General features: G+C 48.3%; 7 protein-coding genes, 2 long non-coding RNA genes and 1 pseudogene across 26 annotated transcripts; 6 read left to right on the forward strand and 4 right to left on the reverse strand.

The window, feature by feature from the left end:
* Positions 1-24153: 24153 nt before the first annotated feature.
* Positions 24154-39451, reverse strand: LOC136331906 (cytochrome P450 4F3-like). Of its 4 annotated transcripts, none has more exons than XM_066271078.1 (13): positions 39321-39451; positions 38699-38897; positions 33874-34018; positions 31857-31910; positions 31636-31763; positions 30162-30283; positions 28831-29101; positions 28425-28491; positions 28106-28235; positions 25345-25478; positions 25200-25264; positions 24959-25041; positions 24154-24839 (listed from the first exon to the last, which is right to left on the reverse strand). In XM_066271078.1, the coding sequence occupies exons 2-13, from the start codon at positions 38894-38896 to the stop codon at positions 24665-24667; spliced, it is 1572 nt and encodes a 523-aa protein (XP_066127175.1). In that variant the 5' UTR covers position 38897; positions 39321-39451; the 3' UTR covers positions 24154-24664. The 4 variants fall into 4 exon arrangements, with proteins under 4 accessions (XP_066127175.1, XP_066127179.1, XP_066127187.1 ...); XM_066271082.1 differs by having other exon boundaries at positions 39301-39355; XM_066271090.1 differs by having other exon boundaries at positions 39288-39333.
* A 6965-nt stretch (positions 39452-46416) lies between these two features.
* Positions 46417-89428, reverse strand: CYP4F22 (cytochrome P450 family 4 subfamily F member 22). 2 transcript variants are annotated; one of them, XM_066271071.1, is made up of 14 exons: positions 89337-89405; positions 75053-75220; positions 72685-72907; positions 69208-69352; positions 62856-62909; positions 62616-62743; positions 61803-61924; positions 56172-56439; positions 53199-53265; positions 52961-53090; positions 50827-50960; positions 49965-50029; positions 49249-49331; positions 46417-48892 (listed from the first exon to the last, which is right to left on the reverse strand). In XM_066271071.1, the coding sequence occupies exons 3-14, from the start codon at positions 72904-72906 to the stop codon at positions 48715-48717; spliced, it is 1596 nt and encodes a 531-aa protein (XP_066127168.1). In that variant the 5' UTR covers position 72907; positions 75053-75220; positions 89337-89405; the 3' UTR covers positions 46417-48714. The 2 variants fall into 2 exon arrangements, with proteins under 2 accessions (XP_066127168.1, XP_066127159.1); XM_066271062.1 differs by lacking the exon at positions 75053-75220 and having other exon boundaries at positions 46418-48892; positions 89337-89428.
* Positions 58925-59162, forward strand: LOC136320137 (histone H2A.Z pseudogene; annotated as a pseudogene).
* Positions 89429-112168: 22740 nt separating the features above from the next.
* On the forward strand, positions 112169-118032 carry PGLYRP2 (peptidoglycan recognition protein 2). 2 transcript variants are annotated; one of them, XM_066253304.1, is made up of 6 exons: positions 112169-112243; positions 112887-113004; positions 114104-115210; positions 115975-116185; positions 116714-117011; positions 117928-118032. In XM_066253304.1, exons 2-6 carry the CDS (start codon positions 112920-112922, stop codon positions 118015-118017), a joined length of 1791 nt encoding a protein of 596 aa, XP_066109401.1. In that variant the 5' UTR covers positions 112169-112243; positions 112887-112919; the 3' UTR covers positions 118018-118032. The 2 variants fall into 2 exon arrangements, with proteins under 2 accessions (XP_066109401.1, XP_066109400.1); XM_066253303.1 differs by lacking the exon at positions 112169-112243 and having other exon boundaries at positions 112860-113004.
* A 2654-nt stretch (positions 118033-120686) lies between these two features.
* Positions 120687-132421, forward strand: RASAL3 (RAS protein activator like 3). Of its 3 annotated transcripts, none has more exons than XM_066271247.1 (18): positions 120687-120752; positions 120881-121215; positions 123026-123156; positions 123300-123378; positions 123541-123602; positions 123979-124049; positions 125467-125593; positions 125680-125778; positions 126180-126722; positions 127065-127209; positions 127472-127616; positions 128442-128678; positions 128767-128968; positions 129073-129191; positions 130112-130505; positions 130778-130935; positions 131418-131481; positions 131587-132421. In XM_066271247.1, the coding sequence occupies exons 2-18, from the start codon at positions 120894-120896 to the stop codon at positions 131728-131730; spliced, it is 3042 nt and encodes a 1013-aa protein (XP_066127344.1). In that variant the 5' UTR covers positions 120687-120752; positions 120881-120893; the 3' UTR covers positions 131731-132421. The 3 variants fall into 3 exon arrangements, with proteins under 3 accessions (XP_066127344.1, XP_066127362.1, XP_066127353.1); XM_066271265.1 differs by having other exon boundaries at positions 123979-124016; XM_066271256.1 differs by having other exon boundaries at positions 120703-120738.
* On the reverse strand, positions 123819-126157 carry LOC136332036 (uncharacterized). Its single transcript, XR_010730580.1, has 3 exons — positions 125869-126157; positions 125621-125766; positions 123819-123993 (listed from the first exon to the last, which is right to left on the reverse strand). It is a non-coding gene; the product is annotated as an uncharacterized lncRNA (long non-coding RNA).
* Positions 132422-132707: 286 nt separating the features above from the next.
* On the forward strand, positions 132708-159205 carry WIZ (WIZ zinc finger). Of its 10 annotated transcripts, none has more exons than XM_066271170.1 (13): positions 132708-132730; positions 135107-135370; positions 140188-140260; positions 142068-144184; positions 145199-145522; positions 149398-149568; positions 150473-150976; positions 152031-152429; positions 153021-153569; positions 155033-155560; positions 155757-156176; positions 156473-156668; positions 158066-159205. In XM_066271170.1, exons 1-13 carry the CDS (start codon positions 132727-132729, stop codon positions 158223-158225), a joined length of 5709 nt encoding a protein of 1902 aa, XP_066127267.1. In that variant the 5' UTR covers positions 132708-132726; the 3' UTR covers positions 158226-159205. The 10 variants fall into 10 exon arrangements, with proteins under 10 accessions (XP_066127267.1, XP_066127299.1, XP_066127290.1 ...); XM_066271178.1 differs by lacking the exon at positions 132708-132730 and adding an exon at positions 133646-133789; XM_066271185.1 differs by lacking the exon at positions 132708-132730 and adding an exon at positions 133955-134416.
* On the reverse strand, positions 145059-148915 carry LOC136332038 (uncharacterized). The gene is made up of 3 exons (XR_010730581.1): positions 148823-148915; positions 146556-146712; positions 145059-145120 (listed from the first exon to the last, which is right to left on the reverse strand). It is a non-coding gene; the product is annotated as an uncharacterized lncRNA (long non-coding RNA).
* A 3356-nt stretch (positions 159206-162561) lies between the features above and the next one.
* Positions 162562-202496, forward strand: AKAP8L (A-kinase anchoring protein 8 like). 2 transcript variants are annotated; one of them, XM_066271302.1, is made up of 15 exons: positions 162562-162714; positions 171349-171423; positions 177332-177364; positions 177629-177686; positions 177789-177869; positions 180388-180838; positions 180934-181030; positions 181135-181205; positions 181513-181573; positions 182413-182521; positions 183978-184119; positions 184218-184323; positions 184540-184670; positions 201911-202006; positions 202115-202496. In XM_066271302.1, the coding sequence occupies exons 1-15, from the start codon at positions 162702-162704 to the stop codon at positions 202427-202429; spliced, it is 1839 nt and encodes a 612-aa protein (XP_066127399.1). In that variant the 5' UTR covers positions 162562-162701; the 3' UTR covers positions 202430-202496. The 2 variants fall into 2 exon arrangements, with proteins under 2 accessions (XP_066127399.1, XP_066127393.1); XM_066271296.1 differs by having other exon boundaries at positions 177629-177869.
* Positions 202497-202680: 184 nt separating this feature from the next.
* On the forward strand, positions 202681-224449 carry AKAP8 (A-kinase anchoring protein 8). Its single transcript, XM_066271310.1, has 14 exons — positions 202681-202823; positions 205186-205224; positions 206640-206672; positions 207168-207444; positions 208021-208501; positions 208994-209123; positions 209362-209408; positions 212254-212287; positions 214144-214231; positions 216491-216632; positions 216984-217077; positions 217508-217638; positions 221448-221543; positions 223712-224449. The coding sequence occupies exons 1-14, from the start codon at positions 202805-202807 to the stop codon at positions 224177-224179; spliced, it is 2079 nt and encodes a 692-aa protein (XP_066127407.1). The 5' UTR covers positions 202681-202804; the 3' UTR covers positions 224180-224449.
* Positions 224450-243793: the final 19344 nt, after the last annotated feature.

A 243793-nucleotide genomic window follows, 5' to 3' on the forward strand; every position in this document is an offset into this window, starting at 1 on the left:
CTTATTTGTGCTGTAACTTTATGTACTCTAACAGATAATGTCTAAAAGCTGAAGAGAAACAGACTTCTGTTCACATCCTTTAGCCCTTTTAATCTGGGCACAAAACTTAAATGTTTTCTATTTCCACAATTAGCCATCTATTTTCTCCTTTCCACCTATTATGTTGAGAATTTGACTGTTAAGCCAATCAATAGTAATATTTGTCACTCTGGATTTGGTGATCTAACATTGAACAATACTGTTTCTACAGTCCACAGTTTATGAGCAGACTGGACCTTACCCCTTTAGCTACTTCAAAAGTGATAATTAGCTGAACATTTATACACCATAAAAAAGATATAATTAATAATCATTACATTAATAATTGTTGGAATCCATGGGAGTCCGAAAGACCAGAGTAACAGGCTGTTGGGCAGATAAAATATATTATGCTCACTTTGTTAAAGATGACGCTGCCCACGTGGAGGCTGTTGCCCAGGTGATATTAATGTGTGTTGGGGGTGGGCTAAAGGCAGGCAGAATGCTTGTAGCCTGGGGCTTGGTTTTGGGATTAAGCCTTTCCCACCCTTTTTGATGTGGGGCGGTAGAATCCAATCATGCCTCAGAGAAGTGACTTTATATTAGAGACTTCCCTATTTTGTATATTGGATTAAAGGTTTGGATTTCTACACTATAAAATAGGGGCAGAACGGGAGCTTGCTCTCTTGGTTCCTGGGATGATTAGCATGAGAGAGCAGAGGGAGCAGAGCAGAGAGCAGAAAGAGGCCATGTGGCCAGGAGAAGCAGCCAAGATGGCGGAGTGCTGAGTGAGATGCCAGTTTGTGCTGAGTTTGTATCTGGGATAAGGAAGGAGATGGGGAACTGAGGAGAATAAGGCTGGTGAGCTAGAAACCTTTGATTCTAGGAAACTCGGATAAGTCAGTGGCTTTGTGAGCACTGAATGTGAGTGGGTTTTGGAGCCCAGTGTGTATTTTTTATTTGCCCGCCGGGTGCAAGCTAGAATTAAAGAAAATGGCCTATCAGTTTTTGGCTCCATTGTTTCTTTACTGACTGTCCGAATCTAATGCGAACCTGCAAGGGCTGGGCTGCTTTGATAGTGGCAGCCCTGTCTACTGGCTTTACACAGGCTTTATTGAAAGGAAGAAAGGAACCCTGCTGGGCACTTCTCCCGGGGAGAAGAGCACTGGTTACTGTAAGAATGAGACGGCACTCGATCACCAGATGTGCAAGCTTTATTAGGGGAGAAAGACCTGCTGGGGCACTCCTCCAGGAGAAGTGCACCGGGTTACAGACTAGCGCGAGTTATGTAGTGTTTGGGAGAGCCTGAGGGGATACTGAGGCAAAAGTCCTGGTATGTCCGGTATGCTTCTCCTTGGGGGGCTTCGAGCATGTGGGTGTTGAATCAATAGTCCTGGTATGTCTGGAGCCCCTCCTTGGGCGGCTTCTCAGCTTTTTTGGAATTCCTCTGTCTCAGGGTCATTAGTCCAGTAAGGTGAGGTCTGACAGATAAGCAGAACATCAAGAGGGCAGTTTGGAATTCACGTATCTATCATTTCTCAACTCTGTGGTTACATATAAAAAAGCAGTTATTAATTTTATAATATATGGTAAGGGGTAATGAGGAGAAAGAGGAGGAAAAATTGGAAAATTATTGCTTCTTCTGGAGAGAACTCGAGAAGGGAACCTTGCCAAGCCAAGTCCCTCATCCAGCTAAGGAGATCGTCAATTTCCATGCTGTAAGGTCTGAACCAGGAATGTCTCTGAAAACCTGAGTGAGGAAGTAAAAAAATTTTGCAAGGTAATAATTGTTAGTTGCTTGCTGCTAGTGCCAAGTGAACAGAGTGACATGGTGATACATGGTCTCCTGGATGAGCCTCATGAGACGTGCTGGACTGGTTCCCTTCAAGTGGGAGGACATGTGGAGATTTTAAAATACAGGAAACCTGTTGGTGTAAGATTTTTAGAAGGATTGAATATGTGTGGTAAAGAGGAAGAGGGTTTGGAGAACATTCAGGAAGGAACTTCTCAGGCTGAGGGGCGGCTTCTTCCTGCTGTCATCCCTACCTATTTGATATTTCCCTCGTGAAGTTCTCCTTGGGGTACTGGGGAATAGGAGTGTAGGAGCATTTGATTATAGGTAATCCTGGAGACTTCTTTCATCTGGGCCTGTAGGAATTTGATTTAAAAAAGAAGCAAGTACTTGGAGATTAGGAATGCAGAGATAAGGAGGGTTGTATAGCAGGGGGTGAAAGTTCTTCCATGGTAAAGTCAGAGATATTTTTTCCTGGCAGCCCTGGAGAGAGCAGTTAGTTTGAGCTAAAAGAAATGTTTCATGCCTGTTTGTAGGCTCTTCTTCAGCCAAGAAGACCCAGTGATCTTGTCCCCTTACTATGTGAAGGGTAAAAAACACTGAGAAGCATTAAGAGGTGAATGCTATTCATTCTCCTAGTTCTTCAGGGATATGGGAGAGCTTTAGGGTTAGGGGACCTGTAGAGGTTGAAAGATAGAATTTAGGAGGTTTGCTGATATAGGGTTTCAGATTTTTCTGTTTCACGAGGGCAGGTTTCAGGGTTGATGTGTAGGGTTAGGTAGATTTTTCCAGTTGTCTGATTGGCGAAGGTCTGCATGCGGTTCTGTAAGAAACTAGTGAACAAACGTAAGAGGCAGGGTCTAAAAGTTAGAAAAATAAATAGGAGAGTGAGTGGACCAATGAAAGGCAATTGTCAAGATACCCAGGTTGTGTGAAACCACTGATTTACGAATTCGCTGGGCTTCAGAGAGAGAGTAAATAGGAATAAGACAGGGCAGTGTGGCTAGTCCCCTTGTCCCTAGATCTACTTTTGTAGAGATTTCTAAAGCAATAAGAAGAGAAATTACCTGTATAGCTTGTTTGGTCCTTACATTGATGGATAGTGTATTAGGAACTGGAAGAGGCTCATAGGGTGGGATTAGGTTGATATTTAGGGTGAGACAGATTAGGGTACAGGTTTCTGTACAATTAGTAAGGAGATACATATACTTGTGATCTCACATGAGTAGAAAACACCTGATTTGGTGAGGCAGGCTGAGAGGTGAATAGAGAATGGAAGGACAAGGAGTCGGTTTTGTTTCTCTGTTTCTGAGCTCCAGATGGTCAGGGTGGAGGAAAGAGTCGTCCTAATAAGTGGGGAGGGTATGTTAGCTAGGCTGACTGATTAAACATTCTTTGAAAACCAGTTTTCTGACTGTACAAATTCTTTTTTCTTGGTACAAATCTCCTACAACCTGCACAAACCTTCTACAACTTACATAAACCTTCAACTTTCATGCACTTTCTTATCCAGAAATAACTGGCCTTCATAACAACTTGCATTTCCTTTTTCTTTCAAAAGTATTTCCAGGCCCTGGCCGGTTGGCTCAGCGGTAGAGCGTCGGCCTGGCGTGCGGGGGACCCGGGTTTGATTCCCGGCCAGGGCACACAGGAGAAGCGCCCATTTGCTTCTGCACCCCCCCCCTTCCTCTCTGTCTCTCTCTTCCCCTCCTGCAGCCAAGGCTCCATTGGAGCAAAGATGGCCCAGGCGCTGGGGATGGCTCCTTGGCCTCTGCCCCAGGCACTAGAGTGGCTCTGGTCTCGGCAGAGCGACGCCCCAGAGGAGCAGAGCATCGCCCCCTGGTGGGCAGAGCGTCGCCCCTGGTGGGCGTGCCGGGTGGATCCCGGTCAGGCGCAAGCGGGAATCTGTCTGACTTCTCTCCCCATTTCCAGCTTCATAAAAATACAAAAAAAAAAAAAAAAAAAAAGTATTTCCATACCTTATACCTTCTATTATCAAAACCATACAATTTCTTTCCAGTCAGAACTCTTTTGATTTAAAAAATTTTAACCTCTAGTGACAATCAAGTTGATTTTCTTTTTATCCTAGTTTCCCTTTTCCCAAATCCTGACTAAAAAAGTCCTTAGTTTTTTCATATATTTGCCATACATAGACCAACCAGCTTCAGGTTTGTGATTGGAGTAAGGCATTTCGTTTTTCTATTTTAGCAGCAGTGAGAGTTGTCAGGATCATGGTGTGTGGACCTGTCCATGTGAAAGTCAGTCCTTGGGTGATGTAATGCTGGAAGTGCCTCTTGGACAGTGTTTGAACAGTTTGCTGAGTGACCTATAAAACCTGCAAGTACTTAGGGAAAGGGTGTTACATTTCTACACTTTGCAGTTAGAGTTTAAGTCCTAGTGACCACTGCTTCTAGCTGGGATTAGCAGCAGGTCTCAGCCTATAATAGGCATGGGGCACTGAGATAAGAGGAACAAAGGAGATACTAAACATTAAATAAAGCAATAAAATCAGACTGTCAATACCCACAGTAGAGATCTTTGAGGGATAAATAAAACTTAAATATTCAAGTAAGGCATAGTAGATGGTCCTTGTGTTTACAAGAAATAAGATCAGTTTACCTGCTACTTGGAAGAAATACCTTAGGCTCGTGAATGATGTCCTTGGGACTTCGGTGGCAATTCCCAGCACGCTGGGCAAGGTCAGGTCACAGGTAGCTGGAGCAGGGCTAGAAGAGACTGAATCCTCCCTCCATGGAGAAAGGGGGCAGCTTACCTTCTCGTGTCCCTCTTTTCACAGCACAGGTGTGTCACCGGTGGGGCTGGGAAGCCTGGCAGGCTTCAGTTCAATGACCTTTCTTTCCACTCTGGAGCAGGGCCTTGATGAAATGCTATGAAGCCCCTTAGGGCGCTGGAGCCAAAAGCTGGTATTTCCTGACTTCTTTTGGGCCTTATTTGCCTTTTATGTTACTTCCTTGGTCATTATAGACCTTAAAAGCCATGCTCAGAAGATTTCACTGAGGGGCTTGACTAAGAGAGCAAAATTGGGAATTCAGTGTTTAAAGAAGCCTATTAGACTGAGGAAAGAAAATATTTGATCTGTTGTGGTAGGTGGCTGGAGACTGTGGAGGGTCTGAGTTTGAGCTAGGGTGAGACTTCAGGTGGTGAGGGTTAAAGTAATGCCTAGATAGACTAGGGACTGAGAATAAAGTTGAGCCTTAGCAGAGAAGACAGGATAACACTTCATAGCGAGGAAGTTAAGAAGGGTGGAGGTGTGTCTCCTTGAGGCAGGCAGGGAGGGGCTGCAGAGGAGTAGATTATCTACATATTGTAAGAGAGTAGTAGTTTTGAGATTGCATGCTGCTAAATCCTGAGCTAGTGCCTGCCGAAACAGGTGTGGGCTGTTTCTGATCCCCTGGGGTAAGACAATCCAGGTAAACTGCTGGGCTGCACTAGTGTCCAGGTAAAGGCAAACAGAAAGTAAGAGTCAGGGTGTAGAGGAATGGTAAAGAAGGCATTCTTGAGGTCTAGAACCCTGAAGTGAGTGGTGTTTGAGAAAATGTGTGACAGTAACTTGTAGAGATTAGGGACCACTGGATGGAGGGGAATTACTGCCTCATTGATTAGGTATAAGGCTTGTACGAGGTGATAAGCTCCTGAAGGTTTTCAAACAGGAAAGATGGGGGTATTGCAGGGAGATTCCATGGGGATGAGTAAATCTGGTTTATGAGGTGGGTAATTACTGGTTTAAGGCCTTAGAAACAGACACAGTTACACATTAAACAAAGACTTCACATATTATGAATAAAGAAATTTAAATGAGCGCGCTTTACTTGTTTCAATTCAAATTATACTAGAGATATTTTCTGACAAACAATGAGACAAGACGGATTATTCACTGACACAGTTCAATAGACGATTTTGGTTTTTTTAAGTTTTTCGAGATGGCAGGGAGTTGCCAGCAAAGAGGGGAGGAAGAGAGAAAGCAGACGGATGGACAGTCTGAGCAGCTGGATGGAAAGAAGGAGGGTCAGAATCTGCAGGAGGAGGAGGGGGAGGGTAAAGGTACTGGTGTGGCACCACATGGTCAGAGGAGTCAAAAGGATTTAGAGTTCTGAGGAGAGAGGAGAGGGCGAGGAGGAAAGAGGCACAGTCACAGTTTGTAAGGAAGGAGGAGGGGTCGGAGAGGAGACAGAACTGCAGTTTGTAAGGAGGGAAGAGAGGTCAGAGATGAGACAGGCACAGCTTCTAAGGAGGGGGGAGGGGACAAAGAACACAGTGGAGAAGGGAGAGGCCCCTGGCCAGCAGGGGAAGAGAAAGAGAGACTGGTGAAATGAGAAAACAGGATTAAGTGAAGGCAAGAGGCTTTCTGGAGGGAAGAGACTCCAGCAAAAAAATTTGCTGAGAGACTAGAGAGGGGTCCCGAGAGAGGGGTGCCCCAGGGGTCAGGCAGGAGAAGGAGAGAGTTTGGGAGTCCGCGGGGAAGGAAAGATTAGGAGCAGAGGTTTTAGGTGAGGTTTCTTTGGCCAAAAATAGCCTGCGTGTAGAACAGAAAGTACAGAAATTAAGGACAGGAGAGAAGGGAGAAGAAGAAAGCCTGCACATAAGGAATTTCTGATGCCCTCCCCGTCCGGTAGCAGAAATTGTCAAGATGTCTTAGGATATTTGTAAAGCCAGGAGCCAAGGCCAGGGCCACTATCAGAGGAGCCCAGCCCTTGCAGGTTCGCATTGGATTCGGACAGTCGGCAAAGAAACAGCGGAGCCAAAAACTGGTGGGCCATAGTCTTTAATTCTAGCTTTGCACCCGGTGGGCAAGTAAAAATACACACTGGGCTCCAAAACCCAGTCACATTCAGTGCTCACAAAGCTACTGACTTATCCGAGTTTCCTAGAATCAAAGGTTTCTAGCTCACCAGACTTATTCACCTCTGTTCCCCATCTCCTTTCCTTATCCCAGATACAAACTGCCCAAATTGGCTTCTCACTCAGCATTCCACCATCTTGGCGGCTTCTCCTGGCCTCCTCCACGTGGCCTTTCTCTGCTCTCCTCTGCTCTCTCTTCTAATGATTATCTCAGGAACCAAGAACCCAAGCTCCCACTTCGTCCCCATTTTATAGTGTAGCAATCCAAACTCTTAATCCAATATACAAAGTAGGGAAGTCTCTAATACAAATCACCTCTGAGGCATGATTGGATTGTACCACCCTACATCAAAAAAGGGTGGGAAAGGCTTAATCCCAAAACCAAGCCCCAGGCTACAATTCTGAACACACATAAATATCACCTGGGCAACGGCCTCTTTAACAAAGTGAGCATAATACATTTTATCTGCCCAACAATATTGTAATTGAATGTCCTGTTTTCAGGCTAATGGGAGTCATTGTCTAGTCTGTACTGAGGCCATGCCGTGTTAGAGAAGAAGATTAATTTCTTTGGTTTGAGGTCTGAGAGACCGAGTTTGGTGAGGATTTTTATGAGACATCCTAGAGGTGTCTGGTCGGAAGGCTTAGACCCTGAAGAGCCCATAGTGGAGACAGGTGAGCAAGAGGGGGCGTCCCCACCTTTTGTCACTGTCCCAAGAGGAGAGAATCTCCGTGTGGGGGAGTCGTCCCTGATAGAGGTCGTCACCACCTGTCAGGGAGCTCCGAGGACGAGAAGTCCGAGAGAGTGGAGAGGTTTGGCTAGGCGCCTAGTCTTCCGTGCAGTCCACTGAGACTGAAAGTCAAACCCCTCAAAACATGAGGTGTGTCAGAGAAAACCATCCGACCAGAAAGGGGTATTTTTAGAGAGAAATTTAGAGGCCAACCGGGGAAGGGGAAGGGAGAAACTCCTTACCTTTCTGGTCCAGCAGGGGTTCAGGACAGGGTTAGACTGCTGGCCAATTACATGTCCAAACAGAATCAGGGAGTAAGCCCAGGCGAGCTGCCGCTGCCCATTGCTTCCCTGGTTGTAAGTTTGGACAGCAAAGAGGGATCGTCCAGGCAGTTAGTACCCTGTCCCGGCTTTCAGCACCAAATGTAAGAATGAGACGGCACTCGACCACCAGATGTGCAGGCTTTATTAGGGGAGAAAGACCTGCTGGGGCACTCCTCCAGGAGAAGTGCACCGGGTTACAGACTAGCGGCGAGTTATGTAGTGTTTGGGAGAGCCTGAGGGGATACTGAGGCAAAAGTCCTGGTATGTCCGGTATGCTTCTCCTTGGGGGGCTTCGAGCATGTGGGTGTTGAATCAATAGTCCTGGTATGTCCGGAGCCCCTCCTTGGGCAGCTTCTCAGCTTTTTTGAAATTCCTCTGTCTCAGGGTCATTAGTCCAGTAAGGGTGAGGTCTGACAGATAAGCAGAACATCAAGAGGGCAGTTTGGAATTCACGTATCCATCAGTAACAGACTAGGGGCGAGTTATATAGTGTTTGGGAGAGCCTGAGGGGATACTGCGGCAAAAGTTCTGGTATGTTCTCTTTTATGGTTTGAGGATTTCAGCTTTCTGGAATGCTCCTTCTTGGGGCAGTTCAACCAGCTGCTTGGAATTCCTTTCTCTGAGGCAATAGTCCAGTAAGGCTGAGGTCTGACAAGTGGAACATCAAGAGGGCAGTTTGGAATTCACATATCTATCAATAATCATTACATATCTCCTAATATTTATACCAAGATTTCAGCATCACAGGGCTATGAAATAACAAATAAAAAGGAGAATTAACAAGACTCTTGAAATATCATATACATTTCTAACATAGAAAATATTTTTTCCACAACAACAGATCCTTGGTACAAAAAGGAAGTCTTTGTATTTGGCAGACTATACAATTTTATATGTCTCATCATTAGTACATTTTAGTACAATTTACAATAAGAGGATTGTAAACTACTACCCCAATGAACCACTGATTTACTGAGATAAGTAAGAAATGGTCAAAATGCAATCACTATTTCGTAGCTATCCAGCTGGCAAAGAGATGCTAACCCTCTTTTTGACCTACAGTGCTTTACACCATCAAGTCAATATAAGGGTCAGGGTGCCCGGGATTCCTGGTGTCTAAGGAGGAGCAGGCGCCGGGAGCTGGTCGAGGAGTCATCACTTGGCTCTGCTCCTTGGTACATAAGTGACTGCAGCAGGGGTCCTGGAACACTATGGAGGCGCACTATCCCTGCTGCAGCTTCTCCCCCCACCCTTTTTTTTTCCTTTTGCAAACATGGCTTCTTTCTCTGCCTTTTCTCCAGCAGACATTAGCAAAACAATAGCCCCTCCCAAGGAGGAATGTAATCCCATCCGCCACTTGCAATCAACTGCCCTGCTCTGAGTGGCGGCCCAGCACTATTTTTTAACAATAAAAGTAGCAAACTAGCCTGACCTGTGGTGGCGCAATGGATAAAGCGTCGACCTGGAAATGCTGAGGTCACCGGTTCAAACCCTGGGCTTGCCTGGTCAAGGCACATATGGGAGTTGATGCTTTCCAGCCCCTCCCCCCTGTCTCTCTCTCCTCTCTCTATCTCTCTCTTTCCCTCTCTCTCTCCTCTCTAAAATGAATAAATAAAAATTTTCTAAAAAGTAGCAAACTAAAAAAACACAAATTTTACAAACTCATTTTTCCAACAGTGGGCTATTCTAGTTCACAGGAGGTCCTCGATTTCCCCGGGGAAATGGTAATCCTGTAATCCCCTGAGAACCCTTTCTTACGATTCTTGACCATCATGGTTAAAGCAGTGGGTTTCCCCTGTGAACCTCATTCCTTCCATATCAGACAACAATTATGCCACACAAAAGAATTGGGGAAGGGTAGGGGAAATTTGGAGGGGACCCACAACTTGCTTTGGCCCTGTGGGAGAGAGTCAGAATCCTCTCCTAGTGTCAGTATCATTCATTCCGCACTCATCCTCTTTCCCACAACTTCTCACACACCAGTGGAGGGCAAGAAGTCACTACTCCTAACTTATGGAGGGTGTTGGGCAGATAAAATATATTATGCTCACTTTGTTGAAGATGGTGCTGCCCACGTGGAAGCCGTGGCCCAGGTGATATTAATGTGTGTCTCTGTAGGCTGTGGGCAGGCAGGATCCTTGTAGCCTGGGGCTTGGTTTTAGGATTAAGCCTTTTCCACCCCCCTTTTTTTTTTTTTTTTTTTTTTTGTATTTTTTCTGAAGCTGGAAACGTGGAGAGAAAGTCAGGCCAAGGAGCCATCCCCAGCGCCTGGGCCATCTTTGCTCCAATGGAGCCTCGGCTGCAGGAGGGGAAGAGAGAGACAGAGAGGAAGGGGGGGTGGAGAAGCAAATGGGCGCTTCTCCTTTGTGCCCTGGCCGGGAATCGAACCCGGGTCCCCCGCACGCCAGGCCGACGCTCTACCGCTGAGCCAACCGGCCAGGGCCCTTTCCCACCCTTTTTGATGTGGGGTGGTGCAATCCCATCATGCCTCAGAGAAGTGACTTTGTATTAGAGACTTCCCTATTTTGTATATTGGATTAAAGGTTATGAATCTACACTATAAAGTGGGGGCAGAACGGGAGCTTGCTCTCTTGGTTCCTGGGATTATTAGCATTAGAGAAGAGAGAGCCGAGAGGAGAGGAGAGAGGCCACATGGAGGAGGCCAGGAGAAGCTGCCAAGATGGCAGAGTGCTGAGTGAGAAGCCAGTTTGTGCAGAGGTTGTGCAGGGAGAAGGAAGGAGATGGGGAACAGGAGAGGCAGCCAGAGGGTCTGTCCCCAGTAATCCCATCACCCATAATCCCATCACCCATTCTCCTTCCTGGAGCTGCAATTCATTTCAAGGAGCTGATAACCAACAAGGTCCACACCTTTGTTATTTTCCAAACATTTCCATCTGGCCCTATTCCCTTTTCTTTCTCTAAGATTCTTCTAAAGAAAAGTTCTAATCTTTTCTATTTTCCTTCTTAATACTATTCCTACCCCGTATCTTCCAAATGGGTAAAACTTCTTTGGGTCAATATGTGGATATCTGAAACTAGTTTCTGCTCTATACTTCCTCCAGTACTCTCTTAGATCTTTAGTTAAATTGCATCAGAGGCCTGGCCTGTGGTGGCACAGTGGACAAAGTGATAACCTGGAATGCTGAGGTCACGGGTTTGAAACCCTGGGCTTGCCCGGTCAAGACACATATGGGAGTTGATGGTTCCTGCTCCTCCCCCTTCTCTCTCTCTCTCTCTCTCTCTCTCTCTCTCTCTCTCCTGCCATCTCTCTAAAATGAATAAATTAAAAAAAAAATTTTTTTAATTAAAAAAAAAGAAAAAAAATTGCATCAGAGATTTTCCTGACAAAGAGAATCTACAAAATAGAGAATTTACCATTTACATTTTGTTGGTCAAATAAGTTTGTAAATAATGATATATATGTTTGCTCGCTTATAGTTTGCATTGGATGTGGGGGGACAGGCTGTAAGCAGGCAGGATTCTTATAGCCTAAGGCTTAGTTTTAAGATTAAGCCTTTCCCACCTTTTTTGATATAGGGTGGTACACTCTCATGAGGAATCCCATTATTGCCTCAGATAAGTGACTTTGTATCAAACACTCCCTTGTTTGTATATTGGATTAAAGGTTTTTATTTCTATACTATAAAGTGGGGCAGACCGGGAGCTTGCTTGCTCGGTTCCTGAGATTAGCATTAGAGAGGAGAGCAGAGAAGGCTGCGTGGAGGAGGCCAGGAGAAGCAGCCAAGATGGTGAAGTGCTGAGGGAGAAGCCAGTTTGTTCAGAGTTTGTGCCGAGAGAAGGAGATGGGGAACAGAGGTGAACAAGGCTGGTGAGGTAGAAACCTTTGATCCTAGGAAAACTCATTAGCTTTGTGAGTGCTGAATGAGTGGGTTTTGGAGCCCAATGTGTGTTTTTACTTGCCGGCCAGGTGCAAGTTAGGATTAAAGCTAATGGCCCACCAGTTCTTGGCTCCGTTGTTTTACTACCGACTGTCTGAATTAAATGCAAACCTGCATGAACCAGGCGGCTGTGATGGTGGCCGTGGCTACTGGCTTTACACATTTACTCTTGACTTTTAGGCACAGTTCAACATACAAGGCAAAGGGTTGCTATAAGGTATTTTTCCCCACTGAGAAGGAAGGAAGGGGCTGGAGCTACGAAGTGTGGAATAATAAAAGGCTTTATTGAATACAGAGTGCTTCCTGCCCGACGCCCGAGGAGTTTCCCTAGTCCCGGGGACAGAGGCTAGGCAAGTCACAAGGTGTGACCCATGTGAGAGATATTTAAAGGGTCCCTAGAGTGGTCGAGCTAATACCACATGGTGAAATCTCACTGGCTGATGGAGGTGTCGTTCTTCTCCAAAGGGCTCCTGGGAAGTTTCTTTTGGTGCGGTTGGTGGTGGGCGGTCCTAGCCAAAGTTTCTGGGTCTGAGTTCCTCACATGACCATGCCCCATTATCCACCAACCTTACAGGTGCCCCGTCAGGAGCCTTTCAAGTGCTCACCTGGCCGCGTCCCTCACAGGAGCTTAGGTGCCTCTTAGCATTGGTGGGTGGGTATAAAGCCCCAACTGGGGTTAGAGAGTATCTGATATCACCCTAAGCCATATGAGGATCACCACAGAACCACAGGTTGGAGCCCACTTGGACTCCATAGTTATTTACCATGGGGCCACAAACTGGAAACTCAGGTTCAGACACCAGAGATCCCCACTCACACACCAATCATTTAGGGATTTTTAGACAGAAACAATAAAAGCAAAGAATGAGATCTCAACATGGACAGACAGCACAAAGGTGTCTGTAAGGCCAGTAGCCACGTCCACTATCATAGCCGCCTGGCCCATGCAGGTTTGCATTTGATTTGGACAGATGGTAATGAAACAATGGGGCCAAGAACTGGTGGGCCATTAGCTTTAATCCTAGTTCACACCCGGCAGGCAAGAAATACACACAGTGGGACCTGACCAGGCAATGGCGCAGTAGATAGAGCATCAGACTGGGATGCGGACGACCCAGGTTTGAGACCCCAAGGTTGCCAGCTTGAGCATGGGCTCATCTGGCTTGAGCAAAAAGCTCACCAGCGTGGACCCAAGGTCATTGGCTTGAGCAAGGGGTTACTCCATCTGCTGAGGGCCCATGGTCAAGGCACATATGAGAAAGCAATCAATGAACAACTAAGGTGTCACAACGAAAAACTGATGGTTGATGCTTCTCATCTCTCTTTGTTCCTGTCTGTCTGTCCCTATCTATTCCTCTCTCTGACTCTCTCTGTCCCTAGAAAAAGAAAAAAAAAGGAGAGAGCAATCAATGAACAACTAAGGTGTCACAACAAAAAATTAATGATTGATTCTTCTCATCTCTCTCCGTTCCTGTCTGTACCTATCTATCCCTCTCTCTGACTCTCTCTCTCTCTGTCTCTGTAAAAGAAAAGAAAAAAGAAATACACACAATGGGAAAACATTTCCCTTTTCATTCAGGGCTCCCAAAGCCACTGACTTATCCTAGTTTTCCTAGAATCAAAGGTTTCTACCTCACCAGCCTTATTCACCTCTGTTCCCCATCTCCTTCTCTCTGCACAAACTGGCTTCTCCTTCAGCACTCTGCCATCTTGGCTGCTTCTCCTCTGTAATGCTAATTTCAGGAACTGAGAGAGAGAGAGCCCCTAGTCTCCCTTATTTTATAGTGTAGAAATTAAAGCCTTTAAGCCAGTATACAAATAAGGAAGTCTCTGATAGAAAACCACTTATCTTAGGCATAAATGGGATTCCTCATGAGAGTGCACCACCTCACATCATGCAACAGTCAAAGGTGTGGGGAAAAGCTTAGTGTTGAGAAGATCTTAGTATTAAAAGGGTGGGATCTTAGTACTAAACGATCTTAGTATTATAAAGACCCAGCCTGCTTACAGACTGTCCCCCACACCCAATGCAAACTATAAGCGAGCAAACATATACATCATATTTGCAAACTTATTTGACCCACACTGGATGAGCCCCCAAGTGTTATAAAGTAGTGTACTTTAATCCATAGGTTACACAGAGACACCAGACCCAAATGAATTTTTGAGTTTGTTAATTAGCCAGCTAGCTACACGGGGCACAATTCTAAATCGTGGAGAAAGTCCCTACAGTGCCGTGGCTGATTATATACCCCAAATCACATACCGGTTGGGGTGGGTAAGAAGGGGCTCATGATCCCTTTGTCTAGAGCAGTGGTCCTCAAAGTGTGTGCCAGGCCTGACCAGGAGGTGATGCAGTGGATAGAGCGTTGGACTGGGATGTAGAAGACCCAGGTTCGAGACTCCAAGGTCGCCAGTTTGAGCGCAGGCTCATCTTGTTTGAGCAAAAGCTCACCAGCTTGAGCCCAAGGTCACTGGCTCAAGCAAGGGGTTACTCGGTCTGCTGAAGGCCTGAGGTCAAGGCACATATGAGAAAGCAATCAATGAGTAACTAAGATGTTGCAACGTGCAACAAAAAACTAATGATTGATGCTTCTCATCTCTCCGTTCCTGTCTGTCTGTCCCTGTCTATCCCTCTCTCTGATTCTCTCTCTCTGTCTGACTCTCTCTCTCTGTCTCTGTAAAGAAAAAAAGAAGTATGTGCCAGGGAGCACTGGTGCGCCCTAGAAGATTTCCAGGTGCACCCTTTGGTATTGCAGAGAAATATGTGCCTGTTGGGGACCAAAAAACCAACAGGTTTTTGGAGCTTAGATTTTTGGGGGACAAAGGTGTGGGGAATTGGCTCTAAGCTGACAATCTGCCCAACCCCCTGCCTCACTTGCCTGGTTAGGTTGCAAAAGGCTGTTAAGCTGTGGTGCTGGATTGTTTACACTACCCCCCATGTTCCCCCAAAAGACTGGAGGCAAGTTTCTTCTATCCTTTGTTTGGTGTAAAGTTAAGATGATATGTATGGTGGGGGTTTTCTGCACTCAACATAATTAAGAGTAAAAAGAGAAATTCTTCAATGTATTGACGAGAAAATGAGAGTTTGCCTTTCAAATATGTGCCCAATGTTGGTCAAATAAGTTTGCAAATATGATGTATATGTTTGCTCGCTATAATTTGCATTATGTGGGGGGGGCAGGCTGTAAGCAGGCAGGGTTGTTATAGCCTAAGGCTTAGTTTGTTTGTTTGTTTGTTTGTTTTTTTGCATTTTTCTGAAGCTGGAAACAGGGAGAGACAGTCAGACAGACTCCCTCATGGGCGATGCTCTGCCCATCCTGGGCGTCGCCATGTTGCGACCAGAGCCACTCTAGCGCCTGAGGCAGAGGCCACAGAGCCATCCCCAGGGCCCGGGCCATCTTTGCTCCAATGGAGCCTTGGCTGCGGGAGGGGAAGAGAGAGACAGAGAGGAAGGAGGGGGGGGTGGAGAAGCAAATGGGTGCTTCTCCTGTGTGCCCTGGCCGGGAATCAAACCCGGGTCCTCCGCATGCTAGGCCGACGCTCTACTGCTGAGCCAACCGGCCAGGGCCCCTAAGGCTTAGTTTTAAGACTAAGCCTTTCTCACCCTTAGTGACTTTGTATCAGAGACTTCCTTGTTTGTATATTGGATTAAAGGTCTTGATTTCTACACTATTGTTGGAATCCATGGGAGTCCAAAAGACCAGAGTAACAGGCTTTATTGAAAGGAAGAAAGGAACCCTGCTGGGCACTTCTCCCGGGGAAGAAGAGCACCAAAAACAGACTGAGGTAAAACTTTATAGGGTTGGGGATAGCCTCGAGCAAGGGTGTGCTGGTATGTTCTGCTTTCTGGAATATCTTCATTGGGGTGATTGACCAGCTTCCTGAAGTTCATTTTTCCCATGGGCGATTGTCTGGTAATTAAGGGTGGGGTCAGGCAGACAAGCGGAACAGCAAAAGGGCAGTTTGGAATTCACATATCTATCAACTATAAAATGGGGCAGAGGAGCCCATGCTGGAGGAGAGCAGAGAAAGGCCACATGGAGGAGAGGAGAAGCAGCCAAGATGGTGGAGTGCTGAGAGAGAAGCCAGTTTATGCAGATTTTGTGCAAAGAGAAGGAGATGAATAAGGCTTATGAGCTAGAAACCTTTGATTCTGGGAAACTCAGATAAGTCAGTGACTTTGAGAGCCCTAAATGGAAAGGGAAGTGTTTTCCCACTGTCTGTATTTCTTGCTTGCAGGGTGCAAGCTGGGATTAAAGCTAATGGCCCACCAGTTCTTGGCTCCATTGTTTCATCAACATCTGTCCGAATCAAATTCGAACCTGCATGGGCCAGGCAGCTGTGATGGTGGCCGTGGCTACTGGCTTTACACCCAAACATTGAAGAAATCACTGGGACACATCAGGCTTATGATTCTCATAAACACAAGAATGAAAAAACTTAACACATTTGTGCCAGGACATGCTGAATTTACTAAATATTACTAAGAATGTATATGTGTGTGTGTGTATGTATAACGTTTTGTTGTTTTTTATTTTTTAACCCCACTTTTTTATAAATTCTAAAAAGCATAACTCAAAAAATGTAACATAAAAATGTTTTTTAATGTCAGAATAAATTTAATTTTGTCATATTTATTTCATTTAATTACCATAAAATCATGCTTGGACTTTATATTTTTTCTTTAATATTTGACTTAATTATTATAACATATTCCTCAGAAATTTGCATATAGTGCACCTACAATTATTTGTAGAATTTTTTTTTTTTTGTAGAATTTTAAATGTGCCCTGACTTCAAAAAGTTTGAGAACCATTGGTTTAGAAGTATACTCTCATGACTTTAGGTTGAGAGGGTGAGTCAGAATGTAGGAATTCTTTTTTTTTTTTTTTTTTTTTTTTTACAGAGACAGAGAGAGTCAGAGAGAGGGATAGACAGACAGGAATGGAGAGATGAGAAGCATCAATCATTAGTTTTTCGTTGCGCATTGCGACTTCTTAGTTGTTCATTGATTGCTTTCTCATATGTGCCTTGACCGCAGGCCTTCAGCAGACCGAGTAACCCCTTGCTGGAGCCAGTGACCTTGGGCTCAAGCTGGTAAGCTTTTGCTCAAACCAGATGAGCCCGCACTCAAGCTGGCGACCTTGGGGTCTCAAACCTGGGTCTTCTGCATCCCAGTCCAACACTCTATCCACTGCGCCACCACCTGGTCAGGCTAGGAATTCTTAATTAAGGTACATAAACATATTTTTTAAGATTTTTAAGAAAGAGAAGTGAAGGGATTCTCAGATAAGTTCCATCTTCCTTGCTCTGTAGTTAAATTTTGACTTATCTGACCCAGTTACCCTTGCAAGCCCTTCCTCATTCTTCTCTTTCCTTTCTCCACAGAAAGGAGGGGGTAAGAGGCCTGATTTTTCTTCTTTAAAATGGTATTGCTAGCCCTGGCCAGTTGGCTCAGAGGTAGAGTGTCGGCCTGGCATGCAGGAGTCCCGGGTTCGATTCCTGGCCAGGGCACACAGGAGAAGCACCCATCTGCTTCTCCACCCCTCCCCCTCTCCTTCCTCTCTGTCTCTCTCTTCCCCTTCTGCAGCCAAGGCTCCACTGGAGCAAAGTTGGCCCGGGCGCTGAGGATGGCTCCATGGCCTCTGCCTCAGGTGCTAGAATGGCTCTAGTTGCAACAGAGCAATGCCCCAGATGGGCAGAGCATCGCCCCCTGGTGGGCATGCCAGGTGAATCCCTGTTGGGCGCATGCGGGAGTCTATCTGACTGCCTCCCCGTTTCCAACTTCAGAAAAATAAAAAATAATTTAAAAAAAAAAGAAAGCTGGTTTGGGGAAAAATAAGGTGCAAAAACAACTTCAACAAAGTCCTGAGAACCCACAATAGTTGGCATAAACTTCTCTGGATGGGATTGGTTGCATGGTGCCAGTTTCTTTGTTTTTGTTTTTGTTTTTTGGTGTGTTTTTTTCATTTTTCCGAAGCTGGAAATGGGGAGGCAGTCAGACAGACAGACTCCCGCATGTGCCTGACCAGGATCCACCCGGCTTGCCCACCAGAGGGCGATGCTTTGCCCCTCTGGGGCGTCGCTCTGTTGCATCCAGAGCCATTCTCGTGCCTGAGGCAGAGGCCACAGAGCCATCCCCAGCGCCCGAGCCATCTTTGCTCCAATGGAGCCTCGCTGCGGGAGGGGAAGAGAGAGGCAGAGAGGAAGGAGAGGGGGAGGGGTGGAGAAGCAAATGGGCGCCTCTCCTGTGTGCCCTGGCCGGGAATTGAACCTGGGACTCCTGCACGCCAGGCCGATGCCCTACCGCTGAGCCAACCGGCCAGGACCATGGTGCCAGTTTTGAAAAGTAGTCTGACTTCCCCACACTCAGAAGGGGGAACACCCTAGGAGGGTCTACCGAAACCATTCTCATGGAGGGAAAAAGGGTATTTTTCATCCAAAAACCAACAGGGATTCCAAGGATGTCGTTCAAAAGGAGCAGAGAAGACTACAGAAGGAGAGAGAATTTTGCTCCCCATTTGGGTATCTGCTTAACCAGCTTGCAAGGGGATGTCCTGGGTTCAGAGGGGCAGAATGACAATTCATCTGGGGTGCATGTGCAACTGACATTGACCCAGCTTGAGCCAATGGGCTACATTATGTGTCTTTGGCCAACTACCTACCTTCAGTCTCACTAAGTCAATAAGATAGTGTTTGGTCAATGGGAGGCCACTGCAGGCAATCAGAAGGGACTAGGGGAATGACATCTGTCCTCCGCCAAAGTTTACCTTCATGTTCAGTTATAGATACTCCCTCTGGATTCCAGGAACAGCTTGTTCCCTGATCCCATCAACCGGTAGTGGTGGCAGCTCTCAGATAATGCTGGCCTCCAGATGTTGCCCTAGCCTTGATGGTGTCCCTTGGCCCTGCTCACACCTTTGTAAATGGTCCCTTCTTCCATGCTCTTCATTTATCTCATCTGAGGTAGCTGCCAGGCCCTGACAGTTACATTCCCCAAAGTGGTGGAAATCCGAAGCAAGCCAGTCACGTGGGTGTTCATGGGTGGTGGCTCAGGCACAGCGAAATCTGAAAGAACAATCCCTGGAATGGGAAGGGGAGAGAGAGGAACATTTTCTACTTTAAATGTCTACACTTACCAATTGTTTCTTTTTCTTATAGAAAGACTGCCTGGTGGTTTAAATTATAATTATTAACATATGTAATTGTACTTTATATATATATATTTTAAGATTTTTTTTAAACATTGTGATGTCTTTATTTATTTATTTATTTTTTAGGGAGACAGAGAGAGGGATAGACAGGGACAGATAGGAACGGAGAGAGATGAGAAGCATCAATCATTAGTTTTTCGTAGCTACACCGTAGTTGTTCATTGATTGCTTTCTCATATGTACCTTGACTGTGGAGTTACAGCAGACCAAGTAACCCCTTGCTCAAGCCAGCGACCTTGGGTCCAGCTGGTGAACTTTTTTTGTTATTATTCATTTTAGAGGAGAGAGAGAGAGAGAGAGAGAGAGAGAGAGAGAGAGAAAGGGGGGAGGAGCAGAAAGCTTCAACTCCCATATGTGCCTTGACCAGGCAAGCTCAGGGTTTTGAACTGGCAACCTCAGCATTTCAGGTCGACACTTTATCCACTGCACCACCACAGGTCAGGCTAGCTGGTGAACTTTTGCTCAAACCAGATGAGCCCATGCTCAAGCTGGTGACCTCGGGGTCTCGAACCTGGGTCTTCCGCATCCCAGTCTGATGCTTTATCCACTGCGCCACCGCCTGGTCAGGCTTTAAGATTTGATTTATTGATTTTACAGAGAGAAGGGGGGGTGATGAGAAATAGTTGCGCCCTGGCCGGTTGGCTCAGCAGTAGAGCGTCAGCCTAGCGTGCGGAGGACTCGGGTTCGATTCCCGGCCAGGGCACACAGGAGAAGCGCTCATTTGCTTCTCCACCCCTCCGCCCCGCTTTCCTCTCTGTCTCTCTCTTCCCCTCCCGCAGCTAAGGCTCCATTGGAGCAAAGATGGCCCGGGTGCTGGGGATGGCTCTGTGGCCTCTGCCTCAGGTGCTAGAGTGGCTCTGGTCGCAACATGGCGACCCCCCGGAGGGGCAGAGTGTCGCCCCATGGTGGGCGTGCCGGGTGGATCCCTGTTGGGTGCATGTGGGAGACTGTCTGACTGTCTCTCCCTGTTTCACTTCAGGTCAGTGCTCCAATCCACTGCACCACCACAGGCCAGGCGTACATTATATTTTTCAAAGGAAAATTGCTCAGCACTGTGACTGGCATGTAGTAGGACTGAATATATAAGGCCCGTGAGAAGCCAGAGGACAGTGTGGTTCAGAACAAGGACTCCAAGTACAAGGGTTCAAACCAGGACTAGCCATGCAAATTGAGACAGGTCCCTTCACCTCTTTGTCTCAGTGTTCTTACCTAAAAACTGGGGAAGTAGTAATGTGGGTGTGAAAATCAGATGAGTTGAAATGCACACACAGTCACACGTATACTGACATTCAGTCACACACACTCATATACACTGAATAAAGATCAGCCCACTTACAGCAGGGAAACCTCACACATGCTCAGAAGATGTGTCATTAGAGGAATAAGAAAAATATTTTTATTTTTTTTAATTATTTTTATTTATTCATTTTAGAGGAGAGAGAGAGAGAGAGAAAGAAAGAGAGAGAAGGGGGGAGGAGCAGGAAGCATTAACTCCCATATGTGCCTTGACCAGGCAAGCCCAGGGTTTTGAACTGGCAATCTCAGCATTTCATGTCGACGCTTTATCCACTGCGCCACCTCAGGTCAGGCAAGAAGAAAAATATTTTTAAATAAGAATTCTAAAAGCAAAGAAAGAATATGATTTTCAGCTTCAATTATATTAAATATTTGCTCATTTCATGTTGCAGTGGTTTTTGGTTTTGGTTTTTTGGGGGTTTTTTTGTATTTTTCTGAAGCTGGAAACGGGGAGAGACAGACTCCCGCATGCGCCCGACCGGGATCCATCCGGCACGCCCACCAGGGGCGACACTCTGCCCACCAGGGGGCGATGCTCTGCCTCTCCGGGGCGTCGCTCTGCCGAGACCAGAGCCACTCTAGCGCTTGGGGCAGAGGCCAAGGAGCCACCCCAGCGCCCGGGCCATCCCTGCTCCAATGGAGCCTTGGCTGCGGGAGGGGAAGAGAGAGACAGAGAGGAAGGAGGAGGGGGTGGAGAAGCAAATGGGCGCTTCTCCTGTGTGCCCTGGCCGGGAATCGAACCCGGGTCCCCCACACGCCAGGCCGATGCTCTACCGCTGAGCCAACCGGCCAGGGCCATGTTGCAGTGGTTTTGTGTTGTTTTATTTTGCAGCCAGTAAGCCTGCTGGCTCCCAAACTGTGAGCTCCTGAAATGTTCTGACACTTGTGGGGGGGGGCACCCCACCACCAAGCCAGAGGGAGCAAGTCCTGGGGCTGCCGCTATCCAAGTGCTGAAGGAAATGCGAGCCCTGCCCGCCTTCCATCTTCCTCCTACTATTGCAGACCCGTGAGACCTCCATTTCCTGCAACATCTAGGTTAAAATAAAGTCCAGGCAGGTCATACCTCTCTGGGGGGAAGAAGTATTGGGTTTTCCCCCTCTCCTCAGTGTTTCGCTTCACACTCCAGGCCAGCTATGCATCAAAGACCCTTGTAATTTCTCATATGTAACCACAGATACTTAAATTTTACTGAATCTTCTAATGATAGTTTTGTGGGCTTTTTTTAACATCGGTTGCCACATTTCCCAAAACCTAACTTTTATGACTTTAAAAAAATTCAAATTTTGGAATGTGATGCAAAAAGAAGGGAAAGGGAGGAAATTCTCACTAGGGACTGAAGCTTACCAGATGTCTCCATTGTGTTGCACATGCTTACTTATTCAATCTCCACAACAGGGACATGAAGCATTTACAATTTAAAGTAAATGGAGGCTTAGAGAGAGAAATGATGTTCCCCAAGCCAAACAACTAGTAAATAGCAGACTGGGATTGTGGCCTAGAGAGCACAACCCCAGGCTGTGGTGGATCCAGGCTCATCTGACTCTTACTCCTTCTAGTTACCTGCTCCACCTTCCTTAAAGAGTAGTTTTGTTCTCATGATTCAACATGGGGCCCCAGCTATGCCATCATTTTTTCAAGCAGCAGGAAGAATAATGAGGAGAAACTGGGCAGAGAAAGTGTTCCAGGTTTCTCTTAAGGAAGGTCTCCAGAATGACCACATAATCTTTGACTTCTTCATATGAGATAGGACATAGCCATTTAATCAATCTAGCTTCAAGAAAAGCTCTAAAAAATTATTTGTATTTCAGCCTGCCATACACCTAACTAAAAACTAGGAATTCTAAGAGGGTATAAATGATATCAGGATACAAAATTAGCAGTCTCTGACACAGTCTACCTTGTTGACTATCAAAACAACAATGTGTGTCATTGGATGTGGGTTTTTGTGGTCTGAAACTCTAAACACTTAAAGAAAATTATCACTCTTAACACATCCAAGAATGTAGTAGCAATTGTATCATGGCCATTTAATACCCAATTGAGACTTTGTTTCCATCAATGGCAAACTAGGTTATTTGGATTAAACTTTTAGCTTTTATTTTTTATTTATTTATTTTTTTACAGAGACAGAGAGAGAGTCAGAGAGAGGGATAGACAGACAGGAACAGAGAGAGATGAGAAGCATCAATCATTAGTTTTTCATTGCTCATTGCGACACCTTAGTTGTTCATTGATTGCTTTCTCATATGTGCCTTGACCACGGGCCCTCAGCAGACCAAGTAACCCCTTGCTTGAGCCAGTGACCCTGGGTCCAAGCTGGTGAATTTTTGCTCAAACCAGATGAGCTCGTGCTCAAGCTGGCGACCTCAGGGTCTCGAACCTGAGTCTTCCGCATCCCAGTCCGATGCTCTATCCATTGTGTCACAGCCTGGTCAGGCAAACTTTTAGCTTTTAAAAATCACCTCTTAATGCTGGCTACTTTTATAGTTTCTTAAATGAATAAATGACCTGAAAAGATGATAGAGACTTACAAAGACACTATTAAATGAAAATAGAAACCCAGAGATAAAATGAACATGACTTATACTTTTGCCTTCCAAGCATTCCCCAAGTCAGGAAAATGTGAAACTCTATTTTTTTAAAGACTTTATTTATTCACTTTTAGAGAGGAGAGAAGGAGTAGAGAGAGAGAGAGACAGAGAACGGGAGAGGAGAAGGAAACATCAACTCCCATATGTGCTTTGACCCAACAATCCTAGGGTTTTGAACCAGCAACCTCAGCGTTCCAGGTTAACATTTTATCCACTGCGCCACCACAGGTCAGGCTGAAACTCTATTTTGATTACCTCCTAATTGGGGAGGAAAATCAAAGTCCAAGGTTACATAAAAAGGGAAAATTATCAGCCCTGGCCGATTGGTTCAGCCATACAGCGTTGCCCAGCATGTGGAAATAACAGGTTTGATTTCCTGTCAGGACACAGGAGAATGACCATCTGCTTCTCCATCCCTCCCTTTCTCTCCCTCTTCTCCTGCCACACCCATGGCTTGAATAAGCAAGTTGGCCCTGGGCGCTGAGGGTGGCTCCATGGCCTGCCTCAGGCGCTAAAATAGCTCAGCTGCTGAGCAACAGAGCAGCGCTTCCAGATGGTCAGGACATCAGCCCCTTATGGGGGTTGCCAGGGGGGGCCCGGTTGGGGTACATACAGGAGTCTGCCTCTCCACCTTTCTGCCTCTCACTTGATTAAAAACAAAATTCTAAAGAGTGATCAAGTCCTTTGCAAGGAACATCTAAATGTAAAACAGTGTTACAGTGGGGGAAAAAAAGGGGTGATCATAAAACTCTCCTCACATAGTGGAGCTCTCAAAAAGTTACAATAGAAATCACCAGCCTGACCAGGTGGTGCCGCGGTGGGTGGAGCATCGAACTGGGATGCGGGGGACCCAGGTTCGAGACCCCGAGGTCACCAGCTTGAGCGCGGGCTCATCTGGTTTGAGCAAGAGCTCACCAGCTTGAGCCCAGGGTCGCTGGCTCAAGCAAGGGGTTGCTACGTCTGCTGTAGCCCCCTGGTCAGGGCACATATGAGAGAGCGATCAATGAACAACTAGGGTGTCACAACGAAGAACTAATGATTGATGCTTCTCATCTCTCTCTGTTCCTGTCTGTCCCTATCTATCCCTCTCTCTGACTCTCTCTGTCTCTGAAAAAGAAAAAAAAAAGAGAGAGAGAAAAAAGAAATCACCAGCAAGTGATTTCAGATTGATTCAAACTGCCTTAGTAACCTTGGGCATAGGAAACCTTGAACTTCATTTAGCATAATCCTCAACCAGTAGGCTTCCCAGGCCTCCTCTTAAAGAATGCTGTCTTCTCCAAATTCTACAATTATTTTTCTCAAATATGATAGTCATTATCCAGTAAAAGATAACTAGACACACAAGAACACTGACCCTATGTGTGAAAATCAGCAGAAACAACAGATAAGAACAGATCAAGTAATTACAGAGACCAGGCACAAACTGTATAATGCAACCAGGCTTGTTATGTTTAAGTAAACATTGTAACATAGTAATCATAGAAGCATTGTGAAAGATTCTGAGGGGAGAAAAGGTTAGATATATTAGGAGATCATAACTGAAGTCAGGTGACCAGAGTGTAGTGTCACTGTGGGTTCTCCTGTGTGACTCAGAGTCTCAAATGTCCCCTTAAGTCTACCCTTAAACCTGGTCCCTCTCCTGCTCAAACATCTGCCATTATTCCCCATTACTTGCACTATCAAGCCATGATTGGGCTTTGGGAGAACCCTTGATCAGGGACCCAGGTCAGGTCGGTAGGAGAGGCAGTCAGAGTCTAAGGCTCATAGACACCGGAACTCCTCCCACAGCCACACCGGCTCCCTGGGTCCTCACTGGTCCCAAGCACCCACTGCTGGCTCTCTGGGAGGCTGGGGCAGCGGTGACAACACAGTTTTTTGTCTTTTCTTCTGGAAACCTACAAAGGGAGGTGTGTAAGGACAAGCCAGGCAGAGAAGGGTCACTGATGGCCTGTGCTTAGCGGCTCCACCCGCAGCCAAAGTCCTTCCTCCGTGCGCAGGATCAGCTCAGGTTTCCTGCGCGGCTCCACATCAGGCAGGACGCGGTAGCGCAGCAGCGTGAGCGCAACCACCACCTTCATCTCGGCCATGGCGAACGTCTGCCCGATGCAGTTCCTGTGGGCGGGAAGGAGTGGGCACCCGGACAATGCCTGGGAACCCCATGCAGGCTGGCAATATCCCTTGAGTCCCACTACCCACATCCTTTCCCAGCTTCAGACACCAGTTGAACTCACCTGGGCCCCACTGAGAAGGGAATAAATGCCAGAGGTGACCTCTTTTGGGGTGTTTCTGGGTCGAAGCGGAAGGGGTTGTATACCTGGGAGTGAAGAGAGACAGGCTTGCTGGAGGTTCTCAGAACATACAGACACCCTCAGAAAAGACATGTGGATGCAATGGAGGAGGAGTGTCTGATTTCCCGGGTCAAGATCCCACCCCATCACCAGGTCTCAGGATGGAAATGGAAAGGGGCAATACCTTAGGTTCCGGCCATACTGATGGGTTGTGATGAGCCCCAAAGATGCTGATGACACAGATGTTTCCTATGGGGGAGATGGGAGTAGTCAGGACAAGGTCCCCACTGATGAGACCACCACCCTCCTCCCCTTGTCATTGCCAGCACCTTTAGGGATGACACGGCCGTCAGGGAGCATAATGTCCTGGGTACAGCAGCGGGAGATGACCGTGACTGGGGGGTGCAGGCGCAGGCTCTCCTTGATGCACATGGTCAGGAAGGGCAACTGGGCCAGGTCGTCCCTAAGGAGCCCCCAACAGTTACCCAGAGAGCAAAAGCAGAGTATCCCCACCCCCACCCCAGTCCTCTTTCTGCCTCAGGAGACCCTCTCCCTGCCTCACTCTGACCATCATTATAACAAAATAAGTTCCAGACAAACCAAAAATTTAAACATTAGAAAGTCGGCTCTGGCCAGTATCGTAGTGAGTAGAGCATTGGCCTTGGAGTGCCGAGGTTGCTGGTTCAAGCCCCCATCAGGGCACATATGAGAAAAAAAATCAACAAATTAATGCTTCTCCCTCTTTTCCCCCCTTCCTCTCCCTCTCTTGCTCATAAAAATCAACCAACTAAGCAATCAATCAATCAGTCAGTCACAAAAGTGGCTAGAAGGAAATGCAGGCTGGTATTTTAGAACCATTTCTGAGCAAAACACAGCACAGTATTCTTTAAAGCACTAGTACATTTGCCTAAAAAGCTTTTTAAATTATAAAATTACCTTACAGCAAAAAATATATCTCTGATGAACTTGGAAGGTTATTTAAATAAGTAAGAGCCACTCCACACTCTAAGTTCGGATGACCTAATACAACAGTGCCGATTCTATCTAAATTAATCAATATTTACAATGCAATCCAATAAAAATCTAGTTGAGGTTTTCTTGGAACTTGGTTACGTTATTCAATTTGAAAGAATTAAGAGCTAGGTCAATTTAAAAATAAAAGATCAAAGAAAAAGAACTCAATCTACCATATATTAAGACTCATCACAAAAGTAAGGTAAGAAAAAAACCAATGAGGTATTGTTGCAAGAACAGAAAAACAGACCCATGGAACAGAATAGAGAGCTCAGAGATCACACGAACAGGTGAAATTTTAGTATTTGGTCAAGAAGGCCCCACAAAGCCTCGGACAATGGATGCTGTGGTAGGAGGTATTTAGAGAATTGGTGGTGTGGAAATGAAAAGAATTAGATCCTCATCTACTCCCTGTACAAAGTGATGAGTGTGTTAACCAACTTTATAGTAGCCATTGTGCAATATACATGTCTATGAAATCATCACATGGTACACCTTAAACTTACAGTGTTATATGTCCATTATATCTCAATAAAGCTGGGAGAAAAAAAAGAGGAAGGTTTAAAGTTATTGTAAATCATTTGGTACTATATGAATTTTTACCAAGTGCGTAAGTTTTTGAAGGTGAAAGAAAAACATCTCTCCACCTCACAGGACTGCTGGGCCGAGCAAAGCCTTGAAGTTGAGGACACTACCTCCAAAGTGCTTGTTCTTTCTAAGATCTTCTTTCCATTCTTTAGCCCTTGGCCCAGAATTTGGCTCCTGGAACCCCAGGCCCCAGCTTATACCCTCCAGTTTGTCCCTATAGTTACAGAGAGATATTTCTAATGCTCATGTTTGACCTGTCTCTCCCCTGCTCAAACATCTCCCATGGCTCCCCACTGCTCTGTGTTAGTCATGGCTTCCCCTTCCATAAAGTCTGCTGTGTAGCTGAGAGGAGAACAATTAGCCAACAGCCTAAAGCTGTAGGTTCTCTGGACCCTGCTGCAGCATTCAAACCAAGGTCACACCCAAGCAGCCCCCAGCCAATGACTAAGCCCATGGCCACTACTGCCTGACCATTTCTGCACAGTGTGAGACCCTAATGGCAGCATCTCTGCCTGCTTTTACCTTTTAGTTCATACTGACTTCCCAAAAGAATTGCAGTGACACCCTTTGAAACTCTTATCTGGTTTCCAAACACTCCAGGGGAGCTTCCATGACCAATTCAGCCTCACTGGGAGCCCCTCTGGTTTTTCACACTATAAATGTCACCAGAATCCAGGCACCTTTACTTCCTTCCAAACATGCCAGGCTCACTCCTGCATGCTTCATCCTGGCCTTTGCACTCTCAAGCTATCCCCCTGGCTGGGAGCACTCTTCACTAGATAAAGTGAACTCAGATTTGCTGTTTCACTATCCAGCCTCACCTCCTTTCCTCCAGCCCCAGCCTTGCCCAGGTAGGGCTCATATGAGACTGGACACTGAGTTGGGAAAGGGTAGGCAGTGTGGACCTGTTTACTGAATGAAAAGATGGATGAGTTTTTACCCCCAAAGAGTTCTTGGGAATCTCTGGAATAGACTATTAGGTGGGAATTAGAAAAAAGAGCAAAAATTAAGGGAAGTAGGATCTTTCGGGAAAAAATTGCAACTTCAGGCAGAAGTGCAAGGGAGGGAAGAAGTTCATCTATTGAATGCATGCTGGATGGCATAGGTTCTACATGCAGTGTTGCAATTCTCCATGCAGTCCTGTGGGGAGAGATTCTCTCTCTCTCTCACACACACACACACACACACACACACACACACACACGCTTGACAGAGGAGAAAAGTGGTGCTGAGAAAAGGAAACTGATTTTATTAAAATCACATAGCAAATTAGTAGGGCAATAAATGTGGACACTCTGATCTTTCTGTCCCAAAAGCTGGCAAACGTTCCCCTGCTATCCAGGCTGGATATCAGTCCCTGCCTCTGGGCTCTGTTTCCATTCCCACTAATAGGGTGGCAGAATCAACAGAAAGATCTTTCTCCTCCCCGTTTCAGGAGCAGAGTCAATGAGAGCAGCTCAGGAAGAAGCCATGAGAACCAGCACTCACCATTCAATCTCCTTAGGCTCACGGTCCCCCAGAAGCTGTATCACTTCTTGCCGGCAGCGCTCTTGGTATTCTGGGTGCTTTGCGAGGTTGTACAGGATCCAGGAGAGGCCGCTGGCTGTGGTGTCGTGGCCTGAAAGGAAGTCAGACAGGCTCGGGTCTCTGGGCTGCTTCAGCACCAGAAGGTGGGAAGCACCCTTATGTCGAGGACCTCAGGGAGGGTGGGGAGGATAAGGTGGGATGGGGTGATGCAGGGCCCACCTCCAAGTCCCTGGGATAGACAGACCCCTACTCCTCTGTAGTCCCACACTGAGACCCTCACCTTCAAACATGAAGGTATCAGCCTCAGCTCGGATATCCTCATCTGACAGCTTCCTCCCATCTTCACCCTTGAGAAAGTGCAAGATGCCTTAAATCACGCAGGCTGTGAGGATGCCAATGCCTAACCTGAAACAGTCCCTGAAGCTCCATCATCCAAGCAGGATCCTTCCCTCCTCATCTCAAGAGCTCACCCCACACGTTTCCTCCCCAGTCTGCTGCCTCCTGTTTACTTCTTCCAGACAGCCTTCTACACAGTCATGTCTATGACTTATTTCTGACCATTCTTCCCTTTCTCAAGCACCCTCATGGCTCTCCAGTGCCCTCTGCTTCAAGACTAAGTTCTTCGATTTGACATTTGAAATCAAAGTCCATTCTACCTCTTGAATTCAGATCCCAGAGAAGCCCACCTTGGAGAGCAGGAGCACATCAATGAAGTCCAAAGTCTTAGCCTTAGCCTTGGCTTTGAGAAAGTCATGGGAACCCTGACTAATGAGGGTGCGGCGGCGCTCCTGGATGACGGCGTCTGTGAAGTTGTGCACCAGGTTGCAAGCCCTGCGAAAGCGCCTCCCATCAGGGGTGAGGTAGTACAGGAAGTCCGTGTGCAAGAATAGCTGCTGGGACCGTTTTGTCACGAGGGCACTGAGCTCCAAGATAGCAGCAATATATTCGCTGGGCTTCCTGCAGCACCAAGCCAGAAACAGCTCCTTAACACACATGAAATCCTGGGAAGCCCTCCCAGCCAGAACCCAGGAACACATTCAATCCAGAAAAGGATGCCCTGCAAACCTGCTTCTATCTCTACAAGCTGCCTCATGTCCTAGACCCCAGGACAAAGCTCAGGAATCATGCTCATCTCCTCTCTCTCTCCTATGCAATATCTGCTCCTGCCCATTCTTCCTCAGTTTTTCTCAAATATGCCCATTTTCTCCTGACCAAACTCAGTCCTGGTCTCCTTGCATCCTGAGTCAATCATCTCTCTACTCAGATGTCTAAGCTCAGCTCTGACGACACCCCTCATATATTTTAATGTCTTCCACAGCTCCCTGGAAACCTCAGGATATAGTTCATACCTCTTTGCCTACCTCTTGAATATCATTAAGATCCAGCTCCTGCCTGACCAGGTGATGTCGCAGTGGATAGAGCATTGGACTGGGATGCAGAAGGACCCAGGTTTGAGACCCCGGGGTTGCTAGCTTGAGCGTGGGCTCATCTGGCTTGAGCAAAAAGCTCACCAGCTTAGACCCAAGGTCACTGGCTCGAGCGGAGGGTTACTCAGTATGCTGAAGGCCCACGGTCATGGCATATATGAGAAAGCAATCAATGAACAACTATGGTGTCGCAACGAAAAACTGATGATTGATGCTTCTCATCTCTCTCCGTTCCTGTCTGTCTGTCCGTCCCTATCTATCCCTCTATCTGACTCTCTCTCTGTCCCTATAAAAAATAAATAAATAAATAAATATAAATAAGATCCAGCTCCTGCTAAACCCTCCAATCTCATTTCTAAGATGTCTCCTCATTGTTGCACATACCTGCTCATTCTATTCTCCTGGTCTTTATCAAACATTTCTACTTACCTGAAGGGATTGCTTTTTGTTATTCCCCAGCTTCATCCTTAAATGCCTAGCTCTGACCCACCTTCTCCAGGAAAGCTCTTATGATTGCCCTGCTCAGTCCACCCTCCATCTACTCCCTTGGGCCTGTGACTCATGTTCCCAGGCTACAGGCAGAGACTCACTCTTGGCAATTGCTGTCAAAACTGAAGACACATTTCTGCAAACTGTCCAGGGTCATAAGGCTGATGTGTTCAAACATGTCCAGACGGGTGATGCCTTCTGAGGCCAGGCGCTGCCACTTGGCCTGGAAAAAGAAGGAAACAGTGCTGGGGCTTCCCTGAGCCCTTCCCCATTCCTAACCACCTGGATGGACTCCCCCAGACCCTGCTTCTTGGTCCTCTGTCCCAAGCACTCATGCCCAGAGAAGATTAGGCTTGAGTGGGGATTGAATCTGTTACTTTTAAGACATGAAGAACCCATGGCTGGGAGTCAGGAGGCTTGGGGTCAAGGTCATTGACCTCTTCTAGGACCCATTTGTCAAAGCTTAAGTAAAATTAAGGCAACCACTTTTCCAGTCAGACAAACTAGGTTAAAATTCCTGATCCACCACTCATAGCTCACCTACTAGCTGTGTCAACTTGGGCAAGCTCCCTAACCTCTCTGACCTTCTTTTACATCTGTAAAGTGGCAATAATAATCATCTCCACCTTGTAGGGTTGTTAAAATTAAATTATACAACATATGCCATGGAACTGGCACACCGTTTTAGGCATACAGTAAGTAAGTGCTAAGTAACTGTTAGCTATCATCATCATCATCATCTTCATCATTATCACAGTGCTAGGTGATGGCAAAAAATGTTTCCATTTCTTTGTCCCTCCTTATATCCTCATCCTTTGCAATGAGACACTGCAGTTCTTCCATTAGGAGGTGGGACCTCTTTATCCACCTCTTGACTCAGAGCTGGATGTAGGACTTGCATCAGCCAATAGAAGATGGGAATGATGGTGTGCTAATTCTGAAACTAGGCTTCAAGGGCACTACATGTTTCTGATCATTCTCTTGGAATGTAGTCTCCACCATGCAAGTGAGCCCAGGCTAGAAAATGAAAGACAAATACAGAAGTCCAGTTGTACGACCAAGGCCATCCTAGACCAGTCACCAGCTAGTCAAGCCCCAAACATGTGACAGAATTGAGCCTGGATCAGCAGAGCTGTCTCCTAAACCCAGTCATGACCACAGATTGTGTGATTTCAGCCAAGACAAGAAGGACTCCTCGACTGATCCGTCACCTCCAAAGCAATAACAAATACTAATTTTTCCAAGCCCAGGAGTATTAAGGTGGTTTGTTATGCAGAAAGAACTACTATTCAATCTTTATCATTACCATCTTGAATTTAGAGGGCTTCAGTGAGCAGACTAGAAATTAAAGCCTTCTGAGCACTGCTGCCAGAAACATGATCTAATTACATCATCTTGACTACCATTTAAAAGGGATTATTACCTCAATTTTACAGATGAAGAAACAGAGTCTTAGAGAGGAAATGCAGTGGACCCAAAGCCATCCAACAGAGCCAGGACTCCAGATGTTATGTGTGTTAGGCCATGCCCCCTTTCCCAAGGCTTCACCTGGGACCCAGGATTTAAAAAACTCACATGCATAATGTCTGCACTCTTGTTAAAAATCTTCATATAGGGCTTCAGGATGTCAAAGTGGAAGGCAGGTGTCAGCAGGCGGCGGTGGTGGCTCCACTTCTCACCAGCACTCAGCAGAAGCCCATCCCCTAGTAGAGGCAGCCATGGGGAGTGGGCAAGGGCAGTGCCTTCCCCTGGGCCCCGAAGGCTTTCCCCAAACCCGTTCACCCTCAGTTACTCACCCAGCCAGGGCTTCATGAAGTTGTAAAAAAACATGTCCTTGGGTGCAACGGCGGCTGACATAAATGAGGACCATCAAGGGCCATGGAGAAGAAAGGAGAACTTTTGGTGGGGGGAGGAGGCTCCCAGCCAGGAGTCTGTATTCCCCCTCCAAGCCCAGCATAACAGAAATGAAATAAGGGCAGAGGAAACAACAAGGAGCGGGGAGGTGAGGGGGGTCAGACCAGGCTACAACGCAGAGCAGAGCGACGGCAGAGCCCAAAGACATGCCCCTGCATGCTTAGACACACCCCAACATGGCACAGCGTGCCCAGAATGTCTTCACATGGCTCCTATATGATCCAACATGTTCTATACACCCAAGCACAGTCCAGCGCTTGATGAAATGCCTTTATAGGGACTAGGACATTACCTCAACGTGTGTTAACATGTCCTAACATGGCTCCAACATGCATGACATACCCTGACAGCATGCTCTGAAATGGATACAAAGGCAATCTGACATGGCCTCAGCATGTCCCACTAATAAGCCCCAGACAGGACTTAAATACGGTCCCATTAATGTCCCAGACATGGCTCAGGTGTGACCCAGACTTTCTCAGTGTTCTCCTCCACCTTATACACAGCATTATGTGCTTAGGTCAGAGGCTCCTTTGTCCTTAAAGAAACCAGAGGAAGCCCTGGCCGGTTGGCTCAGCGGTAGAGCGTCGGCCTAGTGTGCGGAGGACCCGGGTTCGATTCCCGGCCAGGGCACACAGGAGAAGCGCCCATTTGCTTCTCCACCCCTCCACCGCGCTTTCCTCTCTGTATCTCTCTTCCCCTCCCGCAGCCAAGGCTCCATTGGAGCAAAGATGGCCCGGGCGCCGGGGATGGCTCTGTGGCCTCTGCCTCAGGCGCTAGAGTGGCTCTGGTCGCAATATGGCGACGCCCAGGATGGGCAGAGCATCACCCCCTGGTGGGCAGAGCGTCGCCCCATGGTGGGCGTGCCGGGCGGATCCCGGTCAGGCGCATGCGGGAGTCTGTCTGACTGTCTCTCCCTGTTTCCAGCTTCAGAAAAAAAGAAAAAAAGAAAAAAAAAAAGAAACCAGAGGATGCTGCCCCTCCTGGTTACTAAGCTCCACTCACCATGAAGATCTGCCAACCAGACACAGTTAACCAAGCTGAGGTCTGGTGGATCTTCTCTCACAGTTCTCTGGCCATCTGTCTTCCCATCCCAAATTGCCTTCCAGCTTAAGGTTCCTCCCATCAGAGGCAGGTAGGGCAGCTGAGAACATACAGAACTAAGAGGAAAGCTTCAGCATGCTCCGCAGTCTGGAGGAGCTGCTATGCCCCTCTGAGCCTCAGTTTCCTCACCTAAGAAATGCCCACCTAGCAAGGATGCTGATGGATGGACATCTGGCACCTGCCTGTCCAGCATCCATCCCTTTCTCCTGGAACCAGCACCCTACTCCTCCTCCACTCAAGCAGTTAGGAATGACCATGCCAAACCATCTTCTACTCCAGAGCTAAGAATATGACCCTGAGCTTTGGCAATCAAGTCACAATGATTAGACGAGGAACTGGTCCCTGTAACTCAGCCAGATCAGTTTAAGGAATCCTGCAATTTTTCCTGGGTCCATGGGAAATGAGCCCACTTTTCAGTGGCCATTGAGCTCTGGGACTCTTTTTCACCAGCATGAGAGGAAGGCTGGCACAGAAGAACACATGAGATGAAGACAAATTTCCAATTGATGGCTTGGATCCAGCCATGCCTGAAGACAACCCTTGCTGAGCTTTTCAATCAATAGATCCCTTTTCTTTACTTAGATCAATAGTGTTGAGTTTCCACCACTCAAAACTGAAAGAGATTTAGGGAAGTAGAGATCCAGGGACCTTCCCAGTCACTGAGCAGGTTAGTGTCCTAGCCATAGTCTCTGTCAACATTGCCCATTTGCCTGCTCAACCTGGTCTGTCCAGGGGTGGGAAAGGCTGGGAGCAAAGGCAAAGAAGAAACAGGTTAGGAGCTCCTGGGAGAAATACCTGGGGCTTGGAGCAGGGGAGCAATGAACTTAGGGTGGACCAGCCTCAGGACGGGGTAGAAGGGCCCAACCCACCAAAGGTGGACGTCACGGAATTGGTAGCTCAGTTCCTCAATAAGCCGCAAGCCCTCCTCATTGATCTTCACCTGGGAATGGATGGGAATGAGGCAAGGCCTGGCAGGGGCCTCAGATACTACAAATGCCCACTGTACCCCCCTACCCACCACACCCACTCCAAACTCTTTCTGACTGGATTACTTAGTGCTCTGTCTCCACCTCACTAAGTTAGCCTCTCTCTGTTGGTCTCTGTATTTTTGTGTGTCAATCTACTTATATGCCTCTCCCTGCCCCCTCACTCTATTTACCTCTCTGTATCTTTAGGAGATAGATTAGATAGAATAGATAGATAGATAGATAGATAGATAGATAGATAGATAGATAATAGATAATGAATAGATGGAAAGCAATAGCCCACTCAAAGGCCTACCACCTGTAGGACCAGCACCTGGCTATGAGCAGCAGGAAGGTGTGCAGTGCAACTAGAGTGACATGAGTGAGAGGCAGACAACAGGCAGAGAGGAGAGCAGACCAAACAGGGCATCAAGAGTGGGTAGAGGCAAGGGACTGATTCCGAGGGTATGGGGAACCATGGAGGATATGGAGATAAGAAGACACAGTTGTGGAATTGGAGAGATAGACAGAGAAATAAGGACAGAGAAAGAGAGAAACAGAGAAAGAGTGAAGGAGACACAGAACACAGAGAGACAGGTAAATAGAGGAAGTAAAAAAGTACATACACAGATGTTCACACATCTATTGTGTGTACTATATATATGTATATCCTCCCATCTATCCATCATCTATCTATCATCTATCAACTATCTATGTCTATTTATCAGTCTATCAATTATCTATATATCATCTGTATATCAATCAATCAATTCATCTATCACCTCTCATCTATCCATAATTTATCTGTTTATTCATCTACCTATCATTTATCCATCTATCATAGTCATCTGTATATCTATCTATCCATTCATTCATCATCTAATCATCTTTCCATCCATCATCTTATTTTCTATTATCTATCTATGTATCATCTATCATCTCTTATAGTGTGTCCTGTCTATCTACCTATCTCTCCTGAAGCTATGGATATGCCCATTAATCATACCATTTACAAATGAGAAACTGAATCTGCGTCCCCCAAAAGGGGAAGAAGGGTGGATTACCTCCAGGAGAGGCATCCGCTCCAGGCCCTCAGAATGCCCCACCAGAGACTGACAAATAGCCCAGGTGCTCCAGGCAGATGATATAAGTTTTTTTCTCTTTATGACCCATTCTTTGCTCTTCAAGAATCCTGAGGCACTTAATAAAATTGCTTCAAAGAGGAAGAGTGACTCAACTGTCATACAGCAAGACGAACTGGAGGAGGAAAGAGTGCTTATGACCACTGGCCATCTTCCTTGCCCAAGCCCTTAACAGGAGTCAGAACTGGCCTGACCTGTGGTGGTGCAGTGGATAAAGCGTCGACCTGGAAATGCTGAGGTCGCCAGTTCGAAACCCTGGGCTTGCCTAGTCAAGGCACATATGGGAGTTGATGCTTCCAGCTCCTCCCCCATTCTCTCTCTCTGTCTCTCTCTCCTCTCTCTCCCTCTCTGTCTTCTCTCTCTCCCTCTCTCTCTCTCCTCTCTAAAAATTTAAAAAAAAAAAAGGAGTCAGAACTGCAGTAACTTTATAACATTCTCTCCACCTCCAGGGCTTGCTGAGATCATTCCAAGACCCAGGATCTAGCCAACCTCATGATGAGCTTCGGACCTTCTGTTCTGTGATGACCTTAGGACATCTTGTTCTGTGATAAGCTAGTCAGGGGGAAGGGAGGAGAGGAGCTGTTCACTCATCCCTTTGGCTTTGGATGACCAGGGAGGTGACTGTAAATTCACCCAGGCCTAGAACATGGCCTCCACCGTGACATCATCAAACATTTATTAAGTGCCTACTGTATATCAGCTCCTGGCATGGGCACTTTAGATAGTGTGTCTACCCCCTAGTGACATTACCTAATGGCAGAGATGAATAATAAACAAATAATTGGACAATTAATTGTTTAAATGTGAGCAAGGCCAAGTTAGAGGTCAAAGTCTGAGAGTCAAGGACAGTTTCTAAAAGGAAGCTGAAAATGGGAGGATAAGGAGGAATCCATGAGGTAACCATAGGAAAAGAAGTGCTTCCAGTCAAAAGAGCAGTATCAGCAAAGGCCCTGGGGTAGGATGGGTTTGGCTCATTGCGGCAATAAAGCAGAAGTTCTAAGTGTCCCAGGTGTGGGTGGGGTTGGCAAGGGCAGGCAACATTTAGTCTTGATCTACAGAGCAATAGGCAGTCATCAAACAGTTTTTAGCCAAGAAGATGCATGATCTAAACTAAATTTCAGAAAAATCTTTCCAAGGCTAAAGAGAGAGAGGATGAGCCTTGGCTCAGTGGCTAAGTGGATAAAGCATTGTCCTGGTGTGCTGTAGTCATGGAGCCAATCCCTGGTCAGGGCACATACAAGAAACAATCAATGAGTACACACCAAATGGAACAACTAAGTGGAACAAGTGATGCTTCTCTTTCTCTCTCCTACTCTCTCTCAAATCAATAGAAAATGTAAGAGTGAGAGAGAGAGACAAGTAGAGAGAGAGAGAGAGAGAGAAACAATGATAGGGAACAAGAGCTGAAATGAGGAGACCAGACAGGGAGCTTGGGAGAGGCTTCCAGAGAAAGATGATGGGGCCAAAGATGGCAGCACCAGGGGACCCTAAAGTATGGGATGTGGGCAACTGGAAAGATGACCTAGACCGAGGACAGGGCAGGGTTGGGGATGGAGCCGTGGTTTCTGATTCCAACTTGGGAATAAGGCATTTATAAAATCCCCTTGTGAGCCTGACCAGGCGGTGGCGCAGTGGATAGAGCGTTGGACTGGGATGGGGAGGACCCAGGTTCGAGACCCTGAAGTCGCCAGCTTGAGCGCGGGCTCATCTAGTTTGAGCAAGACTCACCAGCTTGAGCCCAAGATTGCTGGCAAGGGTCACTCACTCGGTCTGCTGTAGCCCCCCAGTCAAGGTACATATGAGAAAGCAATCAATGAACAACTAAGGAGCCACAACAAAGAATTGATGTTTCTCATCTCTCTCCCTTCTGTCTGTCTGTTCCTATCTGTCCCTCTCTCTGACTCTCTCTGTCTCTGCCACAGAAAAAAAAAAAAAAATCCCTTGTGAGGAGGGGTGGAAGGGGCTGGACACACGGCCTCGGACTTCACTTACACTGATGGTCTACTCAGGAGCTGGAGCCCTGGGTAAAGAGGTGGCCTTAGGATAGACAGGAGAGAGAGGAGGGTTAGGACTCTGGGGGATCCCCATATAAAAAGGTGGGGTGAAGGAGGAGATCCCCATATGGAAAGCTGAGGCTGGAGACAGAGGAGTCACAGGGAGGTAGAAAAAGACTAGGGCAGGGTCTTGTCCTGGAACCAAGAGAAAAAGGAGTTTCCAAGATGACAGAGCACTGAGCAAGGTCAGAGAGCTGCTTGGAGGTGGACAAGATGGGATTTAGGGACCTGGAGTTCAAATGCATCTCACAGGAGCATGGTTGGGTGAGTCAGACTAGAGCAGGTGAGGGTCAAGCAGGGGGAATGGACAATGAGTGAAGGCAAGTCTTTGTCCACAAGGGGAGAGCAGAGCAAGTAAATGGGAGGGTTCATGCAGATTGGGGTGAACTGGAGGAGGGCAGGTGAGGATTTAGCTGTCACCCTTTTGCTGTTTCATGACCTTCTCTAACATCATTGTGAAGAACAGCTCAGAAGATGTGGTGGTTGAGCTCAAACAGGTAAATGTGTTCCAAAGGGCCACGAAGGAAAGCTCAGTTGGCAAGAGAGTTCAGCCCACATGCAAAGGCTGGAATCAAAGCTAAATACATCCAAGGAAGTGGGATCAGTAGGAAGCTGTTGGACTGGGACGTAGAAGGGAATAGACATCCTGGCGGGTCTAAGATGGAAGAAGAAGAAAAAGGAGCTGGAAGGAAGAGGGGGCTCAGGTCAGAGGACGCAACACTCAGGTCAGTGGCTTTGGAGGTAGTGACTTTATGGGTGACAACAAAGTCCAAAGTGTGATTGTGGCAATAGGGGGTGGATGCAGCATGGACAAAAAGCCTCTGGGGATATGGTTAGAAATAGGGGAGGGGGCAGGAAGTTTGGCCTTGAGGGCAGAGGCCAGAGTGATTCCTTCGTTAAGGTGAACTGGTCAACTTTGACTTAAGTTGGGCAATAGGGCCCACTCTCTATCTAGAGAGTGGAAGGCAAGATAAGAACAGTGCCTAGCAACAGGAAGAGAAGAGACTACCCACACCTCTCCGCTGGCCTTGCCGTGCCTGCGTAGGGGGAAGGGATGGCAGAGGGCATAGTTCATTCCTTTGGGGAAGCAGAGGCCCAGAGAGGAGCAGACACTGGCCTGAGGCCTGCAGAGATAGTCCAGGCAGGGAGTGGAGCTTGAGGGGGCCTTAAGCCCAGCAGTGAGATTGTGGGGACTCCGGGACCTGGCTCTGTGCAGCCCACCCTCAGAGGTGCACTGATGGGTAAAGACAGGCAGGAACATGATCCACAGCAGACTTGGGGCAAGGAAAGGTGAGAACAAGAAAGGTCTGGGGAATGACTGCACAGAGAGGGAGAGACCTGGTGGGGGAGTGAGGAGAGGGCTCCCTCACTTTCCTGCTGCTCTAGACCCCACTCCAACCTCTAAACCCCATTCCCAACCACCCTGATACCCCAGACTTGTCCTGATGTCCACACTCACCAGGCCCAGGTGACCCCAAAACCAGTTCCGCTTTGGGGGCTGTGCGAAACATCGGAGGCGGTAACAATTGTTATAGAAAGCATAGGTCCAGGACAGGAAGCGGGCCAGGAGCCAGGAGGCCCCCAGCAGCAGCAGGAGTTGCCAAGGGGAGGCTGCCACTGGCCCCAGTCCCAGCCAGGACAGGCTCAGCTGCTGCATCCTGCAGGGAAGACAGAGGGTGAGCTCCTAAGGTCCAGGATAGGGGTGGAAATGGTGAGCTCAGGGCAGAGACCAGCTTACAAACAGGGAGAGGGCCAAGGATATGAAGCACAGGGACAGAGAGGGGCAGGTGAGTGTTGTTGACAGGGAAGGGAGGGCTCAGAGATGAGCCAATGGGGGCTCAGGAGGGAGAGGAGACCTAGGGCATACGGAGGAAGAGGGAGACAGAGACAGAGAGAGGGAGAGAGACAGGTAGAGAAAGGCGGAGAGGAAGAAGTAAGAAAGAAAAAGACTAATGAAGAAACTTCCAAAATGAATGCCAGGGACGGCTCCAGTTACAAGGGCCAGCGCCCTTTCCCACCCCTGGGCAAGGAGCCGCAACTCCCACAACCTCAGCCTGTCACCTTCCGCCCGCCCGGATCACCTGTTCCCGCACGACCTCGTTGCTCTCCTTCGGGAGGTCTTTGATCCTGGCCAACCTCTGAACTGGAAGAGGCGAGGCTTGGCCGAGTCAGCCAATCCCTGCACGCCCCGCTGCTCCCACCCCTATGGCAGTCACCCAAAATGTGAACCTGGTGCCCGCTGGGTCCAGAGAGGAACTAGCTCTGCTTCACATTGGGCCCAGGGTCCTCAGGACTTAGCACCTCCCACGGGAGGAGGAGAGGCAGATTGGGGGGGGGGGTAAACAAAGGTGACCCTGGGCCCCAAGTTTACTTCTTCCCCTATCCTTCCAAGGCTAGGATTCAGCAGGTAAAAACTTGAACTTGATTTATTTGCCTGGTGAGCCTTGTCTCAAACATCTCCCCAGAGACTCTCCAGCTCCTCAGGGGCACCTAGTCCTGCCTCCAGGCAGAGCTGGGAGCCCCAGAGTGAGTCCTGCCTCATCCTCACTCTGCTGCAGGCTGTGCCAGTCCTGTGGGCTTAGTCTTCCCTCTGGAGTGAGGGCCCAAGAGGAGTCACATCTCGTCCAGCGCCTTCCCAAATTTCTATGTGAGGGAGTCTCAGGCTCTAGGGGGTCTCCCCGTGGCCAGGCTTCTAAATGAGGGTGAATTTGAAGGATGGATCTTAGTGGAAGGATTGGGACCGACTTTCCTTCTGCAACTGATAGAATGTTGGGAAAATGTCCAAACTTGCCCATTGTTTCCTGTCCTACATGATTAGGTGGCTGTTCCTGGAGCCCTCAGCAGGTTGGAGCACACTGCCCTAGATTTCTTCCCCTGCTGGGGTGGACCCCTTGCTGACAGGTCCATCAAGAGAAGAGCTGGGGGCAGGGCCAGGGTAGATGATAGGCAGCAGGCTGGCCACATAGGTCTGGGGAACTGCAGGAGGAAAGAAGAGGAAAGAGCCACAAGTCATTCTATATAACAGCACAGGAGAAAGTGAATCCTGGCACGTAGTAGGTGCTTATTATCTATTTAGGGAAGAATGGGACTTAGTAACCATGAACTCTTAAGAACTGGCCACTCAAAACCTTGTCCTCAGACTGGCAGCATGGATATCACACGCAGCACTTTGGAAATGCAAAATCTCAGGCTCTAACCCAGACCCACCAAGGTGATGGCTGCAAAATTTTGCCATTGTTGCTAATAAGAGGAGTTTATTTCCCTTCTTCTTGAATCTGGAATGGCCTGGGATGCTTAACCAACAGTACATGGTGCAGGTGTTGGCATGCCAATGATGGCCTTGAAGACAGCTGGCAGCTTAAACACTTGTATTTGCTAATCGGTCTCATCCTATGCTGTTAGGAAGACCAGGCCACATGGAAAGTCCTCATTCATGTAAATCTGATCAACAGCCCCAGTTGATTTCCCTGCCAACAGTCAGTATCAATTCCAGCCATGTGAGAGAGCCATTTGGACAGTCCAGCCCAGTTTAGCCTCCAAATGACCAGTCGACATAAAGAATCATAACAGAAAATAAAATGGTCATTGTTTTAAGCCACTAAGCTTGGGAGTCTATAGTTATATGGTGATTACTCATTGATATACCTACTACATCTCTTTCTCTCTGTTTGGTGGGAGGTGATTGTTCACAAAAACTAGCCTGACCACCACCAAAATTCATAGAAGGGAGACTTGGGAAGTGTGGTGTCATAAAAAGAATTAATTTGTCTTCTTTCCTCCCCATGTAATAGATTATATATAGACATATATACCATTGAGAAAAATATATACCTTAAGTATATAAAACTTAATATATAAATTTATATATAAATATATATTATATGTAACTTTTAAAATAAATATGTATGGTGACTGCTAGATGATAAATATATATATAGATAATAGGTAGATATCAATAAATAGGTGACAGAGATGCATAATAGGTAGGTGATAGATATGTAATGGATGAATGGATAGATAAACAGATGATTGATGGACAGATAGATGCCACAAACCAGTGCAGCTAGTAATTCCAGGTTCTGAGTGGGAACAGTGCTGAATTAAGAAAATAGGCTTAGGGTCCTGGCCAGTTGGCTCAGTGGTAGAGTGTCGGCCTGGCGTGCAGAAGTCCTGGGTTCGATTCCCGGCCAGGGCACACAGGAGAAGCGCCCATCTGCTTCTCCACCCCTCCCCCTCTCCTTCCTCTCTGTCTCTCTCTTCTCCTCCCGCAACGAGGCTCCATTGGAGCAAAGATGGCCCGGGTGCTGGGGATGGCTCCTTGGCCTCTGCCCCAGGCGCTAGAGTGGCTCTGGTTGCGACAGAGCGACGCCCCGGAGGGGCAGAGCATCGCCCCCTGGTGGGCAGAGCGTCGCCCCCTGGTGGGCGTGCCGGGTGGATCCCAGTCAGGCGCATGCGGGAGTCTGTCTGACTGTCTCTCCCTGTTTCCAGCTTCAGAAAAATACAAAAAAAAAAAAAAAGAAAAAATAGGCTTAGCCTGACCAGGTGGTGGTGCAGTGGATAGAGTGTTGAACTTGATGTGGAGGGCCCAGGTTCGAAACCCTGAGGTCGCCAGCTTGAGCAAGGGGTCACTTGGTCTGCTATAGTCCCCTGGTCAAGGCACATATGAGAAAGCAATCGATGAACAACTAAGGTGCCACAACAAAGAACTGATGCTTTTCATCTCTCTCCCTTCCTGTCTGTCTGTCCCTCTCTGTCTCTCTCTGTCCTTGTCACAAAAAAAGAAAATAGGCTTAAAGAGAAAAAAGGTGGGCTTGGGAGGTCTCTTTGCAATGCAAGAGATAGCTTGCAAAAAGCAAGTCTCCACCCCCCCTACCTGCTTTATTTATAGGGCAAAATGAGGTCATTAACAAATTAGAGATCATTAAAACAAATTAGAGATCCAAGGCAACCCAAGAATTCTCCCAAGTGTAGAAAACTCCCACCATACATAACATCTTAACTACACAAAAGAAAGATAAAAAGAAAACAACCTCCAGTCTCTCCGAGGGACATGGGGGATAGGACAAGTAAGAGACACTCCAGCATCACAGCTAACATGGAGGTGTGGAGAAAAACTTAGCCTTTAGCAACTTAACCAAGCAAGTGAGATGGGGGATTGGGCAGACTGTCAGCTTATTGCCAGTCCCCCACACCTCTGTTCCCCAAAAATCTAAATCACAAGGACCCTGTCAGCTTGCAGTCCCCAACAGATAGATGCTATTAGCTCTGTTTCTCTGGAGAACCCTGACTGAGACAGAGGTGAATCTAATTCCTCTCTCCTTGAACCTGAGAATTTGGAGTCTAGATCATGTGAAGACTTGCAGCTTCCTTCCAGGCCCCTAGGAATACACCTTCTTGGACATGGCTGCCATATGAAGAGGAAGCCCAAGCAACCCCATAGAAAGGCCCCATGTTAGCAGGAAATGAGGAACCCAGCGAACAGCCAGCTCCAAATTGCCAGCCATGAGAATGAACTATTCTAGAAGTGGACCTTTCAGCTTCAGACAAGGCAAGATCCAGCTGAGCCCTGCCAAATTGTCAATTGGTGAGCAAACTAAAGTTTGTCAGTTGAAGCTACTAAACTGCTGTGACCAGCTCAGCATTGGGTGTGCATGAAAGGAAGGCGCTGCTAGACTTAAGAAAAAACATACACAAGATACAACATAGAGAAAAGATGGGTACAAGGGACTCCCAGCCTCTAGGAGGGAGAGCCCAGATCTCTGCAGCCTCATCATATTTATTCATCTCTTTGCTCATCAATCAAATTAGCAGAGCCTGGGTCAAATTAGCCTAGAATGGATTCAGTTGCAGAGAAAGATGACCAACTGATACCCCCCAGGCATGTAGGAAAATGGCTATAGGGATCAGCTGCTTCCTATAAACAATCATAGTAGTGCTTGCCAGAGCAGCATTCTGCCCCCGCAGGACTTGGCTTCCGAAGTCCACACCACAGACTTGTTTCAAGGCTGCAGTTTAATCTCTCTGCCATTTTCCTACACTAAACTTCCTGGCAGTTAGTTACAATATCTAACTGGAATAGATTATATTTCTCAACATGTTTGGAGTCCTCAAAAAATGGTTATGTGTGGGAGCATTTGACATCTTACTCCTTGGCATATGTTGTCAGTTTGGCTCAAATAAACTCTTATTTTTAAAAATTCTCTTTAAAAAGTGGTTTTGTATGCATAAATGTTTGTATATGTGTTGGGAAGTGTTCATATATGCAATTTTTAAAAACTGGAAAAAAATAAACCACACTGCTGGGCTGGGAGTGGGGAGCAAAAGTGGAAGAATTTCCCTTTAAAAGTTTTACACTTGCGACCTTTTTTACATCAAGCCCATGCAATATTTGGAGAGAGGAGATAGATGAATTAAGAGCTTACTACACTACCTTGACACACAGTCAGCAGCAAGCATGTGTTTGCAATTATTTCTTATTTTATGACAGAATGAAGACATAGAAACCAGCCTTAGGTCTTAGGCCCCTCTGGTACACACATGAACATTACTAGCTGTCAACAACCCCCATCCCTTGGCCCTTAGCAAGGGCTTCCAGGAGGAAAGCAACCACTGGGCTTGGGGTCCGATGGCCCAGAGTCAAAGCCCAGCTTTGCCACTCTCCAGCTGTGTGACCTGTGTGACCTTTGGCAAGTGTTTTGCCCTCTCTGATCCTTACATTTCTAGCCTGACCAGGCAGTGGCGCAGTGGATAGAGCATTAGCCTGGGACGCAGAGGACCCTGGTTTGAAACCCAAGGTTGCCAGCTTGAGCACAGGCTCATCCGGCTTGAGCATGTACTCACCACCTTGAGTGTGGGGTCACTGGCTTGAAGCCCAAGGTCGCTGGCTTGAGCCCAAAATCACTGGCTTGAGTCCAAGGTCTCTCACTGGCTTGAGAAGGGGTCACTTGCTCTGCGGGAGCCCCTCGGTCAAAGCACATATCAATGAACAACTAAGGTGTTGCAACAAAGAATTGATGCTTCTCATCTTTCTCCCTTCCTGTCTGTCTGTCCCTATCTGTCTCTCTCTCTCTCTGTCTCTCTCACAAAAAGGGGGGAGGCATAATAACAGGCCCGTGCGGATTGAGTGTTGGGCATAATAGCATAGTGTGTCTTAGTTTGGGTTCCCTGAAAGTAGACTGTGATACAAGGATTGAAGTGCAAATACTTTATTCTGAGGCAAAAATTCAGCTGCAAGTTGTGTCTTTGGGAAGTGATACCAGAATATGCCAGTAAGGCAGTGGGAAAGTGAGACAAGGAAGAGGAGTCAGCAGGGAAAGAGTGCTTTAGAAAGGAAGTTCCCACTGTGGGTGCCTGGGGCTCACTCCCTTAGGGGACCTCTGGGAGAGAGCAGAGAAATGTGCACCCAACTGTCATTAGTCAGGGCTGCTTGCAAACACATTATTTCTCCTGCCTGCTATAAGGCAGGGAGTCTAGACAGGGACTCCTGGTTTGAGCAGGAGCACAGCCTGATGTGGACAGTTACAGTCGTTTAGTGAGTGGGGTTCTTTCATTCTCTCTTCTCAACACACCCATCCACACACAGTCATACATATATACACACACGCACGCGCAAACACACACACACACTCATACACACTAAATGGAGATCAGACTCCTTAGAGCCTGTCATCCCCGAACTTTTCCAGTAGAGGGAGCCTTCAACACGCTCAGGAGAGGAAGGAGGCCCAATAGCTGTCTGTGACAGTAGCAGATGTCACACGCAGGTACAGCCGTGTCCTGGGTCCCATGGACCCCACACCTCCCCTCCTCCCTCATTCATCCACAAAGACCCTTAGCAGAAAGGCAATGTGCATTACAAGCATGATGATCCTGTAAAATGCACAGAACTGAGGTACAGAGAAGGGCAGTCATGTTCCAAGGCCACCACTAGGAAGAAGTAGAGCGTGGGTTTGAACCCATATATGTCGCCACCCAAGGTCAAATTATTTTTGCAGGTGAATTATGGGGTTGCACAGACGTGGGAAGGAGAAGGAATTGAGGAAGCTGATGTAATGTTTGGGAAGTGATGAGCACTTGGAGACTTTCTGTCTGTGTTCTTTTTCTTTTTTTTAAATTTATTCATTTTAGAGAGGAGAGAGAGAGAGAGAAGAGAGAGAGACAGTGGGGAGGAACTGGAAGCATCAACTCCCATATGTGCCTTGACCAGGCAAGCCCAGGGTTTTGAACCGGCGACCTCAGCATTTCCAGGTCGACGCTTTATCCACTGCGCCACCACAGGTCAGGCCGGAGACTTTCTGTCTGGACAGGGATATGGGAGAGGCGGTGTCAGCAAGAGCAGGTGGCTCCTGCAGGGCCTGGGACCGTATGTTTTCCATGCAGTCTAGGAGTAGCCTCGGACAGGTCATTCAGGCCAACGATCCCAGCACATGCCACCCAGGGGTGCCCCAGGATCAACAGCCCAGCTTTGACTCTTTTCCATGCCCCCCACCCCATGCTTTCCCTTCTTGATGGTCCTTCCAAGCAAAGAGAATCTAGGGACCCAGAGTAGGACCAGGAGGCCTAAAAGATTAGGTAGAAAGGGACTCAGGGTCCTCTCTGAGGTCCCAAGGATATCATTGTTGGGCCTCAGGTAAATCAGTGCACTCTGGGGGACCCAATCTCCAACTCAGTTAAATGAGATAATAGCAATATCACATAATAACAGTAACTCTGAGAATTAAATGAGAATATTAAATACGAAGGACAGGCCCTGGCCGGTTGGCTCAGTGGTAGAGCATCGGCCTGGCGTGCAGGAGTCCCGGGTTCGATTCCCAGCTAGGGCACACAGGAGAAGAGCCCATCTGCTTCTCCACCTCTCCCCCTCTCCTTCCTCTCTGTCTCTCTCTTCCCCTCCCACAGCCAAGGCTCCATTGGAGCAAAGTTGGCCCAGGTGCTGAGGATGGCTCCATGGCCTCTGCCTCAGGTGCTAGAATGGCTCTGGTTGCAACAGAACAACGCCCCAGATGGGCAGAGCATCGCCCCCTGGTGGGCATGCCGGGTGGATCCCGGTCGGGCACATGCGGGAGTCTGTCTGACTGCCTCCCCGTTTCCAACTTCAGAAAAAAGAAAAAAAAAAAAAGAAAGAAAAAAATAAATAAATAGGAAGGACACACAGAAAGAGCTAAATCAATTTTAAATCTCATTATTGTTATATTAACTTTGGAGACCCTGAGGGCTTGATCCTTAAACCCCTTCTTTGTGAACACACTCACACACACACAAACACAGACACACACACATCTGCGGTATCTCACCTAGTCTTTGGGACTTTAAACACCATCTAAATGCTGAGGCTTCCCAAATGTATATCCTAGCCCAGAACTCTCTCAAATTTGAGACCCATCTATCTTAACTGCCAGCTCGATGCTCCAAGTCCTCCTGACCCAAAATGACATGCTAATCTCACCCCCTAAAAAACAACTTACTTCATTCAGCATTCCCCCTCTTGACTGATGGCACTTCCATTTTTCCAGGTGCTGAAACCTGGGGCCCTGACCTTCTCATGAACTCCATATTCCATCCATTGAAAACCTTCATAAAACAATCATTTTTCATCAGAATCCAATTGCCCCTCTTAACCTGTACAGACCCCAGTTTGGTTGGAGCCACTGTCATCTCTTACCTGGACTAATGTGGTCACCCCCACCTCACTTTTCTAGTCCTTATTCTTGCTTTCCAGTCTCTATTCAACAAAGCAGCCAAAGACTGTATGACAAATCTTGTCCCTCCTCTGCTCAGAACCTCCATTGCTCCCTAGTACTCTCACAACAAAATCAGTGGTTTCTAAGGCCTTTTGTAAATTTCCTTGTTTAATAATCATTTGTTATCTGACCCCTTTTCTAGATTGTCAATTATGCAAGAGCTCAAAACTGCCTGGCCCACAGCAGATGTTCAATTTGATGAATTAATACAGTATAATTATTGTAGACATTGTCATTGCCCTACCTTCTATATTACCACATCAGGGACTACTCCACCATCTAGTTACTGCAGCCAGATTTGGGACTCACCCTAACATCCTTCCTCACCTCAGTCCCCACCCTTCCTGTCCCACCTACACCTCAGCCTCCCTCTTCCCTGGGTTTCCAGCCTCCAATACCCCCTTCCAAGACACCTCCCTGCCAGCCCAGATCTGATCATGACGTGTCCTGTTTCTGCTCACACACACCCTTTAGCTCCCTATTGCCCTCAGCATAAGGCTTGAACTGTGACATGGCCTATAGTTTCTGCCCACACTTCCTCTATTCTGTGCCACTCCCTAGATCCAGCCACCCTGACCCCTTATGGGCTCCTGGAGCACACCATGCTCACTCTCATCTCAGGATATTTGCAGATGCTGTTCCTTCTGCCTGGACTGCTCTTCTTTCCCTTGTCACCACTTAAATTCTACTCCCACTTCAGCATCAGAGCAGCTTTCCCTGAGCCTCCCCCACCAACTGTTATGCTCACCGGCACAGAGGACCTCTCCCGTAGAGCTCTTGTCAGAGGTTTAAGTAAATGTTTATATGTACAATTATTTGCTCAACATTCATTCCTTATGCCCTCTTGAGGGCAGGAATCAGACCAGCTGTGCTGACCCAGGGCCAGCAGACAATTAATATGCAGTCTGTTGATTAAATAAATGAAAACATAAACTGACCCCCAAAGTCTGAGTTTATATCAGAGGACAAATGGCTTTCCAGCCTCCTAGCTCACAGCTTCCCTCAGCCATCTCCCAACTGTCCAGGGCCCCTCATTTCCTTGCTGGGCTCCAGGTGTCAGGATCTGGTCAGGCTAGAGGATGGTGGTGGATGTCTGTATCCTTTGCTTTTATTCTACAAAAACCAGAACACTGAGAAGGGCCTTGGAATAAGGGAGGAAGGAAGGCGCTTGAGAGGGAGGGTCTGAGTTTACAAAACAACAAAAGAAAATAGCCGGGACATGGGATGTAGCCTGATGCCTGAAAGGTTCGTCCATCTGAGCTGGGGCCTCAGGAAGGTGATGTCCAGGTTCAAGTCTCTGACCTCGGGCTCCAGATCTCAGGTTCTCCATTTAGAAGTCAGCAAGAATCTGTGTGGAGCCAGGCTTGAATCCAGATCTCGTCTTAAAGTCTTAGAAGGCTCGGCGGGTGGGGCTTGAAGACCCGGATCCGCGGGGTGCTGGGGGCGGGATTTAGGCCATATGGGTGTGGCCTAATCTGGTCCTCAAACAAGACCGCAGAAATGAGCACTCAGGGGGTGGGTCCTGGACCTCTAGGGGCGGGGCTGGCCTTGAGAGGCGTGGCCTACACTAAGGACAGCTCAATGAAGGACCTTGACCCTCCAGGAGCAGAGGCTGGACTTCAAGGGGCGTGGTCTTTGCCCACAAAGTTTTGTGCACGGGGCCTGGTCCCTCGGGGAGAGGCCTCGGCTTGGGAGCCGGGCTTGGACACCTGGCTCCGCAAGGGTGCAACTGTGCTCAGACCCGCGGAGGTAGCGGCTCCACGTTGAGCCAGATGCCATTCTCCGTGCGCAGAATGAGCTCCGGCTTCCGTCGCACCTTGCGCGTTCGGTCCACACTTAAGCGGAAGCGCAGCAGTGTCAGCGCCACGGCCACGCGCATCTCTGCCATGGCGAAGCTCTGTCCGATGCAGTTCCTAGAGGAATGACGACTGTGTGAGCCGGGTCCCTGGAACTGGATAAATGACCTCCCGCTCTGAGCCTCAGCTTCCTCATTTACAAAACAAGTCAGTGCATCATAGAGCCTTTGGGAGCCTATGAGCCCAGAACTCAGGGCATGGCACACAGTAGGTGCACTTAATTCCCAGGGGTGCTATCGCAGATCTGATTTGGGGGCTTACAAATGCATTGAGGACACAAAAAGGGTGCCAGGCTGGTCGAAAGGACACCTGAGTGGGATGCAGTCTCTGTTCCTGATAGGCACATCCCTGACTTTCCACCGGCCTCGGTTTTCCTCCTACACTTGGCTTGGACTGGGGGAAATAAAAGTTACCTGGGTCCCGCGGAGAAGGGCACGAATGCCAGTGGCGAGCGCTGCTGTGGGTTGTCCGGGTCAAAGCGATAAGGGTTGTATACCTAAGCAGGAGCAGCTTGGGTGAGTCTAGGCACTGGCCTACCCATATCAACTTGGCCCTCTCATATTCTGGGGAGAGCCCAGTTAGAGAAAACCACACTACAATCCAGCCACACCACCTCCTTTTGCTGTTAAGGCATGCCTGATTTATTCCCACCCCCAGGGCCTTTGCACTTGTTGATAATGCTGCCTGGAACATGTTTCTCTGTGCTCTTCACAATTTCAGGACTCAGCTCAAACATCTTTCTCCATAAGACCTTTCCTTACCATGTGAGCTACAGTACTCTCCTATTCCCCACCCACTCCATTTTTTATTTCCTTTATACATTTACTAATACCCAAAATCATCTTATTTTTGCTCTTCTTCCTTTGCAATTCACCACAAGCTCCATGTGAGTAAAGAGGACATTCTGTGTCCTCAGTGCCCAGCACAGTATCTGGCACACAGTAAGTGCTCAATAAATATTTGTGGACCCAGAGAATTCACAGTGAGTGGGTGAATAAGTGGGCAGGACGGTACTCAAGTCCTGCATCCAGCCCTGCTGTCTGGCTCCCTGGGAAGCAGAGCAGGGGAGGCCCTTCTGTCCCAGGACTGCATCTTTTGAAAAGGAAGCTGAGGGAGAGGAGGAGCTCACCTTGGAGTCAGGCCACACTGTGGGGTTGTAGTGGGTTCCGTAGATGCTGACCAGGCAGATGATTCCTGTGGAGAGGGGTGGGGTTAGTGAGGCTGAGAGGAGTCAGGACCTCTTCTGGAGACCTACCCCCTCCCTAGAGCTAGGGTCTTCCATGAGCTATCTGCCACCTTTCCTGCCCACCCTTCCCTGAAAGATTCTGCTGCATGCCTCCTTAAGAAGTCCACATCAACTTTCTGGCTGCTCTGCTGGCCACATAGGATCTTACATATCTGGCATTTCTCCTCCTCTACTCAAACACCTCCCATGGCTCCCTGCTGCCCTGAGGATCAAGTTCAAGGGCCTCAGTCTGATATTGAAGGCCTTTGGTTCTCTCTCTTTTACTTCCAATCTCCAAGGCTAACCTACCACATTTACTCTTCCAAGCAGCCCTCCCTGCACTCTCCCCCAAAGAGTGCCATTGCTCCTTCCTTTGGGCTGCTCCCTCCCTTAATCTCATCCTAGACCCCGTGTGGATGGAAATGTCTGTGCCCTGCTGTGTTCCTCAGCCTGGTCCTGAAGACAAGGCCTCTCTAGATCCCCAGCATCACTCAGGGCAGGGCTCAGCCTCCAGGGCATATCTGGCAACTGAATGAAACCAACCTCCCTATGCCTGTACCTACACAGGAACCACCCCACCACACCCACTGCTTCCTTTCGACCTGGACTCACCCTCCTCTAACCCCCACTGACTCTCCAACATCACCCCAGAAGCACCAGCCACACAGAGAGCCGCCCCATCTGTAGGGATGGTGCACCTGGGGCAAGCATGATCAAGCCCTCATGAGCAACAGAGCAGTCAGGCAGCAGGGAGCACAGTGGGCACCTTTGGGGATGATGCGCCCATCTGGGAGCTTGATGTCTTCTGTGCAGCGGCGGGAGACCAGGGTCACGGGTGGGAACTGGCGTAGGCTCTCCTTGATGCACATAGTGGTGAAGGGCAGCTGGGTCAGGTCATCCCTGGGGAGCATGCAATAGGGGCGTGGGTGACTCGAGGCCATGCCACACATACTCACTCAGGAGTGACTGCACAGGAAACCAGTCCAGGATCTCAGCCTGGCCCCAACTTCTAGCATTGGCAGCTGTGCCCTGCACACACCACTTATCCTCAGCATCTGACTCCCAGCACACCAGAGCAGCATGAGCAGTCTTCGGGGAGCCCGGCATTAATCAGTTAACTGATAAATTATGTGGAAATTGGGGGCACTGGAGGAGGTACCAGGAAAGCAAGGGGGCTCAGGCAGCAGTAATTTCCCAGCTTGTATGGCTCAATTTCAATATTATAAAACCCATACATTCTCTCCTTTTACTATTATTTACTTAATTTTTCTTTCCTTTGGACTTCAGAGCCTAAAATTGGATTAAGTATAACTTGATTCATGATCTAGCCATTTTCTTTACACTAACATATTCTCTTTCAAAGAAACTTTATGTTGTTACTGACATGAAAATGTCATAAACATAAGTACCACTGGGAAATCCTGAAGAGAGTTTTAAGTTCTGGCTGCCCAGTTCCCTTGCCCAGTTCTCAGCCCTGGGGCATCCTCTCCCTTTGTTAAAAAGGCTGTAAACAAGGTGTTGAAGACCCAACTGAGAGTTCCTTCCTGAGTTCATAATCTGAAAGGTTGACATTGAACTACTCGCTCACTGTTCAATGCTATTTAATGCTGTGTTTTATTTGCATCATCCAGAAGCAGCTCTACACTACACACATGAGAAGTCAACTCATGTTCCTGATTCTTCACTTTCTCTTGTGTTGGAATTATATACCTGTGCCCTGTGATTCTACAGTGCCTTCCACTTGGATGAGTGGAGTGTATGTCCCACCCCATTCATGTTGGGCTTGGCCACGTGATTTGTTATCGGTAATAGACTGTTATGATGCAAGCAGAGGTTTTAAGTCATGTGGCTCTTATAGTGATGGAAGGAGACTTGATTTGGGTGGTGAACACACAATACAATATTCAGATGATGTGTTATAGAATTGTACCCCTGAAACCTATATAATTTTATTAACCAATGTCATCCTGATAAATTTTGCTTCAAGTTACATGGCTCTGTGCGCTCTGGAATCTACCTTGAGACAAAGACTCCCAGGGTAGTTGACCATTAAAGGAGAATGAGGAGATCTGAGAGACAGACTTCAACCCAAACCTTGGTATGGAAGTAACCCATCCAACTCAGCATTGCCCAACAGTAACAAGAGTAATATGCAGACAAGAGCAAGAAATAAAATAAATACTTGCTGTAATCCCTGAGTTTAGAGCTAATTGTTCACAGCCATTGCTAACTAAGACACTCCGAAGAACTCCTGCATTATGAGGTAGGCAGATGCATTATTGTCATCTCGTTTTACAGTTAAAGAAATTGAAATTCAGTCCTAACCAGGTGGTAGCACAGTGGATAGAGCATCAACCTGGGATTCTGAGGACCCAGGTTTGAAACCCTAAAGTCACTGGCTTGAGCGCAGGCTCACCAGCTTGAGTTTGGGATTGCCGGTTTGAGTGTGGAATCATAGACATGACCCCATGGTCTCTGGATTGAGCCCAAAGGTCACTGGCTTGAAGCTCAAGGTTGCTGGCTTGAGCACAAGGTCACTGGCTTGAGCAAGGGGTCACTGGCTCAGCTGTAGCCCCCCCATCAAGGCACGTATGAGAAAGCAATCAATGGAAAACTAAGGAGCCGCAACTATGAGTTGATGCTTCTCATCTCCCTTCCTGTCTATCCCTCTCTCTGTCTCACTCTTGCTTGCTAAAGGAAGGAAGGGAGAAAGGGAGAGAGAGAGGAAGGGAGAGAGAGAAGGAGGGAGGGAGGAAGAAAGAAAAAAAGAAAAGAAAGAAATTGAAATTCAAGAATCTTGAGTGACTTGTTGAAGGTCAGAAAGTCAATAAGTGGTAGAGTGGAGAGATTCACACCTGAGACTCAATCTGCCCCCACAATCCCTATGAACCCAAACTGACCACTCCAGCTCCTCCAGCTCCCGGGCTTTCATGACTTCCTGGATCTCTTCCCGGCACTTCTCCTGGTACTCTGGGTACTTGGCCAAGTTAAACAGCACCCACGAGAGCCCGCTGGATGTTGTGTCATGACCTGAAGGCAGATGAGAAGCTCGAATTAAGACTTCCTGGAGATAGCAGAGGTGCTATTTTCAGACAGTGGGCACCCCCATTCTAACCCAGCCTTGCCCCACATCTTCACCCTCAAACATGAAGGTGTCCGCCTCTGCTCGGATGTCCTCGTCGGTCAGTTCCTTCCCATCTTCATCCTGGAAGGGGCAGCAGACAATGCTCAGCCACTTCATCCCACCCTCCCACATTAGGGGCTCCTCCAAAGTCAAAGATATCCTCTCTCGCCTGACCAGGCGGTGGCACAGTGGATAGAGCGTCGGACTGGGATGTGGAGGACCCAGGTTCAAGACCCCGAGGTCGCCAGCTTGAGCGCAGGCTCATCTGGTTTGAGCAAAAGCTCACCAGCTTGGACCGAAGGTCGCTGGCTCAAGCAAGGGGTTACTCGGTCTGCTGTAGCCCCACAATCAAGGCACATATGAGAAAGCAATCAATGAACAACTAAGGTGTCACAACGAAAAACTGGTGATTGATGCTTCTCATCTCTCTTCGTTCCTGTTTGTGGGTCCCTATCTATCCCTCTCTCTGATTCTCTCTCTGTCTCTGTTAAAAAAAAAAAAAAAAAATCCTATCTTTCACTTAAGTCAAGCTGCAGAGGAAAGGATTCCAGGAAGGTGTGGGTATGTAACTTGTGTAAGAAAGGTGGAAAGAGGGAAGGAGAGTCAAAGGTGAGAAGAAGAAAGGTGTTCATGTTTCTTTTTGCTTCCCTTTTTTTTTTTTAATTTTATTTTATTTAGTGAAAGGAGGGAAGGCAGAGACCGACTCCCGCATGCGCCCAGACAGGAATTCATCAGGCAAGCCCACGAGAGGGTGATGCTTTGTGCATCTGGGTGTCGCTCCATTGCTCAGCAACCGAGCTCTTCTTCTCTCTCTCTCTCTCTTTCTCTTTTTTTTTTAATAAAGAGAGATTTTATTTTATTTACTTATTTATTTATTTTTTGTGACAGAGACAGAGAGAGGGACAGATAGGGACAGACAGACAGGAAGGGAGAGAGATGAGAAGCATCAGTTCTTTGTTGCAGCTCTTTAGTTGTTCATTGATTGCTTTCTCATATGTGCCTTGACGGGGGGGGTGGGGAGCTACAGCAGAGCAAATGACCCCTTGCTCAAGCCAGCGATCTTGGGCTCAAGCTAGTGAGCCTTGCTCAACCCAGATGAGCCCATGCTCAAGCTGGCGACCTTGGGGTTTCAAACCTAGGTCCTCCGCATCCCAATCCGACGCTGTATCCACTGTGCCACTGCCTGGTCAGACCCGAGTTCTTCTCAGCACCTGAAGGTGGAGGCCAAGGAGCCATCCACAGTGCCTGGGGCCAAGTTGCTTCAATAGAGCCATGGCTGCAGGAGGGGAAGAGAGAGAGAGAGAGAGAGAGAGAGAGAGGGAGAAAGAGAGAGAAGTGGGAGGTGGAAAAGCAGATGCTTGCTTCTCCTGTGTGCCCTGACTGGGACTTGAACCCAGGACATTCACACTCCAAGTCAATGCTCTACCACTGAGCAAACCGGCCAGGGCCAAGTTCATGTTTCTTTTTTTTGTTTTGTTTTTTGTATTTTTCTGAAGTTGGAAATGGGGAGGCAGTCAGACAGACTCCTGAATGCACCTGACCGGGATCCACTGGCATGCCCACCAGGGGGCGATGCTCTGCCCATCTGGGGTGTCACTCTGCCACAACCAGAGCCATTCTAGCGCCTGAGGCAGAGGCCATGGAGCCATCCACAACGCCCGGGCCAACTTTGCTCCAATGGAGCCTTGGCTGCGGGAGGGGAAGAGAGAGACAGAGAGGAAGGAGAAGGGGAGGGGGGGAGCAGATAGGCGCTTCTCCTGTGTGCCCTAGCTGGGAATCGAACCCGGGACTCCTGCACGCCAGGCTGACACTCTACCACTGAGCCAACCAGCCAGAGCTTCTTTTTTTTTTTTTTTACAGAGACAGAGAGAGAGTCAGAAAGAGGGATAGATAGGGACACACAGACAGGAAGAGAGAGAGATGAGAAGCATCAATTATTAGTTTTTTGTTTCGACACCTTAGTTGTTCATTGATTGCTTTCTCATATGTGCCTTGACCGTGGGGCTACAGCAGACCAAGTAACCCCTTGCTCAAGCTAGCAACCTTGGATCCAAGCTGCTGAACTTTGCTCAAACCAGGTGAGCCCGCGCTCAAGCTGGAGACCTCAGGGCCTCGAACCTGGGTCCTCTGCATCCCAGTCCGACACTCTATCTACTGCTCCACTGCCTGGTTGGGCAAGTTCATGTTTCTTGAGTAGCAACTAGTACCAACAATCTTGTGGTCAGGTCATGTAATTATCATGTCATTAATGAGGAAACTGAGGCTCAGAGGTAAGAGTCAGATGACTAACGTCAAGCATTCATGAAACATCAGAGTCAGAAATGGAGTCTAGGACTGTCTGAATCGAGAACCCAGGTGCTGTTCAGAAATGATACAGAAGCACCGCAAATGGTGACCACCTATCTCTGCACGTGTCACATGTCTTTGAAGTCATGTGTTTCACCTTTGTAGGTGTTGTGGGCTGAATTATGTCTCTCCTCCTCCACCCCCACTTCCAGAACTTCTATGTTAGAGTCCTAACCCCCAGGACACCTCAGAATATAAGCATATTTGGAGATAGGGCCTTTGCAGAAGTAATTAAATTGCAGTGGGGCCATGAGAATGGGCCCTAATCCAATATTACAGGAGTCCTTAGAATAAAAGATTAAGACACAGACATGCATAGAGGGAAGATAATGTGAACATACAGAAGACAGCCATAACCACAGGACAAGGAGAGAGGCGTCAGAAGAAACCAATCCTGCTGACACCTTGATCTCAGACGTCTCACTTCCAGAACTGAGAAGATGGATTTCTGTTGTTTAAGCCACCTAGTGGGGGCACTTTGTTACAGAGGCCCTAGCAAATAAATATAGTAAGTCTTGCGTGTTTTGTATCTGCTTGTATCCAATGTCTAAGTGAGTTGGATGTTTATTATTGTAGGCAATTCATGCAACTCATGAGGAGGCCATCGGGGTTAGGGCCCACCCTCCAGGGCCCAGCCTCACCCTGGCCAGGAGCAGCACATCGATGAAGTCCAAGGTCTTGCCCTGCTTGGACTTAAGCCAGGCTTCAGCCCCCTGCTGGTGTAGCACCCGCCGCCGCTCCTGGATGACCTCAGTGGTGAAGTGGTGCACAGTGTCACAGGCCTGACGGAAACGCCGCCCATCTGCTGTGCAGTAGTAGATGAAGTCGATGTAGTGGTGCAGGCGATACTGGCGTCGGACCACCAGTGCACTCAGCTCGATGATGGCCGAGATGTAATCGCTCATCTTCCTGACAGGAAGAAGAAAGGCCATAAGAATAGGCCCATTCCCTGAGACAAGCTTTCTCTCCCAGTGGGCAAGTGGCAAAGAGAGGCCTTGGATTAATGATATTTTCCTATTTTCTTGTACTTTTGCTGCTTTACCATCTGGGACCTCGCTGACTGGAGAGACACTCCCTTCCCAGGACTAGCCTATTTTATTTTATTTTATTTTTTTATTCAGTGAGAGAAGTGGAGGCAGGGAGACAGACTCCTGCATGCACCCTGGCCAGGATCCACCTGGAAAGCCCACTAGGGGACAGTGCTCTGCCCATCTGGAACATTTGCTCCATTTGCTTAGCAACCAAGCTCTTCTTAGCACCTGAGGCAGAGGTCATGGAGCCATCCTCAGTGCCCAGGGCCAACTCATTCCAATTGAGCCATGGCTGCTGGAGTGGCGGGGGGAGGGGGTGGAGAGAGGTGAGAGGGAGAGGGGTGGAGAAGCAGATGGGCACTTTTTTGTGACCTGATCAGGAATTAAACCCGTGACATCCACATGCTGGACTGACTCTCTACCATGGAACAAACAGGCCAGGGCCTAGCCTATTCTTAGAGACTCACCAGGAGCATGCCTTTCTTTTGCAAGCCAAGCAACCCATAGCCCCTACTCCAAACTTTAGTGGGTGGAGCCCCTATCCTTTTGCTTAATCACCCCAGGACCAGATACTGGACAACTAGGAGCACCCCTATTCCCCAGAGCCTGCTGAAATTATCCAAACTAGCCAATCCTAAGCCTATATACCCTGCTTTTCCAATTTTTAACTAGAAGCCCCCGCAAAAAGAAAAGTCTTTTTCTATTATTTCTCCTGGTGCTTCCCCATGTGGCCCTGTCTGGTGTGGCATTCCCCTCCTCTTGGGAACTGTGAGTAATGAACTATCTTTTTTTAAATTTTTTTTATTTATTTCTTATTATTATTATTATTTTTTTTTACAGAGACAGAGAGAGAGTCAGAGAGAGGGATAGACAGGGACAGACAGACAGGAACGGAGAGATGAGAAGCATCAATCATTAGTTTTTTGTTGCGCCTTGTGACACCTTAGTTGTTCATTGATTGCCTTCTCATATGTGCCTTGACTGCGGGCCTTCAGCAAACCGAGTAACCCCTTGCTCGAGCCAGTGACCTTGGGTCCAAGCTGATGAGCTTTAGCTCAAACCAGATGAGCCAGTGCAATGAGCTATCTTTTCAGTGACAATCATCATTTTATCTGTTGGCCTTACCATATCTGAATAAAACCAAAATCTGGGTGCATTTTATTTATTTATTTATTTTTTTTAATTTTTTAAATGTCTTCTGGTAGATCTTTTTTTTTTCTTTTTAGATTTTACTTATTCCTTTTTTAGAGAGAAGAGACAAAGAGACAGAGAGAGAGAAGGGGGAAGGAGTAGAAAGCATTAACTCCCATATGTGCCTTGATCAGGCAAGCCTAGGGTTTTGAACCAGTGACCTCAGTGTTCCAGGTCAACACTTTTACCCACTGTGCCACCACAGGTCAGGCCTGGGTGCATTTTAAAACAGGCACAAACAGGGGTGAGGACCTTCAAATTGAAGTAGTATCACTAAAACTAAATTGCCACAAGCCACAGAGTGGGAGAAAATATTTTCAAATCATGTATCTGATGAGGAACTTGTATCTAAACTGTTTAAAGAACTCTTAAAACTCAATAATAAAAAATACATATACCCCAATTTTAAAGTGGGAAAAGGATATGAATAGACATTTCTCCAGAGAAAATATAAAAATGGCCAACAAGCACATGAAAAGATGATCAACATCATTAGCCATTAGGGAAGTGCAAGTCAATATTACAATGAGATACCTCTTCATTCTGATGAGGATGGCTAGAATCAAAAAGGCAGATACTCACCAGTATTGGTGAGGGTGTGGAGAGTTACAACCCTCACTTACTACTGGTGGGATCTTAAAATAGTGCAACTGCTTTAGGAAAAAGCTTCACAGTTCCTCAAAAAATTAAACATTATCTTATAACCCAGCAATTCCGCTTCTAGGTATATACCCAAGAAAATTAAAAAACATATATACATTCAAAGACTTGTGCACAAATGTTTATAGAAGTATTATTCACAATAGCCAAAAACTGGAAACAACCCAAATGTCCATCAACAGATAACTGAATAAACAAAATGTGGTAATTATGCAGTAAATGGAATGTTAGCAATTTAAAAATGAATTATTGATATATACTACAACATGCATAAATCTGAAGCAGACACAAAACATAATTCCACCTATGAAATTTTCTTAGTAGACTATAGATACAAAAGAAAGAGCAGTGATTGCCTAGAGCTGGAGGAGAAGTGGGGACCGGGAGACTGAGCACCTAAATGTACAGGGGCAGTTTGAATCACAGTGTGATGGCATATGCAGTGGGATCTCACTGAGTGTCTGACTAGTCCTTTCTCTGCCTTGCTTATTTAAGCTTCAGCAGAATATGAAATGGCTGCCAGTAAGGCTGGGAAGGACTCTGGAAAGGCCAAGAAAACGGTGGTTTCCTGCTTGCAGAGAGCCAGCTCACTGTTTTTGGTGGGTCATATTCATTGATATCTGAAATCTAGGATGACCAGTCAAGGATGTGTGGGCACAACTGGTGCTGTGTACAGCACAGTCATCCTGGAGTACCTCACCGCAGAGGTACTTGAATTAGCAGGAAATGCATAAAAAGACTCAAAGGAAAAGCATAATTACCCCCTCATTTGCAACTTGCTATTCATGAAGATGAATAATTGGACTCTCTCATCGAGGATACAAGTGCTGCGGTGGTGGTGTAATTCCACACACCCACAGATCTCTGACTGGGAAAAAATGACAGCAGAAGACTGTCTAAAGGATGCTTGGATTTCTTATTATCTGAGGACTCTAAATACTCTAACAGATGTTTAGTGTTGGTGATTCAGTGGACTGTATCTCTATGAAAACACAATTATGCCTTTTTAAATTCTATTTGAGCAGGTTGGAAGTTTAGCTTTCCAACCAACCAGATTTTTTCATGTGAGTCTTAACTATATTTAAGTGTTACTGTGGTTTCAAAGAAGCTATTGATTCTGATGTAGTGGGTTTATATTGAGTTGACTGTTGGTGTTTTTCAAAAAGTACTTTTTATATCTTAATTGTGATGTAAAAGTTATAGTAATAAACATTTGACTTTACACAAACATTATTTCCACCTTCGTAGATAAAAGCTCAATAGAGGTCATATCCCCCCAAATTAAATAAAATGTACAGGGTTTATTTTTGGTAAAAATATTCTAAAATTGATTGTGGTGGTTGGAAAACCATAATCATTGGTTTGAATACTTTCAATGGGTGAATTGTACACTATGTGAATTACATCTTAGTAAAGCTGTTATTAAAACAATAACAACAGCTAAATCTCTGGGGCACACTTTCGGGGAGCTGTCCTTGGTCCTGAAGTGTGCTTCCTTCCATACACTTACCACAGTCTGCCTTTTTTTGTTTGTTTATCTAACCATGGTTACTACCTTTCTTCCCACCAACATAAAAGTTCCAGAAGAGTAAGACTTTCTCTATTTTATTGACCATTGTATTCACAATGCCTAGTCTAGGACAAGAACATAGTAAGCACTCAGTAAATATTTCTTGGATTAATTAATTAGTTAATTAATTGCTCAGCCCATCTCCAGCTTATCCAACTGAAACATACCCCTACAATGTCCAAAGTAACAAAGCCAGAAGCTAGTTATTGAGGGTCTACTATGTGCTACAAACTTGACATTCATTATGTCCCTTATTCCTTATATTCCCACTTAGGTTCTAAGTTCCAAAGAACTGGGATTTCAGCTGTTTCCCTACCATATTTCCAGTAGCTAGCATACTGAGAATAACACTGTGAATATCTGATGAATGAACAAATGAAGAAACCAAGGTAATGGTTATTTTACTAATTCATTCAACAAATGCTCACTGGGCATCTACTGTGTGCCAGGGCAGTGCTATATCATGTTATCCTTAAAGATTTCTCAATCAGGTAAAGTGGGGGATACTTTACAACAGGGGTCGGGAACCTATGGTTCACGAGCCAGATGTGGCTCTTTTGATGGCTGCATCTGGCTCGCAGACAAATCTTTAATAAACAAAATAATAACATTAAAATATAAAACATTCTCATGTATTACAATCCATTCATTTCCTACCGCTCATGTTCATGGTTGCAGGTGGCTGGGACAACACCAAATTTTTATTGGATAATGTGTAACATACACGGATCGTTGTATGGCTCTCACGGAATTACATTTTAAAATATGTGGTGTTCAGCCTGACCAGGTGGTGACACAGTGGATAGAGCATTGGACTGGGATGCGGAGGACTCAGGTTCGAGACCCTGAGGTCGCCAGAGTGAGCGCAGGTTCATCTGGCTTGAGCAAAAACAAAGCTCACCAGCTTGGACCCAAGGTCGCTGGCTTGAGCAAGGGGTTACTCATTCTGCTGAAGGCCCACGGTCAAGGCACATATGAGAAAGCAATCAATGAACAACTAAGATGCCACAACGAAAAACTGATGATTGATGCTTCTCATCTCTCTCCGTTCCTGTCTGTCCCTATCTATCCCTCTCTCTGACTCTCTCTGTTCCTGAAAAAAAATTAAATAAAAAAATAAAATAAAATATGTGGCGTTCATGGCTCTCTCAGCCAAAAAGGTTCCCGACCTCTGCTTTACAAAGATCACATATTCTTCATAAAGGAATGAGGGAAATGAGCATTTACTGAGCACCTACTACAGGGGTCCCCAAACTTTTTACACAGGGGGGCAGTTCACTGTCCCTCAGACCATTGGAGGGCCGGACTATAAAAAGAACTATGAACAAATCCCTATGAACACTGCACATATCTTATTTTAAAGTTTAAAAACAAAATGGGAACAAATACAATATTTAAAATAAAGAACAAGTAAATTTAAATCAACAAACTAACCAGTATTTCAATGGGAACTACGCTCCTCTCACTGACCACCAATGAAAGAGATGCCCCTTCCAGAAGTGCGGGGGGGGGGGGGCTGGATAAATGGCCTCAGGGGGCCACATGCAGCCCGCGGGCCATAGTTTGGGGACCCCTGACCTACTATATGAAAAGCCATTGACTCATTTAAGTCTCGTATCATGACTATGGGGAAGGAATTGGTATTCCATTTGGGGGCAGGAAAAGGAAACAGGCTCAGAAAGGTGATGTCAGTTTCCTGGAGCCACAGAATCTGTCTGGCAGAGCACCAGAAGCCCAAAGATGCCAATACCACTTTTCTCTTCCAACTACCTTGCCTCTAAAGCAGTTAGTTCTGTCTTCCCCAGGTAGACCACACTCACTCTTGGCAGTTGCTATTGTAGCTGAAGACACATTTCTGAAGACTGTCCAGGGTCATGAGGCTGACATGCTCAAACATATCAAGGGAGACCATTGAACCCTCCGCCAAGCGCCGCCATTTGGCCTGGAAGAGAGAGACAGCAAATAGGAGCAGAAGCTAGACTCAAAGCCTGGCTGACAGTGACCTAGCTGTCTGTTCACTGCAAGCCCAATATAGATAAAGAAACTGAGGCATCGTGACATCACATGGCTCATCCATTGTAGTACTCCAGCCCGCTGGGAACTACCAGTGTCACGTGGAAAAAACCCTTCTCAAGACACAAACTTATGTCAAGAGGAAGAGGAGGAGGCCTGCCAAGGGAGGCAAAACAGAGACCTCCTGAGTCTCCTTCTCCCCTAGCTTTTATTGTCAGAAGCAGAACAGAGGTAACAGGATTACAAGGGAGGGAGATCAGGTGACAAGGGGAAGAATGACTAATGACCATTTTGCTGACATGGAGAAAGGGCTAAGGTGGTCAGAACATTCTTCTCTTTTGCTAATTAACAAGCACAAAGGAAGGGGAAATCTAGGACCTCTAGGCTAACTTTCTGAAGCCCATTCCCTCGTATTCCTTTGTGTCTGCACAAAGGTCACCCACTCACATTTTCTTGGTGTTTGCATCCAAGAGACATTCACTAAGGGCTTTTAACTAAAGTTCCCCAATCCAAGTCATAGAGGGTTCAAGGTTAAGTGGGTGATTCCCTACAACCCATGAATTGGACCTGGATCAGTCTCACTTCCAGAATATCCTCTTCCCATAAAACTTGGGACTCACATGCATGATGTTGGTGCACTGGTTGAAAATCTTCATATAAGGCTTCAGGATGTCAAAGTGGAAGGCAGGTGTCAGCAGGCGGCGGTGCTTGCTCCACTTCTCACCTTTGCTGAGCAGCAGCCCATCTCCTGGGCCCAGAAGATTGAGGTTAGGAGTCTCTCCTATTACCCTGAAACACTCCAAGAAACTTCATGCCCCCCCCCTTCCTTAAAGCTCCTGTCTACCCAGTCCCACACTCACCTAGCCAAGGTTTCAAGAAGCCATAGAAAAGGTCATCCTTAGGAGCAATGGTAGCTGTGGAGATAGATGAGGCCATGATGATTCAAAACATTATTCTGACCCTTGACCTCCATTTCTGACCTCCTTGGGGCTCCTCTCTGGGCTCCCACCTCCCACTTCATCCCTCCAATTCATTCTAACACCTACTCCAGAAAGATCCTTATAACATGCTGACCTGAACATGAAGCTCCCTTGCTCAAACACCTCCCATGGCTCCCTATCGCCCTGGTAAAAAAAGTTCAAGCTCAGGTTAGTATCAAAATCCTTGTCCCATCTTGCCCCTGTGTGCCTCTCCCACCTCATCCTTCAACATGTACTAAATAACCCCACATGCTGTCTCTCACTTCCAAACCTTTGCTTAGGCTGTGTACCCCATCCGGAACGGTCTTGTACTTAATTCATCTCCACTCTTCTGCCAGTTCAAGCCTTCTGATACCTTCTATGCTCCCAGCCTCCAGCCTGCCCTCTCCAGTCTGCCTTCTCCAGCCTATCCTGAGCCCTGATCCCATGGATCTTATCTGACTCTAGATCTGACCATGTCCCTTCCTGCACCAGTTGCTCAGCCCATCTTCAAAGCCCTGAATGACCTACCCCAGTCCAGACCTCTCTCAAAACATCTCTATCCCCACCCCACCCCAACACATAGTCAATGTTCTAACACAGGTGTGGCCAACAGTTTTTGCCCCCGGGCCAGATTAGAAAGAAAACTTTTTTCATGGGCCAGACGAAATATTAAAATTTTAAAATGTTAAATACAAAAACAATTTAAGTAAACAAAATTTTTTATGTAATTTGTTTATGAATAAATATGAGTGAAAAAAGTTTTAATATACAATATTATTTTAATAAAAATATATTTTAATAAAAATATAATTTCATACCATATAAATATCCAAACTGTATCGCAATCAATCGAAACAATATTTAGTTAGTAGAATGAGCTTGAAAGGGTAATATTGCAAATAAAACAATTATTTTGTTTTACAAACAGCCTGAACACATTTTCAGTTATCAACTGTAGCTATTGTCTATGCTACAGTGCCACTTGATTCAGCACACTTGACAGAATGTGGGTTTCACATCGCCACTGAACGTCAAACAGTTCATATCGAGTACAGATGAGTACAAAAGTTATAAATCTTTATAATGATTTTTTTTTAAATAAAGAAGCATCGCGAATCCATTCAACCAATTATTGGAAGTTAACTCTAGATTAGTCACACGTGGAATTCTTTGCCGCGTATCACTATCTTCTTAAATATCTCGATTTCCAATAATCAAAGACGCTTCCACTTCTGAGTACCTGAGATTTTAAAGTAGCGGAGAATATTAAAAATTTAATTGTGGGCTGCATAAACTCATTACACGGGCTGGATCTGGCCCATGGGGCATATATTGGCCATGCCTGGTCTAACATCACAAAACTTTTTTCAGCTCCCTGTCTTCTCTCTTTGTTCTGAATCTTTCCACCAGATGACCTCTTTGCCTCAAACACTCTTTTCTCATCCTTCTAGTCTCTGCTTGCATGCCACATGCTCCCCCACCAAACACTCTGGACATGTCCATCCAGTTACAAGCCCCTTGAGGGGAGGGACCATATTGATTACTGATATGTAGGTGCTAAATAAATTTTTATTGTATGAATGAATGAATAAAAAGGTAAATGAATTAATGATTAGATCAATGGATGGGTTGGTAAGTGACTGAGTGATTGAATTCCCTTTTTATGTGTTAACAGATTTGGGACAAAATGGGTAGGGGCCCAGGAAGGAAATACCTGAAACTCAAGTGATGTCATTTTTACCTGAGCTGTGACTCAGCAGCCTATACTCCCCAGGAATTGGCCAATCGTGCACACAGTCATCTGTTCACTCATTCTCCCACTTAACACACACCTCTTTTGCTATCTTTCTGTGCCCAACCCAGGCTGTGATGCTGGTGACCCAGAGATGGCTCAGCTCCAAGCCCTGCCTGGAGGATCTGGGGTGGGGTGGAAAAAGGAAGCAGAGGTATTCCATGCAATTATCAAGAAGGTAGGCAGTGTGCCAGGAGAGAAGGGAGGCACAGAGAAAAGGTTTCTGGAAGTCAAGGCAAGCTTCCTGGAAGAGGAAATATTGGAGAGTAAAGTGAGAGTATAATCATTCTTCTTTTCCCTGGACTCTGGACACCAGACCAGGACCCCCAGAAGTCTTTCTGGCTCACAGACCTTTCTAATGGTTGTCCTTCTCAAATACCTCCCATGGCTCCCTATCACCCCAGGGTAAAACACAAGCTTATTTATTTTGCACAAGGGTACTGTGAGTCCAGCTCCTGTCTCATTGTTTACTTCTCCATACATGTTATTTTCACTCCAGACAACCCAAGTCACCTGAACCACCCTGGCACTTTCACACAGCTGCATCTTTGCACTGATAGACTCCTCCACTTGAAATTACTTCTCTGGGAAACTCCTATGCATCCTTCAAAGCCTGGCTTCACTAATGGCTCCTCCAGAAAGCCTCCTCCAAACCCTCTCCCCTGTTTGAACCCTTGCTTTCCTCTCCTTCAGTCGCTCATCCACTCCAACCCTAACCACTCAATGCCAGGAGAGTTTGTGTCCAGGCTACCTCTTCCATAAATTTATTTTCCCTCTAGAGAAAGGAGATGATAAAGTCTACCTCAGAGATCAAATTTAAAAAGCTCCTACATGATTCCAAATAGGAAGCTTTGTATCACTCTGGTTGATAGCTTGGCTTCTGGGCTGGCCAAGTCTGGGTTCAAATTCCAGCCCTACCACTAACCGAGGGGTCGGGAACTTTTTTGGCTGAGAGAGCCATGAACACCATATATTTTAAAATGTAATTCCGTGAGAGCCATACAAGGACCCGTGTATGTTACATATTATCCAATAAAAATTTGGTGTAGTCCCAGAGGACAGTTGTGATTGGCTCCAGCCACCCGCAATCATGAACATGAGCAGTAGGAAATGAGTGGATTGTCATACATGGGAATGTTTTATATTTTTAATGTTATTATTTTGTTTATTAAAGATTTGTCTGTGACCCAGATGCAGCCATCAAAAGAGTCACATCTGGCTCACGAGCCATAGGTTCCCGACCCCTGCTCTAACCCATCATGTAAAGTTGGACATGATACTATTGTGCCCATCCATGTCTTCATCTGCCAAAGGGAAAATAGAACAATCCTTCCAGCTTTATGGTACTTCTACAAAAATTCTTTTTTTAAAGATTTTATTTATTCATTTTTAGAAATGAGGGAGAGAGAGAGAGAGAAAGATAATGGGGGGAGAGCAGGAAGCATCAACCCCCATATGTGCCTTGACCAGGCAAGCCCAGGGTTTCAAACCAGCGACTTTGGTATTCTAGGTCAATGCTTTATCCTCTGCCACTACAGGTCAGGCAAAAAAATTCAATGAGTTGATATGTCTCTGGCACACAGTAGGTGCTCATTAAATATATGTGCACGTAAATGAATAACTAACCAACTGTTGGCTATTTTTATTACTTTGATTATAATTATCAGTTATGAGTGTCAAGAACTTGTGAAAAAGCCCCTATCAGTGAAAAATGAATGTATAGCTGCCATAGAGACAGTTTGGAGGTTCCTCCTTAAATGTTAAAAATAAAATTATGACATGACTCCACAATATTTTTGGTAGATACTCCTAGGTATCTACGCAAGAGAAATAAAAATATATGTCCACACCAAAACTTGTGCACATGTGTTCTTACCAGCATTATTTATAACAACTGAAAGGTAGAAACCACCCAAACGTTTATCAACAGATGAATGAATACACAAATTGTGGTATATCCATACAATAGACTATTACTCAGCCTTGAACAAAAGAACAAAATCCTGATAATTGCTACAATGTGGATGAACCTCAAAAACATTATGCTGACTGAAGAATTCAGTTGCAAAACACCACGTATTGTGTAATTCCTTTCCTATGATATATCCAGAATAGGGAAGTCCATAGAGACAGAAAATAGATTAATATTTACTAGGAGACAAGGAGAGGAGGAATGGCCAGTGATTACTTAATGGGTACAGGAGATTTTATGAGGTCATGAAAAAATTCTGAACCTAGAGAGAACTGATGGTTGCACAACATTGTGACCACACTCTAAAGTTGTACATTTTAAAATAGTTAATTATATGTTGTGTGAGTTTCATCTCAATAAAAAAGAAATGTATAAAACCAAGCTATAATTATATGTCTGTATATCATGTTTTGTCCTCTATAAAGCATTTTCACTTAGTTCTTTCCATTAATCCTCTCTATCTTATATGCCCATTAGAGCAAAAACAAGACAAAATTCAGGGGCTCCAAAAAGACTCATGCCTTCCTCAGGGCTCACCAGCTGTGCTCAGAGCATCTTCTAAGTGCCAGGCCCATACTGGGGGCTCTACTTCCTGGTATACTTGGAATCTCAAACCATGCTAGATGATACTCAGAAAACTGACGCTCTAAGGAGGAGAGGGGAAGAGGTGGGTTAGAAGGAGAAAAGGAAGAGTCAGGGAGAGAAAGGGAAAAAAAGTATATTAAAAAGACAGAAGAGCCTAGGTCCTGGCTGGTTGGCTCAGCAGTAGAGCATCAGCCTGGTGTGTAGAAGCCCTGGATTCAATTCCTGGTCAGGGCACACAGGAGAAGTGACCATCTGCTTCTCCACCCCTCCCCCCTCTCTCTTTCTCTTTTTCTCTTTCTCTCTTCCCCTCCTGAAGCCATGGCTCGATGGTTTGAGAAACCTTGGCCCTGGTACTAAGGATGGCTCCTGGCCTCACCTCAGGCTCTAAAATAGCTTGGTTGCAGAACAATGAAGCAGTGGCCTCAGATGGGCAGAGCATTGGCCCATAGCGGGCTTGCTGGGTGAATCCTAGTCAGGACACCTGCGAGAGTCTGTTTCTCTGTCTCTCCACCTCTCACTTAATTAAAAAAGAAAAGAAAAGGCAGAAAAGCCTGCCCTGTGGTGGCACAGTAAGCATCAACCTGGAATGCTGAGGTGCTGGTTCAAACCCCAGGCTTGCCCAGTCAAGGCACATACAACAAGCAATCAATGAACAACTACAGTGAAGCAACTATGAGTTGATACTTCTTACTCCTCTCCCTCTGTAAAATAATAATTAAAATATTTTTTAAATTAAAAATAAAATGGCAGAAGAGAAGAAACCCTTATTAGTACCTACCTACATTATATCTTTAACTATTCACAATGGCTCCATTCTACAGATCAGAAACTGAGGCCCTGAGAGGTCTGATGAATTTCTGGGTCACACAGCAAGTATGTGCTCCAGTCACAATTTGAACCCAGCTCACCCAAGTCCTGGCCCTAAGGCTTTTCCCAAACTCAGTGCCTATCCCTTGTAATATTCACAAAGGTCTCAATTTGCCCTTTGTGCAATGGGGATGGCCACCCCCTCAAAAATGCAATAAAAGAGTCACAGGGAGGGCTTCCCTGGGGGAGGGAAGGATGGCAGCCCCTTACTCTTTCACAGCTCCCAGTAGCAGTCTTGAGGTGGTCTCTAGATGTGTTTGTAAAGGCCCAAGCTGAGACAAGAGATCCTAAAATTCCTGGGCTCTTGTTTCCCATCCCCGTTCTCCCAAATATCCCCTGATGCTTTTGGAGTTGCCCAGCTACATGCAAGGCCATACTGAGGATCCAGAGCCCCACTTATGAAAAAGATAGAACCAGACACAGATGCATTTAGCCTTAAGCACTTAGGACTGAGAATGGGAAAGTCCAGTAGAGAGGGCTATGGTCTGCTGGGGAGTCAAGGAAACCTTCCTAAAAAGGGGGGTCATTGGAGCTGGGTATTAAAGGCTGAGTGAGAGCTTGCCAAGCACACTTGGGAGTCCTATACCATAGGGTAGGGGTGGATTGCAGGAGGAAGAAACAATCCTTCTAACATTGCTCTCTCCACCAATCAGGGTCAGCTCAGGTGAAGATAGTCAGAGTAGGTTGGGATAGTCAGAGTAGGAGTGTCAGAACTCAAATTATGAGAGTGCCATTAGAATTGAGCAACAACCAGTTAAGAAAATCTTGGGCAAACAACTACTTATCCGAACATATTTGGTTCTGACTTCCCAGTGGATTGGCATCCCCTCAAAGTTCCTGGGACTCTACTAGTCACACCTTTTCCCATGCTATTCCCACTCTCTGTACTGCTATGTCTGTTTTGGTGAACTCCTATTCATCCTTCAAAGCCCTACTCATATTATCCTTTTCCTGGATAGCCTACCTGCTTAGAAACCCTGATGGGCTCTGGGAGTTGAGAGTTTATTCATCACTCAGAGGCCCAGCCCACCTACCTGAGGCTCCCATCACAGGTTTGATGTAGTCAGGGTGCACCAGAACCAAGAGTGGCAGGACAGGTCCAATCCAAATCAGGACCACATGGTGCATGTTGTCCAGCACCTTCTTCTCATCCTGGAGGCCTGTCTCATTTGGAAGATACTGTGGGGGGTGATAAGGAAGGATAATGAGAGGTTCCCAGCCGCAGCTTCCCCCTAGTCCTTCCCTCCTATTACCTCCCCTGCCTTCAAATCAAGCCAAGAAGGGTTATATGACTGCAGGTAGTTGACTAAACCTCGCTGAGCCTCCACTTCCTCCTCTAAAAAGTGGGGAAGAATCAACTCTCTGTCTTAGGACAGTTGAGAGGATTCATGAAACAACAAAACATGAGAACCTCAACATGGAGACTGACACACAGTTGATGTTCAAGAAATAAAAACAGAAACACTAAACACAATAATGACAAGGGTTGGCAAGTATTAAGTTCTTGCTCTGTTAGTAATAAAATATAACTAGTATTGTCATCTTTAACACATATGTGTGCTTGCAATGTTGGATGCTGCTCAGAGCATTTTCCACAAATTTATATGTTCAACTTGCCCATGAAACCCATGACAGAGTTGCTACTATTTCCCCATTTGATTTTGTCTGAAATTACAGGTGAGTAAGTGACTGCCTAGTTTGGCTTTCCCAGGAAGAGGTCTTGAGACAAGGGTTTTAGGGCAAGTAGCTAATTTGGGGTGGTGATCCAAAAAATACATGGGTAAGGAAGTGGGGAAGTGACAGGGGAGGAAGGTAATCAGTAGAGTGAGTTGCCAAGGAAGTAACCACATGGACAAGCAGGGCATGTCCTGCCAGAGGACCTCTAGGGCCTGTGTATCTCAGAGTCAACCCATCCAGGAGTGGAGGAGCTAGGGTGTTTATACAACAACTCACATAGTCTCATAGTCAGTGGCTGAGGGCTTTCACTCTCAAGCTTGCAGTACAGACAGCAGAGTGGGCTCCAGAAGCTGGAGAAACCCTAGAACACGAGTGCTGGCAGCAGGAGTCAGGCCATGGCACCCAAAAGTGGGCCCAGAGGATATGGACAGACACTGGCATCATCTGCCATTGTGGCAGAGCCAGGATTTTAAGACAGGCCACCCTGTTCTAAAATGCCTCCTCTGAACCAGCATATTCTCTGAAGCTGAAGTATTTCAGGCTCAATGTCAACAGATCTGAACTCAAATCTACCACGAGCTATTGTGTGAGCTTGGGCAAGTCACTTAACCTCTCTGAGCCCCAAAGATCAAATCCATAAAAAGGGAAAATCTATTTCTACTTCACAGGCTGTGAGAATTAAAGGAAAGCTCAGATATGAAGGGGCCTAACCCAGTGCCTGGCCAGTGGTAGGGCCCAGCAATTATTGAATGAATAAATGAACAAATGACTCCTCTCTGGCTCCAATGTCTCCTTCTGTATCAGGATCAGCCTTGAGACTATTCACACTCAAGGGACATCATGGCCTTACCCAGGTCTCATGACCCAGGGAGGTCGGCTGGGTCCACAAAGTCAAGGCTTGACTTCAGAATTGGGCCTGGGGTGCCAGGACCTGGCTATTATCTCTAGAACCACTATCCAAACCAGAGCGCTTTCTGGAGTAAAGGCACTGGAGATATAGTATGAAAGATGAGTAGGAGTTCATCTAACAGAGAAGGATATTCTGGGCAGAGAGTAAAGTTGCAACAAAGCCCATGAAGGGGCAAAGTGGGAGTTTGTTACGGGAACAGGAAGTCATTCCGTGGGGCTAGGGATGATGGTGGAACAGTTAAGGAGGGTAGGGGTCTAAGTTGAAAGGGTCTTGAACACTATCTGAGGACCTGGGACTTTCCCCAGACAGCAGTGGGGATCCATAGAGGGGGTGTGAGCAGGGAAGGGACATGGCCAGATTCAAAATCCTTCTATGCCTTGGCCAGATGGCTCAGTTGGTTAGCATCATCCAGAAGAACGGAGGTTGCCCATTCAATTCCCAATCAGGGCACATACAGGAATAGATTGATGTTCTTGTCTCTCTCCCATTCTTCTCTCTCTCAAATCAATAAAATAAAAGTTAAAAATAATCAATTTATTAATTTTTTTAAATATACTGGTTTTTTTAACAAAGAATTCTTCTAGGGGCAGGATAGGGGACAAACTGAAGAGGTGAGACTGGAGGCAGCAGCCCAGGGAGGAGGCTGGACCATGGTCCCACAGGGGAGGGTGAGGCCTGAGCAGGGGTGGGAGAATGGGATTCCGGCACAAACAGGCAAAACTTGGTGGGTGCTGGTTCCAGGGGAATAATTCCAAAAACTAAGTAAAATAAATGTTCTTTCCATTATTGAGTGGAAATGCATCTCCCATTCCTTCTGAGACACTCCCTCTAAGCAGTATCTAAAATATTTCTAGAATCACTTGCTATTTCCTGTCTCTGCAGGACCAGGAGTTGAGCATATATATATCCACCACTGTGTGGTAGGCTTCATGGCAAGTCGGGTCCAACATGACTGCAGGAATTGTCAAAACAATTCCATGAGGTTACTAGGAATGATTACAGTCCCAGCATTGCAAGTGGGGAAACTGAGACACTGGGGTGAAGGAGCTTGCTCAAGGTCACACAGGCAGTAGATGGTGTAGTTAAGGACATTAAGTCGACGCTGATGAAGGCTGCCCTGAACGGCTTCTCCAAAGTCCACTTCCACACTCAGCATGGTGCCTCTGTGCCTTCAGGAGTCTGCTTTTCTCTCCCCTGACCTCTGAAGCCTTTCTAGAAAAGTCCAGCCTTTCTTATCCAGAAACTAGAGTTAGAAGAAGGAAGAGAGCTAAGCATGGGGACTCTGGAGCCAGACACTCACAAGCTGTGTAACCAAGAGCTAGCTTCTTATGCTCTCTGAGCCTCAGTATTCTCAAATGCAAAATGAGGATAGTCATGGGACCTACCTCCTAGGATTATCAGGAGGACTGAAAGAGTTAATATTTGTAAATTGCCTGGAATACTCCTTGACACATACATGTGAAATAAGAAATGAAATACAAAGAAGTTTGAAGCTCTGACCTATGACTACAGCATTAAAGAGGGAGAGAGAACCATATTGGCATTGGGGATGGAGCAACAATATCTACAGGAGCATCGCCCCTCATCCCCCACCAGGGTCCTAGAACCTGATAAACTGCAAAGGTATTAGTGCCTGTATTCTGAATATATCATGTCTTATTATATCATAGGATATAGTATATATCATATGAAAGTTATAGCAATAGCCAGGAATTACAGAGAAAATGTTGGAGTAAGCTCTGCTTCATTCCAGCTGTGTAACCTTGGGCAAACTGCTTGCCCTCTCTGAGCCTCAGTCTCATATTCTATAAAATGAGTCTGTTCATGGCTTCAACTAGATTCTTGGTGGGATGTGGGAAGGCAGCAGTCTATCAGACTCCCTGAATACCTGGGATATGACCAGCCCTACCCAGCCCACACACACCATGCCCAGGTGGCCCAGCAGCCAATTGCGCCGGGGTGGCTGGGGGAAGCAGCGCAGCCGGCGGCAGGTGACGTAGAAGTGCCAACAGAATTTCAGGAACCGTAGCAACAGGCGGAAGAGGAAAAAGAGCAGGGAGAGCAGGAGCACAGACACTGCATACAAGCGGAAGGTGGTTTTCTCCAGTCCCAGAAGGCACAGCAGATGTTCTGTGATGGGCAGCATCCTGCGAAAACACACGGAGTAGTGATCAACACAGATGGGAACCTCCCTCCAGCCACATGTGTGCCATACCCACCGTACCTGTGGATTCAAGCATAGTATGCTTGGCACACAGTAGGCCAAGCATACTGGCACTCAATATATGTGAGTCCCAGAATCCACAGGGACAAATCTCTCCTGCCCCAAAGTGACCTCCAGACAGCTGACCAGATAGATGCACCAATGCCCCACCATGTGCCCTCAGCCTTCACTTGGCAGGGCATCCCTCCTGACTTCTCTGTCCCCATGGGTAGCCAGAGTGCTAGAAAATGAAGACACACCCTACCCCGAAAGCAGCTCTCTTCAGTGACTAATGAGCATTGCTGTATAAATACAGTGTGTCTGTAAAGTCATGGTGCACTTTTGACCGGTCACAGGAAAGCAACAAAAGACAATAGAAATGTGAAATCTGCACCAAATAAAAGGAAAACCCTCCCAGATTCTGTAGGATGATGTGGCAGCATGTGCACATGTGCAGATGATGAGGTAACACTGTGTATACAGCGGAGCAGCCCACGGCCATGCCAGTCTAGATGTGGATGGTACAGAGGAAAGTTCAGTGTGTTCTGTGGCTCGCTAAATTCGAATCTGTGACCAAAGTGCAACGTGAATATCGGCGCGTTTATAACAAAGCGCCACCACATAGGAATAACATTACTCAGTGGGATAAGCAGTTGAAGGAAACCGGCAGTTTGGTGGAGAAACCCTGTTCTGGTAGGCCATCAGTCAGTGACGAGTCTGTAGAGGCTATACGGGATAGCTACCTAAGGAGCCCTAAAAAATCTGTGCGTGAGCCCACATCGAACTGCACTGAATTGGTATGAAACTGGGAGAGTTTTCCTTTTATTTGGTGCAGATTTCACATTTCTATCGTCTTTTGTTGCTTTCCTGTGACCGGTCAAAAGTGCACCATGACTTTACGGACACACTGTACTTTAATGCCTTCTCTCCTCGGGTGCAAGGTCACTGAGGTGTGGGTTCCACATGCACTACCAATGGATTGAAACTCCAGCTGTCCAAAATAAAGAATTTCTCTATTAAATGCTTCATTTCCTTCTTCCTACTTTCTCTTTCTCCTCCTTCTTTAAATTGAGGTTGAGTGTACCACCACATAGAATAAACCATTCTAGAGTGTACAATACAGTAGCACCTAATACATTCACACTATTTTGCAATGATCATCTCTATCTAGTCCCAAAATGTTTTCATCACCCCAAAAGGAGACTGAACGCCATTAGTAGTCACTCCCCATTCCCCCACAACCCCTGGCAACCACTAATCTCCTTTCTGTCTCTATGAATCTGCCTGTTCTGAACATTTCTTATCAATGGACTCATACTCTGTGTGACCTTTTCTGTCTGGCTTCTCTCACTCAGCGTGATGTTTTCAAGGTCATACACATTGTAGCATGTTTCACTAGTGGTGCCTCACTCCTGCTGAGTGACATTCCATTGTAAGGCCATATCACAATTTATTCATTCATCTGTTAATGGACATCTCAGATGTTTCCACCTTTTGCTTATTGGGACACATGCTGCTGTGAACCTGCATGAACATACATTTATTTGAGTCCCTGTTCTCAATTCTTTCGGGTTCATTTCCTTTTTTTTTTTTTTTTTACTGGCTTTTTCTGTGAACATTTCCCAGATAAACTACTTGCACTCAAATCCTTGATCTAGGGTCAGCTCCTGAAGAAATCAAAACAAAATTGGTGAGCAACAATAATATCAATCACACAGTGACTGGTACTGAGCCCTCACTACGTGCTGTGCCCACGCTCAGGGATGTTCATGCCCTCTCATAGAATCTTAAAGCAGTCCTTGGTGGGAGGTCATATCAGTCGCTACATTTTTCAGACAACTCAAGTTCAGTTCCCCCAGCTCAAGGGAGACGGGAGTTGGCAGAGGCCACTGGAAATCAACCTCAATCACCTTCACATTGAGAACCCATAGATCTCAGACAATGCCAAGGAGATTTCCTGAAGATGGTGAGTCCTGTCCTCAGCCAGTCCTACCAGCCAAGGGTTCCCCTTATGCTTCTGCCTCCTTGGGCAACACAGATAAAGAAACCTTGCACTCCAGGTCTTCACTGAGCCTCGATCTCCACCTACCTCACCCAGTGGTGCCCCCACTAGGGCCTCAGATTCACAGGCTCTTCCACCAGCTGACGTCCAACCACATCAACCATACAGAAGACATGAAGTTTCTATTGGTCACTGCATCCTGGGAAAAGATCTGGCTGGATCATCACAAACTTTAGAGAAGCCCACTGGGATGGTCTGGTTTAAAGTGAAGATGACACGACCACTTGTTAGGATGGTTAATATAAAAAAATAATAAGTGTTGGCAAGTGGAGAAATAAAAATCCATGTGCATTGTCGGTGGAAACAGCATGGGAGTCCCTCAAAAGAAACTAAACACAGTTACCATATGTTCTAGCAATCCCATTTCTGGATAGATATCCAAAAGAAGTAAAAGGAAGGACTCAAATATTCATGTCCCTAGCAGCATATTCATGATGGTCAAAAGGTGGAAGCCATCCAGGTGCCCATGGATTGATGAATAGATAAACAAAATTGGGTATATCCATACAATGGAATATTATTCAGCCTTACAAAGGAAATTCTGACACACTCTAAACATGAATGAACCTGGAGGACATTGTGTTAAATGAAATAAGCCAGACACAAAAAACAAATACTATGTAATTCCACTTATATGAGGCCCTGATAATAGATTGCTAAAGATAGAAAGTAGAGTGGTGGGTGCCAAGGGCTGGGGAGAGGGGTATGGGGAATGAGTGTTTAATGTTTAATGGGTCAGAGTTTCAGTCTGGAATGGTGGTAATGGTTGTGTAATGTGAATGTACTTAATGCTACTGAACTGTACCTTTAAAATGGTTAAGATAGTAAATTTTATGTGTATTTTATCACAATTTTAAACCTTTTAAAAAATACAGACTGCTTGTTGTGGGTGATCTGCCCCCTAAAATGTCAGGTAGGGGTAGGGGTAGGGAGTAGGCAGCCTCCCAAAATAAAGCACAGAGAGCTTCAAGTCCCAAGTCCAGGCAGACGCTCGGAACTGGGCACGCTGAGGTGCAGTCAGGCTGCCTCTTGCTCGAGCAGTTCCAGGTGATGTGCTCAACAGGAAGTAGCTGTATTTATTTCTTTACCTATTTATTTATTTATTTATTATTTATTTATTTATTTATTTTTTTACAGAGACAGAGAGAGTCAGAGAGAGGGATAGATAGGGACAGACAGACAGGAACAAAGAGAGATGAGAAGCATCAATCATCAGTTTTTTGTTGCGACACCTTAGTTGTTCATTGATTGCTTTCTCATATGTGCCTTGACTGTGGGCCTTCAGCAGAACAAGTAACTCCTTGCTCGAGCCAGTGACCTTGGGCTCAAGCTGGTGAGCTTTTGCTCAAACCAGATGAGCCTGCGCTCAAGCTGGTGACCTCGGGGTCTCGAACCTGAGTCTTCCGCATTCCAGTTCGATGCTCTATCCACTGCGCCACTGCCTGGTCAGGCTATTTGTTTACCAATTTAATGATGGAAAATGATTCTCCCCAGTGATGCTATGGAGCCAGCTAGAAATTACTATTAAGAATTGTGGCCCTGGCCAGTTGGCTCGTGGTAGAGCATTGGCCTGGCGTGCAGGAGTCTTGGGTTCAATTCCCGGCCAGAGCACACAGGAGAAGCGCCCATCTGCTTCTCCCCCCCTCCCCCCCCTTTCCTCTCTGTCTCTCTCTTCCCCTCCCACAGCCAAAGCTCCACTGGAGCAAAATTTGCCCGGGAGCTGAGGATGGCTCTGTGGCCTCTGCCTCAGGCACTAGAATGGCTCTGGTTGCGACAGAGCAACACTCCAGATGGGCAGAGCATCATCCCCTGGTGGGCATGCCGGGTGGATCCCGGTCGGGCGTGTATGGGAGTCTCTCTGACTGCCTCCCGGTTTCCGGCTTCAGAAAAATACAAAAAAAAAAAAAAAGAATTGTGAGCTTCGCCTGACCAGGCGGTGGTACAATGGATAGAGCATTGGCCTGGGATGCAGAGGACACAGGTTCGAGACCCCGAGGTCATCAGCTTGAGCGCAGGCTCATCTGGTTTGAGCACAAAGCCCACTAGCTTGAACCCAACGTCTCTGGCTCCAGCAAGGGGTTACTCGGTCTGCTGAAGGCCCACAGTCAAGGCACATATGAGAAAGTAATCAATGAACAACTAAGATGTGGCAACGAAAAACTGATGATTGATGCTTCTTATTTTTCTCTGTTCCTATCTGTCTGTCCCTATCTGTCCCCCTCTCTGACTATCTCTCTGTCTCTATAAAAAAAAAAAAAAGAATTGTGAGCTTCCTTGAAATGCTTCCACATGCCAGGCCCTTCACCAAGGCTATATGTGCATTCTCCAGCATTCAGGTGGAAAATCATTTTGAGCCCCTGCTATGTGTGTAACTCTTTTCTGGACACTGAGGATATAATGTTGAGCAGGACAGACATGGCCTAGTCCTCAGGGAAGGTGACCATCAACAGACATGATAAAACACCAAAGGCTACATCAGGGGTCCCCAAACTTTTTACACAGGGGGCCAGTTCACTGTCCCTCAGACCATTGGAGGGCCAGACTATAAAAAAAACTATGAACAAATCCCTATGCACACTGCACATATCTTATTTTAAAGTAAAAAAACAAAATGGGAACAAATATAACATTTAAAATAAAGAACAAGTAAATTTAAATCAACAAACTGACCAGTATTTCAATGGGAACTATGCTCCTCTCACTGACCACCAATGAAAGAGGTGCCCCTTCCGGAAGTGCGGTGGGGGGCGGATAAATGGCCTCAGGGGGTCGCATGTGGCCAGTGGGCCGTAGTTTGGGGACCCCTGGGCTACATGTTGTAAAGGAGGCTAAATTGTGGGGAGTGGCTGAATAGTGTCTGTCTCCTGGAATCTGGGAATAAGATCTTATATGGAAAAGTCTTTGCAGATGGGATTAAGTGCCTTGAGAGGGGAGATTATCTTGGTTGATCAAGGTGAGTTCTAACTGGAACCACAAGTGTGTCCTGAAGAGAGAGGGAGAGGGAGAGGGAGATTTGACACACGGAGGAGGAGAAGGCTATATGAAGACAGCAGCAGAGTTTGGAGTGATGTGGCCACAAGCCAAGGGACATCTGGGGCCACCAGCAGCTGGAAGAGTTAGGAAAGATCTTGCTCTAGAGCCATCAGAGGGAATATGGTCCTACTGACACCTGGATATCAGACTTTTGGCCTCCAGGACTGTGAGAGAAGAAACGTTTGTCTTGTGTGTGGTGGGGGGGGGGGGTATTCAGTCCATGCTCATTTGTTACAGAGGCCCAGGACACTAATGCTCAGAGTAAGAGGCTAGAGAGCAATTCTGTTAGCTGAGGTGGTCCAGGAGGGCCTCTCTGGGGAGGAGTATCTGGGCAGAGCCCTGAGTAAGTGAAGAATGAAAATCAAGGGGGCTTTCTTATTAAAATCACACCCCTCCCACTGCCACACATACCTTAAGCAGGTGGGGTATGTCTCCTCAGTTCTAATCCTAACACTTCCACTGACTGACTGTGTATTCTGGGCTTCAGTTTCCCTTTCTGAAACAGAGCTGGCTATTAAAAATGACCTCCAGGCCTGACCTTTGGTGGCACAGTGGGTAAAGCATCGACCTGAAACACAGAGTTTGTAGGTTCAAAACCCTGGGCTTGCCTGTTTAAGGCACATACAGGAGTTGATGCTTCCTGCTCCTTCCCCCCTTCTCTCTCTCTCTAAAATGAGTAAATAAAATCTAAAAATAAATAAATGAAAACTAAAAAATAAATAAAATAAAAATGACCTCCAGGTCCACCCCGGTGTGATCTTTTTGACATGTGGCAGGAGTGGAGGGGTGTGGGTAGGTGCAGTGAGTCATCATCTTGGCAGGCCCAAGACTCCTGAGGGGGATGTCAACATATTCAGCCAATAGGGGGCCAGGTGGATCACCTCTGACCCCTGAGCAGCCTAGCTGCAGTCGGATCCTGTCTCAGCCACCACAGTCACCTTTCTGAAGGTCTCCCACTCACTCTTCTGCTCTAATGCCCTCCATTGCTCCCCACTGCCCTCAACCTGGCATCCAAAGCCTTTCAGGAGCTGATCCCTGCCCTTCATGTCAGCCACAAGGATCCCCCTTCTCAGTCAGTTTCAGACCCAATTTCTAAATGTTGGGGCTTCTTAGAGCTTGTCCCTGTGTCATCTTTTGCTCTCACTCCGTGTACACCTCCTGGGGACCTTACTCCCTTCCATGGCTTCTGTGACCTCACCTCTGAGGTATCTCCCATGTTTTGGTGTCTAGCTATAAATGCTCCCCCATGGGTCCAGCCACCTCTTGGATGCCCCCTGAGGGCATCCCCAGACCCCCAGAATCCTCTCCTCTCCCCACATCCACTCTGTTGTCTGCCCTAAACACCTTTCACATCCATTCATTTCTCTCCATCCCTATCATCTCAGCCCATGTCAAACCGCCACTGCAGGATGCTCCCACCGGCCTTCTCAGTTCTATCCTTCCCCCTGCCACACACACACACCAGCAGTCCATTCTCCACACAGCAGCCAGAGGCATCGTCCTAAAATTAAATCAAATCATGACCTTCCCCCACTCAGAATCCTCCTGTAGCTCCCCATTACAGCCTGAACACAATTCTGAGTCCTTTCCATGAACCACAAAGTCTCGTGTAGCTGGGTCCCTGCTGACCCTTCCAAGCCTGTCTCTCTTCACACTTCTCCCATGCCATGTTCATTTAACATGGGCCACTCCAAACACAGGCCAAGTTCATTCCTACTTCACAGCCTTTGCACATGCTGCTCCCTCCAACGGTCATGCCTTCCCCCCAGCTCAGCGCATGGTGGCTCCTTCTCATCCTCCAGGCCCAGCTCTGCCTCAACAGTCCATTTTCCTCCATGATCAGCCATGCCCCCTCCCTTGTCCTCTAAAAAATTATCGAGCACCTGACCAGGCGGTGGAGCAGTGGATAGAACATCGGACTGGGACACGGAGGACCCAGGTTCGAAACCCCAAGGTTGTCAGCTTGAGCATGGGTCACTGGCTTTAGCGTGGGATCATAAACGTGACCCTATGGTCACTGGCTTGAAGCCTAAGGTCACTGGCTTGAGCAAGGGGTCACTCGCTCTGCTGTAGCCCCCTGTCAAGGCACATATGATAAAACAATCAATGGACAACTAAGGAGCTGCAATGAAGAATTGATACTTCTCATCTCTCTCCCTTCTTGTCTGCCTGTCCCTATCTGTCCCTCTGTCTCTGTCACACACACACACACACACACACACACAAGAATTATCCAGCACAATATTTCCTTTCATCTTCCCAGTTGCCCTCAGAGAAAATTGGGGCACTTGTGAGAGGAGTCACAGCAAGGCCCTTACCTCACCCAGGAAAACAGCTGATATCCCAAATAACAGCACTCCTGTCTTCCTGCAGGACTGAAATGGGAAGAAATTGAAACAAGAGAAAGTGTCTACCCTGGAAAAGGGGTACCAGCTCTGGGTTTGTGGGTCCATGGAGAGGTCAGAGAAAAGAGTGAGTGAAGCCCTGTGCCCACCTCACAGGTGGGTGAGTACATGAGGAAGTGGGTGAATGGGGAAGACCAGGGAGCACAGTTCTGAAGCCCTGTGCCCACCTCCTCACCTCCTTGTGCCAGGCATGGGCTGCAGCCTTTCCCAGGACAGATACCAACTCTCTCCTAGCAGAAAGAATGCATGCTTTGGGTCCCCAACTGGCACTCACCCTGGGAACCTCAGTGTTCTCATCTTCAAAATAGGGATAAGAGGCCCAACTGATGCTTAGGGGAGAAACTCAGTAAGTGGCTGCATTTAGGAAGTTGTCTATTTTCTGAAGCTGGTTGCCCCTGCCCCCCAAACAAGAGCACTTCTGTCCAATTTCCCAAAAGAAGGTGCTACAAAAAGCTTTGAGGTGGTACAGCCACTATGGGAAACAGTTCAGTGGTCCTTCAAAACATTAAATATCATGACCCAGTAATTCCACTCCTAGGTATATACCCAAAAGAATGAAAAACAGAAATTCAAACAGATCCTGCGTAGAAATATTTATAGCAGCACTATCACAATTGCCAAAAGGTGGAAACAACCCAAATGGCCCTCAACCCTTTATTGGGTTAAATGTCATGTGGTCATCTATACAATAAAATATTCAGCCACAAAATGGAATGAAACTCTGATATGTGGTAAAACATTAGTGAACCTTGAAAATGTCATGCCTGAGTGAAAGAAGCCAAACACAAAAGGTCACACAAAAGGTCAGACATATGTGATTCCACTGATATGAAATGTCCAGAACCAGCAAATTTATGGAGACAGGAAGCAGATACATGCTTGCTGGGCGCTGGGGCAGGGGGGATGGAGAGTGACAGGGTCTTTTTTTTGTGTGATGGAAATGTCTGGGAATGAAATAGAGGTGGCAGTTACACAACATTGTGAATGTTATAAATGCCATTAAATTGTTCATTTTAAAATAGTTACTTTAGGCCCTGGCCGGATGGCTCAGTGGTAGAGCGTCGGTCTGGCATGCAGGAGTCCCGGGTTCGAATCCCAGCCAGGGCACACAGGAGAGGTGCCCATCTGCTTCTCCACCCCTCCCCCCTCTCCTTCCTCTCTGTCTCTCTCTTCCCCTCCCACAGCCAAGGCTCCATTGAAGCAAAGTTGGCCTGGGCGCTGAGGCTCTATGGCCTCTGCCTCAGGAGCTAGAATGGCTCTGGTTGCAACAGAGCGACGCCCCAGAGGGGCAGAGCATCGCCCCCTGGTAGGCAGAGCGTCGCCCCCTGGTGGGCATACCAGGTGGATCCCAGTCAAGTGCATGCGGGAGTCTGTCTGACTGTCTCTCCCCATTTCCGGCTTCAGAAAAATACAGAAAAAAAAAAAAAGAAAAAAAAAGAAAGCAATCAATGAACAACTAAGGTGCCACAATGAAGAACTGATGTTTTTCATCTCTCTCCCTTCCTGTCTGTCTGTCCCTATCTGACCCTATCTCTATCTGTCTCTCTCTGTCTCTGTTACACACACACAAAATAAATACTTTATATTAGGTAAATTTTGCCTTAATTCTTTAAGGCAAAAATAATACAAAAACTGCTTTGAGCCTGACCAGGCGGTGGTGCAGTGGATAGAGTGTTGAACTGGGATGCAGAGGACCCAGGTTGAGACCCCGAGGTCACCAGCTTGAGCGCGAGCTCATCTGGTTTGAGCAAAAAGCTCACCAGCTTGGACCCAAGGTCGCTGGCTCCAGCAAGGGGTTGCTCGGTCCACTGAAGGCCTGCAGTCAAGGCACATATGAGAAAGCAATCAATGAACAACTAAGGTGTTGCAACAAAAAAACTAATAATTGATGCTTCTCGTCTCTCTCCGTTCCTATCTGTCTGTCCCTATTTATCCCTCTCTCTGTCTCTCTCTTTGTTTCTGTAAAAAAAACCAACAACAACAAACAAAAAAAAACTGCTTTGAGGACCCAAGTGAAATTTCTCATGATGGCTGCCTCTGCAAGGGGCCTGAAGAAACTGGTGGTAGAAGTGGAAGGCAGACTGTCCTCTTCATGTCTGGGGACCTTTTGATTTTTCTAGGTTTTTGTGTGTGCATGTGTTTTTTGTTGTTGTTGTTTTGCGGCAGAGACAGAGAGAGAGAGACAGAGAGAGGGACAGATAGGGACAGACAGGAAGGGAGAGAGATGACAAGTATCAATTCTTCGTTGTGGCACCAAGGTTGTTCATTGATTGCTTTCTCATATGTGCCTTAATAGGGGGGCTACAGCAGAGCGAGTGACCCCTTGCTCAAGCTAGAGACTTTAGGCTTTAAGCCAGCAACCTTTGGGCTCAAGCCAGCTCAAGCTGGCGAGCCCACACTCAAGCCAGCGTCCCGGGGGTTTCGAACCTCAGTCCTCTGCGTCCCAGTTTGACACTCCACTGCGCAACTGCAGTCAGGCTTACTGTTGTTTTTGTTTGTGACAGAGACAGAGAGAGACAGATAGGGACAGACAGACAGGAAGGGAGAGAGATGAGGCACCTTAGTTGTTCATTGATTGCTTTCTCATATGTGCCTTGACTGGGGGTGGGGTAGGGGGGCTACAGCAGACTGAGTGACCCCTTGCTCAAGCCAGAAACCTTGGGCTCAAGCTGGTGAGTCTTGCTCAAACCAGATGAGCCCACGTTCAAGCCAACAACCTCCGGGTTTCAAAACTGGGTCCTCCGCATCCCAGTCGATGCTTTATCCACTGCGCCACTGCCTGGTCAGGCTGTTGTTGTTGTTTTTAATAAATAAAATGATTTTGTTGCCTGACCGGTGGTAATGCAGTGGAGAAAGCATCAACCTGGGACACTGATGTCCCAGATTTGAAACCTAAAAGTCACCAACTTGAGTGCAGGCTCGCCAGCCTGAGCTCAGGGTTGCCAGCTTGAGCTTTGGATCATCAACATGCTCTCATGGCTACTGGTTTCAACCCACAGGTCGCTGGCTTCAGCAAAAGGTCACTGGCTCAGCTTGAGCCCCATCCCCAAGGTATGTATGAGAAGCAATCAATGAACAACTAAAGTGATGCAGCCAGCAGTTGATGTTTCTCATCTCTTTCCCTTTCCCGTATCTCCATCCCTTTCTCTCTCTCACTAAGTAAAATATAATATAATGTAATATAATTAATATAATATAATATAATATAATATAATATAATATAATATAATATAATAAAAGAGTTGACTGTACAATCCAGAGAGTGAACTCGAATATAAACTATGGGTTTTATTATAGTTAATAATAAGGTATCTATATAGGTTCATCAACTGTAACAAAGACACCACAATAATGCAAGACTTTAACATCGGTGAATTGGAGAAAGTTGAAAGGGTGTGTTGGAACTTCCAGTGTATTTTTCTGTAAATATAAAATGGCTTTAAAAAATAAAGTTCAGGCCCTGGCCGGTTGGCTCAGCGGTAGAGCGTCGGCCTGGCGTGCGGGGGACCTGGGTTCGATTCCCGGCCAGGGCACATAGGAGAAGAGCCCATTTGCTTCTCCACCCCACCCCCCTCCTTCCTCTCTGTCTCTCTCTTCCCCTCCCGCAGCCAAGGCTCCATTGGAGCAAAGATGGCCCGGGCACTGGGGATGGCTCCTTGGCCTCTGCCCCAGGTGCTAGAGTGGCTCTGGTCGCTGCAAAGCGACGCCCCAGAGGGGCAGAGCATCGCCCCCTGGTGGGCAGAGCGTCGCCCCTGGTGGGCGTGCCGGGTGGATCCCGGTTGGGCGCATGCGGGAGTCTGTCTGACTGTCTCTCCCGGTTTCCAGCTTCAGAAAAATACAAAAAAATAAATAAATAAATAAATAAATAAATAAATAAATAAATAAATAAAGTTCATTTGCCTGACCAGGCAATGGCTCAGTGGATAGAGCATTGGACTGGAACTTAGAGGGCCCAGGTTCAAAACCCCGAGGTTGCCGGCTTGAGCATGGCCTCACCAGCTTGAGCATGGGGTCGCTGGCTTGAGCCCAAAGGTTGCTGGTTTGAAGCCCAAGGTCTCTGGCTTGAGAAAGGGGGCACTGGTTGGGCTGGAGTCCTCCAGTCAAGGCGCATATGAGAAGCAATCAATGAACAGCTGAAGTGCCGCAACTATGAGTTGATGCTTCTCATCTCTCTCCCTTCTGGTCTCTCTCTCTCTTGCAAAAAATAAAAATAAATAAATAAAATAATTAGCTGATGCCTTGGCCAGGTAACTCAGTTGGTTAGAGTGTCATCCTGATACACTAAGGTTGCAGGTTCATTCCTAGTCAGGGCACATACAAGAATCAACCAATTAATGCACAAATAAATGAAACAACAAATTAATCTCTCTCTCTAAAAAATTTAAAAATATTTTTTAACTTTAAAAATAAACTTGTCCTGGCAGGTTGGCTCAGTGGATGGAGCACTGGCTTAGCATGTGGATGTTTCAGGTTTGACCCCCCAGGCAGGACACATAGCTGAAGAAACCATCTGCTTCTCTTTCCCTCCCTCTTCCCCTTCTCTCCCATTACCATCCCCCAGTTAATGGTTCCAGTGTTGGCCAGGATAGTTGGTTGGTCCAAGTGTCAGCCTCAGGCACTAAAAATAGCTGGGTTGATTTTATCATCAGCTCCAGACAGGGGTTGCTGGGTGGATCCCTGTCAGAGTGCATATGGGAGTCTGTCTCACTATTTCCTGCCTTCTCACTTAAAAAAAATAAAAAAAAACAAAAGTTAATTCATTGAGCCCTGGCCAGATAGCTCAGTCAATTGGAGCATTGTCCTGAGGTGCAGAGGTTGCTGGTTCAATCCCCAGTCAGTGCACATACAGGAACAATTGAAGTTACTGTCTTTCTTTTTCTCTCTCTCCCTTCCTTTCTCTCTAAAGTCAATAAAAATAAACATTTAAAAATTAATTAGTTGGGCTTGACCAGGCAGTGGCACAGTGGATAGAGTGTTGGAGATTGGGATGCAGAGGACCCAGACTCGAAACTACAAGGTCGCCAGCTTGAGCACAGGCTCCTCTGGCTTGAGTACATGCTCACCAGCTTGAGCGCAAGGTTGCTGGCTTGAGCCTGGGATCATAGACATGACCCCATGATTACTAGCTTGAGCACAAAAGTCATTGGCTTGAAGCCCAAGGTCACTGGCTTGAAGCCCAAGGTCACTGGCTTGAGCAAGGGGTCACTCACTCTGCTGGAGCCCCCTGGTAAAGGCACATATGAGAAAGCAATCAACAAATAACTCACATGCTGCAACGAACAATTGTTGTTTCTTATCTCTCTCCCTTCAAGTCTATCCCTATTTGTCCCTCTCTCTGTCTTTGTCATAAAAAAAATGTATTAGTTGGAATTAATAAAAAATGAGTTAAGGCCCTGGCCGGTTGGCTCAGTGGTAGAGTGTCAGCCTGGCATGCAGGAGTCCCAGGTTCGATTCCCAGCCAGGGCACACAGGAGAAGCGCCCATCTGCTTCTTCACCCCTCCCCCTCTCCTTCCTCTCTGTCTCTCTCTTCCCCTCCCGCGGCCAGGGCTCCATTGGAGCAAAGTTGGCCCGGGTGCTGAGGATGGCTCTGTGACCTCTGCCTCAGGTGCTAGAATGGCTCTGGTTGCAACAGAGCGACACCCCAGATGGGCAGAGCATCACCCCCTGGTGGGCATGCCAGGTGGATCCCAGTTGGGCGCATGCGGGAGTCTGTCTGACTGCCTCCCCGTTTCCAGCTTCAGAAAAATACAAAAAATAAAATAAAATAAGTAAAAAAAAAATGAGTTAAGATGCTTTAATTGGTGAGGAGGGGCACATTCTGGGGCACAGGCACTTTTCCCTCTCTTGATCTGGGTTTGGTGACATGTGTGAGTTCAATTTGTGAAAACTCCAGAACTGAAAGTTCTAGAATGTGCACTTTTCTGTATGTATGTTATACTTCAGCTTAAATAAATAAAGATAAAAAGTTGTTTAGGCCTGACCTGTGGTGACATAGTGGATAAAACGTCAACCTGGAATGCTGAGATCGCCAGTTCAAAACACTGCACTTGTCTGGTCAAGGCACATATGGGAGTTGATGCTTCCTGCTCCTCCCCACTTTCTCTCTCTCTCTCTCTCTCTCTCTCTCTTTCTCTCTCTTTTTCCCCTCTAAAATGAATTTTTAAAAGTTGTTTAAATAAAAATGAAAAGTTGTTTGGGGATGTTATCTTCCGTTTAGTCTGACCAGGGGGTGGCACAGTGGATAGAGCATCGGACTGGGATCCGGAGGACCCAGGTTCAACAAAACCCTGAGGTCCCCAGCTTGAGTGTAGGCTCATTGGCTTGAGCTTGGGCTCACTGGCTTGAGTCCAAGGTCACTGGCTTGAACAAGGGGTTACTCGCTCTGCTGTAGCCCCCGGTCAATGCACATATGAGAAAGTAATCAATGAACAACTAAGGAGTGGCAACAAAGAATTGATGCTGTCATCTCTCTCCCTTCCTGTCTGTCTGTCCCTATCTGTCCCTCTCTCTGTCTCTCTCTGTCTCTGTCACACAAAGAAAAATATGGTTTTGACTCAAACATGCCTGGGTTCAAATCATGACTCTGTTGCTCCCCGATAAAGCAGTCTTGAGTGAATTGAGTCCCCACTCTTACCCAAATGGAAAATGGATTACTAATAGCAGGACCTACCTGGCTTTTTGTTTTTTGGGGGGTGGGGGGTTGTTTTGTTTTTTAGGACCTACCTGTTAAGGTTGTTTGGGTCACTTCAGTGAGATGAGGCTTAGCAGGTAGCAAGCAAAATTTAGCCATTACTCCTTTTTTTTTTTTTTTTTTTTGCCATTACTCCTATTTTTAACTGTTTCTATTTTATAGAAGTGAGAGAAACTCAAAGCTGACACTCAGGATGCTGTGGGAGGCTGGCATGCCCACTTCTCTCTACACCAACTCCCACTCTCGTCCCAGACTCCAGGCAGGGCACCCAGAAGCCCTGCCCTGGCAGAGGAAGCCCCACCTGCTCTGCTAAGGCCCCAAGTTATCTGAAGATGGAAATGCCAGTGGCTCCAAGGCCCACGCCCATGGAGCTCTGGTTTGTCAGGTTAGCCCAGCCGCCCATAGAGGACTTGTCATACAAGGTGTGTGGGCTCCTAAGAAGAAATGCAGAACAGAGACCCTGACCTGCTGGCCACCACCTATCTGCCTCTCCTTGAACCACAGGGGCTGTGCCCCACCAGCAGCCTGACGTGACACTGGTCCCACTGTCCCACATCCCAGCCCTGCTCTCTACTCCTTGAAGCCTGTAGTCAAGACAGGCAGTTTCCATCCTGATTCATGGCACCTCCTTGACCTCATCTATGCCAAAGGGCTGCCCCACCCAAGACTCACACTCTCCCAAAATGCCAGGTCCCAGAAGGCCTGAGCTGAGATGGATCTTACCCCAAATTTCTGGAGTTCTGAGAAAGAACTTCAGAGGAAGTTCTGAGCGCAAGGCCAAGTTGACAAATCGACCTGGAGAGGGGAGAGTCTCACTGTAGCTTTGGGCACATTGTAGGAGATCCTGGCAGAAAAAGAAGTTTAAAAACCACCAGTAGTAAACTACATCATTCCAGAGCTGCAATTGTCTTTGAGCCCTGTCAGCAAGTGTGGCCGCACTTAAATGTGAGACTCAGAAAGGGTTCTATAAACCTTTGCTGTGTGACCTCAGGTGAGTGTCTGTATCTCTCTAAGCCTCAATTTCCTCCTCAGTAAGACAGGAACCACATTACCCACTTCATGAAGCTGTGATGACAATACAGCATTTTCAATGTGCTCACTTCAGTGTTTGAAACACAGTAAGCCCTTGATCAAAGGTACCCCTTATTGCTATTAGTGCCATCATCATATTCAGTATTGTTACTTGGCCACATAGTATTTGTAGAATCAGTCCCAAGGCTTGCCAGAGAGAAGAGAGATGGTCTTATTTTGTGAATGACTCCTGAGTCATCTAAGCCCCTCTGCAGATACCTACCCAGGTCACCGCCAACCACGAGCCCAGAGCTAATGTTACCACTTAGAAACCCAAGCTGGGCAATACAGAGAGACTGGGGCCATTGGAAAGTGCCCAGAATGTTGGGGTCACACAGGCTGGTTTGTTCAAATCCCAGCTCATCCACTGCTCCTGTCTTCCTCCCACCTCCAGCTTGATATTCCCCAGCTGGGGGTCCTCAGCTGCCTTGTATGATCCAGGAACAGCTAGCTACCTCCTAGTCCAAGGGGTGAGAGCCTGGCTCCTGGGACACTAGACAGCATTCTGTCACCAGCATCCAACGAACATCAGCTAGGATCAACTGCAGAACCTCAGACAACCATCACAGCCAACTCTGGGGACCCAGGAGAGCTTTCTGTTTCCATAAGGGGGCACTCAGCAGTGCTGTGCCTGGCATGGGGTGGGGGTGGGGGCCTGAAAGCAGCGGAGCAGAGCATAAAGTCCGTCGGTGGGACGCAGTTTCCTTTTTAATACAATGAAATTCCATGGACCTCAATCAGCTCTAAGGAGGCGTCACAGGGCAGGGCTTGGATCCGTCTGAGATGTCCTGATTGGGCGATGGGGGTTGGGGTTTTCTGGAGGCCCCTGCCCACCAAAGACACCCAGAAAGGGTACACTCAGGAATCCTCGGCGCGCACAGAAAAATCCGCGCTCAAAACGCAGCTACCGTCTGGGACACAATCATATCCCCCCAACCTGAATGTCCCAGACACGCAGCCCTGTCCTGGGTCCTGGGGATCAGTGAGGCTGCAGAACTCAAACCCTCGCACCCTCCGTGTCAGTTTGACAGCCAGTGCGCCTCGGGTTCCAGCGCAGGACGCGCTCAGGTTACCCATCCACCCCCACTCCCTACCTCCTGTTGTACTCACCCCTCGGGTCTCGGCCTCGGGCCCTCAATCCGGATTCACCCGTACAGCCACCTCGGTTCTGACCGCGCGGTCCAGCGACCCGGCCCTTTAACCCCGCCCGGCGGCTCCAGAAGGCCCGCCCCCGGCCCGCCCCCAGATCATCTAGGCGGGGCCCCCAGAGACTGAGAGGAGAGACCAAGTCAGGGAGGCAAGGAGAGTGACAGAAAGGGAAAGGTGCAGGAACTGAGTTGGAGAGAATGACAGATGGAAAGATGGAGAGAAAGACAAAGCGAGACAGAGAAAGAGACATGCAGACAGACACCCAGGCAAAGACGGAGACACTAGAAAGCACAAAGATTCAGGCTCCTTGTCCCCTGCTCCTGCCTGGCTCCCATTAGCACCCAGATCCACCTCCTCCCATTCTCCTTTAACACCGTCCTCCCATACCAGCCTCATGGGCCCCAATTCAGGGCCTGTTCCCAAGCTTGGAAAGGGGTCCCTAAGCCGGCACCCTTGACTGCCCAGGGGCCCCCAGGAACCTCCTCTGGGGCCACCAAGAATCCTCAGACTCCAATAGCCATTGAGAGCCAGCCCTTCTGCTCCCTTTGGATACTGGATCCAACCCAACTCCTTGGGGCTCTGTGGATCTTCCTTCCAAGAGACCTCTGGCCTTAACAAGCAGCACCAGACTCAGGTTCTGCTCCTACCACCCCACTCACCCAATGCCAGACGCTTTGACCCTCTCTTGATCTTGCTGTTATCTTTGGCTAGCCTATCTGCTCCAGATGTGAACAGACAGGGTCAGCTCCACCTCCGGATGTGATACAGAGATACCATTCTTGGGTTGGTGGGTGGATAGGTGGCTGACCTGGGCAAGTGGGCAAGCAGATGGGAAGATACAGCTGGCTTCAAACTCCCCACCATCTCCTCAGGACTGCACAAACAAGATTCCCAGGAAATATCTGTCAAAGTAGAGGGGGGAGCCACAAAAGACTAGAGAGATGAAAAGCTCCAACAATTATTTCAGGCCTATCTGGGGAAACTGAGTCATAGACTGCAGGCTCAAGGAAAGGTGTGACTGTCTGGATTCAAGCAAGAGCCAGGTCAGACACTAAGAAACCTGAAGCAATGAGAAAACAATGAGTTCAAAAGTTAAAGCTGACCAGACAGTGGCGCAGTGGATAGAGCATTGGCTGAGGACCAATGGTTTGAAACCCCAAGGTCTCTGGCTTGAGTGCAGGCTCACCAGCTTGATCACAGGGCCACTGGCTTGAGCATGAGATCATAGATATGACCCCATGGTCACTGGTTTGAACCTAAGGTCACTGGCTTGAGCAAGGGGTCACTGGCTCAGCTAAAGGCCCACAGTCAAGACACATATGAGTAAGCAACCAATGAACAACTAAGGTGATTTGGTGCTTCTCACCTTTCTTCCTTCCCATCTGTTGTCTCTCTGTCCCTGTCTCTCTCTCTCTCTCTCTCCCCCTTCTCACACACACAAAATAATTAAAACCCCAGTAAACCAGTCACCTAGACAGAAATAAAGCAAACATATCTGAACATTATAAAAAACAAACAAACAAAAAACCCACAATAAACCACAAAGAAGCCGAAGAAAAGAAGTACAGATATTTTTCCACAATATGGCTACTTTAAAGTACTTTGATTTGTCAAAAATAAATCGTGGATGCAAAGACTTAGTGCCTGGCAGGTAAGCTAGCCAGGTCGGAGGTCTGACTCAGGGCTGGTTCGCTGGGTGGGTTGGGCTGAGGGGTGAAGCAGGTTCAGAGGAGTGCTGGACTCTCAGAGGACAGAGCCTGGGGGCCAAAGCCAAATGCAAAGCCATGTTGTGCAGTGGGTAGATCGTGGCTTCTGGAAGTGGAGGGTTCAGATAGCTCCATCATATGCTCACTGTGAAACTCAGAAGGTTGTTGTGATGCTTTAGTACACCTAAGGCAATTTTGCCCTCCAAAGGACATTAGGCAATGTCTAGAGACAAGTTAGTTCATCACACCTGGAGGTTGGAGTGCTATGGACATCTAGTGGGTAGAGGCCAGGGATGCTGCTAAACATCCTGCAATTCACAGGACAACCTCTCACAACAGATTGTCACCCTGCCCCAGATGTCAACAGTGCCAGGGTTGAGAAACCCTGCTTCAAGGTGTAAGAAACACTTTTGTATTATAGCATGGGGTAAGTGCTAGGTAATTGTTAACTGCTATTTGTTTCACATTTCTCCCTCACCAGCAAATTCTAATTGCTAATTCTGTGCTCTGCACACCAAAGTTTAGTGAAAGTAGTGAATTTCCAACATATCTATGCACAGTCTTTGGTCAGGCAAGTCCTATGTTAGCCGGTCTCTGTCTCCCCCTAAGACTAGGGTTTCCATGAAGGTGGGACCACAGGATTAGTTGATGTGAGGCTGAGCAATGCTCAGCTCATAATAAATCTGTGCCAGTGGTCACTGTGCTCCGAGCATGAGACTATAACAGAGAATAAAGAAAAACCAAATCCCTGTCTTCATTGAATGGAGACTCAAGTGAGGAAAACAGAAATAAAGAAACAAGTTAGCCTGATTCGTGGTGGCGCAGTGGATAGAGTGTTGGCCTGGGATGCTAAGGACACAAGTACAAAACCCTAATGTTGATGGCTTGAGCCCAAAGGTCACTGGTTTGAAGCCCAAGATTGCTGGCTTAAGCCCAAGATTGCTGGCTTGTGCAAGGGGTCATTGGCTCAACTACCCCCTTCATCAAGGCACATATGAGAAGCAACCAATGAACAACTAAAGTGACTCAACTACGAGTTGATGTTTCTCATCTCTCTTCATCTCTCTCTCCCTGCCTGTCTCTCTCTCTCTCTCTCTCTCTCAAACTAAATAAATAAATAAAAGATTTTAAAAAGGAAAGAAACATATCTATCAGAAAATTTCTACCAGCGAAGGGGGACCTAACACAGGGTTTTGTGATGGGGTAGAGGGGATGCTGCTATTTGAGGTTGAGTGTTGTGTTCCTTTCTTGCTGAAAGCCAAATAATGAGAATGAATGTTGAATCCCATTCTATACTTTAAATATATATATATATATAATTTTTATTTGTCAGTTTTACCTCAATGAAGCTGAGGGTGGGGGGAGAATCAATGTTGAATGAATGAATGCATAAATTTTCACAGGTCTGAATCTTACAGAAAAGCCTCCAGCTGGTTTCCAAAGCCTAATATAAGTATCCTTACCTGTTAAGCCTGGTAATTTTAGAAAGCACATGGAGGAACATTTTCTATTTTATATGTTTATGTTAAATGAGAGATTTGGTTTGATGAGTAAAGAACACAGTCTAATATAAATTCTTCTTTAAAATAAATAGGGTTTAAAAGGAAGATCACTGAAAGAAAACTATTAATTAAGTAATAGAAACAGTGAATAGATGGGGCAAAAACAATGATAGAGGATTGTGAATGGTTGGAATTTCAGCATCTGTTTGAATTAACAAAGATGGAAGAAGAGGCACAAGATCTCTAAATTTGAGTTTTGGAAATATGAGGACACCAATCTTTCTTAAATTCTAGAAAAACAAAAATCAGAGGGCTCAAAACTTAAAAGACAGAATTCAAAAACAAATGCAAGATGCCCTCCTTTGCCCTAGCAAGTGTTAACCTTGGACTTTTTATTTCAGTAATGTTCCCTCCCTCGGTGCTAGGCCCTTGGCCTGGATGGGAGGGCGCAGTGTTTCCAGGTGAAGAAGTGGTAATACAAATAATTGAAGCTTTGCTGCTAGGAGGAGGCAGAAGGGAGGCCAGGGAAGGCTATGTGAAGGATGTGACATCTGAGCTGGTACATCAGGTAGAGGTTGGATTTCAACAGGTGCAGGAGAGGGGGTGGGGCTCAGGCATAGAGAAGTCTGAGAGTATGACCAGTCAGAAGGCTTTCCCTGACCTGGGGGTGTTTAAGTACAGCAGGCTGGAGGGATGCAAGGTTGAACATGAAAGGCCTTGAAGGCCAGTCCCAGTGGCTGAGAATTGATTTGGTGGACAATAAGGAGCCACAGAGGGTACTTAAGCATGGGAGGAGTCATCTTTTGATTGATTTGTTTTAAAACACATGAGACCTGGCCTGTGGTGACATAGTGGATAGATTGTCAACCTGGAATGTTGAAGTCGCTGGTTCAAAACCCTGGGTTTGCCAGGTCAAGGCACGTAAGATGAGCAACTAATGAACAACTAAAGTGAGGCAACTATGAGTTGATACTTTTTGCCCCCTCCCACCTCTGTACAATCAATAAATAAAACCTTTAAAAAATGAAAATAGCCTGACCAGGCAGTGATGCAATGGATAGAGCTTCAGACTGGGATGTGGAGGATGCAGGTTCAAAACCCCAAGGTCGCTGGTTTTAGCATGGGATCATAGACATGACCCCATGGTCACTGGCTTGAGTCCAAAGGTCGCTGGTTTAAAGCCCAAAGTCAACCCAAGATTGCTGGCTTGAGCAAGGGGTCACTTGTTCTGCTGGAGCCCCCAGTCAAGGCACATATGAGAAAGCAATCAATGACCAACTGAGATGCCATAACAAAGAATTGATGCTTCTGCCCTGGCCGGCTGGCTCAGTGGTAGAGCGTCAGCCTGGCGTGCGGGAGTCCCGGGTTTGATTCCCAGCCAGGGCACACAGGAGAAGCGCCCATCTGCTTCTCCATCCCTCCCCCTCTCCTTCCTCTCTGTCTCTCTCTTCCCCTCCCGCAGCCAAGGCTCCATTGGAGCAGCGATTGCCCGGGCGCTGAGGATGGTTCTGTGGCCTCTGCCTCAGGTGCTAGAATGGCTCTGATTGCGGCAGAGTGACGCCCCAAGATGGGCAGAGCATCGCCCCCTGGTGGGGGTGCCGGGTGGATCCCAGTCGAGCGTATGCGGGAGTCTGTCTGACTGCCTTCCCATTTCCAGCTTCAGAAAAATACAAAAAATAAATAAATAAATAAATAAAGAATTGAGATGCTTCTCATTTCTCTCCCTTCCTGTCTGTCTGTCCCTATCTGACCCTCTCTCTGATTCTCTCTCTGTCTCTATTTATAAATAACAATAAAAAATAATAATAAAACACATAGGAGTTTATTGAATAAACTTCAGCACTTCAAGTTTGCCTTTTAATTTGGACTATATTAGAGGTTCTCAGCCAGGGTGTATCCCCCCCTCCCCCAGGGACATCTGGTGATATCCAGAGATACTTTAGTTGTCACAATGTGGAGAAGGAGGTGTTAATGGCATCTAGTCATTAAATGTCAGGGATGCTGCTAAACTTTCTACAATGCATAAGATGCTCCCACATGAGAGAATAATCTGGCCCCAAATGTCAGTAATACCAAGGTTGGGACATCTTGGGTCATCTTGAGTGTAAAAGGCCCGTGGGCTGTTCAGGGAGACACACAGGAGAAAGCTGGGCCCATCCTGGCAAGTGTGTCTGGGAGTTCCCTGACTGGAAAGACAGTGGGTGCCCTAGAGCTGGTCAGTAAGGTCACTTGGGGTTCGAAGAGGGTAGGGATACAGAAGCTGCACTGAGGGAGAGGGCAGGCAGAAGCACAGCACTGGAAGTGGAGACAGCCACGTCTGGAGGGTTAAGGGAGACTGGTAATAGATACCATCACCTGTGCCCAGAGGTCATGAGGTCAAGGCCTCAGAGGGGACAGGTTTGTGGTTAGCAAGTCATCAGAGTCCTCAGCCTGGCAGCCAATGGGCTAAGATCAAAGTGGACAGATAAGAAGTGGAGGCAGTGGTCGGACTAGGAACAGGGTACCAGAAAGACATCTGGAAGTGGAGCATGACTGGGATGAGGGAAGGGCTTCTCATGGGGCTCCAGAAGCTCACAGCAGACTATTAGGGGCAAAGATTTTTTTAAAAAGAGAGAGAGAGAGAGAGCAAGATCCCATCCTACACTGTTGATGGAAAATGATGCAGCCACAAACGGAAAACAGTTTGGCAGTTCCTCAGAAACTGAAATGTACAATTACCATATGACCCAGCAATTTCACTCCTAGTATATGCCCAGAAGAATTGAAAACAGGGACTAAGACAGATACGTGTATATGTGTGTTCACAGCAAGCGCTATTCACAGTTGCCCGAAAGTGGAAACAGCCCAAGGTGCCATAGATGGGGAATGGATGAACGAATGTGGTCCATCCAGACAGTGGAATAGTTCTCAACCGTGAAAAGGAGTGAAGCACTGACATGATACAAGTTGGATGAACTCCAAAAACATGCCAGCTGAGAGAAGCCAAACACAAAAGGCCAGATAGTGTGTGATTCCATTTGTATGAAATGCCCAGAACAGGCAAATCCATAGAGACAGAAAGTGGATTAGTGGTTTCCAGGGGTTCACTGCAGAGAGAGATGAGGAGAGAAGCCCAAACCCAGGGAAAATGGGTATGAAGTCTCCTTTTGAGGTGATGGAAAAATTGGAACTAGATAGGATGGAGGTGATGGTTGTCCAACATTATGAATGTACTAAATGTTATTGAATTGTACACTTTAAAATTGTTAACTTAATATGATGTGAATTTTACTTCAATAAGAAATAAAAAGAGAGAGTTCTGCAGGAAACAGAGCACTCCAATGGGGTAATTTGAATAAAGTTTGATAAAAGTATTATTTTCAAAGAGATAGTATATCACTCCAGAGGCTAAGAATACCCAGCAGCCATCACCACCCTGTGGGCTTGGGCCTGGGCAAAGAGGCTGAAGCAGTTACTGGAACCTGTACGACCAGATAGGGCTATGTAAGGAAAACTAGCTGGCAACCCTCAGTCCAGGGACACAACCAGCCTGCATAGACCATAAAGGAAAGGAGATGAGGTATTAACACCCTGACCTCACTCTCCTCTCTCCCTCCAATGCCTGCTGTAGCTCCCCATTGGTTGTATCCAACCATAAGCCACAAGCATAGGAACCTACTAAGTGGTCTATACAAGTCAGCCTCCCAGGACACAAACTATGGGGCAGAAGGGTAGAGACAAGACAGGGGCTATCAGAGATTTGAAGCAAAGACAAGAGCAGTTCAGGAGTGTGGGGTAAATGGGGGAGCAAACAACCCCTTCCAATTCATCACTCACCACTCTCTTGCTCCATCCCAGCCACTTATGGCCATTTTTTCCAAACCCACCAAGCCATCTCTGCCACCTCTAAACCTTTGTATATCCTGTTCCCTCTGCTTAGAATTCTATTCCCTCTCACCTTTCCAGCTAACTCCTACTTATCCTTCAGATCTCAGCTCGAAAGCCATTTTTTTCTGAGGGTTTCCCCACCTCTGGGCTGAGTTCAAGCCCATACTCTATGCAGTCACATGTCCTGTGCATCCTCAGTCACAGCAAAATTGCTCTTGGAATGACTTGTTTAGCAATTGTCTACCAGATGGGGGCTGTGAGCTCCATGTGGGTAGACACGGTCTTTCACATACCCTGTTTTTTCCTCAGCCTCAGCTGGCAGAGAGCACATATTCATTCAACAAACATCAAGTACACGGAGAGTACCGAGTGTTGCTCAACACTGAACAAAAGGGGTCACATTCTTGCTCTCTGGAGACTACATAAAGCACAACTAAAAACACATAATGAAAGGAGGTGTTCTTTGTGACATGTACTATGGAGGGAAATCCAGCAAGGAAGGAGGTAAGGAAGAGCTCTCTGAAAAAGTGATATTCAAGCAGAGACCAAAAGGGAAGGAGGGGGATATCTGGAGGAAGAGCATTCTAGACACAAGGCAAGCCTGTGCACAGACCCTGAGGCTGGACTGTGTCTAAAGTAACATCCAAGAGACCAGGGAGGCTGGAACAGAGTAGGCAAGGGGGAGAGTGGGAGCAGATGAGGGTAGGAGGTGACAGAACACACCATGCAGGGCCTGAAGGGCCACTGGAAGGACCTAGTGCTTTGGACATCAAAGATCACTAAGGTCTGAATGGTCTTCCACCCTCAGCAGTCCAAGCTCCATCTTTTGGACACAGGCCTCTGTGAAAGGTGGGACACACAGGGTTCTGAGCAGAGAAGGATGAGGCCTGACAGGTTTTAAGACTCCCACTAGTTGCAATATTATGGACCAACTGAAGGGGGCACAAGAGCAGCAGAAGGAGACCAGGGAGGTGGTTGTAACTTTGGCCCTGCACAGCAGCAAAGGAGGTACTGAGAGTTGTGAAAGGTGGCGAAATTTGTAATTTATTTTAAAGTTGAAACTGATGGGATCTACTAACAGATTAAATGTGGTTGTGAGAAGTTAACCTAAAAATAAAAAGACCTTTCAAAGTGAGAAGCAACAAACATTTATCTGAGATCAATAAGAATAGCTATTTGGGAATCATTAATTCAGAGAGATGCCAAAATAGTGTTCTGATTGGGAAACGAACACAAGGAGTGTTTATGAGAAGGGGGAGAAGAACAATTACATCAATGGAAGGAAGGCATTTTTATTGATGCAGATCACATAACATAATGGTATTAATTCTAAACAATGTTTTTAATTTTCAGTCTGGTAGTCATCAGTCCAATAGTCGTAGTATCTGCTTTCTTATTACCTTGAAACATTACTTGGGGCACAATGTTGTCTTAGGCCCTGTCCAAAGGTTATTTTGCCATTTCAACATTCCAGGTATTTGAGGTATAAGACAAGCAAGGCAGTTGGTTCCTCTGGGGTGGCAGCTCTGGCTCCATTTTAAAGTAGCTCCATTGATGTAATTATTTATTGTCAGAGAGAAGGAGAAAAGTCAAAGGTGACTCTAAGGTTTTTGGGCTGGGTCACATTGAGACTAAAGTTTTTGATGGAGAACAAGAGAAGAGGGAAAGGGGGATAGAGAGAAAGATAGCAAATTGGGGATGGGGGTAATGTATGAGAGGGAGAGAATTCCTGAGGGAGGAGGAGGATGGTATCAATGAAAAGCCAGACTGGGGCAGGGAAAGCCTTAGAGGTGGTGCAGAGAGGAGAGGCCCTCGTCCTCAGGAACTAAAGGGAGAGATGGAGAGGTGCTCCCCTAGAAAGTGAGGAGAGTGGGGGTGCTGCTGGGCAGGGGTAGGAAGCTAGGAGGATCAAGGTGCAAGGACCTCATCCACCACCTAGAGAATGAGTGACTCGTCTCCTGCCTGGGCCAAAAATCCTTATGGTCACATCACTCTGACAAAGGGCTGACAGGCAAAATCTAAATTGTCTGTGATTAGCAAATAGGATGAGTTCACAGAGAGGAACTGGGAACCTAGTTTAAATAAGATGGTCAGGGCTAGGCTTCTAGGAGGAAGTAATGCTGGAATGATCCCTGAATCACACAGAAATACATGAATTGGAGCATTGCAAGCAAAGTAAGTGGCAAGTGCAAAGGTCCTGGGGTTGAATGAGGGTGGCATTCTCAAGGAGCAAGAGACCAGTGAGCTAGAGTGGGGAACCCACTAGGATAGTAGATCAGAGTGACTGATGGAATTATGATAGTTCTAGTGTGTATAGGCAGAAAAGAGAGAGAAGGTGGATGAGTCCCCCAGAGCAGAGGCACCAGCTAGAGCCAACACCTGGAAGCAAGGAAGTACCTGGCCCATGCCTGTCCAAGGCACAGGAAGTCACCCTGCCTCTGGCTGTGCTCATATAAACTGTATTGCAAAAAAAAGGAGTGAGTGAATTGGGGCAAAAGTGACCTCCACCATGGGACCAGTTGTTGTGGTTCATGATCACAGGCCACCCCAGGTTGATTCAGCAAGATTGTATGTTGTCAGAGGTCAGCTTCCCAAAGAGCAAAGCAACACAGCAACAAACTACCCCCTTCTCCAGAAGACTCACCTTAGGAATCTCTCCTCACTAGCTCCCAGAGGGGTTAATCTTCAGGAAACTTCTCAAAATTGTTTGCAGGCTGGATCCAATCACCAACTGCTGTGTGACTTTTGGCAAGTTACTTTACCCCTCTGAACCTCAGTTGATCACTTTTTTGTTTGTTCGCTTCATCTGTAAATGAAAGGCGCCATCCTCTGCCTACATTACCACATTCATTCTCCACAATAAGGCAGGGACTCCGATCATGATCATTAATAGGTAGAGAGATGGTGGCTCAAAGGAAGGAAGTCACTTACTCAAGTTGGGAGTTAAACCCAGATTTATCAGGCCCTGACCAGATAGCTCAGTCGGTTAGAGTATCATCCCAAGATGCCCAAGTTGCAGGTTTGATCCCCAGTCAGGGCACATACAAGAATCAACCAATGAATGCATAAATGAGTGGAACAACACCCAAATCTGTCAGATTCCAGTGACAGTGAGGCTTTCAGGGACCCAATCCTAAGATCTTCTATAGCAAGTGTCTGCCTTTGGGAGGCATCAGAGATATGAAGTGTGTAAAAATAAATGATGGAGCTTCGGCAGTTCCTCAAAAAGTTACACATAGTGTTACCACATGGTCCAGTAATTCCACTCTAAGACAGACCAAAGAGAATTGAAAACAGTACTCAAACAAGAATGTGTGTCCACATGTGCATAGCAGCACTAGTCACATTAGCCCAAGTGGAAACAATTCAAATGGTCTATCCACACAGTGAAATAGTACTCACTCATAAAAGGAGTGTCATGCTGACACACGCTACAATGTGTGTCATAATGCTGAGTGACAAGAGCCAGACTCAAAAGGACATATATTGTATGATTCCTTTTATATGAAATGTCCAGGGTAGGTAATTCCTGAAGACAGACAATAAATTGGTGGTTGCTAGCAGCAGAAGAGAGGGAGAACAGGGAGTAATTACTTAATCAATATTGGGTTTCCATCTGCAGTAATAAAAATGTTCTGCAAGTCTGAATTGTACGTGGGATCTCCATGACCTCAAGCAGGTTCCACTCCTCTGCCTGAGAGCCATGCAGGTGATACACCCCCACAGTAAGGTCACCACCCTTGGACACAGGTGACTCAGCAAGAGGGCAGAGAGCAGAACCCAGAATACTGGCCAGTTTGACCTGGTTCTTTCCCCCTGGCCCAGGAAAACCCAACCAGGGAGGCCCAGGGCTAAGGGATTGTACCCAGTCTTGTGCTAATACCCCAAGAAGACTCAACTCCGAAGCCAGCAACCCAGGAGCTCCCAGTCTGGACATAGACATCCCAACCTCTCAGTGTCAGCACTGAGCCAGAGAAAGAAGCCTAGATCTGGGAAAGCCAGAGAAGGGAATACCACCTAGAAAGGATAATACAGGAGATGGGTTTTGAAGAATAGCTAGGAGTCCACCAGATCAAAGGAAAAGGCTTGTATTTTGTATACTCTCATACCTTATGAGTGAGATTGCAAAGTGATATAAACAAATGACAAAGCTTGTTAATTTTTCACACACTTTAATACTTTACTAGTGGTAAAGAAAACTGGTTGATATCTGGCAAAAATTATATATGTATTTATTCACTTAGAGGAATATATCCCAATGATTCTCTTGCAAAGATTTAAAAAAAACATAAATAAATAAGATATTTTAAACACTATTTAACATATCAAAAGGCTATGGATAGACAGGATGTCCATCAACAGGGGGGGGTTGAGTCAGCTATGGCACAGCCACACAACGAAGTACCCTGTAGCTATGAAAAGGAGTAAGAAAGATCTCTGTATACTGGAAACAGTGTTAAGTGGAAAAACAGCAAATTTGATTCATATGTATATACTTTTGAAAGATAGACCATGAAAAATGATAAGTGGTGACCTGAAGAAACAGTAAAGAATATAATGGAAGTACAGGAATAGAAGATAGATGTCTGTCTATACACTCTGTTTTATAGTTGACTTTGAAACCATGTATCTTACATAATTCTAAAATAATATTATATTTTTCAAATAATCCCCTCAGTTCACACCCACTAGGATGGCTTTAATAAAAATAAACTAATAAGTGTTGGTGAGAATGTAGAAAAAGTGAAACCCTGTGCACTGGTGGTGGGAATGTAAAATGGTGTAGCTGCTTGGAAAACAGTATAGAGATTCCCCTCAAAATTAAACATACAATTACCATATCATCCATCAATTCTACCTTTGGATATATACCTAAAAAAAGGTGAGACCAGGAATTCAAACATATTTGCACATGAGTGTTCATAGCAGCATTATTCACAATAGCCCAAAGTAGAAACAACCCAAATGTCCATCAACAGATGAATGGTTAAATAAAATAGAGACAGACTCATAGATAGACAGCAAACTGACAGCTGGCGGCAGGCAGGGAGAAAAAAATTCATGGACACAGACAACAGTGTGGTGATTGTCAGGGTGGGGTGAAGGTCAGGTGGAGGGGGTGAGGGGGAATAAACGGTGATCCAAGGAGGTTTGACTTGGGGTGGTGAACATACAATACAGTGTGCAGATGATGTGTTATAGAATTGTGCGCCTGAAACAGGTGTATTTTGTTAACCAGTGTCACCACAATAAATTCAATCTAAAAGGAGGAGAATATGGTCCATCACCCAATGGAATATTATTTATTCTTAAAAAGAAAGGAAATTCTGATACATGCTACACAAGGATAAAACTTTTTTTTTAATTCATTTTAGAGAGGAGAGAGAAAGGGAGAGAGAGAGGCAGAGAAACAGAGAGAGAGAGAGAGAGAGAGAGAGAGAGAGAGAGGAGAGAGAGAGAGAGAGAGAGAGAGAGAGAAGAGAGAGAAGAGAGAGAGAGAAGGTGAGAAGGTGGGGAGGAGCTGGAAGCATCAACTCCCATATGTGCCTTGACCAGGCAAGCCCAGGGTTTCGAACGACGAGGATAAAACTTAAAGACACTTTTCTAAGTGAAATAATCTAGTCACAAAAGACAAACATGATTTCATTTGTATGAGGTCCCTGGAGGAGTCAAATTTACATGGAAAGAAAGTAGATGGTGGGTGCCAGGGACTGGGAGAGGGGAGAATGGAAAGTTAGCGTTTAATGGGGACAGAGTGTGAATTTGGGAGATGAAAAAATTCTGTAGATGGATGGTGGACACCTGTTTCAGGTGCACAATTCTATAACACATCATCTGCACACTGTATTGTATGTTCACCACCCCAAATCAAACCTCCTTGGATCACCGTTTATTCCCCCGTACCCCCTCCACCTGACCCTCACCCCTGCCCTGACAATCACCACACTGTTGTCTGTGTCCATGATGTGAATGCACTTAATGCCAATGAAATGTATACTTAAAAATGGTTTAAATGGATGTACTTTTATTAACCAATGTCACCCCAATAAATTCAGTTAAAATAAATTTTATGTCACATATATTTTACCATAATAAAAAAGTAATGTGATATTACCTCACTTGAATGATCCAGTGTTTCTAGTTGCACAATCATAATGCACAATCTTATCATGAGGTGTTGTTTTTATTATTGTTCCTATTTTCCAAAATTAAAACTTTATGCCATCAAAAAAATCCCTAAAAATCAAAAGCTTCAGGTTAATGGCTCTGGCAGGTTGGCTCAGCAGTAGAGCATCAGCCTGGTGTGAAGAAGTCCCAAATTCAGTTCTGAGTCAGGGCACACAGGAGAAGAGACCATCTGCTTCTCCACCCCCCTCTCTTTTCCTCTCCTGCAGCCATAGCTCAAATGGTTCGAGCTAGTTGTTACTCGGCACAGAGGATGGCTCCATGGCCTCACCTCAGATGCTAAAATAGCTCCGTTGATGATCAACAGAGCAGGGGTTTCAGATGGGCAGAGCATCGCCCCCTAGTGGGCTGCCAGGTGGATCCCAGTCAGGGTGCATGCAGGAGTCTGTATCTCTGTCTCCCTGCCTCTCACTTAATTTAAAAAGAAAAAAAAAAAAGCTTCAGGTTAATAACATAACTACAGAAAGAATCTATTTCAAATGACAAACAGTAGTTTGATGGACATAGTTTGTCCAAAAGGGCAAAAAGAATCAGAAAAAAAAGGTCTTAAACTGTTTTTCAGTTGTTTAAGGTACTGTCAGTATGTTATTCTGAGATTTGATGTGCATGTATTGTGGAATAAAGGAAATGTTGGCATCATTGAGTATTTGTATTCTCAGTGTGGAGAAAAGAGAACATAAGATTGATGACGTTAGATAAAAGTCATGTAATCTTGAGTATGAAGTGGAAGTATAAGCATACATTCATGATGTATTTTATTTAAAAAAAAAAAAAAAAAAAAAAAAAGAATGGCCCTGCCCTGCCTGTTTAGCTCAATTGGTTAAGAGCGTTGTCTGGAAACAAGATTGAGGGTTCCATCCTGGGTCAGGACACACACAGGAAGCAACCAGTAAATGTGAAACTGAGTAGAGCAACAAATTGATGCTTCCCTTCCCCCTCCCCTCTCTCTCCCATTCTCTGTCTCTGTCAGTGAGTTAAAAAAACAAAAATAAATTAAATTAAATTAAGCCCTGGCTGGATAGCTCAGTTGATTGGAGTATCAGCCCAGAGTGCAGAGGTTGTCTGTTCAATTCCTAGGTCAGGGTACATAACAGGAGCAGCTTGATGTTCCTGTCTCTCCTTGCCTGTGGGGCAGCTGTGTTAGGCTTGCCTGCTGTTTTACCGGCTGCAAGCCCTTAGCCTGATAGTGTGTGAGCACGTGGCAGCACCATGTGTGTATGGCCTACATAAGGCTATGGGTATTTGTGCTCAGGAGGATTGTGGATGCGCAGATTGCTTGCCCGCCACTGTGAGGGTCCATTTTGCTTTTGTTTGCTTGAGAGGCAGTTTCCCCTGCCTGTGTGCTTGTCCGTCCTTGTGAGACTTTATTACACAAAATGGCCCAACCCTTTCCGGCTCCCCAGTTTTTCTACTATCTGCCAGAAACCGATGTCAACCTGCCTGGCCTTGGCCACCAGCATTACATCTGGCATAATGGGCAGGATTTGGAGCAGATGGGTATAGAGCCGCAGCCACCTTTGAGGGGTGGAGTAGAGGACTGGTCATTGTTATGGCTCCCCATGGCTGTCCTTTTGGGCAGTGGTCCCCAACCTTTTTGGGGCCACGGACCGGTTTAATGTCAGAAAATATTTTCACAGACCGGCCTTTAGAGTGGATGTAACAGAGGGAATCTGGCCATTTTTTAAAAATAAAACATTGGCCTGACCTGTGGTGGCGCAGTGGGATAAAGCATCAACCTGGAACACTGAGGTCGCCGGTTCAAAACCTTGGGCTTGCCCGGTCAAGGCACATATGGGAGTCGAAGCTTCCTGCTCCTCCCCCTTCTCTCTCTCTCACTCATCTCTCTCTAAAAAATCAATAAATAAAATATTTTTAAAAAAATAAATAAAAAATAAAACATCGTTCAGACTTAAATATAAATAAAACGGAAATAATGTAAGTTATTTATTCTTTCTCTGCGGACCAGTACCAAATGGCCCACGGACCGGTACTGGTCCGCAGCCCTGGGGTTGGGGACCACTGCTTTTGGGGACTGTGGGCTGGCTGTTTTTTACAATCCTGTGAGAAGAAACCAAGAGCTCTGTGGGAGAAGCTGAGCAAGGTGGAAACTCCAGGGTGAGCTGCATACTGAGCGCCAACAATGGTGGGAACTGGAGCAAGCGCTGGAGAAGAAGGCCAACCAGGTCTGAGAGCTGCAGTGTGAGGTGCGGGCTGAGCATCAGCGCGCCTGGAACTGCAGCAATCTCTGGACAAAGAGTTACAGGTTCTCGAGTTGCAGTTTGCCCTGGAAGCTGAACATTGGCAGTTACGGTTGTTGGAGAAACAATTGCGGGTTCAGGAGCTCGAGAGTCAGCTTCAGGCTGAGAGCTGGCAGCCACAAAAGCCAAAGTGGATGCAGAAGATGGAGCTGCATTCCTGCCAGCAGAGTGGCTCTGAGTCAGCAGGAGCAGGCATTTCCGACTCTTCTGAGGGGGAGGCTCAGGCAGACTCAGAGCCCAGCCCGCGGTCGCCAAGATGGTAAAGACCCAGCAGCCAAGAGTCCCTCAGGGTCAGCCACAGCCTCCTCCCCAGGTAGTGGAGCACTCTGTGGTCTGGCTCCAAACCCAGGCAGGGCTGATGGAGCTGGGGGTAAAACTCAGGCAGAAACCCACTGAGCTTGGTGCGGCTGCGGGACATCAGGATGGGTGGCATCATGCTCTCTGAAACAGAGGTGGACCGTAAGGTTGTGAGGGCTGCTGCCTGTGCTGCTCCCCCTCACACCCAACAAGAGAAACGGGCCGGTGAAAGTTACCCAAACACAGATGTGGGTAGAGTTGATTGCAGCTGGGGCAGATAGAAATTAGATGACAAACTTAATAAAGTCTTGTTGGAGCTTTGCCGGCAGCTTGAGTCAGAACAGAGGTTCCAGCCACTGAAAAAGTGGAGGAAGGTGGTAGCCCCATCATCTGCCAGGAAAATGGCTGGCATTCAGGTTACAGGATCCCCAAACCTGTTGTCCCAGTATGAATAGGGGGAAGGGTGAGGGTCCTGTCTGACAGGGTTGGGCGGGGGCCAGAGGCCCTATGAGAAATTGGCAATCCACTGGTCCCCTTCAAGTGTGCAGCAGGTATTGGCATTAGATTGTAATAGGTGCTTTTAAGCCTGACCTGTGGTGGTGTAATGAGATAAAGCATCGACCTGGAATGCTGAGGTCACCAGTTCGAAACCCTGGGCTTGCCTGGTCAAGTCACATATGGGAGTTGATGCTTCCTGCTCCTCTCCCCTTCTCTCTCTCTCTGCCCTTGACTCTCTCTCTCCTCTCTAAAAATGGAATAAAGTCTTTTTTTAAAAAAAAGAAAGAGAAGGTAATAGGTTCTTTCTTTCTTCCCTTTCTTTCTTTCTTTACAGCAGCAGCAGCAGCCAATAGAACTGTTAAGGCAACAACACAGGCCTTGAATGCGTTTGACCCTGCCAGGCCCTGTGAGCTTGTTGAGGGGTTTGAATGGGGCTTGTGGCAACAGCACACTATGGAAAGGTGCTGAAGCCCGTTACTAAAGAGCTATATGACTAGTTGCCTGTAATGGACCTTTACCTTGGTGATTTGCACAGACAGCTGGGCTGTCTGTCATGGACTGACTCTTGGACTGCAACCAGAAACAGGCACTGACTGCCTTAATGGATGGACACGTGGCTTTTGGATAGTACTGTGAGAGACCCTGATTGGGGGGGGGGGGGTGCCGTGACACTTGTGAAGGCCCTTCTGCACTGGTTTTATCTAGTTGCAGAGGTGCACCAAGGACACTTTACAGTTTCCATGGACACAGCCCTGGACTATACAGGCCCTCCCACCTACTATGGAGTAAGGAGTGAGAGGTGGGTCTCCAGGTGACACCCTAGGCAAAGTGCTAGAGGACATTGTGAAAAGCACCCTTGTAATTGTGTGATTATTGCGTAACTTTTGCTGTTGCTGTAAGTCTGTTTCCTGTCATGTAGATTGTGAAGTGAGCAACCCTAAAGGGGTAGAATGCGGGGCAGCTGTGTTAGGCTTGCTCGCTGGTTTACTGGCTGCAAGCCCTGAGCCTGATTAGTGCATGAGCATGTTAGCATCACGTATGTATGGCCTATATAAGGGTGCTTGCACTCAGGGGGATGGCAGATGCGTAGATTGCCTGCCACTGTGAGGGGCCATTTTGTTGTTTGTTTGCCTGAGAGGCGGTTTCCCCTGCCTGTGTGCTTGTCCACCCTTGTGAGATTTTGTTAAACGGAATGGCCCAACCCTTTCCGGCTCCCCAGTTTTTCTACTGTCTGCCCTAATCCAATGTCAACCTGCCTGGCCTCAGCCACCAGCATTACAAAAAGAAAAAATAAAACATTGAGGATTTCTAGGTCCTGGTCCTTTAGTTCAGTTGGTTAGAGTGTCATCCTGAAATACCAAGGTTGCTGTTTAATCTCCAGTCAGGGCACATATGAGAGGTAACCAATGAATGCACAACATAGTGGAACAATAAATGAATATTTCTCTCTCTCTCTCTCTCTCTCTCTCTCTCTCTCTCTCTGTTGTGTCTAAAATCAATCAATAATAATAAGCTTGGCCAAATAGTTCAGTTGGTTAGAGCATCATCTCAAAGCATAGAGGTTGCTGGTTCCATCCCTGGTCAAGGGACATACAGGAACAGTTTGATGTTCTTGTCTCTCTCTCTCCCCCTTCCTCTCTCTCTCAAATCAATAAAATAAACATTAAATAAATAAAATATTGAGGGTTTCCTATTTCTTTCCAATAAGAAGACCTAGGAATAACAACTAACCCAGTAGCCACCTGCACCCATATCATCTTGATTGTAGTCTCTGAATATCACTCTCCAATCAAAGGAACAAGAGCTCCTTAGAGAAATGACTGATCCCTGGCTGTGGCAAGAAATGTACAAGATGTTCTTGGACTTTCTGGTTACATCATAAAGTAAGAAAGCTACCTAAGCATCCTACAAAAAAACTCGAGTCAAGGTGAAGAGAATCCCACTGGCCAAAGAAGGACTAGTAATTTGATTATCAGTAATAATAAGAACACTATGTATTGACCCATTTCAGTAAACTCATGGGTTCATACATATGTATATATAGGAATCTCATTTTTACCTTTGGAAGATGTTAAGAAACTCAGTTACTTTTGAAACTAGAAGGGAAAAAAGTATCTATCTTGCCTTTCCCACATAAACTGTATCATTGGGTAACCAAATGGTAAATAAGAGGATGTCTCTCTTTCCAGAGGTAATCTAGCCAATAAATGAAGAATATTTTAATATCACTGTTTTAACTTCTAATAAATTAACAGATCTAGGCAATGAGCATCAATGTGAGATAACATCGCAGAAGAGAGCCAGTGAGTGAAGATTATAGAAGAAATAAGATGGCTTGCCTGACCAGGTGGTGGCGCAGTGGATAGAGCGTCGGACTTGGATGCAGAGGACCCAGGTTCAAAACCCCAAGGTCGCCGGCTTGAGCAAGGGGTCACTCGATCTGCTGCAGCCCCCCCACACTCAAGGCACATATGAGAAAGCAATCAATGAACAACTAAGGTGCTGCAACAAAGAATTGATGCTTCTCATCTCTCTCCCTTCTTGTCTGTTCCTATCTGTCTCTCTCTGTTTCTGTCACACAAAAAAGGCTCATAAATTGACACATGTCAACTGAATGATGGATATTTTTAATATTTTTTAAGTGAGAGGAGTGGAGATAGAGAGACAGATTCCTGCATGTGCCCCAACCAGTATCCACCTGGCAACCCATCTGGGACCGATGCTGGAATCAACCGAGCATCCTCAGTGCTGGGGCCAACCCTCCAACCAATTGAGCCACTGGCTGCGCGAGAGGAACAGAGAAAAGAGAGAAGGGGTAGAGAGAGGGGAAGAGAAGCAGATGGTCACCTCTCACATGTGCCCTGACCTGGGATCGAACCTGGGATGTCCGCATGCCAGGTGGATGTTCTATCCACTAAGCAAACCAGCCAGGGCCTGAATATGTTTGAAATATTCTATTTAGAAAAAAAAAATGTTTAAAGCATTTTGCCTTGTGTCATTCTATTGGAACAGGGTGATGATACCTAGGAGCCTGTAGGTGCTGGGTAAATGTTTCCCAGGGAGTACCAACACCTGGTCCCATTTATCCCACACTCATTCCTGGCCTCTAGCATACTGCCGTGGGCTGAGTTCATGATTTGCTATAATATTTAGTGTCCTCAGTTACAAAACTTCCTCCGCTCCTGTTCCAGACCCAGGTGTCCCAGAGATTAAATCTCACCTCTACTCTCCCAGAAAGACACAACATAAGTCAACTTCTGCCCACCGGGGACTATAGAATAGCCCCAGCTGGAGGCTGTGAGGTTGATTGCTCACACCACAACTTGCTTGTCCCTTTGGCAAATTAGGTGTGACCAATCCTGTAGCTGGCCTGCCCTGGCTTCAATGATTTGGCTGGGGTTCCAGACTGGGTTAAGGCCCAGCCCTAAGGCCCAGCTGGCTGCTGAGGGACTAGAGCCAACAGGGAAGCCTGGGGTTGGACAAATGCCCCAGCTGCAGAAATAATACATGACCACAACGTGGGAGTCTTGTCATAATGAATTACCCTGTGGGCTGGACCTCTGCTGGGAGACTGGGGCAGGTGAATAGATGGACAGAAGTGACTCCTTACTCACAGAATGTTTTCCATATGCTAGCACGGTCCTAGCTAGTTTACCTCTCACAGTAACACTATGAAGTTGGTTCTATTGCCCTATTTTAGAGATGGACAAAATGAAGCCTAGAGATTAAGCCACTTAGTCCAGCTAGTAAGCAACAAACTGAGAATTTGAGTCTGGGTGGGCTGGCTAAGCACAGATCAGCAAACTTTGTGAAAATAATTGTACCACAAAAACCTATTTTTGCAGATCAGACAGTCTCTGTCAAAACAACTGAATTCTGCTGTTATAGCATGGAAAAAAATCATAGACAATACATAAACAAACTGGGGAAAATGTATTCAAATACAATTTCATTTCATACAAGCCAATATTCCAAACAATGGAATATTATTCATCCATGAAAGGAATAGTTTCATGATAAAAAGCACTTATTCATACTATAATGTGAATGAATCTCATAAACATTATGCTCAGTGAAACTTTAAAAAGCCAGAACAAAAAGTCACATATCGCATGATTCCATTTATATGAAATGTCCAGACAGGCACATCCATAGAGACAGAAAGCAGGTCAGTGATTGCCAGGGGCTAATGAATAATGGAGAGCGACAGCTTAATGGGTACAGGGCTTTATTTCAGGGTGATGAAAATGTTTCAGAACTAGATAGAGGTGGTGGTTTCACAATATTGTGAATGTACTAAATGTCACAGAAGCATACACTTTAAAATGGTTTTATGTAAGGTAAATTTCACCTTGAGAAAAAAAATATAATGTTCACAAAATAGACAGCTAGTCCATAGGCTGTAGTTTGCTGACTCCTGCTATATGACATCTCTTAACAAAACCCAGAGCTAAATAAAAAAGCACAGGCATATATAATCTTAGCTCAAAGCCCTGCACACAGCAATTATTATTATCATCAGGGTCTTCATTATTATTATAGGTGCTGCTACTAAAGTGAATATTATTAACTTGGATTTTGGCCCCAAGCCCAGCCCTGCCCCAAGTTTCTTTTCCTCTGGCCTCTGGCCCTGATCCCAGCCTCATTTCAGCTCCAGGGCCCAGGGCTCTGCCTGTCTGTGCCAATGATACTTCCATTAAGGCTGTCCCCAGGCCCTGAACAGGGAATACTCTCACGAGACCCCTGGTCAGCCTAGAGAGGCCTTGACCAACTCTGGCAGGTGGGCCTCATGAGGTGAATGAAAAGTAGAGGTGAGGTGATTCATCCTTGGAACCCCAGCCTTTCTGCTTCCTCCCTGGCCCAGCTCAGACCAGGTGACTTCGAGTGTGTGTGCCTGCATGTTTGTATGTGTGCGTGTTTCACAGCCTGACCCCAAACTGACCCCACATCCTCAATCAAGCCTTTCATGTACTCAGCAATCCTTCCCTGCCACTCACTTGGTCCCCAGTCTGTGCCGAGCACTTCTGGGCACTCCAACAGGACTCAGCATCTTCTAGTCTCAGGGAGATGGAACTGGACAGAGAAAATCCTAGTCCTGTATGGATAGGATAGGTCTGGGTTAAAGGGAGGAACCTCAGGCTAGGGAGCCAAAAGGGAAAATGGGGGAGCCAGGGGAAATCAGGGAGGCTTCCTGGAAAAAGTGTAGTATTCTAGAAGGTCACAATTCCCAGACAGACCCTAAAGGAAAGGCCAGTTGTCCATGGTATTCCCCTGGCTCAAACTTGACCCACTCTCTGCCACCAACTCCAAGCTATAAAAGGGAATCAGGGCTGCCTCTCTGGCTGGCTTGGTAATGTTGCCTGCAGCTAGTCTGCAAACACTTTTCCAGGGTGAAGGGTCATAACTACATTGACCCTGACCCAGCCACAGGAGAGTGAAAACATGCACTGGATTTGGAGCCCTCCCTAGTTTCTAGCTTTGTGACCTTGGGCAAGGTACTTAACCTCTCTGAGCTTACCCTTTCGCTGGGTAAAAAGGGCATACAATGGTTAAATAAAACCACAATGTCCCCCCACAGACACAATTAATGGGACAATCAAAGGGTCAAACCCAGGATCCAAAATGCTGAATCAAGGCCATTCCCAGACCAGGTGGACATCAGGTGGGATTTCATGTGATAGCCACGCCCATAGCATCCCAGGGCTCCCTTTTGATCTATGCAAGGCCACTAGGACTAGGGTGGGACAAGTGAGGCACAAAGACAGGATCAGAATTCTTGATTTTTTTTTCTTTCATCTCTGCTCCAGTAGTCAGTTCCTGATCCTGTCTTTATCTAAAATGTTGATAAATATTTACCTAAAATGTTTGTTCATCATAGATTTTTGACATTCACTTTAGTCTATTAAAATATTGCATTAAAATATTACTTCTCTCTGACTCTTTCTCTGTCTGTCACAAAAATCATATATTATCTTCATGACTGAGATTTTTGACATCACCCTAAAGTTTGCACCTGAGGAAGATGCTTCACTCTCCACATTCTCGTCCCTGCCCCAGATGAACACACAAATTACTTCCTGCATGTGCTTCTACCAGGCAGAGCCCCGTCCCCTAATCCTTGGAAGCTGGGAATCAGAGGGAGATATTACCTTGGATTCCCCTGGGGAATGGCCCGCATTCACTTCCTCTCCTAGGACCCTTCTCCAAGCCTCACTGTTTGCCTAGCTTTGCGCTGGACAACGCTGAGCTCCCCAGACGGAAGACACTGGATATCTGAGCAGGCCTCCCTGGGGAATCCCAAGCCTGGTTCAGCCTGGGTATTCCCAGGCCCGCCCAGGGCTTGCCTTTTGCTAAGTGCCCAACCTAGTGGGTCCCCTAGAAACTCCCCAGGCTGGTTTTGGCATGGAAGGCCCATAGTGAAGCAATTTACAGAGCATTCCCAGTCATGTTGAGCCCATCCCACCTGACATTCAAATAAAGGAGAGGCAGGCTTACTTCTGCAGAACTCAGCCACAGCCCAGGGGAAGAGAGAAGACCCCTCAATGTCAACCCAGGTAAGCCAAACAACCAAAGTCAAGGTCTAGAAGACCCTAGGCCAATCCTTAGCTATGTCTGATATTTTGGGATCAGGAGCTAGAACTGGGTGAGAGAAGATATTTCCTAATGCCCTGGACTCACAGCAGGCCTCAACAAAAATAATCCCCAGCCCTACACCTGTTCTCTGCCTGCACCTAAAGTGCTAGCAGCAAAGGCAGGAAGCAGTGCCAACTTCAGGTGAGGTGTGTCCTTCTCTCCCCTCCCCCAGCACAGCCAGTCTTACCAGTTGGGCTGGCATCTGAGAGTCACCTGCAGTGGCAGCAGCAGCTACTGAATGATCAGGGAAGGGGTAGGGCTTGTTGAATTGGCCTCAGTCTACCTCTCTTGGGAATGGGCAGAGTCTGTTGAAGTTTAAACTACTTGGCTTCCAGGTGCCTCCTAGGTTGGGTCTGGCTTAATGACCTTTAACCTCAGCTTGGGAGGGACAGGACAAGATGGGGGAGCCCCTAAGACCCAGATGACCTTGACCCAGGGTACTCTGTGCCCACACCTCTGCTACCTCCCGCCCACAGCTCTGCAAGAGACACCCATGTCATTCACCCCTGGACTTTGACAGTGGTCAAAATTACCACTCAGTTTTCCATGCCCGTCTCCTTCCAGCTCTGCCGAGGTCTCTGCTGAGGTCAACCGGATATGCCTCCCAGAAGTGGGAATCCCACAGCAGTACTCCAGGGTGTCCTCTGGATCCTACTTGGATTGTGGGCAGAGCCAGGGACAGGTAAGTCAGAAGGTAAAGGTCTGCAGCAAGGACAATAAATTCTACAGAAGTGTACTGCTGTCCCTCTCTGCTCAGCCCTGTACAGGGTAAGACTGGAGACCCCCAAGAGACCCCAGTCACAAGGAGCCTGCAGTCCGGGAACACAGATGCTCTCTGCCCACCAGGGTCAAGGGCGCAGGAGAAAGACCTGGGTCTGGAAGATCAAAAATCAGAAAGGTTTCCTGGAGGAGGGGATACAGATCTAGGACAGGAAAGAGAAGAATTTTACTTGGGAAGAAGCAAGAAAGGATATTTTAGCCAGAAAGAAAAACAGAGGAATTACAGTGTATACTGTCTGAAGAAGAACTTGAATTCCTGGGTTCATAATCCTGCTCTGCCTCTTCCTATCTGTGTGACCTGAGACAGGTCCTTTAACCTCTTTGTGTTATAGAGTCATTGTGAAGATTAAATTTGTTAAGTTATGTAAGTCACCTACAATGGTGCCTGACACATAGTAAATACTTAATAAAAGTTAGCTACTATTCAACAACCCACCTCAGCTCTGAGCCCAGCAATTCTAGGTTCCAGTTCAGCTGCTGACATTTCCCCCACAAGACACGGGCCCATCCTCTTCTCCCCTGAGCATCCTTCAGACACCTTGCCCTTTAAAATTCCACAAAAATTTTAATCCATAACCAAAAACTGTCCCTCCTCCCTCAAAATGCCTGGGAACTCTGCTCACTTTTGTCCGTCATACTGCCATTATCCTAGCTTTGGCAATCTTTATTGCTCACTCCAAACTGTTTCCCCATCTCTACACTAGCCTCCTGAAAATTCATTCTCCACAGGAAGCCAAAGGAGCAATCTTAGAATGCAATCTGGCCATATCTCACTCCTGCTCATGAACCCGCCATAGCTCCCCAGTGCTCACACATAGTCTAAGCTCCTTAACCTGTTCTCTATGCCCCAGTTTCCTTATTTACATGAGGATGGTGTTGGGGAGGTTATAGGGTTGTCACACAGAGAGCAGGGGGCACTGAGAAGATGTGGAAGCAGCAGAGGGAGGCTCAGGAACAGAGGGCACTGGGCCACTGGGCTAATACCATCTCTCCTCCTGCAGCATCCCTGCCCCTTCTCATGGATTCTGTCATCCAGGCTCTAGCTGAGCTTGAGCAGAAGGTGCCGGTCACCGAGGTCAGCCATACTGCCTCTGCGTGGCAGCTGTCAGCCCAGGACTTTGGTCCCCATAATCCCCTCTATCACTTCCTGTTTGGGGGATGGAGGCTCAAAACAACGAAGTTGGATCCCTCCATACTGAGCCCAGAGCTGCAAGGCCTGACTGAAAAGGTGATCCAACACAATGTGCGGGGCCGGCAGGAATACGGGGTGGTACTGGCACCCGATGGCTCGACAGTGGCTGTAGAGCCTCTTCTGGCAGGGCTGGAAGCAGGGCTGCAGGAACACAGGGTCGTAAACTTGCCCTTGGAGAGCATAGCCACCCCTCCAGGTGCCAGAGCCACCCTTCCAGATGTTGAAGCTGTGGTTCCTGACATAAGAGTCACCATCCCAGGACTCAAGGATGACTCTTCAGATATCAGCTCCCCAGATGTCAGAGCTATGTCTCCAAATGTTACAGCCACAGATCTCAATGTGGGAGCCATCTTTATGGATGTCCCAGCCCCCTCTCCAGACGACCAAACCTTCTTGCCAGATGCCAAAGCAAAGTCCCCAACCACTGTGGACAGCCTCCTAGTGGTCACCTTGGCCAGAGATCTGGGTCTGACCTTCCTCCAAGGCTCCCAGACCCAGAGCCAACCAGGCCTGGGAGCTGAGGGCTGCTGGGACCAGCTCTCTTTCCCCAGGAACTTCACACTCCTGGAACCTGAGGCATCACCACTTACCACGGCCTTCCTCAATGGTGCTCTGGATGGGGCTCTCCTTGGAGACTACCTGAGCCGCGCCCCTGAGCCCCGGCCACCCCTCAGCCACCTCTTAAGGCAGTACTATGGAGCTGGGGTGGCCGGAGACCCAGGACTTCGTAGCAACTTCCGACGGCAGAACGGAGCTGCTCTGATTTCAGCCCCTGCCCTGACCCAGCAGGTATGGGGCGCCCTCATCCTGCTACAGAGGCTGGATCCAGCACACCCTCAGCTGCAGGGCATGAGCCAAGAACAGCTGGCACAGGTGGCCACCCATGCCACCAAGGAGTTCACTGAGGCCTTCCTGGGTGAGGCTCCACCCCCTGTGACCCTCCCTAACACAGATGCAGACAGTCAGCCTGATGTGGTCAGGGGCTCCAGAATTAAGGATTCCAGAGAGGGCAATGAGGCTCTGGCTGGTGTGGGGTAGGGGGAGAGGTCAGGGCAGCTGCATAGGTAAGGAAAGGCTAGATTCGTGTCTTGAAGTATGAATAAGAGTTTGACCAAAAGAAAAGTGAGAAAGAAAGCATTTCAGGAGGTGGGCTCAGCACATACAAAGGCACAGAGATTGAAATCGAGGTTCAGCCAGTTATTCCTGTGTATCTTTAGGTGAGTTGCCTCACTTCTCTGAACTCACTTTCTTCAGTGAAGCGAGGTAAATCTGCTTGCTACCCCTTAGATTTGCTGGATGGTTTGAGAAAGATGAAGCATGTAAAGCAAGTATCACACAACTAGAGCATAATAAATACGGGCCAAGATTCTTTCTCAGTGTGGTTGTCTCTCCTAGGGCTCAGATAAGGGCCGGCTGCAAATAGTGTTGAGTCCTTGGTTGTAAAGAGCCTTGAAGTCTGAATTGCAATTCTTGGGGTTCATCCTGAAGGGGGTGGGAGTCATAGCCAATACTGTATTCCAATAGTACTGGGATGCTGTTAGATCCCGATGGAAGTCAGTGTGGTGTGAGATTGAGTTGTCCCCAAATCTGGAGAATGGCCCATCAGATGCGTCTAATGGGGGTGCGGGCGTCAGGAAGAGAAATGCTGGCTAACCCAGCCCTGGACACCCTTCCCCGCAGGGTGCCCAGCCATCCACCCCCGTTGCCGCTGGGGTGCGGCACCGTATAGGGGCCGCCCAACGCTGCTTTCGCTGCCGCTCGGGTTCTTGTACGTGCATCACACATACTTGCCCTCGCCCCCCTGTACTGCCTTCGTGAGCTGCGCGGCCAACATGCGCTCCATGCAGCGTTTCCACCAGGACACACGTGGCTGGGACGACATTGGCTACAGGTAGGCGGAGCTTGGATGGGACGGGGCCGGCTACCTCGTTCACAGCTTGCGTGGGCGGAGCCTAACGCAGGATCGGGTTGGACAAAGCAAACCTGGAGAAAAAGCAGGGGAGTAGTGTGGGTGGGGCCAAGATGGGGAGGGCGTGGCCTATGCGGGGTGTGGCCTTTACAGGGACCAGAAATGGGGTGGAACAGGGAAAGAAGGCGGGACCTGGGAGAGGAGCAGGGCTGGAGCTGGGGCTGGAGCGGGGCAGTGATGGGATTGGGCCTAAAACAATCAGAAAAGGGCTGTGAAACAAAAAAGGGCTGTGAATTGGGTTGGAGAAGGACTTGAGACAACGGTGAGAGGGCCAGACAGAAAGAGGCGTGTCCAATGCCAGAGAAACAGGAGGGTTACTGGGGTGGTATTTTAGAAGAGGAGCCAGACAAGGCTGGACCAGGCAGAGGCAGTGCGACCAGGCAGGACTTGGCAGAGATATGGGACAGGGCACCCCTGACACTGCGGTCCTTGTCTCCCTATTTTCCGCAGTTTCGTGGTGGGCTCAGACGGCTACGTGTACGAGGGCCGCGGCTGGTACTGGGTTGGCGCGCATACACGAGGGCACAACTCCTGCGGCTTTGGCGTGGCCTTCGTGGGCAACTACACAGCAGACCTGCCTGCTAAGGCTGCACTGCGCACGGTGCGCGACGTGCTTCCCAGGTGCGCGGTGCGCGCTGGCCTCCTGCAGCCAGACTATTCCCTGCTCGGCCACCGCCAGCTCGTGCACACCACCTGCCCTGGCGAAGCGCTCTTCCACTTGCTGCGCACCTGGCCTCACTTCGACGCTGTGAGTCACCAACGCCCGCAGATCCTCGACCTGCGACCCATCAGACACGAGCTCAGCCTCTGACCTCTGCCTGTCTCTCCAACCTTAGCAGGCCCTTCTCTTTCCTGTAATCCCTTAGCCTGCACAGTCTGAGCCAGGTCCCTGGTCTCCCTTGCATCCCTTCTATTCAGGCAACCAAGTCCCAGCCAGGGAGGTGTTAATTCTCTGGCACTTTTGGGCTGCTTGTTCTGCTCGCAACATTTCCTACCCCCAGTCCCCTGCCCACATAACCTCAGCCTAGCCCCCGACCCAACCAGCTTGTTGTTTGCCCAGCCACCAATACCATTGACCTCCCAACCAGGTCATAGCCCCTAACTCCTGCAGCAGCCCCTCTGCATTCACAACTTCAACCTAGCCTGTGTCACCTACACATATGTCACAATGCTTCTGCCTGCACAGCCACATCCCCCCCAACCTAATCTTGGCCTCACCCTTTCCCCCTACCCAAAGGACTTCTGTGTATACAAAAGTAAACTAGCTAGTGTCCTTCTGCAGAAAACACCATTTGCCTGCACATTCTCTGCCCAGCTCCTAACCCTATTTTGCAGTCTTCTGACCAGATAATCTCAGCCCCGAGGATGCTTGCTCAGCCCCAGCCTCCCTGGCCCTTGATGACAATTCTCATGCTGGATCAATGGAGGCCCAACCAACACAATGTTGGCCACAGCCCTGACCTCAATCACCAAAACACCTCTACTCACACACCTGCACAAGCTTGTGCTACCTGCATACTACCACTCCATCTCATTAAGCTGGCCTGCAGTCAGTGTTGTACCCACCCCTCACTTTGCCCTCTTCCTCGGTCGGGGTCCCACCATAAGGAGAGAGACCTAGCCTCACCACCACTCCCAGCCTCACACTCTCTTGTCTCTACTAGAATGTGAAGCCAAGAACTGCCAGGAGGGCCTCCAGGAGATCCAAGAGGAAGCCGCCTCCAGGGACCCTGCCAGCCACAGACCTCCAATAAAGAGATTGTGCAAAGAAAGCCTGTGTCTACGCACCATCTGTGTTTGCATAGGTTGTCTTAGTTAGGGTTTGCCCAGAATCAGACCCTGAAACAAAAGTTCCAGTGAAAGGAGTTTGGGAGGTGACCTCAGGACATATCATTTGGGAAACAAGGAAGAGAGGTAGGAAAGGGACAGCAAGCAAGTTGGCACTGAGGGTACATGGAACTCAATCCTTTGGGGACCTCTGGGGAACAGTGTGGTACACACACCTCAAAGTCATTTCACCCAAGGGGTGATGGAACTGAGGTATTGATCCTCCAACTCCTATAGTCATTGACTAAGGGCTTTTTTCAGGGAGGTGTTAATTCTCTGGCACTTTTCAGCTGCTTGTTGCATGGGCTCCATCTGTCAGAGAAAGTTCTCTAGCAAAAATGCAGGGAGTTGGGAGTCGAGCCAGTACGCAATAAGGTGATAAACACTCAGGTATATGGCAGAACACAAGGAGCCTCCCTGTGTGTGCAGTGAGTGGCTCAGTGCAGTATGAATAAGATGAATATATCTAAGGTGTATGCGTCTGCCTGAATGTGTCCTGCTCCGAAAAGGTCTATGGCCCTTACTGAATACCTTCCTCCTCAGGATGGGGTATAAAATTTGCAAGGCCCAGTGCAAATAAAATGCAGGGTCCTTTGTTCAAAAAGCAGGAACTTCAAGACAGCGTTAGCAGAACATTAAATCAAAAGTACTGTGGAGCCCTTCTGGGCGTGAGGTTTTGGGCCATCGCACATGGAACACACCCATCAAGGTGATCCTACCCATCCCAACCCTTGCCTTTGCACAAACTGTTCCTTCTACCTAGCATGATCTTTCTTTTCTTTTTTTTTTTTTTTTTTTTTTTGCATTTTTCTGAAGCTGGAAACAGGGAGAGACAGTCAGACAGACTCCCGCATGCGCCCGACCGGGATCCACCCAGCACGCCCACCAGGGGCGACGCTCTGCCCACCAGGGGGCGATGCTCTGCCCATCCTGGGCGTAGCCATGTTGTGACCAGAGCCACTCTAGCGCCTAAGGCAGAGGCCACAGAGCCATCCCCAGCGCCCGGGCCATCTTTGCTCCAATGGAGCCTTGGCTGCGGGAGGGGAAGAGAGAGACAGAGAGGAAGGCACGGTGGAGGGGTGGAGAAGCAAACGGGCGCTTTTCCTGTGTGCCCTGGCCGGGAATCGAACCCGGGTCCTCCGCACGCTAGGCCGATGCTCTACCGCTGAGCCAACCGGCCAGGGCCCTAGCGTGATCTTTCTATGGCCAGCTCCTTCTCATACTTCAGGTTGCGAATGCCATCTCCTCAGAAAGCCCTTCCTGCATTTTTCCAGCTCAAAGAGTATCACTTCTGCTCAACCTCTTTTCCAGTTTGTCTATTTTCTTCCAGGTCCTCCTCATCAGGTAGAAATGTCCTGCCTGTGCTCAGAATCTGTTTCCCTCGCTAAACTGTGAGCTCCAGAAAGGCAGAAATCGAGTTTGTTTAGTTCCACATGGCTTCTTCAGCACCTAGCACATAGTAGATACTCAGAAAACCTTTTCTGAATAAAAGGAGACACTTATTACAAACCTTCTGAAACTGATATTATCATTGTGTTGTACAAATATGAAAATCAAGGCTCAGAGAGAGGAAGTAACTTGCCTGAGGTCACACAGCGAGAGAAATACCAGCTGACACTGGAACCTACTCCTGAGCCAGGATTCTACTGACTCTCATGTTGACTCATTTATTTCTCAGAACAGTATTTTCCCACCTCTTTTTTCATAAAAACATTTATTAGAAAAGTGTATCAATGAATTTTCAGAATTGAACACCACATCCATGTAACCAGTACCCAGCTCAAGAAATAGATGTGTTAAATTATGTTATGTGGTCTTCACCTCAATTTTTAAAGGAGAAACAAAAACCATGATCGGCTCCCAGAAGCTTCCCTTATCTCCCCCTCACTAGCCCCTCTAAAGTAAACCGACATCCTGACTTTTGCACATAGTTTTTCTGTTTTGGAACTTTATATAAGTGGAACAACACAGTGTGTATTCTTCTTCTTCTTCTTCTTCTTCTTCTTCTTTTTCTTCTTCTTCTTCTCTTTCTTCTCAGTAGTTTTTTTGTTTCTGTTTGTTTGGGGGGTTTTGTTTTGTTTTGTTTTTTCCTCAGTATTGTTTGTGATTTATCTGAGTTTGGTCATTCAGTAGTTTGTTCACTTTCACTGCTGCATGGTATTCCACTGTGGGAAGAGACCACAACTTACCCATTCTACAGTATATGGACACTTGAGTTGTTGCTAGTTTGGGGCCATTATGAATAGTGCCAGTGGGCATATCTATTGGGTAAACTGCTGGATCAGAGGAGAGGTGTATGGTCAATGTTTATAAATCAGACCAAACAGTTTTTCACTCAGGTGAATCAGTCTAGTCTCTAACTAGCAGTAGATGAGAGTTCCAGAGGCTCCATGTTCTCACCAGTATTGGGGCAACACATGCCCATTTTGCAGAGAAGGCAACTGAGGCTCAGAGAGGGACATGTGTTGCCTCCTGGGCAGTGAAAGATTCTGGTTTCTACTCTGTCACCTCCTCTCTTCCTGCATCCTGTCCCCCATTGTGCCCTCCCAGTCTGGCTGTGGGGTGGGGTGAAACGACAGGGTCACGTGGAGTAGCATTCGGCAGGAGGAAGCCAGGCAGTGTGCAGATGGCTGCTGCTTCTGGGGCTGGTCAGTAAATCAAGGTAAGGGAGGGAGTGTGTTTGGCCCCAAGGGGGTTTTCTGGGGATAGAGCTGAGAATGGGGATGGGGCTGAGGTGAGGGTATAATGTGGGCAGACATGGGACAAAACTATCACCCTTTCAACCTCCAGGAGGATCCCCACCATGGACCCACCATCAACAAGCCAGTCCTCCAAAGTCCAGCCTGCAACCCCATCTCCACTAACCTCCTATCGCTGGCACATGGGAGGTGGTGGGGAAAAGGGGGCTGGAGGCTTCCACTGGGGCCGCCTTGCAGGCTGGGGGAGGACACTGAGCCACCAGGAACCCATGGTCAGCAGCCAACCGGCCCGGTGTTCCCTCTTCCATCGTGTCCTCTCTGTGCCTCCCAAGGAGTCACGCACAAGCCGCCTCCGAATATCCAAGGCCCTCTGGGGTAGGCATAAGAGCTCACTAGTGGAGCCAGAACTAAAGCCAAAGGCCTCAGGTACGTAGCTTCCCCGCTCAGAACTTGGGCTGGGCTGAGAGCCCAGATGCTTAGGTTTTGTCTGCCTCCAGAGCATCAGCTATACAGACACAGGAAGTTGTGGGGAGTACAAAAGCCCAACAGGAAGTGGCTGGGGCCCTGTTGCCCTCTTCTCTGTCTCCCCCTTACCCAGCGCCTGTGGGTGTGGGGTGTGGCCAAGGACCTGTGGGCAAGGGATTCTAGTCTGGGGAAGAGACAGGGAATAGCCTGATGGTAGTGCTATCCAGATGCCAAATGGTTCTTGCCCCCAACTGGTCTCTTTTCATATCTAATGGCCCAATCTCATCCTATTCTGCCTGGATATTCACCTCAGTCTCCTCCTGCTCTCCTATCTTCCAGCTTCCATGTCTGAGTTTCTTTACTTCCCCATCAGCTAAATGCTAATCATAATTCCTACTTCAAAGGGTATATGTCATTCATTCATTCATTCATTCATTCAAGCAGAGGTCTGTTGAGCACTTACTATGTGTCAGGTCCTAATTTAGGCACTGAGGACACAGCAGTGAACAAAACAGATATCACTGGCTATCTGTGAGGCCCATGGTATAGTGGGCATGAATGACAATGAACGAGTATAAACAAGAAAATGACAGATGGGATAAGTGTTATACAAAGGGAACTAGAGTGTAGCATGAAATTTGGAGCTCTTTCATGAAGCACTAGCCCAGGCCCTGGCATATTCTAAGTGGTCTAGTAACAGTGGGAGCTATCATTTTTTCCTCTAGTGGTAAGGGAGGTTCAGCCCTCCTATTCCCAGAAGCTCATTTAATTCTCGCCATTCATATATCCAACCTGCTGTTCAAGTCCTAGAACAAACTTACTCTCTTTGGGAGGCCTTCCTTGACCCGCTATACTACCACCACCCTTTACCCTGACCTTTTTCTATTCCTTTATCAAACTTTTTTTTTTTTTTTTTTTTTTACAGAGACAGAGAGTGAGTCAGAGAGAGGGATAGACAGGGACAGACAGGAACAGAGAGAGATGAGAAGCATCAATCATTAGTTTTTCGTTGCACGTTGCAATGCCTTAGGTGTTCATTGGTTGCTTTCTCATATGTGCCTTGACCACGGGCCTTCAGCAGACTGAGTAACCCCTTGCTGGAGCCAGAGACCTTGGGTTCAAGCTAGTGGGCTTTGTGCTCAAACCAGATGAGCCCGCGTTCAAGCTGGCAACCTCGGGGCCTCGAACCTGGGTCCTCTGCATCCCAGTCTGACGCTCTATCCACTGTGCCACCGCCTGGTCAGGCCCTTTATCAAACTTTGAATATAGTCCATATTAGACTAGTTATTTATGTAAGAAACCAAGACTGCTATCTTGTTGTTTAAACTCTTGGACCTTCCCACTGTTGGTTAAAAAAAGAATGCTTGTGTCTGAGGCCCAGCTCAATCAATCACAAGCTGTGTGAATCCATGCCAGTCACTCAGTCTCTCTGGATTTCAGTTTCCTCCTTGGTTAAATGAGGGTTATCATATATACATGATATATATGGGTTATAATATAGTGGAGGATTAAATAAGAAAAGGCATGAAGAGCAGTAAACATAATTACAAGTCACATAGTAGGTAGGCTGAGTCCACTACCCATGGCCAGTGGGGACAAGGCCCAGAGAGGAGCCTTGCTCAACAACTACCTGATATGGCTGCTTGGGGAGGGAAGTGAGGAGCAGAGGAGGCAATTAGGAGGGAACACTCAATGAGCCTTAGTGAGTGTAAAGGGTGGTCTGAGATCCAGGAAGAACTCCCAGGTCTCCAGCACTTCCTCCTCTACCCAGAGCCTGAGCCAGAGCTGGAGCCCCCTACCCCACAGATCCCTGAGGCTCCCACCCCTGATGTGCCGGTCTGGAACATCGGGGCCTTCACTCTGCTGGACGGGAAGCTGGTGCTACTTGGGAATGAGGAAGAGGTAAGAGGGTGCCTATGGGCAAGGGAAAAGCAGGAAGGAATGGAAGGGAGGGAGGATAATGGAAAGGTGCCTGCCTCTTCCTCGCTCTGCCTGCCTGCCTGCCTGCCTCCTCTTTCTGACTACCCACTCCTGTGGAGGAACAGGGTCCTCGCCAGTCCCGGGCAGGGAGTGCCAGCTCTGAAAGCAGCATCCACATGGCCATGGGGAACCTCAGAGATCCAGGTAAGTAAGCGTGAGAGGTGGGAAGGGCTGAGGCATTTGGCAGGCCATAATTCTACCACTGAACCACCAAGGCTTACTGCTGGGGCATTTGGGAGCCTGTCAATGTGGAGCAGAATCCAAGATGATCCCATCCCCCAACCTTCCACCCCTGACCACCCACAGACCGGATCCCTGGAAAGACCGAATCTGAGGCTGCTGGCCCTAACCAGGTCCACAATGTTCGGGTGAGGCATCCAGTGGGAGGTGTAGGGGAGGTCAAAGACTTTCACCTCAGAGGTGAAAGGGCACTCTTACTGGATGATTCTGGGAAGGTCACTGAACCTCTCTGGGCTTCAGAGTCTCTGAATAGAACTAAAGGAAGAAACTCCCTCTCTGGGCTTTTTATGATAAATCAGTAGAGAACACAGGAAAGCATATGATTGGTGCTTTAGAAATGGGAGCTATTGGTTGCCTTTATTGTTCCTGCTAATACAGCCTGAGCTTGTGGTCCCTCAAGCTTGTGGTCCCCCAAGACTAGCAGATCCTCCAGGATACCCTGAAGGAAAAGGAGCTGAGGAGGAAGCACAGGGTTCTGCTCTGCTGACATTCCTCTTCCTATAGGGCTTGCTCAAGCGGCTGAAAGAAAAGAAAAAGGCCAGGTCAGAGCTGGGAGCCAATGCTTCCCGGGATGGGTAAGAGTCTGTGAGGGGCTAGACGGGCTGGGATTTAACATTACTCCTTCTCCCTCCACCTGCCTTTCATTCTGACCTTCACCACATACTCCTTGTGGCTTCCTCTATGTCCTGTCCTGTGGTGGGTCAGGATGGGGCCACTGAAAGACTCCAGCATGGACCTAGTCCCCCATGGAAGAGTGGAAGCAAAGTCCTACATAATAACTCTAAAACAGGAGCTAAGTCAAAATCTTGGTCTGGGCCTGACCTGTGGTGGCGCAGTGGATAAAGCGTCGACCTGGAAATGCTGAGGTCGCCGGTTCGAAACCCTGGGCTTGCCTGGTCAAGGCACATATGGGAGTTGATGCTTCCAACTCCTCCTCCCTGTCTCTCTTTCCTTTCTTTCTCTCTCTCTCCCTCTCTCTCTCTCTCTCTCTCTTTCCCCCCCCCCTCCTCTCTAAAATGAATAAATAAAATTAAATTAAAAAAATAAAAATCTGGGTCTGGGAGTGTCAGGGAAGGGCACTGAGCTGAGAGCTAGCTGAAGGATGGGCGGAAATTAACTAGGCTAAGGGCAGAAACAGCATTCCAGGCAGACGGAACAGCATGCACAAAGGCCAAGAAGTCAGATGAAGACACAAAAACAAACCAGTGTGGCTAGCCCTGGCTCAGTAGCTCAGTTGGTTAGAGCATCAGCCCCATATGCCAAAGTTGCAGGTTCAATCCCAGGTTAGGGCTCATACAAGAGTCAACCAATTAATGCATAAATAAGTGAACAACAAATAATGTTTCTCTCTCTCTCTAAAGTCAATAAACAAAAATTTTTTGAACTAAAAAAAAAAAAAAAAAAACAGCCTGACCAGGCGGTGGCGCAGTGGATAGAGTGTCAGACTGGGATGTGGAGGACCTAGGTTCAAGACCCCGAGGTCGCCAGCTTGAGCGCGGGTTCATCTGGTTTGAGCAAGGCTCACCAGCTTGAGCCCAAGGTTGCTGGCTTGAGCAAGGGGTCACTCAGTCTGCTGTAGCCCCCCAGTCAAGGCACATATGAGAAATCAATCAATGAACAACTAAGGATCCCCAACGAAGGATTGTTTCTCATCTCTCTCCCTTCCTGTCTGTCTGTCCCTATCTGTCCCTCTCTCTGACTCTGTCTCTGTCGCAAATAATAATAATAATAATAATAATAAACAAGGCTAGTGTGACTGGAGTTCAGACAGTGAAGGATTTAATGAAGGAAAGTGAGGTCAAATGAAAAGAGTTATATACTACGGAAGGTCATGTCATGCAGGATACCATGAGAAGTTGGGTTGATCCTAAAAGTGATGGGGTCAAGTCCAATTTAGGTTCAAGTCCATCCTGGCCTCCCTCCACCCTTCAGGCTATAGAGGATGATGAGGGAGAAGGGAGAAGTGACTCTTGGTCTCCATCCCTTTCCAAGACCCCCCAGTGCTCTGGGCTCTCGGGAATCGCTGGCCACACTCTCTGAGCTGGACCTGGGCGCTGAGCAGGATGTGCGAATCTGGCCACTGCACCCCAGCCTCCTGGATGAGCCCCACTGCTTCCAGGTAAATGTAGGCAACTCTTCACCTCACCTCGACCCTTTGGCTCCACTCTTGGTCTCAGCCGCAACCTGAAATCCCTTTCCCAACAGGTAACATGGGCAGGCGGAAGCCGCTGCTTCTCCTGTCGCTCGGCTGCTGAGAGAGACCGCTGGATCGAGGAACTTCGTCGCCACTTTCTGCCCAGCCAGGTCAGTACTGCAGGAAGTAAGGGACAAGGAGGCCCCGCCAGAGCCAGGACCCACCCCTTTCATCACCCGGGGCCATGGCTCCGCCCTTACCTGCGCAATCACTCTGACTCTCCTCATCTTCATACCAACACCTGTACAACTGGCCCCCGTCCCTTCTTTTCATTCTGGGCTTTATTTACACCCAAAGCCCCGCGGCTGCTTCTCAGTCCTCTGTAGCCAGGATCTATCTGGGAGATTATGGAACAGCTAAAGGGCTCCCGCGTGGCCACCTTACGACCCCTATGTCCCCACTCTACTCCCCCAGAAGCCCAGAGATCTCCCTGGGGACATGGGCCCCGCGTTTTTATCTCTGGTGCCCACCATCGAACACCCACTCCTTCCCCCACCACTCTGGTCCGCAGGACAATGTGGAACGCGAAGAGACGTGGCTGAGCGTGTGGGTGCACGAGGCGAAGGGGTTGTCCCGGGCAGCGTCAGGGGCGGCAGGAGTACGCGTCGAGCTATGGCTGGACGGCGCGCTACTGGCGCGCACCGCACCGCGGGCTGGTCCAGGCCCGCTCTTCTGGGCAGAGCGCTTCCACTTCGAAGCGCTGCCGCCAGCACGTCGTGTATCGTTGCGGCTGCGCGGAATGGGCCCCGGGAGCGCGGCGCTGGGCCGCACGACACTGGCACTGGAGGAGCTGAACGCCCCCCGGGCGCCCGCCGCGGGCCTGGAACGCTGGTTCCCGCTACTGGGGGCGCCTGCTGGCGCGGCACTGCGGGCGCGCATCCGGGCGCGGCGCCTGCGCGTTCTGCCGTCCGAGCGCTACAAGGAGCTGGCGGAGTTCCTCACTTTCCACTACGCGCGCCTCTGCGGGGCACTGGAGCCCGAGCTGTCCGCGCAGGCCAAGGAGGAGGTGGCGGCTGCCATGGTGCGCGTGCTGCAGGCCACTGGCCGGGCGCAGGTGCGGCGCAGGAACTCGGCGGACCCGGGTGACCAAAACAAGTGGCACCTGCGAGGGGTGGGGCACTCTGAGAGGAGCAGTGTGAGCTTCGGCTACCGAGTGTAGGGCACGTGGAGAGGCGGGGCCTGAGCTTCAGCTGAGAAGGACTGGGTTTGAGCTGACCCTCAGCGCTGAAAGGTGAGGTGTCACCTCACCTAACAGTTAGGGACATACCTGTGAGGGCTGGGCCTCAGCTGTAGCTATGAGGGGCGGGGCGTATGCCCAGGTGGGAGGGGCTCACCAAGGGCAGGGCTTCCCCAGGCTCAGTCTGAGCCCAGGCAACAAGAACCCTGCTATGCCCAGGCACTGGTGACGGACCTGGGCACTCTAGAGTTGGCACGCAGTGGAGGCCGTGAGGCGCTGCTGTTCCGGGAAAATACATTGGCCACCAAGGCCATCGATGAGTACATGAAGCTGGTGGCGCAGGACTACCTCCAAGAGACGCTAGGTGAGCAGTGTGTGTTTGGGGGGTGGGGGCTGTCGGAAGCCTGCTGGGAGGACTCAAGGACCCCTTGGAAACCTGGGAATCCCTGGGTAACCTGGATTCTAGCTGAGGGTGATGCCTTGGGGGTGCTGGGATCCTGGGGAAAACTGAGGTTCCTTAAGATGTTAGGTGCCTCCAGAGTAAATTGGAGATAGAGTTGGAGATTGGGTGTGGTGGGTCCTGGTGATCATGGCCCTGGCTCCTGTCTGGCTGTGCTGGACTGCAGGACAGGTTGTACAGCATCTCTGTGCCTCCACTGAGAACTATGAGGTGGATCCCAGCAAGTGTCCAGCCTCAGAGCTGCCCCAGCACCAAGCCAGACTGCAAAACAGCTGTGAAGAAGTCTTCAAGAACATCATCCAGTCCTATGAGTAAGAATCAGGGCTTTAGCACCTGAGCCTGCCCCTGCATCCCAGCCACTCTGCTAATAGTCAGATAAAGTACAGGGTGCCCAGTTGAATGTGATGCAATATTTGGGACATACTTATATTTTAAAATTATTTATTTTTTATCTGAAATTCAAGTTTAACTCATCTTGTAGTTTTATTAGCTAGCTCTGGCATCTCATGCCCAATATTATGCCACCTAACCCCATGTAATTCCTTGTTGCAATTCCTTGTCCTCTAGCCACAGATGACCCCATACCCTAATTCCATGCCACCTGACCCAGTTAACATAGGACCTCAATCCTATGACCTCTGATTTTAGGTGATGTCATGCCCTCAATCCTATAACCCCTGGCCTTAAATGACTCTGTTCCCCAAATCCCATGCAACTGATCACAGGAAACCTGAGATTTCAATTCCTTGACTTCTAACCCTAGGTTATCCTGTATGTCTAATCCCATGTCACCTGGGACATCAATACCATGGTTTCTGAACCTAGGAAACCCCATGAGCCCATTCTATTTCATATCATGTACTCTGTCTGCTACCACAATCTCATGTTATAGCTAGACCCCAAATTAATGGCCTCTGTCCCCATGTGAACCTTTACCCCCAACTCCAAGATTACTGACTCCAGAGGTCACCACAATAACACCACCATATATTCTGACTGCAAGCATCACTCTCCCTGATAGCTCCAATCTTGGAACTCAGAATGCAAGTGACTCCTGATCCCTGACCTTAAGTTTGTCCATCCATGAACTTTATGCCCATAGACTCCCCCTTTGACTATATCCTATTCTGCCCCAGCTGGTTCCCAGGAGAGCTGGGCACTGTGTTCTCAAACTGGCGAGAAGCATGCAAGGCACGTGGATCTGCAGCACTGGGCCCCCGGCTAGTGTGTGCCTCCCTCTTCCTGCGACTTCTGTGCCCTGCCATCCTGGCACCCAGCCTCTTTGGCTTGGTGCCAGAGCACCCAGAACCTGGCCCAGCCCGCGCCCTCACACTGATTGCCAAGGTCATCCAGAACCTTGCCAACCGTGCCCTGTAGGTGCTGGCAGGCTGGGGGGGCATGGTGGGGCCATGGAGGTGGCAGGTGCCTGACCTGACCCACCCAGTTGGAACCCTGACCCAGGTTTGGTGAGAAAGAGGCCTACATGGACTTTATGAATAGCTTCCTGGAGAATCATGGACCTGCCATGGAACACTTCCTGGACCAAGTGGCCATGGTGGATGTGGATGCAGCACCCACTGGTTACCAGGGCAGCAGTGACCTGGCTCTCCAGCTGGCAGTCCTGCATGCTCAGCTCTGTACCATCTTTGCTGAACTTGACCAGGTGTGGCCTGAGCCCAGAACCCAGGACATATTAGAAAGGAAAGAGGACAGGGAGCTTCTGGCCCCAGAGAGCTTGCTCAGCATCTTCCTTACATGCCTCACCAGGCAACCCGTGACAGTCTGGAACCCCTGCCCACTATCCTGCAAGCCATTGAGGAAGGCCGGCCTGTACCTGTGTCTGTGCTAATGCATCTTCCACAACCCCCCACCCAGGTCCACTCCAGGTAACCTGCCTGTCTCCAGTCTGGTTCAGTTCTGATGGGTAAGAACAGGGGCAGGGCCAAAGGAAAACTCATGGTCTGACTAGAATCAGAGGTGAAGGCAGGATTATGTCAGGGGTCAGAGATGGGGTCATGTTGGTGTCAGTCAGAAACACTTGGGTGGAGGTCAGTGGCTGGTCATTGGATGAAGACAGGGTCATCCAAAGGATCAAGGAGAGGCTCACAATGTGATCAAGGGCAGGCACAGGATCTGATTGAAATCCAAGATGGAAATTGGTTATTGCAGAGGTCAGGGAGAGGTCACATCTGGCATCAGTGAGAGAAAGTGACATTGTGGTCAGTGATGAAGATCAGTTTTCAGTGAGAGGTGTGGATGGGGTTAAATCAGGGGTCAGAGTGGGGTCAGATGTTAAGACACATCACCAAGGGTCAGGGACAGGTTCATATTGTAAGCAAAGGTCAGAATAAGATGGGTCAAGGGTATGGGCAGAGTCATGTTTGGGGTCAAAGGTCCAGCATCACAGTCTTTCAGGAAACAGACAGGGTCAGTTTAAAGTCAGAGGTAGGGAATAAAAGGGGGTCAGTTAGGAAGGAAGAAGATGATACCCTTATGAGCAGAGGTTGAGCCCAAGGTCCGATTGAAATTTATATTACAGAGGGTCAGGTCAAGGCCCACACTGTCTCAGAGTTCAGGATAAGACTAGATAGAGAAGAGCCAAAGGTTAAATTGGGGTCGTGTCAAAGATCATAAAGAGGACAGTATTGTCAAAACTCTAGGACAGGGTCAGAGGTCAAAATGAGATCCCATCAGCGACTGGGTGACATAGAAGTAAAAAGATCATGGGTGTGGTCATTTCGGGTCAGAGCTAGGTGTGGAGTTAGCTCAGGGGCTAAAGGTCTGAACTCCTTCATCCCACCCCCAGCTATTCTGCAGTGGAGAAGCCAGGTTTCCTGCCCCCTCGGGACCTCCCCAAGCACACCCCTCTCATTTCCAAGAGCCAGTCCCTGCGCAGCGTTCACGGCTCAGGAAGTTGGGCCAGGCAGCGGCCAGATGAGGAGCAGCAGCCCCTACGGCTTCCCCGGCCGGTGCAGCGCACGCAGAGTGTACCGGCTGGCCGCCTACCTAGCCGCCGCCCGTCTGCAGGGCCCCGGCCACGACCCAAAGGCTCCCTACGCACCGGCCCCGCGCCCCGCGGCCAACCCTGGGCTGGGGCCTCGGTCTCACTGCCTCGGAAGCCGTCGGTACCCTGGCAGCGTCAACTGGACCAGCCGCGAGACAGAGACCAGTCGCTTGGCATGCACCGACCCATGGGCAAGGTGAGGTCCAGCCTAGGTCCGAGCACCGAGAGGAGAGACGAGCCTGGAGGCCAGACAGGTCTGGGTTCAAATATCAGCTCCCTGTGTTGTGTTACCCCGGGCCTAACCCAACCCTCTCTGAGCCTCAGTTTCCTCCTCTGTTCAAGAGAGCATAGTTCTCCAAGAGGCAGGGCAATGAGGAAGCAGGGAGCAAGGAACTCGGACGTCAGGGTCTTCCCAGAGAAGAAGGGGCGGGACAGCGGGTCAGATTACAGAGGCTCCCTCCCCTACAGCTGGCCGAGCTGCAGTGCGAGGTGGCCGCCCTGCGCGAGGAACAGAAGGTGCTGTCCGGCCTCGTGGAATCGCTGGGCACCCACATCCGGGCCTTGACTGAACAGCAGCAGCAGCTTCGCGGCCAACTGGAGAATCTGGACTCCAGGCTTGGTGGAAGGTGAGCCCTACCTCTCCATTAGCTGAGCCCCCAGGTGGACCCGCTAAATGTACTCAGAACACCTAGGACCCACTTTCATTCAGGCCCTGCCTCTCAATCAGTCCCATTCTAAACCCGCCAGGCACGGTCACGCCCCCTAGGCCAGCCCCGCCCCAAATACACCTGTTAAAACACGCAACTCTAGGTCCGCTCTGCCCGCCCCGAGGTCCCTGGCAGGTCTTCTCGTCAGTCCCCATCCTTTAATCAGGTCCTCCCATCAGGTTGGGCCAGGCCCTCTTAGTCTGGGCACGCCTCCATCCCGGACACCACCACACCCAGGATGGGCCAAGCCCCACATCCAAGGGTTTTTCGCTGGTCTTTTTAAAGCTCCGATTCAGCCTCTATAGTTTGCCTAGGCCCCGCCTCCAACTCCAAGCCGCGTTCCCGAACCCTAGCTGTCCAATCAGGGACTGGAGCTTCCCCCTTTCCCCTGATTCCTACAGGACATCGCATTTAGACCCAGAACGCGACCTTCCAAGCAATGAGGCCCACAGGCTGAAAACTCTGGTGAGACCCCCAGCCTTAATCCTGAAGCAGATCTGGTTGGTGAGGAAACTAGGGTTGGGGTGCAACCCTCTCCTGGCTTTGAGCCCACTGCTACTACCTCTCCAGGAGCGCCGCCTGGCTGAGATGGAGAATTCTCAAGCCCACCTGAAGGATGCCATCCAGAGCCTGCAGCTCCTTCCAAGGACGCAGGGGTCCTGGAGCCAACCCCTGCCCCTCAAAGCGCCCTGCATCAATGGGGACACCACCTGAACTGCCCACTCCATGTGGTCTGGGAACAAAAATAGCGTTTTAGGGGCCCTGCCTCAACTCTACATGGTCTACAGTGTGGAGTGGAGCTGTAGGTGACAACCTGTCTGGCACTGAGGTTGCCCAGTAAAATTTTGATTTCGGTAAAATTGATGGGGTTTTTTGTCCCTAAGTGTTGACAATCAGAAAGCACCTTTCCCCATTCAGCTCTCCCAGATCCCCCCCCCCAATTGGAGGGCTCATGAGGGAGGAGATATAAAGAGATTCTCACCAGCTGTGTGACTTCAGGCCTTCACTCTCTTAGAGCCTCAATGTCCTCTTTTGCAAATTAGATCTAAAGGTCCTTACACAGTAAAACAACTATAGTTTAAAGTTTCAAAAGAAGGTATGCATAGTTTGTTAGGCCTAATACCTACTTCTCAATGAAGCCCAGATGCCACCTCCACCAACCCCTAGGCCCTAGATGAGAGCATCCTCGAGGGCCCCTAAATCCCATACCAGCTCCCTTATGGCAGGAAGAGCATGCATCTGGAAAGCAGATGAAGGAAGGAGCAGGTCGGTGTGGAGATAGTTGAACTCTGTGGGTGTTGGCTGAGTAAAAGAGTGAACATTTGAATTATAGGTGAGCAGTAGGGTGGACAGGACATAGGCAAATGAATAGGTTAGCATTTGCTGGGATAGACTGCGTAGAAAAGTCCTGTATCATACTATGAAATAAATATTTGAATTGAGTATGTAGTTATATACAATATGTAGTATGAACATTTGTTAGTGTCCTGAGTCTAGGGCTGGGCAATGGGGAAACAGTAATGAATTAGGACTCCTGTTCTAAAGAAACTTACACACCAGTGGAGGAGACAAACAAGTTAATATGTAATTGATGATTGATGGCTGTTCCGGTAATTGGGTGAAAGATTCTGTCTAGGGAAGGGTGGTGTTGTATAGATCAGTAGGTATTTACTTGGATGGTGGATGGATGAACAGGTAGACTGGACATGGATGGGTGAGTTGAGTGGATGTTCAGATGGGTGAATGAGTGTGGGGATTTGGGAGGGTGACTAGCTGGCTAATGGGATCAGATGTTGGTTGAGTGGTGGATGGATGAGTAGGTTAGATGGTTGGTGGCTGGATGGTTTGAGTGGGTGTCTGGCTAGATGAATAGGTAGACGTTGGAGAGGTGGAGGGATAGGTGGTTAGTTGATTGGATGGGTAGATATGTGGTTGATCAATTGAATGTGTGGATGAATGGGTGGGAAGATAATGGGTGGTTGAATATGTGGATGGGTGGTGGCTGGGAGAAGGCAACAGACCTATTCTGTGTGTATGATGAGGTTAGTCCTGGAGTCTGCAACTCTTGGATTTGAGTGGAAAAGGCAGGCTTAGCCGTGCAAACCTAGGGCCGGCTCTGGGGGCATGGAGGTGCTGAAGTCCCGTGTGGATAATGAGGATGGTGGGAGTGAGCTTGTGGTTGGAAGGTAGCTGATTAGGGACTAAAGGCTAAGGACTGGCTAGGTGGAGTCCTCAATGATCTATGAGTGACCCATAGGGGAACTTCTCTGCCCCCTTCCCATTCTTCTGGTTCTGTTAGTGAGCATAGCATTGGACGAACCAGTGGAGTGATGAAGAGCCATTGGGGACAGGAGGACAAGAGTGTTGTCATGGTAATAGAGCCTCTCCTTGGACTTTCAGGCTGAGAGTTCCTTTAAGGGTGACCCACCAAGCCACTCCCAACATGGCGCGCTCACGCTGACCGCACCCCCTCCGGGGCGCCGCTGGGGCGGAGTGGGGGGGGGATAAGGGGGGGGGGGGGGGCGCCCCGGACCTCCTCATCATGGCGGCGCGGCAGGGCTGTCGCGCTTAGGTCACGGCGGCGCGCCGGGGGGGCGGGGCGGCGGGGGGGAGCGATTTAAAGGGACAATGTCCCCCGAGCGGTGGAGGCAGCGGCAGCTGCGGAGGCCGCGGCACCGGCACCAGTAGCGGCAGCGGCGGTAGCGGCAGCGACGGCTGCACCAAAGAGGAGAGTTCCCAACCCCGGCGCCTGGCTGGCGGCCGCACCTCCCCGGTGAGGCCCGGTCTGGCCTGGGGAGCCCGCGGGCGGGGCGGAGTCGAAGCGGGGAGGGGAGGCCCGGCCGGGCCGGGCCAGTTGGGACCCCCTGTAGCGGGGGAGGGGGCGGGGCCGTCGGGGCGGGGCCTGTCCGGGGGCGGGGCCGCGCAGGTGGGGGGAGGAGCGGGGGTCTTGAGGCAGGTGTTCCCCCCACCTCCGCGCGTCCCGCGGGGTCTCCCACCCCGAGATGCACGGGCGGAGGGCGCAGCTCCTGGACCTTGGTCCCCCGAGGGGTGCGCTAGCGCGGCGCCACTCCCACCCTTGTGACTCCTGGGGGCCGTCCAGGCAGGAGCCCCCTTCCCCACGCTGCCAAAGTGCTTGGAAGTTGCGGTCCCGCCGGTTCCCGGTCGGCATTGCCCACCCGGTGGGCACCCGCAGGTGCTTCCTCCAGGCCTGGACAGGGACCCTCGCCACGACTGCCAGTCCACGGACGGGCCCCGTGGGAGCCCCTAGGCCCCCAGGGCAGCGCCTGCAGCCAGGCCTGGAGCCCCGGCCCCGCCCCAGTTGCCTGGGCCTGGCCTCCCCACCACCTCCCCAGGGAGGGCGCCTCATTCCTGCCCTTCACTTTCCGCCGTTACCTTGAAGGTATTTATAGGTGTAGAGGACAGCCCCCACCCTCACAGCCTCCTCAGGGTCCTCATTTCTGGACCAGGAGCCCCATCCGTCCCTATTGCCTGAGACTAGAGAGATCTTGGGAGGGTGGGATGGATTAACCCAGGCTGGGTGTGCATGAGGGGTAATGTTGGGGGAAAGCAAAGGGGTTAATCTGGGGTCACTTGAGGCTGTTGTGAGGGTGAAGGTATTGATGCTGGAGAATCCTACGATTATGTGGGGGAGGGTTGGAGTGTGGAAAAAGTGCAGAGGTAATAATGGGAGGACTTTCGACAGGTATAAGATCAGAGTGTAGAAGTGGCGGACATGCATGCCAAGGCATGGACATAGGGTATATGTGTGCATGGAAGTGAGGGCACAACTGACGAAAGTGCAAAAGGAAGGCATCTGTGAGAAGTAATCGGATTAATGCTGGGAAAAAAGGTAGCTGAGTGTACATGTATAAAATGGGTAAACTGGGGCAGCACAGGATCTGTATAGAGAGAAGTGTTCTCTGTACACTGTATGGGGATAAAGCCTCAGCACCATTTATTTAGCTCACCTGGGCCAGGAGGTAAACTGAGGTAGTAGGCTGCAAGGGTGAGAACTGGGGCTTCAAGGAAGGAGAAACTGAGGGAAAATCCCTTTCCAACCCCTGCTAAGCACCTGTCTCTTTACCACCAGACCTACAATGCCTCACTGAGCCAGCCCGGAAGCTGAGTGGAGTCAAGCAGAGAGCATCCATGGATGGCCCCCTGGCAGGCGGCCTGGCTGCTCCAGACCATCCTCGAGGCCCTGAGAGACTGCCTGGCCCGGCACCAAGGGAGGACATCGAAGGTGGGGCTGAGGCAGCTGAGGGGGATGGTGGCATCTTGCGGCCCACCCATTACCTATCTATCACCAAGGAGGGCCCCCGAGACATTCTGGATGGCAGAGGTGACATTTCTGGTAAGAGAGTGGGCCCTTTGGCCCTGGGTCCCAAGGCTCAGAGTGGGCCAGGTCATCCAGCCCAGCAGGGACTGAGGTGGGATTCAGATTCTGCTTGGGTCCAGAGCCTTCTCTTTGCACTCTGCTTAGTTTTCCATTTTACAGTTGTTAAAATAGAGGCCCTATGAGCCAATGACCTGACCAAAGCCACACAGTGGGTGCCAAGGAGCTGGGACTTGGAACTCAAATCAGCCTGGCTCCCTCCTCTGAGCATACTGATTGGGTCCAGGTGCCCAGTTTAGAACCCCAAACTTCCTGCCCCAACCCACTTGTTCCCCAGGGTTACACTGCCCAGCAATCTATCCTCGCCCTCTCCTGCTGCACTGTCTTGGTGAGTTCTACCCCAGGCCATAAGCCAGAACAGCTTGTAACCTCTAGTGGCTGGAGAGAGATTGGTTAGTTAGGGATGACAGCCAGCCCTTTGTGCTTCAGTTTACCCAGCAAAAGGGAATCTCACACTGTCCCCACCTCAAGATTTGTTATTCATTAAATACTCAGCATCTATTATGTGCCAGTCTCTCTTCTAGGCTGGGGATACAGCCATAAACAAGAGACAAGTTCCTGCCCTTGGGGCCTGACATTCTAGTAGAGGAGACAGACAATAACCAAATAAATAAGGGCAAGTAGTGACAGATGTTGTGAAGGTATTCAATAGATTGCCAGACCTGTGGCTGGTAGAGAGACCTGGCAAAGCCTTTCTGAAGGGGTGGAATTTGAGTTGAACATGGAATGAATGGTGGGAAGGGCAAACCATATGGAGGGATGGCCAGTGCAAAGACCCTGTGGTGAGGAGAAGATTGGCATGTTCAAGGACCAGCCAGGATCCTGGGATGGCTGGAGAGTGGTGGCACAGGCTGATGCACCAGACACATCTCCCTTCATTTCCTTGGCCTGCCCTAAAGGCCTTGGTTTCCAGAAATCTGCAAGCACCCAATTGCCAAGCCCTTTACATGATCCCCTCATGGCATTCTCAAGAACCCTATGGGTAGCTTTGGTTATTATCCCATGTTAGAGATGGAGAAACACACCCAGAGGGTTTAAGTTGCTCAAGGTCATAAAGTTAGTCAGTAACCTGGCTTAACAGCCTTCATCCTTAACCCCACGCTTCATTAAGGCATTATCTTGATCTCCCTCACTCACCCTTAGCAACATACATCATGCTTAGATGTTTATAGAGCACCTTCCTGCGCTGGGCACTGGGGTATTCCTGCCCTCATGGACCCTGCCATCTGGGATCAGGAAGGCAAACCAGCCACCAGGTGTTATGATTCGGTTGCTAGGGGTGCAATGGGGGAAGTCCTGTCTGGCCAAGTCTGGGGGACATGCAGGAGTCAAAGATGAGGGACAGCGAATTAGACAGCAGGCTCCATGCATGCACTGGCATGGAGATGACTGGTGGCCCCTGAAGGTGTTATACAGGGGGATGGCAAGGATATCAGAGCTCAGGGAACCTTAGCAATCCCCTTTTCCACACCCTTAGTAACTGAGGCTGAGAGAGAGGTAGGACCCTGTCCCAGGTCACAGTGCCTCCACAACTTCCCTGCAGAGAAGACCCAAGACCTTGACTATGGAAGCCATGCTCTGGGGTCCTGGGGTCCTTTCTGGGTCTGGTTCTGAGAAATTGGGTGCTTCTTCCCTACCTGGCAAAAGCCGCAGGTAAGTAGGTAGGTGTGTCCTCATTTCCCCCAGGGAATCAACCAAGGTCCAGTGCATGTGCCTGGGGGGAAGGAGGATGTGGCTGCTGGGGGGTTCCAGGCCCGCCCCTAGTGGCATCCCTGAACAAATGGCGGCATGGGTGGGGATGGCTTGAAGTGAGGTCTTGGCCTGGAGGTTGGAGGAGGGACTGGGCTTCGGACATGGCATTGCCCCACCCCCTACTGCCCTCTTGCCCTGCTTTATCCCCCTTCCCTGGCACAGGCACCTGCCCTAGGAGTCTTGTGATGTCTATAAATAGGAATAGTTTCTGGGGCTGCTGCTTTCACCCCGAAGCCTGGGCCCTCCCTCAGCCACCCCAAGCCCTCAGAATCCCCAAAGGGTACCCCTGGAATGGCCACCTCCAAATTTACCTGCCTGGACATGAATGTGTCCACTGCCTCCTCTGTCCTTTAGTATGGCTGTTGCCCTGGATCCCCCACAACTTCCCTGAGAGTACCCCCCAATATTTGGCCTTTCTGGTTGGCCTCCCAGGTACAGCCAAGTTTTGGGGGGCTAACATGGTCCATACAGATTGGTGAAGAGTTTGATGCATACTGACATTGGGACCAGGGAGCCAGGGACAAACAACATGTCTACCCTTGTGGAGCCTCAGGCTGGAGAGGAAATCAGAACATGGAGTGAACTGGGGCTTAAGGTTCTGGGGCCAGCTTCCAGCTCCCAACCTGGGATGTCAAGCCCCTAGGGCACTCCTAGCTCCTCCCTTTCCTACTACTGCTGCCTCTGTGGATGGAACATTTACTGTGATCTCCTTAGCACAGGTGACCTGCAATGTGAGAGAGGGTCGGTGGCTATTCCCACATACAGAGGCTTGGAATAGGAAAGGCATGCCCTTCCAGTCACTGCTGAATCTTAAACTAGGATCAGTCTGACTCCAAAGTTCAGATTCTTGGCCACTCTTCCATGCTGTCTGGCTAGGGGTTCAAGCTGCTCACAGACACTCTTCTTGTGTTCCTTCTCTCATTTTCAAACTTCTTGGGGATTCCAGAAGGTGGGAGTCCATGAGGACCCTTTGGCATGGCCACTGCCAAGGGCTGCATCCTGGGTGCCTCATCTGACCCATAGGGACTGCTGGATCCCTACTGACTGGGTGAGCTCCTAGCTCCTAGCCCCTGGGTATCCCAGATATGGGGCTCTGTTTGGCCTCCTTCCTTCAAAGTCACTGCCACTAAAAATAGGAACCTTACTGGAGCTGCTCAAAGAGGCCAATGCGGCCCCCTGGCTCATGGCATTCATTCTTAGACAACAGCAATTGCAGAATCATCAAATCTGGGACGCCCGGAATCTCAGGAGCTTGAGGTCCCAGAATCTGAGAAGCAGGACGCCCAGACCCTGAGATTTGTGACTGTGCTGGGGCCTGTTGCCGGTGAACTGGTTGCCCCATCCCAAGAAGCTTACACCTCTGATGCTTGTAGTCTTGCTCCCTTGGCTGGTTCAGGTCTGGCTTTCCCAACCACCGCACTGTCTCCAACACCCCATTTACCCCACCCTCCCACTCTGACACCAGCCCTTGCATCCACGCATACCTCTGGCCTGGCTCTGCTCCTCATCTATCTCAGCAAAGGTTCTCAAACAAGGGATAACCCTGCCCGCAGGGACATTTTGGCCATATCTGGAGATATTTTTGTTGTCATAACTGCAGGGGTGGGGGTGGAGACCAGAGACACTGTTCAGCATCCTACCGTGCATAGGGCAAGCCCTCACCAAAGAATAATTGGTGCCAAATATCAACAGCATCAAGGGTGATAAACTGCTCTGGACAATGAATCTCTATACCTCATTAGCATTTTCACCTTCCAGAGGCCACCCGGCAAGAGTTACAGACCTTCTCTCAGGCTCAGCAGAAAGACCTTCAGGCAGTGACCACAACTTTGTGACCTCTGAACCTATTCCCACCCATACTTTTAATTCTTTGGCTCCTGACCGACAGCTTTCACTGTCCTGGGAAAATTTGATGGTGAGGGATTCGAAAAAGAATGAGCCCCGGCACAGTCCTCTTTCTGGCCCTTTTTCAAATTGATACTAATCCAGCAATTGCATCTGTTGGGCTCTGGATGGGGTGCAAGTTCCCCCAGTGTGTTAACCCTGGCCCAGGCCATTGGCAGGAACCCCAGTTGGCACACTCGCCTTGTTAGGCAGGGATGTCAGGCAGAGGAGGTGCAGACCAGGATCCCTGTAGTTGCGCCAGGCGGCTCCACAGGTGGATAATGGAGAGTTGGCTCTATCTGTGTGAGGAGTCCCAGGAGGGGATTTGATTCTAGGATGTAGGCCTGGAAGGGGGTCTGGAAGGCAGTGACGGGAACATCGCAGCTCAGGCTAGAGAGTTCCTCGCTCATCATCTGGCCAGGATTGCTTGAGCACCTATTATATACCAGGTGCTAGATGCTGCAGTGAATGAGGCTGAAAGTGTCCCTGCTCTTAGGGGAGCTTACATGCTAGCAGGGGACACAGGCATGCAGCCATCCGGAGAAGGAACTAGGCAGTTTCAGAGAGTGCTAAGAGAGAAATGAAATAGGTGATAAGACAGAAAATCATAGGAGCTCATTTTAGAAGGTGGCTAGGGAAGGGCTCTTGGGGGCAGAGGAAATAACCAATGCAAAGGCCCTATGGCCAGAAGGAACTAGATGGGCTTAAGTCTTCAGGAGAAAATGGGGTGGAGTGAGTGAGGGGAGAAGAGAGGGAGGTGAGGCTAGAGAGAGACCTACAGAGGTCTGACTTCATAGGCCCTTGTAGGTGGTGGTTGGGATATGGCTTTTATCATAGGTATGAGGAGCCAGATGAGTTTTTACCAGTGTGTGACTTTAAAAAATCACACTGGATGCCCATCAGGGACAAAGAGGACAGTTGAAGGCAGCAAGTCGCTGATGTCCCCCAGGACAGCTAAGGGGACTCCTTTAAGGAAACCCCTTTCAGGGCTCAGGAATGTAGAGGCCAAAGGCCTCTCAGGGGAGAGAGTTGGGGAGCCGGGCCCTCACAAGGTGCCCAGTAGGGCTCCCAGAGCTGAGGTGCAAAGGGTCCCAGCCAGGGGGACCCCAGCCCCTCAGGGTCTCCCCTCTCTGTTGCAGATGGGCAGCCCCATCCCGGCCTCAGCGAAGCCCTCCCCTGTGCCACATCTGCCACCCATCGGATCAGCAGCTGGTGAGTGCCATGCTGGCCCTGACCTCAGGGAGGGCAGGGGGGCAAGCAGGATGTGCCCAGGCCTGAGAGAAGCCCCGGGAGTGAGAAGGGGACCGGAGGGAATCAGGAAGCCAGGCAAGAGGAGGTGGCTCCCAGCAGGCAAGCCTCTGGGCATGTGTAGGGGGTTGGGGGAGGACTGGGATGAACAGAGACAGTCAACTCTCATTATCCCTGCCAGGAGCAGAGCCAGAGGGGCAGGAACCTGGAGGTTGGACCCTTGGAGTCCTGTCTGTGCCAGTTGGCCCTTAGAATGATGCCAGGCCTCTATGAGACTCAGTTTCCTCATCTGTAAAGTCCATAAGATGCATCTCACAATTGTCTTGAGGATCCAAAGGATGTTGAGTAGGAACAGGAATCAACAATAATGCTGACGGCAATGACCCTTTATTAAAAGGCTTGGTGCATACCAATATGTAATAATAGTCCTATGGGGATTAATAATACCTCTCTGTTGCTGAGTGCTCACTGTATGCTGGGCTCTTGGCACAGGGTTACCCCACTGATTTTTTTCCACAGCCCTTGGGTAATGGTCCTGTTAGTATCTTATGTCACCAGCGGAGCTTAGAGAGGTGACCCCATGATTTCTGACCAGCCTCTTGGTGTGGTCGACAGTCCCTTATGGAGGCAGGATCTTGGAAATGAAGGAAGTTACAGTAAGAACCCACATTGATCATGGGAGCCAGGCTTTGAGCTAAACAAAGCATTTCCCCAGAACCAAGTTATGTCATCTTCACACTACATTTCATGTGGTCAAGGTCCCCTGCTGAAAGGCTGTGGTAGGGATCATTTAAATAAGTATCTGTCATATGTTAAGTTTTCCTTGTTATGGATATGAAAGCTCCTTAGATCTTACATAAGAGCATATAAGCTCCTGGTTCTTTGGACTTGTCCCATTTTTAGGATTGGAAAACTGAGGCTCAGTGAGGTGACATCACATCCCCTGAAGGTGGTCAGGGTCACTGGGGCCAGAGGCTGAGTGGGAACTTTGCACCTCTCCTGACTCTACCCTTCTATGAAGGGAGATGCGGGATCGGGGTAGAGTGGCAAGGGGAGTTATGTCCCTGCAGCTATTCATGCCACAGAGTTTCAGCAAATGTGCTGGAAAGCCTGACCAGGTGATGGCGCAGTGGATAGAGCATCGGACTGGGACACAGAGGACCCAGGTTCAAAACTCCAAGGTTACCGGCTTGAGCGCAGGCTCATCCAGCTTGAGCGCAGGCTCATCCGGCTTGAGCAAACGAAGAATTGATGCTTCTCATCTCTCTCTCTTCCTGTCTGTGTATCCCTCTCCCTGACTCTCTCTCTGTCTCTATCCCTCCCCCCCCCAAAAAAAAGTGCTGGAAAGGTGAAACTAAATCACTATATCACTTCAGTTCGGGGAAGACTAATACAAAAGCAGCTTGGAGCGTAGGTCTAAGCCTTGGGCCTTCCCAGGGGACAGATGAGAGTTGACTGTGCCACCAGAATTGGGGACACACCTTGTGACCCCAGTGTGGTTTCCACACACTCCCCTACAAACAGGGCTAGGCTATATGCACAAGTGCATCTTGGGAGGTGAACCTGGCTTTTGGTCTAACAACTCTAGAAGGGTCCACAAATACTTCCCTTTCTTCCCCCCTCATACCCACATGCCTAGCCACTCTGAAGTCACCCTCAGGCTGGGTCTCGGGGGCCTGGTTCAGACTGCTTGGGAGGAACCCTCTACCCTTGCCAAGGAAGGGAAACTGAGGCCCATGGCTAACTTGTCCCCATTGGCACTTCTTTGCAGCTGCTGGGATGGAGGCAGCCTGGACTTCCGGCCGGGCTCCCCACCACCCCATCTCCTGGGCCACTTCCCTGGCCTCCCTGATGGCCGGGGGCCCTGGGAGCACCCCCTGGTTCAGGAAGCTGGGGAGGGCATCCCATCTGAGCAGAGGTTCGAGGACTCGGTCATTGTGAGAACTGTCAAGCCCCACACTGAGCTCAAGGGCTCTAGAAGGTTCTTGTACCATCAGGGTGAAACAAAACTCTTGGAGAATTCCCCCCAGGGCTACCCCAGGTTCAACTGGCTCCAAGATGCAGATGAGCAGTCCCCACCCCAGGATGCAGGGCTACCCCTGGACCTGCCACCCCCACCGCCACCTCTCACTTCCTTCAGGACAGTGCTGGTGCCTGTAGAAGACACCACGAAGACCTTGGCGGTAGTGGGCACTAGAGAGCACTTGACAGACCTAGAGAGTCTGGCCCAGCCAACTGTGGAGTGGTGCCTGTCTAGGTCAGCCATGGAAGTGGCCACTCAGACCTGGACAGTGAACTCGGAAGCATCTGTGGAGCGACTGCAGCCGCTGCTGCCCCCAGTTAGGACTGGTCCCTACCTGTGTGAGCTGCTGCAGGAAGTGGCTGAGGGGGTGGCCAGCCCAGATGAGGATGAGGATGATGACCCAGCTGTGTTCCCATGCGTGGAGTGCAGCATCTATTTCAAGCAGAAGGAACACCTTCTGGAGCACATGAACCAGCACCGCCAAGTCCCAGGCCAGGAGCCTCCCGCTAACTTGGCCCCACTGACCTGCAGTGAGTGTGGCTGGGCCTTTGCTGACCCCCAGGCCCTGGAGCAGCATCGGCAGCTGCACCAGGCCTCTAGGGAGAAGATCCTCGAAGAAATCCAGAAGCTGAAGCGGATTCCAAGTGATGAGGGCCGGGAGGCACGGCTCCAGTGCCCCAAGTGCGTCTTTGGCACCAGTTCCTCCAAAGCCTTTGTGCAGCATGCCAAACTGCATGTGCACGAGTTACCGGGCCAGGCTGCCAAAGAGCCCTTTGGGGGTGGCAGCCCAAGTCCCGATGCCACTGCCCTCAGCTATCAGCCCTATGGAGCCTCCTCGGGCCTCAATGCTTGCATTTTCTGTGGCTTCCCAGCACCCAGCAAGAGCCTGCTCAGGGAACATGTGAGGCTTGTGCACGCCCATACCCATTGGGAGGAGGATGGCGAGGCTTTTGAGGAGGATCCTGCCAGCCAGCCTGGCACCAGCCAGGATGTGTACGCCCACTTCCCTGAAGCTGCTGAGGACTACTTTGGCACCACTGAGCCGCTCTTGGCCCCCACATGGCGGAAGAACCCTGCTGGATACGACCCCAGCCTGGCCTTTGGCCCAGGCTGTCAGCAACTGGGCACAAGGGATTTCCCACTATCAAAGCCACTACCGCAGAGCGTGGCCCAGAGGCCCCTGGGAAGACCAGCCTTTCCCTCACCACTAGCATCCACCCTCTATTCCTTGCAGCCCAGTAGAAGCAAAAATGCTGTCCATCTTCAAGGTCTCCCAGCCCAACTGGGGGACCAGAGGCATCCTTGGAATGAAGAGGAAGAGGAAAACATACAACTGGCCTCAGAAATGGATTTTTTTCCTGAAAATGGGGGCTTACCACCCTTTGCCATCCCCGGTTTCATCCCAGAGCCAGCCCTGGAGCTGAAGCGAACTTTCCGAGAAGCCCTGCAGGCAGCCAAGGCCTCACCTGCACAACAGCAGCAGCTCCTCAGTATGGTGCCAGTCGTGCTGGTGCTAAGGTCCCAGATCATGGCTGCAGCAACCAGGGGGCCCCGGAAGCTGCAGCCCCAGGAGCTGGGTCTGGGAGGCACCCACCCCCTGGACTTCCTGCTCCTGGATGCACCACTGGGCAGCCCACTGGGGCTGGATGAAATCCTGGATGGGGACCCAGCAGTGGTGCTGAAGCACGAGGAGCGGAAGTGTCCCTACTGCCCTGATCGCTTCCACAATGGCATTGGCCTGGCCAACCACGTACGGGGCCACCTAAACCGTGTGGGCGTCAGCTACAATGTGCGGCATTTCATTTCCGCTGAGGAGGTGAAGGCCATTGAACGCAGGTTCTCCTTCCAGAAAAAGAAGAAAAAAGGTAGGGGGGCTTCAGTCTAGCACCCACCTCCCTCCAAGGCCCCTGAGACACACAGCTGGGCAGCTGAGTCTGAACCAACCAACCCTCACTCTAAATCCTCCCATAGTGCCAAGCTGGGTGAAGTTGGGAAGAAGTTCCTCCCCTCTGGGAATAACTGGGAGCCGCAGCAAAGGCAAGCACCTCGGTGGAGGTGTGGGGATACCCCCATGCCCCTGCCCTTCCAGCGGCTGGAGGAAGGAATATAGGCAGAGGAGTCAGCACCAGGCAGGGGATTTCATTGGTTTCTTCATCTGACAAATATTTACTGAGCGAGATCCCCACTGTTTTGGGCTTTGGGGCCACAGAAGTGAATGGAACAGCAGTCTCTGCTCTTCTGGAGTTCGTGGCCCAGCAGTGGTGGGACCCAGGTGGCTTCAGAATCCCTGGGGCTGTCTGTGAGGTATGCAGAGTCCTGGACACCAAGGTTCTGATTCCAGAGGTCTTTCTCCAACATGAGTTCCCCGGGTGGTTCTGATGCTGACAGGCATGGAAAGCACTTTGGGAGGTGCTGGTATGGTGTTTGAGAGTGTGTGTGTGCATGTGCACTGGGGGTAGGTACATGGGCGGACAGCCACAAAACCAGGTGGTTCTGATGTTGACTGACCAAGGCTGTGGTGGGGGAAGTTCTGGAAACATGAGCCCTAGACACAAGAAGGGTCTTAATTGATCATTCACCCAAATGATTGCAAGTCGACAATTGGAGAAGTGTTTGAGGGTGGGGTCCCTGATGCTATGAGCTGTTGAGGGGGGAACCTGGGAGATCAGGAGAGGCTTCTTGGAGTCTGTGTGGAGGACACTCAGGAACTGATATAGGCAGGAGCCTGATGGGCAAAGGGGAAGGGAGGCATCCAGGTGAGGAACAGCACCAAGTGTGTGATCCTTGGAGAATGAGCAGCCCTGGGAGAGAGAAGGGCTGGGACTGTAGAGTCACTTCCTCTTTCCCTCCCAGGCAGTCCATGTTCTCTTTCTCCACAGTGGCTAACTTCGACCCTGGCACCTTCAGCCTGATGCGCTGTGACTTCTGCGGGGCTGGCTTCGACACAAGGGCTGGCCTTTCCAGCCATGCCCGGGCTCACCTGCGTGACTTTGGCATCACTAACTGGGAGCTCACCGTCTCACCCATCAACATCCTACAGGAGCTGCTGGCCACCTCAGCTGCTGAGAAGCCCCTCAGTCCCCTTGGCCGTGAGCCTGGGGGGATGCCTGGTGTCTATCTGACCTCCCGCAGGCCCCGCTTACCTCTCACAGTGCCCTTCCCACCCACCTGGGCTGAGGACCCTGGGCCAGTCTACGGAGATGGTAAGGGGAGAGAAGGTGGGCAGGTGTGGAGCCCTGACCCTTTCCAGGAGCCTGGAGGGATAGAGGGATGGGAGGGGGGCAACCACTCCCCTTTCCTGAAAGAGTTTAAAGTTACTCTACAAAAAATGTTGACAACTGTCCTCACAACCACCCTGCCACTTACAGGTCACTTTTGTTTTACTGTGACTGGCCCAGGGCTCCTCCTTGATCCAGTTCCACCCTGCCTTACCTGTGATTTTAACATATGCTTACTGAGCTCTTACTAGGAGCCAGATACTGTTCTAAGCACTTTACAAACATGAACTCATGTACATCCTCATGACAACCCTATAAGGGTGGTACAATGAGCCCCACTTTACAGATGAGGAAACTGAGGCACAGAGAGGTTAATTAACTTGTCTAAGGTCACACAGCTAGAAGTGGTAGATCTGGGATTTGAAACTTCAGGCAGGTCAGGCTTCAGATCCTTGCTCTTAATGACCTCTTCTATCTAGAATGGTGCCTGCCATTTGGTAGAACTTTCGGAGATGATGGAAATCTGTGCTTGTAACATAAGGCCACCACTGGTCATATATGGCTGTTGAGCACTTGAAAGATACAGGGTTAGTCGGATCCTATTGGACAGTGTAGATCTAGAATCTACACTCTACATTTTCAATGGTGCCTAATTTGTCCAGCAGCAGTGATAATCGCTCCCATAATTGAGTACTAAGGTTTCATCACACATATGCCACAAAGCAATTCCATGCGGCTAAGGGTTGTTATGTTCCTGTTTTATGGATAAGAAAACTAGGTCATCTGCTTTGCCATAGCCACAAAGCAGTAGAGCTAGACTTCTGAACAGCATATTTGGTGGTCTCTCTAGTGAGATGGCTTGGGAAATGCAGAAGTAATATTTTGAAGAGGACTCAGGCTGGGCATCATGGAGGGACCTGGCTTTACAAAGCCTGACTTTTTGGAAGCCTTTACTGAACCTTGAGACAGAGAACTAGGCAGTGAGGAGTAAGTGGGCTTTGGGGAATGGAGAAGATACCTGAATATGGTGGGGGTTGGTGTTTGTCCTGGACTGCTTTGGGCTGAGGCTTCCTTCTTTGTTTCTCTTATCTGGAGTTTCCAGGGACCTACCTTGTACTCTGGGATAGGTTGGTCCCATGTGCAAGCCCCCTTACCAGTGAAGGGCATTTGAGGATCTGCAAAAGGGTGGGGAGGGCTATAAGGTTACTGAGGCACAGAGAGAGTATAATAGTGGGTTGAGATCACATTTTGGGGAAAGGCAGAGTGGGGACGTGACCTCAGGCTTCTTGCCTCTGCTGGAGACTGCCCCTTGGGCATTCAGCTCACATACCTGGCTAGGTTTGTGGTGTCTCAGAATTGGATTGGAGGTACAGCTTGCAGGTCAGAGGCCTGAATGCCAGGTTCACATCCCTTACCAGCCAGGAGTTCTGGCGAAACTGTTTCTACCACAAGACCAATGTGTCAGCTTCCTAGTTAGTGCTAGGGGGCTGGCCAACCATTACAGTATGAGGAAGCAGCCCAGCATTGCTCTGGCTTTGTCCTTGAGAAGGGGAGCTACGATCAGTCTTTCAGTAGGGTGAGGGGCAGCTCAGGGGCGGTGGGCGGTTAAGAGATGGTTAAGATCTTGGGGGTCTTGCCTTGAGGAAGGATGGCCAAGATTATGGCTAGGTCTGGGCATTGTCCCTGCAAAGCTGTCCTAAGAAGCCTCTCCCATCCTTCACTATATGGGTCGTAAGGAGCGGGTGCCAACTTGGGGGCGGGGCAACGGTCAGATTCTGGCCCCACCCACCTGTCAAGTAACAGCTGAGGGCAAATCAGTTTAGTGTTAGAGAGAAGCGAGTTGTGTTTAAAATGTGGTGCCGGCCGTGTGGGGAGTTTTGCAGAACTGCGGGTCAGCGCGGTCAGAATGATGTTGGGAGGATCCTCGAGGTTGGGAATCAGGGATCCTCCAGGATCCTAGACCCGGATGGGAGGCTTCCAGGGAAGGGAATGGTGTAGGGTTCCAGGTCCTAGTTCCGCTCGTTGGGACTCTGGCAACCTGGCGGCTATTAAGGCGGATGCGTGTGGAGGGAGGATTTCCATCGTAGCCCTAAAGCTGTCCGGGCTGACACTGACATTGGCCGCCGCTGGGAGCACGACTTGCGTGCATCCGCGAGCCGCGGCGCTCGGTGTTTGGCTGGTCGCCCTGGGCGCGCACCAAGGGGCGGGACGGAGCGGAGCGGGTTTGGCGGCGGTACTCGGCGCTCGGCTGCTCCCGCCTGGGGCGGCCGCTCCGCGTGTGCCGGAGCCAAGATGGCCGCCTCCACCGCCCAGTGCCGAGTGACAAAAGCGGAGAGCAAGGCGGCGGCGGGGCCGCGCGCGGGGGGTGTCCGGGAGCGCGCGCCCGCGGGGGCGCCGCCGCCCAGCCCCCCGAGTCCAGGCCCCGCGGTCCTCCCCGCGCCGCTGCCGCCGACCCCACCCCCGCCGCCGCCTCCGCCTCCGCCGCCGCCTCGGGACGGGCCCAAGGCCGAGTCAGAGCCAGGGCCAGGGCCCGCGCCCGCGCCGGGTAAGAACCCGAGCCGGGGAGGGTTAGGGGAGGGCAAAGTCGGCGTCCTGCCCGCCCCCTGCTACCCCCGACACCCACCGTCCAGTCTCTGGGACTGCCCCTCCCCCCCAGGCCCTCCAGTAGCGCGGGTCCCGGCCCTCGTGTCGCTGCTCGCAGGGTCCCGGGCTTCAGAAATACTCCACCGGCACTCTCTGGGACCCTTGCCCCATCTGACAGATACCCTTTGCTCCACTTGGAGCCCCGGGAGCGTCCTTCACCAGAGTTACGGTCTCCCCGGCGCGGAAACCCACTCCAAGGTCCGTGTCCCACCTGACAGACGTGCCCACTTCACTTCACTTCACTTCACTTCACTGGGAGACTTTAACAAAGTCCTTGGTGTCCCGGCCCCACTGGCCCCCTCCTCCTGGCTTCTCGCTTCCGAAGGACTCTAACTGAGCAGGGGACACGCCGGCACCCCATCATAGACTGAGTGCCTCCAGGGCTCCATTTGACACACGGTCCTTAACCCTCAGAGCCCTGTCCATCCATGCTCTAAGCACTAATCCTAGGGCTCAACAGGCCTCTCAGGCCTCTTTCTCTGAAAAAATAGACCATGAACATGCACCTTTGACTCCCTGCCTTCATGCACACCCAATCCAAGGAAACCTAACTGGCCTGATAGATGATGCTTCACAAACTTTATACTAAGTTCTGTGAGTCCCACCCCTTCTGTCTCCATACATACATATACCCGTTCTCACCTTACCGCACTTAGAGCTCAGCTTGTGATTAGCCCAGCCGGAGGTCCCTCAGTTGCCTCTGCAGCCCCAGCCGCAGCTGTCTTCTCTAGTTGGAGATTGCCCACAAGTACCTTTGAGCCTCCTCTCTGTCCTTGGCTCCTCGCCTAGCATTGCCTCTCTGGCCTTTGACCCTGGCCTTCTCTTAACCAAATTCTTCTGACCATCACCCCCCATTTCCCTCCAAGACTGAAAGATGTTCCCCACCACAGTTCTGTCCAAAGAAAGATTTTCTCTGAGATCTTCTAGGATGGAAGTCTTATCTCAGACTAAAACTGCATTCCTGACTTGTCTGTGTTCAGAGTCTGGGGTGGAAGCTGTTCTCAGTCTCTGCTGTCAGTGGGCAGCCTTTACATCCCTATGTCATACTGGTTCTGGAGGTTATGGATGGAGCCTCAACTTCCTTAGGGTAAGCTGCCTCCAAGAGTGAGTGCAGGAGCCAAGGATGAGGAAGAAAGCTCCTCCCACCACCATGTTCCTGCCGTCAGTCCTTATGGGGGTAGACAGCCCAGGCAACACTTGTCTTCCCAACCTCACAGGCCTGGGTTCTGAGGAAAACACCATGGTGGCTATGGACTTGGGCTCCCCACCGCTCCCCAAGAAGAGCTTGTCTGTTCCTGGGCCCCTGGAACAGGTGGCCAGTCGGCTGAGCAGCAAAGTAGCTGCAGAGGTTCCTCATGGCAGCAAGCAAGAGCTGCCGGACCTCAAGGGTGAGTGGCCCAGGTGGCAGGGTGGGGGTGCTGGCCAGGCTGGTCACACTCACAGGTAGCTCTTGGGCCTGGGGGTTAATGTGGGGCCCCTGGTTGGCCACAGATTTCTCTCTGGTACCCCAAAGTACCAAGGAAACACCACCAGCTGTCTTTACTGAGTTGCTGCTGCCTGGCCTTGAGCTTCACCCTCACTGGGCAAGGGTGGGGCATCTGGAAAAGCAATGGGCACAGTTGTCAAGATCTCATACTCAGACCCAGTTCATTGACTGACTTTGACCCTTGTTAGCTATGTGATCGTCCTCATGAAACTGCCTTGTCTTTGTGTTGATTCTCAGGTCATTATTGAGTAGTGACGTACTGTCCTGGACCTCTGTGTGAGAGATGAAAAATAGACCTGGTCCTTTTCATGAAGTTGGGAAGTGGGGAGGCAAAGAAGCAGACAAGCAGGGACAAGGACTCTGCAGAAGAGTGTGCAGGGAACCACAAGGACTGTGGCTGGGGCTTCCAACCCAGGGTTTGGGGCATGAGTTGAGTGGGATAGGGTGACCAGGGCTTAGCTGTGTTAAGTGCATGTCTGGCAGGTTGTGTGAATACCTGTTGCCAGGACATAGGTACATTGGAGATCTGAAAGGCATTTTACCAGCCGAACCACAGTAGGGCTCTTCCTCCTGCTGTGTGTGCTTGGGTACAACTCGTCCATCCTCTGAGACTCAGTTTCCTTATTTGCAAACTGGACAGGCCAATTTCTGCCTCATTGAGTTCATTTTAAGGATCCTGGGCGCTTGACTGAAGCAAAACCTTTGCAAAGAGCCTGTGTGAGTGGGGCCCCAGGGGAAGAGAAATGGGAGAGAAGGCCCTATGGGGCTTCACAGCTGGCTCTCCTGGCCTCTCTCTTACCCTCCAGCCCAGAGCCTGACCACCTGCGAGGTCTGCGGTGCCTGCTTTGAGACACGCAAGGGTCTGTCCAGCCACGCGCGCTCCCACCTGCGGCAGCTGGGTGTGGCCGAGTCCGAGAGCAGCGGTGCCCCCATCGACCTCCTCTACGAGCTCGTGAAGCAGAAGGGCCTGCCCGACACACCCCTCGGGTTGCCCCCAGGCCTGACTAAGAAGTCCAGCTCACCAAAGGAGGTGGTCGCTGGGGCCCCCCGACAGAGTCTGCTTACCCTGGCCAAGCCCCTGGACGCCCCTGCTGTCAACAAGGCCATCAAGTCGCCTCCTGGCTTCTCAGCCAAGGGCTTGGCTCACCCGCCCAGCTCCCCACTCCTCAAGAAGGCACCACTGACCCTGGCAGGCTCCCCTATCCCCAAGAATCCTGAGGACAAGAGCCCCCAGCTGTCCCTGAGCCCCCGGTCGGCCTCCCCAAAGGCACAGTGGCCTCAGTCTGACGATGAGGGGCCCCTGAACCTCAGTGAGTGTGGGTCCTGGGAGCCGAGGGAGGTGCCAGCACTGGGAGGGTGCGGGCCTCAGGTTGGGCCATAGAGTCCTGGGTGGGGGAAATGGAGACCACAGCTCTTATATCTTGGGTCAGAGTATTTATTGGTCATGGTGCTGTGTCTCCTGTTGTGCTGGCCAAGCTATATATTATCATCTGTCTCCCACTGTACTTTGTTATTTTTCCCCTAGAGGCTTGGCTATGGTTGCTAAGCCAGCTAGAGTCACCCTTGCCACTTAGGAGCAACTTTTGGCCATATATGGGCCTGAGGGGTGGGGCAGTGAAGGGAACAAGGGTTCTTGTGAAGCATCTTGGGTCCTGCAGGTAGACAAGTGGTCCACCTGACAGGAGGTCCTGTGATTGGCCCTGTCTTCACATGCTCAGCCATCAGTCCTATGCTGAGGCACCACTGACTGTGCCAGGTTCAGTCTGCCTGTGGTCTTAGCTAAGTAGGCTGTGGGAAAAAACCTCAGACACAGCAGGATTCACTGGGGTGGCCCTAAGGAGGTCAGGCCTTCCCACACATTGGTAGCCCCTAGAGCCTGGTGATGAGCCCAGAGTCTTGGCCCCCTGCTCAATTGGGCACCACAGTTGGCACCTCAGGTTCCAGTGAAGCTGCTTCCATGGTCTACTGTGCTTCCAGAAACAGGCCGTAAGCTGGTGTGCCCTTGGCTGCATGATGCTGGGCAGCCAGGCAGGGCCCTGCTTTGTACCTACCGCCCACCCTGCACAGCTCCGATAGCTGGGGTTCCAGGGAAGAAGGCCTGGGAGCATCAGATTAGACCACTGGAATTGGGCTACTGCTTCTACCCCACATCTTTGAGCTCTCTACACTCACTTTGATGTTAAAAGACAAGAAGGAAGCAGGACTTCCCACTTCCCAGAACCTCTTAAAATCAATCTGCGGCATAAGTCTTGGACCCTGGATGGCCTGAGCAGCTGAGAATCACACCAGGCCCTCCTGCCTCAGTTCCCCAGGGCCAGCCAAGGTGGCGGCCGTGAACCCCCACCCTGTGTTTTGTCTCCGCAGCTTTAGATAGTGACGGGGGCAGAGAGCTGGACTGCCAGCTGTGCGGTGCCTGGTTTGAGACCCGCAAGGGCCTGTCCAGCCACGCCCGCGCCCACCTGCGCCACCTGGGCGTCAGCGACCCGGACGCCAAGGGATCCCCCATAGACGTGCTCCACGGGCTCATCAGGAGGGTCGGAGTCCAGAATCGCCTCCCACCCGGGCGCGGCGTGCTGGCCCAGCTCGGGCGGCCTCCACCCGCCTCTGCGGCCCTCTCTTTGCTCCCCCCCCCACCGCCGGCCAAGAAAGCCAAGTTGAAGGCTGCGGGTATGGCCAACCCCTGGGGGAAGCAGGACCTCTCGGCCGCCGCAGCTGCCGGCATTTTCTGGGCCTCTGATGTGGAGCCGTCTCCTCTCAACCTCTGTAGGTTCTCGCTTCAGCTGCCCCCTCCTCCCTGCGGGCCCTGGAGCCCCTCCCGGGGGGGGGGGTCGCAGCCCTCTCCCCACTCTCTCCCTGCTGGGGCAGGGAGTAGACAGGGGCCCTTGGCAGTGGGCTGGTTCAGCCCAGAGATCTTGTTGGCAGTTGGCTATTATGCCCTCCCTCTTGGCCTTTGACCTCCATGACTGTGACCTTCCTTGAGAATGAAGGCCAAGGGTGGGGTGTTGCCTGTTGGTGTAGAAGGTGCCCATGGTTGTCCCTGGTCTGGAAGGCACATGGCAATTAGGCTGCCACTTTTTGTCCTCCTGCCCCACTCCTTGTCAGTACCCGCAGAGCTGTGGAATCTTGGTTCCGTCCTGCGCCAGGACCGAGGGCCCATGGCTCTCTGGAGCTTACCCTTACTCCTGCTGGCTATCTGACCCCTACCCTGATCCTCAGCTTCCTGGTCTGCACTTGCCCTCTACCACCACCCCAGCCTGTGGGCGTGCGGCTGCCCACACCCAGCTGACCAGGAGACCCACAGGTGACAATGCTGATGGTGCCCATGTTGCTAACTGCCCCTCTCTCCTGCTGCAGCCTCAGGCCCGGAACCAGCTCGCGACATCCGCTGCGAGTTCTGCGGTGAGTTCTTTGAAAACCGAAAGGGTCTTTCCAGCCATGCACGCTCGCACCTGCGGCAGATGGGCGTAACTGAATGGTATGTCAACGGCTCGCCCATCGACACACTGCGTGAGATCCTCAAGAGACGGACCCAGTCTCGGCCTGGCGGACCACCCAATCCACTGGGACCCAGCACAAAAGCCCTGGCCAAGGTAGTGGGCAGTGGAGGTCCTGGCAGCTCGCTGGAAACTCGCAGCCCTGCAGAACTTCACCTCTCACCCCTGGCCAAAAAGTTGCCACCACCACCAGGCAGCCCCCTAGGCCACTCACCAACTGCCTCTCCTCCTCCCACGGCCCGAAAGATGTTCTCGGGCCTGGCTGCACCTTCCCTGACCAAGAAGCTGAAACCTGAACAAATGCGTGTGGAGATCAAGCGTGAGATGCTGCCGGGGGCCCTTCATGGGGAGTCACACACTGAGGGTCCCTGGGCAACACCACGGGAAGACCTGGCCCCTCTGAACCTGTGTAAGTGTTACCCTGGGGCAAGCCAGGGAGCACAAGTCGGGTGGGAGCATTTCCTTATCTCTTCCCCTCAGGGTACCCAGAGGGCCAGGGTTGAAATGGAAGAGAGGATACACAGGTCCAGAGGTTAAGGGGCTAGCTGTATAGTCCTGCTAAGCTCACCCCCAACTTATCTGCTTCTTGATTCTCCTTCATTGATACATTCAGTGGCAGCAAAAAGATTCTATTTCTTATGTCATCTTCAATCAGTTGCTTGTGGCTACCAACCAGATTCTGAAGGAGAAAGATTGCAGGGCTCAATTAGTAATGTCTGCCATGGGCAGAGTATAACCCACCATAAGTCAGCATCTAAAAACTGTGTTTCTGACATTTGTGGTCACTAAGTGCTTGACATTTGGAGTTAGGTTCAAGTTAGGATCTCAGTTGCCCCACTGGCTAGCAATATATGACCTGTAAGTTTCCTCTTTTTGGAAGATAGAGATTAGCACGGTCCCTACTCATATGGTTTCTGAAGTGGTGTGAAGTGCTTATACGGTACCAGCTTTAAAAAAGCTATGTGTGCCTGACCAGGCAGTGGTGTAGTGGATAGAGCGTTGGATTGAGACACAGAGGACCCAGGTTTAAAACCCCGAGGTCTTCGGCTTGAGTGCAGGCTCATCCGCCTTTAGTGTGGGCTTACCAGCTTGAGCGGGGGGTTGCAGGCTTGAGAGGGGGATCGTAGACATGACCCCATGGTCGCTGGCTTAAGCCCAAGGTCGCTGGTTTGAGCAAGGGGTCACTGGTTCAGCTGTAGCACCCTCCCCCCCCCCATCATGGCACATACAAGAAAGCAATCAACGAACAATTAGAGTGCTGCGACAAAATTGATGCTTCTCATCTGTCTCCCTTCCTGCTAGTCCTTCGTTCTTTTCTCTGACTCTCTGTCTTTGTCAAAAAAAAAAAGCTATGTGTAAGCAGTAGTTGTAATGTCCCTGTTACTGACTTCCTTCTTGCACTACCAGGTTGGCTGAATTCTTACTGCAGTTAAGGATGGCCCAGCCCTAGGCTTTAGTGTTTATGTAATTTTATGCTGCTTGGTGCCACGTGCTCTGAACTGCTCCTGCTTTAGGCCATCCCAGTAACATGGGGAGGTGGAAGTTTTCATCTCCTTGCAGAGGGGGAAACTGAGGCTCAAAGGGGAAGTGGCTTACCTAGCGTCACATGGAGTCACAGCCACCCTGGCATCTGAGCCCAGGATCAAGGGAATGCTTGCTCCTTAATACGTTACCATGTCACAGGGAGTCATCTGGAAGCCAGCTAGACTTTGAGGTGACAGAATAAAGGCCCTTGGAGGCAGACAAGGGAGTAGGTCATTTGGCTCTGGGGCTGTACAAACAGGTCAGCAGGGTAGTTAACATTGGCCTTGAGTTTGGAGGCTTTCTGCCAGTAGCCAATTTCTTCTTCCACTCTTTCCTGATCCTGTGTAGCATCGCGGGCAGAGCCAGTGCGTGACATCCGTTGTGAGTTCTGTGGTGAGTTCTTTGAGAACCGCAAGGGCTTGTCCAGCCACGCACGCTCACACCTGCGACAGATGGGTGTGACTGAGTGGTCTGTCAATGGTTCGCCCATCGACACACTTCGGGAAATCCTTAAGAAGAAGTCCAAGCCATGCCTCATCAAGAAGGAGCCCCCAGCTGGAGACCTCGCCCCTGCCTTGGCTGAAGATGGGCCCCCCACAGCAGCTCCTGGGCCCGTGCAGCCCCTCCTGCCGCTGGTGCCCATGGCTGGCCGGCCAGGCAAACCAGGAGCTGGGCTGGCCCAGATACCTCGCGAGCTCAGTCTGGCACCCATCACCAGTACCAAGCCCTCAGCCACCACCTACCTGGGCTCAGTGGCAGCCAAGCGGCCCTTGCAGGAGGACCGCCTCCTCCCTGCAGAGGTCAAGGCCAAGACCTACATCCAGACTGAACTGCCCTTCAAGGCAAAGACCCTCCATGAGAAGACCTCCCACTCCTGTAAGCAGTGGGTGGAAGGGTCTTGGGAGGGCATATGCCGGGGCCTGCAGGGCTGGGCACTGCTGAACGCATGCCTACCCCCAGCAGGGGTCGAGGCCCCAGTGGGAGGCGGGGACTGGCTCCTGATCTGGGCAGCAACTTCTGGGTACCCTGCTCCCTTGGGACTGGAGCTCAGCAGCACCCCCTCTGCCTGCAGCCACCGAGGCCTGCTGTGAGCTGTGTGGTCTTTACTTCGAAAACCGCAAGGCCCTGGCCAGCCATGCTCGGGCACACCTGCGGCAGTTCGGCGTGACTGAGTGGTGTGTCAATGGTTCGCCCATTGAGACGCTGAGCGAGTGGATCAAGCATCGGCCCCAGAAGGTGGGCGCCTACCGCAGCTACATCCAGGGTGGCCGCCCCTTCACCAAGAAGTTCCGCAGTGCTGGCCATGGCCGTGAAAGCGACAAGCGGCCACCCCTGGGGCTGGCACCTGGGGGCCTGTCCATGGTGGGCCGCAGTGCTGGGGGTGAGCCAGGGCCAGAGGTTGGCCGGGCAGCTGACAGTGGTGAGCGGCCTTTGGCAGCCAGCCCCCCAAGCATTGTGAAAGCTGAGGAGCACCAGCGGCAGAACATCAACAGTGAGTGTTGGGGGCAAGGGGTCATGAGGGTGATGGACACCAGTGGGGTCCACCCGCTGCCCCCCCTGGGTTTTCTGATGTACATCTGCCCTGGAGTCACTTCCTCAATTGCTAACCTGTATTCACTTATCTATCCACCATCCCACCTGTCACCAAGGCCAGTGGCATCCAGGCACCAGCTGGCCCATCTTACAAATCTCCACAGTAGACTCCCATCATTTGCTGAAGGCAGGTACTTCCCCAGGGACCTTGCCCTCCAGCTTATCTCCTACCCCTCTCCCCTCCCCACACCATAGAATTTGAGCGTCGACAAGCCCGTCCTGCAGATACATCTTCATCCAGGGGGGATGAGGAGGCCAATGACCTGCAGCAGAAGCTGGAGGAGGTGCGGCAACCCCCACCCCGGGTCCGGCCAGTCCCCTCCCTGGTGCCCCGTCCCCCCCAGACATCACTGGTTAAGTTCGTCGGCAACATCTATACCCTCAAGTGCAGGTATGAGGCTCCTGGGAGAGGGAGGGAAGGAAGGAGGCTATCTGCTTGGGGCTTGGTCACGCAGAGCCTCTGAACAGGACGGGCTGCTTGGGGTCGGGAGAGGGAGCAATGCACTGGGATGGGCTGGGCCCAGGCTAAAGGCCCCTCACAGACAAAGGTGCCTCAGAGCATTCAGCTGGGACCGTGAGCTTTGTAGCCAGTGAGGCCTTACACTTAGCAGCACGCTCAGCACTTGTACCTTGGGCAAGGACTTTCTGCTCTGTGCTTCAATATTCCCGCCTCTACAGTAGAGTTGATAGGCTTACCTAATTTGTTATGAAGACTAAGAGTTAAATGTTTATAAAGCTCTCAGACTGTGCCTGGAATACAGTAAACTCTCTCAACAAGTGTCTGCCTGATTAAGAAAAAAATAGGTCTTAGTTCATTCTTACCAAAGTCTAGGTGAATGTCAGAAACTGGTAGTCTGGGATGTGAGAAGGCCACCTCAGGCCAAGTCAGAAGTAGGATTCTCTTCAGCCACAAGCTTGGGTTTGGGACTCCTGTGCTGTGAGACCTCCCTTAGGGCCATGAGGGCTGGGAGCTGCTGGAGAGTTGGGTGCATGACTAGGGTAGGTGCTTGTTAGGGCCTGACCCTCCTTTCCCCAGCTTCATCTTTCTGTCCTAGAGCCTAGAGGGGCAGGATCTGCTTCTCTGCTTTCTCCAACCAAAGCACATGCTTACAGTCAGATGGTGGAGGTGCTTGGGAAGCCAGATGGCCCATACCCATACTTTTTTTTTTTGTATTTTTCTGAAGCTGGAAACGGGGAGAGACAGTCAGACTCACGCATGTGCCCCACCGGGATCCACCCGGCACGCCCACCAGGGGCGAGGCTCTGCCCACCAGGGGGCGACGCTCTGCCCCTCCGGGGCGTCGCCCTGCCGTGACCAGAGCCACTCTAGCGCCTGGGGCAGAGGCCAAGGAGCCATCCCCAGCGCCCAGGCCATCTTTTGCTCCAATGGAGCCTTGACTGCAGGAGGGGAAGAGAGAGACAGAGAGGAAGGAGGGGGTGGGGGTGGAGAAGCAAATGTGCGCCTCTCCTATGTGCCCTGGCCGGAAATCGAACCCGGGTCCCCCGCATGCCAGGCCGACGCTCCACCGCTGAGCCAACCGGCCAGGGCCCCATACCCATACTTGAGACAGCACACAGCTTGGAGCACAGAGATGGGAACTCCAGGGGACCCTGCCAATACCCCATGATGGGTAGAGGTAGTTGTCCATTGGGGAACATCTGGCTTCTGGGGTCCCTCCCCTCAAGTCCTGGGCTTGCTCTGTCCACACTGAGCAGCAGCAGATTTGCTGGACACTTAGGGTGTAGCCAGGACACTGGCCACTCCTCCCTCTCTCTGACCCCACACAGGTTCTGTGAAGTGGAATTCCAGGGACCTCTCTCCATCCAGGAAGAGTGGGTGCGGCACTTACAGCGTCATATCCTGGAGATGAATTTCTCCAAAGCAGACCCCCCACCTGAGGAGCCCCCGGCTGCATCAGCACAGACAGTGGCGGCAGAGGCACCTTAACACAAAAGCATTCCAGATTTCTCTTGTGCCACGACCTCTGTCCCCTCCCTCTCCTCCTCCTCTCTTTTCTGTTCCCAAAGGAGCAAGCCAAAACCTCAGACCGGCACCCTTGGAGGCCGGGCACACTACAGCTGGGGTACCCCCCATTGCCCCAGCTCAAAGACTCTGGGGTCAAACCCAGGGTGTCTTCCTTCAGGCCACACCCACCCGATCCAGCCAGGGCAGTGGCCAGGTCCCTGGTGGCAGGTGATCTGGTCAGGGAGGAAGGCCACCGCTCTTCAATGTCTCGCAGCCAGGCGGGGCTCTGTTTGCTATCTGTGGCCATTTGCAAAGACCCCAAAGAACCCCTTGTCCTGGTTCCCTCTTGCCCCATGAATATCCTCTCACACTCACACAAACGCAAAAAACACACACACACATACACGCACACACATGCACGCACACACCTCGTGAGACCTGGGATCTGCCCCAGCCCCCCAGTTCCCGAGTCAAATGACCACATCATGCCACGGTGCTTGCTCAGGGGGGACATGCTCCCTCTGCGAGCCCACAGGGCCTGGGAGCCCCCACTGAGCCCACAATGCCACGGACATCCTTGTTGGCTGCCTCCCCCTCCCAGAGGGGCCTTCCCAGATGGGGAGAGCTCAGAGCTGACAGCTGCCTCCTGCCATGTCCAGGCCCCCCCAGAGCTTGGGGGGCTCCGGGCCCTGGAGGGGTTGGGGTGGGACTCTCCTTCTCCACCCCAATCCTCCCTCTTTTCACTGTTACTTTCTATGTATAGCTCCCTAGACCTTTCACTTTTTAAAAAATGCGTTTTGTGTAGAGAATAAGGAACGTGGATCCTTTTATTTTGCAATCCTGGGCTGGCTAGAAACCGGGAGCTTATCGATCTTTTAACTTTTTTCAGTGGCCACATTTTGGTTATTGATGTACCTAGAAGTATGTAAATTAGATTAAATTTCTCTTCTGGAAACACCCCAGGGCAGGCAGCCAGCGTGTGTTTTTCTGTCGAGTGGACAGGCTGGCATCGGCTGGCACCTGGGGCTGGGATCAAGCTGCCTCTACCCAGAGCCTTTGGAGGCCTTGGGTTTTCCCATTGGCCACCAGGCCAACCAGGCCCAGCTGGGGATGAGCTCAAGTTTCCAGCTTGTTGGCTCATATGGCATGGCTGGTAGAGGCTCTGGCCAGCTGGTAAAGCAGCTCCTATGTGCAGAGGAGAGGAAACAGCTCTGGGCAGCTGTTCCAGGAAAGGAGCCAGGATGGAGAAGTGGTTGAGGTCCAAGGGCTCTTGGAGGCAGGAGCTGGCCAGCGAGGGTGTGAGGGACACTGGGGGAAGGAAGAGTGCATCGCTGCCAGGAGCCTTTAGAGAGAACTGGCCTGCCCTCATGATGTGGGACCTGTCAGGAGACACATGCACCCTGAACTCCAGTAACAAGGAGAAGGGAGCTGTTGGATTCTCTTCAATGTTATTTATTTTCTCGTTCTTCAAATGTTTATTGAACATTTCTGAGATTTTTAAGAGATTCTGTTGGCTGCTCATTTATATTGCATATGGTTTTTCAACTCATCATTATCACTTAAACAGCCAAGGGCTGGAAAGTGGGAATGACTTCACAGCGTGTGAAAAGAAGAGGCCTCCTCAACCCCCAACCCTTTTACCCCAGCCCCAATCATATACCTGGCTGGGAAGGAGGGGCTTAGAAGATCGGACAACATGCCCACCACAGGAGAGGTCTCAGCCTGCACGCTTGACTTGGCTTTCCTGCTCGTGGGAAGTCAGGACACATCTTGCCCAGTAGAGAAAGGCTTACCACTGCTGTTCATCTGTGTCTGACACTTTGTTTTTTTATTTTTATTATTTATTTATTTTGTATTTTTCTAAAGTTGGAAACGGAGAGGCAGTCAGACTCCTGCATGCGCCCAACCAGGATCCACGCGGCATGCCCACTAGGGGGCATTGCTCTGTTGCAACCAGAGCCATTCTAGCGCCTGAGGCAGAGGCCATAGAGCCACCCCCAGCGCCCTGGCCAACTTTGCTCCAGTGGAGCCCTGGCTGCGGGAGGAGGAAAGAGAGAGAGAGAGGAAGGAGAGGGGAAGGGGTGGAGAAGCAGATGGGCGCTTCTCCTGTGTGCCCTGGCCGGGAATCGAACCCGGGACTCCTGCACACCAGGCCGACTCTCTACCACTGAGCCAACCAGCCAGGGCTTGTGTCTGAGACTTTGAAAGCAGGAAGGTATCTTATCTCTTGGATGAGAGTGGACCTAAAGGCACTTTACAAATTAGTTTAAAAAGTATAGAAGTGATGTAAGCTAGATATTTAAAAAGTTCAAATGATGCAAGAACTTAAGTAACATGGGGCCCTGGCTGGTTGGCTCAGTGGTAGAGCGTCGGCCTGGCGCACAGGAGTCCTGGGTTCGATTCCCAGCCAGGGCACACAGGAGAAGCGCCCATCTGCTTCTCCACCCTTCCCCCTCTCCTTCCTCTCTGTCTCTCTCTTCCCCTCCCGCAACCGAGGCTCCATTGGAGCAAAGTTTGCTGGGGCTCTGAGTATGGCTCTGTGGCCTCTGCCTCAGGCCCTAGAATGGCTCTGATTGCGGCAGAGCGACGCCCCAGAGGGGCAGAGCATCGCCCCCTGGTGGGCATGCCGGGTGGATCCCGGTCGGGCGCATGCGGGAGTCTGTCTGACTGCCTCCCCATTTCCAACTTCAGAAAAATACAAAAAAAAAAAAAAGTAACATGGGAAGCCCTTTCTTACCCACAATTGTGTAGTGATAGCTGTGTGTATTCTTGAAAGGGTCAGAGACAGTTCTTTGCACAGATGGGTCTCCCTAAAACTGAGCACACCCCTTAAGTCATTCTGACTCTTCTGAGGCAGAGGGATGAATGTGAACAAAATCATCAAATGAGGGTAAAATGATGGCTGTGGTGTGTGCTATGAAAGAAGCTTCCCAGGAGATGTCCAGAGGACTTTGGAGGATGGGCAGGCAGGCAGGTATCCCTGATGGTGACACAAATGAGCCCCAAAACTGGAATCACATTAATTAGTTTTATGTGCCTCACATATGGAGTTTCTCAATGCATCATAAGCCTTGTCCCATGTGGTAGCAATTTCTGCAGAAGCCCCATTTGTAGAGGGAGGAATTGTTTTTTTTTTAATTTTTTTTTATTTATTCATTTTAGAGAGGAGAGAAAGAGGGGGAGAGAGAGAGAGAGGAAAGAGAGACGGGGGAGGAGCTGGAAGCATCAACTCCCATATGTGCCTTGACCAGGCAAGCCCAGGGTTTCGAACCGGCAACCTCGGCATTTCCAGGTCGACGGTTTATCCACTGCGCCACCACAGGTCAGGCGGGAGGAATTGTTTTACTAAGATTTTTATCCTGGAGAATTCCAACCCTACAAAAGAACCCTCTCATTCACGTACTATTTCTTTACTCATGACCAATCTCTTCAGCTGTAAGCTCTCCACTCACACATTCCTCTACATCTGAATTATGACAGAAAAAAAGTTCACAAACACATGTTAAGTACCATTTTCGGTGTCTACAGCTCTGTCAAGTAATGTCACAGAAGTTATGAGATGTCTTGGACACTGGATTGCACACATCCAGTGAGGGTGCTGAGGACAGGACTGGAACCTGGTTGGGCCACTGCAGGATCCCTAAAGTCCAGAACGACAAAGAAGGTTCTAGAGGGGTCTTCCAGCTTTAACTCTTAAACGTCAAAGACTTTGAGCAAGTCCTGAATTCCAAGTCTCAGTTTTTATATCTTTTAAATGAAAATGTATAAACAAGGCCCACGCAAGTATGAAGGAGTATTTGAGATTATTAAACAATACACATTTATTACATATATAATTTAAACATGCTATATAAGTGTTATGTAACTATTAATAGCAAAATGTAACATTTATATAGTACATCCAGCACTGGACTGATTGCTTTACAGTACATATATTAGCTCATAAGTTTGAACCTGTGCCCGGCATCTTGTTTGGTGCTCAGTTGAAATTTTCATTCCAACATGGGTTTATCGCTCTCGTTTAGGAGCTGAAGGCTAGAGACATTAGAAACAGCCCAGATTGGCGTAGCATTCCGGAATTGGAGCAGTGCCCTGCGCTGTAGACCTGGCTCCCTCTGGCGGACCTCTCTTGAGCCTCAGGTCTTTCCGTAATGCATAGCTCCGCCCCCTCCGAACTCTACAGGACTCCAGCTCCAGACCGGCTTACCTTAGCCAATCACCACGGGCTTGAGATAACGGGAGACGGAAATAGGCTGGGTTTCTTATATGATTGGCAACACCCTTAGCGATTGGTATGAGGATGCTGTAAAATAGACGTGAACCTAGAGCCGTACGTGAGCCAATGCAGGTCGGCAGGCGGGGCTAGGTTGTGTGTAGGAAGGGCCCGGGGGATTGTCCCGGCTTTCTCGACGGCCGACGTGTGGCGCATTTGCTGTGGTTATAGCGCTGGCTGCTATCATGAGCTATACAGGTGAGACGGTCACGGTTAGCGGTCGAGCTCCAGGTGGGGAGAGCCAGAGACGTGCCAAGACCGCGCCGGGGTCAGCTGCTCCTACCCCGGCGCCTACAGTCCTCTTAGTGGTCACAAAATGGCGCCGCGGGCCGGTTGCTTCGCGTTCGTGACCCTCAAGACTCGGCTCCCTAGTTCTCTGTGCTTGCACCTCCGCGTCCCGGCCCGGCTTCTTCGGACCTCGCAGTCCCTGGTCGCCCTTTGCCATTGCTGCATTCTCCCCCACGCAGTGTTCCTGCAGGATGCCGCGGGCCCCCCGGATTTGGCGAGGCACCAGGCCCTGGGCGGGAAGTAAATATTTAGAAGGTTTGGACGGAGCAGGTACAATGGGTCCTGATGGGCTGAGCCTGAACCTTGAGAGGAATGGTTGGTTTCTGCTGTAATTCATTAACCGTTTGTCAGAGTCATCGTGTCAGGTACTGAGTGGGCACTGGAATATGGCAAGAGTTCCTCAACCTGTTCATAGGCCAGGCTGGGGCAGACTACAGCAAGCAAACAGATGAATATGGGATATATGCTGGGTTGGTCATTACCCGAGGGAGACCTCTAAAGAAGTGACATTCAAGCGGAGACCGGATTAGAGTAAGGGAGTTGAGAATATTTGGCTCAGGGAACCCTTGACATAAAGATCCAGGGGCAGGAGCTGTCTGGCTCCTTAAAGAATCTGCCACATAGGCCTGTCGGACTTGAGGAAAGTGGAGGGTGGATGATGAAATCAGAAAGGGGAACCTGGGAGATGCTTGAGTGATTGTAAATCATCCCTGGATGAACTGGACTGCTAGGCTTTTCTTGGTAGCAGCCATTAAGGCTGCTTACCGGGAGCCATAGACTGGGCGTTCCCTTTTGAGGGAGGTGTTAGGCTGAGTGTATATGGTTGCCTGGCAACCGGCATTTTACTCTGGAATATTAGAGACTGAGAATGGAACCTGAGCCTCTGGGGCTCCTCTGTAAGTTACTTTATGTTGGCCTGGCAAAAATGTAGTGCCAAGCTTCCCTCCTCTGGCTCCCGGGTCAGGAGCTTGGCAAGAACTCCAAGCAGTGGTCCCTTAGCCCAGTGGTTCTCAGCCAGGGGCAATTCGACCATCCCAAGGGACATATGACAATTTTTGGAGGCATTTTTTTATCTTCTTTTTTTTGTTTGTTTTTCGAAGTTGGAAACGAGGAGGCAGTCAGACAGACTCCCGCATGCGCCCGACTGGGATCCACCCGGCACGCCCACCACGGGGCAATGCTCTGCCCATCTGGGGCGTCACTCTGTTGCAACCAGAGCCATTCTAGCGCCTGAGACAGAGGCCACAGAGCCATCCTCAGCGCCTGAGCCAGCTTTGCTCCAGTGGAGCCTTGGCTGCAGGAAGGGAAGAGAGAGACAGAGAGGAAGGAGAGGGGGAGGGGTGGAGAAGCAGATGGGCGCTTCTCCTGTGTGCCCTGGCCGGGAATCAAACCCCGGACTCCTGCGCACCAGGCCGACGCTCGAGGCATTTTTGATTGTCCTGTCTGAGGGAGTGGGTAGAGACCAGGAATGCTGCTAAATATCTTACAGTGTAGAAACTGGGTCCCCACCATAAGAATTAGTAATGCTAGGGTTCAGCATCCCTGCATTAGCATTTCGGTAGCTTTCCTTATTCAAGAGTAAAGCCAGTAGGGTTGTTACTGACATATCTGTAATTGAAATGTAATTTTTTCACCAGTTCTTGACTGGAAGACAGTTCTGTGGTGATTAGGGGCAAGACTGATGAAGAAACCAGAACATGAGTGGTTAGGTGCTGTAGGGTAACTTAAAAACGGAGCATTTATGGCCCTGGCTAGTTGGTTCAGTGGATAGAGCATCAGCCCGGCATGCAGACTTCCTGGGTTTGATCCCCAGTCAGGGCACACATGAGAAGCAACCATCTGCTTCTCTTCCCCTCCTTCTCCCTCTTCTTCTCTCTTCCTCTCTCACAGCCAGTGGCGGTTGGTCTGAGCATTGGCATCAGGTGCTGAGGATAGCTTGGTTGATTTGAGCATTGGCCCCAGATGGGGGTTGCCTGATGTATCCCGGTAGGAGCACATGTCAGAGTCTATCTCCACTTATCTCATTAAAAAAAAGGGGGGGGCCTGGCCGGTTGGCTCAGTGGTAGAGCGTCGGCCTGGCGTGCAGAAGTCCTGGGTTCGATTTCCGGCCAGGGCACACAGGAGAAGCGCCCATCTGCTTCTCCACCCCTCCCCTTCTCCTTCCTCTCTGTCTCTCTCTTCCCCTCCCGCAGCCGAGGCTCCACTGGAGCAAAGATGGCCCAGGCGCTGAGTATGGCTCTGTGGCCTCTGCCCCAGGCGCTAGAGTGGCTCTGGTCGCAACAGAGTGACGCCCCGGAGGTGCACAGCGTAGCCCCCTGATGGGTGTGCCGGGTGGATCCCGGTCGCGCGCATGCGGGAGTCTGTCTGACTATCTCTCCCCGTTTCCGGCTTCAGAAAAATACAGAAAAAAAAAAGGGAGCCTGACCAGGTGGTGGCACAGTGGATAGAGCGTTGGACTGGGATGCGGAGGACCCAGGTTTGAGACCCCAAGGTCACCAGCTTGAGTGTGGGCTCATCTGGTTTGAGCAAAGGCTCACCAGCTTGGACCCGGGGTCGCTGGCTTGAGCAAGGGGTTACTCGGTCTGCTGAAGGCCCGCGGTCAAGGCACATGTGAGAGAGCAATTAATGAACAACTAAAATGTCGCAGCACGCAACAAAAAACTGATGATTGATGCTTCTCATCTCTCCGTTCCTGTCTGTCTGCCCCTGTCTATCCCTCTCTTTGACTCTCTCTCTGTCTCTGAAAAAAAAGGGAACATTTATATTTATAGATAAGGAAACTGAGTTAGGTAGGTCACTAATGACCAAGTCTGAATTTCAAGTCCAGATCTTGTAGGTTTGAGTGGGTATAGAGTTAGCAAAGTTAATGAGGTAATGATTAGTATTTTCTTGATCTTGATCAGCCAAAAACCACAGAAACTTTGTCTTTCCCTTTTAAAAAGAAAACCCTTTTAAAAATACTAAAGTGAAAAGTATTTTAACCGTTATCTCAGCTTGAAGTGAATGCTACCAGTATTATTACTTATAGAATGTGATTCAAATAACTTTTTTGATTAAGATAATTTACCTTTATGATAACTTGTCCAGTATTGGGAAAACAGCTGTGTTAGGCTTGCTGGCTTACACTTTGCATAAATAGTATGTTTAGCCTATGTAAGGTTACAGATGCTTTCCCTTAGGGCGGATTGCTTTGTCTGCCACTATGAGGGCCCTTTTGCTTTCAGGAGAAGCTGTTTTCCTCTGCCTGTTTGCTTGTCTGCAGTTGTGAGAATCTATTAAACGGGAATGGCCCACTGCTTACCGGCTCCACAGTTCCTCTACCATATGCCCAAATCCAGTGTGAACCTGCCTGGCCTTGGCCACTGGCATTACATTCTAGCTTTTGAACTTAGTTTATGTGTACTTGGGAAAGGAGTCTCCATCTCTGGCACTGAGAGGAAAGATGAGAGCAATGGAGACACAGAACAGAAAAGTCCAAACCAGGCCTTCAGACAAATATCTTAAACCCTACCAGTGTTTTTGTTTTTTATTATTTTTTAAATTTTTTTATTCATTTTAGAGAGGAGAGGGAGAGAGAGAGAGAGGAGAGAGAGAGAGAGAAGTGGGGGAGGAACTGGAAGCATCAACTCCCATATATGCCTTGACCAGGCAAGCCCAGGGTTTTGAACCGGCGACCTCAGGATTTCCAGGTCGACGCTTGATCCACTGCGCCACCACAGATCAGGCGCTACCAGTGTTTTTATAGGAACATTATTATCTCACAGTTACTGTGTGTTAGGAACACACAAGTAGTTTAGCTGGATGGTTCTGTCTTGGGATCACTCATGAGGTTACATTTTGGGTGTTAGTCTGGGCTGTAGTCATCTGAAGGCTTGACTGGTGCTGGAGGATGCATACACATCCAAGGTGACTTAAACTCATATGGCTGATAGGTTGATGCTGGCTGTTGGTTCCTCACCATGTGGACCTCTCCACAGTCCTACTTTACAACACTGTGGCTAGTTTTCCCCAGAGTAAATGATCTAAGAGAGAACAAGACAGAAGCCTCGATAAACTCAAGTCACTTTTGCAATATCTTATTGATTGTACTGGCTATCTCTATCAATTTGGGAAGGGACAACATAATGGCAGAAGACAAAAATATTGGAGGCTGTCTTTTTTTTTTTTTTTTAGATTTTATTTATTCATTTTTAGGGAGAGAGGAGAGAGAGAAAGAGAAGAGGGGAGGATCAGGAAGAATCAACTCCCTTATGTGCCTTGACCAGGCTAGCGCGGGGTTTTGAACCAGTGAACTCAGCGTTCCAGGTCAACGCTTTATCCACTGCGCCACCACAGGTCAGGCTGGAGGCTGTCTTGAAGACTGATTATCCCCTTTCATAAAAAAAAGGAAAAAAATAAAACAGAGCTTTCTTTTTTTAAATTGATTTTAGAGAGAGACAGGAACATTGATCTATTCCTGTTTGTGCCATGGCTGGAGAAAACTAAGAAGCTTTGTATAGTTTTTGTGTACAAAAGATGTCAGGGAGGCTGGCCAAGAGGAGGGGGCTATGGTGCATAGTTACATAAATCCATGGTCTGACTCTTACTTAGCTTTATAGGACTAAAAACTTGCTTATTATTTTTTTACTCAGAGCTGTTCAGGCTGGTATATGAAACCAAGAAGAGAATGATTGATGAACCCCACAAGAAAGAATTTACTCACAATTAGAGTGTAACTGGCTAATGAAGGGCGTGCCCTGGAGACAGTACTGTGGAACAGAATGCTAATATGGGGAGGAAAGAACTAGAGCAGAGGTTTCCATTGAGCTCTTAAAGTTAGATAGTTGTCTTTTTTCCCAGGAAAGAAAGAACCAGGGCCCCTTTATCTTGAACAGACAGTTTTTGCTTTGCCCCTTTCATACTATGTTCCAGTATGTATTACTGTGGTAAGTTCCAGTTGCAGCTGCATGTTACCTAAAGTCTGGTGCCATTTTGCTGGTGACCCAATTGCTGAACAAACAGGTTCCCAGAAGCTATTTTAGCAAACAATTTAGAAAGCAGGTGTCGGGTGCTTTTATACACGATGAGGCTTCTCCACAGGTGAACCTTATGAAGAATGCTTTCAGTGTTTCTTGATCTGTTTGATCAATGCTTAGAATTTAGGAAGCTAGTGGGTCCCAGGAAGGAACCACTTGAATATGCCTTCTTTAATCAGGGAGCCTTAAAAAGGTTGGATTTGGGCCCTGGCCGGTTGGCTCAGTGGTAGAGCATCGGCCTGGCGTGTGGAAGTCCCGGTTCAATTCTGGCCAGGGCACACAGGAGAAGCGCCCATCTGCTTCTCCACCCCTCCCCCTCTCTTTCCTCCCTGTCTCTCTCTTCCCCTCCCCCAGCGAGGCTCCACTGGAGCAAAGATGGCCTGGGTGCTGGGGATGGCTCCTCCACCTCTGCCCCAGGCGCTGTTGTGGCTCTGGTCGCAACAGAGTGACGCCCTGGAGGGGCAGAGCATCGCCCCCTCGTGGGTGTGCCGGGTGTATCCCGGTTGGGCGCATGCGGGAGTCTGACTGTCTCTCCCCGTTTCTAGCTTCAGAAAAATACAAAAAAAAAAAAAGGTTGGGTTTGTATACTTTTTGGCTTTCTCCTTCCCTAGTACCTCTTCTCAGTTCCCTCCTCTGGAAAGATAAAGTGTGGGTCCACTGATCCTTGTTTGAAACCCTTGGCACTGGGTGTTTTTGGAATTCTAGCTGGAGAGGACATTCCACAGCACCTAAACTGGGATGCGGGCTAGCACTCAATAATTAAAACACATTATTTCTGTACCAAGTAGGCTAAAGAAAGACCTCGATTGTCCTCACAGGTCATTTTTGTCCCAAAATGAATGTTGTACCACATTTGAGGAAAACACTTGGTTTGCATACCTTTTGGACTGTGGGATTGCCGGGTAATGGGAACTTGGCCCTGTCCCCGTTTTTGGCTGTGGTGAGGATACAGTGAAATAATGCAGATAAAGCTCTTAGCATCCTGTGGGGGAACACTTGCTCAGTGTTGGCTGCTGTGCTGTGGTCTTTATTGCTGTAGTCTTTTTCTTTTTTATTTATTTTTTATTTTTATTTTTTTTGTTGTTGTTGTTGTTTTGTTTTTTTTTGTATTTTTCTGAAGCTGGAAACGGGGAGAGACAGTCAGACAGACTCCCGCATGCGCCCGACCGGGATCCACCCAGCACGCCCACCAGGGGGGCGACACTCTGCCCACCAGGGGGCGATGCTCTGCCCCTCCGGGGCGTCGCTCTGCCGTGACCAGAGCCACTCCAGCGCCTGGGGCAGAGGCCAAGGAGCCATCCCCAGCGCCCGGGCCATCTTTGCTCCAATGGAGCCTTGGCTGCGGGAGGGGAAGAGAGAGACAGAGAGGAAGGAGGGGGTGGGGGGTGGGGGTGGAGAAGCAAATGGGTGCTTCTCCTATGTGCCCTGGCCGGGAATCGAACCCGGGTCCCCCGCACGCCAGGCCAACGCTCTACCGCTGAGCCAACCGGCCAGGGCCTCTTTTTCTTTTTTAGATGAAAAGCATCAATTCGTACTTGGCCCTTTTAGTTGTTCATTGATTGCTTCTCGTACATGCTTTGATGGGGAGCAGGGGGGTGCTGCAGCCAAGCTGGTGAGCCCTCTCTCAAGCTGGCAGCCTTGGAGCTTCAAACCTGGGGCCTCAGCGTCCCAGGTAAATGCTCTATCCACTGCGCCACCACCAGTCAGGCTTTATTGCTGTGTTCTTGAGAGATGAACTAGAGAGACTGTCAACAATAATATGAATACTCACCGCAGGAAAGGCACTTGATGTATGTTTGTTTGTTTATTTTAGCAAGAGAAAAATGGAGAGAGAGAGGAACATCGATCTATTCCTGTATGTGCCCTGACCAGGGATCGAACCCACAAGCTCTGTGCTTTGGGATGATGTTCTAACCAGCTGAGCCAGCTGGTTAGGGCTGATGTATGCTTTTGTTGTAAATAACTTATTGGAGGTGCTGGCTTTTATATTTAGGTCATTAGTTGGCTCTGATGGGAATAGGCAAATATTGCTTCTTTTATTTTTTTTTTATTTTTATTTTTTATTTATTCATTTGAGAGAGGAGAGAGAGAGGGAGAGAGAGAGAGAGAGAGAAGGTAGGGAGGAGCTGGAAGCATCAACTCCCATATGTGCCTTGACCAGGCAAGCCCAGGGTTTCGAACCGGCGACCTCAGCATTTCCAGGTCGACGCTTTATCCACTGCACCACCACAGGTCAGGCCTGCTTCTTTTATTTTTTTAATGATTTTAAAGAGAGAGGAAGAGACAGTATATGTGTAACATTTCTTGTTCCACTTTTTTCTTTTTTTCTTTTTTTTTTTTTATAGAGACAGTGAGTCAGAGAGAGGGACAGACAGGGACAAACAGACAGTAACGGAGAGAGATGAGAAGCATTAATCATTAGTTTTTCGTTGCACGTTGCAACACCTTAGTTGTTCATTGATTGCTTTCTCATATGTGCCTTGACCCCGGGCCTTCAGCAGACCGAGTAACCCCTTGCTGGAGCCAGTGACCTTGGGTTCAAGCTGGTGGGCTTTTGCTCAAACCAGATGAGCCCGCGCTCAAGCTGGCGACCTCGGGGTCTTGAACCTGGGTCCTCTGCATCCCAGTCCGATGTTCTATTCACTGCGCCACCGCCTGGTCAGGCTCTTGTTCCACTTATTTATGCATTTATTGGTTGATTCTTGTGTGTGCCCTGACTGGGGATTGAACCTTGGTGTATTGGGATGATGCTCTAAACCAACTGAGTTACCCGACCAGGGAAAAATATTGCTCCTTATGGTATCTGTCATAATTTCAGTGCTATGGGTAAATCATCAAAAAAATGTTTTTAATGTACTTTTAAAGGTAGTGTTAGGATTCATCATAGTCTATTGTAATAAGCATTAAGAGCAGTAGTTCCTGGTAGAGGTTCAAGTTTACCAAGGTACTAATTCATTTTAAGTTGAAGAATAGTTTGTGTTGAGAAAATAGGAAATAATATATATGTGTGTAATGTTTATTTCATGTAACCATGCCAACCCAAGTAATTACAGTTGAGAGATAATAGTAACACGTATACATTCTTATGGGAAAACTAAAAATACAATAAAGTTTTGGTTCCAGATTTGGGGAAAGGAGAAAAGTATTATTTGTCTCGCCATTGTTCAAAAATCACCCCCGTCTTTGTTTGAATTGAAAGTGGCTCACCGCCAGTAATCAGTGGTTTGATATAAGAATTTTCCTCATTTAACTGAATGATAATTTGGGTATTCATTTATCAAAATGGGTTACTGTTTTAAAGTATTTGAAAATTTTTATCCAGTTCTTCTGGTGTAGCAACTTAAACATAACCTGCCTTTCGAATGGTTAATAGAATATGTTCTGGAGGTGTAATTAAAGTGTTCAGAGGCCATAGTTTTTGGTGGCTTTCCATTGAGGTGAGGGCCTGCCAGTCTGTACTAAAAGGTAGTCTTAGGTAATTTTTAGATGGCTTGTTTGGAGAAATTAACCACACTGTGTATATGTTTAGGCTTTGTCCAGGGATCTGAAACCACTTTACAGTCAACGTACTCAGACTCAAGTGCTCAGCCCACCTGTGATTATGGTAAGTGCGGACCACTGGGAACCAGAGGGTGAGTGTTCTGCCTTCTCTTGTGCCAGAGAAGTCTGGTGTCTTGTTAGTTGCCTTTTTTTCTTTTTACAGAGACAGAGAGAGGGATATACAGGGACAGACAGACTGGCACAGAGATATGAGAAGCATCAATCATCAGTTTTTTGTTGCAACACCTTAGTTGTTCATTGATTGCTTTCTCATGTGCCTTGACCGCGGGCCTTCAGCAGACCGAGTAACCCCTTGCTCGAGCCAGTGACCTTGGATCCAAGCTGGTGAGCCTTGCTCAAATCAGATGAGCCCGCTCTCAAGCTGGTGACCTCAGGGTCTCGAATCTGGATCCTCCGCATCCCAGTCCGACACTCTATCCACTGCGCCACCGCCTGGTCAGGCTGTTAGTTGCTTTTTGGCCTTGCTGTCACCCTGTCTTGCTTTTATAAATCTAAATTTGTATAAAATGGTTGGTGGGCTGTTATAGTAGCTGGTGTTCCCAATTCAGAGGCAATTATGGAAGATGTTTGTGATATTGAACAAACTGAAGATACTGGGGCTGGGAATGATTTATTCCTTTGACCCTTTAACATTCTGTTAGAAGTCTGTGACAGATCTGACTTTAGAAAATCTTGAAAATCTGGGAAGGAGACTTGCCAATTAAAGTAAAAAAAAAAAATTGGTATTAGCAGAAACCAAGCCATTAACTTAGCCCCAAGATAGTGCATGAAACCACCATGCCAGAGAGGCTGCCTCTCTAAAGTTCCTGGTAGAGGTATTAGAGATGTCAGGCCATCTCAAGCCAGGCATTTCCTCACACGTAGCATTGAGGGAAAGTCTCTGATTTCTCAAATGTAGACAGACACACTAAATCTAATTCAGAAGTAACCACCCGATGGGGCCCACAGATACTGTCAGTATACCCTGGCAGCAGTAACTGCTGATAAAGCTGGGCCTTCCATGGTCTGTTTTACCATAGGTGTCTGTTGACAAGGAGCCCTCTTTGGAATTAATAAGGATAATATCTTGGTTGCTGAGATAAGTAGTTTGTTTTACTACCAAGGCCTGGGTAAAGACAGCCTGCATGGTGACATTCCCTCAGGAGTCACTGAGTAAATGAACATATAAGTAAGCTACTTGAAGTATTAGCAACTAGTCCCTGTAGGAGAGGGAGACTTAAAATGTTTTGAAATTGAGTAAGAAGTTATCAGGTATTTTCATAAAATGAGGAGAAACGTGGTTTGCCTGGCTTACCTCTCCTGCCCTTCTTGCCTCACCCCTTTTAATCAAACAGTACCAAATTACACAACATTTTAAAATTTTTTCCCCTCTGGTTTACATATTCTGGGTAGAAGCAATTTTTTTTTTTTTTTTTTTTTACAGGTACAGAGAGAAAGAGAGAGGGATAGATAGAGACAGATAGACAGGAACGGAGAGATATGAGAAGCATCAATCATCAGTTTTTTGTTGCAACACCTTAAGTTGTTCATTGATTGCTTTCTCATATATGCCTTGACCATGGGCCTTCAGTAGACCGAGTAACCCCTTGCTCAAGCCAGCGACCTTGGGTCCAAGCTGGTGAGCTTTGCTCAAACCAGATGAGCCTGTGCTCAAGCTGGCAACCTCGGGGTCTCGAACCTGGGTCCTCAGCCATCCCAGTCCAACGCTCTATCCACTGCGCCACTGCCTGGTCAGGCTGGGTAGAAGCAATTTATTAAATGTGCCATTTACAAATATTCTATACTGTGGCTTCTCTCTTTTCTCTTGTCAGTGTCTTTTGAAGAAAACAAGTTCTCCATTTTGATGAAGTCCAGTTTATCGGTTTTTAATAGATTGTGATTTGGAGGTTGTATCTAAGAACTTTATGTCTAACCTGCAGTCAAAAGATTTTCTTTTAAGTTTTCTTTCGAGTGCTTTGTAGTTTTATGCTTTATATTTATTTTGTGATCCATTTTGAGTTAATATTTCTACAAGGTGTGCAGGATAGATCAAGAGTCTTTTTTTACCATTGTTGAAAATGAACGTATATGTGTAGATCTGTAACTGGACTGGATCTATTTCATTGACCTGTGTGTCTAAATTTCCTCCAGTCCCACACTGTCTTGATTAATGTATGGTAAGTCTTGAAATCAGTTAATGTGAGTCCTCCAGGTTTGTTTTTCCAGAATTGTTCTAGTATTTTTGCTTTTGCTTATAAATTTTAGAATCATTTTATCCATTTCTATAAAAATTTCTGATGAGATTTTGAGTGGGATAGCCTTGAATCTGTAGATTAGTTTGGGAGAGTCAACATGTTAACAGTATTCAGTCTTCCAATCCATAATACTCCACTTATTTAGGTCTTAGACTGCTTTCATTAGTGTTTTGTAGTTTCCAACACACAGATCTTGCATGTACTTTGTTATATTTACACTTAAGTGGAGTTTTTATTGGTTTGTTTTTAGTGAGAGGGACAGACAGGAAGAGAAAGATAAGAAGCATCAGTTCTTTGTTGAGGCACCTTAGTTGTTCATTGATTGCTTTCTCATATGTGCCTTGATGGGTGATCTGCAGCTGAGCCAGTGACCTTTGGACTCAAGCTGGTGATGTTGGGGTTTTGAACCTGGGTCCTCTGTGTCCTAGGCTGATGTTCTATCCACTGTACCACCACCTAAGTCAGGCTAAGTATTTCTTTTCTTAGTGCTAAGATAAGATAAAAAATAATCATTTTTAAATGTTCAGTTTTCCACTGTTCATTGCGACTATGTAGAAATTGGGTTGATCTTAATATATTAACTTTGTAGGAAACCTTGCTAAGCTCACTTATTCTAGTAACTCTTGTAGATTGCTTTAGATTTTTATTTATTTATTTTTACTGTAGACAGTCATGTTATGAAAGTATAGAGATGGGCCCTGGCCGGTTGGTTCAGCGGTAGAGCGTCGGCCTGGCGTGCGGGGGACCCGGGTTCGATTCCCGGCCAGGGCACACAGGAGAAGCGCCCATTTGCTTCTCCATCCCCACCCCCTCCTTCCTCTCTGTCTCTCTCTTCCCCTCCCGCAGCCAAGGCTCCATTGGAGCAAAGATGGCCTGGGCGCTGGGGATGCTCGGCAGAGCGATGCCCCGGAGGGGCAGAGCATTGCCCCCTGGTGGGCAGAGCCTCGCCCCTGGTGGGCGTGCTGGGTGGATCCCGGTCGGGCGCATGCGGGAATCTGTCTGACTGTCTCTCTCCTTTTCCAGCTTCAGGGGAAAAAAAAAAAAAGTATAGAGATGGTTTTATTTTTTATTCTGGCTTAAATTGCAACAACAATATAATATCATTTAAGTAACATTTTGAAAAATAGCCAAAATCCCACCATTTTAATATGTAACTTTTGTCAGCATACTTATTTTAGGTATGAATAATTTACAGGTGAATAGAATTGTGTATCTTGTTTTGTTTTTCTTCCTGTAGCACATTTCCTTGTGCTACATAAAATGTTCTTTTTTGATGCCTACATGAGATAGTTCACTTAGTATTTATTTTTGCTCTGTAAGTATTGCTTACTATGACCATCTCCTTTTCTTTCCTCTCTTACTCTTTCTCTTTTTAAAAATGTGTCCTTAAGCCCTGGCCGGTTGGCTCAGCGGTAGAGAGTCGGCCTGGCGTGCGGGGGACCCGGGTTTGATTCCCGGCCAGGGCACATAGGAGAAGCGCCCATTTGCTTCTCCACCCCCACCCCCTCCTTCCTCTCTGTCTCTCTCTTCCCCTCCCGCAGCCCAGCCGAGGCTCCATTGGAGCAAAGATGGCCCAGGTGCTGGGGATGGCTCCTTGGCCTCTGCCCCAGGCGCTAGAGTGGCTCTGATCGCAGCAGAGCGTCGCCCCGGAGGGGCAGAGCATCGCCCCCTGGTGGGCAGAGCATCACCCCCTGATAGGCGTGCCGGGTGGATCCCTGTCGGGCGCATGCGGGAGTCTGTCTGACTGTCTCTCCCCGTTTCCAGTTTCAGAAAAGAAAAGAAAAAAAAAATGTCCTTAAAATTCCTTTTGTTATCGGCCTGACCTGTGGTGGCGCAGTGGATAAAGCGTCAACCTGGAAATGCTGAGGTTGCTGGTTCGAAACCCTGGGCTTGCCTGGTCAAGGCACATATGGGAGTTGATGCTTCCTGCTCCTCCCCCTTCTCTCTCTCTCTCTCTCTTCTTTCTAAAATGAATAAAAAATTTAAAAACAAAACAAAAATTCCTTTTGTTATCAATGGTCTTCCTTTCTGGGGATGGAATTGAGTTTGGATATTCTTTTGGAAGGGGCAGGTCTTGCGGGGGTCAGGGGTTGTCTCCAAATGCCATAGTGTAGACAAAGGCTTCTCTCTGAGGGGACCCAGCTGGGGAGCCCATCAGGAAGCCTGGATTGCTCTAGGCATAGCACATAGCACATAGAGAGTGCTTGTCGAGCCCCATCATAGCAGCCAGCAGCATGTGCTTGTGTTCACAGAGTCAGTGCCCACTTCTGCTTCTTCACTGTTCTGATGGGTCCTCAGCAGCTGAACCCCAGGGGACCATAGTCTGCTCTCACAAGCAGAGCCCTGATGAGTCTGCCTTGACTCCCAGTCCTGTCTCCTTTTGAATAGGTAGTGTCCACTGACCCTGATGCAAACAGCCACATGGCCAGGCTCTTGTAGCTGCCGGGGCTAAGTCCTTGTGTGGCTCTGTCTGCCTGTCATCCATTATGTGATTCCCCACTCCTGGCTGTCCATTGCTACTCGCTGGTCAGTAGTGTCTCTCTCCTTTAACATGCAGCGCTCTGGGCCTGAGCAGTGCCCAGATCTGCCCGTCTCTGCTCTGTGTGCCCAGGATGATAGTTGTTGAATAAACCAATGAATGAGAACCTTCTGCTTTGGTTTTCCCAAAGAAGATTTTTACTTTGTGAGCTCTTTTGTTCACACATTCATTAAATGTAGTGGTCATCTAAAGTCTTTTGCTGGTTTTTGACGCCTCTTCATTCTGTTTTTGCACTGGATTGAGGAAGACCTCAATCTGTCTTGTGTTCTCTCTGGTTCATCGTGTTAGTGTGTGTGTTCTTGCTGTGTTATGGCTGTATTCTGCTGCTCATTGTGTTGCTGTCTCACTGAACTTTATTCCTGCGCTGGAATGAGCATGGCCTGTTGGCAGGGCAGAGAAAACTGGGAGTATGAGATGACTGCTCTCACCAGGGACACTGGGTAGGTTATCATATGTTCTTGGCCTCCGCTGGGGAGGAAGCACATCTGCTTGACTCAGTTCCCACTTGGCTTCGTGCTTTCTCAGTTCTAATTAGCTTTGTGTTCCTGAAGAAATTATTTTTTTTCATGTGCTATGATAAACTCCAGAGCATATTTAGTTTATAATCCAGATTGAAGTTGTGTCTTGTCCTTCCCTCTTCTGATGTGTTCTGACACAGCATACTCCCACAATTCAAGGGCTTGGTAGCTCTGCCTGTGAAGGCAGACACTTAAGGAACAACAGTGGTTTGTTTCTCTATTCCAGATGGCTTTGTTAAACAGTTTGACTGATGTGACTTCAGAGTGGATATGGACTTGGTCCTGAGTTTCATGTACAGAAGAGTCTGTGTAAAGCACTGGGAATCACTCTCCTTTGCCTCTGATTGGTGCTTTGCCAGCAGTAGGGCTAATCTTCTCATTTTGGCTCGTTAAGGGAGTATAGGAGCCAGATTCTTTAGCTAAGGGTGTTTTAAAGGGGAGTCTCCTTGAATAGCAGATGGTCAGAGCCACAGAAGGTCGAGCATCAGGGCAGCGAGTGGCCTGGATCATTTATGTGGTGCTGTTAAGCTCCAGGCTTCTTAATTAAGGTCAGGCTCAGTCTCCTGCAACCAGTCAGATACTGGAATCATTGTCTTCATTTGTTTCTGAATTAAGCTCTCGCTATATTGTAAGATGTAATTACCCTTTTACTTTTTTTAGGATATGGAACTTGGAACTCTGGGACAAACAGAGGCGAGTATCATTTCCATGATCGCTCTCCTCTACCTTGGGATTGAACTGGTTGTGTGTTTCTGCCACTGCCCAGCTTGGCCGGGTGGGATGGGTGCCTGTGGGGTTCTGAGCCAGCTACTTCTTCACAGTAGGAATCTTTGGGTGGTTAGGGTCCCCAGATTGTTCTGTAACAGAAAATGTCTTTGTCTCTGTGTTTGTTTATCTCTTGCTGCCTCTCTTCTCCTTGCCGTTGCCATCTTTGTCTCTCTGTTTCCCTTGTTGCAGGCTACGAGAACTATGGCTATGGCTATGGCTATGGCCAGGATAACAACACCAACTATGGGTATGGTATAGCCACTTCAAACTCCTGGGAAATACCTAGCTCTGACACAAACGCAAACCCTCATGCTGTGGGTAGCTCCAGTGCCGATTCCGTTTTGTCCAGAATTAACCAGCGCCTAGATATGGTGTCGCACTTGGAGACAGACATGATCCAAGGAGGCGTGTATGGCTCAGGTGGAGAAAGGTGAGTGGGTACCTATTTAGGGACTGAGGCTCTGCAGCAGTGCCTCTCGCCTGCTGCCCGCTAGCTTCTCCCTCTCTGTACCACCTCCATGTCTGCTTCTTCCCTCCTTGCTCTGTTGCTGGGGTTCTCAGAGACTGCTGGGTTCCAGTGCACTGTCCTTCCCTCTGGAAACAGCCATTTGGAGTAGGTGCGAGGCTGCATCCTTCCTGCTGTCAGGGCAGGACAGATGGGATTGGGTGTGAAGTGTGAGATGGCCTTTGGGGCTGACCACAGTGGGCTGGGCCACCCCCACATAAGAGACAAGTCAAATGTGGACACTTGGCCTCTCTTCAGTGCCTGACAGATGCACATCTGTTGAGGCTTTGAAGTCCTCTGTGAAGAACTGTCCCTGTCCTGATTCTGCACATGGGGAACATGAGGTACAGGCTGGGCCTGGTACCCAGACCTGCCCTACTCCATAGCATCACACTGTGGGCATTTCTCACTGTCTGAACTATTCCTAGCTCAGGAGTTCTTGTGCCCTTGCAAGAGGCGTCAGGGAGGGGGTCACACAGATTTCTAGTGCAAGGTGTAGTAGAGTGACCTAATGGCTCCAGCTGACAGATGGGGGAGAGTAGAAAGTAAGGAAAGGCCTGGCTGGGTATAAGGGGGGTCAAGTAAGGACCCTCCCCCCAGGGCCATTGGGAAGTAGAGAGACTTGCTAGCATGGGATTTATAACAAGCAAAAAGTATGGAGTGGGGACCCTAGGCACACCCTGTCCTCATGTTGGGACAGTCACAGTGCTTGCAGCTGGGCTGCCAAGGGCAGGGAGGGCTTGGCTCTTGTCTCAGTGGCCATGTGAAACCTGTGCTGCTGCTTGTATACCGTTTGCCACAGCCTGGGTCCAGAGAGTAGGCATGAGGGTTAGAGTGGCAATGCGGTAGCACTGGCCGCTTTGTGTGCCTGTGCAACAAGTAGGGTCTGAGCTTGTGGGGTTGTGGGCTTCAGCGATGGTTAGAATGGCTCTCTGGTGCCCTGTTATTTTCATTGGTTTGTTTACTTTTTTAAAAAGATTTTATTTGTTGATTTTAGAGAGAAGAGAAGGGGATATGGGGAGGAATGAGAAGCATCAACTTTTTTTTTTTTTTGACAGATACAGAGAGTCAGAGATAGGGACAGGTAGGGACAGACAGATGGAGAGAGATGAGAAGCAGCAATTCTTTGTGGTGGCATCTCAGTTCATTGATTGCTTTCTCATATATGCCTTGACCCCAGGGGCTACAGCAAAGCAAGTGACCCCTTGCTCAAGCCAGTGACCTTTGGGCTCAAGCCAGCGACCATGGTGTCATGTCTGTGATCCCACACTAAAGCCAATGAGCCTGCACTCAAACCAGCGACCTCCGTGTTTTGAACCTGGGCCCTCTATATCCCTGTCCAACACTCAGTCCACTGTGCCACTGCCTGGTCAGGCGAGAAACATCAACTCTTAATAGTTGTTTCTCACATGTGCCTTGACCAGCCAAACCCAGGATTTCGAACAGCATTCCAGGTTGATACTTGCTCCACTGTGCCACCACAGCCAAGCTGCTGTGTAGGGTGTGATGTCTTACCCCATTCCCCACCCCCAGGGCTTTAGGTTAATGTAATAGAGCTGCTTTTTTATTTTTTTCCTAGTCCTTGGGAAGGCTAAATGTGTTTTCCTGGGAAACGTTCCGCATTTTGTCCCCTTTCTCCTTTTGGATGGTAATGGACTTTGGAGGGTTTGGGGAATTCCCCAGCCATAAGGGATGAGATCACAAGTTTCTCATTGGTGTTATCAGCCCATTGGACAGGCAGTTCATGTGCTGGATGATGTTAGGGTGCTCTGTGCACCCCCTCCCCCTTAAGGAGCAACCTTGGGCATTATGGCTACCACAGACACATGTGTCTGCTTTCAAAAGTTGTTAGTCCTGCCTGACCAGTCGGTGGCACAATGGATAGAGCGTCAGACTGGGATGCGGAAGGACCTAGGTTCGAGACCCCGAGGTCGCCAGCTTGAGCGCGGGGCTCATCTGGTTTGAGCAAAAGCTCACCAGCTTGGACCCAAGGTCGCTGGCTCAAGCAAGGGGTCACTCAGTCTGCTGAAGGCCCACGATCAAGGCACATATGAGAAAGCAATCAATGAACAACTAAAGTGTTGCAGTGAAAAACTGATGATTGATGCTTCTCATCTCTCTCCGTTCCTGTCTGTCTGTTTCTATCTATCCCTCTCATCTCTTTAAAAAAAAAAAAAAAAAAAGAGGAAAAATAAAAGTTGTTAGTCCTTAGGCTGGTGCATGTCCACACACAGACTTTGGGGCATCAGCTGAGAGGCCCTTTCTACTTCTAGAACTCAGTTCCTGACAGGTCTTTTATCTGCATTTCTGAACACTGAGCCTCTCCAGCAGGGTGGGTGGGTGCTGGAGCGATGCTTCCTGTCCCCAGGACAGGGAGGTTTGGGGGAAGACAAAGGCACCTGGACCTGAGGCACTCCCTGATGCTTGCTACCTGCTTCTGCAGATATGATTCCTACGAGGCCTGTGACTCGAGGGCCGTCCTGAGTGAGCGTGATCTTTACCGGTCGGGCTACGATTATGGCGAAATTGATACTGAGATGGAAATGGCCTACGAGGGCCAATATGATGCTTACCGAGACCAATTTCGTATGCGTGGTGACACCTTTGGCCCACGGGCTCAGGGCTGGGCCCGGGACTCCCGGAGTAGCCGGCCAGTGGCTTCAGGTTATGGGCGCGTGTGGGAAGACTCCATGGGGGCCCGGGGCCAGTGCATGCCTGGTGCCTCCCGACTGCCCTCCCTCTTCTCCCAGAACATCATTCCAGAGTATGGCATGTTCCAGGGCATGCGAGGTGGGGGCGCCTTCCCAGGTGGCTCTCGCTTTGGATTCGGGTTTGGCAATGGCATGAAGCAGATGAGGCGGACCTGGAAGACCTGGACCACAGCTGACTTCCGGGTAAGTGGAGGGAGCCTTCCCTCCTGGCTGCTGACTGGGTGGAGTGAGGGCCCCAGAGCCACATGCCCTAACCCTCCTCCCTTTTTCTGACCTAGACCAAGAAGAAAAAGAGAAAGCAGTGCGGCAGTCCTGATGAGCCAGACAGCAAAGCCTCCCGAATTGACTGCTCAGACAATAGTGACTCAGACAATGGTGAGCCAGAGCACTGGCCACTGCCCCTACCCCCTGTCCCTTGCCCCCTGTCCACTGTCCCCTGCCCCCTGAATCTCTTGGGCTGAGTGTACATCCTATTCCAGATGAGGGCACTGAGGGGGAAGCTGCAGATGGCACTGAAGGTGCGGATGCTGTGGAAAAGGGCTCCAGAGCGGTAAGTGGCTCCGGCCCTGCACACTTTATGGTAGAGAGTGGACTGCCTGAGCCACAGGACAGGGCCTTCACAGGCCAGCCCAAGGCAGCTCTGCGTGCATGCATGACCTGCATAGGGAGGCAGGGAGCTCTGGTAGAGGGAACAGGCTGCGGGGAGGTTACCTAGCCAGAGGCAGAATGAGTCCTCAGTGCAAGGGCTGTGGGGAGGCACGTGGTCCAGTGTCTGGCACATAGCAGGATTTTGTCATTTAGAGCCATTATAAACAACTGCATGCACTTGATGTTGGATTTTTGAAATTGTGTCTTAGGAAGGAGAAGATGAAGAAGGAAAAGAGGGGAAGGAAGATGGCAAAGAGGATGCAGACAAGGGTGAGTTTTCTGAGTGGCCTGGATGTTGGGGCGACTCTTCCAGGCGCTCATGATGGGAGGCATCCCGCTGAGGGCAGGGTTGTGGCAGAAACATGGCCAGCTTGGGCCTTCCCTTGTGGGGCTGGCAGGGGGCTTCTCTTCCTCTGTCCCTGTTCTTCCTAGGCAGAGACTTGGGGGCAGCAGGCAAAACTATGGGGAAGCCCCAGAAATACTCCCTGCCCTCAGTCCCTCAGCAACATCAACCCAAGTCCTCAGTGGCTGGTGTCTGAGCTGGGACCCTTGGTGCAGTTTTTACGGCTCTGGTTTGCGTGTCCTCTTCCTTAGCGCCTCTCCAGCCCCTGTGTTGGGAGTCTGTGTCCCCCCCACCCGAGTGATGAGCGCCAGCAGGTACCTGACAGTAAATCCAGCTTCAGCCCACTATTGCCGTGGTGCCCAGTGGGGGGTAGGCAAGGCCATGTGAGCTTTGGGGTCTTATACCCTGGGGGTTGCACATAAGCCCCAGCCGTAGCCTTCCTCCATCCCCCTACCCAGGCTTTCCCCACCAAGACAGCCTCTCTCTTTGCCTTCCAGTCTCCCTGTGACCCACTCTGCAAAGTGTGGGTGTCCTGGAGAATGGTGGGGTCAGTGCCTGTCTTCCCCTTTTAAGGCCAAAGCCAAGGCCCAAACTGCTCCATGTCCAGCCCAGGGTACCCACCTGCTTGGGGCCAGAGGCCTTGCTCAGACAGTTGCTCTCAGAATGAACCCCTTGGAGCAGATGGCAGGTGATGCAGCCAGAGGTCACTGGGACTGCCCTGACATGTTGGAGCCAAGCTGGTAACTATGCCCATTTGTTCCCATAGGGTCCGTGAGCACCCAGGATGACAGCAGCCAGACCAAGCACAAGTTACAGGCAGGCAAAAAGAGCCAAGACAAACAGAAGAAGCGGCAGCGAGACCGCATGGTGGAAAGGTAACCGGCTTCCCTTCACTCCTTTGCTTCTGCCTCACCATGGGGCTGTCACCAGGAGGGCAGGGCCATAGCTCTGCTGCCTCACCACCCTCTGGCTTCCCTTGGGAGCTGCCACCTGCTCAGCTGTGCATGAACCCTGCTTCCTGCCTGGCCTAGCTCCCAAGGCCTGGCTCATCCCCTGTCCCTCTGTGGCCACCTGGTGACCACTGGCGTCTTTGGCCTGAGACCCAACACTGCTCAGCACCGTTACCCAGAAGCTCTGGTGCTCAGTCACTCAGCGCAGGAGCCCCGAGGTGCACTGGGGGCCTGATGCCCCTGCGGGAGGGGGCCAGCTCGTCAGAGACTCAAGGTCCAAGGCGCCTGTGCCACCCCAGCTAGCTGCCAAGAGGCCACCGCCATGCCCAGGAGAGATGGCAGCACCTGTGGGCTGTGGCAGCCTCGGGCCTGCTTTCTGCCCTGTCCGCCGGCCCTGTTAGGCCGGGCCTATCAGCGGCTGAGCCCTTCACGCCCCTTGGTCGGGTCTGTCTGCCCTCAGAGCTCCCGTACTGGCGCTTGCCTCCTCCTCCGTCTCAGACTCTTGCTCTTGCTGGACCTTCCTCAGCCTCGCCGGCGCCCGGCCCCTGGGCTCTCCAGAAAAAGCTGACCCCGTGGCCCAGATAAGGACGTCCGGCAGAGGTAGGGACCTGCCCTGAGGCCTCGGTGGCGGCTGGCCTCCTCTGCCCCTTGCCACGGCGTTCTGCTCCAGCCCAGGCCCCCGACCCCAGGCTTCTGCTGTGGACACCAGGCCCAGACAGAGCACCTCGCTCAGGTGACTCCAGGCTGCCCTCTGGCAGGCCAGGCAGGCGTCCTCCTTCCAGCTCAGACTGGTCTCTTCTTGGAAGAGGAAGATGAGGCAGCAGGTGCCCAGGCCTGCTTGCCTCCCACCCCTCCCGACACCACCCCAAGCACTCTGAGCAGAGGAAGGGCTGGGTCTTTCAGTTCCACAGACCCCAGGAGGAAGATGCAGCACCTTTTCGGGCCCTGCCTCGGGACTGCGTACTCCACTCTGCACGTCAGGGCCACCTGGCTCACGCCAGGGCATCCTTCCTTCTGGTCCCCAGCTGGGCCAAGTGCACGAGCTCCTGCCCAGCCTTGGTAGAGACCCTCCGACTACCTTCTAGTGACTCCTTGCCTGTTGCAGCAGATGCTGTCACAGGCTTCAGCGGGCTTCAGCCTCCTGCCTTTGGGAAGGAAGAGCTCCTACCCTGTCCCCTACGTTGCAGTAACTGCAGCCTACAGACTTTCTGTCCCTTTCTACTCCCGACCCTACTGTTCCCAGCCTGTCCCCTGCTGGGACTGCACTTCAGAGGCCCATGCGCAAAGCCTATTTCAGGGCTTGCTGCTGGGCTGGGTGAGGCAGCAGCACTATTCCTCGGGACCCTCAAGGCCTCAGCCCCTCATTTCCCTCCTGTGGCAGGATCCAGTTTGTGTGTTCCCTCTGCAAGTACCGGACCTTCTATGAGGATGAGATGGCCAACCACCTTGACAGCAAGTTCCACAAGGAGCACTTTAAGTACGTAGGCACCAAACTCCCTAAGCAAACAGCTGACTTTCTGCAGGTGAGCCTTGAAGCGGCACAGCTGCTCCTCTCTTCTCAGTCACTTCAAATGTAGAGCTGCCTGCATGAACCTTGGTCTCTCCTTGGTGTCTCTGGCAGGAGTATGTTACCAACAAGACCAAGAAGACAGAGGAGCTCCGAAAAACTGTGGAGGACCTTGATGGTCTGATCCAGCAGATCTACAGAGACCAGGATCTGACCCAAGGTGAGAAGGTTCCATCCCGTTTCCACTGGCAGGGCCTCAGCCTGCCCTCCTCTGCTTTGACTCCTCTCTTTCTCCGGGGAGTGTTTGTGAAAACAGCCTCAGGGTCACTTGGAACTTGCAAGGTGAAGTGAAGATCTAGTCTGGTGTTTTTCCCAACCTTCTAGGTCTGTCTTAGGTACCTGGTATCAGTGGTGACTACCCCTTTTTCCCCTACAGAAATTGCCATGGAGCATTTTGTAAAGAAAGTGGAGGCAGCCCACTGTGCAGCCTGTGACCTCTTCATTCCCATGCAGTTTGGGATAATCCAGAAGCACCTTAAGACTGTGGATCACAACCGGAATCGCAGGGTAAGTGGCCATCCTGTCGGGAGGTCCTGGGGTTTATAACCTGCCTTTCAGCAAGGGACTTCAGGGAATGCAGGGGGCAGGCAGATATAGACATTTCTGGCCCAGTGCAGTTACAGAGAATTGTGGGAATTGAGGATTCTGCCAGAGAAGTTAGCATCAGAGCTAGACCTTAAGAAGCAAGTAGTTTATGGGATATGGGGACCTCCATGTGCATTGGGGCCAATGGCTAGATTAGGTTCAGAAACTTAAACGAAGACTACAGTACACATGTTGCTGGACAAGGGGTTGGACTTTAGAGCTTTACAAAAAGTGGGCTGAGGGGTCTGGGCTTGCTCCTATAGGTAGCAAAGTTTATAAGTAGGAGACTAACAGGATTAGAGTTGGTGTTAGACTAGAGCAGCGGCTCTCAACCTGTGGGTCGCGACCCCGGCGGGGGTCCAACGACCAAAACATAGGGGTCACCTAAAGCCATCGGAAATACATATTTTATAATAAGATGTATTGTATAATAAATATGTATTTTCCGATGGCTTTAGGCGACCCCTGTGTTTTGGTCGTTCGACCCCCACCGGGGTTGAGAACCACTGGACTAGAGACTCTGGACACCTGGTATGGGAGGGAGGTTGGGACCAATGATGGACTCCTACTTGAGAATGAAAAGAAGGGTGGGATATAAGAGCTATTGAAGGAAACAAACAGGATCAGCACAAGGGTCTGACCCAGATTTCTGGCTTGAGTACCGGTTGGACAGTGATGCTGCCACAATGTGGAGGACAATATATGGTATGGTACAGGTAAAGGAACAAGTTTGGCAAGAAATTGAACAAATTTTGTCTTAATTTTTTCAGTGGATCCTCAGTGCCTAGCACAGAAGCCAGTGTAGGTTAGAGTTTATAGTTTTTTGGTTGAATGGGTTACATGCCAGATTGGAGGAGGCTGTTATAGATTGGGTGGGGTTGGAGGGAGAGAGCTGAGAGGACCAGGCCTGATATAGAGAGAGGCTTGGCTGCCATCACCCTGGAGGAGGCGGAAGGGATTTATGAGCAGGTGGTAGCAGTCAAGGGAAGCGTAGGAAATAGCATTTATCTTTTTCTATGCGCATTAAGTTCATTTCTGGTCTTTCTCAGTGTAGTGATTGTCAATAGTGAGATGGAGTTAGGGGTCTGGGTTGGGTGGTTGAGATTCAGAATTGGTATTTCCAGTGAGAGTGGAAAGATAGGGAAAATGTCCATTAGCTTTGGCAACAGAGAAGCTGTAGGGATCCTCCAAGACCAGGTTTCTTGGGTTGGGAGCTAATAAGAGGTAGGAAGAGAACAGATTGCAGTGGATAGATAGACAGTGCATAGCATTAACTGTTGGAAAATCTAGATGAAATGAATGATAGCTAGCAAAATATAAACTCAAACTTGACCCTGAGAAGTTAAAAAGAAGAAGAAAGAAAGAAAAAGAAAAACAGCCATAACAACTAGGAACCATAAAAGGTTTGGGAGGGTGATGAAGGATACTTAACAGAAGTAATGGTTTATAGAGATAATTTGAATACAATTTAAATACTGTATATATTTAAAATTATGGGCCATAGAAATGAATGGAAAGCTTCTAGTTATTATTTTTGGTGACAAGTTTATTAAGACATAATTCATATACCATACAATTCACCCTTTTAAGTTATAAAATTTAAGAGTTTTTGTTTTTGTTTGTTTCAATTACTGTTGATATTCAATATTGTTTTGTATTACTTTCAGGTGAACATCATAGTGGTTAGACCATCATATACTTTATAAGGTGTCCCCCCCTATACCATCACCGACCTGGCACCATACATAGTTATTACAATATTATTGACTTTAATTCCCTGTGCTGTACTTTTACATGCCCGTGACTATTTTGTAACTTCCAGTTTGTACTTCTTAATCCCTTACAAGTCAGTAGTTTTTAACGTATTTTCAGTTCTGCAACCATCACCACAATCAGTCATAAAACTTTTTTATCACTTCATAAAGAGACCCAGACCATTTTTCATTACTCCTCCATCCCAAATGTTTCTACGCCTTAGGCAACCACTGATCTGATATCTGCCTCTATATACAGCAGGGGTCGGGAACCTTTTTCGCTGAGAGAGCCATGAACGCCACATATTTTAAAATGTAATTCCATGACAGCCATACAACGACCCGTGTACGGTAGGCATTATCCAATAAAAATTTGGTGTTGTCCCGGAGGACAGCTGTGATTGGCTCCAGCCACCCGCAACCGTAACATGAGCGGTAGGAAATGAATGGATTGTAATACATGAGAATGTTTTATATTTCTAACATTTTTTTTATTAAAGATTTGTCTGCGAGCCAGATGCGGCCATCAAGAGAGCCACATCTGGCTCACAAGCCATAGGTTCCCGACCCCTGATATACATTATTAGCTTATTTTGGACATTTTATATCATTGGAGTCACATTATTTGTGGTCCGTGATTTGCGGCTTCTCCTTAACATGTTTTCAATGTTCATCCACATTATAGCATGTATCTGAACTTCATTCCTTTGTATGGCCTAAAAATATTCTCTTGTGTGAATCATCAGTTTGGAGGTTGGGGTTGTTTCTACCTATTGACTATAACCAATATTGTTACTTTTTGTGCAAGTTTTTGTGTGGACTTATGTTTTTATTTCTCTGGGGTATATATCGAGGACTGGAGTGTCTGGGTCAAATAGTAACTCTTAACTTCTTGAGGTACTGCCAGACTGTTTTCCAAAGTGGGTGTACCGTTTTATATTCCAACCAGCAGTGTCTGAGGGTTCTGAGTTATCTACATCTCACCAACAGTTGACTTTTTTCTTCTTCTTTTATTTCCAAGTAAGAGGAGGGGATAGAGAGAGACAGACTCCCACATGCACCCTGATGGGGATCCACCCGGCAACTCCATCTGGGGCTGATGCTCTGCCCATCTGGGGCCATGCTCACAACCGAGCTATTTTGAGCACCTCAGGTAGAGGCTCTAAGAAGCCATCCTCACTCAGCACCTGGGTCCAGTGCCCTCTAACCAATCAAGTCATGATTATTGAAGGGGTTGTGGGGAGGGGTAGAGAAGCAAATAGTTGCTTTCGCCATTTGCTGTGACTGGGAATCAAATCAGGGACATCCACATGTCAGGCTGATGCTCTACCACTGAGCTAAACAGCCGGGGCCATTATCTGACTTTGAGTCTAGCCATGCTAGTGGGTATGGAGTGGTATCTATTACATTTTTTATTTGCATTTCTCTGATAACTAATAACATTGAGTATCTCTTCATAGGGTTTTTTTAGCCATTTGTTTATCTTCCTTGGAGTTGGAAATGTTTGTTCAGTTTCTATGTTCATTTTTTAATTGTCCTTTTGAGTTGAGTTTTTTAATGTCTGGATAGAATTCCTGTATCAGACATAGGATTTGCAAATATTATTTCCCATTCTGTAGGCTTTTTCTTCGCCTTCTTGATATGTTTGCAGCACAAAAGTTTAATTTTGATGAATTCCAATTTATGTTTTTATTTTGTTGCTTGTGCTTGGGATTTATCTAAGAATCCACTGCTGAATCCAAGATTATCACAGATTTACCCATTTCCTTAGACAAGTTTTACAGTTTTAACTCCTATAATTTGTACCTTTTACCCATTTGAGTTCACTTACATACATGGCTGAGGTAAGGGTCCAATTTCATTCTGTTCCAGGTGGAGATCAAGTTGTCCCAGCACCATTTGTTGAAGAAACTATTCTTCCCCCATTGTGCATGGTCACAGCACCCTTGTCTCAAAAGTCCTATAGCTACATGGGTTTATTTCTGAACTCTCAATTCTACTCTATTCAATACACGTATATCTGTCCTTATGCTGGTACCACATTGTAGCTTTGTAGTAAGATTTGGAATTGGGACGGGTGAATCCTCCAACTTTGTTCCCTTTTTCAAGATTGTTTTGACTTTTCCTGGATTTTCTTGATTTTTTGGCTGGTATTGTGATAAGATTGTGTTCAATTTCCAGATCAAGTTGGGGAGTAATGCCATCTCAGCAATATTGTCTTCCAATCCATATGTAAGAAATGTCTTTCTATGTATTTCAATTTTCTTTAATTTCTTTTAACAGGCCCTGGCCGGTTGGCTCAGCGGTAGAGCGTCGGCCTGGCGTGCGGGGGACCCGGGTTCGATTCCCGGCCAGGGCACATAGGAGAAGTGCCCATTTGCTTCTCCCCCCCCCCCCTCCTTCCTCTCTGTCTCTCTCTTCCCCTCCTGCAGCCAAGGCTCCATTGGAGCAAAGATGGCCCGGGCGCTGGGGATGGCTCCTTGGCCTCTGCCCCAGGCGCTAGAGTGGCTCTGGTCGCAGCAGAGCGACGCCCCGGAGGGGCAGAGCATCGCTCCCTGGTGGGCAGAGCATCGCCCCTGGTGGGCGTGCCAGGTGGATCCCGGTCGGGCGCATGCGGGAGTCAGTCTGTCTCTCCCCGTTTCCAGCTTCAGAAAAATACAAAAAAAAAAAAAAAATTTCTTTTAACAATATTCTGTAGTTTTTAGAGTATAAGTTTTGCACTTTTTTTGTTTTTAAATTTATTTTTAAGTATTTTATTCTTTTGATACTATTGTAAATGAAATTGTTTTTGTGTGTTTTTATTTTTATTTTTATTTTTGGAATTGTTTTTCTTTAATTCTATTTTCCAGTTTTTTGCATGTGTATAAAAATGCAATTGTTTTTTGTATATTTATTTTGTATTCTGTAACCTTACTGAATTTATCAATTCTAATAGTTTTTAAATGGATTCCTTAGGATTTTCTGTGTATAATATCAGTCATCTGCAAATAGAGATAGTTTAACTACTTTGTTTTTTATCTGGATGCCTTTTCTTTCTTTTTCTCACTGAATGGCCCTGGCCAGACCATCCAGCACAATGTTGATAAAGAGGCAAGAGTGAACATCTTTGTCTTGTTCCTGATCTTGGGAGTAAAGCTCCAGAGTTTCACCATTAAGTATGTTGTTAACTGTGGCTTTTTCATAGGTTCTTTTTTCTGGTTGATAAATTTCTTTCATTTCTATTTTGGTGAGTGTTTTTATCTGGGAAGAGTATTGGATTTTGCTAAATGTTTTTTATGCATCTTACTGAGGTGATCATGTAGTTTTGTTTTTTATTCTCCTGGTATAGTATACTACAGTTAATTGATCTGGGTAGTACCTTACCGGTAAACTATCCTGGCATAGCTGGGATAAATCCTGCTTATAGTATATAATTCTTTTTATATGTTGTTGGATTGGGTATTTTGAGAATTTTTGCATCTGTATTCATAAGAGATACTGGTCTGTGGATTTTGTTGATGTCTTTGATGTTAAGGTAATACTGACCTCAAAGAATGAGTTGAGTTTTCCCTCTTCTGTTTTTTAGAAGAGTTTGTGAAGAATTGGTATCAATTTTTAAAAAAAGAATTGATATTCTTTAAGAGTTTGGTTGAATTTCCCTGTGAAGCCATCTGGACCTGGGCTTGTCTTTGTGGGTAGTTTTTCTATTACTAATTCAGTTTCTTTACTTGTTATTGGTCTATTTAGATTTTCTATTTCTCTTTTCAGTTTTAATAATTTTTATTCTAGAAATGTGTCCAGATATTATCTAAGTTACCTAATTTATTAGTATATATTTGTTTATAGTATTCCTTTATTACCCATTTTATTTCTGTAAGGTCAGTAGTCTCATTCTTTCATATCTGAAAGATATGAAAGAGTTTACTTTTTTTCTAGGTTAGTCTGAAGAATGCATTGTTAATTTTGGCTTCATTGATTCCCCCCACCCCCTCATTTTTCTCTTCTTGACTTAATTTCCATTCTAATCTTTAATTCCATTCTTCTGCTTGCCCTTTAGGTTTAGTTTGCTATTCATTTTACTAGTTTCTTTTTCCTTTTTAAATTATTTTTTATTACTTTTTTATTTTCTTTTTTAAAGAAAGAAAATCATTTATATGTCATTTCACTTAGTTGTGCTTTCATTGGTTGCTTCCCAGATGTTCCCTGTCTGGGGATCGAACTCGCAATGTTGGTCTTTTGGGACAACACTCTAAGTGACTGAGCTAAATGGCCAGGGCCTCATTTTACCAGTTCTTTCGTTTTAAATATTTTATTTATTGATTTTAGGAGATTTATTGATTTTAGAGAGAGGAGAGAGAGAGAGAGAAAGAAAGGCAAAGAGGGGAGGAGTGGGAAGCATCAACAAATAGTTGCTTCTTATTATGTGCCTTGACGGGGCAAACCCAGGTTTTTGAACCAGTGACCTCAGCATTCCAGGTTGATGCTCCATCCACTGTGCCATCACAGGTCAGGCTTACCAGTTCCTTAAGGTTGAAAGGTACGTATTTTCTCTCTCTCTCTTTTTTTTTTTTTTTTTTTTGAGAGGCAGACAGAAAGGAAGAGAGATAAGAAACTTCAACTCGCCCTGGCCGGTTGGCTCAGTGGTAGAGCGTCGGCCTGGTGTGCGGAAGTCCCGGGTTCGATTCCTGGCCAGGGCACACAGGAGAGGCGCCCATCTGCTTCTCCACCCCTCCCCCTCTCCTTCCTCTCTGTCTGTCTCTTCCCCTCCCGCAGCAAGGCTCCATTGAAGCAAAGATGGCCTGGGCGCTGGGGATGGCTCCTTGGCCTCTGCCCCAGGCGCTAGAGTGGTTCTGGTCGCGACAGTGCGACGCCCCGGAGGGGCAGAGCATCACCCCCTGGTGGGCAGAGCGTCGCCCCCTGGTAGGCGTGCCGGGTGGATCCCAGTCGGGCGCACGCGGGAGTCTGTCTGTCTCTTCCCGTTTCCAGCTTCAGAAAAATACAAAAAAAAAAAAGAAAGAAAGAAACTTCAACTCGTAGTTGCAGCACTTTAGTTGTTCATTGATTGTTTTTTCATATGTACTGTGACCAGAGGCTCCAGTGGAACCAGTGACCCCTGGCTCAACCCAGCGCACCCGCACTCAAGCTGGTGAGCTCACCTTCAAGCTGGCAACCTCAGGGTTTCGAGCCTGGGTCCTCAGCCTTCCAGGCAACGCTCTATACATTGCACCATGTCCTGATCAGGTGGAAGTTAAATATTTTCTGAGTACTGCTTTCACTGCATCTCATACTTTTTGATATGTCATGTCTTCATTTTCATTCATCTCAAGTTATATTTTGTTTCAAGTTATTTTTAAATTTCCCTCTGATTTCTTTTTAGGACCATTGGTTATTTAAGAGTGTGTCATTTCATTTCCACATATTTGTGAATTTCCCAAATTCACAAATGATTTCTAATTTTATTCAGTGTGGTCAGAAAACATGTATTGTGTTATTTCAGTCTTTTTAAATGTACTGAGGCTTGTTTTGTGGCCTAGCATATGTCTATCCTTGAGAATGTTTCTTGTGCACTGAGAAAAAGTATATATCTGCTGTTCTTGGGTGGAGTGTTCTGTAGATAATTGTTAGCCTTTTAGCTTTTATAATGTTGTTCAAGCCTTCCGTTTCCTTGTTGATCTTCTACCAAGTTCTATACATTAATGAAACTAGGATGTTGAAATCTCTATTATTATTAAATTTGTTTCTTCATATCTGTCAATTTTTATTTTATATATTTTGGTAGTCTGTTAGGTGGATCTATAATTATTTTATCTTTCTGCTGCATTGACCCTGTTATCACCATAAAATGTCCCTTTCAGCATTAGTAACTTTAAAAAAAAAATTTTATTGATTGATTTTTAGAGAGAGGAGAGAGAAGGTAAGAGAAAGGGGTGTGGGAGGAGTGGGAAGCACCAACTAGTAATAGCTTCTTGAAGGTGCCTTGACCAGGCAAGCCCAGGGTTTTGTACCGACAACCTCAGTGTTTGAGGTCAATGCTCTATCTACTGCACCACCAAAGGTCAGGAAGTAACTTTTTTTTTATAAAATTAAAAACAGTTACTGATTGATTGATTTTAGCAATAGAAGAAGGGGAAGAGAGAGACAGGAAGGAGCATTGATTTGTTCCTATATGTGCCCTGAGTGGGGATTGAACTGGCAATGTCTGTGCTTCAGAACGAAGCTCTAACCAACTGAACCATCTGGCCAGGGCTTTTTTTTTTTTTTTTTTTTTAAGAACACCACCAGTCAGGTGTCTCCTTGCCCATTGCATTTACCTTTGTTTTTGTTTTTGTTTTTGTTTTTGTTTTTGTTTTTTTTTTTTTGTTTTTTTTTTTCTTTTTTCTGAAGCTAGAAACAGGGAGAGACAGTCAGACAGACTCCCGCATGCGCCCGACCGGGATCCACCCGGCACGGGGCGACGCTCTGCCCACCAGGGGGCGATGCTCTGCCCATCCTGGGCGTCGCCATGTTGCGACCAGAGCCACTCTAGCGCCTGAGGTAGAGGCCACAGAGCCATCCCCAGCGCCCGGGCCATCTTTGCTCCAATGGAGCCTTGGCTGAGGGAGGGGAAGAGAGAGACAGAGAGGAAAGCGCGGCGGAGGGGTGGAGAAGCAAATGGGCGCTTCTCCTGTGTGCCCTGGCCGGGAATCGAACCCGGGTCCTCCGCACGCTAGGCCGACGCTCTACCGCTGAGCCAACCGGCCAGGGCCTGTTTTTGTTTTTTAAGTGAGAGGAAGGGAGATAGCGAGATAGACTCCCAAATGTACCCCTACTGGGATCCACCAGCTGGTGTTTGCTATCCTCAGTGTCTGAGGCCTACCCTCAACCAACTGAGCTGTCCTCAGTGCCCAGGGCTCACACTTGAACCACTCGAGCTATTGACTGCAAGAGGGGAAGAAGAAAGAAGGGGTAGAGGAATGGAAGGAAGAAAAGCACATGGTTGCTTTCATGTGTGCCCTGACTGGGAATCAAGCCTGGGATGTCCCTACCCTGGGCTGACACTTTATCCACTGACCCAACCAACCAGGGCCCAGGGCTTAATTTTTATTTTTTTGAGAGACACAGAGGAAAGGAGAGAGAGGGAAGTGGGAAAGGAAGCATTTGTTGTTCCTCTCAGTCTTGCATTCTTGGTTGCTTCCTGTGTGTGCCTGAGGGACAAGTGATTGAACCTGCAACCTTGTTTCAGGACGATGCTCTTAACTGACTGAACTAACTGGCCAGGGTCTATATTACATTTCTGTATATTATTGGCCAAAAAGTATAATTTTATATATAAATATGTATGTGTGTGTTTATACTTTTATGCAGTTTTTAAATCAGTTGAGAAGACAAATAAGAATTTATAGCTTGGCTTGTGGTGTAGTGGATAAAGGATCGACCTGGAACGCTGAGGTTGCCAGTTTGAAACCCTGGGCTTGCCGGTCAAGGTGCACATGGGAGTGATGCTTCCTGCTCCTCCCCTTTCTCTCTTTCTCTCTCTCTCTCCTCTCTGTCTAAAAATGAATAAATAAAATGTAAAAAAAAAAAACCATTTCTTAAACAAAAATATGCATTTATAATGTCTTTTATAATTACATGATTAGCTTTATTGTTCTTTCATGTGAATTCACTTACTCTCTGGGATCACTTGCTTTCAGCTTGTATGGTCTGCTAGCAGTTTGGGGGTTTGTTTGTTTTTTGACAGAGAGAGTCAAAGAGAGGGACAGACAGACAGGAAGGGTGAGAGACTAGAAACATCAATTCTTTGTTGCGGCTCCTTAGTTGTCCATTGATTGATTTCTCATATGTGCCTTGACCAGGGGGCTACAGCAGACCGAGTGACCCCTTGCTCGAGCTAGAGACTTTGGGCTCAAGCTGGTGAACATTGTTCAAACCAGATGAGCCTGTGCTCAAGCTGGTGACCTCAAGGTCTTGAACCTGGGTCCTCCACATCCCAGTCCGACACTGTATCCACTGCGCCACCGCCTGGTCAGGCTGCTAGCAGTTCTTTATTGCAGAATGTTTTTACTTTGCCTTTTTTTTTTTTTTTTTTTTTACAAAAATTTTTTTATTGATTTTAGAGAGAGGGAGACAGGAACATTAATCTGTTAGTACATGTGCCCTGACCAGGCATCAAACCTGCAACCTTTGCCCTTCGGGATGATGCTCTAACCAACCAAGCTATCCAGGACGGAATAAAACCAAACTTGATTTTCCTGAGTTGAGGCAGTTATGCAGCATGGGAACACATGTCTTTGCTCCACATGAATTGTTCACGTCATCTCGGTATCCTGGGTGTTAGTCATCTCCCATCTAGTACTACAGCATCACTGCTACTGAAATTCAAGTCTCTTCATTACAGAGCATCTGTTAGAGTAACAGTACTGTCCTGTGTGTGTTCACTTCACCCAATGTCAGATGAACACATTGGGAAAGACGAGGAACTGACTTGGATAACATCACTTACAAAAAGTGAGAATAACTTTTTTTTTAATTTAGTGAGAAGGAGGGAAGGCAGGGGCAGACTCCTGCCTGTGCCCCAACTGGGATCCACCCAGCAAGCCCACGAGGGGGCAATGCTCTACCCATCTGCGGCCTTGTTCCATTGCAGCAGAAGCCATTTTTTAGTGCCTGAGGCAGAGGCCTTAGAGCCATCCTCAGTGCCCAGGGAAAACTCGCTCTAATTGAGCAGTGGCTGTAGGGAGAGGAGAGAGAGAGAGAGAGAAGTGAGAGGGGGAGGGGTGGAAAAGCAAATGGGCGCTTCTCCTGTGTGCCCTGACTGGGAATCAAACATGGGACATCCATATACCTGGATGACATTCTACTTCTGAGCCAGCTGGCCAGAGCCAAACTTAACCTTAGTTTTTGAAAGATATCTTGGCTGGGCATAGGATTATTAGTTGACATTTTTTTCTAGAGCATTTTAAGTATATTATCCCCTTGCCTTCTGGCCTGTTTTAATTACTTAAAAAAGAAATGATTGCCTGAAGAGGCAGTGGCGCAGTGGATGGAGCATCGGATTGGGATACAGAGGACCCAGTTTCGAAACCCCAAGGTCACTGGCTTGAGTGTGGGCTCATCCGGCTTGAGCGTGGGCTCACCAGCTTGAGCATGGGGTCGCTGGTTTGAGCATGGGATCGTAGATAATGACTCCATGGTTGCTGGCTTGAAGCCGAAAGTTGCTGGCTTGAAGCCGAAGGTTGCTGACTTGAGCCCAAGTTGCTGGCTTGAGCAAGGGGTTACTTGCTCTACTATAGCCCACTGGTCAAGGCACATATGAGAAGGCAATCAATGAACAACTAAGGTGCCACAATGAAGAATTGATGCTTTTCATCTCTCTCCTTCCTGGCTGTCTGCCCCTATCTGTTGTCCCTCTTTCTGACTGCCAAAAAAAAGGAAAAAGAAATGGTTGCAGCATTTTTTAAAATTACCATCATTGAGCCTGACCAGCCTGATAAAGCATTGGACTGGGATGTGGAGGGCCCAGGTTCGAGACCCTGAGGTCACCAGCTTGAGCCCAAGGTCACTGGCTCAAGCAAGGGTTCATTCGATCTGCTGTAGCCACACACCCCACCCCACCCCCACCCCCGGTCAAGGCACATATGAGAAATCAATCAATGAATGACTAAGGAGCTCCAACGAAGAATTGATGTTTCTCATCTCTCTCCCTTCCTGTCTGTCCCTATCTATTCCTCTCTCTGACTCTCTCTGTCTCTGCCACAATAAATAAATAAATTTACTACCACTGATTTTTAAAGAAGAGAGGAAGGAAGAGAAACATCAATTTGTTGTTTGTTATGCTTTCATTGGTTGATTTCCTGTGTCTGCCTTGACTTGAAATTGAACCTCTACCTCTGGCATATCAAGATGGCACTCTAACCAGCTGAGCTAACTTGTCAGGATTCTGGCCACTGCCAGGATATCTGATAAGTCAGCTTTTAACCTTATTGGGTTTCCTTTTTAAAAAGTGATTATTCTGGCCTGACCTGTGGTGGCGCAGTGGATAAAGCGTCGACCTGGAACGCTGAGGTTGCCAATTCAAAACCCTGGGCTTACCCAGTCAAGGCACATATGGGAGTTGATGCTTCCTGCTTCTCCCCCCCCCCCCCCCCCGTCTCTATTCTCTAAAATGAATAAATAAATAAATTTTAAAAAGTGATTATTCTGGCCTGGCTAGGCAGTGAGTGGTACAGTGGATGGAATGTTGACCTAGGATGTTTGGGGCCCAGGTTCAAGGTCCTGAGATCATCAGCTTGAGTGCGGAGTTGCTGGCTTGAGCGTCGGATCATGGATTTGACCTGATGGTCACTGGTTTGAGGCCTAGGGTCGCTGGCTTGAGTGAGGTGTCACTGGCTCAGCTGGAGCTCCCTCAGGGGACATGGGAGAGGGCAGTCAATGAACCTCTTAAGTATCACAATGAGGAGTTGATGCTTCTCACCTCCCCCCCCCCCACATTCCGTCTTAGCTTTAAAAAAAAAAGCCTGACCAGGTGGTGGCGCAGTAGATAGAGCGTCAGACTGGAATGCAAGGAGCCAGGTGTGAAACCCTGAGGTCACTGGCTTGAGTGCAGGCTCACCAGCTTGAGCCCAAGGTTGCTGGCTTGAGCAAAAGATCACTCACTCTGTTATAGCTCCCCCAAGGTACATATGAAAAAGCAATCAATAAACAACTAAGGTGCTGCAACGAAGAATTGATGCTTCTCATCTCGCTCCCTTCCTGTCTGTCCCCATCTGTCCCTCTCTCTGTCCCAAAAATAATAATAAATAAAAATGATGATTCTACCCTGGCCAGATAGCTCAGTTGGTTAGCACTGTCCCAAAATGCAGAGGTTGCCAGTTCCATCCTTGGTCAGGGCACATACAGAAAAAATCAATGTTCCCGTCTCTCTCTGGCTCTCCATTTCTCCCCCTGAAATATTTAAAAAATGATGATTCCTTTTTTTCTTGCTGCTTTCAAGATTTTACCCATATCTTTGGCTTTCAGCATTTTTATTATAATGTGTCTTTGTGGATCTCTTTGTGTTTATCTATTTGGTGTTTTGTTGAGCTGCTTTGATGTGTAGATTAAAGATATTCATCAGATTTCTGAAGTTTTTCGCCATTATATTTCCAGATAATTTGTCTGCTTTCTTGTTTCAGACTGACTATTCATTTTGCTTAATTTTTTCTCTTTTTCAGTGTGTGATCTCTACCTACAAATTTGTTAATCCTGCCAGTTCAAATCTGTTGAGCTTCTGTAGGGAAATTTTCATTTCTATTGTTTTTCAGCTCCAAGATGTGTATTCATTTTTTTTTATATATCTTTTTTATCATCTATTTGGTGAGACTGTCGTCATGCCTTTTCATTCTCCCCCACAACAACTCCCAAGTCTTATTATTGTTTGCTGGTTTGTTAGTTAACTAGTTAAATTATTTTAGTCACGTCTCTTTCATTCCCACAGTATGAAGCCTCTGATAATTGTGCCTTGTAGGAGGAAACTATAGGCAAGTGCACAACCACCCTGGGATAACTGGTTTTGACAGGGCTCTCTTTGACTGTTTCTTTCCCAGACTACATTTAGCTGTTAAACTCCAAACTGTTGGCTGATTTCTCTATTTTCAACAATACCTTGAGTCATTAAATTGCTCTGCAATCTGATCTAATTAAATTTGGGAAGGGAGTTTCTTAGCTTTCTGTTTTACAGGTAACCCAGCCAATCAGTTTCATTTACATTGCTATCAAATCTACCTGTCTCCTTTTAATTGCTTTTTCTACCCACTTCACTGTTTTGAGAGAGTTCTTAGTCTTAAACTTCCCCACACTCCTGCAAATGAAGTTAAGTTCTTTTGGGAAGAGATTTAAGACCTCATTGTTTTAAGGCCTTTCTCCCTGGGAAAAATCTTTTGAGTCTAGGCTCTGGAGCAGGGTTTGAGGACAATGAATTACTTCTCTTTTAAGCCAGTGGTCCCCAACCTTTTTTGGGGCATGGACCAGTTTAATCTCAGAAAATATTTTCACGGACCAGCCTTTAGGGTGGGACAGATAAATGTATCACGTGACCGAGACAAGCGTCAAGAGTGAGTCTTAGACGGATGTAACAGAGGGAATCTGGTCATTTTTTTAAAATAAAACATTTAAGTTCAGACTTAAATATAAATAAAACGGAAATGTAAGTTATTTATTCTTTCTCTGCTGACGGGTACCAAATGGCCTATGGACCGGTACTGGTTTGCGGCCCCGGGGTTGGGGACCACTGCTTTAAGCGACTTTGCTGCTTTAGAAGAGATGGGTGGGGAAACAGCTGTAGCCTCTGGTCTTAGTTTAATTTGCCTTTCTTGGCATGGGAGCTCTGCTTTATGAACAAAACCATTATTTTCAGCATGCCATGCCCAACCCCAGTTGAGCTTTTATTACATAGGAACTGGATAAAAGAAGGGAACCCCTCCACTTCTCTGCTGAACTTGACCAGAACAACTTAGCCTCAGAAGCAGGTAGCTAGATTTTGATATCCTATCCCTCTTGGTAAGGTAAAGCCCTTAACTGTGATGAACTGGGTAGAGAGAAGAGGACTGTGTTCTTGATGGTACTGTCTATCTATAGTGGAGTTTCCATCACGCTGAGCTACAAAGCAGGAAAGCTACAGGTTATGTTTTAACACTGGTAACTCACACTCTTCTGAGTTTTATGAGCTTCGCATCAGTAAATGTTTCTTCATTTGCTTTATGTCCTTGGGAACATTCCCAGAGACTTGAAATATAATCAGTTGTTTGTTTTAAGTAGTTTTCATTAGTTTCACTAGGGAGCAGGTCTGCAGAACTTCTCAGACTGCTATGCTGGAAGTCTATCCTAAAATTCAGGTTTAGGAAGCTTTTTTAACCTTAATTCCAAAAATTTGGTAAAGGTAATACCAACATGATACTGTAAATTAGTTTATTATTAAAGAATAGAAGCATTAAATAAAACAGTAATTATCAATCTAGTAATGTTTCAAATGTGTGATACACTGTACGTTTGTTTTTGGAATACAAGGATGGTTCAATAAAATATAAGCAACATTATAAAATGCTGGAAATGGAAGCTTTTAATATGCAAAGAAATGAGTATACTCATAAAAGGTGATTGATTCCAGCAAAATGTTCTTAATTCATTGAATTTGGTAACCAAGGTGGGATTCAAGATAACATACAAAAAGTAGTTTTTTTGCACTCTTTATTATTTTTTTATTTTTTTTAAATTTTTTTAAACCTCTGCAACATTTTTTTTTAATGTTTTTACTTATTCATTTTTAGAGAGGAGAAAGAGAGGGCGAGAGACAGAGAGAGAGAGGAGAGAGAGAGAGAGAGAGAGAGAGAGAGAGAGAGAGAAAGGGGGAGGAGCAGGAAGCATCAACTCCCATAAGTGCCTTGACCAGGCAAGCCCAGGGTTTCGAACCGGCAACCTCAGCATTTCCAGGTCGACGCTTTATCCACTGCGCCACCACAGGTCAGGCCTATTTTCTTATTTTTTATTTTATTGGTTGATTTTTGAGAGGAAAGGAGGAGGGAGAAACATCGATTTGTTGTTTCGCTGTATTATATATATACATTCATTGGTTGATTCTTGTATGTGCCCAGTCTAGGGGCTGAATCCAAATCTCACCACACTGGCATATGGAGACCATGTTCTATCCAACTGAGCTGCCCTGCCAAGGCAAGATCTAGCCCTGTTTTAAGGACTCCATGGTGTTCTTTTCTTTTTTTTTTTTTTTAATAATTTTATTTTTTTAATGGGGCGACATCAATAAATCAGGATACATATATTCAAAGATAACATGTCGGCCCTGGCCGGTTGGCTCAGTGGTAGAGCGTCGGCCTGCGTGAAGTCCCGGGTTCGATTCCCAGCCAGGGCACACAGGAGAAGCGCCCATCTGCTTCTCCACCCCTCCTCCTCTCCTTCCTCTCTGTCTCTCTCTTCCCCTCCCACAGCCGAGGCTCCATTGGAGCAAAGATGGCCGGGGCGCTGGGGATGGCTCCTCCACCTCTGCCCCAGGTGCTAGAGTGGCTCTGGTCGCAACAGAGCGACGCCCCAGAGGGGCAGAGCATCGCCCCCTGGTGGGCGTGCAGGGTGGATCCTGGTTGGGGCGCATGCGGGAGTCTGTCTGTCTCTCCCCGTTTCCAGCTTCAGAAAAAATACAAAAAAAAAAAAAAACATGTCCAGGTTATCTTGTTGTTCAATTATGTTACATACCCATCACCCAAAGTCAGATTGTCCTCTGTCACCTTCTATCTAGTTTTCTTTGTGCCCCTCCCTCTCCCCCTCTCCCCCCTCCCCCCCCAACCACCACACTCTTATCAATGTCTCTTAGTCTCACTTTTATGTCCCACCTACGTATGGAATAATGCAGTTACTGTTTTTTTCTGATTTACTTATTTCACTTCGTATAATGTTATCAAGATCCCACCATTTTGCTGTAAATGATCCGATGTCGTCATTTCTTATGGCTGAGTAGTATTACATATTGTGTATGTGCCACATCTTCTTTATCCAGTCATTTATTGATGGGCTTTTTGGTTGTTTCCATGTCTTGGCCACTGTGAACAATGCTGCAATGAACATGGGGCTGCATGTGTCTATGTATCAATGTTTCTGAGTTTGGGGGTATAGACCCAGTAGAGGGATTGCTGGGTCATCATGTAATTCTATTTTCAGTTTTTTGAGGAACCACTATACTTTCTTGATGGTGTTCTTTTGAATGTACGATTTGTTTAACCAGTTACCCACTGAAAAATATTTAGGTGCTTTCCAGTTTTTCACTAGTGCAACCACTGCATGCAGGCACAGTTCTATTTCTTCAATTTAAGATTCTCAGAATTGCCGTGGCAGGATTCCAGTTCTGTTGGTCCCTGGTCAGGGCACATAACAGAAACGGACATGTGTTTCTTTCTTTCTTTCTCTCTCTCTCTTTTTCAGCCTTGCCGTTTGTGTGTAATACTTCATCCTGGATTAAAAGGATGTATATTACTTAAATACACTTTTTGACACTTGTATTCCTGTTTTTATATCCCCCCTGTTGATCCCCAAGAGTTCCTTGCTTACTAGGGAAGCTGGCTTCTTGTCACGGATCGAACATGTGGGTTTTAATATGTTCACTACTTTTACTTTTTACATAAGTAAATTAGATTTCTGCAATACACTTGTAAAGACATGTCTTGAATCAGTTACATCAGCTAAGTATGGGGTGGAAGAACGGAGCACTTCGGCAATGATAAAAGCAGGTTGTGGCTCCATGGTTTGAAGAGAATGGCCACATGCTTGTACCCAAGGTACACTTACATACCTACGCAATCTACATAGTTGGGAGCCCAGGTGAAGCTGTGCTGTGCGCTAGGATTCCACAGCCTGGCAGGGTGGGGGTTTTTATAGACTCCAGCCCCGTCCCGCCTGTCCTATCTGCAGCTCATGATGGAGCAGTCCAAGAAGTCCTCGCTCATGGTGGCTCGCAGCATCCTCAACAACAAGCTTATCAGCAAGAAGCTGGAGCAGTACCTGAAGGTGAGGTGCGGGCGCCTGAAGCAGGCGTCGGCTGCATCCCAGATCTTGGTACCCAGCCCTGGCCTCGCGAGTCCTTCCTCCCTTCAGCATCCATTTCCCTTTCCACAGGGCGAGAACCCTTTCACCGACAGCCTCGAGGAGGAGGAGAAGGAACAAGAAGAGGCCGAAGGCAGCGCCCTAGACGAGGGAGCGGTGGTCGAAGCGGCCGGGAGCACGGCGGATGCCGAGAGCAGTCCGGTGCAGCCCCCAGTGCCCCCGGAGCCAGCCCCCGGGGCCGCGTCACCCCCACCACCACCACCCCCCCCTGAGGGAGACGAGGAGGCCGTGCCTCTGTTGGGCGGGGCGCTACAGCGCCAGATCCGCGGCATCCCAGGCCTCGACGTGGACGACGAGGACGACGAGGGCTGTGTTGGCGCCCCGTGACTATGGTCAGGGCGGCCAGGGTGCGCGCGACAGAGGCTGGAAGTCGAGTTTAATAAAGTTATTCCCATCCCACTGCCAGGCTTGTCTCGGGGGCGGCGCGACATCCGGAGGGGGAGGGAGGATGAGGGATGCGCCTGCGCGCGGTGAGGCAACGCTACCCGACACAAATTCCCAAGATACTATGTGCCAAGCTCGACCAACCGAAAGGCCAGTTGGGGTGATGGAGGCGGGCCCATCAGGAAAGCCAGGCAATGGTATCGTGCAGGAGGGATTACGTACGACCCTGGTCTTCCAGTAGCGGCAGTAGGTTCACTTGAGCGCATGCGTCCGGTGGCTGCCTAGGTAAAGGGGCTGCTGGCGGGCCAAGTCGAAGCCATGGAGCAGGGCTACGGAGGTTGGTGTTCGCACTCCGGTGCAGTGGGGAGGGCAGACGGTATTCAGGTTTGCCACCATGCAGAGGGCCGCAGGATCGAGGCCTACACCCGAGTGCTGTTGCCGCAGCCTGGCCGTGTTGGTGTTGGACGGGCGCGCGCGCGCCGTTCATTGGGCCGTGGCTCAGTCGCTTCCGCGGCGCTGCATGCGGATTGGACGGCGGCTCCTGAGGAGGCGGGTGGAGCTTGGCGTCCAGACGCTGCGGCGGGCTTTAGGGGGGCCCCTTGGGCAATCCGGCCTGTTTCTACCCTTGTCTTGGTTGGGCTGCTTTACCTTACCGCTTGGTTTGCAGGCCCGCCTTCCCTTTCGGAAGACGCTACAAAATGGCGGCGCTGGGGGGCGGAGCCACCGCTCGAGCTCGTGAAGCGAGGGGTTCTCTTCCCGGGCTGCCAAGCTTGTCTGGAGACCCACGAGTGTGGGTGGGGGCCTCCGCGTGGCGGACGTCGCAGGGGGCGCCCATCTCGGAGTGCGTTTGGGCGGTGCGGGGTCGGGGTCTTTCCCACTAGCTGGGCGGTGCAGCGCGGCCGGTCCGGGTGCGGCCTCTGTGGGATTCAGCCTCGTGGTTCAGTCGCAAACTTGACTTGTGCTGGCTTAGGACGAGACCTTGAGGGTCAAATGCTGGGTATTCCTTGTGCAAAGCTGGAAACCTAATGTGCTCCGGGGTGCTGACAGTTTGGTGGCTTTCTTTCGGATAGTGCCTTATAATGGTCTGAAGGTGTTAGGGGACTGTGTTAAAGGAGATCGTGCCCTTTCCACACTTGGGTTGCAGGGCCTGCGGCCGGTCTGACCTCGGGATCTGCTTTTTGTCTCGAGAAGCAGCCTCCTGGGGAGCCTTTGCTACGTGCTGGGATCCAAGTTTGCCAGTTGGGAACAGTTGTGACTTAACACTTAGAGCTGCTAAGTTGGTAAGCCAAAGTATATGAGGTTCGAGGAGCAGTCGGTCTGATCTTGGAAGCAACAGCTAGAGAAGGCGTCTATTTTGAAAGGTAGAAGCGTTGTCAGGATCCAGGCCACAAGACTTGGCCGAAGCAGAGAGATTCTTGAGGTGCATGGGTGTGTCTGAGGTACTGGGGTGACTCAGCCTGGCTCTCTTGGTCCTTTCTGCAGCTTGACTGGGTCTCATCATTCTTTGCCACCAGATCTTTCAGCCAGTAATCATACTTCACACATGCTGTTAGCCTGGAGAGGTCCCCCCTCAACCCCCAACTTCCTACTTGCTTATAAACCTTTCAGGCTCAGTTTAGATGCTGCAGCGTCCCTGAGTCCTTTTGTAGCTTTTCTACCTGAAGTTATTTCCTAGGACTCCCTGGCCTTGACAATTCCCTGACCAGCTTCCCAGCCCCATGATACTGGGCAAGTGACTTAGCTTTTCAAGCCTTAAAAAAAAAAAGTATCTACCTCAAGGGCATTGTGAAGTTCTGTGAGTAGCATGTGCCATTTTTGTTAGATCAGTGCTTCACAATGAAGCATTCAGTACCCACTTGCCTGTTACAGATGTGGAAGGGGGCATGCCTGGGATGTACCTTGCAGAGGACAAACTTCATGTGACTTTGGATCCAGTTTCCTAACCTGAGCCTTAGCTCTCTGGTCTCTGAATGACATTCCGTGACGCTGGCTAATGTGTGCTTAGTGCCTATTGTGTGTCAGTCCACAGTAGCCATTCACTTAGTGGTTTGGGTTGTCCAGGTCAGGGAGACCAGATACATCCTTGCTTTGTAAAGGTGAAGTCATTTGACAGATGTGGATGACTGCCTGTGCCCAGCTCTGTGCCACATCCAGGGTCACAGAGATGAAGAGGGGACAGACAGATTCTGTTACTGTGGTCTGGAGGGGCAGGCAGCCACCACAGAGGCAAGCGCAGTCTGATGCCCTAGGACCAGGATGAAGCGCTGGACTTGAAGGCCCACAGGAGCATTGGAGGATTCAAAGTTTCTTCCCAATTATAGGGTATTTATAGCTGCTTAGTTGGTGAGCCAAGGAGGGAAATGGACTGTGTCCTAATGCTGGGCTAGGTGATGGTTCTTCCTGTGTCCTCAACTGTAGGTTGAGGCTTAGGCCAAGGTCCCTCAGCACCTTACAGGCAGAGCTGGCCCAAAGTGTATTCCCTTCCCCTCTTTTGTCTGCTTTGACCTTGGGCAGGTAGAGTGTGAGGATACAGTCAGAGCCAGCGGTGGAGTGACTTTAGTGTGGTTATGCTGCCTTTTTGTAAAGCTGGCATCAAGCTCTTTTGAGGACATTCCTTTAGGCTCTTCAGAGCACCTCCAAGGTATGTGTTCTCTGGTTGTGACACAGAGGATCCTAACTCACAGGTCTTTTGTTCGCAGGGTATGGGGCATGGAGTGCTGGACCCACCAACACCCAGGGTAGGTTGGACCTGCTTTGCGGGGAGGCATGGGCTCCTGGATCCCTAACCAAAAGCACCAGACTTAACAGGTGTTCCTGAGGCTGCATCAAGGGGACGGTGGCCTGGAGCCTGGAGAGGCACAAAGGGGATGCGAGGGTTGCAGCCTAGGGACAAGGGCTAGATAGTTTGTTTTTTTGGCTTTGCAGGCTACATGATCTCTGATGTGCAGAAGCCACTGTAGACAGCTTATGAATAAATAGACATGTCTGTGTTCCAAAATTTACTGAAGATCACAGACATTTGCATACCATATACAGTTTTTCACATGTCATGCAATAGTCTATTTCAGCACTTTTTGTTATCTTATTGTAGGTAAATAGCTGAGCGTATAACCAAAGATTTTTTAAATTTAATAGACTCTTGCTTGGTAGTTTTAGATTTATAAGATTGAGCAGAGAATATGTATATAGAGTTCCATATGCTCACCCTACCGTCAGCTCTGCACAGTTTTCTCTGTTAACATCTTGTATTAGCAGGATACATGTATTACAATTAATAAGCCAATGTTGATAACACTGTTAATAACTATAATCAATAGTTTACATTAATATTTACTTTGTATTATACAGTTCTGTAGGTTTTGACAAGTGTATAAATGGCATTTCATGTCATGAAATAGTCTTGATTTTTCTTTCTGTTCCCAACCATTTAAAAATGTAAAACCCATTCTTAGCTTGTGTGTGGCTGTACAATTGGCAGTGGGCTAGATTTGGCCTGGGGCCTGGTGCTGACTGTTCTGGAGTCCAGATCGTAGCACTCAGTACCTTTAAGGAGGCAGGATGTGCTCTGGCTGCAGCATTTTGCAGAGTTTGTTTGAGGGGAGAGGATGATGGTTCCCTTTGTTTGCTGAGCCTGACACTTGCCCATAGCAGCATTGGGAGCAGGCTCACTTCTCTGCCTATCACTGAGTTTTCTCGGGCCTGTGAAGAGGTTTCCATGTCACACAGATACAATGTCCCCTTGCTCAGTTGAGTTGGAGACGTGATTTTCCACTGGTGCGTTCTCCACGATTTTGGCGGTGCCCGAGTGAGTGCTGGCACCTTAGAAGGGCTCTGCCTGGGGATCTGGCCTGTTGGCCTCCAACACCATTTCCATTGCCTCAATGGGAGAAACTGGGCTTGCCTAGGAGAGAAGCCCTGATCATGCTTAGCTGAGTGTTCTGGAGAAAATGAGTTTTACTGCTAGTGGGCCTAGCCTTTCCTGGCCTTAATAGGCAACCAAGGGTACCTCCCAGAGTGCTGCCACAGCTGCCTGCAGCCTTGGTCCTGTGGATAGTGGAGGGAAGTGACAACTGGCTTTCAACATCTGGGGGGTGGGATGTCTCAGGTGCCTTTGTTGCAAACAAAGCTCTTGTGTGTTCTTGTTTCCTCTAAGGTGCATATGGAACTGGTGTGGCTAGCTGGCAAGGTAGGCCCTCCTGGGGGTCATTGGGTGGGTGAGGGGACCTCTGATCAGCCACCCAGAAGAGCTGGGATGCAGGGACCCCCATCTCCCCTTTGGGCTGTGCTCACAGCTCTCTTGAAGGCTTGGCAGGCTGAGCCTGATGTGTTGAGGAGGCCTGGAGGGAACCTTGCAGGAGGTGAAGGTGTTTTGGTTGTCTTCTGGAGCAATATCTCCAATATCCCAACTGCCACTCGTTGGCTCTCAGCCACCTCTGTTTTTGGATGGGAAGCAAATCTTAGGATTTGGCACAGAAAATCCACTGCTCAGAGTTGAAGTCTCGCCCCTGCCCTCTTCCTGATGCCTTTATGAGTTGTACAAAGGTAATGTGGGTGATGTCATTGGAACTTGGTCCTCTGACTCTCTTCTCTAATGGCAGTGGGTACTCCTCCCCAGACTTGTCCACCATGGAACAGCCTTGTGGCTGCTGAGGTTTGACTTGGCTCTTCTTTCCCCTGGCAGGTTATGAAAACTACAGTTACTACAGTGCCCAGAACACCAGTGTCACCACAGCAGCAACCTACAACTATGGCCCAGCCTCCTGGGAGACCTCCAAGGCCAGTGATGGCCTGGCAGCTGGAGGCGCTGCCATGCATGTGGCTTCTTATGGCCCAGAACCCTGCAGTGACAATTCTGACTCACTCATTGCCAAAATCAACCAGCGTTTAGACATGATGTCCAAGGAAGGAGGCAGGGGTGGGAGCAGCACCAGTGGGGAGGGCATACAGGACCGAGAGAGGTAATTACCAGCCTGACTCCTTCCCTGGGGATCCAAACACCATGCTTTGTATAGACTGAGGTGGGCAGCCACTCTTGTAGGAAGGCTCTTCTCAGCTCCCTGCTGAGCCTGGGTAGAGGAGTTGGGACCAGTAGTTTTCAACCTTTTTACACTCTGGGACTGGAGAAAATAGAATTATTTCAGGGACCACTAAGGCAGTAATCACCCTGAATGTAAGCAAATTCGACCAAGATCATTGGGTCTTTAATCTTCATACATCAGGGCAGTTGACTCTTTCGCATAATGTTGGTTTAAAGATACTGGTTGGGACAGGCATTTTAACAGGGCTCACTAGTTTCCTGAGTGGTGGGGTTTAGGGCATGACTTGCTAAGCAATGCCAGACTCCTTGTTTTTGCACCAGGAACTTAGCATACCCTCCCTGTTTTTGGGGCCAGTGGCTTGTGCCTTCCTTCCTCAGTATTAGGAGGGGTGTGGTGTTTCAGTTTGTTTTGGTGTCCTGAGCAGAGGGAGGTCAGCTCCTCGGGGGTGTTGAGGTCACACCCAGAACTGTAGTGATGGTTGTACTTTCTTTGCAGTTCCTTCCGCTTCCAGTCATTTGATTCGTACAACTCCAGGCCTTGTCTGCCAGAGCACAACCCCTACCGCCCCAGCTATAGCTACAACTATGAGTTTGACCTGGGGCCTGACCGCAGTGGTGGCTTTGGTAATCAGTACAGCAACTGCCGGGACCCCACCCGTGAGCGGGGTTCACTTGATGGCTTCATGCGGGGCCGGGGCCAAGGCCGCTTCCAGGACCGGAGCAGCCCCAGCACCTTCATGCGCAATGACCACTTCTTGCCGTCAGCAACTTCCGATCCCCTGCCTGCTCCCTGGACAGAGCTAAATTATGTGGGTGGGCGGGGCCTGGGAGGCCCCTCCCCCAACAGGCCCCCATCTTCCCTCTTCTCTCAGTCCATGGCCCCCAGCTACGGGGTGATGGGCATGCAAGGGGCAGGAAGTTATGACAACTCTGTGCCCTACAGATGTGGCCAGTTACAGACCCGGATAAAGGATCGGGTAAGCTCTTGTGAAGTTCTAACCCACCTTCTTTTTTCTTTTTAAACATCTTTATTGAGGTAAAATTATAGATTATAAGATTCAGTCATTTTAAGTATATAATGCTACTTTTAGTAGAAATATACAGAATTATGCAGTCTGTACCACCATCTAATTTTATGTTTATATCAACCCAGAATGAAACTTATTAGCAGTCATTTCCTATTCTCTCCCCCAGCCTCTGACAACCACTAATCTACTGTCTCTTGTGGATTTGCCTGTTTTGGACATTTCATATGAATACAATATGTGTCCTTTTATGTTTGGCTTCTTACAGTCAGCAAAACTTTTTTACTAGGGGGGGCGGGGGAAATTAAACTGTGTTGTCTTTACTTTCTGAAAAGATTTTATCTACCTTTGTTTTCTGACCTTATAACTTCTGCATTCTTCATTTCTCTGGGGTATTGTAATGGTCTGGGTAAGTGGTACATCAGGATGTACTTGTGTCTGTAGCCCAGGTGGCGAGGGTTTGACCGCTGTGGCCCAGACAGCATAGGCAGAAAACGGAAGCAGTTGCAAATCTACGATGAACTTGACACCAAACAGGCCCGGGCTGACAGTGAAGGAGATTTTTCTGAAAATGGTACGCTCTGGGAATGGGATACAGTGAATTGTCAGTGGATAGAAGATGAATGAGTTGCTCTGCCTGCCTGTACAGTGGACACACAGAAACTCAAGGGTGCCCTTTGTCACCCAAGTTCCCACAGCCCCCTCTAGAGTCATAATAAGCTTGGTCACTCTGGACAATGAGCTTGAGAGGGTGAAAATAGTGGGCCAACCACTGAGAGGCTGACTTTCCCTATTCCTTTTGTATCTGGTAGATGATGGAGCTGGTGACTTCCGGTCGGGAGATGAAGAATTCAGGGGTGTAAGTCCACCTTCACTGGGCAGCCTCCTTTGTCTCTAGTGCAGGATTTTTTCCTTATTTTAGCTTCTTTCTTTCTTTCTTTCTTTTTTTTTTTTTACAAGGACAGAGAGAGAGAGTCCGAGAGGGATAGATAGGGACAGACAGACAGGAACGGAGAGAGATGAAAAGCATCAATCATCAGTTTTTCGTTGCAACATCTTAGTTGTTCATTGATTGCCTTCTCATATGTGCCTTGACTGCGGGCCTTCAGCAGACCGAGTAACCCCTTGCTCGAGCCAGCGACCTTGGGTCCAAGCTGATGAGCTTTTTGCTCAAGCCAGGTGAGCCCACGCTCAAGCTGACAACCTCAGGGTCTCGAACCTGGGTCCTTCCGCATCCCAGTCTGACGCTCTATCCACTGCGCCACCGCCTGGTCAGGCTTTAGCTTCTTTTTCACAGAAGTGGGAACTGTTACTCTGGTAGACTCGCCCCAACCTCATGAGTGGGTTTAATACCCTGACCTGCAGCTAGGCTTTCTAAGAGTTATCACAACAATCTTTCCCTCCCTGAAAAACTTCCCAGACCCCTCTCCAGCCACTCCTGTGTCTTTGTAGTGATACACCTCGTACTTACACATGGTAAGTACAGTGGCTGTACAGCCTGAGGCTTCCAGACATGCTGAAGGCTGCCGGCTTCATGCGGCTAAGCTGCACCCACGTCATTCATTCCTTTCATCCAGTCATGGTTGATTGGTGTTTATGGCTGGCTCTTACCCAGGACCTGGGAGCGAACCTTTGCCATGCCCTGCAAATTTTTTAATTTATGGGTAAAATAAGGTTTTTTTAAGATTTTATTTATTGATTTTAGGGGTGCGAGGAGGAGCAGGAAGCATTAACTTGTAGTTGCTTTTCTCGTGTGCCCTGACCGGGCAAGCCTGGGGTTATGAAGCAGCGACCTCAGCATTCCAGGTTGATGCTTTTTATCTACTGCGCCCTCATAAGTCACGCCACCCTCTGCCAAGTTTGGGGTAGGACTCAGAGATCTGGGTATATAAAGGCATTGTCCAGATGCTTATAATGGCCAAGTGGGTTGGCAAAAGGTGGGAGAGGCAAGATACAGTGAATTTTCAGCTTTTCTGAATGTCTTGCTTGCCCCCTATTTGTCTTGAGTCCAATCTGTACCTGCTGATTGGTAATTTAATCTTTGGATGCCTAAGGAATGAGTTCCCTTTCCATTTTTAGATTGTCATTATTTTTTTAATGATTTTTATTTTATTTTTTCAGAGACAGAGAGAGTCAGAGAGAGGGATAGATAAGGACAAATAGGAACAGAGAGAGATGAGAAGCATCAATCATCAGTTTTTCGTTGCGTATTGCAACACCTTAGTTGTTCATTGATTGCTTTCTCATATATGCCTTGACCAGGGGACCTTCAGCAGACTGAGTGACCCCTTGCTCGAGCCAGTGACCTTGGGTCCAAGCTGGTGAGCTTTTGCTCAAACCAGATGAGCTCATGCTCAAGCTGGCAACCCCGAGATCTCGAACCTGGGCCCTCAGCATCCCAGTCCGATGCTCTATTCACTGCGCCACCGCCTGGTTAGGCTAGATTGTCATTATCTATACCTGATTTTTTACAACCTTTGGTAAATACAAAGAAATGGCTGGGAAACTTGGTAATGCCCATTCAGTAAAGAGCAGTGGAAATAGCATCCTACAAATTGGGGTTTCTTGACATACAACTGATGAATGAGCTCCTGGCATTCGCTTGTGCAGAATATACATTGTCAGGCTGTTGAGCTCTAGAAAAAGCTGAAAGAGGGTCAGTATCTTTAATTAAAAAGTAAAATAGCCTGACCTGCGGTGGCGCAATGGGTAAAAGTGTTAACCTGGAACGGTGAGATTGCTGGTTCAAAACCCCGGGCTTGCCTGGTCAAGGCACGTATGGGAGTTGATGCTTCCTGCTCCTCCCCCCCTTCTCTCTCTCAGCTTCTCTCTCTGTCCCCTCTCTCTAAAATGAATAAATAAAATCTTAAAAAAAAAAAAAGTAAAATAGCCCCCTGGCTGGTTTGCTCAGTGGTAGAGCGTCGGCCTGGCGTGCAGAAGTCCCGGGTTCAATTCCCGGCCAGGGCACACAGGAGAAGCGCCCATCTGCTTCTCCACCTCCCCCCCTCCTTCCTCTCTGTCTCTCTCTTCCCCTCCCGCAGCTGAGGCTCCATTGGAGAAAAAGATGGCCCGGGTGCTGGGGATGGCTCCTTGGCCTCTGCCCCAGGCGCTAGAGTGGCTCTGGTTGTTACAGAGCGACGCCCCAGATGGGCAGAGCATCGCCCCCTGGTGGGCGTGCCGGGTGGATCCCGGTCGGGCGCATGTGGGAGTCTTCTCTGACTGCCTCCCCATTTCCAGCTTCAGAAAAATACAAAAAGAAAAAGAAAAGAAAAAAGTAAAATAGCCTAACCTGTGGTGGTGCAATGGAATAAAGCGTCGACCTGAAACACAGGTTGCTGGTTCGAAACCCTGGGCTTGCATGGTCAAGGCACATATGGGAGTTGATGCTTCCTGCTCCTCCCACTCCTCCCTCCCTCTCTCTCTCTCTCTCTCTCTCTCTCTCTCTCTCTCTTTCCTTTCTAAAAATAGAGTAAGTAAAGTCTTTTTAAAAAAAATTAGTCATCATCACAGAATCTTAGAAAGCAACCAGTAGTGACAGGACTCACGCAGGCTCTATCCCATGGCCCTGGGCTTTGTCTTAACACATTGTGTCTGGGTTCCTGGTGGCACAGCAACCGCCAGGTAGTGGCAGAGAGCTGGGCTGGCTGGTATGGAGAGTTGTGGAAACCACCTCACTGCCCAACTTCATGTGTGTCCCTTTTCAGGAGGATGAATTCTTCGACTCTGGGAGGCAGAGAGGTAGGAATCGCTTGTTGTCCCTTTGAGCTTTCTTTTGTCTGCCTGGCTGTCTTGCACTCACTCTCCAGCTCCCAGCTGAGCTGGGCCTCTGAGCAAGCCTGGGGCATGGATGGGAGGGGCTGATGGCTCAGGGCAGAAGAGGAGCCATGATCACTGGGTTGACCTTGGCCATGGCACTCACCCCAAGACTTTGCTCCATTGTTTAGAGCAGCACTTGCAGGAAACTGGTCTGTGGTCCTCACTCAATGCAGGCTGTGGAGAGAGGGGAAATTTATCTGTGAGTGTATGCAACAGCTTACACTGGTAGTGAAGGGAGTCTCAGAAACACATGAGAAAAAGAAAAGGTACCCTCCAGCCTGTCCTTAGCCAATAGTAGCCCTGTCCTGTTTTCTCCTGGGATTCATTCTTTCCACAGTTCCCTTGGTTGCTAGCCCAATGCTTTCAGCCTCTAGGTAGGGGTACTGGCAACTGCAGTGCACATTGCTGCGTGGGACAGTTCAAACACCTGCTTCAATTGGGAACTCAGGGCAGGGGGATGACCTGTCAGGTACAATAGACCCAGATACTCCAGATGTAGTCATTGCTCAGCGGGTGCTATCAGTTCCAGTGCCAGGGACCTAAAAGTCCAAAGTTAGCAGCAAGAGCAAAGCCAAATTAAACCTCGTGGGGGTGCATGGGGAAGTGGCCTTGGACATGGTGGCTTTGAGCTTATCCAAAAGCCAGTTTTCCTGTTCCCATCAGTTTGTAGTTTTCCCTCCATAAATTCTGATGGCCCCTGGCTTAGATGCTTCTTCCCTTAATGTGTTCAGGCATAGCCAACCCTCAAGGTCCGCTCACCCTGTTTATTGAAGCGATTATGTTTGTAGCATGGGACTACACAGCATTGAGCAGTTCATGAAGCGGGGAAAATGCTAAAGCAAAGGTGACATGTTTATTGCGTGCAGGTCCTGCTACCTACCCGGAATGACTTTGCTATTAAACAGCAGTAATAGTTTCAGGCAGTGACCTCTTGCCAAAAATCCCACACGCCCTTTTGAGAGGCTTCTGAGCAGCGCACGCCGGTCGCCATCTTCGTGGGACAGTCTCGTGACTGGCATCAGGGGTAGGGGTTTCAGTTCAGATGCTTAACCAACCTTTTTTCAGTGTCTAGCCCTGTCCCCAAGCTGCGGTAACCTGGCCTGGCCTCACTCTGGGACACTGGGCTGCACAGCTCTCAGAGGAGCTCTTGCACTGGCCCCAGGGGATGGATGGAGGACCAGTAGCTCTCTTCCCACTTTTCTTTCTAGGAAATGTTTTCCACATGGCCCTGGGAAAGCCCTAGAGTGATAGTTTTTGTGAGTGGAAGATAGAGTTTGGGCCAGCAAGGACTGACAGACCTGCTGAAGCCCTAGTTTAGAGGAGGCCAATGGTCCACCTAGAGGTGGGACGGAGGGAGGTAGAACAGCTTGCTTTATTTTCTGAGGCCTTCCAGCTGCTGCCTCTTTACCTAGAAAGAAGTGCTTCTCTCTCGCTCTTAACTGATGTTGGGAGAAGACCTCATAAGGCACTGGATTAGGAAAGCAGGATAGGGAAGGGCAGAGAGCAGGTGGGCTACGTCCCTGGCCCATCCCAGCCCTATCTGGCCTGGGAGGAGTGAAGTGTCTCCCCTGGGAACTCCCAAAGGTTCTCATCAAAGCCCATCCTTGTTGGGAGCCTTTGACAGCCCCTTGGTGTCTCAGGGTGTCCTGACCCTGCCGTGTTTGGAGGCGGCAGTGGGGCACGGGGTACAGTGGCCAAGTTGTGGCCCCATCAAGGCCTCAGGGCCCAATTCCTCAGTGGGCTCCGCAGAGGGTCTTGAAGGGATTTCTGTGTTGCAGGAGAAAAGGAGGATGAGGATGATGAAGTGAAGAAGAGAAGGGAAAAGCAAAGGAGAAGAGACAGGATGCGGGACCGAGCAGTTGACAGGTGAGGTGAGAGGTCCTCTGACCTGGGCACTGGTAAGGCTCTCCTGGCATCATCTGTCTTCACTCTATGGTGCAGGGGGGCCTGTTGTGGGGTATTCCAGTTGTCTGTGGGGAAAGCCTAGTCAGAGCAGTGGGAGACAACACTTGGGGTACAGGTATGGGATCATACATACCCTTGCCAGAGGGTCCCTGTGACCCTCATGTGCCCAGCAGGGGGCTCTGTTGCTCCGTACCTGTGGGAAGTTTCCTTGAACCCTGGTTGTGTCTGTCATCCCAGACAAATGACCTTCATTAAGTAGAGCTGCTAAGAAGGTGTTCTCATGCCTTGTGCAAATCCAGATCACCTCTGGAGTTTGACTTAACCGTTTATACATGTATAGATGTTACCTTTAAGATTGTGTTTAAGTAGAAAAAGAAGCCCAAAGTATGTTAGTGTGACTTTACCATGAGCCTCTCTCTCTGTCCAGTGATTATGTGGCTGCTTTCTAGAAATGTAAACCACTGGTGGTCATGGGGGCACTTGATTGCTGAGGCCTTAACCACACGTGGCTTCTTCTCTGTGCAAGGGTTCTCTTTATGACTTAAAGGGGGACTCCTTGCTTTTAAGACTTTTTTCTTGTGCAAAGAATGCTCAGCAAAAGGGCTAAAGGAGCCAGGAACTGAAAAGTAGGAGCTTTCAGATGTTACAAAAATTTATCAAAACCCTTATTAAATAGATGAATAAATGATGGCAAATTTTATCTGTTTTCATGCCACATGAGAACTGAGGTGATGTTTTTTAAAAAGAATCTCTAGATTCCATCCTAGTAATTGAGTATCCTCAGAGCGCTTGTCAATCTTGGAGCAGTTATCACAGGTAAGGTAAAGATACAGCCAGGAAGCACATTTCTTTCTGACAGTTTTGCACATAGGGCCTGGGTAATTTTTTCCCTTTTCACTCCTCTGTCAGGGGTATGTACGAAAGCTTGTGGCCCTGGTCTGGAGATCCAAAGCCAAAAATTTGAGGCCTACAGAACTCTGAGGAGGAGTCCATAGGGCCTGTGCTCTTACCACAGAAGATCTACTGGCTCCTGGGCAGAGCCATGGGAAGTGGCACTCCACAGGGGTGTGTGTGGAGGTCGGCAGTCCTCTCTCCCCTCATCCTACAGCATGATTGCATTTGTGAGACTTTGAAAGCACAGACAGCCTGACCTGTGGTGGCGCAGTGGATAAAGCGTCAACCTGTAATGCTGAGGTTACTGGTTCAAAACCCAAGGCTTGCCCAGTCAAGGCACATGCGAGAATCAACTACTACAAGTTGATGCTTCCCACTCTTCCTGCCCTTCTCTCTCTCTCTCCTCTTTCTAAAATCAATAGATAAAGTATTAAAAAAAAAAAAGAAAAGAAAACACATGACAAAGAAACATGTTTTTATCCATGAATTTGATATAACATGCCTTTCAATTGAATCCTGTGGGAGAACTAATATTAGGTCCTGTAAATTTTGAATCGTTTAAGATCCTCAGGAATTTCTCCATCATATGATATGGGGTTGCCTTGTATCACCCCTGTGGCTGCAAAAAGAAACATATCTGAAAAGCTGTGGTATTAGGTACTACATCCCCAGAGCAGTGGGCTAGAGGCTTAGGGAGTCCGCAGTCCTGAATAGTGTCTTAGTTTTGGGGGGGAGTGACAGAGAGAGACAGACAGGAAGCAAGAGAGATACAAAGCATCAATTCTTTATTGTGGCATCTTAGTTGTTCATAGACTGCTTTCTCATATGTGCCTTTACTGGGGGCCTATAGCAGAGTGAGTGACCCCTTGCTCAAGCCAGTGACTTTGGGCTTCAAGCCAGCAACCTTTGGGCTCAAGGAGTTATGTCTGTGATCCCCTCACTCAAGCCAGTGACCCTGCACTCAAACTGGTGAGCCTGCGCTCAAGCTGGTAACCTTGTGGTTTCAAACCTGGGTCCTCCACATTCCAGTCCAACGCTCTTATCAACTGCACCACCACCTGATAAGGCTCTTAGGGTGTCCTTTGAAAGGCCTTTGGGTCAAAAAAACTAGAACTACTGTAAATTGCTACATGAATCATTTTCCTGAATAGTTTCAAGGTTGTATTTTCATTCTTAGAATGAGTAAACGGGTAACAGCTATTCTTGACACCCTGTGAGAAGTTGGAAGTCTTAGCTCAGAAATAGCTTTCCTGTTTCGTTTCGGTTCTAACCAGAGATGAACTAGTTATTACTGCATCACTACTCGTTTTTGTCTTTTTTCTTCAGGATTCAGTTTGCCTGTTCCGTGTGCAAGTTTCGTAGCTTTGAAGATGAAGAAATCCAGAAGCATCTGCAAAGTAAATTTCACAAAGAGACCCTGCGGTTTATAAGTACCAAACTGCCTGATAAGACAGTGGAGTTCCTTCAGGTGAGGCACACTTGGTCTCTGTCACAGTGTTTCCTGATGATCCTGCAGGTGTCAGATTCCTCACAAGGAAAGGGAAGGGAGATAAGAGGTCTAAAGTTGGTTAAGGTTTCTATTTTCAGGATAACAGTTGTTCCAGTCCCCATGTCAGAGGGACAACTGAGAGCCATTTTAGTTCCTGTTAGTTCTGCGCACAGAGAAGCTCTGATAGCCATCTTCCCACCTTAGGGACAGCTGAGACAAGGCTGTCATCCAATAGAGGCTTGGCAGCCACCCATGGTGAGCTGCCTCTGGTGCATTTGAGAAATACGTGCTACCCTCTCCTGATTTGGTGCCATCTCCCAACCCCTCTAGGAATACATTATAAACAGGAATAAGAAGATTGAGAAGCGGCGTCAGGAACTGATGGAAAAGGAAAGCACAAAACCAAAACCAGATCCTTTCAAAGGTGAATTGTGATCCTTGGGGGAGAGGGGCCATGCTGTTCTGCACAGCGCTAAACACATGATTCGATGCAGAGCCAGCAAAGTTGCTGATAATGTGACATGAAGACCCTTGGGTCACTTAGCAATGGAAAGAGGCCCTCAAGTATGGCCTAAGTTAGATTCAATTCTGTAGGCAACTTAACAGAGTGATAGGAAGTACTCTGCAGTTATTTCTTCCTTGGACCAAAGGATGAGAAACGTTGGAAGTAATAAACACCCCGGTGCAGAGGCTGGCTGTCCTGACCCTGCACTCCTGCTGGAAGGCCAATGATACCTGCTCCTCTGTGCTAACTGAATTCCTACAGAGGGCCACAAGGAGAAAATTGGGGGCTGGGAGGAAAGCATCACGTGCATGTTGTCTCAGATCCTATGTGACTTGGGTTTCATCAACAGGGATTGGCCAGGAGCACTTCTTCAAGAAGATTGAGGCTGCTCACTGCCTGGCTTGTGACATGCTGATCCCTGCGCAGCAGCATCTCCTTCAGCGGCACCTGCATTCCGTTGATCATAATCACAACCGCCGGGTGAGTCCCCTCCTGATACTGGCTGAGGGGCAAGCCTTCCTGGGCTGCCAGTGGGGAGTTCAGAACCTTCTGTGTTTCATGGGAAATGCTCACATCTTTAGAGGCTCTTGCCATATTCCATCAAGTGTCACTTCATCAGTGAATTGAGCTTTGCATCCCAGTTTGTTGAAATGTGAGAAAATATGTTGCTTAGAATTAATTAAATACAAAACTGAAATTGTCCTGGTTTGAGAATGTTCTCTGTAAACCACACAAATCAATTCCCCAGTAACTGGAAAACTGGATTTTCCTATAAACTGAAGTCAAGGGCCATTCAGAGCAAAGTGGCCTGGGGGACCTATTTGGTCCTTACTAGCTTATGGGGCTTAAGGCTAAAAGTTTAGTTCCATGTCAGCAAATTTTTCTTTAAAGGGACAAATTGTAAATATTTTCAGCTTTGCAGGCAATTTGGTGTCTGTCCAACAAGTCTGCCATTGGGCAGCAAAAGCAGCCACAGATGACTACAGGAAGGAATAGGTGTGGCTGCACTTGGCCCACTGGCTGTGGCTTGCTGATCCCTGATTTAACATCTCTGTCCAGCTATGAAATAGAGCTAGCAATAGCTGCTTGCCCCATCTCCCAGTTTTATTAATGAGAAGCCAAAAACACTGTATAAGCAAGGGATTACTATATGCATGTCAAGCTGTTTTTAAGCATTCATAATTTTGCCATTGAAATTAGTATAAAGTTAATCTTAACTCAAAACTGAAAAGAAAATCCTTACTTCTTTTCCTACTTAGTTCTTCTAAACTGTAAATGCTCATTTCATCTTTGCTTATGCACATATGCACATGATACTTGGACATCAGAGGTGTGTCTGTGCTTTTATGTTTTTTGTTTTTGTTTTTTTTGTTTTTTGAGAGGGAGGGAGAGAGAGAGACAGGAACATCAAGCTACTCTTGCGTGTGCCCTGGCTGGGGAATCAACCAGCAATCTCCACGCTAGGATGACATTCCAACCAACTGGGCTATCTGCCCATGGTTTTATTTATTGATTAATTTTTAGAGAGACAAGAGAGGAAGGGGGGGGAGGGAGGGAGAGGGAAAGGCCTGGATGCTGAGGATGGCTCCATGGCCCCTGCCTCAGGCACTAGAGTGACTCTGGTTGCAGCGGAGCATTGCCCCCTGGTGGGCATGCCAGGTGGATCTCTGTCCGTTGGGAGCATGCAGGAGTCTGTCTTGTCTGCCCCCCACCCCCGCTTCTCACTTCGGAAAAATACAAAATAAATAAATGCGGGAAGAGAAGAGAGAGAGAAAGGGGAGAGGTGAGGATAGAAGCAGATGCTTGCTTCTCCCTATGTGCCCTGACCCAGAATCGAACCCAGGACATCCATATGCTGGGCTGACACTCTATCTACCAAGCCAACCAGTGGGGGCCAGCCACTTTTTTTTTTTTTTGTATTTTTCTGAAGCTGGAAACAGGGAGAGACAGTCAGACAGACTCCCGCATGCGCCCGACCGGGATCCACCCGGCACGCCCACCATGGGGCGACGCTCTGCCCACCAGGGGGGCGATGCTCTGCCCATCCTGGGCATCGCCATGTTGCGACCAGAGCCACTCTAGCACCTGGGGCAGAGGCCAAGGAGCCATCCCCAGTGCCCGGGCCATCTTTGCTCCAATGGAGCCTTGGCTGCGGGAGGGGAAGAGAGAGACAGAGAGGAAGGAGAGGGGGAAGGGTGGAGAAGCAAATTGGCGCTTCTCCTGTGTGCCCTGGCCGGGAATCAAACCCGGGTCCTCCGCACGCTAGGCTGACGCTCTACCGCTGAGCCAACCGGCCAGGGCTGGGGGCCAGCCACTTTTATTTTTTTTATTTTTTTTTAATGTATTTATTTTTTTTATTTATTTTAGAGAGGAGGGAGAGAAAGAGAGAGAAGGGGGGAGGAGCAAGAAGCATCAACTCCCATATGTGCCCTGACCAGGCAAGCCCAGGTTTCTAACTGGCGACCTCGGTGTTTTCCAGGTCGACACTTTATCCACTGCGCCACCACTGGTCAGGCCACTTTTATCTTTCATCAGACTTTGTATTTTTCTGAAGTTGGAAACGGGGAGGAAGTCAGACAGACTCCCACATGCGTCCGACTGGGATCCACCTGGCATGCCCACCAGGGGGCGATGCTCTGTTGCAACCAGAGCCATTCTAGCACCTGAGGCAGAGGCCACAGAGCCATCCTCAGCGCCCGGGCCAACTTTGCTCCGATGGAGCCTTGGCTGCGGGAGGGGAAGAGAGAGACAGAGAGGAAGGAGAGGGGGAGGGGTGGAGAAGCAGATGGGAGCTTCTTCTGTGTGCCCTGGCCGGGAATTGAACCCGGGACTCCTGCACGCCAGGCCAACGCTCTACCACTGAGCCAACCAGCCAGGGCTCATCAGACTTTTCTACACTATTTCACAGTGTTAGTTTCAATGTTGTTAAGGTGCCTTCTTTCCCTCTTGGAGTCTGGCATTTTGGGATTTGCCTCACTTAAGAAAGATGTTAATGGCCCTGGCCGGTTGGCTCAGTGGTAGAGCGTCGGCCTGGCGTGCAGAAGTCCCGGGTTCGATTCCCGGCCAGGGCACACAGGAGAAGCGCCCATCTGCTTCTCCACCCCTCCCCCTCTCCTTCCTCTCTGTCTCTCTTCCCCTCCCGCAGCCGAGGCTCCATTGGAGCAAAGATGGCCCGGGCGCTGGGGATGGCTCCTTGGCCTCTGCCCCAGGCGCTAGAGTGGCTCTGGTTGCAACAGAGCATCGCCCCCTGGTGGGCATGCCAGGTGGATCCCAGTCGGGCGCATGCGGGAGTCTGTCTGACTGTCTCTCCCCGTTTCCGGCTTCAGAAAAATGCAGGAAAAAAAAAAGAAAGAAAGATGTTAGTCATTGCTTGACCTGTGGTGGCGCAGTGGATAAAGCGTCGACCTGGAAATGCTGAGGTCACCAGTTTGAAACCCTGGGCTTGCCTGGTCAAGGCACATATGGGAGTTGATGCTTCCAGCTCCTCCCCACCTTCTCTCTTTGTCTCTCTCCCTTTCTCTCTCCTCTTTAAAATGAATAAAAAATTTAGCCTGGCCTGTGGTGGCGCAGTGGATAAAGCATCAACCTGGAAACAATGAGGTTGCCGGTTCAAAACCCTGGGCTTGCCTGGTCAAGGCACATATGGGAGTTGATGCTTCCTGCTCCTCCCCCCTTCTCTCTCTCTCTCTCTTCCCTCTCTATAATGAATAAATAAAATCTTTAAAAAAAAAAATGAATAAAAAATTTAAAAAAAGAAAGATATTAGTCATCTGTGCATATGGCTTATCTCAGGGCAATTTGCTAGCCTGGCTGGTGTGTTCTCTTGCTGCTCTATATGTGCCTTTTTTTTTTTTTTTTTTCATTTTTCTGAAGCTGGAAACAGGGAGAGACAGTCAGACAGACTCCCGCATGTGCCCGACCGGGATCCACCCGGCACGCCCACCATGGGGCAACGCTCTGCCCACCAGGGGGCGATGCTCTGCCTATCCTGGGCGTCGCCATGTTGCGACCAGAGCCACTCTAGCGCCTGGGGCAGAGACCACAGAGCCATAACCAGCGCCCGGGCCATCTTTGCTCCAATGGAGCCTTGGCTGCGGGAGGGGAAGAGAGAGACAGAGAGGAAGTCGCGGCAGAGGGGTGGAGAAGCAAATGGGCGCTTCTCCTGTGTGCCCTGGCTGGGAATTGAAACCGGGTCCTCCGCACGCTAGGCCGACGCTCTACCGCTGAGCCAACCGGCCAGGGCCTTATATGTGCCATTTTTAAAAGTCCATGTTTTGTTCCCTTTGCAGTTGGCTGCTGAACAGTTCAAGAAAACAAGTCTCCACGTGGCTAAGAGTGTTTTGAATAACAGACATATAGTGAAGATGCTGGAAAAATACCTCAAGGTTAGGAGTCCAATGGAAGGGAAAAGAAATGGAAAATTAACTACAAGTATGGCACTGGATCTTGAGTGCAACATTTAGCTTTTCTGAGTCTTTTGAAGAATTGAGGGATGTTGGAATGTATCAGGCTTGGGAATTCCACAGTTGTAGGTTTCCTGAGACGGTGCTTGCTTGGAAACTCTAGAATGTGGTTCTGCTTGACTAATTAAAAAACATATCCAAGGTAGGTAATTATCCAAGAAAGAAGCTAAGAAAAGGTTTTTCTGGAGATTCAGCTGACAATGAAATGGGAGTACCAAGGCCAAAGGAAGAGCTGGAGGTGCCACAACCACTGAGCCATAGGAACAGGAGCAGAGTAATAAAAACTCCCAAAGAGCCCTGGCCAGATGGCTCGATTGGTTAGAGCATCGTTCTGAAGCACAGAGGCTGCCAGTTCAGTCCCTGGCCAGGGCACATATAGGAACAGATCAATGTTTCTGTCTCTTTTTCTTTCTCACTAAAATCAATAAATAAAAATTAAAGCCTGACCACGCAGTGGTGCAGTGGATAGAGTGGCGGACTGGGAGGACATGGAGGACCCAGGTTCAAAACCCCAAGGTCGCTGGCTTGAGCGCGGGCTCATCTGGTTTGAGCAAGGCTCACCAGCTTGAGCCCAAGGCTTGAGCAAGGGGTCACTCAGTCGGCTGTGGCCTCCCGGTCAAGGCACATACAAGAAAGCAATCAGTGAACAACTAATATGCCACAACAAAGAATTAATGCTTCTCATCTTTCTCCCTTCCTATATGTCTGTCCCTATCTGTTCCTCTCTCTGTCTGTCTCCGTCTCTGTCACATACACACACAAAAAGAAAAAAGAGAGAGAGAAGAAAGGTACCTGGTAGAGAAGTTGGAAGATCCCCTCTCTCCTCCTTGGGAAGCCCACTTTGCTAAATGCTCATCTCCATGACTTTTAACATTTGAAACCGGTAGCATAGGCTGGATAGCACCTGTTTGCCCTCCTCTCAGTTACTAAATGCTTTAGTATTTGACAATTCATTCTATCCATCAAAGGCACAGAATCTAAATACAGGAGATCCTTGAATATTCAATATCATTTTATTATAATGTTGAGAACTTGACCCTGGGGTAGCCCAGGGGATAAAACGCTGACCTGTAACACTGAGGTTGCAGGTTTGAAACCCTGAGGTCAGCGGTTTGAGCAAGAGCTCACTGGCTCAGCTATAGCCCCCCAGTCAAGAGCACATATGAGAAAGCAGTCAATGAGCACTTAAAGTACCGCAACAACAAGTTGATGTTTCCCATCTCTCTTCCTGTCTGTCTCTTACTAAAAAAATTAAAATAAACTAGAGACAGTTTTAACATACACTTGTGAGAAGTTTGGCCTGAGAAAGTCAGGCTTGGATGACTGATGTTTAATAGCTTTGTGACCTCTAGCAAGTTACAGACTCATTTCTTTGTAAAATGGGGATAATCCTCATGCCAGGGATCTGAGCCTAAATGAAACTAAAATTTAAAAGAATCTTAACCTCCTGTTAAGAGATTTTTTTTTTTTTATTTAAAAGTTCTTTTTGAACTTTTCTTCATGGTTATATGCTTGAATAAAAGGTCCAAAATAGTTCTGGGGAAGCTTTCTCAGAGATGTCTCTTTTTTTTCTTTTTTTTTTAACAGAGAGAGTCATAGAGAGGGATAGATACGGACAGACAGACAGGAACGGAGAGAGATGAGAAGCATCAATCATTAGTTTTTCGTTGCGACACCTTAGTTGTTCATTGATTGCTTTCTCATCTGTGCCTTGACCAGGGAGCTACAGCAGACCGAGTAACCCCTTGCTCGAGCCAGCGACCTTGGTCCAAGCTGCTGAGCTTTTGCTCAAACCAGATGAGCCCGTGCTCAAGCTGGCGACTTCAGGGTCTCGAACCTGGGTCTTCCACATCCCAGTCCGACGCTCTATCCACTGTGCCACCGCCTGGTCAGGCTCAGAGATGTCTTTTCTGAATCTATTGGCTCTGACAACCTGTAGGATTAAGTCATCTGGTATATGTAGTTCAAAGTATTTCTCTTGTTTTTTCTGCCCATCGTGAAAACATGAGCTACCAGCAACTTGGGCCTCCGTCCGTGTCTCGCTTAGACGGTTCTTTAGAGTGCACTTACCTGCGTTTCTTCTTGGCCAGGGTGAAGACCCTTTCACCAGCGAAACTGCTGATCCAGAAATTGAAGGAGATTACAATTTAGGAGGAGAGGATAAAGAAGAGACACCTGAGGAGGTGGCTGCGGAAGTGTTAGCTGAGGTGATTACAGCAGCAGTGAGGGCAGTAGAGGGGGAAGGAGTGCCCACTTCAAAAAGTATTGAAATGCTGGCTGAAGGGGAAGGTTCCATGGACACCGCAGAAGCCACTAGTGGTCTCCATCCTGTACAGCTTCTGGAAGTGGACACACACTGTGGAATGACATCTGAGAAGGAGAACACTGAAGCAGAGGTTGGAGGTGAAGGTTCCCAGGCTAGAAATGAGGCTGCTGAGGCTGAAGGTGAAGCAGAGGCAGAAAGCGCTGTAACCGTCACTGTTCCTGCCCCAGCTGCCAGAGAAGCCGAAGTGGAACAAACTGATGTGGAGTCCAAAGATGAGAATCCCACAGAATGATCCTCCTTTCCCTGTTTCAAGGGATGTTCTATAATGCATTGCTTTTTCACCTTTGGTTTGTAAGTAGTACTGGGGAGTGTGTTACTAGAATATGCTGGAAACTTAATTTTGGTGAAGAGACCCAGCCATTTCCTTCAGAAAAATGTACCTCACAGGCTTTCTGAGTTGTGTGGCTTCCTGCCTCGGTTTGAAGGCTGCAGAAGTACATTCCCCCAAGCAGCTGTGACCTCTCAACACTGCAGTTGGAATAATAAAAGTTGGGTAATTAGATTTTGATGGTAACTTTTCTTATTAAATATAGCCACTAGCTAAAAGACCTTTTCTTTTTTTATTATTTTCTCTGGGAACAGCTCAAAATACTAGGCTATATCTTGCTTTATAAAGAATTTTAAGTTTCAAGAATTGGTTTGGCTTCAGTTTTTTACCTCTGCTGTTGTAGTGCACTGAATGGTATGTGATCCTCACAAGATAGCAGAATCTTGTTAACATGTGATGTTGGTTCTGTTACATCACTGAATTCTCAGAGGCCTGATAAATCTGACATGACTGCACCACGAAAAGCACAGCCAGTTGCCCCTCAAGAATGAGGGCACTTTGCCTAGCATTGTTTCCCAATATCTAATCCTGGGTGAATCACCTTCAGAATTTTTTATTTTACATGTGTTCACCTCTGCATAACTTCAGGGCTTTTTCTTTAAATTGAGTTACTTCCAATATACTTAAGTATATTTGAAAAGAAAACTTGTTCCTCTGAAGAATAGGAAACCAATATAAATTGCCACAGATAAGACATTATCTATAAAAAAAGAATATAATGAAATAAACATTTCATTTTAGATAAATACTCTTCCTTTGACTGTTTCTGAGTCTGTGAGAAGGAAAGCTAGCATGTGTTAAAAGTGGAGCAAGTGCCACTTACATGTTCATATAATCAAAAGAATTGGAAGAGACCTCCCTTTTGGAATGATATTGCTGGGTGTTTCCCTTTAAACTTTTAAACTTACCTTTGAGGAAGCATTTTGGCTAGTAGGAAATTATTTAGAGGTATTAAAAATATTTAATGCATCTATATTGTGTAGTGTACCAGGTGTTAATTCATGATAAAAATAAGATATGGGCACTGCTCTCAAGGAGACATATTGGAGAATTGAGGTGAATATTTATGAAAAAGTCAATATTAGAACTAAAAAAATAAACTATTCAGTAAGCAAAAAAATGGTGCCTCTGAATTGTTTCTGCTAATCATTCCTTCATACTGCATAGATGTGGCTTAGTCGCAAGTTCAGCATGCCCTTTGAAGCTTACTCTTGAGGCAGAAATGTTGGTAGCATTGAACACCAATAGTTTGAAAAAGGCTAACAAAACCATGAAATTGCTTTATTTTGTTTTTCTTATAAAAGTAATTCAAGGCCCTATGTACCCCCAAAAAAAGAAAGAGTAAGAAAAGAAAAAGAAAAAGAAGAGTAAGAAAAGAAAAAGACATAGAGTACATAGAATTAGGGAAAACATCTCCACATTAACCCAAGGCTTGTCATTAAATCTATCTGAATTTTCTGACCTGTGGTGGTGCAGTGAATTAAAACGTAGACCTGAAACGCTAAGGTTACTGGTTCGAAACCGAGCTTGCCTGGTCAAGGCATGTATAGGAAGCCATTACTATGAGTTGATGCTTCCTACTTCTCCCCCCACAACTCATCTGTCTAAAAATCAATCAAGCCCTGGCCGGTTGGCTCAGTGGTAGAGCATCGGCCTGGCGTGCAGAAGTCTCGAGTTCGATTCCCGGCCAGGGCACACAGGAGAAGCGCCCATCTGCTTCTCACCCCTCCCCCTCTCCTTCCTCTCTGTCTCTCTCTTCCCCTCCCGCAGCCAAGGCTCCACTGGAGCAAGGATGGCCCGGGCGCTGGGGATGGCTCCTCGGCCTCTGCCCCAGGCGCTAGAGTGGCTCTGGTTGCAACAGAGCGACGCCCCGGAGGGGCAGAGCATCGCCCCCTGGTGGGCATGCTGGGTGGATCCCGGTCGGGCGCATGCGGGAGTCTGTCTGACTGTCTCTCCCCATTTCCGGCTTCAGAAAAATACAGAAAATAAAATAAATAAATAAATAATAAATAAAAATAAAAAATAAATAAAAATCAATCAAAAAAAATTTTTTAGCCTGACCAGGCAGTGGCGCAGTAGGTAGAGCATCGGACTGGGATGCAGAGGACCCAGGTTTGAGACCCTGAGGTCGCCAGTTTGAGCACGGGCTCATCTGGTTTGAGCAAAAGCTCACCAGCTTGGAACCAAGGTTGCTGGCTTGAGCAAGGGGTTACTCAGTCTGCTGAAGGCCCACGGTCAAGGCACATATGAGAAAGCAATCAATGAACAACTAAGATGTCACAGTGAAAAACTGATGATTGATGCTTCTCATCTCTCTCCATTCCCGTCTGTCTGTCCCTATCTATCCCTTTCTCTGACTCTGTCTCTGTAAAAAAAAAAATTTTTTAATGATTTTTTTTTATTTTTATTTAGACAATTAAATTGAACAGGATGACATTGGTTAACTAGAGTACATAGAATTAAAATTTTTTTTTTAATTTTATTTATTCATTTTAGAGAGGAGAGAGAAAGGGAGAGAGAGAGACAAAGAGGGAGAGAGAGGAGAGAGAGACAGAGAGAGAGAAGGTGGGGAGGAGCTGGAAGCATCAACTCCCATATGTGCCTTGACCAGGCAAGCCCAGGGTTTCGAACTGGCAACCTCAGCATTCCCAGGTCGACGCTTTATCCACTGCGCCACCACAGGTCAGGCCTAGAATTAAAATTTTTTAATAAAGATTTTATTCATTATAGAGAGGAGAGAGAGAGAGAGAGAGAAGGGGGGAGGAGGATAAAGCATCAACTCCCATATGTGCCTTGACCAGGCAAGCCCGGGTTGTTGTTTTTTTTGAACCAGCAACCTCAGCGTTTCCAGGTTGACACTATCCACTATGCCACCACAGGTCAGGCTAGAGTACATAGAATTAGGGAAAACATCTCCACATCATTTGGACAGTCGATTATGTTGTATATCCATCATTCTCTGTCACTTTATATTTGTTTCTCTTTATGCCCCTCTCCCCTCTCCCTCAATAAAAAAAAAATTTATGCCCTGGCCGGTTGGCTCAGCGGTAGAGCGTCGGCCTAGCGTGCGGAGGACCCGGGTTCGATTCCCGGCCAGGGCACACAGGAGAAGCGCCCATTTGCTTCTCCACCCCTCCGCCGCGCTTTCCTCTCTGTCTCTCTCTTCCCCTCCCGCAGCCAAGGCTCCATTGGAGCAGAGACGGCCCGGGCGCTGGGCATGGCTCTGTGGCCTCTGCCTCAGGCGCTAGAGTGGCTCTGGTCGCAATATGGCGACGCCCAGGATGGGCAGAGCATCGCCCCCTGGGGGGCAGAGCACCGCCCCTGGTGGGCGTGCCGGGTGGATCCCGGTCGGGAGCATGCGGGAGTCTGTCTGACTGTCTCTCCCTGTTTCCAGCTTCAGAAAAATGAAAAAAAAAAAAAGAAATTTATGGCACAGTGGATAGAGCATCGGACTGAGATGCAGAGGACCCGGGTTCCAGACCCCGAGGTCACCAGCTTGAATGCAGGCTTACCTGATTTGAGCGCAGGCTCACTAGCTTGAGCCCAAGGTCTCTGGCTTGAGCAAGGGGTCACTCGCTGTGCTGTAGCCCCTCCCCACTCTTCCTGGCCCCCCCCCCCAATCAAGGCACATATGAGATCAGGCGCGTTCAGGGTGGTATGGCCGTAGACGCTTAAGGCACATATGAGAAAGCAATCAGTGAACAACAAGTGTCGCAACAAAGAATTGATGCTTCTCATCTTTCTTCTCTTTCTGTCCCTCTCTCTGACTCTGTCTCTGTCACAAAAATAAATTTTAAAAATCTATGTAAATTTCAGTGAGCTTATTCCACCCTCATTCAGTGTGAAATATCACCAATCATTTCATTCCTAAAGATAGGTTGAACCAGGCCATTATTCCCCAAGATGTGGAGTAACTACTTGGGTTGCACAAAGGAATGCCCCCTCAGTGGATAGAGTGTCGGACTGGGATGTGGAAGACCCAGGTTTGAGACCCCGAGGTCGCCAGCTTGAGCGTGGGCTCATCTGGTCTGAGCAAAAGTTCACCAGCTTGAACCCAAGGTCACTGGCTCAAGCAAGGGGTTACTCGGTCTGCTGAAGGCCCGTGGTCAAGGCACATATGAGAAAGCAATCAATGAACAACTAAAGTGTCGCATGAGCAATGAAAAACTAATGATTGATGCTTCTCATCTCTCCATTCCTGTCTTTCTGTCCCTATCTATCCCTCACTCTGACTCTGTCTCTGTAAAAATAAAATTAAAAAAAGTAATAAAAAAAAAAGGGCCTGACCAGGTGGTGGCGCAGTGGATAGAGCGTCGGACTGGGATGCGGAAGGACCCAGGTTCGAGACCCCGAGGTTGCCAGCTTGAGCGCGGGCTCATCTGGCTTGAGCAAAAAAAAAAGCTCACCAGCTTGGACCCAAGGTCGCTGGCTCCAGCAAGGGGTTGCTCGGTCTGCTGAAGGCCCGCGGTCAAGGCACATATGAGAAAGCAATCAATGAACAACTAAGAAGTCGCAACGTGCAACGAAAACCTAATGATTGATGCTTCTCATCTCTCTCTCCGTTCCCATCTGTCTGTCCCTGTCTATCTCTGCCTCTGTAAAAATAAATAAATAAATAAATAAATAAGGAATGCCCCCTTATGTTTACTGATTTGGCAGGGACAAATTGCAAGCTTCCTCATTGAGAACTAGTATTTATCAGTTATATTAGTTACAGAGAATCTTGAGGGGGAGGTTAAGGACATTTTAGGGTCACATAACAAAGATGTGGAGATACCCAAATTAATACACAGGTCTGTGAAATAACGAATGGCCATGAACTTTCCATAGAGTACCTTTATTTAAAAACAGGTTTACTGGGGCCTGACCTGTGGTGGCGCAGTGGATAAAGCGTCGACCTGGAAATGCTGAGGTTGCCGGTTTGAAACCCTGGGCTTGCCTGGTCAAGGCACATATGGGAGTTGATGCTTCCAGCTCCTCCCCCCTTCTCTCTCTCTCTCTCTCTCTCTCTCTCTCTCTCTCTCTCTCTCCTCCTCTAAAAAATGAATAAATAAAAAAAATTTAAAAAAAAAAAACAGGTTTACTAGCCTGACCAGGTGGTGGCGCATGGATAGAGCGTTGGACTGGGATGCAGAGGACCCAAATTCGAAACCCCAAGGTCCCTGGCTTGAGTGTGGGCTCACCAGCTTGAGAGTGGGGTAACTGGCTTGAGCATGGGATCGTAGACAGGACCCCATGGTCGCTGACTTGAGCAGGGGGTCACTCACTCTGCTGTAGCCCCACCCCCACCCCACTCCCATCAAGGCACATGATAAAGCAATCAATGAACAATTAAGGTGCCACAATGAAGAATCAATGCCTCTCATCTCTCTCCCTTCCTCTCTGTTCCCATCTGTCCCTCTCTGTGTCTCTGAAACAAAATAAACAACAACAACAAAAAATAGGTTTAGTGTACATGGCAACCCCTGCTATCAAAGCAATATATATATATATATATATATATATATATATATATATATATATATATATTTTAGGAATGGCAGCCTAATTACAACTTCATGTAATCATGTTGCTAGCTTCTCTGATTTCATTGGGTGTTTATGAAATTAATACAGTTGCTAAAGGGGAAACAGTACAATGTGATGAGCAAAGTGTTCACTCAAAAGTACATTTCGTTAGTATTAAGTCCAAATTTTGGACCATAAAGGAATCATTTCCACTGCCTAATAACCAGGCTGGTGACAGTGGTCTTTGCTCACTAAAAGTGTAGTCAGGCCTGACGTGTGGTGGCGCAGTGAATAAAGTGTCGACCTGGAATGCTGAGGCTGCCGGTTCAAAACCCCGGGCTTGCCTGGTCAAGGCACATATGGAAGTTGATGCTTCCTACTCCTTCCCCCTTCTCTCTCTCCTCTCTCTCTAAAAATGAATAAATAAAAAAAATTTTTTTTAAAAGTGTAGTCAGTAATGGTTAAACAAGCTCAGTAGAGTTCAAGGAGAACTTTAGAACTAACTGAAATAGAGTAGAAGAGCCTTTATCATTTTATATTTTACAGGTGCTTTCTTGGCTCAATAAATAGATAGGCATGGAAAATAAAAACCAAAAAACATGGGCGTAGCTTTGCACTGATCTAACGGGATTCTGGCCGGGTGGCTCAGTTGGTTAGAGCACCATCCTGATACACCAAGGTTGTGGGCTTGGTCCCACATCAGGCCACATGCAAGAATCAACTAGTGAATGCATAATAAATGGAAAGGCATCAAAAGTGGACAACATATCAATGTTTCTCCCTCTCAAATCAATATATTATCTGATGAGTGTACACTTTATATAGATAAGAATTTAGAATTTAATTTGGGGGGCAAATGATGGGGTAGGGGGAATCTACTCTTACAGGGTTGACTCTCAGAATTAATTAGATAATAAATATTTGGACTATTGAAAAAGTTTGCCAAGTTCAAAATATATTTTAAATTTTTTTAAAATTAGCTTTAGGCCTGACCTGTGGTGGCGCAGTGGATAAAGCGTCAACCTGGAATGCTGAGGTCGCCAGTTCAAAACCCTGGGCTTGCCTGGTCAAGGCACATATGGGAGTTGATACTTCCTGCTCCTCCCCCCTTCTCTCTCTCTCTCTCCCTCCTCCCCCCTCTAAAATGAATTTAAAAGTTTTTTAAAAAGATAAATAAATTGGCTTTAGAGAGAGGAAGGGACATCAATTTGTTGTCCCACTTATTTTCTTTTTTTAATTATTTTTATTTATTTATTCATTTTAGAGGGGAGAGAGAGAGAGAGAGAGAGAGAGAGAGAGAGAGAGAAGGGGGGGAGGAGCAGGAAGCATCAACTCCCATATGTGCCTTGACTGGACAAGCCCAGGGTTTTGAACAGGCAACCTCAGCATTCCTGGTCCACGCTTTATACACTGCGCCACCACAGGTCAGGCAGTTGTCCCACTTATTTTATTAAAGATTTATTTTCAGCCCTGGCCGGTTGGCTCAGTGGTAGAGCGTTGGCCTGGCGTGCAGGAGTTCCGGGTTCGATTCCCGGCCAGGGCACACAGGAGAAGTGCCCATTTGCTTCTCCACCCCTCCTCCTCTCCTTCCTCTCTGTCTCTCTCTTCCTCTCCCACAGCCAAGGCTCCACTGGAGCAAAGTTGGCCTGGGCGCTGAGGATGGCTCCATGGCCTCTGCTTCAAGCGCTAGAATGGCTCTGGTTGCAGCGGAGCGACACCCCAAGATGGGCAGAGCATTGCCCCCTGGTGGGCATGCTGGGTGGATCCCGGTCGGGTGCATGCGGGAGTCTGTCTGACTGCCTCCCCGTTTCCAGCTTCGGAACGATACAAAAAAAAAAAAAAAAAAAAGATTTATTTTCATTTTAGAGGGGAATAGAGAGAGAGAGAAGGGGGTGGAGAGGAACAGGAAGCATCAACTTTCATATGTGCCTTGGCCAGGCAAGCCCAGGGTTTTGAACCAGCAACCTCAGCATTCCAAGTAGATGCTTTATCCACTGCACCACCATAGGTCAGGTGCTGCCCCACTTATTTCTGCATTCATCAGTTGATTCTTTTGTGTGTGTGTGGCAGAGACAGAAAGAGTCAGAGAGAGGGACAGATAGACAGGAAGGGAGAGAGATGAAAAACATCAATTCTTCATTGTGGTTCCTTAGTTGTCCATTGATTGATTTCTCATATGTGCCTTGAGGGGGGGGGCTACGGCAGACCGAGTGACCCTTGCTCAAGCCAGCGACCTTGGGCTCAAGCTGGTGAGCCTTGCTCAACCCTGATGAGCCCGTGCTCAAGCTGGCGACCTCGGGGTCGCGAACCTGGGTCCTCCGCGTCCCAGTCCGACGCTCTATCCACTGTGCCACCGCCTGGTCAGGCTGTGTGTGTGTGTGTGTGTGTGTGTGTGTGTGTGTGTGACAGAGAGTCAGAGAGAGGAACAGAACAGATAGGGACAGACAGACAGGAAGGGAGAGAGATATATCAGTTGATTCTTGTGTGTGCCCTGACCAAGAGTCAAACCTGCAACCTTGGTGTATTGAGATGATGCTCTCTAACAAATTGAACTACCCAGCCAGGGCTCAAAAATTAAAAGAAAAATTTTAGAGGTAAAATTCACATTAATAAAATTAGCCAGCCCTGGCGGGTTGGCTCAGCGGTAGAGCGTCGGCCAGGCGTGCGGGGGACCCCGGTTCGATTCCCGACCAGGGCACATAGGAGAAGCGCCCATTTGCTTCTCCACCTCCCACCCTCCTTCCTCTCTGTCTCTGTCTTCCCCTCCCGCAGCCAAGGCTCCATTGGAGCAAAGATGGCCCGGGCGCTGGGGATGGCTCCTTGGCCTCTGCCCCAGGCGCTAGAGTGGCTTTGGTCACGGCAGAGCGACGCTCCGGAGGGGCAGAGCATCGCCCCCTGGTGGGCGTGCTGGGTGGATCCCGGTCGGGCGCATGCGGGAGTCTGTCTGACTGTCTCTCCCCGTTTCCAGCTTCAGAAAAATACAAAATAATAATAATAATAATAATAATAAAATAAAATAAAATTAGCCATTAATCATTTTTAAATGGACGATGCATTGGCATTTGATACACTCATGATATTGTGCAACCCCAGCACCTGTAACTGGTCCAAGACATTTCTTTACCCTAAAAGGAAATCCTTACCCATTAGTTGTCATGCTCCATCCCCCTTCCCTCATTCCTCTGATAACCACTAATGTGCTTTTCGTCTCTAGATTTATTCAGGATATTTCATATAAAGTGAACCATATATGACCTTTCCAGTTTGGCTACTTTAAGCATAATATTGAGGTTCCTTCGTGTATCAGTATTTCATTTTTATGGCCAGATAATATCCCATTGTATGTATATACTACATTTGTTTATCCAGTCATCCAATAATGGACATTTGAGTTGTTTCCACCTTTTGACTATTGTGAATAGTGCTACTAAGAACATTCTTAAACAAGTATCTGAGTAACTTTTCAGTTCTTTTGAGTATATATCTAACAGTGGAATTATTGGATCACATAATTCTATGTTTAAATTTTTGAGGAACCACCAAACTTTTCCACAATAGTTGCCCATTTTACATTTTCATCAACAATGTTCAAGGGTTCCAATTTCTCCGCTTTTTGTCGACACTTATTTTCCTTTTTTTTGTTTGTTTGTTTATTCTGGTCATCCTAGTAAGTGTGCAGTGCTATCTCACTGTGGTTTTGATCTGCATTTCCCTATGACTAATGATGTTGGGCATTCCTTCATGAGTTTGTTAGTCATTTGTCTTTGGAGAAATGTCTATGCAAGTTCTTTGCTTGTTTTTTTTTAATTGGGTTATCTTTTTAAGTTGTAGGAGTTCCTTATATACTGTACTGTAATAGAACTCATCAAATGTGATTTTCAAATTTTTTTCTATTGGACTGTCTTCTCACTCCCTTAATAGTGTGCTTTGATGCAAAAAAAATTGTTTTTAATCAAGTCCAATTTATTTTTTCTTTTGTTACTTAGGTAAGAAGAGATCATTCCAAATCCAAGGTCATGAAAATTTACCCCTATATTTCTTTCTAAGAGTTTTATGATTTTTAACTATAATATTTAGATCTATGATCCATTTTGAGTTAATTTTTATATATGGAATGAGATAAAGGTCCAATTTTATTCTATTCCAGGTGAATATCCAGTTGTCCTGGCACCATTTGTTGAAGAAACTAACTTTACCGATTGAATGATCATGGCACCCGTCAACAAAAGTCAGTTGACCATAGCTACATGGGTTTATTTCTGGACTCTCAATTCTACTCTGTTGTTCTATATATTGTCATTATGCCAGTACCACGTTATAGCTTTCTAGTAAGGTTTGGAATTAGGATGTGTGAATCCTCCAACTTTGTTCCTTGTTTTTTCAGAGGGAGAAAGGGAGAGGGATGAGAAGCATCAACTCACTGGAGTTGCATCACTTTAGTTGTTCATTGATTGCTTCTCATACGTGCGTTGACTGGGGCGGTTGCAGCCATGCCAGTGAGCCCTAGCTCAAACCACTGACCTTGAGATCATGTTGATGATCCTGCACTCAAGCCGGCAACCCCACACTCAAGCTGGCAAGTCTGCACTCAAGCTGGATGAGCTTGCACTCAAGCTGGCAACCTCGGGTTTTTTTTTGTTTTGTTTTTTAATTTTTTTTATTTTTTTTACAGAGGTAGAGATAGACAGGGACAGACAGACAGGAACAGAGAGAGATGAGAAGCATCAACCATCAGCCTCTCGTTGCGTGCTGCGACCTCCTAGTTGCCCATCGACTGCCCTCTCACATGTGCCCCGACCGTGGGCCTTCAGCAGACCGAGCAACCCCCCGCTGGAGCCAGCGACCTTGGGTCCAAGCTGGCGAGCTCTTTGCTCAAGCCAGATGAGCCCGCGCTCAAGCTGGCGACCTCGGGGTCTCGAACCTGGGTCCCTCCGCATCCCAGTCCGACGCTCCATCCACTGCGCCACCACCTGGTCAGGCAACCTCGGGGTTTTGAACCTGGGGTGTCTCAGGTCGATGCTCTATCCACTGAGCCACAACCAATCAGGCTCCTCTTTTTCAAGATTGGTTGGTCTGGGTCCCTTATATTTCCATGTTAATTTGAGGGCCAACCTATCAATTTTTACAAAGAGGCCAGCTGATATTCAGATAAGAATTATGTTGAATATATAGATCATTTGGAATACTGCCATTCAATTTATGAACGCAGATGTCTTTCTACTTATTTGGGTCTTCCTTAACATATTTAAGCAGTGTTTTGTAGTTTTCAGCACTGCTACTGAAACTTCTGTATTTCTGTTAAATTTATTCACAAGTATTTTCTTCTTTTGATGCTATTGTGAATGTAATTATTTTCTTAATTTCATTTTTTTTTTAAATTTTTTATTTTATTTATTCATTTTAGAGAGGAGACAGAGAGGGACAGAGAGAGACAGAGAGAGAGGAGCTGGAAGCATCAACTCCCATATGTGCCTTGACCAGGCAAGCCCAGGGTTTCAAACTAGCGACCTCAGCATTTCCAGGTCGATGCTTTATCCACTGTGCTACCACAGGTCAGGCTTAATTTCATTTTTTGATTGTTCATTACTAGTGTATAGCAATACAGCTGAATTTTGTGTGATCTTGTGTCTTGCAACTTTGCTGACTTTGTTTAATAGCCCTTGGCCAGTTGCTGAGTGGATAGGCCATCGGCCTGTCATGTGGTCATCCCGGGTTTGATTACCAGTTAGGGCACACAGGAAAAGCCAGCATCTGCTTCTCCCCCTACTCTCCCTCTTGCCCTTCGGCAGCCAGTGGCTCATTGGTTCAAGTATGGCCCTGAGCACTGAGGATCACTCTGTTAGAGTGCATCAGCCTCAGGCACTAAATATAGCTTGATACTTGAGTGTTGGCCCTAGATGTGTTTGGCGGGTGGATCCCAGTCAGGGCTCATGTGGGAGTCTGCCTCACTATCTCCCTTCCTTTGACCTAAAATAAAATAAATTGTTTAGTAGCTTTGATAGTTTTTTGGTAGATTCTTTAGGGTTTCCTATATATTATATCATGTCATCTGTGAATAGTGATTGTTTTATTTCTTCCTTTCCTATATGGATACCTTCATATCTTTTTTTTTTTAAGGTTTTATGCATTTTAGAGAGGGATGGGGGGGGGAAGCAGGATGCATCAACTCCCATATGTGCCTTGACCAATCAAGTCCAGGGTTTCAAACCAGCAACCTCAGCATTCCAGGTTGATGCTTTATCCACTGTGCTACCACAGGTCAGGCTGGATGCCTTTATATCTTTTTCTTGTCTGATTGATCTGGTAAGAACTTCCTGCCAGGGTCCAGCCCCGGGGAGAATCCAGGGGTCCCACAGGAAGAGACGGCATCGGCACGAATCAAGTGAGAGAGCTGAATTCTTTTTTTCTCTTTATTCTCTCGTTAGCATTTACTGCCAGGCATCTCTGCCAATGGCTGGTCTAGCTTTACTTTTATACACACACACCAAGTTACAATCACATGGTATTCAGAATACATTGATTAATCATTGTTTTTGTTTCACTATGGTTATATATTTCTAGGTAACAGTTAATTCATTTCTATAGGCTATATCAAATGGTAAGTCATTCAAAGTACAGTTATATAATAACTTGAACAGCAATAACAATATTGGTACAAACTTCTAAAAGGTCAGTACTGATTAATAACTCTACCTTACCTAATGTCCTATTGTCTAGTCAAATTTTATTTATTTACTATATTCATACACTAGTTAAGTTCTAACTCTATTTTTCTCAGAGTGTTCCACCACCTGCAGGTCAGGTATGCAAGAAGAAGGGAAAGTTTCTCTACTCTACCACAAGAAAAGGCTAGGGAGGTAAAGTGATGAATTAAGTGAAGGCTGAAAGGTGCCTCTGTGTATAGTTACTGTTTCCTACCTATTCGTAAGTCACAATCTATTTTTTCTAACATGATTAATAAGAAGAAATTCTCCTACAAACTTAACCCTTTACAAGGGATATCATAGCCAGCCTCTTATTTCTATGAGCCCAGGCCAAGGGGCTTACAGGCTTTTCTGTGGAACTCACACCCTCTGTCTCATTTCCAAAGAAATTACTACGAATCTACAGGGAAAGCATGGTACTATTATCCCTGTGCCATAAATGATAGCACACACCCAGAAAAGGGGGGATATAAGGCCAGATTAATTCAAAAGGTCAAAGGGGGAAGTATCGTTGTGCCTTTCCTCTGTGGTGACTTTGTCAACCAGCAGCCATTGGTCTTCACTGCAGTGACTTTGTCAACCAGCAGTTTTTGATCTTCTTCTGCTGTGACCTTGTCAGCCAGCAGTTGTGGATCTTCTTCTGCTGTGACCTTGTTAGCCAGCATTTGTGGATCGGCTCCCGACAACTTCCAATACAATGTTGTCATTCTTTTTTTTTTTTTTTTTTTTTTTTTTTCATTTTTCTGAAGCTGGAAACAGGGAGAGACAGTCAGACAGACTCCCGCATGCGCCCGACCGGGATCCACCCGGCACGCCCACCAGGGGCGACGCTCTGCCCACCAGGGGGCGATGCTCTGCCCATCCTGGGCGTCGCCATATTGCGACCAGAGCCACTCTAGCGCCTGGGGCAGAGGCCACAGAGCCATCCCCAGCGCCCAGGCCATCTTTGCTCCAATGGAGCCTTGGCTGCGGGAGGGGAAGAGAGAGACAGAGAGGAAAGCGCGGCGGAGGGGTGGAGAAGCAAATGGGCGCTTCTCCTGTGTGCCCTGGCCAGGAATCGAACCCGGGTCCTCCGCACGCTAGGCCGACGCTCTACCGCTGAGCCAACCGGCCAGGGCCCAATGTTGTCATTCTTATAACATTTCTTTTTAAAACTTTATAGTCTCAATAATCTTTCTCCTAACTGTAAATTCCATTATGTTTATATGGAAGGCCATTTGTCTAGGTTCTTGCAAATATTCTAATTCCAGCTAATCTACTTAAGCTAGATTCTTTAAACAAAGAACATAAAGGAGATAAAATCTTCTTTTGGGATCTAAATTTATGAGTCACAAGCCAACAAGTTGGGTATTTAGTGCATATAAGGCTCAGGCACTGTGGGTACATGTTCCATGTCTTGCTTAGTAACCTGCCCAAAGACGCCCATTTAGGAAAAACCTGCCCCATGGGAAATGCCTGGGGATTTTGGCTTTTTAGATATTTACAAAAATTTGGGAACATTTCTCTATATAGGAGTGAAGAGAGCTCACAAATGCATCACAAATTTCCCTTATTTACTGCCATTAAATGCTCTCTGAAAGAATTCTTCTTTACAGATAACTCCCAAGGGCCAATAACTAACTTCAGGGTACAGGATGTGTAAATTGTCTACTATAATGGTTCCTGTAAGTAAAACTTTGCCTCCTTAGAAGTTCCTAATTCCTTCCCATTGGAGGACAATGAGTAGTGCTGATGGTCTAAAATGAACTAAGACCTCAATTTCCCCATATTTGAAATGCACTTTGTCTAGCACAGCAATGGCAAAACCAAAGGAAGCTAAGTGAATATTCTTGGAGAAGAAAGAACTTGCATGTCACTATTCATCAACCTCAATAAAGCTGAAATGTCTTCCCTATGGAAAGGAGATACTTGGTCCCAAGATATATATTAATAATTATCTATTGCTGCTTAGTATTTTTAAATTTATTTATTTATTTATTATTTGTTTTTACAGAGACAGAGTCAGAGAGAGGGATAGACAGGGACAGACAGACAGGAATGGAGAGATGAGAAGCATCAATCATTAGTTTTTCGTTGAACATTGCTACACCTTAGTTGTTCATTGATTGCTTTCTCATATGTGCCTTGACTGTGGGCCTTCAGCAGACCAAGTAACCCCTTGCTGGAGCCAGCGACCTTGGGTCCAAGCTGGTGAGCTTTTTTTGCTCAAACCAGATGAGCCCGCGCTCAAGCTGGCGACCTTGGGGTCTCGAACCTGGGTCCTTCCGCATCCCAGTTCAACGCTCCATCCACTGCGCCACCGCCTGGTCAGGCTGCTTAGTATTTTTAGATTAATTTGTTTGAATTGACGGATTACTCCAAAAGTTAGTAGCTTAAAGTAAAAACATTTATTATCTCACAATTCCTGGGAGTCAGGAATCTAGGTGTGACTTAGGTGGGTCAAAGTGTTGGCCAATGCTGTGGTCTTATCTGAACATTTGACTGTGGAAGAATCTAATTCCAATGTTGCTCATGTGGTTGTTAGCAGAACTTAATTCTTTGCAAATGTAAGACTGAGGACTTGAGCTCCTTGCTGGCTGTTGACCAGAAGTCACCCTAAGCTTCTTGTCATTTCGGTCTTTCCTTTATGGCAGCTTGCTTTATTGAAATATGCAAGCTGAAAAGGCAAAAGTCTAGCTAGATTAAAGTAATTTTTTTGTAACCCAAACAGGAAAGTGATGTTGCTTTTTCATTAGCAGCAAGTCTCTAAGTCTAGCCTGCACTCAAGGGGTGATTACAAAAGTGTAAATTCTAGGAGGTGGGATCTTTGGGGGCCATATTTGAAAAGTGCCTATCACACAATACTAGTATAAATGTAGATATAGATGCCCTTCTTATTTTTTACAGAGAGGGACAGATATGGACAGACAGGAAGGGAGAGGTATGAGAAGTATCAACTTGTTGCGGCACTTTAGTTGTCCTTTGATTGGTTTCTCATATGTGCCTTGACCTGGGGGCTCCAGCCAAGCCAGTGACCCTTTGCTCAAGCCAGAGACCTTGGGCTCAAGCCAGCAACGTTGGACTTCAAGCCAGTGACCATGGGGTCATGTCTATGATCCCATGCTTAAGCCAGTGACCCCACGCTCAAGATAGTGAGCCTATGCTGTAGCTGGATGAGCCTGCACTCAAGCCAGTGACCTCAGGGTTTTGAACTGGGTCCTCAGCATTCTAAGTCAACACTATCCACTGCACCACCACCTGGTCAGGCTAGATGCTGTTCTTATAAACCGATTCCAAGAGCCTGCTTCACAAGTTCTTGCTGAAATTAGTTCTATCTGGCATCCTTCCCCAAAATAGACTGTTTTTTTGGTTGTTTTTTTATTTTTTGTATTTTTTTTTTCTGAAATTGGAAACAGGGAGGCAGTCAGACAGACTCCCACATGCCCCCAACTGGGATCCACCCGGTATGCCCACCAGAGGCGATGCTCTGCCCATCTGGGGCATTGCTCCACTGCGACCAGAGCCATTCTAGCGCCTGAGGCAGAGGCCATGGAGTCATCCTTAGCGCCCAGGCCAACCTTGCTCCAATGGAGCCTTGGCTGCAGGAGGGGAAGAGAGAGACAGAGAGGAAGGAGAGGGGGAGGGGTGGAGAAGCAGATGGGCGCTTCTCCTGTGTGCCCTGGCTGGGAATCAAACCCAGGACTCCTGCACGCCAGGCCGATGCTCTACCACTGAGCCAACTGGACAGGGCTTTATTTATTTATTTATTTATTTATTTTTTTTTTTTTTTTTTAGAGGCAGAGATAGACAGGGACAGACAGACAGGAACAGAGAGAGATGAGAAGCATCAATCATCAGTTTCTCGTTGCGCCTTGCGACTTCTTAGTTGTTCATTGATTGCTTTCTCACACGTGCCTTGACCACGGGCCTTCAGCAGACCGAGTAACCCCCTGCTGGAGCCAGCGACCTTGGGTCCAAGCTGGCAAGCTCTTTGCTCAAGCCAGATGAGCCCGCGCGCAACTTCTGGGGTCTCGAACCTGGGTACTTCCGCATCCCAGTCCGACGCTCTATCCACTGCGCCACCGCCTGGTCAGGCTATTTATTTATTTTTTAATTTTATTTTTTTATAGAGACAGAGAGAGAGTCAGAGTGAGGGATAGACAGGGACAGGCAGATAGGAACGGAGAAATGAGAAGCATCAATCATTAGTTTTTCGTTGCACATTGCGACATCTTAGTTGTTCATTGATTGCTTTCTCATATGTGCCTTGACTGTGGGCCTTCAGCAGACCGAGTAACCCCTCGCTTGAGCCAGAGACCTTGGGTCCAAGCCGGTGAGCTTTTTGCTCAAACCAGATGAGCCTGCGCTCAAGCTGGCAACCTCGGGGTCTCGAACCTGGGTCCTCAGCATCCTAGTCTGACACTCTATCCACTGCGCCACCGCCTGGTCAGGCCAGGGATTTATTTTTATTATTTTTTTTCCGACTGTTTTTTTTTTTTTTCCTGAAGCTGGAAACGGGGAGAGACAGTCAGACAGACTCCCGCATGCTCCCGACCGGGATCCACCCAGCACGCCCACCAGGGGGCTACGCTCTGCCCCTCCGGGGTGTTTCTCTGTTGTGACCAGAGCCACTCTAGCACCTGGGGCAGTGGCCAAGGATCCATCCCCAGTGCCCGGGCCATCTTTTGCTCCAATGGAGCCTCGGCTGTGGGAGGGGAAGAGAGAGAGAGGAAGGAGAGAGGGAGGGGTGGAGAAGCAGATGGGCGCTTCTCCTGTGTGCCCTGGCCGGGAATGGAACCCGGGTCCTCTGCCCCAGGCGCTAGAGTGGCTCTGGTCGCGGCAGAGCGACGCCCCCTGGTGGGCAGAGCATCGCCCCTGGTGGGCGTGCCGGGTGGATCACGGTCGGGCACATGCGGGAGTCTGTCTCTCCCCGTTTCCAGCTTCAGAAAAATACAAAAAAAACCCCACAAAAAACCTATGCACGAGGCCCGGGTTCATTCCCCAGCACCTCCACCAAAAAAGAAAAAAAAACAAAACCTATCAAAGCAAAAACCCTTCCTTAGTTAGCAAATGCCACAGAGAATTTTTTAACAGCTACAGCAACCTCACTCATTCTGATGCTGTGATGATTACATAGGCCTTGAACCTGTGGGACCACCAGGGGTTCATGATCAAAATTTTACTAATATTTTTCATGTTTAACTTTTAGGCTTTCAAATCGTCAGTCTTCTGTGTAAGTCTTAAACTAGAAGATATCTTGCAATGCTGCTCATTTCCTAGTGATACATTCAAAAGTTTGTCCATTTCAAGTTCATCATTAGACTTTTCTACTTACTTAGACACAATTTTCAGAGGTATAGTGGAGTGAATAATTACAGAGCTAGCCTGACCAGGCGGTGGCGCAGTGGATAGAGCATTGGACTGGGATGTGGAGGACCCAGGTTCGAAACCCCAAGGTCACCAGCTTGAGTGCGGGCTCATCTGGTTTGAGCAAGGCTCACCAGCTTGAGCCCAAGGTCGCTGGCTTGAGCAAGGCGTTACCCGGTCTGCTGTAGGCCCCCAGTCAGGCTCATATGAGAAAGCAATCAATGAATAACTTAAGTGCCACAACGAAGAATTGATGCTTCTCATCTCTCTCCCTTCCTATCTGTCTGTCTCTATCTATCCCTCTCTCTGACTCTGTCTCTGTAAAAATAATAATAATTGCAAAGCTATTATTGAGTAGTCAAGAAACAACACTTTTCAGCCATGTGAGATTAAAAATTTCTAGAGACATGCTGTGTATGTGCTTATAGTTAACAATACTGTGCACTTGAAAAATAAATTTCAAAAAACGGAAAATAGAATAATAATATACCTCCAAAACTGACCCCACCAAATCCCTTCATCCATTCCTGATCACCTTCTCAGGTAATCAGTGGTAATTATTGGCTTGTTTTTCTTTATACTTTTACTTTCTTAAATACTTTAGTCTAGCCCTGGCCAGATGGCTTGGTAGATCAAGTCATCGCGGCACACTGAGATCGCGATTTTGATTTTGGGTCATGGCATGTACAAGAAGCAATCAGTGAGTGCACAACTAAACATAACAATTAAAAATGAAAAAAGTAAGCGGTAGAGCGTCGGCCTAGCGTGCGGAGGACCCGGGTTCGATTCCCGGCCAGGGCACATAGGAGAGGCGCCCATTTGCTTCTCCACCCCTCCGCCGCGCTTTCCTCTCTGTCTCTCTCTTCCCCTCCTGCAGCCGAGGCTCCATTGGAGCAAAGATGGCCCGGGCGCTGGGCATGGCTCTGTGGCCTCTGCCTCAGGCGCTGGAGTGGCTCTGGACGCAATATGGCGACGCCCGGGATGGGCAGAGCATCGCCCCCTGGGGGGCAGAGCACCGCCCCTGGTGGGCGTGCCGGGTGGATCCCGGTCGGGCGCATGCGGGAGTCTGTCTGACTGTCTCTCCCTGTTTCCAGCTTTAGAAAAAAAAAAAAAAAAGAAAAAAGTAAGTGGATCAATGAGTTGATCTACTCTCTCTCAAATCAATGGAAATTTTTTTTAGAAAAACCAGTCTATTTTTGGCTCTTTTAGAAATGTACATGGAAAAAGATGATCATATATGTACATATACCTTGGTTCTCTGGTTTCTCATTACATTTGTAGGATTCATATGTGTAGTACATCATTTTCATTATAATACATTCCCTCTACCATGGATAGACATTTGGGTTGTTTTCTTCTACTTTTTTTTATTTACTTTTTTAGATTTTATTTATTCATTTTTATTAGAGAGAGAGGAGAGAGAGAGAGAGAGAGGGAGGGAGAGAGAGAGAGAGAGAGAGAGAGAGAACAGGGGGAAGAGCAGGAAGCATCAACTCCCATATGTGCCTTGACCAGGCAAGCCCAGGGTTTTGAACCGGCGACCTCAGCATTCCAGGTCGACGCTTTATCCACTGCGCCACCACAGGTCAGGCTGGGTTGTTTTCAATGTAGGCTCTTGGAACAATGCTATGTTCAACCTTCTTAAGTGTGTCAGTGAGTTTCTGTGGGATTGGAATTACTGTAGTGGGCCATAGAGTATGCAGAGCTTCACCTTCACCAGAAAAAGCTAAATTGTTTTCTAAAGTGATTGAACCAAATGATAAGTTATTGTTGTTGTTTTTTACAGGGACAGAGAGAGAGTCAGAGAGAGGGATAGACAGGGACAGACAGACAGGAATGGAGAGAGATGAGAATCATCAATCATCAGTTTTTGGTTGCGACACCTTAGTTGTTCATTGATTGCTTTCTCATATGTGCCTTGACCATGGGCCTTCAGCAGACCAAGTAACCCCTTGCTTGAG

Source organism: Saccopteryx bilineata, chromosome 1 (genome assembly GCF_036850765.1).
Source record: "Saccopteryx bilineata isolate mSacBil1 chromosome 1, mSacBil1_pri_phased_curated, whole genome shotgun sequence".
NCBI classification, from domain to species: Eukaryota; Metazoa; Chordata; class Mammalia; order Chiroptera; family Emballonuridae; genus Saccopteryx; species Saccopteryx bilineata.

Coding starts and splice junctions, on each gene's coding strand:
- LOC136331906 (XM_066271078.1), bottom strand. CDS start 38,896: ATGCAGCAGCTGAGCCTGTCCTGGCTGGGACTGGGGCCAGTGGCAGCC. Junction 31,764..31,856: donor CTTCATGAAGCCCTGGCTGG/GTGAGTAACTGA, acceptor TGCCTCTACTAG/GGGATGGGCTTCTGCTGAGT. Junction 25,265..25,344: donor CGGCCGTGTCATCCCTAAAG/GTGCTGGCAATG, acceptor TCTCCCCCATAG/GAAACATCTGTGTCATCAGC.
- CYP4F22 (XM_066271071.1), bottom strand. CDS start 72,906: ATGCTGCCCATCACAGAACATCTGCTGTGCCTTCTGGGACTGGAGAAA. Junction 53,266..56,171: donor ATGTGCTGCTCCTGGCCAGG/GTGAGGCTGGGC, acceptor TGCCCCTTCCAG/GATGAAGATGGGAAGGAACT. Junction 49,332..49,964: donor CAGTGTGGCCTGACTCCAAG/GTGAGCTCCTCC, acceptor GCTCCTGCTTAG/GTATACAACCCTTATCGCTT.
- PGLYRP2 (XM_066253304.1), top strand. CDS start 112,920: ATGCCTCCCAGAAGTGGGAATCCCACAGCAGTACTCCAGGGTGTCCTC. Junction 115,211..115,974: donor GTTCACTGAGGCCTTCCTGG/GTGAGGCTCCAC, acceptor CCTTCCCCGCAG/GGTGCCCAGCCATCCACCCC. Junction 117,012..117,927: donor CCTGGCCTCACTTCGACGCT/GTGAGTCACCAA, acceptor TGTCTCTACTAG/AATGTGAAGCCAAGAACTGC.
- RASAL3 (XM_066271247.1), top strand. CDS start 120,894: ATGGACCCACCATCAACAAGCCAGTCCTCCAAAGTCCAGCCTGCAACC. Junction 124,050..125,466: donor GCCAATGCTTCCCGGGATGG/GTAAGAGTCTGT, acceptor TCCCTTTCCAAG/ACCCCCCAGTGCTCTGGGCT. Junction 129,192..130,111: donor CCCACCCAGGTCCACTCCAG/GTAACCTGCCTG, acceptor TCCCACCCCCAG/CTATTCTGCAGTGGAGAAGC.
- WIZ (XM_066271170.1), top strand. Junction 144,185..145,198: donor CCAGAAAAAGAAGAAAAAAG/GTAGGGGGGCTT, acceptor CTTTCTCCACAG/TGGCTAACTTCGACCCTGGC. Junction 149,569..150,472: donor AGAGCTGCCGGACCTCAAGG/GTGAGTGGCCCA, acceptor CTTACCCTCCAG/CCCAGAGCCTGACCACCTGC.
- AKAP8L (XM_066271296.1), top strand. Junction 171,424..177,331: donor TCAGCCCACCTGTGATTATG/GTAAGTGCGGAC, acceptor TACTTTTTTTAG/GATATGGAACTTGGAACTCT. Junction 184,671..201,910: donor ATCACAACCGGAATCGCAGG/GTAAGTGGCCAT, acceptor TCCTATCTGCAG/CTCATGATGGAGCAGTCCAA.
- AKAP8 (XM_066271310.1), top strand. Junction 207,445..208,020: donor GGCATACAGGACCGAGAGAG/GTAATTACCAGC, acceptor CTTTCTTTGCAG/TTCCTTCCGCTTCCAGTCAT. Junction 217,078..217,507: donor AAAACCAGATCCTTTCAAAG/GTGAATTGTGAT, acceptor TTTCATCAACAG/GGATTGGCCAGGAGCACTTC.